The 247,880-nt window shown below is 57.6% G+C and overlaps 6 protein-coding genes across 16 annotated transcripts; 3 read left to right on the top strand and 3 right to left on the bottom strand.

The window, feature by feature from the left end:
- Positions 1-60,167: 60,167 nt before the first annotated feature.
- Positions 60,168-71,758, bottom strand: CD40 (CD40 molecule). 6 transcript variants are annotated; one of them, XM_077336157.1, is made up of 11 exons: positions 71,596-71,758; positions 70,135-70,278; positions 66,899-66,983; positions 63,529-63,610; positions 63,153-63,278; positions 62,912-63,058; positions 62,575-62,668; positions 62,237-62,298; positions 61,833-61,952; positions 61,469-61,494; positions 60,168-61,256 (listed from the first exon to the last, which is right to left on the bottom strand). In XM_077336157.1, the coding sequence occupies exons 2-11, from the start codon at positions 70,275-70,277 to the stop codon at positions 61,113-61,115; spliced, it is 1,029 nt and encodes a 342-aa protein (XP_077192272.1). In that variant the 5' UTR covers position 70,278; positions 71,596-71,758; the 3' UTR covers positions 60,168-61,112. The 6 variants fall into 6 exon arrangements, with proteins under 6 accessions (XP_077192272.1, XP_077192267.1, XP_077192271.1 ...); XM_077336152.1 differs by having other exon boundaries at positions 71,618-71,758; XM_077336156.1 differs by lacking the exon at positions 70,135-70,278 and having other exon boundaries at positions 71,618-71,758.
- Positions 71,747-92,121, top strand: NCOA5 (nuclear receptor coactivator 5). Of its 3 annotated transcripts, none has more exons than XM_077336150.1 (8): positions 71,747-71,883; positions 86,033-86,099; positions 88,336-88,611; positions 88,720-88,835; positions 88,937-89,063; positions 89,316-89,515; positions 90,360-90,683; positions 90,876-92,121. In XM_077336150.1, exons 2-8 carry the CDS (start codon positions 86,062-86,064, stop codon positions 91,505-91,507), a joined length of 1,713 nt encoding a protein of 570 aa, XP_077192265.1. In that variant the 5' UTR covers positions 71,747-71,883; positions 86,033-86,061; the 3' UTR covers positions 91,508-92,121. The 3 variants fall into 3 exon arrangements, with proteins under 3 accessions (XP_077192265.1, XP_077192263.1, XP_077192264.1); XM_077336148.1 differs by having other exon boundaries at positions 89,295-89,515; XM_077336149.1 differs by lacking the exon at positions 71,747-71,883 and adding an exon at positions 73,666-77,031 and having other exon boundaries at positions 77,679-86,099; positions 89,295-89,515.
- A 5,139-nt stretch (positions 92,122-97,260) lies between these two features.
- On the bottom strand, positions 97,261-183,669 carry SLC12A5 (solute carrier family 12 member 5). Of its 3 annotated transcripts, none has more exons than XM_077336144.1 (26): positions 183,492-183,669; positions 120,544-120,638; positions 120,321-120,452; positions 119,016-119,162; positions 118,652-118,706; positions 118,246-118,376; positions 116,910-117,151; positions 115,475-115,686; positions 114,816-114,983; positions 114,468-114,566; positions 114,002-114,059; positions 113,388-113,562; positions 111,379-111,497; positions 111,004-111,102; positions 110,749-110,868; positions 110,243-110,347; positions 109,260-109,428; positions 108,945-109,140; positions 107,193-107,362; positions 106,949-107,080; positions 106,264-106,371; positions 105,406-105,528; positions 101,898-102,094; positions 101,657-101,671; positions 101,371-101,504; positions 97,261-99,890 (listed from the first exon to the last, which is right to left on the bottom strand). In XM_077336144.1, exons 1-26 carry the CDS (start codon positions 183,613-183,615, stop codon positions 99,799-99,801), a joined length of 3,417 nt encoding a protein of 1,138 aa, XP_077192259.1. In that variant the 5' UTR covers positions 183,616-183,669; the 3' UTR covers positions 97,261-99,798. The 3 variants fall into 3 exon arrangements, with proteins under 3 accessions (XP_077192259.1, XP_077192262.1, XP_077192261.1); XM_077336147.1 differs by lacking the exon at positions 183,492-183,669 and adding an exon at positions 159,914-160,205; XM_077336146.1 differs by lacking the exon at positions 101,657-101,671.
- A 3,968-nt stretch (positions 183,670-187,637) lies between these two features.
- Positions 187,638-198,082, bottom strand: MMP9 (matrix metallopeptidase 9). Of its 2 annotated transcripts, none has more exons than XM_077336143.1 (13): positions 197,846-198,082; positions 196,585-196,823; positions 195,764-195,912; positions 195,482-195,613; positions 194,910-195,083; positions 193,990-194,163; positions 193,383-193,556; positions 192,644-192,799; positions 192,038-192,272; positions 191,578-191,714; positions 191,049-191,199; positions 190,451-190,554; positions 187,638-188,001 (listed from the first exon to the last, which is right to left on the bottom strand). In XM_077336143.1, exons 1-13 carry the CDS (start codon positions 197,993-197,995, stop codon positions 187,967-187,969), a joined length of 2,010 nt encoding a protein of 669 aa, XP_077192258.1. In that variant the 5' UTR covers positions 197,996-198,082; the 3' UTR covers positions 187,638-187,966. The 2 variants fall into 2 exon arrangements, with proteins under 2 accessions (XP_077192258.1, XP_077192257.1); XM_077336142.1 differs by lacking the exon at positions 187,638-188,001 and adding an exon at positions 189,791-190,270.
- A 21,480-nt stretch (positions 198,083-219,562) lies between these two features.
- ZNF335 (zinc finger protein 335) lies at positions 219,563-236,028 on the top strand. The gene is given in 29 exon segments (XM_077336141.1): positions 219,563-219,793; positions 222,136-222,350; positions 222,550-222,826; positions 222,994-223,071; positions 223,841-224,095; positions 224,633-224,788; positions 224,878-225,030; positions 225,695-225,944; positions 226,101-226,278; positions 226,676-226,788; positions 227,098-227,116; positions 227,308-227,424; positions 227,512-227,588; positions 227,841-228,001; positions 228,100-228,332; positions 228,416-228,509; positions 228,888-228,982; positions 229,663-229,898; positions 230,081-230,186; positions 232,313-232,479; positions 232,481-232,655; positions 233,113-233,255; positions 233,367-233,506; positions 233,697-233,800; positions 234,568-234,654; positions 234,750-234,833; positions 234,917-234,982; positions 235,132-235,213; positions 235,635-236,028. Coding segments are annotated over 29 exon segments (4,047 nt in total). The 5' UTR covers positions 219,563-219,714; the 3' UTR covers positions 235,742-236,028.
- Positions 236,029-239,537: 3,509 nt separating this feature from the next.
- Positions 239,538-241,459, top strand: LOC143836696 (uncharacterized). Its single transcript, XM_077336240.1, has 2 exons — positions 239,538-239,708; positions 240,650-241,459. The coding sequence occupies exons 1-2, from the start codon at positions 239,538-239,540 to the stop codon at positions 241,457-241,459; spliced, it is 981 nt and encodes a 326-aa protein (XP_077192355.1).
- Positions 241,460-247,880: the final 6,421 nt, after the last annotated feature.

Genomic DNA, 247,880 nt, shown 5'->3' with positions numbered 1-247,880 from the left:
CAGGGAAGATCCCCCTCCCAGGTGTGCCTCCTGGCAACACCAGCCCCTTCGCTGCACCGGTCTCTGCCGCTGCCAGGTCACACGTGGGCATGGGTGTGCGCGTGCGTGTGCACGTGCGCCCCCAGGATCCAGCCAGCAGCAGACGCTGAATGGAGCTTAGAGGAAACGACGGCTTTTTATCTTCCACTTGCTTCAAAGCCCATGGATTAGGGTCTGACCCAGCCGCTTCCGGGAAGCTCTTCCGAGAGCGAGCGTGGGCGGGCACGCGGCGCTCTCCCACCAGGCCCCCCAGGGGCACCGCGCTGGGCTGGGCTGGGCTGCGGGTGACCCGCACTGGGCAATGCTGTTCTCAGAGGCAGCAGCCATCGCGCACAAGGGCGAGGGACCAAAGCCGGGGGGGGGGGGTTAAGCTGACCGCCCCAGAGCTGGTTCCTCTCCATGTCTCCCCACGTGCCTGCTGTGGGGCTCCCTCTGGAAGCCGCACCCTGCGCCAGGTCCTAGAGGCCAGCACCCAGCAGGCCTCTCCAAGTGGGGAGGGTGGCGGGCCGCTGCCTGCTTGTCCCTGGACGGAGGGTCGGCAGCCCTTGGCCTCCCTGCCTCTCAAGCCCCAGAAGAGGCACGGCTTGCGGAGGTGCGGGGGGGGGGGGGTCCTCCTGGGAGCCTGGCTCTGCCCTGGCGCCTGCGGCTCCTACCCCAGAGCTACGGGGGGGGGTGGGGGGGAAGCAGATTCCTGGGGACAGAGCTGGGGGGAGAGGGGTTGTTGTGCCCAAGGAGCGCCGGGACGTCGGATCCAGCCCTGGGGCGCTTCCCTGTCCGGCTGCGCACCAGGCCTCAAGGGCGCGTCCGCAGGGCCCGATGCCGTTGGCTGGCTGGCTGCAGCAGCTGTCCGCGGCCGGGCGCCGGCGTGCCCCGCCAATGGACCGCCCCCCACCCCCCATGGGCTCCTGACGGCCTCCCCGAGGGGCGGGCGCGGAGGGCGCAGGCTGCAGTTCTCCCGGGCTGGGAGGGAGCCCGGGCCAGGCCGGCGGGAAGGGGGCGCCTCCCTCCCGCACTCGGAGCCGGCGAGCAGTTCGCAGCCTGGGCAGGCCGGCCCAAGGACGAAGGGGGGGGGGCGCAGGAGAGCCGCCCGGAGGAATTACCTGCCGCGAACTGATTAATCTCTGGAAAGAGCTGCGAGCCCAGCCCCCCCCCCCCCGCCCGCGGTTAATCTCCTCTAAATGGCTGGCGCGCTATTCTGGGCCCGCAATCAATACGGCCGCTCGCGAAGGCGTGCAGTGGGAGGGGGGGCTGCGGGGGGGGGACGGCCGGAGGGGGGGCAGGCCAGGGGGGACTGGGGAACGCTGGAGGCCGCGGAGGGCCCCACGGGAAAGGAAAGCCGGGTGGAAGTGGACCAGCCCCCGCCCCGTCTACGGGAGCCAATGTCACCCAAACAGGCTTGTCTCAGCTGGGGGGGGGGCTCTTGCGGGGGAGGGGCAAGGCCGCGCTTCTGAAGCTATTGTCATCTGTCGAGTGTCAGTTGCTTCCGGGAAACTGAGGATGGGTTTGCCTCTTCCTTGGCGTTCAGCTCTCTTTGACCCTGTGCCTGTCTGGCCCGAGCCAGAGCGAGGCTGTTCCTCTGGAACGTGGTTCAGATGAAGACCCCTTAGAGATAACTTGAAATATTGGGGTCGCCTTGAGACAAACCTCTGGATACCTCCAGCAGCTTAGGAAGGAGGGAGGTGGAGGAACTGCTCTGTCTGATGGGGGGAGAGGCCAAGTGCTGACCCCATGCCACATCAGGGGCTCCAGGGGTGGTCCTGGAGATGACACTGAAGGGGTGGGATTCATCCAGTCATCTGAGCCAGCCCTATGAGGTAGATGCATAAACCCCGAGAGAACCCTTTGTTCTTCACACAAGAGCTTTGGACACTCAGGCCCCCTGTGACTTTTTCCTTCTGCTGCAGCTAAACAAATAAATAAATAAAAACTATTCAAGTCTGACATGCTTTTGGGTAACGTCTTGCTAGGCACAAACAGGGTTGTCAGTGTGAACCAGTTTACCTGATAAGATCGGGTCAGCCTGCATCATCGTGCCAGCTTTCATTTAAAAACAAACACACACTTTTGGCCCTTTTTATTGCAAAGGTATGATGGGGGTGGTGCAGGCTTCACGTTTCCTCTTATAACTCAGCCACAGCAAGCTTTTGAATGAACAGCTGGAAATCAGTCAATCTTGGCTACAGGTAGTTGTAACAATATTGTGCTTTAGCAAGCTGTTAATTATGTATCTACACATAATTATTAATAGGCCTATATAAAAAACTTCTGGTGATTCAGAGAGCCCTGGTGGCCATGAGAGAGGAGGGTGAGACAAGGACAGTGTGAGGGAAACCGGCTCGGCAGCGGCAGCTCCACAGAGGATCGTGGCCATGTGGCCACCTGGGTGACCTGCAAGAGTGGGCGGGGCCCTGGCTCTGTCAGGCGGGAGGCCCCGAGTTCAGCCGCAGGGCCGCTCCCTGCGAAAGGCCCGAGCAGCGGGGGGGGGGGGGGGCGAGGTTTCTGCCTGGGACCCTCCCCGGGAGGTGCCGCCAGCCTGAGCACAGAACACGACTTGGGCGGCCGCGGGGCTGATGCGGAGCAGGGCAGCTCCCTCTGTGCAACTGTCGCCTGTCCCTGAGGCGCTTCGTTCAGGGCTCCGTCCCGGGCATCCTGCGGTGGGGCAGGGGGCAGCCGACGGCCCTTCCTCCCAGCGAGCTTCGCCGGTGTTGCTGGGGGCGCCGCGGCTGCAGCCTCTCCCTCTTGAGCAACCATCTCCCCCAGTCCTTCCAGGAGGCGAGCCCGCCAAGCCTGCCCGGCGGGGGGGGGGGCAAAGTGGCCCAGGCTCCCCCCCCTGTCCGCCCGCCTTGGCTGCTGGGCAGGGGAGGGGCCTCCCCCCCCCCCCCGGCGGAGTAGAGGGATTCCTTTGCTGCGCTTCCACCAGGCATTGTTCAGCCAGGCTGTAATTTTCCAAGATGTCATTCTAATTCCGGCGGGGAAGCTTATTACTTGTGATCTCCCCATAAAGCCGCGGGATGACTTACGAGGGAATGTCACTGGCTCGCCGCTCCATCCATCACGCCGGGGCCGCAGGCCGTCTCCCTGGAGGGCCGGGGGCGCCAAGCAAGGGGGGAGTGATTGGCAGGGCGGGGGAGGGGGCGTCAGCACAGCTGAGCTGCCGACCACCGGGCCCGGAGCGAGCCGGACGTGACAGCCGGGCTGCGGAAGGCAGGATGCCGGCCCTGCCAGGGAGGAGGAGGAGGGGGGGGGGGGACGGCTCAGGCCCGGCTGAACGGGGTCCTTGGGCCGGGCTCCAGCCCCCCTGGGCGATCGCTCGGCCCCAGCGGACACCGTTTGCCCCTCCTCGCCTGGGCCCACGTGCAGGACACGCCGAGAGCCAGACGACGCCCTCCGCCGGCCAGGAAAGCACCCTCTGGGCCAGAGCAGGTCTCCCGGGCAAGCCAAGGGCCAGTCTGGCTCCGGCCACGCAGGGGAGGCGTGTGGGAGGCACGGCGGCCCTCCTCAGGCCAGCCCACTCGGGCATCCCAGCACCGTTAATCATTGTTCAGGGGGTTGGACTAGATGATCCTGGAGGTCCCTTCCAACTCTATGGTCCTATGATCTCTCTGCTCCCCAGAGGATGCTGTATAGGGGCTAAAAGCGGGCGTGGGGTCATTAAGCCCCCGCCATCTTGACTGTGCCAGTGGAGCCAGGCACAAGCCCCCCCCCCCCGCCCCGTCGCGGGCCGCCCCCTCTCTTTCTCCCTATAAATGACCCTGGGCACGCAGAGGGAGGCAAGACGGCCATGTCTGGTCTGCCTGGCTGGAGGGAGGGAGGCCCGGGCGGGCTCGGCTCAGCACTCCCCAGCTGCCGCCCTCCCGGGCGACCCCCACAGCCCAAGGCCCTCTCCTGAGGCCCCGGGGGAGGGGACAGGGGGGCTCGCGTGCAGAAGGTCTGGGGCCCGCCCCCGCCTGGGACCGGACTCGGGGCTCTTCTAGAACCGGAGGGCTCCGGGCTGCGGAGGAGAGCGCCGGCCAGCCGCAGACCGCTTCGGACCACCCCTGCCCCGACGGCGTTTCCAGGGCAGGAGCTGCCCCCGGCCTGCCTCTGCGCAGCCACCAGACACTTGCAGGGGCGCTCCGTCCACGCCCTGGGCAGGCAGGGCCCACCCCGATCGCCGGCCAACTGCCCTGGGCTCCGTCGGAGCAGCCCCGACCCCAGGCAGGCCAAGCCCCCCCCCCCTCCTTCCACAAGGAAGGGAGGGAGGGAGAGCGAGAGGAGGGCAGGCCCTGCCCCCCCCCATCCCGTGCCCGGGGCCAAGGGACACGGAAGAATCCCGCCCACCGCCCCCGCCCTCCCCCCGCCGTGACCGAGCTGGCTGCCTCGTTGCAGGGAAAGGAAGGAGACGCGCCGAGGAGGCCGGTTTTGATAGAGACGACTCCACCAGGCCTTGTGCGGCGTCTGCGAGCTGTCTGGAAGCCCGCCGGCCCAGCCCCTCGTGCGCGGCTCTCATTTAAAGGGACAATTGTCGTCTGGCTGCCTGGTGGGGGATGGACTAGCCGGGAGGGGCGGGCCGGGGGGGGGGGTGCTGCCCTGCTTGCCCTGCCTGCCAAGTGGCAGCCAGCCTTTGCTCTGCTCCTGCTAAGATTTGATTTTGCCAAGCTGCAGAAATCCTTCCAGACGCCTTTCTGTGTGTGCCTCTGTGTGTGTGTTTGTGAGTGTGGGATCCCTGGGTTACCCCCCCCCCCATCCTCTAGGGCAGCGGTCCCCAACTCCCGGGCTGGGGACCAGTACTGGTCCGTGGATCAGTCGGTACCAGGGTGCGGCTCCTCCTCGTCCTCCTCCCCGGCTGCTGCCTCGGGGGCTGCCCTGCCACGCTGCCATTGGCTCACCTTTGGTGCTCTCCAGCAGCCACCATGGCCGGGGCGCCCCCTTGGCGTGGCACTGCGCAGATGCTGCTGGCAGCGCCCCCCAGTGGGCAGTGGGAAGTCAGGGGTGCCTGCAGGAAAGCAAGTGGAGCAGGGGCTCAGGCGGCGACGTCCCTTGGCAAAAAGTACACCACGCCCGGGCCTCAGTAAAATTGTCAAGTGTTGACCGGTCCCTGGTGATAAAAAGGTTGGGGACCACTGCTGTAGGGCGAGGCGAGGCCAGGTCTTTGGCCTGCTTTGGGGAGGGGCTTGGAGGGGGGGCTGCCTCCTCGGGGACATGGGCAGACTCCCAAGGCAGCTTCAGTGTGCTTAACCTATGAGGGGGCACTTCCGGCTTCTCCTTGGGGCCTGTCTCTCTGCCCAGTGTGGGGCAAGCCTTCCCTGGTCCTTGGAAGTCACCGGATGGGGGGCTCCGAGCCATGACTGGCTGAAGAGGCTCCCGCTACCCACAAAGACTGGGAGGGATTTGACTGTGCCCATCCACTGGGCCAGTCAGGAGCCAGGAGGCTGCCGAGGGGCTGCCTGCCAGGGGGCTCTTATTGATTAAGTTAAACAACTCACCTCCTGCTCTTCAGCCTCATCCCACAGCTCTCCCCTTTGTGGCCCTTATCCTCAGGAGAGAGAGAGGGCCCCGGGCCAAGGTTGCGGGGCAGACTTCCATGCCGGAGGGGGTGACACACCCAGGGGTCCCAGGGTCCACCGAGTCAAGCACCCTGATTGGCTTTGATGCCAGATAGTGGGGGGCCAACTGCACTTTGCCTGTGCTTAAAATCACACGCTGTAGTCCCAGGGAAAGAAAGGGTCTATCCTGTGTCAGGGGGGCCCTGAGAGGTCCCAATTGGCTCCTCTCCGCCACAGGGCAAGCAGGCCTCCCTTCTCCCTTGCCGGCTTTGCTGGGCCTCTGGGGAGCAGTGTCCAGTGTCCATTACGACCCTACAGAGGGGCAGGATCGCAAGACTGTCCTTTCTGGCTGCCCCTCATGGCCACCCCGTCTTTGCAGAGTGATGCCTCGCCTTCCCCTCACTTCCCTCGGCTGCCAAAACAAATCAGGTAACCCTCCTTGCCCCCAGCGAGAGTCGGAAAGTTAACTTTAGTCACTATAACTCAAGAAGTCAAATCTGCCCAACAATAGAATTGCAAGCCCTTTTCAATACAATTCTCCCGCCCAAAACTTGAATGTTCCCAGGGGAGGGGTGTCCTCTCCTCCAGGTGCCATCCCTGGCTTCCTGCCAGAGGTGCTACAATTCGCGCGTCCTTGGACTGGCTGGCGCCAGCGACAAGATAAAGCTGCCCACAGGCACCCCAGGGTTTCGGTTACTCTGTTGCTGTTACAATATGCAGAGCAAGCAGGCACTGATCCTGACAACTCGGTTTGCCAGATTAGAAGTCCCACTCCCAGCCTCTGCACCAAACTGGCTCCGTTCATAATGGCCTTTGATCTCTCTGCTGGGACTTCTCTCCACCGTCTCTGCTGTGTGGAGACTCTGGGGCAAGCTCCGTCCGGGCCAGCATGTGGTTCTCTGGCCAGCAACAGCAGAAGAGAGTAAGATGACTTCTTTTCTGTCCTGAAAATGTGTAATTTACTGTGGGGTAGTTTGGATCTCCCTGCCCCCAAAGGAAGAGCCTTCCAACCCCTGGGGCACTGGCAGTCTCGGTCCCCTCTGGCAGCGGGTGAGCCAGTAGACCATGAGCAGATGGCTCCTTCCTCCGCTCTGGCAGCCACCAGCGTGTCTCAGGCCACTTGAGCAGGGACAGGGAGAAGACGTGCAAATCGAAATCTTGCGGCGCGTCCTGGGGTGGGCATTTCTCACCAGGCTCTGCCCCCGCTAGCAGCTTGGGCCTCGGCATGATTCACAGCCCCCCCCCCCCCCGCACCATCCCTCCTGCCCTCGCTGGACCACATCTTGGGATCAGCATTTTCTCCTCCCTCGCTGCTGTGATGTGCGGGTGGGTTTTTTTGGGGGGGGGGCACAGAGAGGCCGTGTCTCCTCCCCTGGGAATCTGCCCAAGGGCTCCCTGTGGGGAGTACTGTCTGCTGGGGCCTCACCTGTTCCTTCAGTGGCCCCACTTATGGGTCATGGGAGGAGAGCCAGGCTCACCGGAGCCCCCCTCCCCCCGCCATGGCCGGGCCTCCGGCAGGGCTGCTTAGAGATGCCAGAGTGGGTTCCTTTCCTCCCCGAGCTGCTGGCTCCTGTCAGGGCAGAGCTGGAAATGTCAGGCACTGCTGCAGGGTGACCGTGCAGAGTGGCAGATGGTCAATGACGGGTTTGTCACTTCAGATTGTGAGCGTTTTTAAATATTCAGCAGAAGCGGAAGTGACAGCTCAGGGCAGCCAGCAGAAACCTGAGGGGGGGGGGGACAGAATGACGGGGACCAGGGCTGCGGCTAGCGGGGGTGGGAGCCCCCTGTGGGACCCTGACTGGCACAGGCCACCCCCCCCCCGACACTGTTGGAGTAGGCAATGACTGGTGTACAAAGTTAAGAGGAAGAGGGTGGCCCTGAAGGGGCAGCAAGAACACGGTTAGATAGATGAGAGAGTTCAGGACCTTTCTGTCTTCTAAGTGTGCCTTTTGTCTGTCCCTAGACGCCCAGGCAATTCCCTCTTTCTTCACGGAAACTTCTCCCTCCTTCTCTCATTGAGCTAGTGTGTAGGCAGCACCTACTCTCTTCTCCGCACTATCCCAAATGTCCTTCTATAAATAAACTATTTATTTATTTATTTATTTATTGCTTTGATTTAACAACGGTCTTAAAAATCCCATTAAAAGTCCCATGTTCTTCCTTTAACCTAAAACATACCGTGTGCATACCCGTGACTTATCCGCTCTGCTAGCCGAGGGTTATGGTGCCCCAGAGCACTGCCCATTAGGTAGAGGAAGGAGTTTGTCACGAGGGGCTCAGTCGGGCCGGAGGCGAAACAAAAGGAACCAAGGATCCAACATGGCCACGTGCACGAGGATCATGGCCAGACGATCAACAAGCTTACCGACAGCAATGATTAACTTTGGGGAGTAAGAATGAAGGAGGCTTTAATGAAGGAGGAGGAGATTTATGAGGTAACTGAGAAACCACGACTGCCAGAATCCCAAATTGTGGAGAGCAACTCCTGGGACAGCAAGAAAGGACATGCAGTAATGGGTTTAAACTTCAAGTACAACGATATAGGCTAGATATCAGGGGGGAAAATTTCCACAGTCAGCAGTGGCACAAGCTGCCTAAGGAGGTGGGGAGCTCCCCCACACTGGCAGTCTTCAAGCAAAGGTTGGATACACACTTTTCTTGGTTGCTTTAGGATGCTTTGGGTTGATCTTGCGTTGAGCAGGGGGTTGGACTAGATGGCCTGTGTGACCCCTTCCAACTCCATGATTCTATGATTAATGCCAAGGCATGCAGTATGTTGACTGGGTCCCTTTCTCACAAAAACATGAAAACAGCCAAAGAACCACAATTATTTGGCAGAACCAACCTGGTTCTGAGAAGTAATCTCAGGGCTCTCTCAGTCTCCCCTCCCTCACATGGTGCCTGTTGTGGGGAGAGGAAAGGGAAGGTGAAGGTAAGCTGCTTTGAGGCTCCTTCGGGTAGAGAAAAGCAGCATATAAGAACCAACTCTTCTTCTTCTTCTTCAGTAATCTCAGGGCTCTCTCAGTCTCCCCTCCCTCACAGGGTGCCTGTTGTGGGGAGAGTAAAGGGAAGGTGAAGGTAAGCTGCTTTGAGGCTCCTTCGGGTAGAGAAAAGCGGCATATAAGAACCAACTCTTCCTCTTCTTCAGTAATCTCAGGGCTCTCTCAGCCTCCCCTCCCTCACAGGGTGTCTGTTGTGGGGAGAGGAAAGGGAAGGTGAAGGTAAGCTGCTTTGAGGCTCCTTCAGGTAGAGAAAAGTGGCATATAAGAACCAGCTCTTCCTCTTCTTCAGTAATCTCAGGGCTCTCTCAGCCTCCCCTCCCTCACAGGGTGCCTGTTGTGGGGAGAGGAAAGGGAAGGTGAAGGTAAGCTGCTTTGAGGCTCCTTCAGGTAGAGAAAAGCGTCATATAAGAACCAGCTCTTCCTCTTCTTCAGTAATCCCAGGGCTCTCTCAGCCTCCACTCCCTCACAGGGTGTCTGTTGTGGGGAGAGGAAAGGGAAGGTGAAGGTAAGCTGCTTTGAGGCTCCTTCGGGTAGAGAAAAGCGGCATATAAGAACCAGCTCTTCCTCTTCTTCAGTAATCCCAGGGCTCTCTCAGCCTCCACTCCCTCACAGGGTGTCTGTTGTGGGGAGAGGAAAGGGAAGGTGAAGGTAAGCTGCTTTGAGGCTCCTTCGGGTAGAGAAAAGCGGCATATAAGAACCAGCTCTTCCTCTTCTTCAGTAATCCCAGGGTTCTCTCAGCCTCCCCTCCCGCACAGGGTGTCTGTTGTGGGGAGAGGAAAGGGAAGGTGAAGGGAAGCCGCTTACAGACTCCTTCAGGTAGAGAAAAGCGGCATATAAGAACCAGCTCTTCCTCTTCTTCAGTAATCTCAGGGCTCTCTCAGCCTCCCCTCCCTCACAGGGTGTCTGTTGTGGGGAGAGGAAAGGGAAGGCGAATGGAAATGGCTTGAGATTCCTTTGGGGAGAGAAAACTCTTCTTAACTAAACAAAGTGGGCCTGAGAATAATACTTTCCCCCATTTTAACAATTTTTCTGTTCCATTCTTTTAAAAGATGATGTATGAATAAAGTGACTTCATGTCCAGAACTAAATCTTACCAGAAGAATAATTGTTTTTATACCCTGCTTTTAATTTTCTGAAGGATTCAAAGTGGCTTACAATCACCTCCCCTTCTTCTCCCCACAGGCACCCTGTGAGGCAGGTGGGGCTGAGAGAGCTCTGAGAGAACTGTGACAGGCCCAAGACCACCCAGCTGGCTGCACGGAGGCGGGGCGGGGGGGGAGTCAAACCTGGCTCTCCGGACTGGAGCTGCTGCTCTCGACCATGACGCCAAGCTGCCTCCCCTGTGAGGAATGGATGGATTGCAGTCCAGAGGGACGTAGTCCAAGTCTGCACACAGCTGCATCCTCCCCAGAAGAGACCAACGGGACCCCCGGGAGCTTCATGCCCTTCCTCCTGAGTAGACAGGCACTCCCCAAACACTCCCAGGAGGCTTCGCTGTGGGCTGCAGGGGCGACACACAAATGTTTCTGCGTGAGCCCAGAAATTGTACCCAGCTGTTTAAGACCGATGAGCGTTTGGCTTCCTGCTTTCGATTGCATTGTCCTAGCAAGTGTTTTTCGTTACACTTTCACACGTAATCGTTTCAAGCATTATTAGACTGATTTCAAATAAGAACCTCAGCAGGTCGCATCTGGCTGAGACCCCCGGTTCTCACTTGTCACCGGGTGGAATAAATAAACTTCTGACTTCTCTTCCCTACGAGGGCTGCCAGCCTGGGGAGGGAAGACGCTGCTGCACCATGTGGCTGGGGGATTCAGTGTTGCATGCATTGCGGTGGTATAGGCAAGCAGGCTCTTGCTTTCCATGCGTCTGCCATGGGCAGAGGCTACTGGGTTACAGCTCTATAGGACAAGATTTACACCCTGCCTGTCATGTGACCCAGCCCAGGTGGCGGCTCAGGAACAGTAAATTACAACAGAAATAGGACAACAGAACACAAAAAAGAGGCATCAGCAGAAATAGTCCAAAGAAGCAGAAAACTGACTAGCAGAGCTTTCATGCATCTGCCCAGACCACCTGCTGGCCAGAGATGCATGGCCCATCCAACTCTTCTTCTTCCCTATCAGCCTCACCTCCCTCACAGGGTGTCTGTTGTGGGGAGAGGAAAGGGAAGGCGACTGGAAGCCACTTTGAGCCTCCTTCGGGTAGAGAAAAGCGGCATCTAAGAACCAACTCTTCTTCTTCTTCAGTAATCTCAGGGCTCTCTCGGCCTCCCCTCCCTCACAGGGTGTCTGTTGTGGGGAGAGGAATGGGAAGGCGACTGTAAGCCGCTTTGAGCCTCCTTCGGGTAGGGAAAAGCGGCATCTAAGAACCAACTCTTCTTCTTCTTCAGTAATCTCAGGGCTCTCTCATCCTCCCCTCCCTCACAGGGTGTCTGTTGTGGGGAGAGGAAGGGAATGTGATTGTAAGCCGCTTTGAGCCTCCTTCGGGTAGAGAAAAGCGGCATATAAGAACCAACTCTTCTTCTTCTTCAGTAATCTCAGGGCTCTCTCAGCCTCCCCTCCCTCACAGGGTGTCTGTTGTGGGGAGAGGAAAGGGAAGGCGATTGGAAGCCGCTTTGAGACTCCTTCGGGTAGAGAAAAGCGGCATATAAGAACCAACTCTTCTTCTTCTTCAGTAATCTCAGGGCTCTCTCAGCCTCCCCTCCCTCACAGGGTGTCTGTTGTGGGGAGAGGAAAGGGAAGGCGATTGGAAGCCGCTTTGAGCCTCCTTCGGGTAGGGAAAAGCGGCATATAAGAACCAACTCTTCTTCTTCTTCAGTAATCTCAGGGCTCTCTCAGCCTCCCCTCCCTCACAGGGTGTCTGTTGTGGGGAGAGGAATGGGAAGGCGACTGTAAGCCGCTTTGAGCCTCCTTCGGGTAGGGAAAAGCGGCATCTAAGAACCAACTCTTCTTCTTCTTCAGTAATCTCAGGGCTCTCTCATCCTCCCCTCCCTCACAGGGTGTCTGTTGTGGGGAGAGGAAAGGGAAGGCGATTGGAAGCCGCTTTGAGACTCCTTCGGGTAGAGAAAAGCGGCATATAAGAACCAACTCTTCTTCTTCTTCAGTAATCTCAGGGCTCTCTCAGCCTCCCCTCCCTCACAGGGTGTCTGTTGTGGGGAGAGGAAAGGGAAGGCGATTGGAAGCCGCTTTGAGCCTCCTTCGGGTAGGGAAAAGCGGCATATAAGAACCAACTCTTCTTCTTCTTCAGTAATCTCAGGGCTCTCTCAGCCTCCCCTCCCTCACAGGGTGTCTGTTGTAGGGAGAGGAAAGGGAAGGCGATTGGAAGCCGCTTTGAGCCTCCTTCGGGTAGGGAAAAGCGGCATATAAGAACCAACTCTTCTTCTTCATCAGTAATCTCAGGGCTCTCTCAGCCTCACCCACCCCACAGGGTGTCTGTTGTGGGGAGAGGAAAGGGAAGGCGACTGGAAGCCACTTTGAGCCTCCTTCGGGTAGAGAAAAGCGGCACAGAAGAACCAACTCTTCTTCTCCTTCTTCTATCGCAGGCCAGATCCCATCCAGGGAGACCCTGAGAAGTCGCTGCCTGTCACACAGGGTGGGGGGTCTTTTCTGAGGTCCCGGGGACTCTGGCAGGGTGTGGGGAGGGCAGTGGTTGGCCCAGAGGACGTGGCTCCCTGGATGAGTACGTCTGTGGGCTTCCTTATGTGGCCCGGAGCAGAGCTCGCACGAGCCCGCCTGGCAGGCAGGGAAGAGCTGCCTCCCTCCCCCACCCCCGCAAAGGTCCCCCGGTCCCTGGCCCTGCAGAAGACAGCATCTCAGGCTGAGCAAGGCAAAAATGATTTAATGGAGGGAGCTAATCAAGGGAGCCCAGAGAGACCCTGCACCGCTGCACAGATACAAGATTCAATTAAAATGCCGCCTTTGTGGGCCTTCCCATTTTAATTTTCCACAAATTAGCTTTAAAAAGGTATGGAAATGAAGATATTAGATTTTTTTCAGTCAAAAGGAAAAAAACCCTTTGAGGGCTATATTAGCAATTCCCCTCTAAAAACCCCAGCCCAGCACTCCTTGCTGGCTCTGATCCCCTGCCGGGAGCTCCTCTGCCCAATCTCCTCTTGAGACGGAGGGTTCGAGGCCATGACGCTTGACTCTTCCCGGGCCAGGGCCACTCACCCAGTCCTGGGAACCCAGGCCCCTTCCAGGGAGCAAAGGGGGCCCAGGAGGGAGGGAGGGGCTGTCCCCTCATTCCGCCCTCGCAGGGATAGCGCAACCTCTTGGAGGCCTCCGAGGGCTCCTGGCCTTGAGTGCTTCGGTGATCAAGCGGCAGGCATTAGTTACGGATGGATGGCAGCTGCGTGTTTACTCCATTCTTCCTCTGCAGCCTTCCGGCCAAAAGAGCCCCCAAGGCAGTAACAGTAAAATACACCAACTACAAAGCCAACCTTAAATTAACATTTCAAAACAAAGACCATTTAAAATTCTTCCCAGGAAAATATCTGGCACCAGAGGCCTCTCCTGGAGGACGGGGGTCTGGTCAGGGGGTGTCAGGCTCTCAACCGACCTCCATTCCGGTCAAGGATGCTGTGGGTTGGGGGGCTCCCCCAGGAAGGCAACATCCCTGGCTCTGAATGCAGCATGGTCTGGGGACAGGAGGTGGCCCAACCGTGGAGAGGTTTAAGGGACAAGGCGAGAACTGGGAACTGCAGCCAGAAAAGAGCAGCAAGTAAGGCAGCTGGGCAATACTGCGTTGGCGTGAGGTGAGGTGCCCACGAGGGACAGAATCCGCTGCTTCTATGCCTGCCAAGTTGGGCAGCAACTCAAATGTCTGAATTGTCTTCAGGGGTAACCCCATGTAGAGCATTTTGCAGGAGTCTAGTACAGAGGTTACTAAAGCATGCTTGACTTCCCCCAGAAAAGAATGCAGAATAGCTGCTCCTTCACAGGTGGAGGGAGGCCAACAGAACTTCGGACTGCCCTGTCCTCAGGCCTAGGCCTAGGGGGAGGTGGGTCATCTTACAGGTCCTGCAGGACTCTGAGTCAGGGCCCAGATCTCACCAGGCAGCTCATTCCACCGGGTTGGTTGAGACGAGGCACACAGACTGGGATCTAGGGATCAGCGGCAAACCGGTGCCCTCCAGGGGACATATTGGGAGAGGGTCCAATACCAATTTCCTTATCAGCTTTCCTCCCCCCCCCCCCCCAGCATCTCTGCATTCTCTGGAATAAATTTCAGTTCTCCCCATCCACTTACACACCACCCATCAATTTAACAGAAAGGAAAGAAAGACCTATCATCACCATACTGATGGCATTAAGGCCCAGGTATAGACTCCTAGAATCCCAGAGTGGGAAGGGGCCATGCAGGCCATCTAGTCCCACCCCCTGCTCAGTGCAGGATCAGCCTCAAGCATCCAGGAGAAGGATCTGTCCAGTCACTGCTTGAAGACGGCCAGTAAGGGGGAGCTCCCCACCTCCTGAGGCAGCCCCCTCCACTGCTGAAATAGACTCACAGAATCCTAGAGTGGGAAGGGTCCATAGAGGCCATCTAGTCCCACCCCCTGCTCAGGGCAGGATCAGCCTCAAGCATCCAGGAGAAGGATCTGTCCAGCTGCTGCTTGAAGACAGCTGGGGGGGGGGAGCTCACCAGCTCCTTAGGCAACCCCTTCCACTACTAAACTACTCTGAAAATGTTTTTCCTGATATGTAGCCGATATTGTTCCCCATGTAGTTTAAAGGCATTAATGAGGGTCCTGTCCTCTGCTGCCAACAGCTCTCCTGTTGTCCTCCAAGGGACAACCTTTTGAAATTTTCAAGAGACCAATGATGTCCCTCTCCACCTCCTCTTCTCCAGGCTGAATATTCCCAAGTCCCTCAGCCTTTCCTCCTAGGGCTTGGTCCCCAGGCCCTGGAGCCTCCTCATCACCCTCCTCTGCACCCACTCTGTTCTGGCCATGTCCTATTTGAAGTGAGGCCTCCAGAACTGCACACATGGCCCCCAGGAGGGGTCTGACCAATGTGGTATACAGCACAGGGACTATGACTCCTTGTGATTTGGACATGATGCCTCTGTGGATCCAGCCCAAGACTGCATTCGCCTTCTTTACTGCTGCATCACACTGTCTGCTCCTATTTAGCTTACAGTCCACAAGTTCCCCAAGATCACGTTCACCCACACGGCTCCCCAGAAGCGTATCTCCCACCCAGAGTGGATGCTTCTCATTTTCGTGACCCAGATGTAGAACTTGGCACTTCTCCTTCTTGAATTGCAAGAAGAAGAAGAAGAAGAAGAAGAAGAAGAAGAAGAAGAAGAAGAAGAAGAAGAAGAAGAAGAAGAAGAAGAAGAAGAAGAAGAGTTGGTTCTTATATGCTGCTTTTCTCTACCCGAAGGATGCATGGATCTGCAGGGCCAGCGGCTCTCTTCCCCTCCCAGAGTCCTGCCTTGGGCTACGTCACCTGGAAGGTATTGACTCTGACTTGACCAAGAGAGAATTTGGGGAGATCTGGTCTGCACTGAAGGCAGTGCCTAAGTTGGAAAGGACGGGAGGGGTGCTGCTACCGTGGCAGCAGGAAATTCCCCCAGGAGTGCCAGCAAGCCACCCAGAGCCCCCGCTCTCTTGCTGGGGGTTCTGAACCTTCCCGAAGGGGGCGTAGGCTGGCAGATGGGGGCGAAGCAGGGGAAAGGAAGGGGTTGCGTGTGGGCAGTCCCAGCAGCCGGGGGAGCTGCTTCCTGGGGGCCTCGGGCTCTTCCCTTGCCTTCTGCCTGAAGCACTCCATGTTTCCCCGCAAGCCTTCTGCTGTGAAGACATGCTCCCTGTGGCCTCCTGTGGCAGGACAGCCCCAAGGCATCTTGCAGTGGACACCAGAGTAGGCCTCAGACATATCCCAGTAAATGCAATCAGCTCCCCACGCAGGGAAGGGCTGGCCCCAGTCCCCAGAACTTTGGAGGGGAAATGGAGCCAACTGCTGCTGTGGAGGAAGCAGACGAAGCATCGCGGGTGTGTGTGTGTGTGGGGGGGGAGGCATGGGCTCCAGAGACACCCCTGACTGGGCCCCTGCTGCCCCGTCTCCTGGGGAGGGAAGGGGTGGGTGGTTCTCTCCCTGGTTGTGCTCTGCCTTGGCATCTCGTTGCCAGAGCTTTTGGGGTTCCAGTGCTTGGTCTGCTGGCCTGACCTTTGCCTTGCTCGGGGGGCGGGGGGGCAGGTACAGTAAGAAGCCATCCGGGATGGGGGCAGCGCAGGAGGGGTGGGCTTTGGCGCTTGGGCAGACGTCGCAGTGGGCCTTCCCATGCACCTGGCTTTTTTTGCTTGCTGCTGCAGCTGCTGTTGTGCTTGGGGGGGGGTTCCTGGGCAGGGTGGGATCCGGCTTCCCCCTCTTCAAGCATCCCTCAGAGGGCGGGCAGGGCTCTCGGCTGCTCTGGCCCCCACTCCTGCCCAAACTGACCCCCTCCCCGTGGGGCTCCACTGCCTTGACCTTTGGCTTTGCCTCTCATCCCACTGCCCCATCAGAGGCCTGGGAATCAGCTCTGCCAAGGAACTCTCGGGGGCCAAAGGAGAGTCCTTCTGGATCGCTTCGCTGTTGCTGCCCCAGGGCCCTGCTTCGTGCTGGGGCTGAGCCTTCCCCCCCCCCTGGCAGTGGACGGCAGAGGTTTCCTGCCCTGAAGGTGGAAGTTCTCTTAACCAGTGAGAAGCAAGGCGGTGGGGTGGTTGGACCGCAGGCCCCTCTGGGGCCACGGGAGCTCAGCGGGTGACCTTGGTCCTGCCACACCCTCTCACCCTTGCAGGGTGGTTGTGAGGGCAAAATGGAGGCGGAGGGAAGGTGGCCAGTGAAAAAGAGTCCATGGCCTCCATCTGACTCCCTTTCGAAGCTGCCTGGGCCTGGGGCCATCCCTGCCCTTGGGTCAGCAGGGCGCCTGCAGGGGGCTGGACAGCAGAACCCTATTGCCCACCCCCTGTAACCTGCCACCCCCTTGTTCCTTGAAGGTTCAAAGGGGCTGGTGAGCAATAGGGTTGTGAGTAGGTGACCAGGCAGTCCCTTCCAATTCTGTGATTCTAGGAGTCCAGTTGGGCACCTTGAAGGCCCACTCAGTTTGGCTTGGGGCATGAGATTTAGGCACATGCATACCTCTACCATGAACAAGACTTGGCTGGTCTTCAAGGTGCCTGTCTGGACTCGGACTTGGTCCTGTCATTTAACCCTTTCTCATCCCTGAGAGAATCCACCCGCTTCTCCCAGGACTGCTAAGGTTACTTGGGCGTCTTTGGGGAGGACCCTGGGCCCAAGCCCTTGGGAAGCCCAGCATGCCACCTCTGCTGGGTGGGTCTCCACGGCCTCCATGCGCGCTTGCTTCCTCCGAGAGCTCCAGGGGCCTGAAGGGCCGGGGGTGGGTGGGTGGGTGGGTGGGGCTGCCGGGCTGCCAGTTCCTGGAGAACGCCATGAGGGTCCAGAAGGGCAGCAAAGTTTCATTCAAAGTTTGTGCTGTCCTGGTGCACGGACACTTCCTCGGGGACAACGCCATGGAATGGAAGTCCTCAGCTCAAGCCCGGAAGCATCTTGAGAGGACAGGCAGGGGCCGAAGGGCGAGGTCTCGGCTAACTGCTGCCAGCAATGGGCTGTCTATTTGCCCGCTATTCTTCTCATGCGGACATATTTATTGTACGCCAAATGTTTCCCCTGCAATTCGATCTCAAGTGAACACAAACAAATCCACTGTGCTGTTTTTTTCCTGCTTCTCTCTGCAATCTGTTGACCATTGTCATGAAGCTGTAGGTTAATTTACTCTCACCCTCTACCCACGAGCTTGAACTGGTCCCTGCCATTCCAGGACATTGTCCCTGAGGCAGTGGGTGTGCACCCGGAAGCTCATGCCCTGGACAGAGCAGGCTTGGTCTCCAAGGGGCCCCTGCTGGACTCCCGGTTTGTCCTGCTGCTTCAGACCACCCTGGCCACCCACCGGGGTCCAGCTCTCGAGAGAGTTTCCCTGCAAGGGCCGAAGGAGGCGGGGAAGACAAGCCGGAGCCTTGAGCATCACAAAGACAGCCGGAGACCCATTGGGCGGTCCACTTCCAAGCCTGGGGGAGCCCTCCAGTTGCCAGCAGAAAGAGGGGGGCACACCAGGAGCCCGTGGCCCTGGTCCAGCTGGGATCTCTGCAGCCACCAGAGGCAGGCAGTACGGCCAGGAAGCAGGAGCAACTGCCGGCCTCCTTGTTATAAATAGCTGGGCCGGAATATAAATCACAATTCTGTGTGTCAGCAGCGCCAGGCAGCCTCGGCCAAACAGAAAAATAATCAGTTTATAAGAAATAAATGTAATTTTTCATCGGTGCCCAATTCTCAAATGGTTTTTCTGCCTGCCCCACACCAGCTGGATGCAGCAGCCCTATGAACAGCCCCACCGGCCAGCAGCAAGACCACTGGGGGGGTGGGGGGCTTCTGGCAGCTCCTCCCGCCCACTCCGGCCAAGGGGAGCCAGCAGGGCCATCGCTCACTGTCTCCTTGCAGGGGGGGGGGAGGGCAGACCACGTGCCTTGACTGCTTGCGGGGAAGGCAGCCCCCGAGGTCCCCCCTGGCCCTAGCCAAGAGCCGGGTGCCTCTGCCCCCACGGCTGGCTGGGGCCCCTCCGTCTCCTCTGCAGCCTGCGTGGGGCTCCTCAGAGCTGCCCCTGCTTGCATGGAAATCCTCAGGTTGCCAACTCTGGCCTGAGAATGCCTGGAGATTTGGAAGCAGGGGTGGGGAAGCAGCCATTTCCTCCCCAGGAAACTGGAGAGCAGCCGTAATAACTGGCAGCCCCAGTCCCTGCTTGGACGGTGGCAGCTGTGACGGTCAAGTGGGAAGGGACGGACACTCCGCACATGCTCTCTGGTAATTTGGTCTCAATATCTCTCTTGGATGATTTGCTTTTTACGATCATCACTTAAATGGGCACGGGGTTGCCAGCCTCCAGGGGGTGGCTGGAGATCCCCTGGTATTCCCACTGACTGGCAGGTGAAATAGCTCCGTTCCCCTGGAAAGAATGGGGGCCTCGGAGGGGGGGCATGGAAGCCCCTCCTCCCCAAACCCTGCCCTCCTCAGGCTCCATCTCCAAATCTCCAGCTCCTTTCCATTCTGGAGCTGGCCTTCTTGGCCGGTTGCCCACCGTGCCCACAGCCAACCAGCCAGGGTTCAGGTGCCGCCTCCCTCAAGAGGGCAGGCAGGCGGGGCTTTGTGGGGGGGGGGGCAGAAGCGCTGGCTCCCCCCTGCCCGTCCCCCTCCCGCCTCCCTCTGCCCACACTCTAAATGGATCTCAAAGCAGGATTAATTTGTCATATTGACACTGATCATTTATTACAGTGAGGAGAGGAGCCCGTTCATTTGAATAGAAAACGCTCCATCTTATCTGCTGCGGCTCCCTGGCTCAGCCCCCCCCCCCCTTTAACCTTGGACAACGAGGAGGCGCTCATAATTTCCTCCTGACACCCGATAAGAAACTTGCTTTTGAATCTCCTTTTCCCCGGAATGTTAAGTGAGCAAAACTGGAGCCTTTGTGGGCAGACGGGGCCCTGAGCGGAGGAGTCTGGGCGGGCGAGGAGAGGGCGCCCTGGCAGTCCCCCACCCCACCCCACCCCACCCCCCTGCCCTGGCATGATCTGATGCCCTCTTGGGAGGCCAGGACAGGCCCTGCGGGGGGAGACTCCGCGGGGAGCGCAAGAGAAACCGCGCTGGATCAGACCCCGGGCCCCTCCTGACGGGGCCAAGCAAGTGGCCTGTAATGAAAGCCACAAACACTGATGACGTGGCACAGTTCATGGAGGAGAGAGCCACCGGAAGCTACTAGCCAGGCTGGCTAAGGAGAAACGCCATATTCAGCAGCAACAAAGTCTCTGAGTCCCAGTTCCGGGAAGCAACTTAAAGGGAATGCCTCAACCTCTCTGCCCTGTGGCTGGCCCTGCAGAGCAACTGGTTGGCCCCTGGGTGAGACAGGAGGCTGGACTGGAGGGACCCTCCCTGGCCTACCCAGCAGGGCTCTTCTGAGGGTCTTCTCAGGGGAAGGCCTCGGCCTCTCTGCCCTGTGGCTGGCCCTGCAGAGGAACTGGCTGGCCCCTGGGTGAGACGGGAGGCTGGACTGGAGGGACCCTCCCTGGCCTGACCCAGCAGGGCTCTTCTGAGGGTCTTCTCAGGGGAAGGCCTCGGCCTCTCTGCCCTGTGGCTGGCCCTGCAGAGGAACTGGTTGGCCTCTGTGTGACACAGGACACTGGACTAGATTGACCCGCTCTGGTCTGATCCAGTAGTGCTCATCTTATATTCTTGTGTTCCTGGCAAATTCACAAATCTAAGTCCTGTTCTACCACTGGGCAGACCTGGGGCCAGGTTTCTGATCCCAAAGTTGCAGCGGCCTTAGTACTTGCCCCTCCCTGGCCAGTGGCAGCCCCTGTGCAGAAGTGCTTTCCTTCTGTTGCCCTTCACAGCAAAGGAAAAAGCAGATCCGATGCTGAATTAGCCTGCAAGAGCCGTGTTTCCTTCTCTCTTATCTAAGTCGCTGTAACAAGTGCTTTGCATTTATTCCACCCAATGTGCTGCAGAATTGCGTTACAGCTCATGGCTGCAAGCCATCTGCGGAGAGAAATCCAGTTATACCTTGTATAATAACTTCCTGACAATCTTGCAGAGGACTCCGGGTCATAAAAGTCTCACGGTTTTATCGCCAGTAACAGACACAGAGAGAAATTAAGTTGTCTTATCAAATTTAGATAAAATATATCCCTCTGGAGTGGAAGGCACCTGATGGCTCTTCCCCTGCTTTGGGGGGGGGAGGGGGAATAGCCCCCCTGGCCCAGAGGTTGGCCGGGAGGGGGGGGGGCTTGCAGCCTGCCATGAGGATGGCTGGATGCTTGGTCTTCCTCTGCAGGGGAGGAAGCAGCAGGTAAAGTTTGCACTCAGCTCTCCTCTCCTGCCGTGCAGCAGCAGCTTGAGTTCTCTGCCTCCCATGCGGCAGCTCCTTCCTCCCTTCCTCCCTTCCTCCCTTCCTTCCTTCCTCCCTTCCTCCCTTCCTACTCCTGCTTCGGGGGTGGGGGCTGGGCTGCCTCGGCCAATCTGCTGGCGTTGCAAGTGATTTTCGGGCCATGGCTCTGAGACCAGCTGCCCAGCTCCAAAGCTGAGAGTAGAAAGGGCCCTGGGGAGCAGGGGGGGGACATATGCCCCCTTCATAGGGAGCCCCTGGATGGTCTGGAATTGACAATGCATTAACTGCAGGCAGCCATCACACAGGCTTCTCTGCCTGCTGCTTCCCCGTTGAATGGCAGCCCTCCGCCCTCTGTGACCTAGGAACAACTTGCCGGACGTGGTAGTTCATCCCCCTGAGCCTCTGCCTTCTGGGGGGAGGGGGCGTTTTGGAGCTGCCCCACACCCACAGATCTAGATCCCAATCACTGGCAAGAAGAGACGGGGGCCAGCTCAAGGCCATGGGCTCATGCAGCCTCCGAAGGCCAAGCCTCACGGCTGATCTTGTCTGCTCAGGCTGGCAGCTGCGCTCCAGGGTCTCAGGCTGGGCTCCTCCACATGGCCTGCAACCTCATCCTCCCTGGAGAAGGGAGAGACAGAACCGGGGACTTCCTGCAGCCTGAGTTTCAGCCGGCTTTGCCGGAGCCAGACTCTCCCGGCTCCCAAACACAGAATCCTAGAGTTGGAAGGGACTTCTGCACAATCTATCAAATTTCTCGGGGGGGGGGGAGTCTGGGGCAGTCTATCAAGAGCCAGACCTGACCAAATCTCCGGATCAGCTGGCCCAGAGAGTGCATACGGATGTTCAGCAATGTGGGGGAACCCCACCGGGGGGTTGGTCCCTACGCGATGGAGCCTCCCCCTCTGCCACCCTTCGTGTCTGGCTCTGGAGAAGGGAGAGCAGCCCATGATGGACAGTCTGCAAGAAGTGCTCATGGTCAGTGACATCAAACGCTGTCAACGGATCTGCTGGGAAAGATCCAACACCAGGAGGAATTCCGAACCGCCTCCCTCCAGCTGGCGCCAAAGACCATCTGTCGGGGTGACCGACACCGTTTCCACCCCATGGCCAGGACAGAAGCCGGGCTGGAACGGATCAGGAACCAACTCTAAGGATGCTTGTTCTCGTGGTCGGGCATCTCTCCCCTGTCCTTTGCCACAAGGGCAGATGGAGTCCGTCGCAGCCCAAGAAACTGGAAACTACGAGAGCTTCCTTACCATGTGTTGGGTTTAAATACCTCCCTTGGCCTGTCCCTTCGTATCCCAAAGGAAGAGCTTGCTTTTTAACAATCCGGCTGCTTCTTCCCTGTCGGGGGACAGGGAGTCCAGCTGCTGACCTCCTTCAAGCAGAGCTATTATTATTATTGTTGTTGTTGTTGTTGTTGTTGTTGTTATTGTTATTATTAGATTTATTTCCCGCCTCTCCCGACAGGCTCAAGGCGGGTCACAACAACTAACCCCATTAAAATTCCCATTAAAACATCAATCTACTAACATGACGGCTAAAAATCCCACCCCTCCCACAATTATCGAAGAGGTGAAGAGGAAAGGATCGGGGAGTAACGTACACTCCAACTCCTAGGGGGGGGGGAGCGATGTCCCTGATTCTCTGACCCCAGCCTCAGCCATAGACCTGGTGGAAGAGCTCCGTTTTACAGGCCCTGCAGAAAGCTAACAAATCCCGCAGGGCCCGCAGATCACCCGGGAGCTCCTTCCACCAGGTCGGGGCCAGCATAACCAGGAGCCTGAGGGCTCTCCTTCACTGGTTTTGCCAGGGACGGGTAGCACAGAGTGCAGCCACAGTCACTGAAATATTGGGGCACCTTCTTGGGTGGAGGGCATTTCTCCACACATACCCGTTTCCTTTTTGGAAGGGGAAACACGCCAGTAAGCAGCACAACTGGCTGCAATGCACAAAGAGAAAACAGAATACAATAAGAGATTAGTTTCCAATAAGAGATTAGTTAGCACTTAAACACACAATACAGATTCCATCGTCCAGCCGTGCAATTATTATTGAGCAGGGGCTGAGCAGATGGCCTGTAGGGCCCTCTGACTCTAGGGCATAATTTCTGGACAAGGCGTTAGCAATACCATTACTCTGCGTGTTAATCTTTTATTTCCCAAGGCCAACGCTGGAGTTTGGTGTTAGAATTTCTCATGGTTTGTAAAGCTGAGTGACTGGTCAGGATGCATGGGCAGCCGGACCCTACAAGTATGGTCTAAATTATCCAAAACTTATACAATTTTCACCTTTCCATCCCCCCCCAGAAGACTGAATGAGGCTGAGCTTCTTGCTCAGGTACATTCTCCGCTGTTTGGCTCCATCAAACATCTGCATTAAAACTGCTCCCAGACTTGGCCTCAGGCACCCAAGAAATCTGGAGCTTTAAGGACAGGCAAGGAAATTAAAGCTTCCTTCAGCTGGTCAAAGGTGATCAGATACTTGAGGGTCCCACTACCTTGATGGGCTTTGTTGGTTTGTTTGTTTTGTGAATGTGCCAAGAGGGAATGCTAAAGTTCCAAAAGTCCCTTCACCCCAACTGAGACGAGGAGCTCCATGCATCTTGGCAAGGGCTGGAGTGGGTGTCTGCTGCGCCCGTTCAGAACAAAACAACGTGCCTCTCAACCAGCATGACACCCTAGGCTGCACGGCCGGGACCGCAACCCACCCCACCCAAGGGGCCTCTCCCCTGTGGAGGAGCAGCTCATTGTAGACAAAAGGGAGGGGGTGCAGAGGAGAGTCATGAGGAGGATCTGGGGACCAAGCCCTCGAAGGAAAGGCTGAGGGACTTGGGAATGTCCAGCCTGGAGAAGAGGAGGTGGAGAGGGGACAGGAGAAGTATGTGAGAGGCAGCCACTTAGAAGGCGGCAGAAAAAGGTTCCTGTTGGCAGCAGAGGAGAGGACCCACAGGAATGGGTTTAAACTACATAACAAATGCTATGGACTAGATATCGGGGGGGGGGGTCACAGAGTAGTTCATCAGTGGGATGGGCTGCCTAAGGAGGTGGGGAGCTCCCCCTCACTGGCCGTCTTCAGGCAGCGGCTGGACAGATCCTTCTCCTGGATGCTGGAGGCTGATCCTGCACTGAGCAGGGGGTGGGACTGGATGGCCTGCATGGCCCCTTCCCACTCTGGGATTCTAGGAGTCTAGTTCAGCAGTGGAAGGGGCTGCCTAAGGAGGTGGGGAGCTCCCCCTCACTGGCCGTCTTCAAGCAGCGTCTGGACAGATCCTTCTCCTGGATGCTTGAGGCTGATCCTGCACTGAGCAGGGGGTGAGACTAGATGGCCTGCATGGCCCCTTCCCACTCTGGGATTCTAGGAGTCTAGTTCAGCAGTGGAAGGGGCTGCCTAAGGAGGTGGGGAGCTCCCCCTCACTGGCCGTCTTCAAGCAGCGGCTGGACAGATCCTTCTCCTGGATGCTGGAGGCTGATCCTCCACTGAGCAGGGGGTGGGACTAGATGGCCTGCATGGCCCCCTTCTGCTCTAGGATTCTAGGAGTCTAGTTCAGCAGTGGAAGGGGCTGCCTAAGGAGGTGGGGAGCTCCCCCTCACTGGTTGTCTTCAAGCAGCGGCTGGACAGATCCTTCTCCTGGATGCTGGAGGCTGATCCTGCACTGAGCACGGGGTGGGACTAGATGGCCTGAATGGCCCCTTCCCACTCTAGGATTCTAGGAGTCTAGTTCAGCAGTGGAAGGGCTGCCTAAGGGGGTGGGGAGCTCCCCCTCACTGGCCGTCTTCAAGCAACGGCTGGACAGATCCTTCTCCTGGATGATTGAGGCTGATCCTGCACTGAGCAGGGGGTGGGACTAGATGGCCTGTGTGGCCCCTTCCCTCTCTAGGATTCTAGGAGTCTAGTTCAGCAGTGGAAGGGGCTGCCTCAGGAGGTGGGGAGCTCCCCCTCACTGGCCGTCTTCAAGCAGCGTCTGGACAGATCCTTCTCCTGGATGCTGGAGGCTGATCCTGCACTGAGCAGGGGGTGGGACTGGATGGCCTGCATGGCCCCCTTCTGCTCTAGGATTCTAGGAGTCTAGTTCAGCAGGGGAATGGGCTGCCTAAGGAGGTGGGGAGCTCCCCCTCACTGGCCGTCTTCAAGCAGTGGCTGCACAGATCCTTCTCCTGGATGCTTGAGGCTGATCCTGCACTGAGCAGGGGGTGGGACTGGATGGCCTGCATGGCCCCCTTCTGCTCTAGGATTCTAGGAGTCTAGTTCAGCAGGGGAATGGGCTGCCTAAGGAGGTGGGGAGCTCCCCCTCACTGGTGGTCTTCAAGCAGTGGCTGCACAGATCCTTCTCCTGGATGCTTGAGGCTGATCCTGCACTGAGCAGGGGGTGGGGCTGGATGGCCTGCATGGCCCCCTTCTGCTCTAGGATTCTAGGAGTCTAGTTCAGCAGGGGAATGGGCTGCCTAAGGAGGTGGGGAGCTCCCCCTCACTGGGGGTCTTCAAACAGCGGCTGGGCAGATCCTTCTCCTGGATGCTTGAAGCTGATCCTGCACTGAGCAGGGGGTGGGACTAGATGGCCTGTATGGCCCCTTCCCACTCTAGGATTCTAGGAGTCTAGTTCAGCAGGGGAATGGGCTGCCTAAGGAGGAGGGGAGCTCCCCCTCACTAGCCATCTTCAAGCAGTGTCTGGACAGGTCCTTCTCCTGGATGCTTGAGGCTGATCCTGCACTGAGCAGGGGGTGGGACTGGATGGCCTGCATGGCCCCCTTCTGCTCTAGGATTCTAGGAGTCTAGTTCAGCAGGGGAATGGGCTGCCTAAGGAGGTGGGGAGCTCCCCCTCACTGGGGGTCTTCAAGCAGCAGCTGGGCAGATCCTTCTCCTGGATGCTTGAGGCTGATCCTGCACTGAGCAGGGGGTGGGACTAGATGGCCTGCATGGCCCCCTTCTGCTCTAGGATTCTAGGAGTCTAGTTCAGCAGAGGAAGGGACTGCCTAAGGAGGTGGGGAGCTCCCCCTCACTGGTGGTCTTCAAGCAGCGGCTGGACAGATCCTTCTCCTGGATGCTGGAGGCCGATCCTGCGTTGAGCAGGGAGTGGGACTAGATGGCCTGTATGGCCCCTTCCCACTCTAGGATCCTAGGAGTCTAGTTCAGCAGTGAAAGGGGCTGCCTAAGGTGGTGAGCTCCCCCTCACTGGCCGCCTTCAGGCAGAGACTGGACAAATCCTTCTCCTGGATGCTTGAGGCTGATCCTGCACTGAGCAGGGGGTGGGACTAGATGGCCTCTATTGCCCTTCCAACTTTATAATTTTATGCTTAAGACCTGAAGAATAAGAATAATTTATATCCTGCTTTCCACTACTTGAGGGAATCTCAAAGTGGCTTACAAACACCTTTCCCTTCCTCTCCCCACAACAGACACCCTGTGAGGGAGGTAGAGCTGAAAGCTCTAAAAGAAAGCTCTGAGAAGAGAACTGTAACTAGCCCAAGGTCACGCAGCTGGCTGCTTGTGGAGGAGTGGGAAATCATACCCAGCTATGCAGATTCGAGTCCATCACCCTTTACTGCTACACATCTAACAACTGTACTGGGATGTGAGGTTGTGTCAGAAGACAGAAATATAGCACATTAGCCCCCAAAAGAGAAGCCAGCCAGCGCCAGGATACCAAGAGGTCTCTGGAGAGCTGACTTCTACGTCTTCTAAACACACCATCCCCATGAAGTCATGAATAATGGCCAGGTGAACCATAAAGAGGGCACAGAGGATGCCCTCCTGCACACGCCTTGTTGGGCACAGAGGGAAGCTGCCACCCTCCGCTGAGCAGCTGTTCGGCTACAATCCAGAGCGTGTGACACAAAGGGGGTGTGGGGAAGAGCTTGAGCAGATTTAATTCAGTAAAATGCAGAGATCAGAGATTAGGGCAGTTCTTCCTCTGAAAAATGGAGAGGAAGCAGCACGTGACCAGATGGCTCTGTGGGAAGGACCAGGGAGACCCTGCCGGGGCACAACTTCCCGGCTCACTTCTGAAGCGGGAATGGCAGGATCCTCTCTGGGGGACGGCTGTGCTCCTAAGGCCCCAGAGCAAGAGAACCCGCCCCTGCCCCTCCTTGGCGAGAAGACGCAGGGACCCCTTCTGTCCCCACTGACCGGTTCCGCAGGGTGGGAACGGCAGGGAAAGGCCTGGGAGGGGGTGGCCTGGCCCCCGCAGGTCAACCTCCCTGGGCCTTTTGCCTTTCCTGGGAACAGCCGCCTGCCCCTGAACCTCCAGGCCCACCTCCCGCTTCGCCATGTCAGGGGAGGAACACAGGGGGGGGGGGGCTGCTGGCTAGTCGTCCCAGGCAGCGGGCGGGCGGGCGGGCTTCTCTGACCGGACTCTTCCTGGCTAGTCTCCCTGGAGACCGGGGAGGCCACTAGGTTGAGGGTCCCCAGCCGGGTGCCCACTGGCCCTGTTCCTGGCACCGCCAAGTGCCTATAGGAGCTGGGCAGGGCCAGGAGCAGCTTCTGATGTGCCACTGGCACTCTGGTTTTAGCCATGTTGCTTCGGAAGCAGGTGCCCCCCACCCACCTAGGGCTGGCGGAAGGGAAGCAGTGGCAGCTGATCTGTTGCTGCGCTTTGCCCCGGCCCCACAAGTGCTGGGGGTTGATCTCTGGGCTAGGAGGCCTCCTGGCTGGGCCCTGGAGAGGGGGTGGGGGGCGGGGGAGTGGAGAGCAGTGGGAAGGCAGCCAAGGGGGCAGAGTGGGACAGGGCTCCTATGCTGCCACCGGCTCTGTGCTAGAGTTGGAAGAGAGGGCACCATCCATGCCTGAAGACCTCCCGCGAGGGAGAATCCCCCCCTGCCCCCCCCTCATGTCTGGGGATGCAGGAGGGCAGCCTGGCCTAATGCAGTCAAAAGGCTGAGGTGGTGTTTTCAGGTTCCACCCAGTGTTGCTGGGGAGGGTGAGCTCCAGGATCCGCCTCTTCCCTCGTGGAGGGGCTGCTGGGGGGGGGGGCTTCTGGAGGACCACAGGTTGACTACCCCTGCTCTAGAGGCATCCCAGCCAAACACCCCCGGGAGGAAAACACAGGCTCTTTGAGGCGCTCCTCGATGCTGCCCCCACCGGGCCGGGCGGGGCCCACACCCAAGCCCAAGCGGGGAGGGGGGGTTGCTAGAACTGCCCCCAGGCGAAGCAGGTGCGCTCCTTCGCTTTCTTCCTCGGCGGCGCTGATCCAAGCAGGAGCTCACCTCACCCGGCTGCTGTGCCTTTCCCTTGACGGAGGGGGCACTTCCTGGCCATCGGGGGCGCCAGGGGCGTCCAGAGAGCCCAGAGGGGGGAGGGGGGCTCCGAGTCCCCCGCCCCTCCCCCGCTCCACGCGCCCCCTTGCTGCTGGGTGGGCCGCCCGGCCTCTGTGTTCCCGCCGGCGCGGTTGTCATAGAAATTGGAGGGGGGGCGCCGGAGCCCCGGTCCGTCCGACTGGCCAGTGCGGCGCTGCCCTTGGGGCGCGGGAAGCTCAAAGGGGGCGCCCCCCAGGCAGGCAAAGGAGCGGGGGGAGCCGGAGGGGGCGGCCGCGGTCGTGAGACGCAGGGAGGCGGGAGGCTCTTCCCCCGGGTTCGTTGGAGGGGCGGCGGCGGCGGCGGGGGCAGCCCGGGAAGAGCACTGCGAGGCGGGAGCCGTGTGGCCCGCCGCATGGGGCCGGGGGAGGGGGGGCTGCCAAGCCTCCTGCAGGATCCGCCCAGGGGGTCCCTCGGGCCCCCCACAGGGCCAACCCCGGGGCACAGAGGCCGGGCCTTCCCATGATGCCACCTCCCGCGCGGGCTTTCAGCAGATGGCTGCCTCTGACGAGGGAGGCTCCCTGACTCTCTTCTTCTGTGGGCGCCTGGAGAGGCTGCCCGTGCAGGAAAGCGGCCGCTGCCCGCGGCAGGGAATCCGGGCGCTTAACCCCTTCCCTTTGGTGTGACCCGGACCTCTTATCCCTGCACTTGGCGGGGAGTTCTCCAGTCCCAGCCTTATGGGAAAGGGAGGACGCGCTCTCTGGAGCCACTTTCCGTAACCTGCGCGTCGTTTTATAAACTTCTCTCATCTCTCCCTTTTCTTCCTTCCTTCCTTTGCTCTTCAGAAAGGTGCTCAGGCCCTTTGATCATTTTGGTTGCCCTCTGGTGTACTTTCCCCGGCTCGGCAAAATCCTTTCTGAGAACTATTCCAAATGAGGCTGCACTCTGGATCTGCACGAGGACATTACAATAGGCGCTGTTTTAGTCTTAGTCTCCTCCCGAGCATGGAAACATGGAGGGGTGCCTCTCACTGATGCTGCAGCGCACTGGATCACCATCCCCAGCCTCATGTCTTCTTCACAGCTTGGTCGCAGCATGTGCTTGAAGTGAGGCTGTGTTGCTCCAAGGCGCATCACCTTGCATGGATCAAGACGGAACATCACTTGCCCCACTCTTGTGCCCGGGGCACTTCCCTCGGATTTCACCTCCTGGGTACCAGGACAACAACGTGTGAGGGAGGCGGACCTTGGCGTGTCCACTCCTGAGCCACGCTTGGCTTTGAGCACCTCTTGTATTCCCAGTGGGAGACCAGGACTGATTCTGTGGTGTTTTTTCTGTTGTGGATCCTGCTGAATTCAGATTATTATTATTATTATTATTATCTTTCGATTTATTGCCCGCCACTCCCTTACGGCTCGTGGCGGGTTACAACATTTTAAAAACCCCAATAAAATCCATTAAAATCCCTCAACAACAATTACAATATAACATTATCGGTTAGCAAGCTATTCCATCGATTTGAACTCAGGTCTTCCTCTGTCCCACCCTCCCCATTGAGAAAAGTGTTCTGCGCTTGATTGGGGGCGCTCAGAGCGGGGAGGGGAGCCAAGGGCAGCAGGAATTTCTTGAAGGTGGGGGAGAGGATTGGAGACAGCAGAAGAGGGGAAAATAAATCCAAGAGGAAAATCTCTGCTGAGAGAAGTTAGGGCTTCTGGAGTGCGGTCAGTTTAAGAGAAGCCTTGCGACTGGGAACCAGGAAGACTTTGAACTGACCCCCTGGCCAATCTGGGAAGACTGCTTTGCTAAGGAAGCTAATGCGTAAAAAGCTAAAAATCTGCACACTTACTGATGGCGATTTTTCAAATATCGAGGCTTCTATCCACTTCTGGATATTGCAGGGGAAAGGTAGGGTCACTCTGGGTCAATCACACCGGATCAATCAGAGAAAATTTAAAGCATCCAAAGTGGAAATCCAATTCATTGTTGACAGGAGGGATTTATTCGAGCTGCCAGTGGGTAAAAAGCCCTGTGCAGGGCTGTCTTGGCTCCCTGTCTTGGCTCCCTCTGAGCAGTGCCACTCTGGCTGTGATGCCCATGCTGTTTGGGCAGCCTCATTACCTGCAGGCCCCAGCACCACAGCAAAGGATTCCGGTGTGTGTGTGGGGGGGGGGGTGCAAGACCCTCCCTGGCCAACGGCTGGATTCAGCCTCCGCCTGTCCTTTCTTGGGGCCATGCAGAGATCCAGCCCCCAGATATGTTTGCCTGTTAAACAGAGCTGCTCGTGGGAGGGGCGGGGGGGGGGGCAGCCATGGCCGGGCCCTCCCCTGTCATGTGAGCTGTGCTGTGTTGCTCCCAAGACCAGAGGTGTGTGTGGGGGTGGGTGGATGATTTGGGGCTCTTTCCCGCAACAAAGAGTGCATTCAGTGTGTGTGTGGGGGGGTGCGCACGGCTTCTGGCTCCGGCTCAATTCAGCCGAATATTAATCTGGGATCCCCTCCCAGAGTGGGGAGGGGGATGTGCCCGCAGGGCCCCACCCCTATCCCGAAGTCTGGAGGCCGACCTGCAGTTCGCAGTTCCCGGGATTCTCTCGCCAGTGCTAACGAGGCCGCCCGCCACATGCTGACTCAGGGAAGCAGCCGCCTGCACCCGCTGCGCCTCCCCCCCCCCCCCGTGGCTCAGCCTGGCCCTCCCTGCCTGCCTGCCTGCCTGCCTGAGAGATGCTCCTCGGGGGGAAGGGGGGGAGAGCCCTCCCTGCCGCTAGAATTGCGGCAAGAAGTGCTGACGGCGGCATGTGGGGCGTGGGGAGAGCGGCGGCCGGCCGGGGTCACTCATAATTGGTAAATATTTGTCTATCTAATCAAAAGTGCTTTTAATTAACAATTTTACCCTTGCAACTGGTTTAATTTAACGAGAGCGACGGAGAGGGGGGCTTCGGCGGGAAGTCAATTAAAGCAAACAGATGGCGCCGGGCCTTTCCGCATCAGCATGCCGGCCCATCTGCTCCTGGCTGCCTGCCTGCCAGCACCCGATGCCACCTTGAGCGGGAGGCGGGCGCCAGGGGGCAGGCCGGAGTCAGGCGGCAAGACTGTTGCAACTGGCTGCTGGTGTGTGTGTGTGTGTGTGTGTGTGTGTGTTCCTTCTCTGGGCCAGGTCAGGCATGGCTGGGTGCCCTGCCCCCTCCCAGGAAGCAAACCTCTAGGCCAGCCTCCTTCTCAGAGGCACCCCCAGGAGGTCTCCGAGGCAGGACAGGAGCAGGGCTGGTCTGGCCACAGCCGGACTCTGCTTAGCAGCCCCGGACTCCGCGCGGGGGAGGGGGTCGCCCAGCCAAGGACCACCCAGACCTAGGCCCTGATCAGCTTCCCAGGCGGCCTGGGATCGGCAGGCCCGGCCCTCCAGGGCACGGAAGTAAGCGATGCACCAATGGGCAGGTGGAGCTCCGCTTTCTGGCTGAGCCAGACCCTCGTCCCACCCTTCCTCAGGGTCAGACGGGCAGCCAGGCTCCAGCTCCCTGGCAACGGCCTCTTCCTTCCAGCCTCCCCCCATCCCAGTCCTAGCAGCAGCCGGAGTCGCTGCCTCCGCCTCCCCCGCCGCGTTCCCCCCTCCCCGACTCAGTCCCGGGGGGAGGGGGCCAGGGGCTCCCTCTGGGCTGCTCTCCCGGCCAAGGGAAGGGCTTCAGGCGCTGGGGGCAGGGTGCTCGGCCTGCCTGCCGGCCGGCCTCTGCCTCTAAGGCTGCTGCCAGGCACAGTAGTCCCCCTTCCCCCTCCCCCTCCCCCTCCCCCTCCGCGCGGCCCCTCCCGTGGAGTGAGAGCCCCTTGCCTCTGCTGCCTCTTCCTCAATCAGGCCCTCTTCAGCCCCGCTCCGCGCCACTTGCCGCTGATTGCCCTTCTGTCTCCTCTTCAGGGGGTGGCCCTGCCTTCCGCAGCAGCCGGGGGGCCGGGGGGGGGGTGGGCGGGCAGGGGGCTCCGGGGAGCCCTTCACTCGCTGGCTCCGGATGAGAGGCCTTGAGAGGGGAAGGCTCTTCTGCCGGCTGCCTTAAAAAGGGGTCCCGGTAACCCAACTGCTAGTTAGCCCCCCCCCCCCCCCGCACGGCCGAGCCTAAGAGCAGAGGTGCTGGGGAGGCTGGGAGGGGCGACTGTGTGCTTCAGGGCTCAGAGGAGAAACCTGACACTCAAGGCAGAGTTGCGGGGTTCATACACTCTGCACATGCCCAAAGCTCTTTGCAAACCCCCCCCCCATCCAGCTGAGAAGCAACCACAGACGCTTCCCCCCCCCCTCGCCCCCATCCCCGGCAGCAGGACAGCCATTGATGGGGGGGTGGGGCACAAGTGACGAGAGGAGGCAGCGGGTTGGCAGCCCGGCCCTTGGACCGATTTCAGGTCTGGATCCCAAGCGGAGATCAGGCTCGGCCCCTCCCCCTTACCCTCCCCCCCCCCACTGCAGGGAGACTCTCCCTGGCGGGCACAGTGGGCCACCTGCAAAGGGACGCGCCCAACCCGACCCCCTGCCCGCCTCGGCCCCCCCAGGGGGCTCCCCCCCCCGCAGCTCTTGCCAGGACGCCTCCAGCGGGCCTGACTCCAGAAGGGACTTGTTCTCCGGGGAGGGCGTCCCTGGCACCCCCTCCCCATCCGTTCTGCTGCCTGGGCCAGGGGCACTCAGGCCTGAGACTCCGGTGGGAAGAGGGGCCTGTGGTCCGGCTGAAGGCAAAGAGCCCCTCCTCTGCCCTGGGGCTCCATGAGCTTTTGAAGTTGTCTTTGCTAATCTGGGGGTGACCCCCCCCCTCCCGCACTGCAGAAAGAGCCTCATTCAGAGAAACCACAGGAGGGTGAGGTCTTCAAGGATCACCCCACTCTGGACCTGGCTGCCCCTTGCTGCACCTGCGGGAAGGAAGGAGAGGTGGCTTGCCCCTTCCTCCCCCCCCACCCCTCACAGGCCCTCCTCCCTCCCTGGCAGCTGGGCACACAGGGATACAGGCACTCACCTCGCAGCTGGGACAGGGCTGTGCCGTCTGCCTGTCCCTTGGAGGCCAGCTCTGTGGTGGGCCAGGAGTGCTGGGTCTGCAGGCTCTCTGCACCAGGGTTGCTCAGGGGGATTGGGTAGTGATCTGAGGCACGGTCCGGGAGACATTTTGGGGGGGGTGATGCTCTGGCTTTTGGGGCAAAACTTTTACCCCCCCCAAACAAAGCAGGTGTTGGGCTCCCTACTCTCTGATGGGTCCCCTTCCTTCCCACTCTGCGCTGGGCCGGGTTCTCCCGTACTCCTGCTGGGATGTGGGCGGAGAGATGGTTCTGCCAAGGTTGGGGCTGCCCCCTACTCTTCCCCTGGTCCAGATTCAGAGTGGGCCCTTCCTGGAGGGAAGGGGCTGTGGTGGCTGGGCAGGGTGCGCCTCCCCCTCTTAAGGCAGCTCTGGGGGTGGAAAAAGCTGACACCAATAGAATTATGACTTTTAAAATATATATGTTCTCGGGCTGTTGGGGAATTCTGCTCAAGCTGGCTTAATAGGGCTTGGAGAGGAAGAAGAACGAGCCGTCATCAAGCTGCAATTGGCTCATGGGGACCCCTTCCATGTGGCACCCCCCCACACACACACACACACAGAGAGAAACATCAAATGCACGTGCCTGTCCTTATGTTCCCTCTTCTTTCGACTCACACACACATCCCAGAATAAGTGGAGGGAAGCAGCCATCAGGGCACAGGGATTAAAACAGCCATAAGAAACCCAGACCTCTCCAAAACACCCCCCCCCCAACTGCCTGAAAAGAAGCACCTCAAATAAATACTGGGAGGGGGGGACCAACTCTTTGCATAGCAAGAAACCACCCAAGTGGCAGAGGCTGCCTGCCCACGAGGTCTCTCCCCGTGACCTTTACTGGAAGAAACTCAAGGTGCCTGAGGTGGGTGGGCTGGACTTGGGAGCTTCCAAACTGGAGGGCTTACCAGTAAGAAAGCCCCCCCCCCCCATTCCCCACTTCCTTCCACATTCCTTAATAGCACAGGTGTCCTTTCGGAGACCAGGAGGGTTCTGGGTAGAGAAGCTGTTCTTTTTTCTCCCCATGCATTGAATAAATGCTTGAAAGGGGGAAGGGACACCTGAAGCTACAGGAGAGTAGGAGGCCTGGGAGGCCGCAGGAAAGCTAAGCAGGAAGACCTCAGGCAAGACTAGAATGGCTGGGGTTGAGGGAGGGGGTCCTGAGGTACTCAGGCCAACAAGGGGATCCAGCAGTGACACTCTGGAACTCTTTGCTTGTTTGCTGACTAAAACACTTATATCCCACTTTTCCTCTTGATTCAAGGCCACTTACAGTAATAGAGAAGAGGTTCCCTGCCCAAATGGCCAGCTCAAGGTGGACCAATGAACAAAGAGAGTCATCATCATCATGTCTGGCTGGCCCAAGGAACCTGCTGGTTCTTCCACCATCTCCCATCTGAAGCTCTCGGCTCTATAAGGGAACTAAAATGCAGCAGACCTTATGCCCAAGAGTGACAGTCACAGCCGGAGATCTGTTCCCAAAGGTCATGTGGAGTCATTCTAAAGATCGCCAGGAAAGTCCGTCTTGCCTACTCAGACCGGCAGCTGGTCTCCAGAGACTTAGACGAGGGTCTGACTTCCACCTCTTCCACTGAGCCACAGCACCGCCCCTGCAGGACAAGAGCACAGGAGGCTTCCTCCTGCGGATTCAGGCCACTGGGCAACCCAGGTATGGCCTACTCCAACTGGCAGCTCCTCTCCATGGCCTCCACGAGTGGAGGGAATCCCCCACCACCTCCTGGCCTGGTGGAGTGCTCTGCCAAAGGAGCCCAGGGCCTGGGCGTCCTTCAGCACTTCTACACGGCTTGTGAGGCAGGCCTGCAGTTGAGGCCAAGAGAAACACCTCCTCATCCCTCTGCCCTCTCTGTCCGACTCCACAAGGCTGAGAGCCTGCCTTTCCGGTTCTGGAAGATTCCCCCCTCCCATGCCCATCCGAGAAAACTCCATGGCCAGTTTTAATATTTAACATTTCATTACTTTAACATGTGAATCATAGAGTCAAAAAACCACAGAGTAGGCACGGATCTCCAGGGTCATGAAAACCAACCCATTGCAGAACGCAGGAATTCCTGCCCACCCACAGTGACCCCAATTCAATGGCCAGACGATGCCCTCCAAAAACAAACTCAGAATCTCTGGTCAGTGTGGTCTGGAGGAAATTTGCCTTCTGACTCCAGAGTGGCAATCAGCAATTCCCTGGGTCTGCAAGGAAGGGCCACAAGAGACCAATCCCTTCCTGCCCACCCACTCCCCATCTGCCTCAGTTCACAGAATCAGCATTTCTGTGAAGTGGCTATTGGGCCTCTCCTTAGAAACTTCCAAAGATGGAGAACCCACCACGTCCCGAGGAAGCCTGTTCCACTGAGAAACCGCTCTCACTGTCAGGAACTGTATTTTCATGTAATATATAATTGGGTTTAACTGTTACTAATCTTACATTTTCTTCAGGGATTCTATATATTGTCCACATCTGTCATCTGTCCTGAGTTTTCAACCCCCCCCAAATAAATAAATAGGCCGTGGGCACCCTGAATAAAACCCAAGAGCAGGCTGGCCGTTGGTGGGGACTTGCCAGGCCTCAGCAAGGTGGACAAAGCTGCTCCCACCCCCGCCCCCCGTCAGCAAAGGGACTGCCAGGTTCTGTCCAAATCCTACCTGCCTTGTAGAACCCTTGATTACAGTGAAGCCAGCATCAAGGGTCCAGGAGTGCAGATCAGGGAGGCTGGACTGGGCCCTACCTGGGTTTGCAGCAAGAGCAAGGCAGGGCCCTAATCTGCTGAACTCCAAGGTGATGGGCCCTCCCGAAGTCAGCGCTTCAGCACCCTGTGCCCTGGCTGGGGACCGCACCCTTTCCCGCCAGGGCCTCCTGCTGGTTGCCACGCCCCTCCCTAGCCCACAGTGCCAAGGGAGCCGCACAAATGAGGGAAGGATCGGAGTCCCTGCGGGCCCAGGGGCCGGCCAGCCGCATCCCCCGGCCAGGGCAGCCTCGCCTGGGGCGCCTGGGGGCCTTGCGGAGGGAGGTGTCCGGCGGGTGCAGATCCGGCCACGGAGCCCCGCCAGGCCTGCTCCCCAGGGAGGCCTCTGCTCCAGCGGAATCAAGGCTGCACGTCCCCAGAAGTAGGCCGGCGGCGGCCGTGGGAAGCGCCTGGGCGGCCTTGGCGGGCGTCCCTGCTCGGCCTCTGCCAGGAACTGGGGGGCGGGCGGGGGGGGGGCTGCCGTGCCCTGCCCTGAGCAGGAGGCTCCGGCGCGCAGTAGTATCGATCCGGCCTGTTAAGTGGATGAGCCGCGCTGAGCGGCCCTGCTAAGTACCGGGCAGAGGGCGGGCGGCTGTCAGCCGAGGCGCTAATCGGCCTCCTGGAGCGGCGGCGCGGAGGGGAGGGGAGGGGAGGGCAGCCGGCCAGGAGGCTCCGGCCAACCAGACCAGCGAGCCCGCCCCCCGCCCAGGCTCACTCGGCCGGCCAACAGGCGACCCCCGGTATACTGCCTCTGCAAAGGGAGGCTCCATCGGCTGGGTCCTCCTGGCTTCAAGGCAGGGCTAGGAAGGGCGGCGCTCTCGGGGGGGGGGGGCCAGCCAGCCAGCCAGCCAGCCAGCCAGCCAGCCAGCCAGCCAGCCAGCCTCGGGATGACAGAGCTTTTCTGGCTTCGGCAGGGCGGGCGGGGGCGCCCCTGTCCCCGGGGCTCGGCTCGATTGATGGGTCCCACCGGCGCCCTTCATCATCCGTCTGCGCTTTCACGCCCTCCGCCGCGCCAGGAAAACGGATCGGCCCCAGTGGCCCTTCGGCGCAGCTTGGAGGAAGACCCCCGCGGCGCCCCCGCACGGCAGCAGCACCAGGGCGGCGCCCCGACCTTCCAACTCCTCCCTGGAAGCTCCCGGAGGGAGCGGGAGGGGTCCTGCCGACGGTAGCTTGTTGGGCAGACGGGTCCCTCCTGCCGTTCCCGCCCCCTGTGTTCGCTCCAGGTACACCTCGGGAAAGAGAGAGATTTGGGGGGAGGGCTGTGTGGGCGTCACCCCTCCACACCCGCCCACTCTCCTTCATCCTCCCCGGACGACCGCAGCCTCTCTCTCAACCTTTTTACCGTCGAGGAACCCCTGAGCCGGTCCTCAGGCTTCCAGAAACCCCAGAAGGGCCGCGATCCTGCAGCAGCACACAGCGGGGCAGCATAGCCCACCCGGCCCCCTCCCCGCACCCCCTCCAGACCCATCATTTCCCATTTGGGGAGGGGCGGGTGGGTGCGTCAACATGACCCGATGGAGCCATATCACCCCCTATATGTTTAACATATGTTTAAAATATTCAAATGAATTAACTGCCACCCTTTTGGGAACCCTTGAGGGCAGTCGAGAAAGCCGCGTGGAAGCCCCCAGACCAGGGGTAGTCAAACTGCGGCCCTCCAGATGTCCGTGGACTACAATTCCCAGGAGCCCCTGCCAGCATTTGGACATGGACATCTGGAGGGCCGCAGTTTGATTACTCCTGCCCTAGACGGTCGCTCCGCCCCCCTTCCTGCTCCTGCGCTGGGCCAGGGCCAGTTCTGCCTGCTCTGACGGGCAGCGTCTCCCCGGTCGGGGTCCTTCCCACTGACAGCCGCCGGGACCGAACCCATGACCTTGTGCGGCCAATCGGAGGCCCTTCCCCTGAGCCAGGAGCAGGCGTGAGACCGCCGGCAGATCTCCCATCCTCTACCGGCAGCAGACAAGACAAGCGGGGGGGGGGGGGGGATGTCAAGCGGCAGGCTTCTCTGCGGGATCCGCCCCCCCCCCACAGGCCTCCACAAGTCTGTCTTCTCCCGGGTTACCTGGAAGCGACCAGAGGCTGTCTGGACGATCACACAGAATGGGTTTGGGTGAGGGGCACCAATGGCCTTGGCCCCTTTGCAGGGCTTAGCGGGGATGAGCATTTTTCATGGGCCTGGAGCACCATTGGGAGGGGGGCTCCCGGAACAGCCCCCGGGCCCTTGTCCCTGCCAGGTAGGCCCCCACATTCCTCATCGGCTCCATTTCCGTCCTGGGCACCCCCCTGGAGCCCCAGGGCTGGCACAGTGGGCTTCCAGGGCCATTCTGCAGAGGGCAACTGAGCAACACAGACGCCCCTCGGCAAGACTCCAGTCGCCCAGCGATTGCACCCGAGTGCCTAGCAACCCGCCCGCCGGCATCTGCCGACCACATAGCAACCTGCAGCCGATGCCCCGCCCCCCACCAACCCGGGGATGCATTTAGTTGCTGCCTGCAATGGCCTGCAGACCCTGGCGCCTCTCAGCCGCCCCCCTCCCAGGCGGAGAACAAGTGGCGGGGGTGGGGGGCAGTGGCCCAGGCAGCGGGACACGGGTTGCATTTCCCACCTGCTGCAGCAGAGTCTGCCTTCGCCAGGTGGGCACCCCAAGGGCGACCAACCTCAGCAGGGCAGGGCTGCTTCTTGGAGCTGTGAGCCAGAAGCACAGGCTGGGGAGACAGGGATGGGGCTGCTGTGGGGGGGTGGGCTGGGGAAGGTGCCCCTGAACCGCAGTGGCCCTTGGGTGGGCTACCAGGCTAGGTGGGATCTCCCTACAGGCTTGACGGGGCCCATGCCAGCTGGAAGCTGTCTCGGTCCACTGCTCCCCACAAATGGCACCTGGCTCCCTGCTAGTGGGCTGGCATGGGGCCTACCCCCTTAGGGCCGCCATCCGTCCATGCAAAGTCTCATCCTGCCCCAACGTCTGTTGGGAAGAGGAGCACAAATCCTATGGCTCCCCCCTCCCCCCCCCTTGTTGGAGCCCTCTCTCCCCCCTTTCCTGTCTAAAAGCCCTCTCTGGTGGCCTCTCAACTCGTTTTGTCGCTCTCACTCCCTTCCTTTGCAGGTGTGCTGACACCCCTTACCCTCTTGGCCACGTGCTCCTTCTTGCCTTCCGGATTTGGTCAAGACCTCCACTTTTTAGAAGCTGGATGTTGCTTTCTTTCTGGCTTCCTTGCTGCATCCTCCTGCCTTGGAAGGGACCTCTCTGATCACTGGTGTGCATCTCTCTGAACTTCAATTATGGTAGCTCTGATTGCCGCTCCAGAACTTTGGTCCTCTCTGCTCCTAATTTCGGCTCTCCTTCCTGGCTGGGAACCCTCTGAAAGCAGGTCTGGACCTCTTATTTAAGGGGCTGGTGTGCAAAGGGGCCCACAGCCTGTGCTTAGGGCTGCCACTGCTGATCCCAGCCGGCTCGCCAGGGATCCCCCCCCCCCCCGAGCATCACTCAGGACCAAGGCCTTGCTCTCGCTGGTGGAAGGCAGAGGCTCCAGTCACTGCATTCACAGCCCTCTAGCTGGTCATCACCGGCAGAGTTTTGCTCCCCTGGGGAGAGCCGTTTCTCCTCTCAGCCATCCTGTGGGGGGCGTCCTCCTCTGATGCTCCTGATGACGAGGACCAGCACCAGGGATAGGAAGCACATGGTGACCCTCCTCCTGCCCTCTTTCTTGCTTCGTGTGGAGCTCTCAGCATGCCCTTAAACTCGCTCCCAGCATCCTAATTTCTCCTCCAGGACCACAAGACTACACTTCCCAGCATCCTTGCTGCGGATTCACACCTTGAGTCCTGGCTCCTCCCCATGCTGCCCCCAGCCTATCCAGACAGCACTGTGGGCAGGCCAGTTGCCAGGCAGGCAAACCCAACTCTCTGCCTTCATAAGCCAGCTGCCCATCCCTAGGGGAGCCCCAAACGTCCCAAGAGGGGGGTGGGTTGGAACCCCTTCCTTTTGGGGGGCAAAGCAGGGTCCACAGCCCTCCCACAAGCAGAGTCGGCCTGCCCTGCTTCCCAGGTGGTGGCTAAGGGGGGGCCTGAAGAAAGAGCCAGACCTGGGGACAGAAGAGGGGCTCGGGGGTCTGGCCGCGGGCAATTAGCCAGGCTCACACGCTGCTCCCAGGGCCCATCCAGGAAGCACCTTGGAAGATCAGGGAGGGCAGCCGAAATCCCCACACCCTTCCAGCAAGGCATGCCAGACAGGCTGAGGGCTGGGCCAGTGGACGGCCTTGGGGGAAAGAGCTAGGCCCGGATAGCCACCAGACCACTGCTCACCTCCCATGCCAAGCACAGGATCTCCCGCAGGGCTGGCCTCTCCCAGCAGCCAGGACTGCCCCATGCTGCCCCAGGAGGACTCTCCTCAGGTGCCCAGGGTCAGGCTCATCTCCTGATGCTGCAGGACTGGAACCCAGAGTCCACATTGGGCCCCGGCAGTAGAGGGGGAGGGAGGGGGGGATCAGCTGCCACAGTGCCGTTCCTGCTCCCCTCCAAAGGGGGGGCCTCGCCCCGTCGCCCCTTTCTCCGGTCTCTGGGCCGCAGCCTGCACCCCTCCAGGAGCGGTGCCCAGATCCCGTGCTGTGGCCTTTCCGCCCCCCACGGCCGTCCAGCACGAGGGGCTCTGGGAAGGAAGGGGGTGCCGGTGCTCGAGCCCCGCAACGCAACCGGGGAGACCGCGGGGCCGGCAGAGGCGGGGCTGTGGCCCGGGGGCGGGGCCCACACGCCGGACTACCTGTGTGCAGCCTCCACGTGCAGAGGCAGTGCACCTGTGGCCTGCCTCGAGGAGCGGGGCAAGGGGGGTGATGGGTCCGGGAGCAGGTCCAGCAGAGCTGTCGCCACGTCCTGGTCTGGGGGCTCCCGGCCGGGAGCTCCGGCGGCGCTTCCCCGACTGGCCCCGCCACCGGCGCCTTGGCTTGCGGGGCTGCGTCTGGGTGAGGGGCGGCGCGAGGGCCCGACGGGCTCGGCCGTCGGAGGGAAGCGCAGCTGCTTCTCGGCCTCCGAGGCTCGCAGGGTTCGCGCCCTTCGTTTCGGCAGCGGGACCGGCCACGGGGAGGGACGCGGCGGAGACCCCGAGCCCGGCAGCCAGAGGGGAAGGTGGCGGCGGGGGTGGCGGCCTCAAGGCCCGGGCGGGTGGGGGGCACAAAGCCGCCCCCCTCCGGAAGAGGTCTCGCAGGCTAACCGAGGAGGGGGTCCCTTGGAGGGCTGTTGGAGTCTGCGGTGGCCACCGCCTGCGGGGAGGGAGGGGGTCCCGGGACAGCCTCCAAGGCGAAAAGCTCTCTGCCCCGTGGCTCTTACGGCGCACCGGGCTGTGCAAAAGCCCCCCCCCCCCCCAACCCCGCTCCCCTCCGGAGGGCGGGGGGAAGAAGCCAAAGGCCCTGCAGAGAGCGAAGGGCCCTGTGTAGTCGCGCCCGACGGGCGGAGGCGCCTTCCGTCCCACGCCGCCCCTCCTACAGAGTCGCTCTCGGGAAACAGCGCCCCCCCCCCCCCCGGACCGGCTGCCAAGCTCTGGCGCCCCGGCCAGCTCTCCTCCTGGCTCGAGGGCTCCCTCCAGTGGCCGCCGGGGCAAAGACGCCGCTCAGCTCTTGCCCGGGAGACTCTCCGGGCCTGCCTCCGCCCCCCCCCCCCCGCCCCGGCTACGCTGAACCTTCCCTACGGAGATGAATGGCTCTGGCTCGGGGGGGGGGGGGAAAGGCACCGAGGAGACTGTCATGGCACCAGCCCCCACACCTCAGGTCCCATCCCTTGGCTCCCCACAGCCCAAGCCCCATGCCATGGGTCCCAGAGGACATGGGGACGCTGGGGCTGGCCCCCTCAAGATCTCCATTGCCTCCTCAGACTGGCGGTGGCTCTCCAGAGGTCTTGCCCTCGTCCACTGCCGGCCAGGAGCCCCCTCCCCGTCCAGAAAGGGTCCCTGGTGCATCACCTGGCAAGCTGGCCTGCCATTTCTTCCTGAGCCAGGGATGTGCAGGAGTTTTCTCTGTCACGTGGAGCATCTTCCTTGCCCCCCTCCCCCAGGTTCTTATCGCCAGGGGGGGCCCACAGTGGAGCAGACGGACAGAGTCCCAGCCCCCCTCCCCCATGGCCCCCAGGTGCATCCTTCCCATCTCCATTGGCAGAGGTGGCAGCTGCAGGGAAGGGCCCTCTCTGCTCGAGAGCAGCTGCCAGTCAGGTCGGCCATGTCTGCCTTAATGGGCCCAGGCCCTGGCTCAGCACCAGGACAGAGGCAGGGTCCTGCCTGCTGCAGCCGCTGGCTGTACTCTGGCCTTGGAAGGAATTATCTCGGACCCGTAGCCAGCCATGTGCCGGGGGGGGGGGCAGTGGCTGCAGATTCCCCAGGCTGGGTGGAAGATGGGTGGGAGGGGCTCAGATGCACTCAGAGTTTCCCATGAGAGAGGAGCTGGGTTGGAGGGGGCTGCCTACTTGATCCAGTCCAGACCAGGGGGGCAGGGACAAAGCCCCAGACCTGGGCAGGGGGGGGGTTCCCCTGCTTCTGCAGAGCCCATGCCCCCCCCCTCCACTGGCAAAGGGGATGGAGCGTCAGTGGCTAATTTCTGGGGTAGGAAATGCCTGGAGATTTTTTTTTGGGGGGGGGGGAGATTCTGAGGAGGGCAGGGTTTGGCAAGGGGAGGGACTTCAATGGGGTAGAAGGCCGGAGAGTTCACCTGGAGATCCATTGTGATTCCAGGAGATCTCCACCCACCCCCTGGAGTTTGGCAACCTTAGAGCAAACCCTTTCACCCCCACCCTCTCCCCCAGTTCCACTGGCAGCACTTGGGCGCAGGGTGGAACTGCAGCTGTTCTGGGGGGGTCACCCTGCTGACCCTGGTGTGAGGCAGGGGGGGGGCAAGGCAAGGAAGTCCAGAGGGCTGGTGCTACGGCCAGGCATCCTGAGGCTGCCAGTGGGATGTCGCCAGAGATGTCTCCGTCTGCCCTGGGGGCTGGGGAGGCCCCCAGGAGGAGGGAGGGAGGGAGGGAGGGAGAGGTTTCCCAAGCCAAGACAAAAGGTGCCAGGGGCAGAATTGAGACATGTAGCCAGAGATGGGCCTTCTGGGGCAGGCCGGGGTCTTGCAGCCCTTGGGGGAGGGAGCAATGAGCATTCGGCCCCTCCCAAGGGCACTGCATGGCTGCCTGCTGCCACAGGGGAGTCTGGTGGGAGGGCCTGTGCTTGTCTGACTGCCCGGAGCCCCACTGCAGGCCACGGGGGCTGAGCCCCCAACATGCCAGTCAAGAGGCTCATCTTATCCCTTATGCTCTGATCAAAATTGGGGAAATCAGCTGTGCAAAAAAGGGATAAATAGCGAGATCGAGTCTGCACAGTTTACGAGGTAAATTAATCCTTGTAGGAATCCACGGGGAACCACAAATACTGTTCATAATAATAAGGTGTAGGCTTTATTTAAGAAATAAGACACGGAACCACACTAAGCAGGGGAACAACGGGCAGCAGAAATGATACAATTGGCCAGATGGAGAAGCTGCTTGTGTGGAGGGAGGGGGTCAGCAACACGAGTGGAGCCAGCATCTGAGTCGGGCGTCGCTAGGGGGGGAGCGGGGGAGCACACAGGGGGTTACGAGGAAGGGTTTTTGCACCCTTTCCTTAGCCAGATGCATGGCAGAAAGGCAAAAAGTGGTCTTTGGACAAAGGGTGCAGACGCTCCCTTTGAAGTGGACCCACGAGGGTTGATTTATCCAGGATGTCCTAGGATCAAAGTGATCAAAGGGAATGATCTGGGAAACTAGAGAGAGCAATAAGGCAATAGGCAAGCTGGCGGGAGGTTGGGTGGACAGGGATGGGGTTTCAAAGGTGAGAAGTTTCTTCTGAGACCTGCCAGTTTAGTGAGGTGGGGGGGGGCAGAGTCAGGAAGGAGGGGGCTCTCTGAGGTTGCCGGGGCTGTGTGCCTGTTTCTCACAGCTGCAGGGTTCATGAGGTCAGTCAGTCATGCCAAGCTCCACTGAGGCTTTGCAAAGACAGGTCGGCCTGGCTCTTTGGCTTATGCCTAGGCCAGAGCAAATGTGCAAACTCCATAGTTCAGAGTCTTGCTTGAAGAGCGCCCAGCTGCTATTGTCCCAGGTGAGGCCTGCTGATTCAGGGTCTGCACCCTAGAACACAGTCCAGAGGGTCTGTTTGGCACTGGTTATAATCCAGGGTCTGGTTGCACAGGTTACAGTGCAGAGGTAGGGCTCCACAGGTAACAACAAGTGCCCGCCCCCCCCACCTGCCAGCCCTGGGCCTCCCTGGCTGCTGCTTTCACTGCAGACCTGGCTCATCTGCCCAGCAGGGACTTCCTGCACCTGCTTTGGCCTGCCTGTTGGGCTGCCAGAAGCCAGGAAGGAGCTCCGCGGCTGGGCCTGGGCCTTGCTGGTAGGGAGGGGGCCCATTCCATGAGGGAAGAGGGGAGGGGAGGGAGAGGAAGAGAAGCACCTGCTGGCCTACCTCACAGGGGGCATGTAGCGGCAGCTGTGCTGAGCAAGAGAAGGGGGCTGCCTTCCTACTGCCAGGAAAAGTAGAAGGGTGAGAGCAGGGGGCCCGCAGGTGGGCTCTCCCCCGTCCAGTGGCTGACCAGAGCGCTGGAGAAGCAGGGGCAGCATGCAGGGGGGCGGCGGGGGGTGCATTGCTCCCCAATAATGGCTGGACAGAAGTCAGTGCCTAGGCCGGTCCATTCCCTCCACCAAGCTGTCTCCGTATCCGGCCATTGGTATGCCAGGGAGGGAGGGAACCCTGCTGCGGCTATCCCCCCTCTGTTTGTTTTCCCTCTGCCTTTCCCCTTCCTTCCCGGAATGAGCAATTCTGTCCCTCATCACCCCCTTTAAACAGAGCAGTTGCCGAGTGAATAATTAGTTCCATTCAATTAGGTCTTGTGCGTTTCTTTCCCACTTCAGGGGACAGGCATGCTAATGAGACACCACACGGCAGCCGTGCAGGAGGGGGGCCCTGGCCGGCCGCGCAAAGAGGCAGAGGTTGGGCTGGGGGGGGGGGTAACAACTTGCCTCCTGGCCTTGTGTCCCTCCAGGGATGCGTCCCAGGGGGGAGAACCTGAAATGGCTTTGCCAAAAAGAGGGAGGAAAGAGAGCCATTGGGAGCCAGGGCATCAGAGGGGATGTCTGCAGCCATCAAGACCACCCCCCCCTTGATGCAGGAGACCTGAAGCTACAACACCCCCAGCAGGCAGCTGCCCAGACTCTGCCCCAAGCCCCACCAGGGAGGAAGAGCCCCCCCCCCTGCATTTCCCAGGCGCTCTGCATTCCGATGGCTGGGACCCAGCAGGTCAGCCATTCAGGGTGGATCAGATGTCTGTCTGTCTGTCTGTCATGTTTAAACTTCTATACTGCATGCTCCCAGAGAACTGGCTCGTGGTGATTTACAAAAAAAGAAGAGTCACATAACAACCAATCAAACATAAGGTAACTCCCCCCCCCTTAAAAACAGATCACACCCACAAAAGATTGGAGGGCAAAAGAGACCTCCCAGTGGCCTTCTGAAGCCAGGGGGGGAGGAGGGCAGGCTTCATCTCAGGTGGAACTAGAGAGCTCCAGCAAGTGAGTCAAGCCAGAAGGGACTTGGCAGAAGAATGCTCAGGACCAGCCTGCCCCCATGGCACCAGCTGTGTGCCCCCCAGCCCGCTGCATATCTCCTAGTGTGGCCCAGAGCATTTTCCTGGGGTCTCATCGTACTGGAGCACCATCCCACCCCAAGGGGAAGGCCAAACCTGGATGAAGAAAATCCACCTTCCTTGGGTGCCTGCCTGGGGCAAAGGGAGGCGTCCGGCTATGACCACTGGTTGGGTGACCTTGGGCCAGCCATGCACTCTCCGCCTGGCATACCTCATATGGGGGGAAGGGAGGAGAGGAGAACTGCATCAAAAGCTGCACTGAGTCCTCATTCCACAGAATTTTTGGCTAAACATCTGGAAGAAGTTCCTGACAATGAGAGCGGTGGAACAGGCTTCCTCGGGAGGTGGTGGGTTCTCCTCCTTTGGAAGTGTTTAAGCAGAGGCTAGAGAGTCATCAGACAGAAATGCTGATTTTATGAACTTAGGCAGATTGTGTGGGCAGGAAGGGATGTGCCAGGGTTGGTCTCTTGTGGCCCTTCCTTGCATGCCCAGCTAAAGGCCAATCACTGCTTTGGGGTCAGGAGTCAAATTTCCTCCAGGCCAGAGTGGCCAAGGACTCTAAGGGTGGGTTTTTTTTGGGGAGGGGGATAATCTGGGCATGAAATTGGGGTCACCATAGGTGGACAGGTAGTTATGAGTTCCTGAATTGTGCAGGGGGCTGGACTAGAAGAAGAAGAAGAAGAGTTGGTTCTTATATGCTGCTTTCCCCTACCTGAAGGAGGCTCAAAGCGGCTTACAGTCGCCTTCCCTTTCCTCTCCTTGGATGATCCTGGAGATCCCCTCCTGCTCTATGATTCTAGGCATCAATGAAACAAACAAACAATAATGCTAATTGTACTCTGTTTACATTACAAGAAGACCCAACCTGAGAGGGGTGGACTCCCTCAAGGGAAATGAGTGGGAGGTCCTTCATTTGTAGGTCAGAAGGGACTTGAGAGACTTTCCCAGCCACAGAACGGAAGCACCTGCGGGGGGGGGGGGAGGTGATCATAGAGTGGTCTTTGGGAAGCGGATGAGGAACCCGATGGGAGGGAGGTCCAGTCTAGGGTGCAAAGCTTGCAGGGCCTGCCAATTAAAGCCCAAAGGACAAGGAAGATGTACGGAGCTCAGATTTCTAATTGGGATGGATGGACAGAATTCAGGAGTTGTCACAGACACCCAGTGGGACAATGCAGGGAAGGGATAGGAGAACACAAGGGGGGGGGGGGCTTCCATCCCTCCCTCCTTAGGGTCACAACAAAACAAAATCAGAGTCCAGTCGGGCACATTTAAAACCAACAAAGATTTATTCAAGGCGTGAGCTTTCGAGTGCAAGCACCCTTCCTCAGACAGACCAACACGGCTGCCCACTTTAATCTTTCTTAGGGTCACACAAAGAAGCAAGCTGGAGAAGGCTGGAAAGACGGTTCCTGTTTCTTGTCTATGTAAACCTTTCCCTAATTTTTCCTTAGATGCTAAACACGCATTCCTCGGAGCTTCGTTTACACTGCTAAGTACCCAACTTGAAGTGTGCTTTAGCTTGCAGGCAACAGAGAGCAGAATACTTTTGAGAGGAATCAGCCTTTGCTCTCCTTTGGTTCGGCCTCCCTTGGAGTCCCGTGTTCAGTTTTGGGCACCCCAGTTGAAGAGGGAGGTAGACAAACTGGAATGTGTCCAGAGGAGGGCAGCAAAGGTGGTGAGGGGTTTGGAGACCAAGACGGATGAAGAAAGGTTGGGGGAGCTTGGTCTGTTTAGCCTGGAGAGGAGACGACTGAGAGGGGATCTGATCACCATCTTCAAGTATTTAAAAGGCTGCCATGTAGAGGATGGAGCAGAGTTGTTCTCTCTTGTCCGGGAGGGATGGACCAGAACCAAGGGGATGAAATTACTCTCCATCTTAAACAGAGTCTGGACAGCCATCTGACGGAGAGGCTGATTCTGTGAAGGCTCAAGGGGGTGGCAGGTGACAGTGGGTGAGCGAGAGGGTTGTGAGTGTCCTGCACGGTGCAGGGGGTTGGACTAGATGACTCATGAGGTCCTTTCCAACTCGATGATTCTATGATTTTTCTTCCTGGATGCATTTTTACAAAACCTGCTTGACTTGCAGAAGAAGGATATTCCCCTAGAGCCCACTTTGATGCGAGATAGCAGGAAGATATGTCTTTTGTTTGTCTACTCTACGCCAAGGAGAGGGAAACATGTTCCTCAGCAGAGAAAGGTGAGTTTAAGCCGCCCACCGATGTTGGCTGATCACGGGAGCAACCCCTGAAAGGGGAAATGCCTCCTTCCTCCTCCTTCCGGCTCGCAAGTGAGATGACCGGGGCTGCCTAGCGTGGGAACGAGGAGCTGTCTGTGTGCCGGAGATTGCGAGAGGGTCGCGGGCCCCGGGAAACGATTCCGCTCAGGAGGCCCGAGAACAGGAGCGCCGTCTCGGAAGGAAGCCGCCCGGCCTGCAGCAGGCGCTTCCTTAAGTGGTCAGGGGCGCCCTCTGGTGGCCAGCCGACAAACCTGGGTTACCGCTGGAGAAGAAATACTCCAAAAGGTTGAATAAGCGCACACCGCGCTGGAGACCAAAATGGACCAAACTGGTTTTACTCTTACTGAGCTGACCTTGAGAGTGACTCTGGGCTGCTCAATAGATCAGAGCTAGTTGCTGCTCTTCTGCAAGTAGATAAAATTGAAAGGGTACAGAGGAGAGCGACGAGGATGATCTGGGGCCAAGGGACCAAGCCCTATGAAGATAGGTTGAGGGACTTGGGAATGTTCAGCCTGGAGCAAAGGAGGTTGAGAGGGGACATGATAGCCCTCTTTAAGTATTTGAAAGGTTGTCACTTGGAGGAGGGCAGGATGCTGTTTCTGCTGGCTGCAGAGGAGAGGACATGCAGTAATGGGTTTAAACTTCAAGTACAACGATATAGGCTAGATATCAGGAAAAAGTTTTTCACAGTCAGAGTAGTTCAGCAGTGGAATAGGCTGCCTAAGGAGGTGGTGAGCTCCCCCTCACTGGCAGTCTTCAAGCAAAGGTTGGATACACGCTTTTTTTGGATGCTTTAGGATGCTCTGGGCTGATCCTGCGTTGAGCAGGGGGTTGGGCTAGATGGCCTGTATGGCCCCTTCCAACTCTATGATTCTAGGATTCTATGATTCTAAGTACCCGAGTACTTGCAGTACTTTGGGGGGAGCTTTGGGGGCAAACTTCCCGTCTTTCCTCTTTAGGGTCAGAGGGGGCAGAAAAGCAAGAGTGAGCCTGGCATCACTCGAAAGAAGAGTTGGTTAGATGGTGGCTCTTTTCTCTCCATGTAATCTTCCTGCTTTGGAAGTAAACCTTTTCTGTGCTGGATTACTTTGCTGCGTTTCATTTACTTTGCTAAAGATCCCCCCCCCCCCGAGATTTATTCTGCCAAGATCTCAAGGCTGCACAATGTACTGAGATGTTTTCAGGATGACACCAAATTGGGAGGACTGGCAAATACTCCGGAAGATAGAGACAGAGTTCAACGAGATCTGAACACAATGGAAAAATGGGCATATGAGAACAAGATGCAATTCAATAAAGATAAGTGTAAAGTTCTGCATCTGGGTCAGAAAAATGAAAAGCATGCCTACTGGATGGGGGATATGCTTCTAGGTAGCACTGTGTGTGATCGAGACCTTGGGGTACTTGTGGATTGTAAACTAAACATGAGCAGGCAGTGTGATGCAGCGGTAAAAAAGGCAAATGCTATTTTGGGCTGTATCAACAGAGGCATCACATCAAAATCACAAGATGTCATAGTCCCATTATATATGGCACTGGTCAGACCACACCTGGAGTCCTGTGTGCAGTTCTGGAGGCCTCACTTCAAGAAGGACGTCGATAAAATTGAAAGGGTACAGAGGAGAGCGACGAGGATGATCTGGGGCCAAGGGACCAAGCCCTATGAAGATAGGTTGAGGGACTTGGGAATGTTCAGCCTGGAGAAAAGGAGGTTGAGAGGGGACATGATAGCCCTCTTTAAGTATTTGAAAGGTTGTCACTCCGAGGAGGGCAGGATGCTGTTTCTGTTGGCTGCAGAGGAGAGGACACGCAGTAATGGGTTTAAACTTCAAGTACAACGATATAGGCTAGATATCAGGAAAAAAATTTCACAATCAGAGTAGGTCAGCAGTGGAATAGGCTGCCTAAGGAGGTGGTGAGCGCCCCCTCACTGGCAGTCTTCAAGCAAAAGTTGGATACACACTTTTCTTGGGTGCTTTAGGATGCTTAGGGCTAATCCTGCGTTGAGCAGGGGGTTGGACTAAATGTCCTGTATGGCCCCTTCCAACTCTATGATTCTATGATTCTATGATTCTATGATTCTATGATTCTATGATTCTATGAACTTCCTTTCAGCCGGTAGAAGGGGTAACGGGGGGGGGGCAGCTATCTTAGACTGCAGTTTATCTAATAGGGAAGAGCTGGTCAGTAAGGTAAGGGAGGTGGGCAGTTAGGAGGATGCGGTCGTGTTATTAGAATTATCTCTTTTATAAGATATTGAGCGCACTCTTAGCCAAATGTGTACAGTGGACTTTCATATCCCTGATTGCATCAATGCAGAGAGGTGATAGGAAGGATCCGCTGGGAAGAGCCGTGGAAGGGAAGGGGACCAAGGAGGGCTGGGGTGAGTGGCTGCAGCAGGGGTAGTCAAACTGCGGCCCTCCAGATGTCCATGGACTACAATTCCCAGGAGCCCCTGCCAGCATTCACTCCTGGGCTGCAGGCTCAAGAAGGAAATATGGTAGGAGGTCCAAGACCCCGATGTGAATGAACAGCCCTCCCTCCCTCTGGAACAAGAGCAGCCTCCACAAGCAAGCCCAGCCCGGTGTTTTGATGGAATCAAATGTACTTTATGGTTTTATCTGTTTTTAATCATTAATGTTTTGAATGTGATGTTTATAAACCGCCTCCAGCTGGCATCTGGGGGGGAGGCTCAGAAATCCAAACAGCACCTCTAGCCAGGAATCCGGGGGTGACCTTTGATGCCCCCCTTTCTATGGAGGCTCAGGTCACAAAGGTAGCCAAGCTGGTGTTTCTCCACCTACGCCAAGCAAGGCTACTGTCCCGGGAACACCCATCTGGCCACTGTCACCCCGGGGACTAGACTTCTGTAGCTCACTCTACGCTGGCCTGCCCTCATTCTGGAAGCAACAAAAGGGGGAACAAACCAACTTGCCCACACAAGCTAGGAACTTAAAAGGTTGAGCAGCAGCAGCAGCAGAATAAGTATTAAATATTAAAATGAAAACATTTGTTTCAATACAGGTGCACCTATAAAAACATCAGCATCTAGCATGCACTGCTGCACAAATCCACAATATTTTGATGCGTGGATAAATGACTAGATGGCAAAATGCGTTTCAACTCCCCTTGGGGTCTTCTTCAGTGGCTTAATATTTAAATGCACTCAGGTGATCTAATAATGTGGAAATAAAGGTGGTAAACAATATGAATAGAGAGGCTCCCACACTAATGAAAAGTATCGGTAACCAATTACTTTCCAAAAGGAAAGGTCACTTGCTACCTGATTGGCCCTCCCCTGTAGCTTAGCCCCTATTGGGAGAGAGCACTCAACCAGGAAGGGCTGATAAAGAGTCAGCTCTCCGCCCACAACTTCCTGCTGCCCTCAGAACATGCTGAGCTGGTCCCGGTGAGTAGTGTGGGAGGGAGAAGCAGAGCTGGACCCAGTGTGTCCCTCAGGTGTAGGAGGGGTGGAGAAGCAGAGCCAGCCCCAGTGATGTGCTCTGGTGTAGAAGTTGGGCGAGGGGGAAGTTGAACCAGCCCCAGTGAGTTGCTGTCAAACAGCTCTTTTCTTCAGGGGAACTGATCTCTGCAGTTTGATGAAGAGCTGTCATTCCAGGGGACCCCCAGGTTCCCCCGGAGGCTGGCATCCCTGGACCTCTGTGGGGCACAAGGCTGCAGTGTCCCCCCCGCCCAAGCAGCCCTTTTATCCAGCAGGGGAACTGATCTTTTTTTTTTTAGCTTTTTTCTCCAGAGGAACTGGTGCCTGGAGATTGGTTGTTATTCCAGAAGAGCTCCAAGCCGCCCCCCCCCCCCAGAGATTGGCAATCCAACTGGCTGCACATGGAGGAGGAGCGGGGGATCAATCCGGGCTCCTGAGATTAGAGTCTTCTACTGTCTAATCACTTCCAACACGCTGGATCTCAAGATTGTGGGGGGAACCGGGGAGGGTGGGGGAGGGTCAGCACCCCGGAAAGCCACAATGCATGCTAGCACCCATTGCATTCCTGGGAACAACAGGCTTTGCCCCTTCTCCAACTCTCTCTCTTGGAGCCATGGGACACATGAGAAAACACTCCGGCTCAGGGGGGGCTTCTACAAGGATGGAGTTCTGGAGAATAAATATTCTAAATGGGGGCCCCAAGAGATTTATCTGGCCACTTTTCATTAGTGTGGGAGCCTCTCCATTCGCACAGCTGACCACCGTACAGCCCCCATTGTTACATCCCATGAGTGCATTTAGATATTAGGCCACTGAAGAAGACCCCGACGGGGGTTGGAAAATGCATGTGGTCATCGGGTCATTTATCCACGCATCAAAAGGTTTAGGATTTGGGCAACAGAACATGATACACATTGATGTTTTTAAGTTTTAGATGTGCACACGTGTTGAAATGTTTGCATTTCAATATTTAATACTTATCCTGCCACTGACCTTATCTTTGATCTGGAACTTACACCTGGAACAAAACGCAGCTGCGAGGGTCCTCGCTGGGACACCATGGAGGGCCCATATCCAGCCTGTGCTGCGGCAGCTGTGTTGGTTGCTGGGGGGTTCCAGATTCAAGTTTAAGGTATTGATTTTAACCTTCAAGGCCATCCCTGGTCCAGCCCAGCGTACCTGAGGGACCGCCTATCTCCTTATGACCCTAGCCGGGCATTATACTCTGCAAATCTAAACAGGCAGGTGGTCCCTGACTCAAGACAGGTCCGCCTGGCCTCGACCAGGGCCAAGGCCTTTTCAGTCCTGGCCCTGACCCAGTGGAATGAGCTCCCAGAAGAGCTGAAGGCTCTGTCAGAGCTCTCGCAGTTCTGTGGGGCCTGCAAGATGAAGAAGAAGAAGAAGAGTTGGTTCTTATATGCCGCTTTTCCCTACCCGAAGGAGGCTCAAAGCGGCTTACAGTCGCCTTCCCATTCCTCTCCCCACAACAGACACCCTGTGAGGTGGGTGAGGCTGAGAGAACCCTGAGATTACTGAAGAAGAAGAAGAGTTGGGTCTTATATGCCGCTTTTCTCTACCCGAAGGAGTCTCAAAGCGGCTTCCAATCGCCTTCCCTTTCCTCTCCCCACAACAGACCCTGTGAGGGAGGGGAGGCTGAGAGAGCCCTGAGATTACTGAAGAAGAAGAAGAGTTGGTTCTTATATGCCGCTTTTCTCTACCCGAAGGAGTCTCAAAGCGGCTTCCAATCGCCTTCCCTTTCCTCTCCCCACAACAGACACCCTGTGAGGGAGGGGAGGCTGAGAGAGCCCTGAGATTACTGAAGAAGAAGAAGAGTTGGTTCTTATATGCCGCTTTTCTCTACCCGAAGGAGTCTCAAAGCGGCTTCCAATCGCCTTCCCTTTCCTCTCCCCACAACAGACACCCTGTGAGGGAGGGGAGGCTGAGAGAGCCCTGAGATTACTGAAGAAGAAGAAGAGTTGGTTCTTATATGCCGCTTTTCTCTACCCGAAGGAGTCTCAAAGCGGCTTCCAATCGCCTTCCCTTTCCTCTCCCCACAACAGACACCCTGTGAGGGAGGGGAGGCTGAGAGAGCCCTGAGATTACTGAAGAAGAAGAAGAGTTGGTTCTTATATGCCGCTTTTCTCTACCCGAAGGAGTCTCAAAGCGGCTTCCAATCGCCTTCCCTTTCCTCTCCCCACAACAGACACCCTGTGAGGGAGGGGAGGCTGAGAGAGCCCTGAGATTACTGAAGAAGAAGAAGAGTTGGTTCTTATATGCCGCTTTTCTCTACCCGAAGGAGTCTCAAAGCGGCTTCCAATCGCCTTCCCTTTCCTCTCCCCACAACAGACACCCTGTGAGGGAGGGGAGGCTGAGAGAGCCCTGAGATTACTGAAGAAGAAGAAGAGTTGGTTCTTATATGCCGCTTTTCTCTACCCAAAGGAGTCTCAAAGCGGCTTCCAATCGCCTTCCCTTTCCTCTCCCCACAACAGACATCCTGTGAGGGAGAGGAGGCTGAGAGAGCCCTGAGATTACTGAAGAAGAAGAAGAGCTGGTTCTTATATGCCGCATTTCTCTGCCCGAAGGAGGCTCAAAGCGGCTTCCAGTCGTGTTCCCTTTCCTCTCCCCACAACAGACACCCTGTGAGGGAGGGGAGGCTGAGAGAGCCCTGAGATTACTGAAGAAGAAGAAGAGTTGGTTCTTATATGCCGCTTTTCTCTACCCAAAGGAGTCTCAAAGCGGCTTCCAGTCGCCTTCCCTTCCCTCTCCCCACAACAGACACCCTGTGAGGGAGGAGATGCTGAGAGAGCCCTGAGATTACTGAAGAATAAGAAGAAGTTGGTTCTTATATGCCGCTTTTCTCTACCCGAAGGAGTCTCAAAGTGGCTTCCAATCACCTTCCCTTTCCTCTTCCCACAACAGACACCCTGTGAGGGAGGAGACGCTGAGAGAGCCCTGAGATCACTGCCCGGTCAGAACAGTTTTCTCAGTGCCGTGGCGAGCCCAAGGAGCTCTTCCATCAGATGCAGCTCTTCCATCAGGCATTTGGTTGAGGCTGGGGCCTCCCCCCTCGAACCAACCCCCCCCTTGGTAGGAGGTGGCGTTTCCATCCATTGCATGGCGGGGGGGGGGGTTGGTTGGGGTTATTGCTGTTATTTCTGGTTCCGGTTTAATTGTATTTTATCGTTGTGAACCGCCCTGAGTTGGCTGGTCAGGAGGGGCAGAATATAATAAACAAACAAACAACAAAAAGGACAGATTCAAGTGGGTCGCCATGTTAGTCTGAAGGAGCACAACCAAATCAGAGTCCAGCAGGGGCACCTTTAAGGCCAACAAAGATTTATTCAGGGCGTAAGCAGCAATCTTGGTTGGCCTAAAGGTGCCCCTGCTGGACTCTGATTTTGCTGTAACAAAAAGGAAGGAAGCAAACACAGCAAGAGGAGGCAGGAGATTCCAGTAGGGCCCAGTCCCTGCAGCGAGCTCTCGAGCTGCCCGTCACTTTGGAATCAGATGGTTGTGTAGGAAATACTGTCAACATGCACACACACACAAAGAAGGGAAATGAGCACGGGAAAGAGCTGCAATTTATCCTGGAGCAGATTTCAAAAGTGCTGATTTGTAAACCTCTAGAGGACAACTTGGTGACAAGCAGTCGACAGCTCAGATCAGTCCCTTAATGGGTGGTGCCAGCCGAATCTCGCTTCGTCTCCTGATTGGGTGACAGGTGTGTCAGATGTGGAGATGCCTTGGATGTTAGCAAGGCTTCTGAGATGGTTCCTGATGACGTTTTGATTGACAAGTTGGAGGGCCAGGGATTAGATTCCAGGGTGGTTTCAGGGTGGTCAGGGGTTGGTTGGGTGCTCACCCCCAAATAGTGGCAGCTCCTGGCTCCTTGTCCCGTGTAGGGGGGGGTCATAACTAGGGGAGAGCTTCTAAATACTTTTATCAATGAGACAGGTGAAGGCGTGGAGGCACGGAATACATTTGCAGATGACACCAAATCAAGTGGGATCACAAACACCAGAAGAGAGAGAGAAGCTACAACAAGATTTGGATACGAGCAAGATGTGACTGAAAAGAGAGAACCATAAGGCTTTGCACACGGGCAGTCAAAATGTTCTGCACAAGGCCTGGAGATGGAAGGCGGGGGCTTGATGGACTGCAAATTGAGTAGGAAGAGCCAGAGTGATGCAGGATGGGGAATCTTCAGCCGGAAGAAGAGGAGATATGATGTCTCTCTTTAAGAATTTGAAAAGCAGAATCATAGAGTTGGAAGGGACCTCCACGGTCATCTAGTCCATCCCCTTACACAATGCAGGAACTCACAATTACCTGCACACCCACAGTGATCTCAATTTCATGCTCAAATGATTCCCCCCCCCTCCCAAAATCCAGCATCCAACCCGGCCTGAAATCCACCTCCCATCCCACACTGGTGATCAGCAATTCCCTGGGAGGAAAGGCTAGGAAAGGCCACAAGAGACAAACAGGGGCACATCCCTTCCTGCCCACCACGCTCAATCTGCCTACGTTTGCTCGCTCAAAGAAGCATGCCTGGCCTCAACCAGGGCCAGGGCCTTTTCGGTCCTGGCCCCGACCTGGTGGAAGGAGCTCCCGGGTGAGCTGCAGGCCCTGTGGGACCTTTTGGTATTCCGCAGGGCCTGCAAAACGGAGCTCTTCCGCCAGGTCTACAGCTGAGGCCGGGCCAGTGGGGAAGATTGATGCTGTAATGCTGGTTATCTCGTCTCTCCGTCCTCTTCCCTCTAGAGGCAAGGGGTGGGGGTGGGGGTGGGGGTGGGGGTGGGGTGTTTCGCCATGTTGTTGGTTTAGTGTATCTTATATTTTTGTGTCCATTTTAATGGGCATTTAAAGGGGCTTTTATCTGGACGTATGTAACTCGCCACAAGCCAGCTAGGGAGTGGCAGGTAACAAATTAGATGATGATGATGATAATAATAATAATGTTAATAAACTCAGCATTTCTGTCAAATGACTATCTAGCCTCTCCTTAAAAACTTCCAGAGGAGAACCCACCACCTCCCGAGGAAGCCTGTTCCACTGAGAAACCACTCTTAACTGTCAGGAACTTCTTCTGAATGTTTAGCCTAAAACCCTTTTGAATTAATTTCAATCCATTGGTTCTGGCCCAACTCTCTGGGGCAACGGAAAACAACTCTGCTTCATCTTCTCTATGACAGTCCTTCAAGTATTTGAAGATGGTTCTCATATCACCTCTCAGTCACTTCCTCTCCAGGCTAAACCTACCAAGCTCCCCCAACCTTTCCTCATACAACTTGGTCTTCAAACCCGTAAGCATCTTTGCTGCCCTCCTCTGGACATGCTCCAGTTTGTCTACCTCCCTCTTCAACTGCAGTGCCCAAAACTGAACACAGGGCTCTGTGAACACATTCATTACCAGAGGATGTAGCAATGGCCACAGGAACAATCAGCTGTAAAAGGGGATCAGAAAGATGAACGGGGAAGAGCTCTATCAGGACCCCTCTCCCAAGAGAGCAGCAGCCCAGGACCCGCACGGGTGGGCGTGGGCAGCCTCCCTCCCACCAGCTGAGCACAGCCGCAGGGGTAGGAGGTTGGCCAGGCCGGGCACCTGCAGGCAAGGCAAGAGAGGCGTGGTGTGGGAGAGCCAGGGGAGGTGGGGAGGCTGAGAGGGTGCAGCAACGGGTGGAAGAGGAACCGAAAGGAGCAGCTGAGGCGCAAGGCAAGGCGGCCCCCCTGGTGGGGCGGCCCCACCGCAGAGGCACAGCTCAGCGTGGCTGATGGGAGCAGCCCTGGTGGGGGAGACCCATAAAGGGACCCATTGGGGGCACAGAGTCTGTGTTGGAAGGGCCCTCCAGGGTCACCCAGTCCAGCTCCCTGCACAATGTACATTTATCACGACTGAAATTCATTTTAGCCCAGTTTTCTGGCCTGTCAAGGTCTGTCAAGGTCATCTTGCATTCTGCTTCCATCTTCCGGTGTATTGGCTCCGCCTCCCAGTTTAGTGTCATCTGCAAATTTAAGAAGCACCCCCTCCCCAATTCCTTCATCCAAAACCAAATCATTTATAAATATGTTGAACAACACAGGATGGATCCCTGAGGCACTCCACTCCATGGGGCCAGCTGGAGAATCTCTATTTCCCACGGAAGTCAGTTATGGGGTTTTGCTGCCCCCTGGAGCAGACAAAAGGGAGCCCCCCGCCCCATGCAGAGTCTGACATCCTTTCTACGCCCAAGCGCCATGAGGCAGCACTTGAACCTGTCATGTCCTGAGGCAGCCGCTCTCCAGGGTGTCAGGAAGAGAAGGGCCTTCTCTACGTGGAGATGTCAGGAATTGAACCTGGTGTCTTCTGCAGAGGCTCACCCCTCCCAACATCTGGCTGGTAGCTCTCCAAAGGACCTGAGATAGGAGGCTGGACGCCATGGGCCCTCCCCAGCAGGGCTCCTTGGATGTTTTAAGACCTCGTGTCGGCTTTCTTGCTGGTCTGCCCACCGCCTTTCTCCAGGTGTGGGGTTAGCCTAGACTAGAGCCTCTGTGGAGGGCTTGTCTCATGGGCTTTCTGGGAAGTGGCCGTTATGCTCTTCAACCTTTCAACTCTTCTTCCCATCCAGGAGGGTTTTGCCTTGTGTATGGGGCCAGCTGGCTGCCCCACTTTGGAGGGGGGAGACTTAACATGGGTTCCTGAATGGGTCTGCCAACTTTGGTGCCCTGGAGGGCCCACCTCCCGCAGGAAGAAGTGGTGCCATCTGGTGTGTGTGAGGTTCAAGACACAAACACAGCAGAGAAAGGATGCAGGGACCTTGCCCCAAGGGAATCAGGTTGTCATTTCCCACACCGTTTGTTGTATGTTTTAATCCTGTTTTGGCCACTTTGTGATCTAGTCTAAATTGCACAGTTCATTCTCTTTCCGGCATGGTTTTTATTGCATTGATTTTACATCTTGTGCTTCACCTTGAGTCACAGTGAGAAGCCAACTCCAGAACGATGCAGCAAACAGGGGAGTCGGTTTTCCTGCTCTGGGACTGGCTTGGGGTGGAAAGGCACTTTGGAGACCGTCCCTGGGAGGTGAGGGGTGGGCTTGCCTTTGTGGCAAGTGTGTGTGTGTGTGTGTGTATGGGGGGGTCCTCCATGACTCTCAGCAGGAAAGCCAACTGTGAGAGGGTGAATCGATGAAGACTGGCAGGGCTGCCAGACCAAAGAGGGCCAAGAAGGGTCTGCCGCTGCTTCCAGAGGCCACTTGCTCCTGGCTCTTCGTAATCACCAGAGCAGCTCGGCAAGAGCCAGATGCCTGGCAGTAGGTGGGCTTCAAGCTGAGGCCAGGCAGCTACCAAACAGGGATGTCCTAGCTGTGAGTTCCCGCATAGGGCGGGGGCTTGCCTGGATGACCTCTAGGGCCCCTTTCCAGCTCTAGGATTCTATGATCAAGACTGCCGGGGCTCACCCAGTGGCCTGGGCTCCTTTTGCAGAGGCACAATTCAGCGTTAAGCCGGCTGCTGTGCACAGCCTGCGGTCCCCCCCCCCCCTAATCCCACGCCTACTTAATATAGCAAAGAGCTTCTAGCATTTTCCCTGGGCAGTTCTGAAGTTCTGCTGAGATGGCTAGCAAGGCAGAGCTCACCCGCTCGAAAGAAAGGAGAAGCCTGCTGTCCAGCCTGGCCAAGAATTGTTTTTAATTAGTTGAAATTCTCTTCTCCCCGAATGGAAAGCAAGCAACAAGGGGGGGGGGCAATCTTCTAAATAATCCCCTAAAGAGCAAGCAAAGTCCATCATGGACAGGCTGGCTGGGCTGAAGCTGCCCAGGCCAGCCAGAGGGGGCTGGTGGGGGAGCTGAGAGAGGAGTCCTCCTCACCTTCTCCCAGCAGGGCCCCCCCCCGCGACAAAAGCTTGGCTCACGCCCACCCCCACCCCCACCACTTTCTCCCCCAGGCTCCCCCCCCCCCTCCGGGTTGGCCGCGGCAGAGGGATCGCTGGAGGGCGGCGGGGAGAGTCCAGGGCAGGCTCCGAACCCAAAGAAGGGAGGCCGGCCCAGACAGGCCCACCGGCCCACACGTGGCCTGCCAGCCCCACCGAGGGCCTCTCGGGTCACGCCGATGCCAGAAGGGCTGCCGGGTGAGGAGCCCCAACTCTAACAGGGAGCAGAGGCCGGCCGCCCCCCCCCCCCCCGGGACTTTCAATTCCCGCTGCGGCGGAGCCCAGCAGCAGAAAGCCCCTCCCCAGCCGCCGCCCACGTGCTGCGGACAAGGGCTCACCCACGAGCAGCACCCTCTCCACCCCCCACCCACCCATAAGCCGCTTTGGACCGGGGGGGGGGGGAAGGACCTGCGAGCGGCGATCGAAGCCCACGAGTGGCTCGGCCGGACGGGCGTGTGTGGAGCGCGCCCCCTGGCGGGCAAGGCGAGGGGCTCGAGGGCCCCACGGGCCGCCGCCCCACCTGCCCGGCGGGGACTTCCCGGGGAATCCCAGGGGGCGCGTCCCGGAGGCCTGGCTGCCGCGCGCGGTTTCCTCCCCGCTCCCCCGGGGCTGCACCTGGACGGAGGGAGGGAGGGGCGCCGCGGCCCGCTGAGCGGCTTGGCAAAGCGCGACAGCCCACGCCCCCCCCCCCTGTCGGAGGCTGGTCACTTGCAAGCTGGCGCCCAGCGCCGGAGGGGAGGCGTTCGGGGAGCCGGAGGGTGGCAAGGAGCCGGCGGCGGCCACCTGAGTGGTTCCCTGCAGAAACTGCTCCACAACAACTGGGCCTTTTCGCCCCCCCCCCCCCAGCAAGCCTCTCCCGCTCTCCTATGCTGCCTCCTGGCCCTGTGCACGTGAGGACAGGCACAGGGCAGGGAAGGGTCTTCTGTGAAGCCCCCCCCCCCCCCCCGCCCAGCCAGGCAAGCAGCTCCAGCCGGATAGGCAGGTTGCCTGCGGCCCAGAGGGAACTCCCCCCCCCCCCCACGCCTTCGGCAGCCCTTCTCAGCCCCCCACTCCAGCTGCCTTAGGGGCAGGAAGAGGCCCTTCCTGGCAGCACCCCCAGGGGCCCGGAGGGCAGGGTCAGCACCCTGCCGGCTTGGCCTCTTGCCTGGTCCCCAGCCCCTTCCCAGCCCCTGGGGAGGCCCACCTCCAGAAGGGAGGAGCCCCCCTCCCCTTGTGCTCCTGCCAGTGAGGCCTCTGCCCGCCTGAGTAGAGTCCATGGGCTAGGCTGGGCCGAGGGGCTCGCTCTGGGACAGGCAGCTGCATGGGTGCCCTGCGTGGGAAGCGCCACTCCCTTGGGGGGTGCTTGCAGGCGGGGCCTGGCAGGTGGGTGGGTGGGTGGGTGGGGGGAGAGACGTCTGCTCACGGGTGTCCTGCAGGGTGAGAAGTGAACCGAGGCCGAGGGCCAGGAAGGCCGGCATTTATAGAAAATACTTTTATTAGCCTGCTTTTCTCCTGAGGAGGACTGGGGGTGCAATGCTTTTGAAAACAGACCATAAAGAGGCTGGGAGGCTCAGTATAAAAATCAAAGAATAACATTTAAAAATACAATTGAAATAAAAGCTGCCTCTAATGTGCATTGAAAGCGCGCGAGGCACCTGGAAATCCGCCGTCTGTCTGCTGGGGACCCTTGCATGGAAGCCCTCTGCCCTGAGAGGAAGCTGGAGGAGGCCGGGGGGGGGGGGGGGGCTCTGAGCCACGGCCCTGGTGCCACGGTGAGCGCAGGAGAACCCCAGAGGCCTGCCCGGGACTTCTTGGGCACAGGTGGGGCAGGGGCAGAGGCAGGGGCCATGGATTTGCCCACCGCCAAGGACCCGTCCCCCTCCCTGCTGCTCACAGCCCAGGGAGAGAGCCGGTGCCTAGCACCTCCACCCATCACGCCCCAACTGCGACTCCATTGCTACTCCCTTCCCCCTAAAGGGGGCTCCCATCCTCCGTTGGGTCTTCAGAACAACCCTGTGAGGTAGGAGAGGCTGAGGGCGTGTGTCCCTACAAGCTGCCATGGCAGAGTGGGGATTCAAACTGGGGGCTTCCGGGTCCTCATCCAACCCCCAAACCTTAGCACCACGCCGGCTCTCACAGCTACTTGCACAGCCAGGCTGGGTAGGGGAGCGGAGGGTGGGCAGGCCGGGCCTCCCGGACACAGAACCTCCTCCAGGGCCCCCTGCTGCTGGACCCAAGAGGAGGGCAGGAGACTGGGGCATTGCGTTCTGGCCCCTGGGGATGAACCAGGACTGGAAACGCGGCTCTGTGGGCGAGGGGACCCTGTCCCTTTGGGAGGCTGTAGATGCAGGGGCCCAGACCAGGCGAGAGGCACTGAGGGGCACAGGCTGGTTCCAGCGGTGTCCCTTGCAGCCCATGCCACTCAGGGGCACTCTGGCTCTGCCAAGCGGCTCTCCTTGCCGTCTGCTTGGGTCGAGGGCTGGGTCTCCTGGGTGGGCAAGTCAGGGCAGGCATCATCATCATCGTCATCCTCCTCAGGTTGCCGCCTCAGGGGGTCCTGCTGGCCCTGGGGGGGAGGGGGGGACAAAGCATAAGCCTAGCTAGACAAGCGGCCAGAAGGGCCCAGCTGGGCCCAGGAGGGTGGCTCCTCTGGGTGGGAGGGAGCCACCGCCAGAGTTCCCCTTTGAGCAAGCTTTAGCCCAAGAGCCACGGAGGGAGCTCCAGCCACTGCCCCCCCCTCGGCCCCTCCTCTCCCCTCCCCAGCACCAGGGCACCTACCTCATTGTAGCGCCACTGTGGGAACTCTGGGCAGGGAAGGAAAAAGGGAGAACGTGGGTCACTTTCTGCACCAACGTCTCTGGCTGGGGGGGGGGTGCTAGCCCGCTGAACCTGAATCACCCCCCCCCAGGTGCCAGAAAGCACCAAGCTGCAGCTCCCCAGGCCTCCGACGGGCAGAGACCCAGCTGGGCAGAGCCAAGGCATCTGTGGGGCCGTGCCACTTCCAAGGAGGCACAAGAAGCTTTGAAGCTGGCTGATGCATCGCATCGTGCCCCCTGTGGGGCTACCGGGGGGGGGGGCTGGTCATCGTCCCTTGGCCAGGAAAGGGGCACCTCCCTCTCCCCAAAGGCCCCACAGGACTCACCCTTGCGGAGGCGCTGGCGACGCTGAAGCCAGAGGAGCAGCCCCACACAGCCCAGCGCTACAGTCACGGCGGCCAGAGCGAGCGGCACCAAGACCCCCAAGCGGGCCTTCGGAGCCTCCTCTGCAGGGGAGGAGGCAGGGATAAGAGCCCCCGCCCTGCACATGCAGCAGCCCTGCCCCAAATACACCCTCCCTCTCGCCTCTGCCCCCGCAGCCAGGCTGGCAGCTGTGCCCCCAAGCACCCGGGCCAGAGCATCCACTGGACTCCCCGCAGAGGGGCAGGCCAAGCCAGGGCCCACTCCAATGTGGGTGGCAGCGTCTCCCGCTCGAGCCTTGGGGCAGAGCACGTTCCCCCCGCCCCTCGGCCCCTTCCGATGGCAGGGCTGGGAGTGGCAGCGCCCTTACCACAAAGGGTGTCTGAGAAGCGTGTCCCATTGGCCTTGTGGACGAGCCCCGTGGTCTCACAGCTGCAGAGAAAGAGGCAGCACGGCCTTAGGCAGGCCCCCCCGCCATGCTCTGTCTCTGCACTTGCATGTGAGGAGCATCATTGGGTTCCCCTCCCCTTTGGTCTCGATCCCCCACCAGCTAAACCACCTGGCAGCATGGCCCCCTTCCACGCCAAGGAAGGAGACGCTGCCGGCAGCCAAGTCTGTGGCCACAATGGCAGCCCAGTCGGCACCCTCCGGCCACGATGGGCTCAGGGCCGTCTCCTGCCAGGCAGAGCCACCCCACTGGCGTCATACCTGCTCCACCGCTGGCACGGGGCTGTGGCCGAGGAAAGGTTCGAGAAGAAGCCCACGGGACACTCGATGCAGGTGGTGTCCCTGGTGTGGGTGGCTGGAGTGGGAGAGAGGCTGCTGCCTGAAGCCGGAGGAGGGGCTGCCAGAGGCCCTCCCCTGGGCCTGCACGGCCACAATGCCCCCCCCCCAAAGTGGCTGCCAGCTGTACCTCTGCCCAAGAGGGCAGCTCCTGAGCATGAGCAGAGTGGATCCCTCCACTAATCCTGTGCCGCCGCCCCCCCCCCCCCGCCATAATCAGGAAGCAGGGTTTCCTGGTGGGAGGGTGCCCGTCGCCACCCACCTGCCTGGCCCACCCCTTCTCCTGGCCCGCAGTCCTTGTTCGGCTGGCAGATCTGGCACTCGTGACCGGAACAGTGGGTGCCATTCTGGCAGCGGCAGACGGCGTTCTGCGTGGCATTTCCGTGGAGAAGCACAACCAGCCCAGCATCTGAAAGAGGGGAGACGGATGGGGAGGGGGGCTCAGCAGGCTCCGAGGCCCCCTCCCCCTCCAGCCACGCCCCCAACGCCCCCTCACCACCTACTCCGGTCGCAGTAGCGGTGCGGGGTGCACTCCCTCTCCTTGGTCCAGCCGCTCTGGAACTGCCCGGCCGGACAGGGACCGCAGCTGGTGGCAGAGCCCTCGGTGCACGGCACACGGACTCTCATGCCTGCAACGGAGGGCAGAAGCGTGCCAGGGCTGCTGGGGTCCTGCGAGTGGGGCTGCCCCCCTCCGGGCACACCCGAGGGTCGAGGCCCAGGCAGCCGCTCCAGAGGCAGGCCCGCTCCCCTGGGACACGTGTCTGTCCCGTCCGTCCACCCCCCCCCCCCCCGCCCAGCGGCAGCCAGATAGTGCCCAAGAGCCCTGGGGCTCCTCCTGCCCTGGGCTCGGGGTAGGCGCGGCCAAAGGGCCAGGGGTACCTTGCGGGCATCTGCGGCAACACCTCCCGTGGGCCTCGTACTGCGTTTGGCTACAGTTCTGCTGCGGGTCCAGGGCCTGGCCCTGCGGGAGGAAAGGCGCGGGGGGGGGGGGCTCAGCTATGGGAGGCCAGGAGAGGGGCAGGCTGCTGCGGGGCCCGGGGTCACCAGCTGCCTGTCGGCATGCACCGTCCGGCAGCATCGACCCCCGGAAGGCCAGCTGGCGTGCCTGGGGCTGCCCCAGCCACGCTCGGCCTCCTATGCACGGCAGCGTTTCTCACCTCCTCCGGGCAGCCCAGTCGGCCAGCAGCGCAAGGGAAAAGCCGTCGCCCTCTGACCGGGCGCCGCTCCGCAGCCCTCGGAGGACACTGCGCGGGCCAAGGAAGCCGCGGGGATCCTGCCGGGGCCTCTCGGAGCCCTCCCACCTCGGCCGCCCCACAGCCTCGCCGGGTTCCACGTGTGGGCCGTCCGCCCAGGGACAGCGCCGCCTTCCAAGGCCCCCCCCCCCCCCCCGCGCTCCGTTTCATTTGTAGCCGCCTACCCGGCCTCCCTCCCCAACGGGGCCCCGATCCCCGCGGCCTGGGCGCCGCTGCAGCCCCACAACAGCCCTAGAGGGCGAGGGAGGCCAGGCGGAGGGACGGCCACTGGCCCCAGGGCGCTCAGCCGGCTTCTGCGGCGCAAGACGGGACTCGAACCCGGGGCCCTTCCGCCCCTTGACAGACGCCGGGCAGAGAGGGCCCCTTCCCACCGGCCCGTCTCCGCACCGCCGCCCCCGCCCGCCCGCCCGCCCCCCGGCCAGCCCCAGCCCCAGCCCCAGCCCCGGGCTGCCCTTTCCTCGGCCGGCGCCTTAGCGCTCCTGAAACAGCCATCCCCCCTCCCCCCCGCCTGGGAGGGAAAGAGAAAGGGAAAGGGAGGCAGGACGGGAGAAGGGCCCCTGGAGACCGAGGAGGCCGCCCGGAGGAGAGCGGGGGAGGGGGGTCGTCGCACTGCCGTTGGCCCGGTCTCCCCTCCCCCCCCCCAGCTCCGCTTGGCTCATCGCCTTCAGCCCCCACAGCCCGGTCCCACGGCGCTTCGGCTCCCGGGTGGGGGAAGAAGCCGCCCGGACCGCGGGGAAGCGAAACTCACCGCCCAGGCGAAGAGGAGGAGGAGGAGGAGGAGGAGGGGGACGCCCGCCCAACCCTGCCGCCGCCGCGCTGTCATCCCTCTGCCGTCCCCGCCGCCCCCGACGGCGCCTTTTGTACGGGCGGGCGGGCCGGGGGGCAGCCAATCGGGCGGTTCCGGCCTCTCCTCCGGGCCCGGGGGACGCCAGCGGCCGCACTGCGCGTGGGAAGTCCCCGCCGGCCTCCCGCACCTTCGCGACGAGCCTTCCTCGCCGGCCGCAGAGGCTCCCACCGCCTCGACGTGTGGCCGAGGGAGCTCCGCACAAGGCCTCTGCGGGACGAGCGCCAGAAGCACCACGCCAGCCGGCCGCCCGTCCGTCTTGCTGCCCTTGCCTTCGGCTCTGGTGGCCTCTGGGGCACCCACTTCATGGGGCACCTTAACAATCCCTGGGCAGCCTGGAAGAAGGGCGCTCTCTCCCCACAAGAAGAAAAAGCAAAGGTCTGCTGCCCCCCTTGCCCCCGCCCGCCCGCCCACCCAGCAGTGGGGATGGGGGAGTTGCATGCCTGTGCCCCCTTTAGCCTCCCCCCTCCACTCCCTGAGTGCTGCCCTTGGCCTCCCCCTCCATCCCAGCTGTTTTCTCCAGAAGAACTGGCCCTCGGATAAATGGACATCTTCCCTCTGATCCATTTCGATTTACTTTGTCATTGTAAAAGATAAGTTCTTGCCATTCATTCATTTTACGGCTGCCTTGTGTGTTTTGCCAGTGTTCTGGGGCAAACCCAGGGATACCACTCGATCTTGACACCCAGCTTGGTGAACTGGTTAAAGAGTAGCAGACTCTAATCTCGAGAGCCAGGTTTGATCCCCCACTCCTCCTCCATGTCCAGCCAGCTGGGTTGCCAATCTCTGGGGGGGGGGGGGTCGGCTTGGAGCTCTTCAGGAATAGCAACCAATCTCCAGGCACCAGTTCCTCTGGAGAAACAACTGGGAGGGTGGGAGGGGAACAGAGCCACGCTGGGTCCCATGGGGCTGGTGGCCACTCTTTACTCCTCTCACCCCTTGGACTATTGAGGCCCCACCTCCAAACTTCAAGGAAGTTTCCTAACCCAGGGGTCACCAACCTCCAGGTACAGCCTGGAGACCTCCTGCAACTGGAACCAGGCATAGTTCTTTTGAAGTCATAATATAGAGATAACAATCCAGACATTAAGGGAAGATGTGGGAACTAAAGGAAACCAAATGGGGAGTAAAATAGAGGGCAATAAGGGAGTAGAGGTGAGGAATGTTTGGGGAGGTTGGTATGCATAAAATACAACAACAGTAATTCAACCTTGAGGTGTCAAACAAAAGCATCTGGGTTACATCAGGACATGTCAGGTTAGATAAACACACTAAATCACAGCAGAGATATAATCATGGAGAATACATGGGGGTTTATGACAGGGGGGGATTTCCCAGAGTGACAGCTCCTCTCCAGACTGCAGAGCTCTGTTCCCCTGGAAAAGACACCCGCTTTGGAGGGCTACTCGACCTCCTACTCCCCCTCCCCCCAACACTGACCACACCAGGTCACCACTGATAGATTGACCCTCCCTCCCTCCTCTCCTCCACCATGCAGCCACCTCATCCCTCCCTCTCTCCTACCCACCCCACTCCCCCCTTTCCCCTGGGAAGCCAGCATCTGTGAGGACACCCATCTTTATTCCCACCACTTCTCTGTGGCTTTTTGACCCTCCTCCAGAGCCACAAAAGTCAACTCCTCAGGAGGCTGTCATGGTGGGAGTGTTAATGAATGCCCAGCACAAAGGAAGAAAGATGTCACTTCAGCGGTGGGAGGGAGGGTGTGTGTGGAAAGAGAGAGGCTTCTGGGTGTGGTGGTTTGGAGAGGCTCTTGACAGGTGTGCATGGAGGAAAAGATGGGTATCCCCCAATGCATGTGCCACCCCCCCTTCTTTTTCAAATTCAGGGCAGACAAGAAAGGCAGTGGAGGAGCTCAGAGGCAGCAGCCCCCCCCCTGCTTTTAAAGTCCGGGGCTGGCAGGGAAGGCAAAGGAGCATTGCAGGTACCTAGCTCCCCAGCTCTCCTCCAAGGAGTGGGGAGGGACAGGTGGCTGCGGGTGCTCCATGCTGCACCAGCTGGCCCCTCATCCCCCCCACCCTCCTGTGGGGTGGAGTCCAAAGGCTATGCACAGAGGCAAGCACCCCCAGAGCTGCTGCACACCGAGGCACTGGGCTGCTTCCAAGGCGAGGTCAGGCCAGGAGGCTCCACTTACCAGCAGTGGCACCATCAGGACCGACTCCTCTCCCTGGGGCAAACGACCGAAAGGGGCCAAAACAGGAGGCCTAGCCCTTTCAATCCTGTGAAGAGATGCGGGTTAAATTTAGAGCTCTCAGGAATCAGGTCTAAGATTGTATGGGGCATACAATAATTTTTCAATAATCATTTGTGTGTGTTTGTAACCCTAAAGAATTTTTAAATACAATTTTGTAACCTGTTGTCTAAAAACATTTCTTGGGTATTCCAAAAAAATCCACATAGAATTATAGAATGACTAGGGGCAAAGCCCGTTGTCTCCAAGAAAACAACGGGCGCTAGAGCTTGGCAGTGGGAAGAGGAAGGGGGAGGGATGGGATGGGATTTTTAGCCGCCATGTTAGTAGATTGATGTTTTAATGGGAATTTTAATGGGGTTAGTTGTTGTGACCCGCCTGGACCCTGTCGGGAGAGGCGGGAAATAAATCTAATAATAATAATAATAATAATAATAATAATAATAATAATAATAATAATAATAATAATAAAAATAATAATAATAATAATAATAATGGAAGCAGAAGAGTTCTCCAGTCTGTAAGGGCATGGGGTTGAATGGGCTGCCTAAGGAGGTGGTGAGCGCCCCCTCACTGGAAATCTTCAAGCAAAGGTTGGATACACACTTTTCTTGGATGCTTTAGGATGCTTAGGGCTAATCCTGCGTTGAGCAGGGGGTTGGACTAGATGGCCTGTATGGCCCCTTCCAACTCTATGATTCTATGATTCTAAGATTCTAATGAATGTGTGTGTTGTGTGGGAGATTGTGGTGGTGTGGTGGACTCACAGGACTGACACTGGTCTGCCTGTCTGCGCCCCAGAATACAAACAGTTGCTGGTAAGGGCTGGCCATAACCCATAGGCCAGGAGGGACACTCCTGCACTACTCCCTACCAACTGCAGGCAAAAATGGCTCATTTGAAGGCTGGACTCTGAGGCATTGTACGATTTTGAAGTCCCACCTCCAAACCTCCAGGAATATTTCCAACCCAGGGGTAGCCAACCTACAGGTGTGGCTTGGAGAGCTCCTGGAATTACAGCTCACCTGCAGAGTATAAAGATCAGCTCCCCAGGTAGAAAGGGCTACTTTGGACAGGGTTGTGGTAGAGAAGAAACATTTAAGGCTTCCCACACAGGTTGTTGTTGAATTGAAAGACTTGAGGCCTACTGCACAGGGTTGTTGTGCAGACAAAGCAGGAGACAAAAGAGCCAGTTTCCTCTGCAGAATAACACAGATGTTAGAATAATAGAATCATAAAGTTGGAAGGGGCCATACAGGCCATCTAGTCCAACCCCCTGCTCAACACAGGATCAGCCCTAATCATCCTAAAGCCTCCAAGAAAAGTGTGTATCCAACCTTTGCTTGAAGACTGCCAGTGAGGGGGAGCTCACCACCTCCTTAGGCAGCCTATTCCACTGCTGAACTACTCTGTGAAATTTCCCCCCCTGATATCTACCCTATATTGTTGTACTTGTAGTTTAAACCCATTACTGCGTGTCCTTTCCTCTGCAGCCATCAGAAACAGCATCCTGCCCTCCTCCAAGTGACAACCTTTCAAATACTTAAAGAGGGCTATCATGTCCCCTCTCAACCTTTTCTCCAGGCTGAACATTCCCAAGTCCCTCAACCTATCTTCATAGGGCTTGGTCCCTTGCCCCCAGATCATCTTCGTTGCTCTCCTCTGTACCCTTTCAATTTTATCTATGTCCTTCTTGAAGTGAGGCCTCCAGAACTGCACACAGTACTCCAGGTGTGGTCTGACCAGTGTCAAGCACTGACAAAACTCACAACAAAACTTCTATGGAGAGAAAGCTTTAATGGAAGTTAGATCTAGTCACTATAACGTTAGAAGTCAAATCTGCCCGATACAGGGACCACAGGCACTTATCAATACATTTCTCCCGCCCAAACTTGAGTGTTCCCATGGGAGGGGGCACCATCCCAGGCTTCTTGCCAGGGGTGTTGAAATTAACGCGGCCTTGGTCAAGCCTGAGCCACAGGCTAGCTGATAAGCCTTTCCTTGTAACAATGTTTCACAGTAAGGGGGAGAATATGCAGTGTGAACAGGCAGGGATCAAAGCAGGCAAATCAAAGGAGGCAACTACAAGATTTGGTTACATGGGAACTGTGCGAATACATGGGTCACAAGGACAAAGCAAATATGCAACAAGCAAGATGGAGTCAAATAGGTTCACCAAACAGAGATCATGTCAGAGAACAGGGACTGATCAGTGCCGTATACAATGGGACTATGACATCTTGTGATTTTGATGTGATGCCCCTGTTGATACAGCCCAAAATGGCATTTGCCTTTTTTACCGCTGCATCACACTGCCTGCTCATGTTTAGTTTACAATCCACAAGTACCCCAAGGTCTCGTTCACACACAGTGTTTCCTAGAAGCGTATCCCCCATCCAGTAGGCCTGCTTTTCATTTTTCTGACCCAGATGCAGAACTTTACAGTTATCTTTATTAAATTTATTAAATTGCATCAAGTTCTCATTTGAGAGGGGACATGATAGCCCTCTTTAAGAGTTTGAAAGGTTGTCACTTGGAGGAGGGCAGGATGCTGTTTCCGTTGGCTGCAGAGGAGAGGACACGCAGTAATGGTCCAAGTACAACGATATAGGCTAGATATCAGGGAAAAACGTTTCACAGTCAGAGTAGTTCAGCAGTGGAATAGGCTGCCTAGGGAGGTGGTGAGCTCCCCCTCCCTGGCAGTCTTCAAGCAAAGGTTGGATACACACTTTTCTTGGATGCTTTAGGATGCTTTGGGCTGATCCTGCGTTGAGCAGGGGGTTGGACTAGATGGCCTGTATGGCCCCTTCCAACTCTATGATTCTATGTTTCTGCTCTGGAAACTCTGGAGCTACCCCTGTCTGTCTGGTGGATTAATTGGAGTAAATCAGAGGAGGAATTTATGCTTTTGATTGTTTTAATAACGTCACCCGCCCTGAGCTGCATTGGAGGGCAGAATATAAAAATGTTTTATTTTTTCTCTCCAAATGAGGATAAATTCTTCTCCTCAGCTTTAAAGGTAAAGGTATCCCCTGTACAAGCACCGAGTTATGTCTGACCCTTGGGGTGACGCCCTCCAGTGTTTTCATGGCAGACTCAATACAAGGTGATTTGCCAGTGCCTTCCCCAGTCATGACCGTTTACCCCCCAGCAGCAAGCTGGGAACTCATTTTACCAACCTCGGAAGGATGGAAGGCTGAGTCAACCTTGAGCCGGCTGCTGGGATTGAACTCCCAGCCTCATGGGCAGCCAGCTTCAGACAGCATTTCTGCTGCCTTACCACTCTGCGCCACAAGAAGCTCTCACTCCTCAGATTTGCCATCCTGGGGAGGTGAACATCACAATGTAGCAGTTACAAATCATTGAAATATGAAATCATCCATTAATTTAAAATTACTAAATCTTCCCAAATACACCAAAATAGCTGTCAGCCCCAATAGCTATATTATTTCATTTCATTACTGGTCTTGCCCTGACACAATGGGGGGGGGGGGAGTCCCTGCTGGCCTAAACCATCAGCCTGGGGGAAAAGGTGCGTCTGGCAGGCGCTGTGGAATTTAGCTAGTCGCTGAACTCTTCCCTGGCCCCGTCTTTCACCTCCAGGCTGCACGCTTGGAGGAAGAGGCGCGCCCCAAGACCCCTCTGGAGCTCAAGAGAGGTGGGCTCATGGTGAGGAGCCAAGCCATCGACCCTGGAGGAGACAGCAGGGGGTAGAGTGAGTGAGGGAGGGCGCAGGCGGTGGGGTTCCGGTCCAGGGTGGGTCTCCCAGAAGGGAGGAGTCCGCTTTCTGGGGTGGGGGCACTTTTGTCAACTTGGCTCTTTGTCAGGCCCCTGAAGGAAGGAAACTGGCCAGAGCTTTCACCCAGGAGTCACTGTTCAGTGACCTGTCACCTGCCTGTCTCTGCCTGAGAAAACTGGGGGGCAAAGTGGCCTCCCCCACCCCTTGTGGGCCAGCCTGCTTCCGGAGAACAGGCCCCCAGCCGGGAATGGCCCCTGCCACAGAAAAGGCGGAGGGAGAGGGGTGGCCACCCGCCCCAGGGAGTTTCCAGCATTCCCGTCACGACTGCCACTGGCAGGAACCTCCCGGCCTCGCTTCCTCCCTGCCCTCCCCGGGACAAGGAGGGCTTCCGTCTGGCCGCCCGTCCCCCTTCCGGAGGGACGAGGGTGCCCTGCCCCGGCCAAGACTGGCCCTGCCAGGGGAACCAGGGTGGGTGGGTGGGTGCGCGGGTGGTGCAGGGCCGCTGCGTGTCGGATCGGGCCTTCCCTGCAGCCCTTCCTGTGTTGGGGGGGGGTCCACCTTGGGCAGAGGGCGCAGGCGGGGGGGGGGGGCTGCTGCTGCTGCTGAGAAACGCCTCCTGCAAGAGGCCAGCCCCCCTGAGGCCCCCGCTCTGACCCCAGGACAGGCCTCACCGCGCGCCCAGCAGAGCCGGTCCGGCCCGAGCCAAGACCCCCCCCCCTCCCGCAAAAGGGAGGGGGAACAGGCGGCCTGCCCTCGGCCTCGCAAGGGGCCCTCCGCCCGCCCGCCCGCCCCTTCCGCCGCCTGCAGGGAGCCCGAGCGCGCCTCCCGGCCTCAAACTGGGAGAGCCCCTCCCCTCCCCTCCCCTCCCCCCCCCCTCCCGGGAGCCCCCCGAGCGCCTGACCCTAAAGCGGGCCCCTCCCCACCAGCTCCGGCGGGCCGGCTCGGGAGGCAGAGCCGCCATTGGCCGCGGCGGACGTCGATCGGAGTGGCGGGGACCAATCGCAGGGGCGGGGCCGCCGCGCCTATTGGACGGGCTCGGGCCGGAAGTGGCGTCACGGCGGAACCGTTGGCGGGGTCGTCGTCCGCGGCAGGAGCGCGAGTGCCGAGGCCTGGGCTGCTGCGCCGGTCCCGCCGAGGAGGAGGAGGAGGAGGAGGAGGAAGGCCGCCACCCCCCCCCCCGGGTGAATCGGTGAGTGCACGAGCGCCTCGCAACGGGGGGAGGGGTGCGTTCCCTCAGCAACGCGCGAGGGCGGGGGGGGAGAAGAGGCCCAGCGCGCCCGGCCCTTGCGCACGCGCTCTGTGGCGCCACGCCCCCTGAGCGCCAAGGGGGCCGCGCGGGAGCCCCGCCCAGGAAGGAGGCGTGGCCTGCCTCGGCGCGTGCGCGGGATGCCCCCCCTGCGTGCGCGCCGCCCGGCCGCGGGAGACCCGAACTGCGCCTGCGCCCTTCGCGACCCGTCGCGCCGCTGCCCGCGCAGCCGAGGCCGGAAGCGATCCGGACGCCGCCGGACAGGCCCCTCCCCGGGGAGCGCGCGCCCTGCAGAGCCGCCTTGCTCAGCAGCGGGGGAGACGGGCCCGTCTTGCTCGCAGTGGGGGCCCGGAAGACCCCCGCCCCTTGCAGAGAGGCCTGCTTGGCTCCCAGAAGAAGCCCCCGGGGCCCGGGCACCCTTACCAGCTGCCGAATGCACAGCCGTTGCTAAGCTTCAACTGCGACACACCCAAAGGGGCACGGATCTCTGGGGACACGGGATTGGGGCCCGGGGTGACCCTCGGAGGGCACTTTGGAGGAAACCTTGTGAGGCTGGATTCTGTCTTGCCGGACTCGGCAATTAGGAGAGGAAAGGAATACCGCTGTCAAGCCGCTGTTTCCCAGGATGCTCACACAGAGATGCCCTTTAAGCAGAGAGGTTGATTCTGCCCCCAAAGCCTTACTTTCCCCCTCACCCCCCACCCCGGCCATCAGAATGTAGGGATTCCTGTTTCTAGCTTGTCCTGTGGTTGTCCATGCATCTCCTAATGAAGTTCAATAGGGACAAATGTAACGTTCTGCATTTAGGTAGGAAAAATCAAATACACCAATATAAGATGGGGGAGACTTGTCTTGGCAGCAGCATGTGCGAAAAGGATCTAGGAGTCTTAGTAGACCATACATTGAACATGAGGCAGCAGTGTGACTCAGTGGCTAAGAAGGCAAATGGGATTTGGAGCTGTATCAAATGGAGTATCGTGTCCAGATCACAGGAGGGGATGGTACCGCTGTACTCTGATCTGGTTCGGCCTCTTGGAGTCCTGTGTTCAGTTTTGGGCACCACAGGCTGATTCTCTGAAGGTTCTCGGGGCTGGCTGATTACAGTGGATGAGCCCCACAGGATTGTGAGTGTCCTGCATTGTGGGTGGGTTGGACTAAATCACCCAGGAAGTCCCTTCTAACTGTTATTCTTTGATTCTATTATTCCTTTCAGAATAATTCCGATGCCCTGGCCTTGTATCCCTGTTGTAGCAAGAGTAGCAGTTGGTCTAAACTGTTTTGTTTGGCAGCAGTGATTAATCATTCCAGACCAGTAGAGTCCATGTGAATCTTTGTGGAAATAGGAGCAAATACTGCAAATGTGCAACTTGCTTGGTGTAGTGGTTAGGAGCGCCAACTTCTAATCTTGCAAGCCGGGTTTGATTCCCCACTCATGCAGAGACATGCAGCCAATTTAGGCCACCTTGGGCTCGCCACACACTATGTCAGGATCTTCGACTCTGAAATAAGCAAACTTGTTATTTAGAAGTGAAAGGGTCCTTGGGACTTCATTGTCAGCTCTGAGCTGGTTGTATAAAGCAGGGATTTATACAGGCTTTCGGATGAGCCCCTCCTCTATATCAGTGGTCCCCAACCTTTCTGAGGTTGGGGACCGGCAGGGCATTGGGGCGCGGGGCGCTTGCGGCCGGGGAAGTTTTTTACTGCGGGGGGTGCGGGGAGAGGGAGCCGCGGCCCGGCGCCATGGCCTTTGCGGCACGGCACCGGGCTGCGGCCCGCAGGTTGGGGACCACTGCTCTATATAATAAGAGCACAGTTCAAAGGGGTCATAAAATGTAACTAAATGAAAACACCAAACTGTACATCATAGGATAAGAACTCAAGGAAAAAGGGGGTGGGGTACATCCATACACATCTGCACATATATACAAATAATCAGGGTCTCAGGAAAACTACTAAATCAATCTAACATCTATCATGGCAGAGGAATCCTTGTGGGAACTAATTAACGTGGGAAGTTTCAAAAGGAAAACAAGCCTATGAAGAAAGGTTGGGGGATCTTGGTCTGTTTAGCCTGGAGAGGAGGGAATCTGATAACCATCTTCAAGTATTTAAAACGGTGCCATATGGAGGATGGAGCAGAAATGTTCTCTTTCGCCCCAGAGGGACAGACCAGAACGAATGGGATGAAATTATTTCAAAAGAAATTCCGTCTAAACATCCGGAAGAAGTTCCTGACAGTTAGGGCGGGTTCTCAGTGGAACAGGCTTCCTCGGGAGGTGGTGGGTTCTCCATCTTTGGAGAGTTTTACACAGAGGCTGGAGAGCCATCTGACGGAGAGGTTGATTCTGTGAAGGCAAAGGGGTGGCAGGTTACAGTAGATGAGCGAGAGGGATGTGAGTAGATTCAAATGAGTAGCTGTGTTGGTCTGAAGCAGCACAATAAAATCAGAGTCCAGGAGAACCTTTAAGACCAACAAAAATTTATTCAAAAATTTGGTCTTAAAGGTGCTACTGAACTCTGATTTTATTAGGTATGTGAGTGTCCTGCATAGTGCAGGGGGTTGGACTAGATGACCCATGAGGTCCCTTCCAACTCTATTATTCTATGATTCTATGACTCTAAGCCAAGCAGTCTCTGTGAGCTCAAGGACAAATGCCCTGAAATACAGGATGTAACCATAACTCCCTAGAGACAGTTTTAGTAGACCAAGCCAAATAACCAGGGGGGCACATGAAACAGAAACAGCATTCCAATCGACTAACATACTGTGCCCAATCTCCAGGTGAGAACTGGAGACTCCTCACCAGTGCTTCAATAAAGGCCAACACGATTTACAACACAAAGCAGTTTCCCCCTCTGAGCAATTTACATAGCAAAGCTCCCTAGGCACACAGGATGTGGCGAGAGAACAGACTGGAAATGAATAAAGTAAAACCACAATTATTTGGCAGAACCAACTTGGTTCTCACAAGTAATATCAATGCTCTGTCAGCCTCACCTACCTCACAGGGTGTCAACTGTGGGGAGAGGAAAGGGAAGGCGAACGTAAGCTGCTTTGAGACTCCTTCGGGCAGAGAAATGCGGCATATAAGAACCAGCTCTTCCTCTTCTTCAGTAATCTCAGGGCTCTCTCAGCCTTCCCTCCCTCCCAGGGTGTCTGTTGTGGGGAGAGGAAGGGAAGGCGACTGGAAGCCGCTTTGAGCCTCCTTTGTGTAGAGAAAAGCGGCATATAAGAACCAACTCTTCTTCTTAATGTGACCACTGCAATTCTCAGTTTCTTAAAGAATGCCTATCAGATGACCACAAGGATTGCCTACTTATTGTCAGTGTTGCTGCCTTTTTCCATCCATAATCTGTATGGTTGTGGGCACAATTCTGGTGCCTCTGCCCAGTGAGGTTCTTCCCATGACTCCAGCATCAGTAGTATTTGCTCCATCTACCTTGTCTCTAGTCCAGGGAGGACAACCCAGAGTGAGCTGGCACAAGCAAGTTGATGGGGCATCCAGGAAAGTGTACAATAGGATTTGGATCGCAGCATGGGACTTTCTTCAGCTGAACCAAGATTGTACTACCCATTTTTGACAACTTACATAAATCATAGAGGGGTCAAAGTTCCAAGGTAGACTTTTATGAAATGAACTAAGGAGGTTGTTATAACCATCAGCATTTCACAAGAAGGTCAATGCCCTGAGGCTTTCACAGTTTTCATCCCTGAAAAATATTTTAAATTTTTGTTACATTGATAGTGTGTCTGTACTGTTTTTGAGCATTTAATTAATCACAAGATCTAAACTTGTGATAGGAATGGGAGTATTTAAATCTTCCATTAGAGAATTCTGGAGAATCTCAGTACCCTTTATGAAGTCATTCTGCCCTGAAATCTGCTTTGATTTTGTTCTCAGTCTCCAGTGAACATCAGTGGGGAATGCTATTTTCTTGCTTCCTCCACTGCCGAGATCTGATAGTGAGGGGGTGTGCTATGTGCTTGCTCAGGGGGTGTCATTATGCTTTTGTATACCCTCCTAAAATTAATTATCCTTTGCAATTTGATATGCTGATTAGGATGCTCTAGTGAGCTTTGAGCAACAAATTCGCACAGCAGCAATTTTAGAATTAAATATGCCTTCAAAACAATTAGTCATAACATTAAAACTGGAGAGGCTAGATGATTATTCCTCCCTGCGGAAAAAGAAAGGTTGGCGCCTGCAATACAAGGCCAATAGAGAGTAATGCTAATTTCCTGCTTTCTGAGCATACAGGCGAACGTTCATTTGAAATGTCCCTGCTGAAGTAGAGACCCTGGGGCACTTCCCTACATGGGCTGGCGGTGGGGGTCCATGGGAAAAGAGATTGAAGGCCTCAACTTCACAAGGTTATGGCTTCCTTGATTCCTAAACTGTTTGCAGACAACTTGTAAGCGATGAAAGCTAGGCAGGCACTTGGCAATAACTGGATAGATGCAAGGAGGCTGGTCTCTGGCGTGTGAGGCTGGGCTGCTCAGATGACCTGTTAGCAAGGGCTGGAAATAGAAACCATCCGTGTGGAAAGAAGCTGGCTTAAAAGTATGGTGGCATTGCTTTGTAGAGAGGTAAGATTTCTGGAGCCCCCAGGGTGGGTGGGGGGAACGGGGCACCTTTGGAGTGGGGGATATAAGCAGTACTTATTTTTCTGTCAGTTCTAAATCACTACACTTCTAACAAAATAAAATGCATACTTTATAACGGGGTTGTCTTATAGGATGTACTGTTTTGAATAGATATGGAATTAATGTATTTAAATATATGTCTTTGTGCTTCACTGCAAGTAGGCCCAGTAGTTGAGAAGAAGTTGCAGATTGCTGTGCCCTGTTCTGCCTTAGAACGCCCAAATCTTTGCCATCTGAGAGAGATGAAAAAGTAAAAGCTAAAGGCAAAAAACAAACTCTGAACTTGAAAAAAATATTACTTGGTCAGAAACCTCCATATGCTTACAATAGGTAGACATATCAGTGCGTTTGGATATTATTATAACATTGAAGACAACTGAATTCTTTGTCACTAAACATATTATTGGATTCAGAGGAGAGCAACAGGAATGATCCAATGAGGAAAGGCTGTTGTTGTTGTTATGTGCGAAGTCGTGTCCGACCCATCACGACCCCATGGACAATGATCCTCCAGGCCTTCCTGTCCTCTACCATTCCCCGGAGTCCATTTAAGTTTGCACCTACTGCTTCAGTGACTCCATCCAGTCACCTCATTCTCTGTCGTCCCCTTCTTCTTTTGCCCTCGATCGCTCCCAGCATTAGGCTCTTCTCCAGGGAGTCCTTCCTTCTCATGAGGTGGCCAAAGTATTTGAGTTTCATCTTCAGGATCTGGCCTTCTAAGGAGCAAGCAGGGCTGATCTCCTCTAGGGCTGACCGGTTTGTTCGCCTTGCAGTCCAAGGGACTCGCAAGAGTCTTCTCCAGCGCCAGAGTTCAAAAGCCTCAATTCTTTGACGCTTAGCCTTCCTTATGGTCTAACTTTCGCAGCCATACATTGCAACTGGGAAGACCATAGCCTTGACTAAACGCACTTTTGTTGGCAGGGTGATGTCTCTGCTTTTTAGGATGCTGTCTAGATTTGCCATAGCTTTCCTCCCCAGGAGCAAGCGTCTTTTAATTTCTTTGCTGCAGTCCCCATCTGCAGTGATCTTGGAGCCCAGGAAGATAAAATCTGTCACTATCTCCATTTCTTCCCCATCTTTGCCAGGAGGAAAGGCTGAGGGACTTGTAAATGTTCATCCAGGAGAAGAGGAGGTTGAGCGGGGACAGGATTGCTATCTTTAAGTATTCGTAAGTTTTCAGAGAAGGGCAGGGAAAGGTTGGCAGCAGAGGAGAGGACCTACAGGAATGGGTTTAAACTTCCTGTACAATGATATGGGCTGGATACCAGGAAAAAATGTTCACAGAGTAGTTCAGCGGTGGAAGGGGCTGCCTAAGGAGGTGATGGGCCTCCCTCACTGTCCATTCTCAAGCAGCGGCTGGACAGATCCTTCTCCTGGATGCTGGAGGCTGATCCTGCCCTGAGCAGGGGATGGGACTAGATGGCCTGCATGGCCCCTTCCCACTCTAGGATTCTAGGAGTCTAGTTCAGCAGTGGAAGGGGCTGCCCAAGGAAGTGGGGAGCTCCCCCTCACTGGCCGTCTCCAAGCGGCGGCTGGACAGATCCTTCTCCTGGATGCCTGAGGCTGATCCTGCACTGAGCAGGGGGTGGGACTGGATGGCCTGCATGGCCCCTTCCCACTCTAGGATTCTAGGAGTCTAGTTCAGCAGTGGAATGGGCTGCCTAAGGAGGTGGGGAGCTCCCCCTCACTGGCCATCTTTAAGTAGCGGCTGGACAGATCCTTCCCCTGGATGCTTGAGGCTGATCCTGCCCTGAGCAGGGGGTGGGACTAGATGGCCTTCATGGCCCCTTCCCACTCCTGGAAACTTTTGACCAGGGGTCCCCAGCCTTTTGGCACGTGGGGGCCGAATTAGCATGCCCAGTGTCTATTATTGTTATTATTGGATTTATTTCCCGCCACTCCCTACGAGGCTCATGGCGGGTAACAATAGTCTTAACCCCATTAAAATTCTCATTAAAATTTTTTTAAAATCCCAACATGACCGAAAAAAACACATTACCACCCCCACTACCGAAGCAGCAGGGAGAGTGGAGAGGCATGATGTATCCTTCCAATCCCAGTGATTGATGATTCTAGTTCACTGGCTCCAGCCTCAGCCATACGCCTGGTGGAAGAGCTCCGTCTTGCAGGCCCTGCAGAAAGCTGAAAGATTCCGCAGGGCCCGCAGCTCACCCGGGAGCTCCTTCCACCAGGTCGGGGCCAGGAGCGAAAAGGCCCTGGTTCTGGCTCTGGTTGAGGCTAGGCACGCTTCCCTAGGGCCAGGAAAGAGGGCTATATCTTAAACCAAAATGTAACAAAATTATTGACCAACGGAGGGTGATAGCAGCAGCCAAGCAGGTTGGAGGGCCGCACAGAAAGAGGTCGGGGACCGCATGCAGCCTGCAGTTATCAGGTTGGGGAGGCTTGCATTGGGCGGGGCTTTGAACTAGATAGCCTGGTTGGCCCCTTCCCACTTTAGGATTCTGTGATTCTATTATTGCCTCTCAATTGTTGCTTATGTATAAAAAGCTCTTCAAAATGTTTTAAATGTCCACAGTATACAGAAGAACCATTATCAAAAGTTGTAGATTCTGACATAAATTTCTTTTCCTACACCAAACAAAATCTTGTCTTTTGTTTCACTCATTCCAAAAGGAGAATAAATCAGGAAAGTTTTTTTTTCCCTTCACTGTTAAACAAAACTTTTTAGACTTTAAATTTCACTGTGAAAAAAACCCTTGTCTTAAGCATTTCACTCATTCTGAAAACAAAATATTTTATAGGATGTTTTTTGGGGGAGGGGCATCTCTACTTCACATCTTGGTTGTCATGCTACCACTTACGCCAAGCCACCCAGAACTAGCACCCAGAACACCCAGCCACAGTGATCCATGCGACAGTCACCTCTAGACTGGACTTCTGCAACTCGCCCTATGCAGGTCTGCCCTTATCCTTGAGCCGGAAACTACAACTGGTGCAGAACACTGCGCCCAGGCTTCTCACTAACACATCATGGAGATCCCACATTTGGCCTGTACTCCCAACAACTTGGCTGGCTCCCAACTGAATTCTGGATTAAGCTTAAGGTTTTGGTAATCATCTTCAAAGCCGTACGCGGTCTGGGCTCAGTGTACCTGAGAGATCGCCTCCCTGCCTATACCCCCAAAAGAGCCTTACACTCTGCTACCTCCAACTATCTGCAGAACCCTGGCCCCAAAGAAGTACATCGGACCTCAACAAGGGCCAGAGCCTTCTCAGTCCTGGCCCCCACTTGGTGGAACGAGCTCCCTGAAGAGATCAGGGCTTTCCCCGGACTCCCACAATTCCACAGGCCCTGCAAAAGGCTTTTGCATGAGGCCAACCAACCCAAAAATACCCGCTGTTCCTCCCTCAGCAGTGGAATGGGCTGCCTCAGACCACCCCCTTCCATGACCGAACAATCTGACCAAGGATTTTGTCAATGTTACTGTTCCTGTTATAACATTGTTCTGGTTGGCATGTTACTGTTGTTATATTTGTTAAAATGTTCTCTGTAATTACCCTATGGTGTTCTATGTGAACCGCCCAGAGCCATATGGAAGGGCGGCCTAAAAAATGAAATAAATAAATACAATCAGCACTTGTACGCTCAAGTAAAGTGAGATGTTACTATCTGGAGGAAAGGAGACGTGTTTCTAAAGGGACAAGCCAACAATGGATCCTTGTAAAACTTGTCCTCAGGAGCTATGTCAGCTGAGGGGTAAAAACCCTCCTTGAAACAAGACAAGATTGGAAGACCATGTCTTGGAACACATACTATCTCTCCCCCCCCCCCCTTTTGGAGTTTTAATATCTAGCCTGTTGAAGAGTTCTCGAGTACTTGAAAGCAAACATCCTTGTTTTTAGTTGTTTGGACTATTTTACTTTGGATAAGCACAATTCTTCTTGCGATGTGATACTGTATGGCATTCATTGGGATAAGGCTGGCACAGTGAGCTTTCTCCCAGCCCCCCTCCCCACACACACACTTGCCGTTTGACATGTTTAAAATTCTGCCACTGATCACATTGAAAGGAAAGCCTTTTCAGTTGCTCCCATCCTTTGGCACTTACACCCACAATTATGTCCTCTCTGTCCTGTGCCCGTTTGCAAGAGTGCATGCCACATCTGAATCCTCTTCTCTGGGATTCTTGTGCATGATGCTGTGCTTGTTATTTAAGCCGGGTGTTCCTTTCATATTCTTCTTGACTCAGATACCGGATTTACTCCCCCCCCCAACAGTTGGTTGCCTTTCTGAACTTGTGGGACGCTCTCATAGGGCTGGTGTGTGTGTGTGTGTGTGTGTGTGGGGTGCAGCTACGAAAGGGCGGCTGCTGGAGAGGTTGCACGCCTGCCACATAGTGGCTCTGCCGCATGTTGGGCAGGAGCTCTTCTTAGTGGACGTTTTCTTTTTTAAAAGCACACTGTTTAAATATATTTCCTTGTCTATGCACTATCTAGAGCCTCTTGTGGCGCAGAGTGGTAAGGCAGCCGCCTGAAAGCTTTGCCCATGAGGTTGGGAGTTCAATCCCAGCAGCCGGCTCAAGGTTGACTCAGCCTTCCATCCTTCCGAGGTCGGTAAAATGAGTACCCAGCTTGCTGGGGGGTAAACGGTCATGACTGGGGAAGGCACTGGCAAACCACCCCGTATTGAGTCTGCCAAGAAAACGCTGGAGGGCGTCACCCCAAGGGTCAGACATGACTCGGTGCTTGCACAGGGGATACCTTTACCTTTTTATGCACTATCTACCTTCACTCACACAGCAAAGATGATTTCATAGTGGGGGCTACTGCTGTTGAAGGAGCTTTGGCACCCCTGTTAGACAGAAAGGCCCATCTGGCCAGGCCCAGTGTCTAAAAAGACTCAGTGGTCAGTGTGGGGTCCACAGCTGCCACATTGGTGGCCCTGCTTTTGGACAATGGTAAATTGCAGGGGTGGGGTTAGGGTGCCCTGAAAACAAGGATGAGGCTTGAATGTTCCCCGGTGAGCTGCTCAATAAATGCCGTTGTAGACACTGCTGGTCTCGGAGCGTGTTTTTTGCCCTGGCCCCATGACTGCCAGTAGCAGTACCCCTGCCCTTGGGTGTGCCTGAGTTTCCTTCTTTTTGGGTGCCCAAATGCAGCGTTGATCAGTCGTTAATGCTTCCTGCCTCCAGTGGGCTTCATCTTTCTATTCTCAGGGCACCGTTCTGTCCCTCCTGTTCTGCAGCGGCCAGTGACCCCAGAGTCTGTGCTTGGGCAATGGCCACACTGGGAACAGGGACGCAGAGAAGCCGGAAGGACTGCAGGGAAGGGCATCTTGAGAGAGAGAGAGAGAGAGAGAGAGAGGATGCTGGACCATGTCTCTCCAACGCTCAAAGAATGTATTCGGGTCCTCCTTTGAAGAGAGAGCTGCACGCAAAGGAGACAGGGCAGCTGGGGCTTTGGAGGGCCCAGGCTGACCAGCCAGCCCACCCCCCCACCCCCCGCAGGACTGCAGATGCAGCAAAGGGCGGCAGGCTGAGCTGCTGGGGAGAGTCAGACTGCACTTTTCTCAGTAAAGACAGGGTCAGGGAAGAGTTGGGCTTCCAGGAGGCCCCTAGGAGTCTTGCCGGGGAGTCACGCTGCTAAGGATGCTGCTGGCTTTGGCAAGAGCTTGCTGCGGGTCATGACCTGTTCCACAAAGGATTGCAGTTGACACTGGGATGCTGGTTTGTCCACCGTATTTGGGCTGCAAAGGGGTGTGGACAGTGTGAGGATTCAAACCCTTTCGTGGGGAAAGAACTAGCGGGCGCTCTGAGGATGAACAGGAGGCCATGATCTGGCACGTTGAGCAACAACATTTGACATCAAAATATTCAGATTCAAAATCCCTTTAATGACATACAGAATGGTACATACTGCTGTGTGTTCGTAGGTGGAGGAGAAGTGCGGTAAGCCCCCATTTAGCCATTAAAGCCCTAGCATTCGTCAGGGACGGGGACTTATTTTTATTTTATTTATTATATTTATATACCGCCCTCCCTGGAAAGGAACTTCCACCTCCCGCTCCCACTTGGAAGTGACCTTAACAGCAAACACAACAGGCTCAAAGGAGGGTGCCCTGTTTTGGTGGAGTCCCAAAGCAAGGTAGGAAAGCTTAGAGATGCTAGCATGAGTAGGAGTGGCCTGGAGCAGTGGTGTTCACACCACAGCTTGTGCAGAGCCACATAACTCCTGGCAACGCAAAGAGCCCCTCCTCCCGCCTGCTGTGCACCTTGTGGGCCTTGCCCTGCAGCGACGAGGGGGACACTTTCGGTCTCCGCCCTGCTGCTCTCTTCTCAGTGGGAGGCCCAACCCCTTAGGTAGGAAAGGGGCTGGCCAGGCAGCCAGAGGAGAACATGTTGGTCCCATGTGCAAGGGAGTAGAGCCATTACCACCCCACTGTGGCTGGCTTGCAGTGGTCCATTTGCTGTTCTCTGCAATCAGCCTTTACCTGCCCTCCCTGATAGCAGCCCAGGTGCTGGATGGTAGTTCAGGAACTGTGGAGAGGTGTGATGGTGGAGGAGAGGAATGGCCATGCCATCTCCAGCATGAAGCCCACGCTCAGGGGCCTCACCCTTTATGCACCCTCCAGTTTTTAGGTGGGAACCACCCTCACTTCTGTGGAACATGGTGTGGCTGCTGTGTTGGGGAACGGTGTGCAGGAGCAGCATGGGGCCACCCTGAAGAGCCACCTGTGGGTCCTATGAGTGGGTATCTCTGGGCTAGAGACTTGCGTATAAGCACTGCTCTGCTAAATTCCGCTTGCTGATGCCTTCCTCCAGCCCCCCATGCACCCGTGATCTGGCACCCCTCATTTGGGTCCAGGCGCTAAGGACAGGTCTGGCTGTAATGTCACCGTGTTCTCTTGAAAGCAGTGGTGAAAAATTTCCCGCAGAGGACAAAAATTACACTTGCCTGCTGCATCAGTCTCCTTGAGTCTTTTTGGTTAAACATTTGCACTCGGAATGGCTCCTGGACCACCGTACAAATGAATGATACAAAACATCTGCACCAATTAGGATGGCACAGAAAGTCCATGGATCTCAATGTAGCTGCGGAGCTTTCTGCTAAATTATACAGACTTCCCTGTAAAGCTGGACCCTCTGCCTGCAGGGCGGAATGCACTTTGGTTCCCAGCGTGGCCTCTGGAGAACTGTACAGCCTCAGGAAAGACTGGAGCATGCTTACTTCAAATCATCGCAGAGTGCAAACCGATAAGTAGGAAATGATTCCAAGAGCGGATTTCAAAGCCAGAATTCCCAGGCCAGGCCAGAGTGATTGATTGGATGTTGATTGGAGGAAGAAAGAAGCACCAAGCAAATTGGCAGCACTATTAGGGCAAAGGAGCAGCATTTTCCACTTGAAGAACCCGAGGCGTGACTGCTGAGTCCGGTCGAACACGGAGACGACAGGCCCGTCTGGGTGGAATCTTCCACTGGCCGCCAAAGGTTCAATCCTGCCAGGCTGGCCTTTCAGGGGTGAGATGCTTTGCATCTGTTTGACAGGCAAAGTTATATTCTTTAGCTTTCTTTTACAATGATTGCGGATCTCTCGTGCTGCCTGCTGAGGAAACCAGACTTGTGCCCGAGCCGGGGTTCAAGGGCAAGGCCACTGGAGGCGGAGGGGCCTTGGCCAGGTGCTGCTGCAGCCATAAATCGGTCCAGAGGGCGGCAGCCATGCTCTGTTGGCTCCAGGAGCACCTTGGAGACCCACCCAACATCCCGACTTGCCCGTGCTGAGCTTCCCTCGCAGAAGAGATGGTTCCCTCGCTGAGCGGATCTACACAAAATCGCCACAGCTTCAAGCTGAAAATGCTTCCACCTGCTAGGCCTCTGCTGGGAAGTCCAGGGGCTTGGGGGAAAGGTGCCAGTTGGCTGGATTCCTCCAAAAGAGATCGTGGGGGTGGGGGAGGGGCCAGGTTTCTTTCCTCTCCCCTCTCAGGCAGTTTCTGGGGTCCCCAGGCATCCAGGAACAGCATTTCAACATCTGGATTGCCTCCTGGTGTTTTTCACACATGCCAGCAATTAATTAAGACTTCCTGTTATCTTGTCGTCTTGGACTAATTATGCCAGTTGGCATTTGTGAAGAAGGAATGAACTAATTGTGTCACCCTTGGTCTAATCTGAACAGGGCCCCTTTTGGAATTGGAACGATATGGGTAGAGTGGACTCCTGGGTATAAGTTCCCGTGTTAACCCACTGGACACTCCTGTGTCTTTCATCTTTTAATAGAAAATTGCTTTAGGATGCTTTGGGCTGATCCTGCGTTGAGCAGGGGGTTGGACTAGATGGCCTGTATGGCCCCTTCCAACTCTATGATTCTATGAAAATCAACAAATAATTTTTAACCAAGTATTTTGTGCTCCCAGGCTGAGTGTGGCTCAAACAAACTGAATAGCGTTCCTTTCAAATCACAGTGTTCCTTCTTTCCAAGGGGAAAAGCAGGGGGTGGTCATGTGCAGATAACAGCCTAAGCTTGTTTGTTTTGCATGTTGTTGACTCTCCACGCATCTAAAATGAGCTAGTGGCCGTTTGACGTTAGACCCAGGATGCCGCCATCAGGACCGTCCTGCCTGGGGGGGAACAGGCAGGAGCGCTCTTCTGGCTTTTTCACCTGCTGTTGAACAAGATATCTGTGGTGAGTCTGAATGAGGAGCCAAGGTGGAGTCATGAGAGCAGTCCTCATGGAGGAAGAGACCTTTAACAGGGAGCCTGGACTTTGTCTTCCATAGGTCTTCTAACATGAGAAGTGCCAGAGAAAGGGAGGGGTCCCTCCTTGCAGAGGCCTTCCTCTTCCTCTTCCTCTCTCACTATGGAAGGGATGCCTCTTAGAAGAGTTTCCGTTGCGGTGACTGCAAACGCTGCAGAACAATGAGTGCTCCTCCCCCCCACCCCCTCACATTTTATTTGTAGGCAAATTTATGCTGATTTAGTCTGTTGTATGGTGGCTTGACTCTCAGTTCTGTAAGTGGGGGGGGGATGCATAGCTGTGCTCTAGAAGAGCCATTCTGAACATATGTGGGGGCTGCTTTTTGTGGACAGAAAGTTTTGAGGTGGTTCTCCGCTGGAGTGTCCTGAAAGCGCTTTGACCATGCGGCGTGGCGTCGGTGTCCGATCCTTTGGGAATTGAATGCCCAGCAGACGTGGTCCTGGGAGCCCGCAAACCCTCCCTCCCTCCCCTCCCTCCCCCCCCCTGAGACCAGGGCCAGAGCATAGCAGAGAGTGGACTACTTCCTGGAGCTTGGCGTGGGAGGAAGTCTTCGGCAGACCTCCGCGTTGTAATCTCTGCGTTGTGGACTTAATAAAGGTTGCCCAAGTGCCTTGTGGAGTGCCCTTCCTTCCTTCCTCCGTCTGGCAGAGTTTGTACTTTGATGCTTTCTTTTCAATATGCTGATGATCTTTTCTTTGTTCCATAGCATTGAACAGACGGGTTGATTATTCTTTTCAGATATTAATAAAGCAGCGGAAAGAAGAAATATGAATAAGCCTCCCTCAAGGTCCAGCCCGGCACGAAGGTAAAGTACCGCGAAGCAACAAGTTCCCCTAGGAAGTTTGGGCTTAGGGCAGAAATGCACCTTCCTCTCTGCCAATCCTGGATCTTCTCCTTGGGAATGGATCCCAGTGGGACTCCTTGTTCCCTGCGGGCTGCAGCCTCCCAAGCAGCAGAAGGCAAGCCACGTTTGCCTCGGAGCTCCTTCAGAGCTCTCCGCCGTTTGGAGGAGGCAAATCCTGCTGCCTGCGTGACTCCGGAGCATCCCTGGGGGAAGCCGTGGAGTCAAGAGCGTCCTTCGGGCCGAACCAAAGAGGAGAGGACGTGGCAACGGTTGTTGCTCCCGTGGGCAGAGGCTGCAGGGAAGCGCTTTCCCTGGGACAGGCGAGCCCCTTCCATGAAGCTGCCTTGCCCTGAGCCCACGGCGGGGCATGTCCTGCGCAAAAAGATCCTCCTGCCTCTTGCCGGCGCTGCGTCACTGTGTGTGCCACCACACAGGGGTTCCTCCGCTGGCACCAGCGCAGGGCGGCACGCAAACCCCATGCCCGGCTTCCTCTGCGGCTCAGTCAGGAACTTCGGCGTTGCCAGAGGTGCCAGCGGTCAAAGCGCGAGCTGATGCCAGAGCATCATTCTTGATGCTCACGGACATAGCGCAAGCCGTCACCAGAGCATTGCATTGCCCCAGTGCTGTGGCCAGAGCGCAAGCGGGTGACAGGGCGCTGCATTGCGAGGGGGGGAGGGGGGAGGGAGGGAGGGTGCCTGCGTCCAGAGTCTAAGTGGGCGGGAGGCTAAAGACAGGTGTGTGGTTGCATCCTGTCTGTGTTCTCACGCTGCTGCAGCCTGTGGGGTGTGCCTTATCTGCCAAATACTGCTGTGGGCATTTTTGCGGTCTCTGGACAGTAATTGCAGCCCGTGTGAATGAGGTACAATGTTTACTCCCCCCCCCACACACACACTTTCTGACTGTTCTTCAGGCCATACGTTGAGTGCCCTTTCTGCTTCTGTGGCTCTCAGCCTTCCTTTGTATGACTTCTGAACTTGGATGCGACCCACTCCGAGCCTGTGGAGCAGAAGAGCTAGAAAAGGAAAGAAGCCCATCCTGTGACCCCCGGCCGGCCCCCGCTGAGCGCTGAGCATGTTTCTGAGATGTTGCCGCTCAGCATCTCTTGGCGAACTGGCCAGGGGTGCCAGCGACAGCAGGAGGACACTGGTTCCGCACGTGCTCTCCTGAAGGCGGGTGGGGGGGGAATCCCATGTATGCTACAGCTGTGCTTTGCTCTTCTGGACATTGTGGAGAGGCCTGTGCAGTTGGAAAAAACAACTCCTATTGTCCAGTACGGGTCTATTGAACCTGAAAAAAATATGGGAATCTGAAAAGGTCCAGCTCCACACAGCGGCATGGGCTGTCCTGCCCTCGGGTTAAACTGGGTGGTGGGAGAAGGCAGCGCAGTGCTGCACTGGTGGGGACCTCCTGCCTCCCTCCAGCTGGCTTCTCATTCCACCCTGTGTGAAGGGGGCTGCACTAGACGTCATCCGCAGCCCCCTGACTCCCCAGCTGAGCCTCGGGTGGACTTCTGCAGTGTGCTTCTCCTAACTGTCTGGTGTTTTCAGATCTACCCCAAATTCCTAAATAAAGCCAGGATTTCTTTTAAAATCTGCCAGTGAAGTGCTTTCAACATGGGGGGCAGGGGGAGAGGGCCCATCTTGCGAGTTCTTGGTAGCTGGTTCTCTCGCCCCGGCATTCTGTATCAGTGGAAGCTTCCAGCGTCTCTTCCAAGGCAAGTCCAGTGGAGAACACAACACAGACCTTTAACCCGGATGTGATTAGAGGCTGGACGAGGGTGCCTGGTTCCTGCTTCTCCGGCACGGGTGCATCAGCCGCCACAGGCTACAGAAGACACGTCCGTAGAGCGTCTCTGGGTGGTGAACCTGCTCCTCTGGTGGGAGTGAAACGTCACCTGGAATTGCAAGACTTGTGCTGTCTTCCAGCAAGACTTCTCTCTGAAGGGGGAGCTTTGCCTGTAGGGAGTGTTTTTGCCATGGCAAAGTGTTGACCCACAGCCTGAAGTGCTACATGTCTAGATTGAGGGTTCCTACCTGGCCTGAAACGCAAGCCGCTCGGCTCCCTGGCCCATGGCTGTGGGCGTGTCCCTCTTGGGTGCCCTCTGGGAGGCAGGAGTGAGGCTGTAGCCGTCAGCTAAGCACGACCCCCTCAGGCAGCTCTGCCCCCGCTAAGAGAGTGTTATTGATGACTCTTTTAGGGAGAACTATGGATACGGAGAAAGGGATGCCAGGCGAGATCGGTCTCCTGTCCGGGGAAGCCCACGCAGAGAACCGAGAGAGGGCAGAAATGGCAGAGACTCCAGGGATGCACGGGATCTTCGCGGCAGAGATGTGCGTGACGCCAGAGACCACAGAGATCCCCGAGATTTCCGGGATCCCCGAGATCTTCGAGACCCCAGGGACCTGAGGGATCCTCGGGACTTGAGAGAGCCCCTGTATGAGCGCTACCGAGATGGCCGGGAGCCCCCTTACAGGTATTGCTTCGCCTGGGGAAGGGTGGGGCCGGAGCTCCGGCAGAGCTGTGGGCCTGTGGGCACCGCGGGGCCTGCGCTCCAGACCCAAGGCTCTTCTCCGCTTGGCAGGCGAGAGGAGGGCTACGATCGCTACGGGCGCAATGAGGACTATTCCCGACGGAGGGACGACGCCTACTATGATCGCTACCGTGACCACTTGGACAGGCCCCCCCTGAGTGCTGAAGGTCAGTGCTGGGCGGAGCCCTGGGCCACAGGGGCAGGGGAGGGAGGGAGGGAGGGAGGGAGGGAGGCGGACCAGACATTGGCTGGTGGCTTTTCCCCTCAGAGCGCATGAAGCGGGAGGAACGGCGCCGGGAGGAGCTGTATCGCCAGTTCTTTGAGGACATCAAGCGGCGCATTGATGCCGAGCGGCCCGTGGACTGTTCTGTGATCGTGGTCAACAAGCAGACCAAGTAAGAGCCGGTCAGGCCGGGTGAGCAGGGAGCGTCTTGAGAGGCCCACACAGGCAGTTGGCTGCCCCCCTGCTCTGCGGGCCTTGCCTTTGTGCTCCTGGGGCGCGAGTGGGCTGGGTCCCCAGGGGAGGGGAGGGGAGGGGAGGGGCGGCACTGGGCCCCTCGGGCCGGGGGCTGTTGCTGCTCGGACGGCAGCTTGCTCTCCACAAGGCTGGCTCCGCTCTCATGCAGGATGGCTGCTCTTTCGCCCAGGGATTATGCGGAGTCTGTGGGGCGGAAGGTGCGCGACCTGGGCATGATGGTCGACCTCATTTTCCTCAACTCGGAGATGTCTTTGCAGCAGGCTCTGGATGACGTGAGCCGAGGGGGGTCTCCTTTTGCTATTGTCATCACCCAGCAGCACCAAGTCCACCATTCCTGCACTGTCAACATCATGTTTGGCACACCTCAAGGTATTGTGGTCCAAACCATGTGTTTGCAGGGGGCATGGCAGCTACGGCGTCATCGGCAGTCCGATCGATTCTGCCCCCCGTGGGCACTCTGCGCGTCCAAGCACTGCAGGGTGGGGCCTGCTCAGCTCCTCTGGAGCTGGAGGATCTGTTGGTTGCTCTTCTGGGGCTCGGAACACTCAAACACATGGGGTTAGTAGTGCAAAATGCTTAGGAGGATGCAGTACGGCCGCCATCATCTCCTTGCAGCTCCGTCTCCAGCCAGTCCTTGAGCCAGGGGCAGGGAAACATCCTTCCTCAGAGCTCAGCTTAGACACAGGGGGTGTGCTTATTCTAAATCAACTCCACAGGAGACTGGGGCACCTATCAGGCATCCTTTTGGCACAAACCTTTTGAGTTCCTGCTCCCGTTGGGAGAGGTTTACTGAGATGTCGCAGCGAGGGGTGGTATATAAATTGCACGAACCAGGGCTTTTACTGGCGGGCTTCATGCCCGTCAGAGTCTCCTGGGCAGCATGTCCGACTGAGAGCCCGGCAGAGCACTAGCTGGAAAGGGAAGGGTTGGCCCCGAGTCTCTCTTTGGCCCTAGGGGTGCTTTTCAGGCAGCTTCTGCCTGTCAGTCCCCAAAGTGTGGTTCGTGCAGCGCTGCAACATGGGTTTTGGGGCTCCTGAGCCCATCCCCTGACCAGGCTGAAGGCCCTGGCGCCCTGTGGCTGTCCCGGCCTTGCCTGCTGCTTGGGGAGTGGTGTGCCGGGGGCCCTGAGACGGCCAGTGGGTCTCGGGGTGAGGCGGCCTGGATGAGGCCCATGCTGATGCCGTCGCCCTCCCTGCTTGCCTGCCTGCCACAGAGCATCGCAATATGCCACAGGCCGATGCCATGGTCCTGGTGGCCAGGAACTACGAGCGCTACAAGACGGAGATCCGGGAGAAGGAGCGCGAGGAGATCGCGCGGCAGGCGGCCAAGATGGCTGACGAAACTATCCTGCAGGAGCGAGAGCGCCCCTCCACTGGTGAGGAGGGGGCCCGAGGGGGCCACCCAGCGGCCATCCAGGGGCTCCTGAACTTGCTGGCGGAGAACCGTTACTTGACTGCCGAAGAGACCGACAAGATCATCAACTACTTGCGGGAGCGCAAGGAGAGGCAGATGCGAGTCAGCGTGGACCCTCTGCCGGGTGAGCTTTCGGGCGTGGGGCGTCCTGTGGGTCAGCTGGCCGCTGCCATTCTCCTCTCCGCGCCGCCTCCCTCCTCCCTTGCTGCCGTCAATAGGGGCCCAGCAGAGATGGGGATTGGTGCTGGGGCCTGGGCTCCTGAGGTGTGGGGGCATCCGGGAGCCCTAACAGTCTCTCTTTCTCCTCCTGCTGCAGCTTCCCTTTCCCGACAAGCCCTCGGGGCATCTTCAGGATCCTCGCTGCCCACCTCCGCCAGCCTGCCGAGCGCCCAGACGCATCAGAGCACCCAGCCCCTGGCACAGCCCGCCTCGGCCACGGCCTCTTCGAGTTCCCAGCAGGAGCTGCAGGCCAAGATCCTCAGCCTCTTCAACAGCGGGGCAACGGCTGCTGCTGCCGCTGCTGCCAACAGCACCTCCCCCGGGGGAGGCTCCCAGAGCAAAGGCTACCCCCCTGCTTCTGCCACACAGAACCGGGCGGGGCAGCTCCCCTCCGCGGGCTTGCCCCAGTCCCAACAGCGGGCCCAAGGCCAGGGCCCCCAGTTCCCAAATCACCCGGGTCCTGCCAGGAACGTGGGCACCAGAGCTGGGCATCCCCAGCCATCGCAGCCCTTGTACCAGAACCGGCTGCCTGCCCCGAGCAACACTGCCGCTCCGCGGGCGGCCCCTTCTTCCGGGATCAACTTTGACAACCCCAGTGTGCAGAAGGCCCTGGACACCCTGATCCAGAGCGGCCCGGCCCTCTCCCACCTGGTGAGCCAGACGGTGGGCCAGTTGCGGGCAGGGCCTCCCGCCCAGCAGCCACTGGGCTCCTACCAGCGGCATTACTGATGCCCGCTCAGGCTGCCTCCTGCCGCCAGTCCCAGCACCCTTGGCTGTGCATGCCGCCCCCGCCCCGCCGGCCATCCCGCTTTCACCCGCGGGGAGCTGGAGAAGGGGGCCTCGCTGGCAAGGTGCCTCTCCCTTCTCCAAGTCCTGCCTCAACGCCTTGGTGCTGCTGGCATCAGTCCAGCAGGTGAGCATCTGCCAGGCTGCGGCTCCCTCAAGGGCTGGGAAGGCTGGGTCTGGGGTGGAGGTCTTCCCTTGGGCAAGAGGCTGGAGGACCTGCCAAACGGGGGTGGGTGGGGGGGCAGTCTGGGGCCTTGCGGGGTCTGTGGGCCGGCCACGGTGTGAAGCGGCTGCGTTGCTTTCTGTGTTGGTGGGGGCCTGCTGGGTCTTGCAGGCCCCCTTGCCCCTCTTTGATTTGATTTGATGTTGTCAAGCCGAGAGTCCACTGTGCTTGGGGGTCTGTCAGGCGGTGCGTCCTCTTGTGGAGGCAAGCCAGGTAGCCCTGCGTTCCCACAGCTGTAGACGTTTTGTTCCTGAATGGTTTTGCCCGTTAGTTAACTCTGTACTGTTGACCAGAGGACATAACTTTTTTTTTAATTAAAGAAAATATTTTAAAACATGATGTTGTGCTTCTTTGCAGGCTATTTCAGGTGCTGTGGGGAGGACCTAAGAGAAGGAGTGCTGGGCTCAGCACCCCTTGGAGCTACATCCCCTAGCCCCGTCCTGATGCTGCTCCGGGGCAGAGTCAAGGTCTCTCTCAGTTGATGGCCTTCAGGGGTGTTAGAGCGGCTCCTCAGTGGAACAGGCTTCCTCGGGGGCGGGGGGGGGGGGTCTCCATCTTTGGAGATTTCTAAACAGAGGCTGGATCGCAATCGGATGGAGAGGCTGGTTCTCAGAAGGCTCAAGGGGGTGTTAGGTGACGGGATCAGCGATAGGGTTGTGAGTGTCCTGCATAGTGCAGGGGGTTGGACTAGATGACCCAGGAGGTCCCTTCCAACTCTATGATTCTATGATTCTTCTAAACTGGGACTGTGCCTATGTGCTTACTTTATTTGCATCCCTCCTTTCTCCCCACTGGGGACCCCCAGAGGCTTCCATCACTCTCAATTCTGCTGTTTTATCCTCACAATAACCCTGCGATGTAGGTGAAGCTAAGTATGTGGTCGCCCAGCTAGTTTCTAACCCGAGTCTCCTAGATCCTTCACCAACCTACAGCAGAAGCCGTTGGCTCTCTGTCTTCCCGCAGGACTCTTGCGGTTACCAGGTCAGTCTTCTGCCTTGGAGGGGGGGGGGGCTGTTTTTTCCTGAACAGTTAAAAGTTACTCTGGATCCACGATTTCTGGAAAAGTCACTGTAGCTTTCTACCTCGCTATTCTACTACATTTCTATCATTTGGAGAAGAAAATTTCCTCACTCCTAAAAATTAGTTGTTTTTTTCCCTGGGTTGCTTTTATGCCAGTAGGGTGAAATACAGAAATACAGAAATGGTTGTAACTCCATATCTGAAATTAGGAAAGGCCGTGGAGGTCATTTTTCATTAAAATTGGGACTATAATGGCTGTTCTGGAAAGTTGCTGTGGGAAAAATTCTGTTTTAGTAAGTATTGGAACAGCACTCTACGGTGCAGTGAAAAGAGTAACCATGAGCTTTTTAAGGGAAATTAAAACGATAATTTTGGAGGTGCCTCCGTGGCAGCAGGATGGGGGAGAGCTCCCAACTGCTCCCGTTTTTTCTGTGGGCGTTGGATGGGGCTCCAGATGTACGGGGCAGGGGGTCACTCCCCTGTTTTGCGCGTCAGCCTGCAAAGTAGAAAACAGTTTTTGGGGAATGTTGGTATCCAACGTACAGGTAACGAGGCCCCCCAACGCTGGGCAGGAATTCGTTTCTTTGGGCAGCACAGAGGCTGTTCTGAAAAGAGCATTTTGGAAATGTTCTGGCTTTCAGGGAAACAAGACAAAAAGTAACCGAGCAGACTAAAAAAAAAACAGAATTGGAAAGCACCCCCCCCCCCCACGCTTGTGGGTGAGGGAGGAAAGAGATTAGACATGAAAGCAACCATCAGGTTTATTAGGAATATTAAATATATCAAATTACTTTTTTCCAAATAAAGATTTTGGAAATGCATAACAAAATAGAACATCTTAACATGCAAGAAAATAACTTAAAATAAATATCATATCAAGGTTTTGCATTTAGGACTCCAGAAACATGGCAAATTGAGCAGTGATTGCAGGAAACCTTACGCCACTCTGCAAAAACTGAGGACATTTTCAGGATGTAAAAGTGCCACGTTTGCCAGAAACTGGCAAATGCCTTGGTCAAGAGTGCTTGCACTCGAAAGCTCCCGCCTTGAATAAACCTTTGCTGGTCTCAAAGGTGCTCCTGGACTCTGATTTGTTGTGCTCCATCAGACCAACATGGCTACCCATTTGAATCTATTGTAATGATTTATAAAACCCAAGAAACAGATTACCCCCTGTAGTTCATAATAGACTGTATTGGAATCAATGGGAGTAATCAATTTCTGCTTGGTGGCTGATAATTTGCAAAGAATGTAAATCAAACCCCTACAGCGTTCTGAAATGCGGGAACTCCTAGATTAAAGGGTCTGATTGCGTATTGGGTGTAAGGATCAAGGCTCTTTCCTTGGTGTGCTCCCTCCCCCCCCCCCCCCACTCCTTGCACCAAGAACTCTTTATCCAGCCAAGGAAAAACTTCAGACGCCAGGACAGTCTGGTAGCCCTAGACCTAGAGGACAAGAACCACCTTTCATTTTAGCAGCCTGGGACCCCCATACCTGCCTGAGCACCTCCCCCTTGGCAAGCCCCCCACCCCCGTGTTCGCTTCAGTCATGTTCGAGGGGCCTCTTGCGGGTGTCTGGCCCCGGGGTGGCCACTGGGGGAAGGTTTCCCCAGCCACGGCCCCAGCCAGTTCCCTGGGACGACACCTGTGCCCCCCTCTGCATGGGTGCCGTGTCCGCAGGGCAGGCAAGGCTGAATTGTTGCCCTAGGCCTTTGGAGGGGAACCACATGTTTGTGCTGTTTTTGTTACGGCAATAGCCACATATTTTCATACATTAATATTTGAACACTTATGTTTGTTATTTGTTTCTATGTTAGCTCTACCGTATGATTTTTAATGTTGTAAATTGCCACAAAGACCTTTGGGAGCCGTGACTAAAATAATCAAACAAATTGATCAGGCACTGTTTTCAAGGCCGAGTTGTGTGCCTGGTAAAGAAGTAAATATCCAAGGGGAACGGGTGCTGTGCAATATGCGGGGGGGGGGGGGGGGGCTGGGCTGGGCTGGGCTCGTCCTGCCCTGTGATCCTGGCCTAGAGCAGGCTGGGTTGCATTTGCTTAGAGGAGGCTGCCTGAGGCTGGAAGAGGTGCCGGTGGGTGCCTGAGCTGCAGGCAGGAAGTCTAGAGGCTTGTCTCCCGCTAGAGGCTTTTCTCACTGGCCTTTGGCCAGCCCAGACAGACCTGTCTTACCAGCACCATGGCCCCGTGGCAGGACATCTGCTTGGCGTGCAGGGGGCCCCAGAGGAGCCACGCTTTGGTGGTGGCACGCAAGGGCGCTGCCCCCAGCATGGCAGCCCAGCATCTGTCACCACACGTGGCCAACCAGTTGCCCTGCGGATGCTGCGACCTGTCCCGTTGCTGCCTCCCAGCCCTGGCATGCAGAGGTCAAGGTGGTCTTCCTTCCACTATCTGCCCCTTTCCAGAGTTTTCAGTCTCCGTGGCTAGTCCTCGGTGGTGGTACTGGGGCCCAAGGGTTTTGCATCGGGACTAAACGGCGAGGGGCGTGAGAATGCACCCTGCGGAAGGAGCCCCACAGGACCAATCCCATGTGGGTGACAAGAGGCCGTTAATGGCGACTGTTTGTGAGGAACCATTTCTGCTGAGGGCTCCATCCCAGGCACGGCCAGATACCGGCTTCAGCCTCCGCCCCTCTCAGCAAGGCCGTGTGGTTCGCTGCAGCAAAGGCTGTGCCGGAAGTAGCAGCCAGGAAGCGTGGCCGTCCTCCACCACATTCAGAGGGAGAGGAGACGGTGGCTGAAGCCCCTGAGGCCTCCCACGTCCCACGGCCTGTCCTGCAACCAGAATGAAAAGGGCCGGATCCCCGGCGGCGGGTCTGCCCTGGGCCTCCTGGGAGACGAGAGAACTGGCCCCGATTCACTTGGGAAACGCTTCAGGGCAGCGGCTGCACAACTCTGCCTCCGGGGGGCTCAGGGAAGGGCCTCCTCGCCTCCAAGGCTGCGTGATGAAGGACACGAGTGGCTTCTTTCTTCACGTGATTCCGGCCATCGGGATCCAGAGCATGGAAGGGGTGGGGGTGGTCCCAGTGTCCCCCCAGCACCCCTCAGGGCAACTGGTCTCAGAAGTGGGCCAGGGGATGGATTAGTAATTTCTTCCAAGTCCTCATTACAGGGAGCATCCAACAAGAATGCATTTGAGAGACACACACCCCTCCCCCCCACACACAAATAGCCTTGAAAGGCACAGCTAATTCCCCGCTCAGATTTTGGTGTTAATAGAGGCTGAGATGCCTTAGAACAAGTGGGGAAGTCCTGCCCTTTCGGGGCAAAGCAGGAAGCCCCCTCTCCCCTGCTGTGTCGGGCCCTTCAGCCCTTCCTGGGGGCCTTGGAGCTCTCCCTGCCCTGCCCGGCATCTCCTCGGAGCTGGTGAGGAGTGACCCCCCCCCCCAGCCTCTACAGAACATTTGCTTGCAATTGTCAGGCTCTATCCCCCCCCCCCCCACTCGCTGTCCCTTCAGAGCAGAGCTTTGTGAGAATTGTTTCTTGTATAATTTCAAAATGTGTTAAGCATTGACCATATGAGGTCATGTAGACCGGGAGGGCCGCAGGTGGTCATATCCACAGTTGTGCTGCCACATGGGGGGGGGGGGGTCTTGAAGCCTGAAGAATGTTTCAGGGGGTCTTCGATGGCAAAGACGCTGCGGGAGGGCTGCTTGAGAGGTTGGAGCCCAGATGCCTCGCCCCAGAGAGAGCCTCCAGCGCTGCCTCCTGACCTCCTCTCAGGGGCTCAGGGCGAACAATCAGGTCCCATGTGGGGGCCCCTTTTCTGTGCTGGAGAGAAGGTGGTGGCAGCAAAGAGACCCCCCCCTCCATGCAGACCAGGTCAACCCAGACTGGAGCCCAGCGGCAGGATGGCCTCAGCAGAAGAGGCAGGGGAGCAGCAACCCCCTTCCGCCCCAGCCCCACATCCACCCCCCATGGGCCCCAGCACCATGGCCACAAAGGGAATGCTCCCCCATGCCACGCCAGGACACCATTGCCTCCTGCTGCTGGGGGGCAAGCAAAGGGGCTGCCCAGGGCAGGGGGCCTCTCTTGGCCAAGATCCAGGGTTCGGGGCCACATACTACAACCTCCAGATTTCTCATGGAGAACCCCCACCTGTGGATAAATTAGGACAACCCCCCCGCCCCAGGACTGACTCCCCTTTCCCTTGTCTAGTGGCCGGGAGTCCAGAGCGGGGTGGGGAAGGGCCAAGATGCTGTGAATGCAGCAAGGCTTTCCTGGTGCTCGCGTGCGGGAGCCAAAGCAGATGTGCTGTGACAATGACTGGGGGAAGAAAACACCAGCCCTGCCACCAGCCCTGCAGCTGAGCTCCAGGAATGCCCCTCCTGGCATCTCACCAACAAACGGAGCCCCCTCCCCATGTGTGCCCGCTTTCCCCACCCCCAGTGTGGGTTATTTGCTCCCAACAAGGACACGGAGTTGTGATGCTCGTGAATGAAGGGTGTAATAAAATCCTTTTATTGCATTTTGTGCAGACAGGAGTCTCGGAAAAAATACAGTGGGAGCGGAAAAGCGCCAACACAAGCCGTCAACAGAGGAGGAGGCACAACCCCGTGGGAGTCTACTGGGCATAGAGAGCAGCACAGAGGGGCGAGCCCCAGGCAGCCAGGGCGGGCGGGCAGGGCACGGAAACACTCACGCCGAGGAGGAGAGGCAAGCCTAATGCGCGTCCCTTGGGGTCGGTCTGCCACCTGGGTTATTTACAAGGAGCCCCCTGGTTGGCCTCCCTTCGCACACAAAGGCCGAGAGCACACAGCGCGTGGAGAACGAGCGGGCGGGCCGGTGAGGTCTGGCACGGGGTCCAAGTCACTGGGAGGGACGGAAAACAGAGTCGCTACACTGATTGATTATAAAGGTTACTGGAGGGATGAGCCGACGGGGGCCAGGGAACATTCATAACAAAGAAACTGCACATGGAGCACAGAAAAAGAGTGTGGCGCTCGCAGGAGCGTGGGCCTCGGGTCCCTCCCTCGCTGGGCTGCGGTCCGGCTGAAACACAAGCCGAGCATTTGCTTGGCGCGCCCTCGGGGGTCTCTCTGCCTCCGCCTCCGGGCCCCCCAGGGGGATCCCACTTGCATAAGCAGTACAGAAAGCGGGTTGGGGCTGGGGGCAGCCTTTCCAAATGTCAGCCCCCTGTTGTGGTCGGGAACCCATTGGCCCTGGTACTTGGGAGTCCCGGTTGTCTTTCCAGCAGGGCCCGGATCCGAGACTTCCCTGCTGAAGCAGCAAACCCCTCACCCAGCCTGGACCCAGAGGAGAAGAGCACACTCACAGGGGCCAAGCGTGCGGGGTCAGAACGGGGGTGTAAACTAAGCATGCAGTGCCACCTGCTAACTCTGGTCCTCTCCAGCATGAGGGCGGGGGAGAAAAGGGAAGAGGCCCTGTGCCTTCTTGCCAAGGGTGGGCAGCAGACTGCCTGGCCAATGGCCCTTGCTGGGCCCCAGACCGAGCCCCTGGGGGGTGCGGGGCATTTCCCGCTTGCAGGGCGCTGCCCAGCCCAGCTGCTCCGAGGAGAGAGGGAGGCCTGAGGGTGGAGGGGGCAGGGGTCTCTGGGGTCCTGGACGAGGTTCTGGGGGGGGCCACGGAGGGTCAGCCGGCCTCCCACACCCCGCCCTGCCCCAGCCGGGCTGAAGGCCTCTTGAGAGGACAGGGGAGATCACATGTGGGGAGCAGGGTTCTCCCTGGGGGTGGGGGGTGGGGGGGGATGGGCTGAGGCCGGTGGCCAGTGCGGGGGGGGGGGAGGGGGAGAGTTGGAGGTTTAGCAGGCGACACTCCAGAGTGGAAGCTCAGATCTGCTGGGAATTGGGTCCCGTTAGTTCCGGCCCTTTTCCCTGATAAGAACCGGAGGGAGTTCAGGAGAGGGGGTGGAGCAGCGGGCGCTGTCCTTGGCACCCCTGCGAGTCTCCAGAAGCCTCCGGCTGCCAGTCTTGGCACTTGATGCTGGGAAGAGAAGTCCAACTGAGGGGCAGCCCCCTCACAGCCCCCCCCCCACGCCCCTGGGCAGCCCGAGAGACCGCCCGGCGGGTCCGTGCATGGTTCCCAGCCGTCCCTCGCTCTATGTATAGACGTCATCTGATCTCTTTTCTCATAAATCTGACCACTTTAAAAATACATGTCCTGTGCTATGTACAGTATATACAGCCCACAGCCGGGGCAGGCAGCGTCCGGCTGCCTTCGGGGAAATATTCACAGGGGTTAAAAGCCCCACAGGTCTGTTTTTCCCTGTGGGGGGTGGGGGCGGGGTGGGGAGGGCTGTGCATTCAGCCCCAAGGCCTCACATGCAGCCACCTTTTGGTATCAGGAAGAGGGGGGGGGATGGCCCCCCTGCTGCCCTTTGGTGAGGGGGGGTTCCAGCTGCCTGAGAGTTGGACGGGGCTTCTGGAGCCAAGGGAGGGCTCCGTATTGCAAAACATCCATGGGGTGGGGGGCTATGGGGGGGCAGCTTGCTCACTCCCGGGGAGCGCCAGGGGCCCCTCCAGCCTCGGAAGAAGGGCCCGCCCGCGGCTCCGAGGGGGACTCCGAGGGCGAGCGGCCGGCGGGGTTGAGCCCCCGGAGGGCTGGGCAGGGCCCATTCCCGGGCCCCAGAGGGCACCCCCGAGCCGGGCAGCCCTCGGGGCTCCGGGACCGCAGGTGGGGCGGGGGGGGGGGAAGGAGACGCCAGCGCTGGCAGGGAAAGCATGCTGGTGGCCTCGGCTGGTGCTCTCTCCCCGTCCGGGCGGCGGCGGGGGGGATGGGGGGGGCGCAGGTGCATCCGACAGAAGGCGACGCGGGAGAAGCGGGCGGGGCGCTGCTGGCACGGCTTCGCTGCAGGCCGCCCGGCCCCTCCGCCGCACCCCGGGGCGCGCCCGACCGTCCTTCTGTCCGTCCGTCCGTCCGTCCGTGGGGCCCTCCTTCCGGGCGGGGTGGGAGAGGGGCGGGGGGCGGGCGGGGCTCTCCGGGCACAAACCTTCGGGCCGGGGCCTCCGCCAGCTGCTCAGGAGTAAATGGTGATCACCTCGCGGCCCCCACCGCGCACCAGCAGGACCCGATCCAGGTGCTCGGTCAGCACCTCCAGGAACTCCATGTCTGCGCGGGCGGTCAAGGAGGACTGGCCGCGTGAGTCGACCCCGACCCCGGGCGGAAGCGGCCCCGCCCCTCTGCCTGCCGCAACCCCCCCCTCCCCGAGCCCAGAGGGGTCCCTGCCCGCCCCTCCTGCCGCCCACCTGGTGGGACGCGCCCCCCGGGGAGGAAGACGTGCCACATTCCCGCCTGCTCAGAGGGGGGGGGGGAGACCCCTCCGGACTCTAACCGCTTTGTGTCAACAACTTTTAGAACTCATTTTAACCTCAAATTTTACTTTGTTTTAAGTTGCTGTATTAAATTATTATATTGCACACTGCCCCTGAGCCGCTTGCTAGAGAGGGCGGTATAGAAGTCGAATGAATGAATGAATGAATGAATGAATGAATGAATGAATGAATGAATGAATGAATGAAGGGCTACTGGCCCTTCTTCTGGAACAGTTTGCTTATGGATTTGTCATTGAAGCATGTTATCCATTGAAATGAATCTTTAGTTGCTCAAATGTTTTTTAAGAATGCTTTCCATGAATCCACACGTGCCACAGAGCAGGCGCCTGGCAGAAACCACAGGGATGGGGGGGGGGCGGTGGGGGGGGGCTCTGCTTGCAGCGCTTCTGTCTGCCTATTTTTTTATTGCACCCCACAGAGAAGCTTACTAAAGTTGCTCAGGTACTCTGGGTGTGACGCCATTTGTTCAGGGGCAGTTTCAGGCCCCCTCCCTCTCAAGAGTCATAGAATCATTGAACCATAGAGCTGGAAGGGCCTATAGAGGCCATCTAGTTCCACCCCCTGCTCAGTGCAGGGTCAGCCTGAAGCATCCAGGAGAAGGACCTGTCCAGCCGCTGCTTGAAGACGGCCAGTGAGGGGGAGCTCCCCACCTCCTGAGGCAGCCCATTCCCCTGCTGAACTGGACTCCTAGAATCCTAGAGTGGGAAGGGGCCATGCAGGCCATCTAGTCCCACCCCCTGCTCAGTGCAGGATCAGCCTCAAGCATCCAGGAGAAGGATCTGTCCAGCCGCTGCTTGAAGACGGCCAGTGAGGGGGAGCTCCCCACCTCCTTAGACAGCCCATTCCCCTGCTGAACTAGACTCCTAGAATCCTAGAGTGGGAAGGTGCCACAGAGGCCATCTAGTCCCACTCCCTGCTCAGTGCAGGATCAGCCTCCAGCATCCAGGAGAAGGATCTGTCCAGCCGCTGCGTGGAGACGGCCAGTGAGGGGGAGCTCCCCACTCCTGAGGCAGCCCATTCCCCCCTCCCAATATCTACCCGATATTGTTCTCCACCTAGTTTAAATCCATTCCTGTGGGTCCTTTCCTCTGCTGCCAACAGGAACCTTTCCCTGCCCCAAACTCAGTGACAACCTTTCAAATACTTGAGTGGGCCTTGGTGGTGGTGCCAACGCCCCCTCCATCCCGAGTGCAAGGGGCAGCGCCATGCCCCAGAGATGCCCCCCGGCCCGGCCCGTGTGCCAGCAAGAAGGATACAGTTCTCATCCCCCTTGCGGTTCCGGGGGGGGCCCGGCATGTTCAGCAGCACCAGCTTGGCTTCCTGGGACTTCTTCACAATGGCCTCGTTGAGCCGGATGGCCGTGTGCATCCTTCGCACGTTGGACTGGTTCCTGAGGGAGGGAGGGAGACAGGGCAGGGTTGCTAGCCTGGGCCCCCGACGCTCTCTGCCAGCCAGACTGGCCCAGGCGGGGGCCAAGGGACGAGGCAGTGAGGCCCCCCCTCCCGGCTTCTCCCCAGCCCACAGCCCAACGCAAAGACTTACAGGGTCTCCCACTCTCTGGCAGCGGCAGGCAGAGGGGGGAAGAGAGAGAGCAGGTCATTCAGTGCCTGGGACCCAGAGCGGCTGCGCGGGGCAACCCCCTTCCTGGCACACGGCTTCTTCTCTGCCCAGCAGCCACCCTCTGCCCCTGAGCCCCACGCTCCTGCCAAAGGGAAGCAGGAGGGAGTCTGCCGCCCCCAACCCCCCCCCCCCCGTAGGGGCCCTGGAGCTGCCAGAGACTCACGGCTTCATGCTGAAGAAATCTTTGATGCTCTCCGGACTGACGGGGCTCTTGGCCTTGGTCTTCTCCGCCACCTTGTCCTTGGTCCAGGTGAGGTGCACCTTCTCGGGGGCGGCCTCAGGTTCGACCTCAGCCTCCTCGCCTGGCGACTGAGAGCTACTTGAGAAGGCTGTGGCGGCTTTGTCATGGATCAGTTGCACCTGTGGTGGCACGCAGGCAGGCAGGGCTGGAGGGCGGTGGGCACACCCAGGCCAGCCCCTGCCCCACACCTCCTCCTCCTCCTTTGCTCACCCTCCTCTGCACTTTAATATCAGCCCCCCTTTCCCACACTGAAAGAGGATGCCTTGTCCCTGCAGCCCTCGTGGTTTTCCTTCTGGTCCATGGTCACAGTGGCCTGCAGCCAGCGTCACAAGGGGTCATGTGGCCAGGACTCAGCACAAGGGGGGAGAACGCAGGAGAAGCCATATAGCATCAGGCCAGGGGCCCACCCAGACTGACAATGGCCCAAATCCAGGGGCCAGGAGCAGGATCACCAGCAGGACCAGAACTCCAGAAGCCCCCCCAAGTACCCAGGAGAAGACAGAGCGTCTCTGCTCCAGACAGAGAGTCCCATCTGTCCCTTGGGGCTAGGAGCCACTGAGGGGCCCCAGCTCCAGATATTTATCCGCCCCCTCTGGAAGCTAGAACCAAAAAAGTTAAGGATAAAATCAATTTTAGAAAAATATTGTTTTTTTATAGGAGCTCAAATATTTAAAAACCGTAAAATAAGAGTTGGTTCTTATATGTTGCTTTTCTCTACCAGAAGGAGTCTCAAAGCAGCTTACAGTCGCCTTCCTTTTCCTATCCCAACAACAGACAGCCTGTGAGGGAGGTGAGGCTGAGAGAGCCCTGAGATCACTGAAGAAGAAGAAGAGTTGGTTCTTAGATGCCACTTTTCTCTACCCAAAGGAGTCTCAAAGGGGCTTCCAATTGCCTTCCCTTTCCTCTCCCCACAACAGACACCCTGTGAGGGAGGGGAGGCTGAGAGAGCCCTGAGATTACTGAAGAAGAAGAAGAGTTGGTTCTTACATGCTGCTTTTCTCTACCTGAAGGAGTCTCTAAGCGGCTTCCCTTTGCCTTCCCTTTCCTCTCCCCACAACAGACACCCTGTGAGGGAGGGGAGGCTGAGAGAGCCCTGATATTACTGAAGAAAAGAAGAGTTGGTTCTTATATGCTGCTTTTCCCTACCCAAAGGAGGCTCAAAGCAGTTTCCAATCGCCTTTCCTCTCCCCCCAAAAGATGCCCTGTGAGGGAGGGGAGGCTGAGAACCTCTTTGGCATCCTCCAGGCATCCTCCATGGGGTCGCGATGGGTCAGACACAACTTCGCAACTAACAACAACAACTATAATAATAACAACAAGAGCAACATATAAATTGGTGTATTCCCATAGGTGTCTGATGTGTGCCAAACAGACATTCTTTTATGGTTTGTAAACACTTGAGCTCCTATAATAAACAGCTTATATATTTCTAAAATTTATTTTATCCCTAACCTTTCTGGTTCACTCCTGCATTTCAGGCTGGGTTTTTGTTTCCCTTTTTGTTGCCCCTCTGGAAGCTGCCAGCACAGGGATTTCCACGTGTTCCTGATTCTTTGGATAAAGAAGGACTCCTTTGGCTTGCTCTAAGTCTACTGCTCCTTCATTTCATGGAGGAAGGGAGAAGAGATGGGAAAGACCCACTTGTGCCCAAGACCTTGCAGAGCGGCCGCCGGGTCTGAGTAGACAATTCTGACCTTGACGGGTGGTGTGCGTGTGTCTGATTCGTGCCATGTGTATTCATGTGTCGTCTTTCTCTGCCTTCTCCCTCCCATGCATAATTTTGTAAACTTTCTCAGTTCAACCCACAGTCGTCATTGCTCCAAGCTAAAGAGCCTTAATCTTTTCAATATTTTTTCATAGGGAAGTTGTTCCATCCCCTTAATCATTTTAGTTCTCCCTTCTTGCACCTTTTCCATTGTCAGAATATCCTTTTTGGAGGTGCAGTGTCCAGAGCTGTGCGCAGTATTCCAAATGAGGCCGCACCCTAGACGTAGACAGGGCATTATGGTACTGGCTGATCAGGTTTCAGACCCCTTCCTGATAACCCCCAGCAGAGCCCTGGCCTCTTCGTATTGCCCCCTGAGACGACATTTCCAGGAGGAGCATCTAGCCTCATCCGGGGCCAGGGCCTTCTCCATCCTGGCCCCCACCCGGTGGAATTGGCTCCTGGAGCACCTCCGGGCCCTTCCACAGGGCCTGTAAGACGGAGCTCTTCCACCAGGCCTTTGGTTGGGGCCCAAACTAACATCAGCCTACTTGCCCATCTATGGCCCCACCCACTCTCTCTGTCCATTTATCCCTCTGTCTGTGCACCAGCCTCGCCTATTTAGAGTAACCGCAATAGCTGCTGTAGAGAAACTGTTCATTTGTAATCTGTTTGTTGTCGACTTTTAAACTTAATTTTTTTTCTTTTTAAACATTGTATTTTATATATCAGCTTGTACACCACCTTGAGCCGGCTTGCCGGGACGGCGGTTTAGAAATCCAACAAACAAACAAACAAACAAACAAACGTCTGACTGCCAGTTTGGACCCCATCAGCATATATTTATAGTTAGGATTTTGGGCTCTGATGTTCATAACTTTGCCCTTGCCGACAGTGAAGCCCGCTGGCCCCACTGACACCCCCTCGGCCAGACTTAAGAGATGTCTCTGGAACTGCCACATGGGCTCCAGCTGGGTGGCTGACGAATGTCCAGCTGTCTCTGGCAAGTCCTCTTCCATTCGGGGACACGACCGGAGGACTGTGTTGGCCTTCAGGTTACAGAAACCAGTTATCAGAAGGCTCAGCAATACTGCTGTGGTTGCTTAGCAACCTCCAAAACTGCCCCTGAGAGCTCAGTGGGAATTCTTTATTCTTAGTTATGTGCATTATTTCCATCATTGAGGGAGCTTTAACCCCGTGATGCATTCCTCCCCCCCCCCTGGATTTTTCTGCAAGCCAGCAACTTCAGCTTTGTATGGAAATCCCACTTCCATCTCTCCCCAGCTACATTTTCCAGCTTGATTAATCACACTCTCTGTGGTGTGGATCAGAATTAGATATATGATAAATGCTGTGTTTAAAAAAACTCCCACGGTTCAGTGTTCATCGGAGTCTTAACTGCATTAATGCTGCCAATCTCCTTCAATTGGTAGAGTTTTGGAACATCTGAAAAAAATCTGATGCAACCTGTCGATCGCAGTACATTTGACTGCTGACTGTATTTGCGGCAACATTCCTGGCATCTCTCAAATATGTTGTCCAAACGCTTTGCGAGACCACCCCACGGAGCTACCCAGAGCACACAACTGGGAACCTCGTCTGGGACGGCCAAGCAGGGCTTGGTGGGCAAGAGCTCCGGTACCACCTCTTGTTCCCCACCTGGGTCCAGAAAGGGTTTCTCCCCGCTCCCCCCCACACACAGGCCTGCCTCCCAAGTCCCCTTACCTCTTCTTCGGGCTTCTCCTCGCTGTCTCCCACCTGCTCCTCGGGGACGCTGAGCCGCAAGCGCGTGTTGGTTGGGTTCTTGCGCCGAATGGAGCCACGTGACTCATCAGTGATGCTTTGGATCTGGAAGGCGGAAGGAGAACGAGGCGGAGGGTAAGCAGGCGGGAGGGGGGCTCGGGGGGAGGGAGGACATCACCCATGGTGGCTGGCTGGAGCCCCCACAGTCATGTTGGAACACAGCGTGCGTGAAGCTGCAGCGTGCGTGAAGCAAAAGGACGTTGGAGGAGAGGTGTCCTTAGCACAGCCGGAAGAGGGGCTTCCTGCCGTTCTTCAGGCCGTCTCCTCTTGGGTCCTGATTGGCTCCTTTGGAGACTTCCTGCTCCTTGAGCCCACTTCCTCCCTGCTGGGCTCCAGAATGACAGGCGGGATGAGCAACGGAAGAGGGCAGCTGGAGCCGCCTCTCTTGCCCTTTTTACCACTGAGGAACGCCTGAGTCATTTTTCAAGTGGCAAGAGACCCCGGAAGTGGTGTCAGCGGGCCACACCCCCTAGCCACGCTCATGTCACTCAGGCACTCCGAACGGATATGATGTCACACGCCATTGCCCCGCCCCCAACGCCAGGGACAGCCCAGCGGCCTGCTCTGCAGGGCCAGGAACAGAGCTGGGGCAGGCACCCCCCCTCCAACGCAGTGACATGAGAGGACGTCCCTCTCTGGACTTCAGCGGCTTCCACGGGCAAGGAAGTGCTCAGACCTGGGGTGCACAGCAGGGGCCACAGTTGGCCCTTGGGGGTCCCGACAGCTGCATGGACAGGACTGGGAGCCTAGGCCAGCACGGTGCCCTGACCCAGGCCTTACCTCTCGCTCCCGTTCCGTCTTGGTGAGGTGCATCTGCTTGAGAATCTGGGACCTCTGCTCCATCACCAGCGTCTTCTCGTATGTGTAGGCGGAGATGTCACTCTCGTGCTGTGGGCCAGAGAGGGTGGGAAGTGAGAGGTGGGTCAGTCAGTGCCGGGCAAGGAATGAAGAGCTGCCCTGGGCTAGGAGGTACCCCCCCGCCCACCCCCCTGATTCACAAAAAGCCTGTCTCAAAACCTCATGGCTGCCGAGGAACGCTCCAGAATAACACAGCTGGAAAGGGGCTCCCAGTCCCCTCCTCGCCCCTCTCTTTGGGCAGGCTGCTCCTCGCGTTGCCCCAGCCATGACGGGAATCCCTCTGCCTCACCTGTGCCAGGGCAGAGCTCCACAAAGGGGCAGATCAAGAGAAAAGGCAGCGGCTGGGCTGCTCCGTCTCCAGCTCCACAGGGGCTCTGCAGGCACCCGGAGTCGTTGGGAGAGGCCTGGGGGGGGGGGGGGCAGCTGGCTTTGGCCAAGAGGAGCCAGCGGGCAGGCACATCTCCTGGAGTCCCGGGAGGATCCCCCTGCTGCCTGCAGCATTGGAGGAGGGGCTGGGCTGGGCTGGGCTGGGCTGGGCTGGGCTGGCTGGGCCGGGCCTCCCACCCGGTGGCTACCCAGGCCCCCACGGCCTGCCCCCACCGCCTACCATCTCCACGACCTCCACTTCAGCGGTGATGCGGAGGTGGTACAGGAAGGTGGTCAGGTCCTTCTTCATCTGGATGCTGTTGTCATCCATCTGGGCCACTGTGAAGATCCTCATCTTGCACTTGCGCCAGACCTGCCAGGGAGCAAGCGGGGCGCTGAGGATGGGGGAGCTCGCTCTGCTCCGCCCCGCCTGCCAGGCTCCCTCCGGGGCACACCCCCACCTCCCCTCTGCCCCCGGGAGGTACCTTGTGCTGGCGCAGCAGGAAGGGCAGCAGCATCAGCATCCCGCCGTCATGCACGATCCACCAGACGTCGATGTGGCCCTCGGAGAAGCGCTCTGAGTTGGCCGGGAACATGGCCACGTTCTTGGCCACCAGTAGGGCCATGTGGCCAGCCGTGGTCTCACGCACCAGCTCTGCGGGCCGTTGAGAAGGGAAAGAGTCAGGACAGCCGGGGGAGGGAAGGGGGCATATCTGTCCATTGCCCACTGTGGCAGGCAGAAAGTGGGAGGGGGCTTGGCTTGACCTGTGGAACTACAGGGGCTTGCTTCTTTATGTTGAACCAGCCCTCCAGAGGCCGTTGGGGCAGCTAAAGGCTGGGACTGGCCCTGCCCACAGCAAGGAGCTCTGGGGTGGGTGGGAATTGCCCCCGCAAAACCCCGGATCCCTGTCAGCAGTTACTGGAAGGCGGGCGTCAGGGCTGTCGGGTGTTCCTGGGAGGCGGTGTGGGGAGGTGGAGACCCGAGGCTATCGGCTCATCCTGCAAGGGGCATCATCTCTCCCAGCCTCCAAGGAAAGGGTATTTAACACTATGTAGTCCTAGTGTTGGGCCTGCAAATTTGGGGACTCCCCTGTGTCTATGTTTCTTCTGTAGTAAAAATATTTAAAAGGCTTTTAGTGTGATTCACTGGGGCTGGCAAAAGAACCCTAATTAGGCCGTTGGCTAACATCGAGAAACCCCAGAAGTGGCGCAATCGTGCAGAATAGGGTTGAGAAGCAGAGCTGTGGACACGCCCACCCGGGGCCCCGCCCCTTCCCATCCCCTCCAGGCCCATCATGGGCCATTAGGGGGGTCGACATGACCATATATGGCCCTAACACCCGATAAATATATTAAAAGTTGATTAGCTCCCTTGAGGAAACCCTTCCAGGCCATCTAGGAACCCTGGCTGAGAAAGCCCCCTGTGGGGTGCACTAGGTGGCTCTCGGATTCGAGGATCCTGTGCTCGTGTGCGTTAACCCCTGCCGTTGTTGCGAAAGGATTTTTAAGGAACTTTGACAGCCAAAAGAGAAGAGGGGTAAACCTACTGGACAAATCAGTCTTGGGAAGACTCCAGCAAGGCCCAGGACGATGGCGCACAACCAGAACAAAACGTTGTATTCCTCTGTCATGTCTCCAAAACCTCCCTACACGTTTTGCCAAAATGCTTCATCAGAGGCAGGGAGGGGGCCTGGGGAGGGGGATGAGTTCTTGAAGCCGAGTAGGGGGTAAGGGAAGGAGCTGTGTCGGGGAGCTCTGCTGGTTTCTGGCCAGCTCCTTTGCTCCTGAGTTTTGTCCTGGGTGAAGTCTGCCACTGGGGAGATCTCAGTGTTTCTGGTTCACTCTGCCTAGGCCCTCCATACCGGGCATCCACTGGGCCAAGCCCTGGCTAAAGAGGGGCTTGCCAAGGGCAGAGAAGCTGAGCTCCTCCTGAGTCTAGCCCTCTCCAACCCATGAAGGCCCTTGCTTGGGCCAGGCCAGAAGGGAGCAAGGAGGAGAAGGGGTGGGGGTAGGGAGGAAGCAATCTCTGGAAGGGACATACTGCTGGTGGCAAACCTACATGGCTCTGGGACACCCAGCACGGACTGATTTGGTATCTTCCAGATGCTGCCTTCTCAAACAGAGGTCTACTGAAAAGAGCTGGCTGCTTGGAACCCCCCCCCACACACACACACCCTGTGCCCCTTCCCATCCCATCCCTGAGCTCCCCCCACCGCCTGGCAGCCCCCGGGACATACCAATGAAGTTCCTCCAGGTCTGGTGATCCTCTTTGCTGCGCCAGTTGCGTGGCCAGCCCACCAGCACCGTGTTGTGCTGAAGGCCGCCCAGCCCGCTGGCCTGGATGAGGTGGGACATGCCATCCCGCACGTTGGAAGAGGTCACCACGTGGCAGAAGCCTTTCACCTTCTCGGCCTCCATCTGCCTCTGAATGGACTGGGGGAGAGGAGTGCCCGTGCTCAGCATCCAGAGGGAGTTGCCCTCCCCCCCGGGAGCAAGCCCCACGCGTCCCTGGGAGGGAGGGGCTTCCTGGCCGAGGACCCCTTGGAACCCACCTCTTCCGCACGCTGGATCTGGGCGTGGTTCTCCAGGAAGGTGCCATCTAGCACGGAGCCCACGATGGTCAGCCCCTTGCCAGCCTTCAGCTGGTTGGTGAATGAGAGCAACTGCGGGTGGACGATGTTCTGGTCCTGATCCACACGGACGAGCACAAGCAGCTGCGGCCTGCGGGAAAGAGACCGGGAGCCATCTGGCATTGCTCCCCCATTCCCCGTCCTCAGCCCCGCTGCTCCCCTCCTTTCCTTTCTCGACTACAAGGGTCTCCTCCCCGTCTGCTCTCCCAGGCCTCCTCCCTCCTCACAGTTGGCCTGCCTGTCTCTGCCACGGCTGGTGGGGCACCCAAAGGTCTCTTGCAAAAAACGGAAGGGGAGCACAGGGTCTGGAGAAAAGAGGAAACTTGTGGAAACACAATCTGCTCTCAAAGACAAATTATTTCGGCACACAAAGGAGCAATGCCAGGCACCTCCTCCAGGCTCTGGGCTTCATGGGTGCCTCTAGGGAAGCTTTTCCACACGTAATTTTATTTCAATACTTTCCATCTCAGGGGGAAGATGTTTGTCGTACATTTGAATCTGCAGAGGGACATCCAGGGTTGGGCTCCCTGAGTAGTTGGGTGACGCTGAATATGCCGTCCCTTTGCACCTACTAATTTGTGTGTTTGCTGCACAGTAGAAGGCGTGTGGAGGTCAACATTTTATGCTGCCTTTCTGCCCAATCAGGGTCCACAAGGTGGCAAACATAAAAACATTAGAACACGTGGACAAAAAAAGTTTTAAAATATAGAATACAGCTAAGGACACACAAAGCAAGGATCTGTTCCTTGGCGAGCTCTGCTCTCTGTGTTTCTGCCCGACCCCCTGACCCACACTCCCCTTCCCAGGGGGCCCCGCCAGCTGTGCTCCCAGCCAGGCAAAATCCTCCCACTGCCTGGGCGGGAGAAGGAGGCACCCAGGCAGCCAGCGTTGCCCCCCTCACTGACCTCCAGTTCTTGGTGTGGGGGGGGCCCTCCTCCAGGCGCAGGAGGGCATAGCGGGCAGCGCTGAGGGAGAGGCCGCGGATGCCGTCGCCCCATTCTTTCTCTGCTCTGGAAGGAAGGGGAGGAGAGGCACGTGAAACCAGCCCGTGTCCCCACCTGCGGGCGCAGGGCACGTCTAGGGCACACCCACGAGGCCAAAAGCCACTGGGGCAGAGAGTAAACCTGGGCATGGGTTAGGGCTGACACTGGGCATCCGTCCCCTGGCCAGCGAGGTCCACTTCCGGATGCCTGGAGAGGCCGGGGTTGGCCTCACTCCTTTTGCAAGAACACAGTGGGGTGAGCATTCACGGGGCTGGCACTTATCAGGCACAAGATGGGGCAGAGCCCATGCCAGGCACCAAAGGTTCCCTCTCTGGCAGGCACCCAGGAATCCTGGAGGGCACCGTACTTCCCTGGGGGGGGCTGGCTCCCCCACAGTTTGAGGGAGCCGATTGTGCCTTGCCACTTACCCGCGATATTCAATGTACTTGTAGATGAGTCCTGCAATTAGCATGGCCACCAGGGCGTAGTACCAGGAGCAGATGAACATCAGGGCCAGGCAGAGGCTCATGCCCAGGAAGGAGAGAGTCCTGTGGGCATCACACGAGAGCTTGGCAGAGCCACCCACACCAGCCCCACCCCCGGCAGCCCTCCCCGGGCCCTTCTCTGGCAGGAGCCCCCCCCCCCATCCCTGCCGAGGGGCTCCCAAACAACATGACACCCACCAGTGGTAATATCGGAAGCGTGGCCGCCAGTTGGGTGTCCGCAGCAGGGTCTGAACCGCACATGCCAAGTTGACAAACATGTAGCACATCAGGAAGAACCTGGGGTGAAAAAAGAGGGGGTGAAGGGCCCCGTGGGGGGGGGCAGCCCCGGCCTCCAAAGACCACTGTGGGGGGAGGGGAGTGGAGGGGAGGGGGAGGTGAGCTGCTGGGCGGGGAGGACAGGGAAGGACATCCAGGCCCTCCTTGTGCAGTTCCTTCCCAGCCGGCCCTTGACTGGGCGGGTGCAGGAGGGCCCAGGAGGGGAAGCCATCTGCTGGCCCAGCCTGCCCCCTCCTGGGTCACACAGTCCCAGCTTTGGGTATCTCAAGGGCATACATGGACAGGATGGGGGCGACTTCATCCAGGGAGGCGATGAGGATGCCTATTTCGCAGATGCAGGCGGTGAGCAAGAGGGCCCACGTGGGTTCCCCGTTAGCTTTGCCGTGGCCGAAGACCTGGAGAGAAGGAGGAGAGAGACCTTGAGCCACGGCGGGGCCCCACAGGGCAGGGCAGCACCCACTCCTCTGCCCGTGGCCAGGCACACTGCGAGCTTCCCTTAGTGACCTCTGGCTCCTGTGAGACCAGGGGGTTAAAGCCGTGCTCTAGGGCGGGACGGCCCTTGAAGACTGGCCAGGAGCTTCAGCTGGCACCACGGACCAGAGGGGCTGTGGAGTGCCCCACCCCCACCCCACCTTCTACCCCTCCAGGCATCCACCCCTCCTCTGTTTGTGTCCAGAAAACTAAAAAAATGGTCTCCTGATTTCTTCCACCAGAATGCAGACCAGAGCATCTTGTGGCCGCCTCTCCGACGGGGCATATCGGGGGGGGTGGGGGTGGTGCTGTGCATTAGTAAAGTTCTTTAAGGGAAAAGGAAGCCCTCTGGAGGAGGCAAAGGGTGGGGGCAGCATGTGGGACACCCAGGAGCAGAGGGGAAAGGAAACCCACCATGGCCAGAGGGGTGCTCAGCAGGCCCCAGTGGCATGGGACACCCGGGAAGCGCCACCTTTGCTCCCAGAGAGACCAGGAAGCCTCTTCTGCACCCCCCCCCACTCCCCCGGAAGCCCCTCTCACCAGGTCAGGCTCTGCCTCGGGCCATGGGCTGGACTGTGTGACCACTCCAGTGTGAGGATTGTGGCCCTCTGCTAGGTAGTAGGCAGGCTCAGGGCAACCATTTTATGGCTGGGAGCACAGAGAGGTCAGCAACCTCACCCCCATTCTGTAGGGCTGCTTTCAAGGGGCTCTATAGGATGAGAGCTTGTTCTAGTTTTGACCCCTAACCTGGCTGGCCCCGGCCCCCAGGCCTCAGCCCCCTCCTCCTCCTCCTAAGGCAGAGGGCATGCTGCCGCTCCCCTCCTGCACGTTCAGGAATGATCTCGGGGTGAGAAATGGCACAAGACATGAAAGAACCTTGTGAATTGCTTTGAGACTTGGGAAAGGCACCTTGTGAAGAGCGCTGATAGCCCGAGAAGGACACGCGGCAGCTGACACCTCACAGGTGCTGGGCAAGGACGCCGGCCCCAGCCGCCTACGCCAGGGTCAGGGGCGCCGAAGGGAGGGGGTCGCTGCAGGCGCAGGTCCCAAGCAGTGGCCGAGCCAAGCACCCCAAGCTCCTCAACCGCCAGAGACTCATGTGCCAAAGGTCTCTTGTTCCGTGGGACTTTGGGGGAACAATCCCGGGGAAAGTTCGGACGCATCCAGAACAAGATTCCCAGAGCAGAATCGGGTGATCCCCTCCTGGGTGTCGCTGGCCCCAAAGGGCCCATTCTGTATGGCTGCGTTGTGGCAGGGAAACGGGGTCGGACGGCCAAAGCCGGCCAAGAAGTGCAGGGGGGCGGGTGTGGTCTAGAAAAGAGCTGCCTGCAGCTGCAGTCCTTGTCAGGGCTGCAGGAATCTCCTCCAACCTGCCTCCCAAGCCCTGAGCTCTCTGGGGCAGACCCTCTTCCTCCTGCCCCCCCCCCACCAGGGCCAGCAGCAGAGGGATGGGAAGGGCACTTCAGGGGGAAGGGGGCCTGTCAATTGGAGGGGGGGGGGTTTCCAGTGTGCTTGTGGCAAGGTGCTGAGTACATGAAGCAAGTGTGGCCCCCCCAGCCCGATCTCCTTTGCCAAGATTAAGAAAGATGCTGCCAGGGACCAGGGAATGGGGACCGCCCCCTAACAGTGGGAGAGCAACGCCGTGGCACGGGGAGAGGAGCAGGGCCAGGTTCCCTCTCCCCACGCAGCAGCCACTCTGTGGACTTGCACCCCAAGGCCCCTCTGGCCATGCATGGCCCAAGGAAGGAGCCCTCTGAGTGGGACATGGTGCTCCCCCTCCCCACCGGAAGGGCAGCCCCCCAGGGGCCACTCACTCGCAGGAAGGGCACGATCCCATCCCGAGAAATGGCCTGCAGCAGGCGTGGGGCCCCCGTCAGGCTCTGCAGGCCGGCTCCACAGGTGGAGAAGAAGGAGCCAAAGACGATCACCCAGGGGGAGGGCCAGGCCAAGGTGCCCACCACCAGGTTCCCGTTGACCGCCTCGCCGAACCTGGAAGGAAGAGCAAGGCACCTGGGTCCGCCTGGGACCCCTCCCCCCTTCTGGATCATGAGCCCCAGAGTCGGGCACGGAGGGGTCCCCTAGCCCTACCACACAGCCCCCCCCCAGGGCTCCAGGCGCTCCCCTCCCCCCGCAGTCAAGGGTGCCTTGCCAGCCCCACAGAGGCTGGCAGCACGAGAGACCCCAAGGGCCGGCAGCACTTCCCAAGCCTGCCCCCCCCCGGCTGCCTGAGGCCACCCCTGCCACCCCTGCCACCCCTGCCAGCCACCAGCCAGCCCTGCCGCTCTTCCCGCCATGTGAAGGGGACATAAGCCATGTGGGGCAGGAAGGCGGGTGGGGATGGCGGTAAAGGCACTGAGTCCTGCGACCCCCATCGCCCCACAAGCGCCTTCCCAGTCCCAGCCAGGCCCACCGCAGGCAGGTGACTCACTTGTCCCGTAGCACAACCCCCTCGATGCAGGCCCCGAAAAGGATCACCGAGCTGATGTCTGCAGGAGCGTCAAGGAAGGAGACCCTTCCCCCTCTTCAGCGGACACAGGGCCAGGGGAGTGGGGCGGGGGTGGGATGTGACCGGAGCAGAGAGCGCCCCTGCTTGCCACCGCCCCCCCCCCGCCGCCTGAGGGGAAGGACCTGCTCCCTTCACTGGGGGGTGTGTGTGTGTGTGTTTTGCTCATGGGTGCGTCAAAAGGGGGTTGTCTCTGCAAAGAAGCAGCAGCCCACCCAGTCCAGCCCCTTTGAGCTCTGCCCTCTGCAGCCCCAGAGCCCCACGGCGTGCCCCAACCCAACCCAAGTGGGGAGCAGATCATCTGCCACTCCGTAGCCTCAGTGCCCCCCCCGCCTCCAATGGCTCCAACGGCTCCTGCCCCGCCCCCCCCCCCCGCCTGAGCCAAGGATACAGACTGCTGAGGTGGTGGCGATGGCCAGGATGGTGCCCGTGGGGATCGACTTCTGGGCATCACGCAGGTCCCCAGAGCGGTTGGAGCCTGCCATGATCCCTGGGAAAGATCAAGGATCACAGAGCTGGAAGGGACCTCCAGGGCCATCTAGTCCAACCCCTGCAGAAGGCAGGGCTCAGGGGGAGCGGGAGAGAGCGGAAGGGGCAGCCCGGGCCCTCCCTGGCAAGGAGGGGAAGAAGAGCCCCTCCCCCTCCCATCTGCTTGCTCTCCCAGTGCCCTTGTAGACCAGCCCAGCTGCCCTCTGGGTCGGCCTCCATCTCCGGGTGCCACCGGGGGAGGGGGTTTTACCTGTGACAGACGGGAAGTAGATGCCCACCAGGAGGGTGAAGTACGAGGTCATGTCGCTGAACACGTAGGGCTGCTCCAGGTTGAGCAGAGGGTCCGTGGGGGGCACGGAGCTCATCCCCGCCCTCTCTATGATCACCCCCTTAGGCAGGTAGGTGCTCCAGAGGTTTTCTGTGGGGACACAAGCCAAGGGCTTTGGCACGGGGAGCCTCCGTCCCAGCAGGTGACCTCCCCCCATCCCCTCCCCCCATTGCTCCATTCCACCCTCTCCTCTCCCTGTTCACCCCTGACCAGGCGCTGCCAACCCCCCCCCCCCGCCCAGGAGGGGAGGGGTGCTCCCTTTGTGCCCCAGACCCTGCCGTAGCCCTGAGCCCTCCCCCACCAGGCGGAAGGGTGGCATCATGAAGCCGGCTGAACACTGCCTGGAGCAGACCCCTCTGGGGGGCAGCCTGAGGCTTCTGGCAGGATTGCTCCCCTCCCTGGCGCTTCTGGAGAGGGCCAAGTTGACCGGGGGCAAAGCAGAGGCCCGATGCCCGGAGACATCTGGGGAGGGAAAGGGGGCAAGCGGTGCCTCCACGGGGTGGGGGGGAAGGCCCTGGGGCACGGTGACCGTAGGAGTGGATGCAGCAGAGCTCCCCGCCCCCCCCCCTGCCGGCGGGTACCTTGGATGAGGCCGGAGGCGGCGCCAGGGATGCCCTCGATCTCCGTCACGTTGTTCAGGACGAAGTACTCGTCGCAGGAGGCATTGAGGAAGCGCGAGGAGCAGAAGAGCCCCCACAGCTGGGACCCCATCGACTCGTTGCCCACCTGGACGATCTTGGCACACACGTCGATGCCATGGCGGGACAGGGTCCGGTTGCCCAGCAGGCAGATCCTGCCCCAGAGAGACGGGGGGGGAGGCAGGGTCACCCCACAGCAGCCGAGGAGCACAACCTCTTTGGTGGGCCTTCGACAGAGGCCGGGAGCCCCCCTGCCGCCAACAGCGGCCGCACTCCAGGTTGGCCCGGCCCGGCTGTGGGGGCCCAAGGTCCGCTTCCTCCTCTGGCCACAAGAGGTCAGCCCTGCAGGTCAGCCCGGGTGGGGACACCGTCCACTCCCCATGGAGGGGCATTGAGGGCCAGGCCGGCATCTCCGAGAGTGGCGGTTAAGAGCAGCGGCCTGTCATTTGGAGAGCCGGGCTTGATTCCCTACTCCTCCTCCACAGGGTGGCCTGGGGCTCCTCACAGCCCTGATAGTTCTGCTTTCACAGAGCTCTCAGCCCCACCTACCGCACAGGGTGTCTTTGGGGGCGGGAATTGGGGGCCGCTTTGAGACTCCTTCGGGGAATGAGAAGCAGAGCACCAAAAAGTCCCTCCTCTCCTTCTCCTTTAGCAAGTGCTGGGATGGAGCCCTCGTTGCTCGCCTGGACCCCGGCCCTGCATCCAGCAGCTCCCTCCGGGGCTCCCCAGGTGGGTCCGAAGGGCCGTGGCCACTCAGAGCACCTGTGACTCCGCTCAGGCCTGACCCTGCCCCCTCTCAGCTGGGCCTGAGGGCCTCTTTCTCCTCCTGGAAGTCATCCATCCCGGAGTGACAGGCAGCTACTCAGGAGGTCTGGGGTGGGGTGGGGGGGCAGGGAAGCAGCTCTACGCGGGCCAAGTGGCTCTCTCTGCTATGGAGTCCACCCCCCCCCACTCCAAAGCAGCCACCTTCTCCAGGCGATCTGATCTCTGTTGCCTGGGATGAGCTCTAATTCTAGGTCCCTACCCCACCCCACCCCCCTGGTCCCTACCCCTGGTCCCTACCCCACCCCACCCCCACAGCCAAATGAGATGGGTAAAGGCCCAGCCTGCGTCTTGTGCAGTTTGGAATTCAGAAGGCTTTACGTAGAGATGTTGCCAGGGACCGAACGGGGGGCATTTTGTGGGCTGCTGACCCACGGCCCCTCCCCACAAAGCATCTCTCCTCTCCTCCAGTGTATTCCCCCCCCCCTTCTCACTAAGAGGAATTTCCTCATGCGTTACAGCTTTGATGAGGGCTGAGAGGGCAGTTCCTGGCCTCACTCAATGGGGGCAACCCAAACAGTCCCGCTTGGAGAGGAGGTCTGGGCCAGGGACTCACGGGAAAGAGGGCGGGTCGATGGCCGACTTGATGACACCAGCGTAGATGGCGAAGATGGAGAGGATGACGCAGCCCAGGAAGACGAGGGCGAACTTGTTGACGTACTTGACGCCCACAAAGACCACCGTGGCCATGCACGTGAGCACGCACGTCCCGTAGACACGCATGTTGTTCAGCATGGCCGCCGCCTCTCCACTCGCTTCCTCCGCCTTGAAGATGGCCATGGGGGGGAAGATGTAGGCCTGCAAGGGGAGCAGGAGACCCAGCCCCTGAAGGAAGGCCCAGCCCAGACCCTGCCGGCCGGCCGGCCTGCGCGAGCCCTGACAGTCCGTCGGCCCAAGAAGAGAGTCGGCCCTGCACTGCCCTGCCCTGCCCTGCCCCGCCCTGCCCTGCCCCGCCCTGCCTGCGGGGCTGCCAGCTCCATTTGGGAAGATGCCCGGAGACTTTGGGGGTGGAGGCTGGGGAGGACCTTCTGCAGAGCAGGAGCCCCCAGGGCACAGCCGTGCTCTCTCTGCAGCCCCAGAAACTCCCCAGCCCCCCCCCCAGGAGGCTGGCAACCAGAGCTGCCTCTGAAGGGCTGGGGAAGAGTGGCGGGGGGGGGGGTGGCTGAGAGGAATGAGTGGGGGGGAAGAAGGGCGGCTGGCCAGCCTTCGCTCAGGACCGCAAGGGGGCTGAGGGGGAGAAGGGGGACCAGAAGGATGCAGGAAGTAGCCTCCTTCCCTGCACCAGGCCAAGCAGGCTCCGGCTCACAAAAGCGCTGACCTCCCCAGGCGGGGGGAGAGCCGTTCCGTTCTTCCTTTGAGACGTCCGGCCTTGAGGTGTGACTGGATGCTTTGCCAGAGCTGACACTTTGGCACTCGGAAGCTGCTGGCGCTTTTATTACACCCGAGGCCCTGCTAGGCCCCCCCTCCCCCAAGCCCCAAGGACCCCTGCCTGAAAGGCCCGGGGAAGGGGTGGGGATCCCTCGCGGCCCCTGGAAGTCATCTGACTGCAGCGATTTTGGGAGGGTCTTGTACCAGAATTTTCTTTTTTGCTTGGATGGAAATGGAATCTAAGTTCCCCCCCAACAAAAAAGCCCCCTGCTGAGTCAGACCCCCCCCCCCCCGTCCATTCTGGTCAGTATTGCTGGCCCCATTGCTGGCAGTGGCTCTCCAGGGTCTCAGCGGGCGGGAGGGGGGCGGGGGGGGGAGGTTCCCATCACCTCCCCCTAGTTCTTTCTCAGTGGAGATGCTGAAGAAGCATAGAGTGTGCTGACCCTGCACCCCCCACTCCCACCCCCACCCCAACACCCTAACCCCACCCAGCTAACCCAGCCCCCCTCCCCCACCCCACTCACCAGCAGGATCTCGATGGTGCCCAGGATGTACATGGCGCCTGCAAAGGTGGTGCCCAGGTAGAAGCAGAGCCCCACGGCGCCCCCAAACTCCGGGCCCAGCGAGCGCGAGATCATGTAGTAGGAGCCCCCGGCTGGGAAGAGAGGAGCAGGAGGAGGAGACAGAGAGGTGGGCGGGGCCCAGGAAGCCGGGCAAGAGCGCGGGGGTGGGGGTGGGGTGGCTGGCATCGAGCCCCGCGCCCACCCAGGGGCAAGGGGGGGCTCCTCCTTGCCATCCCCCACTGGCACAGGCATGCCGCGATGCCAGGGCTGCCCAGCCGCGGACCCAAGCGGGGAGAGGGCAGCCAGCCATGCTCTCCTGCTCCCGGGCCCTGCCTCCCGCCGCCCCCCGCCGCCCCCCGCCACGCACCTGGCACCACGCCGTTGGTCGCGATGGCGCTCATGGAAATGGCCGTCAGCATCGTCTGCGGGGGAAGGCAGAGGCGTTGGAGGGGCACGCGGGGAGGGGAGGGGAGGGGGCTGCAGGCGGCCCCCGTGGGCGACCCCTCCCGGCCCTGCAGGGGGCAGGCAGGCCCCAGGACCCCCCGCGCCCCCCTCTGCCGCTGTCCCTCGTGGGCGGGGAGGCCGGGCTCGTGGTGGGCCGCGCGGCGCCAGCGGGCCATCCATCAGCCGCCGCGCTCAGCCTCCCGCACCGCTGCCCAGCCAGGCAGGCGCATCCGTGGCCGGCGCCAGCAGCTGGCGGCTCTCCGCTCGGGCGGGCGGGCGGGACTCACGCAGGAGCAGCAGAGGAGCACCATGCAGAAGGACTCCAGGATGCCCGAGATGCCCACCACCCAGGTGAGGCGCAGGAAGAGGATCACGCCGAAGATGTTCTGCAGGCACGGCAGGTACACGCCCATGAAGGTGCCCATCCGCGGAGCCTGCAAGGGGACGGCGCGGTCAGAGGAGGAGCCCGCTCCCCACAGGCCCCGGGCACCGAGCACACGAGAGCGGCGCTCAGCTCCTGGGAGGCGGAGGGGGCCCGGCAGTGACACTCCCTAATTTCCGCTGCCCAGCGGGGACTCCAGCCAGCCCTTCTCCCCAGGCCAGAGCAGCGCCGCGTGGCTGTTCTTCACCCCACTTGGAGGGCCACGACCCGGCCCTCGGCCTTCTCCGCCCGGCCCTCCGTCAGGCGCCACGGGGGCACCGAGAAGCTGGGCGCGGGGGGGGGGGGGGAGGGCTCAGGTGGCCGCGGCCAGAGCCTCCCAGGGGTCCACCCGACGGCGGTCGCTGCCACGCCGAGGGCCTCGCCGGCAGGGCTGGTTCTGCCAAGCGCCTCAAGCTTTCACCGGCGCCTTGGGAGCAGTTTCGGGATGCTGCTGCTTCCTTGGCGGGGGGCGGGGCGGGGGGGGAGGGGAGGGGGGTCTCGGAGCTTGCCCCTCCGAAGACAGGGAGCCCTTTACATGCGTGCAAATCAACCCCGGTGATCGGCGAGCCCCGCACGCAGCCCCGGCACGCTGGACGCCCCTCTGCCTCACAAGCTGGCCCAAGCGGGCAAAGGGCGGCTCCCAGCTGTCCGTGGACTACAAGTACTATGAGCCCCTGCTGGCATGGGTGCAAGGTTCCACGGGGAAGTATGGAAGGGAGCAGCAACCCCCCCCCCCCCATTGCCTTGGCAGGAGCTTTGAGCTCAAATTGCCTGGGAATCAGTGGGGGGGGGGGGGCTAGGGCTCCAACATGGATGTTGGGAAAGACCTCAAGGGAATGCCAAATTTTCTGGCCAGACACACACACCCTGCCCTACTTCACCCCACAAGCCATTTGGGGCCAGCCTGGGGACAGAACCAAAGGTATCCTCAGAGGTCACAGAGAGAAGCCCCCAGCCTGGAAGCCCCAGACCCAAAACAGCTAAGAAACACCCACCCACCCACACACCCACCCCCAGGTACCCAGGCTGGGGTGCCCTCCCTTTGTGGTCCTGCCTCTTAGTGGCAGGGAGAGAGAGGAAGCCCCAAGCGCAGACCTTCAGACCCTCGGCTGACCCCCCCACCCCTCCCCCACCCCTCCCCCACCCCTCCCCCCTGCCCCCCTCCACCCACCTTGACGGGCTTCTTCTTGGCCCCCTCGTTGTTCTCCGCCTCCTCGTGCTCCCGGCTGCCCTGCGGCAGGTTGGTGTAGTTGGCCAGCCCACTGAGGAGCGAGGAGACCATGGGGCTGGTGTCCATCTCCTCCTGGGGAGCACAAGAAGCGGCGGTCAGGAAAGGGCCCCACCCCCGGCCAGCCCTGCCCCAGTCCCAGCCCCACGCCTGGCTCCCCCCTCACCTCAAAGAGGGCCATGTTCTTCCCATCGTATTCCTTCCCTTTCTCCAGGTCCGTACTGTTGATGAAGGGGCTGCTCTCCTTGGGGTTCCCATCTCCTAAAAGGAAGTGCGACAGACAAGGGGGTCTCTGGGGGGGATGTATTGCTAGGCCCCCCGCAAGGGGCTTCTCCCAGCCACACCACAGAGCTCGAAATTGCTGGAGTCCGGAAGCAGGGCTCAGAGTGTCCCTCCCAAGATCCAGGAGAGGTCCTTGCCCCCCCCCCACCCGTGTGTGTACCTGTGTACAGAGCCACCAAGTCCCCACCGACAGACGGTGGCCCCAGCCAGGGGCTTCCAGGCTAGTCAGAAGCAGCAGAGCCAACCTTTGCGGGTCTCCTTAACCAGGAAAGACCCTGCGTGGGTTTGAAGGCTGGGGGGGGGGGCTGGGCTCAGCCTGGCGACCTTCCCCCTCCATCCCTTCTTGCTTGCCTGCAATCTGAGATCTCCTTGGGGGGCACCTGCCAGCAGTGGCCCATCATGTCCCAGGGGATCTCAGATTGCAGGCCACAGGTGAGGAGAAGACACCCTTGCTGGTCCCGTTCATGTCCCAATTGCTGCAAGGACTGGTCTCTTCCCCTGGCCTCTTCCTGGCTGCCCCGCAAGCTGCCTCGCCCTGGCCACCCTCCACCCATCCTGGGCAGAGCCTCTTCACCCAGACCCGGCCAGTTTGCCGCCTCCTAAACATACACAGTGCTGAGCAACAGGTAGTCAAACTGCGGCCCTCCACATGTCCATGGACTACAATTATTAGCATTCGCTGGCAGGGGCTCATGGGAATTGTAGTCCATGGCATCTGGAGGGCCGCAGTTTGACTACCCCTGGGTTAAACCATTCCCCCATGCGCGTGCACACACACACACACGCACCCGTAGCCAGAAAGGCTCCTTCCCTGGTCCCAGCTATGCAAGGAGGCTCCCTTGTCTTGAGCCGGCTGTTGCCAGGATCTGTTGGCTTCCCTTTCCTGTATAACAAGGTCTGTAGCCCTTTCTGTCCCAGTGATCCCCAGGTCTCTGCAGTGAAAAGAGCTTGACTCTGGAGCATCACTTTTTAACATGAACCCTGGGAATTCAGAGAAGCTGGTCGATCATGACACCCGGCCGGGAGGGCGTGAGGGGCCTTTAGCCCCCCCCCCCCCGATTGCAAAAGGGCCCAGGAGAGCGCTCAAGTGGAGGGGGAGGGTGGGAGGGGGAGGCAAGGAGAGGACAGAAGGGGCAGTGCCAAGCAGCAGGAGCCAAAGAGAGTTAAACCGAGATGCAATTCGCACCCATCCGCCATAAATAAATTCGTGAAGAAACCCCTGCTGTTTGGTCTTTGCCTGAGCAGTCCTTGCTGACATCAGTGGGTGCCGATCCCTTGGGATCAGCAACATTTTGACCATGCACAGCGTGGAGTAACGCCTCAGGGCCACATTTTTCTCCCCAACGTTGGGAGTGCACTCTGCCCATGCACTGGAGCCCCACTGCAGCTCACACACCACACAGTCCTGTGCTTTGGGGTGCGAATCACTCTGGCTGGAGTCCTCTGGAAAGAGAGCCTAGTTCCTCTTCTTGGGTCAAGAAGGTCGGGGCTGGCCCCACAGGCAGGGGGCTCCCAGGCATTCACACCCCTCAGAGGCACCTGTGCTTAAGCCGTGATGTGAAGGACAAAGGTGTCAAGTTTCTTTGGTTGCCCAGAAAACTCAGCTTTGACTTGGTGCAAAAGATGCTTTCATTCGGAAGCCAGCAAGGGAGCCTGACATTTCCTTGTGGGAACTTGGATACGGCAAGCACAGCATAATGGGGCTGTGTGGCCATGGCGTGGTCGTAGCTGTGGCTGGCATCCTCAGAGGTGGGACATGAGATGGGAAGCTCTCCATGCCCAAGTGTGCTGGCCACGGTTCCTGGTGAATCATCAGGGAATAAAATGACCAGACCCAGCCTGGAAAACCCACAGGAGCCCAAGGTGCAGGAGGCCGTCCCTGGAGTGCTGGCTAGGAGAAGTGAAGCAGGAGGCTCCACAGTGCGGGGTGCTTCTGACCAGCAGTGCAGCAAGGATTGTTGGGAGCACCAGTCCTTTCAGTGGGAGGTGATCCCCCACATTTGTTGGGGTCAGTGATTGCTATCCAGGGAGAAGCTGGAATACCCTGGGGGGAAGGAAAGGGGTCTTTCACCAGTGGAGACCCAAGAAGGCAGCAGGACTTCTCAACACACCTGTCACCAAACCTTGAGTGAGGAGGGCCTCTTAGTGAAGTCCTTGAGTGAGGACCTTTTAGTGAAGTGCTTGAGTGAGGGCCTCTTACTAAGGTGCTTGAGTGAGGACCTCTTTCTAAAGGGAAGGCTGGGCTCCCTTCCCTCTCATGTCTCCATGAGTGAAAGAGAGAGGACCTGAGTGATCATGGCCTGACCTACTTGTAACCTTGGACCTGAGAAAAAGAGCTGTGCAGAGGTTGGGTGGGGTTCCTTGTGAGTAGAGCAGGGGCACCACACATGGATACCTCTGGGAATTGGAGGGGTGGGGGGCTTTTGGTAACCAAGGACCTGATCATTAGGGAATAGTGCATGCAAGAAGTCCTGGAGGGGAAATGTAGGTTGTGTACTTAGGATGGCTCCAGATCCATGTGAAGAGCCGGCCAGCCGGCCAGCCAGGTCCAGATTAGAGGTCTCAATCGGTGGCTAAGAAAGGGGCAGATTTGTTAGCCACTGGGAATTTGCTGGGACATGCTGAGTCCATTTAAGAAAAAGGCAGGATCCAGTTGAACTGACAGGGAACCAGGCTACTAGCACTACACAGTGGACGGAGCAGTTTTTGGACCTACTTCTGGTTGGAAGGCAATGGGCCCTGCGGAGCACCTGGGCTCTGAAGATTCCCCCCAAGGGATGGCGTGAGAAGTCCCTGGGAGGGGGACAGAGGATGACAGTGGAGCAAAGAGGAAGGTCCTAAGAGAGAAATGGGTGTCTTGGAGAGGCAGGGGTATTTCAAGAGGGAAAACATGTGGAGCTGCCTGGTTGACAATGCTAGAGCCAAGACTGGGGGGCTAGAATGAAGAGGGACGTCTCGGAAACCTGGAGGAATGGAGTGAGTGGCCCTGTGAGGGCAGGCAGCGGAGGCCTTGGCAGCAGGGTAACTCCTGGAATAAGCCTTGCGATTGCCTGCAATCCTACTGCATTATCAAGGCGCTCTCCTGGACTGGCCCAATCTGCGGCATCTATAATCCGTTCACAAAAAGGTCCTCCTGGATATTTCTGGCTCGCCCATTCTGTGAAATGATAGGAACATGGGCTTTGCTGACCTCCTGTTGTAAGCCCTTGTGCCCGGGGGGGGGGGGGGAGCGAGTGGGAGGGCAGCTCTGACTGAGCCTCTGCAGGATGGCGCCTTCCGAATGCAAAGTTGTTATGGAGGCCACAGCTGGAGAGGAGGCGATGCAGGCAAGCAGGCCCAAGGCCTGGACGGGCATTGCCTGTGATAACCAGACCCTTGCACTGAACCCACCACGTGAGGAGAGACATGTGCAATGATGGCAGAAGGGGCATCATATACACCCATTATATATTTCCACCTACGGCTGTGAAAGTTGGATGATGAAAAAATTGGTCAGGAGGAGAACTGATTTGTTTGAATTCTGGTGCCGGAGAAGGCTCCTGTGGGCTCCACGGACAGGAAAAGTCACAACAAGGAAATGCTACAGCGCATAAAGCCTGATCTATCCCTGGAAGGCAAAATCACGAAACTCCATCTCACTGACTTTGGCCACATCATGCGACCCCACTCACTGGAGAGAGCCATTCTGCTAGGATTGGTCGGGGGGGAAAGGAAACCAGGCCGACAGAGGGCACGGTGGTTAGAGATGGTCAAAATGGGCATCGGCCATAACATTATGCAACCCAAAGAAGCAGGGCAAGAATGAAAATCGTGGGGGCAGCTGAACCATAGGATCGCCCAGAGTCGGACTCGACGGAATAGCTAACATCATCATCATCATACTCCCTCTGCTTAGCTTAGGAATAGAGCTGAGGCTTCTGTACCAACTGGACTTCCTGAGTGGACTTCAAGGGCAGACCCCTGTAGATCACATTACAACAGTCTCGTCTCCAGGTGAGCATATCATGACTTCAGGTTGTAGCGTCAGCTGAATCAGTGCAGGGAGCCATCTTCCAAGCTAAATGAAGGTGGAAGAACATGTTTCTTTTTGGGGCCACTGTCTCAACGTCTTGGTCCAGCAATAATGCTGGATTCAGCACAACCCCAGAGCTCTTAACCGAGTGAGCAAGGGTTAACTAGAGTCTACTGAAGGCACAAAATGCCCTTCAAGACTTCTAGGATTCCTTCCTTCTTGTCGGGATTGAGCTTGGTCTCCATTCCCCATTTAATCCCAGCAGTCAGGTGGTGGCTCAAGACTTCTCCTACATAATCAGGCACTTTGGAGAAAGAAAGAAATCCACAGCTGGGTGTCTATAAGTATATTGATGACAGTGAATGATCTCCTCTGAGCACTTTCTGGAGAGATTTAATAGTGTGGGGGGAGAAGACTCAGCCCCGAGGAACTCACAAGCCAAGTTCCACTCCCAGGACAGCTGGTGTCCCATAGCCCTCCTCTGTCCTGCCCACAATATAATCTATGAACTATTAACAACCTGTGGCCCCCCACCTGTGGATATTTAAACCTGCAGATTAGGGCCACGTAGACACTCAAGAGATTTTCCTGCAAATTGGGAGATACCCTACATTTGCAGAAGAATCTTAAATTTTCCAACAAATTTGGGATCTAAATTTACCAAAAGTAAAACAGTGTTCTCTGTGCAAGTGGTGGCAGCAACATAGGCCAGGGTGTTTTGCTAGGCATGGTAGTAGTGGCCACTCAGTCTGGAAGCCTCACTAGGCCTGACTGGGGAGCACAGGGGCTGTGCCACGCCCGGCAGTGACTGCCCAACAGCCTTGTGCTCCACCCTGGGCCTTGCAGTGACTGCCAGAGAGGCCAAGGGTCACACTGGCCTCCTTGAGAGAGTGGGAGGGGACAGGACTCCCCACCCTCTGCAAATATTGTGGGCACCTATGACTATAAATCTAATTCCCAACTTTGCTCCCTACCTGTAGATACCTACATCTGCTGACAGGGGGCACACTTACAACACACAAGCTTCTCTGCAAACTTGGTCGACCCTCCAGGTTGGCAGAAAAATCTGAGAAGTTTGCAAAAATACAGTGGGGAATTTAACCCCCGCCCCCCCCCCCCCGCCCCCCAAATAAAAAGCATTGTTTGCACGAACCCAGGCAATGCACTTTCCTCTGGAGCCCTAGCGGCAGCGGTTGCTGTGGTGGCAGCGGAGTCTGGGGGCCACAGAAAGCTCTGTGATTGGGGGGGGGGTTGAAGAAAGCAAGGAGGGCAAGCAGCAGGGGGGAGGCCTTGGGGAGGAGAGCTCCAAGGTGGGCAGGGAAGCTCGGCAGAGCTGCCCAGAGTGGCTCCGTCCAAGCCAGTGAGGAAGGGGAATGGGTGAGGGAAGATGCCAGGGGGAGGGGGGCAGGCAGGGACAGTGCTGGGTTGGGGGAGGCAGGAAGAGACGGAGAGACTGGGGAGGTGGAATGGCAGGGAGGCAGAAGAAGAGAGCGATGAGGTGGGGGCAGAAAGAGCAAGCTGAAGTGAAGGGATAAGGGCAGAGAAAGGGACAGGCATGGGGGAAAGAGTCAGGGAGGGGTGGCAGGGAGGAGAAAGAGCAAGGGGGAGAGGGAAACTGGCAGGAACGCCTCTCCCTGGAAATCTCTTGCAGGTCCCCATTTGTCCCTACATAATTGATTATCTGTTACCTGGAGGATTTGATTAGCTACTTAATTGAATTAAGATACAGATATTGTTTCCTTGATTAGGAACAGCGGACACAATACTATTAGTTCAGCAACGATGCCAACGGAAAGTTGCCTCCGAAGTCCCAATTAATCCTTTTTTATTTTGAAATATCAGGGGAAGGGCTCAGCCTCTCTGCCTTACCCTTGGCCCTGCAGAGGAACTGGCTGGCCCCTGGGTGAGACGGGAGGCTGGACTGGAGGGACCCTCCCTGGCCTACCCAGCAGGGCTCTTCTGAGGGTCTTCTCAGGGAAAGGCCTCGGCCTCTCTGCCCTGTGGCTGGCCCTGCAGAGGAACTGGCTGGCCCCTGGGTGAGACGGGAGGCTGGACTGGAAGGACCCTCCCTGGCCTACCCAGCAGGGCTCTTCTGAGGGTCTTCTCAGGGAAAGGCCTCGGCCTCTCTGCCCTGTGGCTGGCCCTGCAGAGGAACTGGCTGGCCCCTGGGTGAGACGGGAGGCTGGACTGGAGGGACCCTCCCTGGCCTGACCCAGCAGGGCTCTTCTGAGGGTCTTCTCAGGGGAAGGCCTCGGCCTCTCTGCCCTGTGGCTGGCCCTGCAGAGGAACTGGCTGGCCCCTGGGTGAGATGGGAGGCTGGACTGGAGGGACCCTCCCTGGCCTGACCCAGCAGGGCTCTTCTGAGGGTCTTCTCAGGGGAAGGCCTCGGCCTCAATGCCCTGTGGCTGGCCCTGCAGAGGAACTGGCTGGCCCCTGGGTGAGACGGGAGGCTGGACTGGAGGGACCCTCCCTGGCCTGACCCAGCAGGGCTCTTCTGAGGGTCTTCACAGGGGAAGGCCTCGGCCTCTCTGCCCTGTGGCTGGCCCTGCAGAGGAACTGGCTAGCCCCTGTAGGAGACGGGAGGCTGGACTGGAAGGACCCTCCCTGGCCTGACCCAGAAGGGCTCTTCTGAGGGTCTTCTCAGGGGAAGGCCTCGGCCTCTCTGCCCTGTGGCTGGCCCTGCAGAGGAACTGGCTGGCCCCTGGGTGAGACGGGGGGCTGGACTGGAGGGACCCTCCCTGGCCTGACCCAGCAGGGCTCTTCTGAGGGTCTTCTCAGGGGAAGGCCTCGGCCTCTCTGCCCTGTGGCTGGCCCTGCAGAGGAACTGGCTGGCCCCTGGGTGAGACGGGAGGCTGGACTGGAGGGACCCTCCCTGGCCTGACCCAGCAGGGCTCTTCTGAGGGTCTTCTCAGGGGAAGGCCTCGGCCTCTCTGCCCTGTGGCTGGCCCTGCAGAGGAACTGGCTGGCCCCTGGGTGAGACGGGAGGCTGGACTGGAGGGACCCTCCCTGGCCTGACCCAGCAGGGCTCTTCTGAGGGTCTTCTCAGGGGAAGGCCTCGGCCTCTCTGCCCTGTGGCTGGCCCTGCAGAGGAACTGGCTGGCCCCTGGGTGAGACGGGAGGCTGGACTGGAGGGACCCTCCCTGGCCTGACCCAGCAGGGCTCTTCTGAGGGTCTTCTCAGGGGAAATCCTCGGCCTCTCTGCCCTGTGGCTGGTCCTGCAGAGGAACTGGCTGGCCCCTGGGTGAGACGGGAGGCTGGACTGGAGGGACCCTCCCTGGCCTGACCCAGCAGGGCTCTTCTGAGGGTCTTCTCAGGGGAAGGCCTCGGCCTCTCTGCCCTGTGGCTGGCCTTGGCCAGGGGAAGGCCTTGGCCTTTGGGCCTGGCTGGTGACTTTCCAGGGCAGCCTTTTTCTACCGTTTGATCATGGAATAACCCCTGAAATATTCTTCAGACTTTGAGTAACTCCAGAAGAGATGCCAGCGGGACACACTTCCATGACACACCCCTGGTAGTCACATGTTTACAGTGTGCATGGCATCCCCAATAAAATTAAATGCTTGTTAAATAAGGAAAAGAGCATGCACTCAAAAGCTCACGCCTTGAATACATCTTTGTTGGTCTTAGAAGTGCTATTGGGAAATATTTTTGTTGCTAAATAAGAAGTTAGTTATTTTTGCTTGGGCAGTACCTAGCTTGAGCAAAACAAGGAAGCATTCATCTCCGCTGTCCTGAAGCCCACCATGCAAAATAGCCATTTTCCTCAGGGGACATGATCTGTGTGATTAGTTATATATATATAAATTAAATTCCTCCTAACTGGAGCAATCCCTCTGAGATTCTGGAGTAACCCTGGAGTAACCTGCTTGGTGTAGTGGTTAGGAGCACCAGCTTCTAATCTGGTGAGCCGGGTTTGATTCCCCGCTCTTCCCCCACATGCAGCCAGCTGGGTGACCTTGGGCTCCCCACAGAACTGATGAGGCTGTTCAATATCAGGGCTCTCTCAGTCTCACTCACCTCACAGGTGGGGAGAGGAAAGGGAAAGCAGCTGTAAGCCACTTTGAGGCTCTTTTGGGCAGAGAAAAGTGGCATATAAGACCCAACTCTTCTTCTTCAGTAATATCAGCCTCACCCACCTCACTGACCTCTCTCAGCCTCACCCACCCCACAGGGTGTCTGTTGTGGGGAGAGGAAAGGGAAGGTGACTGGAAGCTGCTTTGAGGCTCCTTTGGGTAGAGAAAAGCAGCATCTAAGAACCAACTCTTCCTTCTGATTCCCCGCTCGTCCTCCACTTGCAGCCAGCTGGGGGACCTTGGGCTAGTCACAGTTCTCTCTGAGATCTTGCAGCCTCCCCTCCCTCACAGGGTGTCTGTTGTGGGGAGAGGAAAGGGAAGGCGACTGGAAGCCGCTTTGAGTCTCCTTCGGGGAGAGAAAAGCGGCATCTAAGAGCCACCTCTTCTGACTTGACTGGGGGAAGTAGTTGACCGCTTGATGAGACTGGATGGAGAACTGCTCTGACCCAGCCGGGCTCCTCTGATGCTCACATGAAACTAGACAGATGACGTTTTAGGACAGTTCGGCAAACTGAAAACGAATAAGTCTGCAGCTCCAGATGGCATGCACTCGAGGGCTCTTAAATAACTGAAATGTGTCGTTGTTGAACGACTATCCCGTATGTGTCGCTTGTTTCTAAATGTGTCCTGCACACCAGATGACCTGAAGGAGGCAAACGTCACACGGGTTGGAAGAAGCTGCCCAAAAGGGATCCAGCAACTTATATGCTGCTTAGTCTGTTCTGGTCAAACGAGTAGGAGTTGTTATTAAAAGACTTTTACATTATTAAAAACCTTTCAATTATGATATTAGGAATCTCAGAATAATGGTTGTTTTTATTGTGCTTTTATAATGTTTCATTTATGTTGTAAGTCAAACAGTTCTACAGGGGAGAAAGGTGGCTAATGAATGTTTCCAATAAATAAATCAGACATCCATTAAGCACATAGAAGAACAACATCTGCTGAGCAGAAATCAGCAAGGCTTCTGCAGAGGGCAGCCCTGTCTCAGCATCCTCTTGGGAGAATCATAAAAACCAAACATGGGAAGGGGCCACACAGGCCAAGTAGTCCCACCACCTACTCAGTGCAGGATCAGCCTCAAGCATCCAGGAGAAGGATCTGTCCAGCCGCTGCTTGAAGACAGCCAGTGAGGGGGAGCTCCCCACCTCCTTAGGCAGCCCCTTCCACTGCTGAACTAGACTCCTAGAATCCTAGAGTGGGAAGGGGCCATGGAGGCCATCTAGTCCCACCCCCTGCTCAGTGCAGGATCAGCCTCCAGCATCCAGGAGAAGGATCTGTCAGCCGCTGCTTGAAGACAGCCAGTGAGGGGGAGCTCCCCACCTCCTTAGGCAGCCCCTTCCACTGCTGAACTAGACTCCTAGAATCCTAGAGTGGGAAGGGGCCATGGAGGCCATCTAGTCCCACCCCCTGCTCAGTGCAGGATCAGCCTCCAGCATCCAGGAGAAGGATATGTCCAGCCGCTGCTTGAAGACGGCCAGTGAGGGGGAGCTCCCCACCTCCTCAGGCAGCCCCTTCCCCTGCTGAACTAGACTCCTAAAATCCTAGAGTGGGAAGGGTCCATAGAGGCCATCCAGTCCCACCCTCTGCTCAGTGCAGGGTCAGCCTCAAGCATCCAGGAGAAGGATCTCTCCAGCCGCTGCTTGAAGACGGCCAGTGAGGGGGAGCTCCCCACCTCCTTAGGCAGCCCCTTCCCCTGCTGAACTAGACTCCTAGAATCCTAGAGTGGGAAGGGTCCATGCAGGCCATCTAGTCCCACCCCCTGCTCAGTGCAGGATCAGCCCCAAGCATCCAGGAGAACGGTCTGTCCAGCCGCTGCTTGAAGACGGCCAGTGAGGGGGAGCTCCCCACCTCCTTAGACAGCCCGTTCCACTGCTGAACTAGACTCCTAGAATCCTAGAGGGGGAAGGGGCCATGAAGGCCATCTAGTCCCACCCCCTGCTCAGTGCAGGATCAGCCTCAAGCATAGAATCATAGAATCATAGAATCATAGAGTGGGAAGGGGCCATACAGGCCATCTAGTCCAACCCCCTGCTCAACGCAGGATTAGCCCTAAGCATCCTAAAGCATCCAACCTTTGCTTGAAGACTTCCAGTGAGGGGGCACTCACCACCTCCTTAGGCAGCCTATTCCACTGCTGAACGACTCTGACTGAGAAAAACTTTTTCCTGATATCTAGCCTATATCGTTGTACTTGAAGTTTAAACCCATTACTGCGTGTCCTTTCCTCTGCAGCCAGCAGAAACAGCATCCTGCCCTCCTCCAAGTGACAACCTTTCAAATACTTAAAGAGGGCTATCATGTCCCCTCTCAACCTCCTTTTCTCCAGGCTGAACATTCCCAAGTCCCTCAACCTATCTTCATAGGGCTTGGTCCCTTGGCCCCAGATCATCTTCGTCGCTCTCCTCTGTACCCTTTCAATTTTATCGATGTCCTTCTTGAAGTGAGGCCTCCAGAACTGCACACAGTACTCCAGGTGTGGTCTGACCAGTGCCGTATACAATGGGACTATGACATCTTGTGATTTTGATGTGATGCCTCTGTTGATACAGCCCAAAATGGCATTTGCCTTTTTTACCGCTGCATCACACTGCCTGCTCATGTTTAGTTTACAATCCACAAGTACCCCAAGGTCTCGTTCACACACAGTGCTACCTAGAAGCGTATCCCCCATCCAGTAGGCATGCTTTTCATTTTTCTGACCCAGATGCAGAACTTTACACTTATCTTTATTAAATTGCATCTTGTTCTCATTTGCCCATTTTTCCATTGTGTTCAGATCTCGTTGAACTCTGTCTCTATCTTCCGGAGTATTTGCCAGTCCTCCCAATTTGGTGTCATCTGCAAACTTGATGAGTAGTCCCTCCACCCCCTCATCTAGATCATTAATAAATCATCCAGGAGAAGGATCTGTCCAGCCGCTGCTTGAAGACGGCCAGTGAGGGGGAGCTCCCCACCTCCTTAGGCAGCCCATTCCCCTGCTGAACTAGACTCCTAGAATCCTAGAGGGGGAAGGGGCCATGCAGGCCATCTAGTCCCACCCACTGCTCAGTGCAGGATCAGCCTCAAGCATCCAGGAGAAGGATCTGTCCAGCCACTGCTTGAAGACGGCCAGTGAGGGGGAGCTCCCCACCTCCTTAGCCTTTTCCACTGCTGCACTAGACCCATATAATCCTAGAGAGGTAAGGGGCTAAGCCGGCCATCGAGTCCCACCCCCTGTTGGACTAGATGACCCAGGAGGTCCCTTCCAACTCTATTATTCTATGATTCTATTCTGTGATTCTAACTGCACATGGAACTCCAGGAGGGGTCTGGCCCTTGCGGTATACAGCACAGGGACTATGGCACCTTGTGATTTGGACGTGATGCCTCTGTGGATCCAGCCCAGGGCTGCATTCGCCTTCTTTACTGCTGCATCACACTGTCTGCTCCTATTTAGCTTACAGTCCACAAGTTCCCCAAGATCACGTTCACCCACACGGCTCCCCAGAAGCGTATCTCCCACCCAGCTTGGATGCTCCTCATTTTTGTGACCCAGATGTAGAACTCTGCACTTCTCCTTATTGAATTGTATCTTGTTCTCATTTGCCCACTTTTCCAGCATGTTCAGATCTCGTTGAACTCTGCCTTCTGGGTTGTTTGTTACTCCTCCCAATTTTGTGTCATCCGCAGATTTAATGAGGATTCAAGATCATTGGTAAAAATGTTGAAAAGTACAGGACCAGTACAGAACCCCTCTCTTCACTCTGATGAGTGGGCCTGTTGAGTGGGGGTGGGGAGCTTGGTAGTTTCTTTGCTGCCTGCAAATTATTTTTATAGAATCATAGAATCATAGAGTTGGAAGGTGCATAATGGGTCATCTAGTCCAACCCCCTGGACTATGCAGGACACTCACATCCCAATTGCTCCTCCACTGTCACCTGCCATCCCCTTGAGCCTTCATAGACTCAGCCTATCTGTCAGATGGCTCTCCAGCCTCTGTTTAAAAAATATCCAAAGATGGAGAACCCACCACCTCCTGAGGAAGCCTGTTCCACTGAGAAACCGCTCTCACTGTCAGGAACTTCTTCCAGAGATTTAGACAGAATTTCTTTTGAATTAATTTCATCCCATTGGTTCTAGTCTGTCCCTCTGGGGCAAGAGAGAACAATTCTGCTCCATCCTCTACATGGCAGCCTTTTAAATACTTGAAGATGGTTCTCAGATCCCCTCTTAGTCGCCTCCTCTCCAGGCTAAACAGACCAAACCCCTCACCATCTTTGTTGCCCTCCTCTAGACAGGCTCCAGTTTGGGGTGCCTAAAACATGAACACAGGACTCCAAGTGAAGCTGAACCAGAGCAGAGTAAAGCGGTACCATCACCGCTTTATGATTGTAATTTAGTTGTTTGTCAGGGTTTTATTCTGTAACCAGCTGCGAGCCACCTTATCTGTGAGTAACAAATCAAATCAAGGATGACTGACTGAAATACCCCTGACAACCACTCTTTGGGTGAGTTTTCTAACCAGTTCCCTACCCTCCTAACCCTCCAAAACCCAGTTTGCAGTCCCTCAGTTTACCCATCAGAACATAATGGGGAACCTTGTCAAAAGCCGTACTGAAATCCAGTAAGTTTACACGGTCTAATAAGCCTGTCATTTGTTCAAAGAAGGAAAACAGATTGATCTGGCAGGACCTGTTGGAGACAAGTCTGTGCTGATTTACGCAGATCCAAATTTTTTTTACAGATTTTCCCCTTTAAAATCTGCTCCTTTCTCTTCCCTGCAATTGAGGTCAGACTCTCTGGCCTGTAATTTCCTGGGTCATCTCTCCTCCCTTTTTGAAAACTGGGATAACCTTCTGGCACCTCTCCAGTCCCCCAGGAGGCTCCAAGGATGATAGACAGGGGTTCCACATGTTCTGCAGGAAGTTCTGTGAGCACTCTCGGGGGCACACCATCCGGCCCAGGGTACGTGAACACATCCAGTGCATCCAGATGCCTCTCGGTAACCTCCCTGTCGATGTCAACCCTATCCTTTGCCTACTACCATCCCTAGAATCCTAGAATCCTAGAATCCTAGAGTTGGAAGGGACCTCCTGGGACGTCTAGTCCAGCACCCCACACAATCCTGGACACTCACAACCCTCTTGCACATCCATTGTCACCTGCCACCCCCCTGAGCCTTCACAGAATCAGCCTCTCCGTCAGAGGGCTCTCCAGCCTCTGCTTAAAAATCTACAAAGTCAGAGAGCCCACCACCTCCTGAGGGCACTTAGAGGTGTCCTTATTCTTCTGGGAAACCACAGAGGCAAGTGTGTGTGTGTGTGATACAAGCAAACAAACCAAGAACTCAAGGCGGACAGTGGGGAGTCCCAGGGGGCAGCAGCTGGCTGTTGGAGGTCTACATGGGTCAGAGTAAAGCGATATACACTGGAGCAAAACCCCTCTAACTTTAAGTCTGCATCAGTGGGGCCTGAGCGGCCTGAGACTTCGACTGAAAGCGATCTTGATGGAAACGTTTCCTCGGTGTGCAGCAGCGGGGGAGAAAAGGCAAACCCCATGCTGGGGATTAGAAATCAAAGGCACAGCATTGTGCAGACCCTGCACAGATCTGGGGTGTGGCCTCATTTGGGACACTGTGTGCAGTTTTGGCCATTGCATCTCACAGGCGACATGACAGAACTGGGAAAAGTACAGAAGAAGGCAACTGAAATGAGCAGGGATCTGGGGCATCTTTCCCAGGAGTAACGGCTGAAAAGCCTGGAACTTCTCAGGTCAGAAAAGAGATTATTAAGAGGGGGAAGGAGAGGGACTCATGATGCCTGGGGGTGGGGGGAGAGAGAGCTGGCAGAGAACTTCTCGCTCTTGGGGCATCTCATGAGGCTGAGGGGCTTCCTTTATTCAGCCACCTCTGCTGCCCAGAGCAATTACCATGTGGAGTTTGCAGCCAGGGGACATTGCGATGGCCCAGGCATAGGCAGCTTTCAAAGGGGATTAGATAGATTCATGGAGAGGTCTACAGTGACTGAGAGGAACTGCCACTTTTAGAGGCATTAAGTTCTGAATCCCATGGCTGGGAGGCAACAACAGGGGAAGGCCTCAGCCTCTCTGCCCTGCTGCTGGCCCTGCAGAAGAACTGGCTGGCCCCTGGGTGAGATGGGAGGCTGGACTGGAGGGACCCTCTCTGGCCTACCCAGCAGGGCTCTTCTGAGGGTCTTCTCAGCGGAAGGCCTCTGCCTCTCTGCCCTGTGGCTGGCCCTGCAGAGGAACTGGCTGGCCCCTGAGTGAGACGGGAGGCTGGACTGGAGGGACCCTCTCTGGCCTGACCCAGCAGGGCTCTTCTGAGGCTCTTCTCAGGGGAAGGCTTCAGCCTCCCTGCCCTGTGGCTGGCCCTGCAGAGGAACTGGCTGGCCCCTGGGTGAGACGGGAGGCTGGACTGGAGGGACCCTCCCTGGTCTGACCCAGCAGGGTTCTTCTGAGGGTCTTCTCAGGGGAAGGCCTCGGCCTCTCTGCCCTGTGGCTGGCCCTGCAGAGGAACTGGCTGGCCCCTGGGTGAGACGGGAGGCTGGACTGGAGGGACCCTCCCTGGTCTGACCCAGCAGGGCACTTCTGAGGGTCTTCTCAGGGGAAGGCCTCAGCCTCCCTGCCCTGTGGCTGGCCCTGCAGAGGAACTGGCTGGCCCCTGGGTGAGATGGGAGGCTGGACTGGAGGGACCCTCCCTGGCCTGACCCAGCAGGGCTCTTCTGAGGCTCTTCTCAGGGGAAGGCTTCAGCCTCCCTGCCCTGTGGCTGGCCCTGCAGAGGAACTGGCTGGCCCCTGGGTGAGACGGGAGGCTGGACTGGAGGGACCCTCCCTGGTCTGACCCAGCAGGGTTCTTCTGAGGGTCTTCTCAGGGGAAGGCCTCGGCCTCTCTGCCCTGTGGCTGGCCCTGCAGAGGAACTGGCTGGCCCCTGGGTGAGACGGGAGGCTGGACTGGAGGGACCCTCTCTGGCCTGACCCAGCAGGGCTCTTCTGAGGCTCTTCTCAGGGGAAGGCTTCAGCCTCCCTGCCCTGTGGCTGGCCCTGCAGAGGAACTGGCTGGCCCCTGGGTGAGACGGGAGGCTGGACTGGAGGGACCCTCCCTGGTCTGACCCAGCAGGGTTCTTCTGAGGGTCTTCTCAGGGGAAGGCCTCGGCCTCTCTGCCCTGTGGCTGGCCCTGCAGAGGAACTGGCTGGCCCCTGGGTGAGACGGGAGGCTGGACTGGAGGGACCCTCCCTGGCCTGACCCAGCAGGGCTCTTCTGAGGCTCTTCTCAGGGGAAGGCTTCAGCCTCCCTGCCCTGTGGCTGGCCCTGCAGAGGAACTGGCTGGCCCCTGGGTGAGACGGGAGGCTGGACTGGAGGGACCCTCCCTGGTCTGACCCAGCAGGGTTCTTCTGAGGGTCTTCTCAGGGGAAGGCCTCGGCCTCTCTGCCCTGTGGCTGGCCCTGCAGAGGAACTGGCTGGCCCCTGGGTGAGACGGGAGGCTGGACTGGAGGGACCCTCCCTGGTCTGACCCAGCAGGGTTCTTCTGAGGGTCTTCTCAGGGGAAGGCCTCGGCCTCTCTGCCCTGTGGCTGGCCCTGCAGAGGAACTGGCTGGCCCCTGGGTGAGACGGGAGGCTGGACTGGAGGGACCCTCCCTGGCCTGACCCAGCAGGGCTCTTCTGAGGTTCTTCTCAGGGGAAGGCCTCGGCCTCTCTGCCCTGTGGCTGGCCCTGCAGAGGAACTGGCTGGCCCCTGGGTGAGACGGGAGGCTGGACTGGAGGGACCCTCCCTGGCCTGACCCAGCAGGGCTCTTCTGAGGGTCTTCTCAGGGGAAGGCCTCGGCCTCTCTGCCCTGTGGCTGGCCCTGCAAGCTGTGAAGGAGGCCCGTGGTTCCCCCTCCCCGTCCCTCTATGAGGGTCCGCCTGCACTGGGATGGGGGGGAGAGGGAAGGCAGTGTTCAAATACAGTCCACACTCACCCTCCTTCTTGGATCACTTTTCTCTCCCACAGTTCTGTAGTTGGGGCCCAGTTCTGTAGTTGGGGACCCCCCAGATGTCAAAGGGCACAGAGTGACTCACTCCTGCAGACTGTAGCCACCTCAGGCCCATGACCATTGCATCTTTGTCAGGCAGACTGCTGCCTCCAAGAACTGACTTCCTTCCTTGCTTCCTTGCTTCCTGCTTCCTTCCTTGCTTGCTTGCTTCCTTCCCCTCTGCTGGCTTCCTTCCTTGTGTAACCTCCAGGAGGTGAAGATGTGCTCTGAGCAACGTGCTGCATTCTGTCTCAGAGAGACAGCCAGCATGCAGGCTCTTAACAAGAAAGGACATCCATCTCTTTCCTAAAGCACCCCCCCCCATCACTAACTGCCATTGAGGATGTTCTACCTGCCCAACAGAGCCCCCCCCCCCCTTATCTCTGGCAGGGCAGGAGTAGAGGGTCCCACAGGCTGGGGTCTTTCCTAGCTGGAAGGAGGAGGATGAAATGACTTGCCGCCCCCCCCCAAAAAAAAAAATTCTCCTTGCATTTGTCTTTCCTGGCCCCATACTACAAATCACACAAACACACACACACACACACACACACACAGAGCAGATTTCTTTTCCTGCCAGAAAGTGGGAATGGTTTGTATTCATGAAGCTCTAGACCCAGGCAAAGGAGCCCCCGTTAGTGAAGTCACTTTGTTGTCAGCAGTGATGCCTCCCAAGAAACTGCTTTATGGATGTCAGTCACACGTCCGAGTCCCTGCTGACCAGAGGATGAGAACGCAAATTACAGAATCCTACAGCTGGAAGGGGCCATGCAGCCCATCCAGCCTCACCCCCTGATCCGTGCAGGGTCAGCCTCAAGCATCCAGGAAAAGGATCCGTCCAGCCGCTGCTTGAAGACGGCCAGTGAGGAGGAGCACCCCACCTCCTTAGGCAGCCCATTCCCCTGCTGAACTAGACTCCTAGAATCCTAGAGTGGGAAGGGGCCATGAAGGCCTTCCAGTCCCACCCCCTGCTCAGTGCAGGATCAGCCTCAAGCATCCAGGAGAAGGATCTGCCCAGCCGCTGCTTGAGGACCGCCAGTGAGGGGGAGCTCCCCACCTCCTTAGGCTGCCCATTCCACTGCTGAACTAGACTCCTAGAATCCTAGAGTGGGAAGGGGCCATGAAGGCCATCCAGTCCCACCCCCTGCTCAGTGCAGGATCAGCCTCAAGCATCCAGGAGAAGGATCTGCCCAGCTGCTGCTTGAGGACCGCCAGTGAGGGGGAGCTCCCCACCTCCTTAGGCAGCCCCTTCCCCTGCTGAACTAGACTCCTAGAATCCTAGAGTGGGAAGGGGCCATGCAGGCCATCTAGTCCCACCCCCTGCTCAGTGCAGGATCAGCCTCAAGCATCCAGGAGAAGGATCTGTCCAGCCGCTGCTTGAAGACGGCCAGTGAGGGGGAGCTCCCCACCTCCTGAGGCAGCCCCTTCCACTGCTGAACTAGACTCCTAGAATCCTAGAGTGGGAAGGGGCCATGCAGGCCATCTAGTCCCACCCCCTGCTCAGTGCAGGATCAGCCTCAAGCATCCAGGAGAAGGATCTGTCCAGCCGCTGCTTGAAGACGGCCAGTGAGGGGGAGCTCCCCACCTCCTTAGGCAGCCCCTTCCCCTGCTGAACTAGACTCCCAGAATCCTAGAGTGGGAAGGGGCCATGCAGGCCATCTAGTCCCACCCCCTGCTCAGTGCAGGATCAGCCTCCAGCATCCAGGAGAAGGATCTGTCCATCTGCTGCTTGAAGACGGCCAGTGAGGGGGAGCTCCCCACCTCCTGAGGCAGCCCCTTCCCCTGCTGAACTAGACTCCTAGAATCCTAGAGTGGGAAGGGGCCATGCAGGCCATCCAGTCCCACCCCCTGCTCAGTGCAGGATCAGCCTCCAGCATCCAGGAGAAGGATCTGTCCAGCCGCTGCTTGAAGACGGCCAGTGAGGGGGAGCTCCCCACCTCCTTAGGCAGCCCCTTCCCCTGCTGAACTAGACTCCCAGAATCCTAGAGTGGGAAGGGGCCATGCAGGCCATCTAGTCCCACCCCCTGCTCAGTGCAGGATCAGCCTCCAGCATCCAGGAGAAGGATCTGTCCATCTGCTGCTTGAAGACGGCCAGTGAGGGGGAGCTCCCCACCTCCTGAGGCAGCCCCTTCCCCTGCTGAACTAGACTCCTAGAATCCTAGAGTGGGAAGGGGCCATGCAGGCCATCCAGTCCCACCCCCTGCTCAGTGCAGGATCAGCCTCCAGCATCCAGGAAAAGGATCTGTCCAGCCGCTGCTTGAAGACGGCCAGTGAGGGGGAGCTCCCCACCTCCTTAGGCAGCCCCTTCCCCTGCTGAACTAGACTCCTAGAATCCTAGAGTGGGAAGGGGCCATGCAGGCCATCTAGTCCCACCCCCTGCTCAATGCAGGATCAGCCTCAAGCATCCAGGAGAAGGATCTGTCCAGCCGCTGCTTGAAGACGGCCAGTGAGGGGGAGCTCCCCACCTCCTGAGGCAGCCCCTTCCACGGCTGAACTAGACTCCTAGAATCCTAGAGTGGGAAGGGGCCATGCAGGCCATCCAGTCCCACCCCCTGCTCAGTGCAGGATCAGCCTCAAGCATCCAGGAGAAGGATCTGTCTAGCCGCTGCTTGAAGACGGCCAGTGAGGGGGAGCTCCCCACCTCCTTAGGCAGCCCCTTCCCCTGCTGAACTAGACTCCTAGAATCCTAGAGTGGGAAGGGGCCATGCAGGCCATCTAGTCCCACCCCCTGCTCAGTGCAGGATCAGCCTCCAGCATCCAGGAGAAGGATCTGTCCAGCCGCTGCTTGAAGACGGCCAGTGAGGGGGAGTTCCCCACCTCCTCAAGCAGCCCCTTCCACTGCTGAACTACTAGAATCCTAGAGTGGGAAGGGGCCATCCAGGCCATCCAGTCCCCCCCCCCCCCTGCTCAGTGCAGGATCAGCCTCAGGCATCCGGGAGAAGGATCTGTCCAGCCACTGCTTGAAGCCGCTGCTTGAACTGAGGGGAGCTCCCCACCTCCTGAGGCAGCCCCTTTCCCTGCTGGACTACTCTGACTGTGAACGTTCCCCCTCCCCCCCCCAACCCTGATATCTAGCCGGAACCGTTCTACATCTAGCTTAAACCCATCACTCCAGTTCCTATCAACTGCTGCCAACAGAAACCCTCCCAATTTTGTCCACGTTCTTTTCAAAGTGAGGCCTCCAGAGCTGCACACAGGACTCCAGGAGGAGTCTGACCCCTGCGGTTTGCAGCACAGGGACTATGGCACCTTGTGATTTTGATGCGATGCCTCTGTGGATCCAGCCTGAGACTGCGTTTGCCTTCCTTACCGCCGCATCACACTGTCTGCTCCTATTGAATTCACAGTCCATGAATACCACAAGGTCTCCCTACATAGGTCGCAGTGGCACCAGCCAGGCACTCTTCTCCAGGGAACTTGAAGGAGAAGGAAGCCTTTGCCAGGACTTCAGGGCAGGGGGACTTCCTTTTCTCTCAGGAGCCTCACAACTTTCCCCACAGCTCCAAAATTTCACCCTTCCTTCCTTCCTTCCTTCCTTCCTTCCTTCCTTCCTTCCTTCCTTCCTTCCTTCCTTCCTTCCTTCCTTCCTTCCTTCCTTCCTTCCTTCCTTCCTTCCTTCCTTCCTTCCTTCCTTCCTTCCTTCCTTCCTTCCTGCTCCCCTGCTTGCCTCCCTCCCTCCCCCCCTGCCTCCCTCCCTTCCCCCCTCCCCTCCCCTCCCCCCCTCTCTCGCAAAGGCCACCAGTGTCATTCCCTGAAAGGGCAACATGAATGCAGCCAGCAGAGTCTGATTTATTCGAAACACAGAATCTGGAAAGGTGCACACCCAGAGAGCTCAGGTGAGGAGTCGGCTGAGGGAGGCAGACTGAGGAGCTGTGCTCACATCACCTCTGCTGCCTCCAGGGTCACCAGATATGCAGCCCACTCACCTTCCAGAAAGCCCCCCCCCTCCGTCCCAAGGAAAGTGCCCCTCCTAACAAGTCATGCTTTACTGGGGGCTCCTTGAGCACCCCAGCGTGTGATCCTGGGGTGGGACCACAGACAACCTGGAGGCAGTCTTTCCCCGCTTCTGGGCTGCCGGATGGACCTCTTCTGGCCATGGGGAGGAAATACCAGAGGAGCTTAAGCAGATTGGAGGGAGACCAGCAAGGAGGCGAGATGACCCCGGAGGTCCCTTCCAGCTCTAGGAGTCTATGATGACACAGGGGTTTCCCAGGGGAGGGGGCAGAGCTCAGTGGTACAGCCCCTGGTCCTGTGTTGCCCACTTGGTTTTTTCTCGGCCCAAGACTTAGAAGAACCCCTGGAATGAGGTGGACCACTGCTCTGCTTCGGAAGAGGCACCCCTGTATGCTGGGGACCAGTTAGTCGCCCAGGGGAGCTGTGCTGGCCGGCAGGAGAACAGCTGGACTGGGATCTGCCGCCCCTTAGAGACCGAGGGGTCTTTGGAGTCTGAGCTTTCAAGAGTTCAAGCTCCCTTCGCCAAGGCGCAGCTCTCCCTCCCCCAGCCCTGGGGGTCTTTCGGGGGGCTGTGGGACTCCAGCTCATCAGTCTGAGGTTGCTGTGTGGAAGCCGGAGTGTGGGGGGCAGCCCCCTCCACCCCTGGCCTCTCGAATGAAAGGGCTGCGTGAGGCCGAGGGAGGGGGGGGGAGATCTTCCTTTAGACTCTGGAAGCTGCTGCCTGTCAGAGGGCAGCGTTCTGCACTGCAGGGGCCGCTGGCCAGACTCACTCGCTTGCAGGCAGCTCCGTGTGACATTTATCCCCTCTAATCTTTCACGCAGCTTGCTCAAGGGTGAAGCCCGAGATGTGCCAAGGAGGAGGCAAGCGAGTGCTGGGAGCGCATCAGTCCCGGCGGGAAGCCAGCCGGCAGCCACGGAGCTGTCGCTGTGGCCCACGTCCAAGAGGTGGATCATGGCCACTGGCGGAGTCCTCTGAGTGCTGGAGCCCTGGAGTCCCAGCAGCCCTGGAGGCACCATTAGGCAAAATAACCTCAGGGCTGAAGCACATTGTGGCTATCGTAGGGGACGTAGGCTTGGCCTTGATCTACGGAGGCTCAGGTCAGCAAACTAGTTCAACTGTCATTTTACCACCTTCACCAGGCTAAGCTACTAGTGCCCTACCTTGATCTGGACCACCTGGCCACCGTGACCCATGCAACGGTCACCTCCAGGCTAGACCTCCGTAACTTGCTCTATGTGGGGCCGCCCTTGTCCTTGACCTGGAAACGGGTCCTCATGAGAGCATCCTGGAGGGCCCAGATTAGGCAACTGCCCTGGCTCCCAGTGGAATGCTGGATCAAGTTCAAGGCCACACGTGGTCTGGGCCCAGTCTACCCGGGGCCTGCCCGTGGCCCCCGAAGAACGCTCCGCCCAGCCATTTTGAACTGGCTGGTTGATCCCAGCCCTGGAGCGGGCCTCAGTCAGGACCAGGGCCTTTTCGGTCCTGCCTCCTGCCTGGGGGAATGAGCTCCCAGAAGACGGTGGCCTCTTCAGGAACTCCCTGGAAGGGCCTGCAAACTGGAGCTCTTACACGAGGCTTTGGAGGGGGCCAGCAATGACGAGCGACACCATCAAATGGGCCCTCCCCAAGACTAACCCACCCCTGGAGATGTGGGAACACAGAAACTAATGATTAAAGAAACACAGAATCACAGACTCATAGCGTTGGAAGGGGCCATACAGGCCATCTAGTCCAACCCCCTGCTCAACGCAGGATCAGCCCTAAGCATCCTGAAACGGTGGTCCCCAACCATCGGGCCACAGCCCAGTGCCGGCCCGTGAAGGCCCTGGCACCAGGCCGCAGCGCCCTCTCCCCGCCCCCCCAGTAAGAAATTTCCCAAGCTGCAAGCAAATAACCTGCAAAAGCGACCGATTAGTTTGCGGCCCGGCAAGCTTCGTTTTGTGGGAGGGGGGGAGCGGGAAGCAGTGCCGTGCATGCGCAAACACGCATGTGCGACCGCAAACGCACATGTGCAGCACTCTTGCGCATGCGTGCATGCGCGGGAGTGTCGTGCATGCGCGTTTGCGGCTGCACATGTGTGTTTGAGGCTGCGCATGGCGCAAATGCGCATGTGCGGCCTCGCATTTGCGGCATGAGCGGCTGGGTGATCGCCCACCCCGTCCCCACCGGTCCACAGCCTCAAGAAGGTTGCGGACCACTGTCCTAAAGCATCCAAGAACAGTGTGTATCCAACCTTTGCTTGAAGACTGCCAGTGAGGGGGAGCTCACCACCTCCTTAGGCAGCCTATTCCACTGCTGAACTACTCTGACTGTGAAAAACTTTTTCCTGATATCCAGCCTATATCGTTGTACTTGAAGTTTAAACCCATTACTGCGTGCCCTCTCCTCTGCAGCCAGCAGAAACAGCATCCTGCCCTCCTCCAAGTGACAACCTTTCAAATACTTAAAGAGGGCTATCATGTCCCCTCTCAACCTCCTTTTCTCCAGGCTGAACATTCCCAAGTCCCTCAACCTATCTTCATAGGGCTTGGTCCCTTGGCCCCAGATCATCCTCGTCGCTCTCCTCTGTACCCTTTCAATTTTATCTACGTCCTTCTTGAAGTGAGGCCTCCAGAACTGCACACAGTACTCCAGGTGTGGTCTGACCAGTGCCGTATACAATGGGACTATGACATCTTGTGATTTTCATGTGATGCCCCTGTTGATACAGCCCAAAATGGCATTTGCCTTTTTTACCGCTGCAGATGATACTAAACTGGGAGGGGTAGCAAACAAAACTGAAGACAGCAACAGAATACAGGATGATCTTGATAGGCTCGAGAAGTGGGATAAACTGAATAAAATGAAGTTCAACACGGACAAATGTAAAGTTCTGCAGTTAGGTAGGAAAAACCAAATACACCAATATAAGGTGTAACCTAGAAGCGTATCCCCCATCCAGTAGGCATACTTTTCATTTTTCTGACCCAGATGCAGAACTTTACACTTATCTTTATTAAACTGCATCTTGTTCTCATTTGTCCATTTACCCATTGTGTTCAGGTCTCACATGATATTCTTGTTGATAAGCTGGTAAAATGTGGTATGGATCCCATTAGTGTTAGGTGGATCTAGAACTGGTCAACAAATCGTGAACAATTATTAAATCTGCAGATGATACAAAATTGGGAGGGGTAGCAAACACAACAGAAGACAGAATCAGGATACAGGATGATCCTGACAGGCTGGAAAACTGGACTAAAATGAATGTCCATAGTGAAAAATGTAAAGGTCTGCATTTAGGTAGGAAAAACCAAATACACCAATATAAGATGGGGGAGACTTGTCTTCGCAGTAGCATGTGCGAAAAGGATCTAGGAGTCCTAGTAGACCATACATTGAACATGCGTCAGCAGTGTGACTCAGTGGCTAAAAAGGCAAATGGGATTTTGGGATGTATCAAACGGAGTATGTGTAGGTGATGGTACCGCTTTACTCTGCTCTGGTTCGGCCTCCCTTGGAGTCCTGTGTTCAGTTTTGGGCACCCCAATTGAAGAGGGATGTTGACAAACTGGAGCATGCTCAGAAGAGGGCAACAAAGATGGTGAGGGGTTTGGAGACCATGACGTATGAAGAAAGGGGGAGCTTGGTCTGTTTAGCCTGGAGAGGAAATGACTGAGAGGGGATCTCAGTTCAAATATTTAAAAGGCTGCTATATAGAGGAAGGAGCAGAGATGTTCTCTCTTGCCCCAGAGAGATGGACCAGTACCAATGGGATTAAATTAATTCAAATGAAATTTCATCTAAAACATCTGGAAGAAGTTGCTGACAGCGCGGTTCCTCGGTGGAATAGGATTCCGTGGGAGGTGGTGGGTTCTCCATCTTTGGAGATTTTTAAACAGAGTCTGGGTAGCCATCTGACGGAGACGCTGGACTGCTGGCATTTCATGGCCCTTGGCTCCTGCTGCTCATCACTAGATGTCTGCACACGCGTGTGCATGCACACAACCCCCCCACACACACACCTCATGCATCTGATGAAGCAGGCTTTAGCTCATGAGTACAACACAACTTATGTTTATTCTTGCTAACACTGCCACCCCTCAGGAGCTTGTCCCCATGTGAGACTCCAATAGACGGAATTATTCCAACAGTGAAACTACTTATGCATCAGCTAGAGCAGTCTTGAGGGCACAGAGCCCGCGGGATCCAGTGGCTCAAGGGCAGATAAGGAGCTGGGAGATCCCAATGCAGCTCCCCAGAGAGCCAGGAAGTGCACTCGGTGAACGTGGGCCAGGCACTCTCTCTCTCAGGCAGGCTAGACTACCCCGCAGGGTTGTTAACAGGACCAAATAGGAGAAGCCAGGGACCCCTGCCTGTGCTACCTGGTGAAAGGGTGGGATAAAACAGACACACAGAAACAGAAATGGGGGTTGTGCTCAAGGTCAGAGTGGCCTCGTTTGGACCCCGGTTGACGCTCTGGTGATCGTCCCCTCAGAAACGACACTGCTGGGGTGGAAGACGCACGAGAGAAGGCAGGCACTGGACCCCAGGACATCACAGAATCACAGGATCCTAGAGTGGGAAGGGGCCATAGAGGCCATCTAGTCCAACCCCCTGCCTTTAGGTAGAGAAAAGCAGCATATAAGAACCAACCTTCTTTTTCTTGCCTTCCTCAGCGGAGCCTTCCTTGGCCTTCCTTGCTCCTGAGATCTGACCAGAGGGATTTGTGCCCTGCTGTCCCAGGATGAGTCCTTGAAACAGATAGCCCCCCACCCAAAAAAAAAAAAAAAAACGCCTCCAGGGAGGACCACTGGAGAATGACCCTCCTTTCCTGCAAGCAGTGGTTGCCACGTCATGGGGCCTAACCACCAAGACAAAACCTCTAGTTTCCCCAAGACCTCCAGGAAAGGGGCGTCCTTTGGGGGCTACAGAAGACCAACTGAGTCAACCCTAACTGGTCAGCTAGTCCCTTTGTAACTGAGAGAGAACTGAGAGAACATCAGCAAAAGGGCACTGGGTGCCCACAAAACCCTCCCCAGGGCATATCTTGGAGACAAGCTGGCGTACCCCAAAGGTACATCAGTGCAAAGACTCACTCACTCTGCACTCAGGCAGCTGCTCTGGGTGGCGCCAGGAGCAAAAGAGGGGCTGGGCCGGCTTTGTCAGACCCTTTCCCTGTCTTGGGAAACTCACACGCATCCCACACAAGGCAGGGGGAGACCAAGTGCTCCCTCCCACCCTGCCTGAAAGCACCAGTGCAGTCAGAATGACAAATGCATCAGCGACCCATGGCAGCCCTCCGAGACACCAATCGCAGCCCTCCCAAGCCCCCCCTGAAGCCCCTGCCAAGCCAATGATGACAAAGGATCTCAGAGCAAAGACCTTTGACCCTTGGCACAAGGGGCAGAGGGAACCACCCTGCTGCGTTGGCCTCTGCTCTGCTCAGGACCCCCAGGCCACTATGCAGGCTCAACAACAGACTGGGCAGGGCGGGGTGGGTGGAGGTGGCCCACCCCAACTCCACCACCCTCCCCGGGCTCAGTGGGCCCAGGGTCAGCTTAGGGGCTTCAAGCTGCCCCTCCCCGGCATTGAGGCCACCTGCCAAGAGGGGTCCCCCCTCAAGTGCCGATCTCCAGGGCACCCCTGGTGCTTGCTGCTGTGTCCCAGGACATGCAGCTGTCCTTGGCTCTCTGTGGGCTCCGTGCAGGCAGCAGTCCCACAGGGCACAGGGCCAGGAAGGACTGCATTGCCAGCCTGATGCCAACCATCTGCCGGGCCTACGGATGGCCAGCGGGCGCCAGGACCAACATGCACCTCGCCTCTCTGTTGCAGCTGCCAACGCTCCCGGACGGCCTGGCTCTCGAACCAGCTCTGGCTGCGCAGATGGCTGAGCTGCTCACGGCAGAGGCAGGGACAGCTCTACCTGTGCGCCTAGCAGCCTGTCAGCGTGGCTTGTGAAGGCACAGGAGACTCTCTAGAAGGGGGGCGCCCCCACCCCCTCCCTCCGGTGCTGTCAGATGAGGGCTTGGACTGGTCCAGGGCCGGCCGTGTCTCTCTTCCACTGGCCAGGGCCCCCGCCTCTTCCCAGCCTTGGTGGCCTTCCGCATGCAGCCCCTGTGGGGAGGGGCCCACGGATGCAACCTGGAAGGGGGTTTTAGGCACATGGACCCTCATGGAAGCCAACGTGGGGCAGTGGTTAGAAGCAAGACTCAACACTTTATTGGCATAACAAACATCTTAATCTGAGGGGAAATGTCACTAAATGCCAAAAGATGAATTATGCGACAGAAATCTAAGCTTGTCCAAGCTGGATTAGATCCCCCCCCTCCTCCTCCACATGCAGCCAGCTGGCTGACCTTGGTCCAGTCACAGTCCTGTTAGAGCTGTTCTCACAGAGCAGTAACATCAGGCTCTCCCTGTTGTGGGGAGAGGAAGGGAAGGCGATTGGAATCCTTTGTGGGACTTCTTTGGGGTCTAGAAACCAGCTTTTCTTCATCTGGACCCCTCCCCACCACACACAGGGGCTCTTTCCTCCAGTTTGGGGGGGGGATGCCCTCAGCTGCCTGCAGGGGGCTGGCCAGGCTTCAGTGCTCCCAAATCTCAGGGACGGGGAGTGTGTGTGGGGGGGGTGGAGCTGGCTTCTTGCCACCTCTGCCAATCCATCAGGGACATATTTTCATCTGCAACTAAAGCATTAGTTGGCTAATCACACTGATTAGCTCGTTAAAGTTCCCCACCCAAATCAGGAGATCCCTCTCTCGGTCCCTGTCCCCTTGTGTCCCCCTCCCCATTCCGACCCAGGCTGCGACTTCCCTCCCTTTCTTGCCAAAACAGAGGGAGGGGCTCCTGGCGGGCCTCAGGTGTGCTGGCACGAGCCCCTTCCCCAGCTGCCCCCAGGGAGGCTCTGGGTCCTGATCCGAGCCCCCCTCCCGCCAGGCACTCCCTCCCCCGGCAGACAGAGGCCAGAGACATCCCCATCACTAAGCTGGTTTCCATGGCAACCCAGAACAGGATCCTCAGCTACCCGGCTCTTATGTAACGATACAGCTGGCCGGGCCGTGGGATACATGCGGCTGCCACAGATGAGCTGAGGGGAGGGGGACGGCTCGAGACCCCTGCGGCCTCCGCTTCCCACGCACACCCACCGACCCACCTCTGACGCCCAGAGGCCAGCGGCTGAGGAGCAGCCCCTCCCGCTGCCGAATGAGCTCGCCTCCTCCTCCCCCACCCCCTCCTCCTCCTCCTCCTCCTCCTCCTCGCGGAATCTGGAGCAGGGCACTGCTGCAATGGGTTTCCACGCATGCCGTCACTTCTCGCCCTCAGCCGTGCCCAACTGGCAGCCCCTTCTGCTTCAGCGGGGGGGGGGGAGAGCAGACCCTCCCCCAGCCCTTCTCACTGGCTCCTTTGCCTTAAGAGCAGCCCTCGCCCGCTGCTCGCCTGACAGCCCTGCGGCCTGACCAGGGTCCTTTTGCCCCCAATTACCACACACACACCAGGGGAAAACCTTGCTTTAAGTTTCATTTTTTTTTACTGCAGCAAAGAACAGGCACAGGGAGATGTCTAAATCAGGGTGTTCCATACAGTGTTGCACAGAATCTCATACATCCACATTGTGCCTACCTCACAGGGCTGGCCCAGAGGCCTAGGACCATTCCATAATGCCACTCACTGAGTGTCGTCTCTAGGACCCCCTCTCTCAGCCCCCCCCCCACGAGCTGCTGGCAGAACAGGAAGGACATTCCTTCATCTGCGACCCTCACGCAGAGGTGGCTCGACCCAGCCTTAACAGAAACATCCTTCACTAGTGCTAAACTCTCTGAGTAGTTTGCAAGAAGCACCGGATCTGGCATGCAGCCTCATAGGCACTTTCCCAGTGGGTGCACTTGGCAAGCATTTCATGAAACGTTCCTCCTTCGCAGCCACAGAGGCTGGTGGGCCTCCAGAGTTAGAATCACAGAATCATAGAGCTGGAAGGGGCCATACAGGCCATCTAGTCCAACCCCCTGTTCAACGCAGGATCAGCCCAGAGCATCCGAAAGCATCCAAGAAAAGTGTGTATCCAACCTTTGCTTGAAGACTGCCAGTGAGGGGGAGCTCACCACCTCCTTAGGCAGCCTATTCCACTGCTGAACTAGACTCCTAGAATCATAGAATCATAGAGTTGGAAGGGGCCACACAGGCCATCTAGTCCAACCCCCTGTTCAACGCAGGATCAGCACAGAGCATCCTAAAGCATCCAAGAAAAGTGTGTATCCAACCTTGGCTTGAAGACTACCAGTGAGGGGGAGCTCACCACCTCCTTAGGCAGCCTATTCCACTGCTGAACTACTCAGACTGTGAAAATTTTTTCCTGATATCTAGCCTATATCGTTGTACTTGAAGTTTAAACCCATTACTGCGCGTCCTCTCCTCTGCAGCCAACAAACAGCATCCTGCCCTCCTCCAAGTGACAACCTTTCAAATACTTAAAGAGGGCTATCATGTCCCCTCTCAACCTCCTTTTCTCCAGGCTGAACATTCCCAAGTCCATCAACCAAGTCCCTCAGAGTTCAACGAGACCTGAACACAATGGGAAAATGGGCAAATGAGAACAAGATGCAATTTAATAAAGGGCTGATCCTGGTTGAGCAGGGGGTTGGACTAGATGGCCTGTATGGCCCCTTCCAACTCTATGATTCTGTGATTCTAACATATCTTCATAGGGCTTGGTCCCTTGGCCCCAGATCATCCTCAAGTGCCAAGAACAGCTGCCAGGGTGATTCTAGCGCTGCTGGAAGTCTCAGGGACACGAGTGAGAATGTCCCCAGCATGCATGGACACTCTTGGAGACCTCAGCACAAACCTCCCTGCAAGGTAGGCTGCCAGCCTCATGCAGCAGATGCCCAGAGAGGGGTGGGGAGAGAGCGGTTCCTCACCAACCCCGCTGTGTCTCCACATTTTTCACCTGCCCCCACCCACTTTCCCCCAGGTTGCTCCAGTTCCGCTGCCTGACCTGAGCCAGCCAGGCCAGCCAGCAGCAGAGAGCAGGAGGCACTGCAGTTCCCTTCTCCCTCCCCCTGGCCGAGGGGAGCCCTTGTCCTTGCAAGTGGGCAGCCGTGGCCTCAGCAGCAGGGCTGCCCACAAGGTGTGACTCTGGGGCAGGAGGGCTCCCAAGGCAGATGCTGAGGCAGTGGGCATCACTGGGCAGCCAGGGCAAAGGACCAGAGGCTTCCCTGGGGCTCCCTTTCCCCGTCGCCGCCCAGGCCTTGATTGGAATGGGGGGGGTCTGTAGTTTTAGGAGTGTGAAAGAACTGGGAGGGGCACTGGGAGGGGGCAAAGCCAAAGGCTGCATCTCCGTGGGTGCAAGGGCAGTGGATCGGAGTCCTGGCCTGGGGTCTCCGAGAGACACCGCCTGCCTGCCGGCCACCACGTTCGAGGTCCCACTGACTCACTCCTCGTTCGGCACAATGGCTGCCCCTTCCCTCGGGATCCCCCCGGAGAGCCCTGTGGCCTCTCGCCAGCTGCCGCTGTGAGCAGCCTCGGCCAGGAGGTCTGACAAGTTCTCCGTGTTCTTTTGGCGGTGCTCCCTCCCAGGCCAGGCGGCAAATCTGCTCCCTGCTAAGCCGGGCTGGCCCTGGCATCTGATGACGATGGGCGGGTGCCTCCCTTAACTGGGACTCATCGACTGCCCACGCGATCCGGGAGGGAGCCCCAGGGACTCCGGCAACGCTTCACCCCCCTCTGCCTCCTTTGCAGGTGGCCCACCCAGCCCGGCCCGGGAAGGCGTTGGGAGGGCAGACGGGCCTGTGCCCCACCTCCTCGTGACCTGAGCCGTGGGGGGGGGGCTCCAGGGTCAGGGCTTTCTTAGGACGGCCAGCGCCCCAACCAATAATAAATTACTTAATATTAGTAGCCAGGAAGATCATTGGTTATTTTAGTGATTAATGTTTAGAATGTCAATGATAGCAATAAAGAAAATATCTCTGTATTTTTAATGCCATAACCTGCCCTGAGCCCTCTGGGAGAGAGGCGGTCAAACAACTGAATAAAACAACAACCATAATAATAATGCCAGAGCCCCCTCCCCAAGGCAGCCCTTCCCTCCAGGGGAACTGAGCTCTTTAGTCTGGAAAGCAGCAGGAATCCCAGGAGACCCCCTGGAGGCTGGCAATGCTCCCTGACCCCAAAGCCAGCAAAACATTTTCGGTGGCCCCCTTGGTTGAAGAGGACGGCAGCCTCCATCTCCCAACTCCGAGGGGCCTCCTTGGTCATGGCACCAAGCGCTGGCACGCTCCTCCCTGGGGTGGGGGTTTGTCTGCCCCCTTCTGCTGCCTTCGTCTGCCCTCCTGATCCCACCTGGCATTTCCCTCCGTGCCCCTCTGTCCTCACCACAGTGCTAAGGGCTGCTTTCATGTGGGGTGTGGGCTGAGGGTTTTAAAACTTGCTGATTTTAACAATTTTAAAAAAGGTATTTTTTTCCTGTATGTTTTAATCTCTTACCCACCTTGGATGCTCCTCTGCAAGGGCAGAAAGGCGAGGGCAGAGGGCAGAAATCAATTGGGGGGGGGGCACACACTTTCGGTGTGCATCTCCAGCCCCCTTGATCCAAAGGGAGCACCAGCAGCAGGAGGGCAGGGAATGGGGGGGGGGAGGGGAGGCAGAACTGCATTCAGGGGGAAGGAATCCTGCTCAGCCAAGACGGATCTTGATCAATGCCAGCTCTCAGCCCCCTCCCCCCCGCCAGAGAGCAGCACCTGGGGCAACTCCCAAGCCCCTTCGCACCCCCTCCTCTTTGCTGGCCAGGGTGGGCCAGACTCCTTCCCAGGGTTAGCTGACCCAGGGCTGCCCGGTCAGCTGGAGGGATCCTTGGTGGTCCCTCGTGAACCTATGAAGCACCCTTGGAGGGGCAGGAGCCCCAAGACAGACCAAGCAAATGCAGGCATTGCCAAGAGGATTAAAAACAACACTCGGAGGGACCATTAAAAAGGAATCCTACTTTGCAGCAACCAAGACAAAATCACACATTCAGTTCCACAGAATCAAGCAAGAGCTGCACAGGCCCAATGTGTTCCAACCCTGAGGGCCTTCAAAATAATCTCTCTCTCTCTCTCACACACACACACACACACACACAAAACCTAATCCAACATGTTGTTCGACATCTACATACGCCCCCTCGCCCAGTTAATCCAGAGCTTGATATCAATATCAACAAGAGTTGGTTCTTATATGCCGCTTTCCTCTACCCGAAGGAGGCTTAAAGCAGCTTCCAATCACCTTTCCTTTCCAGGGATCCGCCACAAGCCTTGCCAGCCACCGCAGAAAATTAAAAGGCTGAGCTTGGGGGGAAGACAGCCCCGGATGCCCAGTGAGGGAGGGGAGGCTGAGAGAGCCCTGAGATTACTGAAGAAGAAGAGCTGGTTCTTGTATGCCACTTTTCTCTACCCAAAGGAGGCTCAGAGTGGCTTCCAATCGCCTTCCCTTTCTTCTCCCCACAACAGACACCCTGTGAGGGAGGGGAGGCTGAGAGAGCCCTGAGATTACTGAAGAAGAAGAAGAGTTGGTTCTTATATGCCGCTTTTCTCTACCCAAAGGAGGCTCAGAGTGGCTTCCAATCGCCTTCCCTTCCCTCTCCCCACAACAGACACCCTGTGAGGGAGGGGAGGCTGAGAGAGCCCTGAGATTACTGAAGAAGAAGAAGAGCTGGTTCTTGTATGCCACTTTTCTCTACCCAAAGGAGGCTCAGAGTGGCTTCCAATCGCCTTCCCTTTCCTCTCCCCACAACAGACACCCTGTGAGGGAGGGGAGGCTGAGAGAGCCCTGAGATTACTGAAGAAGAAGAAGAGTTGGTTCTTATATGCCGCTTTTCTCTACCCAAAGGAGTCTCAAAGCGGCTTCCAATCGCCTTCCCTTCCCTCTCCCCACAACAGACACCCTGTGAGGGAGGGGAGGCTGAGAGAGCCCTGAGATTACTGAAGAAGAAGAAGAGTTGGTTCTTATATACCTCTTTCCTCTACCCAAAGGAGTCTCAGTGGCTTCAAATCGCCTTCCCTTCCTCTCCCCACAACAGACAACCTGTGAGGGAGGGGAGGCTGAGAGAGCCCTGAGATTACTGAAGAAGAAGAAGAGTTGGTTCTTATACGCCACTTTTCTCTACCCAAAGGAGTCTCAAAGTGGCTTCAAATCGCCTTCCCTTCCTCTCCCCACAACAGACACCCTGTGAGGCAGGTGGGGCTGAGAGAGCTCTGAAAGGACTGTTTGGTCAGAACAGGACTGTGACAAGCCCAAGGTCCCCCAGTTGGCTGCATTTGGAGGAGCAGGGAATCAAACCTGGCTTGCCAGATTAGAGGCCACCACTACACCAGGCTGGACAGTCCTCCATCGACACCCCTGAGGGTACCAACCGGTTGTCTGGAGGTGGTGACAGGTTACCTCAAGTGGAGTTGGCTGAGGTTGAATCCAGCTAGGATGGAGTTCCTCTGGTGGGCCCGTGTGCTCCAGAGGAACTCCCAACTCCTGGCGGGGTCCAGTTAACAACCTTGCCCACAGTTAGGAGCCTGGGAGTGCTCCTGGGCTCCTTGTTCTCGGTGGACGTTCAGGTCATGAATGGGGCCGGCCAGGCCTTCTGCCATCTCCAACAGGCATGGCAACTAGCACATAACCGTTGGCGCCCAAACTGGCCACAGTACTCCACACAACCATCACCTCCAGATTAGGCTACTGCAACTCGCTCTAGTCAGGGCTTCCCTTGCATCTGATCCAGAAACATCAACTGGTCCAAAATCATAGAATCATAGAATCATAGAATCATAGAATCATAGAATCATAGAATCATAGAATCATAGAATCATAGAGTTGGTCAGTCCCCCAGCTGGACCAGCCTGGCTCAAGCACCAAAGGGGCTCCCAGGAGACTGTGCTCCACCCCAGTGGAGGCCACGAGAGGGGAGTCCAGAGACGGGGCCCAGGCCTTGGGGTCAAGAGAGCCCGCCCCAGGCCTGGATGGTGGCGGCAGCAGCAGCAGCAGCAGGAGCAGCAGCAGCAAGACTGCCTCTTCGCTTCCTGCTCAGAACGGCCTCCCTCCCTCCCTCCCTCTCTCCCTCCCTCCCCGGGGATTGCTCAACAGGAACCAGCCTTTTAATTTTCTGCGGTGGCTGGCAAGGCTTGTGGCGGATCCCTGGCAGCGAAACAACAGCCCCAGTGCGAAGATCAGATAATCCTCGAGCCAAGCCCAGGGGGGCGGGAGGGGGGAGCAGAACACAGAGGCAAAAAGAAGCTGCTCCCCTCCCTCCCTCCCTTGCAGCCCCCACAGGAATCAGCGCCTTCCCCAAAGGGGCCTGGGGCCCTTCTGGGGCTGAAAAGGGTCCCTGAGCTTCTGGCCACTGGCCCAGCCACATCGAGCTCCCTTGTCTGGCCGGCACGGTTGGTTGGCATGCACACAGGAGCAATCGGCAGTGAGGCCTCGGCAGCCCCTCGGTGCCTCTTCTGCCCTGGACTCCTTCTGCCTCCTCTCCTGCTCAGCAGCCAGCCAACCCTCCCCCCCCCAAGCCCAGTGAAACTCCAACCCATGATGGTCAGGAGGCTCTCCTGCCCATGGAAGACAGCCCCGGGTGCCCAGGCATTCCTTGCCCCCTTCCTGATGGGGCTCAGCTCTCACGGAAGGGCAGTCTCCTGAAGGGACTGTGGGTTGGGCCTGAGACCAGCACGTACCCCCCAAAACCACATGGAAAGCATGGAATCCGACTGGGCAGGACCCTGAAGAGTCTGGCACTGGGAGACAGAGACACCAAAAATGTGCCCACTTCAGCCTCCTCCCAGGCACGCCACAGTCCCCTGCCTCAGGCACTACGGACTGCCTACCTCCTGGGAAGCCCACTGGGCAGACATGGATTCTCTTCTCTGTCTGAGCAGGCAACAGGAACATCAGGAGAGCCCTGCTGGATCAGACCAGTGGTCTCTCTAGTCCAGCCTCCTGTCTCACCCAGTGGCCACCCTCTGGCCAGCCTCTGCAGGGCCAGCCACAGGGCAGTGAGGCCGAGGCCTTCCCTTGATAAGACCCTCAGAAGAGCCCTGCTGGGCCAGACCAGGGAGGGTCCCTCCAGTCCAGCCTCCCGTCTCACCCAGGGGCCAGCCAGTTCCTCTGCAGGGCCAGCCACAGGGCAGAGAGGCCGAGGCCTTCCCCTGAGAAGACCCTCAGAAGAGCCCTGCTGGGTCAGGCCAGGGAGGGGCCCTCCAGTCCAGCCTCCCGTCTCACCCAGGGGCCAGCCAGTTCCTCTGCAGGGCCAGCCACAGGGCAGAGAGGCCGAGGCCTTCCCTTGATAAGACCCTCAGAAGAGCCCTGCTGGGCCAGACCAGGGAGGGTCCCTCCAGTCCAGCCTCCCGTCTCACCCAGGGGCCAGCCAGTTCCTCTGCAGGGCCAGCCACAGGGCAGAGAGGCTGAGGCCTTCCCCTGAGAAGACCCTCAGAAGAGCCCTGCTGGGTCAGACCAGGGAGGGTCCCTCCAGTCCAGCCTCCCATCTCACCCAGGGGCCAGCCAGTTCCTCTGCAGGGCCAGCCACAGGGCAGAGAGGCCGAGGCCTTCCCCTGAGAAGACCCTCAGAAGAGCCCTGCTGGGTCAGGCCAGGGAGGGTCCCTCCAGTCCAGCCTCCCGTCTCACCCAGGGGCCAGCCAGTTCCTCTGCAGGGCCAGCCACAGGGCAGAGAGGCCGAGGCCTTCCCCTGAGAAGACCCTCAGAAGAGCCCTGCTGGGTCAGGCCAGGGAGGGTCCCTCCAGTCCAGCCTGCCGTCTCACCCAGGGGCCAGCCAGTTTCTCTGCAGGTCCAGCCACAGGGCAGGGAGGCCGAGGCCTTCCCCTGAGAAGACCCTCAGAAGAGCCCTGCTGGGTCAGACCAGGGAGGGTCCCTCCAGTCCAGCCTCCCGTCTCACCCAGGGGCCAGCCAGTTCCCCTGGAGGGCCAACAACAGGGCAGAGAGGGATGCCCCTTCCAGCCCCAATAACTGCTTTCAGGAGCCCCCCCCCCCCCTCATGCCTTTTGCTATGTGGGCCAAGCAGAGGTCCCACCTCCTCTCCCGTGGGTGGCAAAGCAGCCACTTCCAGCCTCCTGCATGTGAGGTGCATCAGCTTATAGAATCATAGAATCATAGAGTTGGAAGGGGCCATACAGGCCATCTAGTCCAACCCCCTGCTCAACGCAAGATCAGCCCAAAGCATCCAAGAAAAGTGTGTATCCAACCTTTGCTTGAAGACTGCCAGTGAGGGGGAGCTCCCCACCTCATTAGGCAGCCTAGTCCACTGCTGAACTACTCTGACTGTGAAAAACTTTTTCCTGATATCTAGCCTATATCGTTGTACTTGAAGTTTAAACCCATTACTGCGTGTCCTCTCCTCTGCAGCCAACAGAAACAGCATCCTGACCTCCTCCAAGTGACAACCTTTCAAATACTTAAAGAGGGCTATCGTGTCCCCTTTCAACCTCCTTTTCTCCAGGCTGAACATTCCCAAGTCCCTCAACCTATCTTCATAGGGCTTGGTCCCTTGGCCCCAGATCATCTTCGTCACCCTCCTCTGTACCCTTTCAATTTTATCTACATCCTTCTTGAAGTGAGGCCTCCAGAGCTGCACACAGTACTCCAGGTGTGGTCTGACCAGTGCCGTATACAATGGGACTGTGACATCTTGTGGTTTTTAGCAGCACTTATGGGGTTCTGCTAAACAAGAAAGGCTGACCCTGTGGATTTAGGCCGATTGCGACTGGCTGGGCAGAGGGGATTGTGACCATGCTTGGCTCTTTCTTGCCTGTCCAGGGAAATGCTGACCGCCACTTTGGGGTTGGGAGGCAAATTTCCTCCAGGCCAGACTGGTCAAAGGTTCTGTTGTTGTTGTGCTTTTTGGGGGGGAGGGGCATCATCTGGGCCTGGAACTAGGCCACTGTGGGTGGGCAGGCAGTGGTGAGTTTCTTGTGTTTTGCAGGGGGTTGGACTAGATGACCCTGGAGGTCCCTTCCGACTCCATGGTTCTAAGTGCCTTGAAGGCAGCTGTGTTTGTGCCTCCCAGTCTGGCCAGGGATGACTGGACTTGCTAGCTGCCTCAGGACAAGTGTCGCACAGCCCAGGAACTGGGTCCATGTCGGCCACCCCGATGCCAGGACAGGCCCAGGCAGAAGGGAAGGGAATGGGGTCAGGGGAGGTCCAGTCCCACGGGAACACCCCCCCCAGCTGCATGCCAGAGCCCATATTCCAGGCTTCGGGGAAGTGTTCTGGGTCCAGTTAGCTCAGAAGCCCCCCCCTCCCCCTGGAGGCCCCCTGATTGGATCTGCTCCTGAGTGCAGCGAGTGATTCCTGCTGGGCAGGCCAGGTGCGTTGACGTCCACCTGGCAGGCAAAACCAGAAGGGGAGCCCTGCTCATTCGCTCCCATCTCTCCCAGGGTGCTTAAGAGGCATTAATCACTGTCTGCAAGAAAATACTGACAGGAACGGACGGACGGATGGACGCAGGAGCCGGGCTTGGGGAGGCCTCTGCGGAGCCCTTCCTGGGGCACAGACATCTCCCTCTACTTTATCCAGGTAGAATATCAGGACCCCACCCCCAGCCCACCTGCCCCAACACTCAGGAGTCCTTCTGTATTCCCTGCAGTGACATTAAATTCCTAGGACGGTCTAAGGCGCAGCACGGCCAGGCCGGCCTCTTCCAGCAGCCTGCCGCGACTCTCCCTCATGGAGATCCTGCCACCTTGGAAACACATCCAGATGTTGCCTGTCGGGCATTGTGGCTGGGCATCAGCCCCCCCCCACAGACAGCTGCCATTGCCCCCCTGTCTGAGTGGGCGGCAGAGCTGAATGGGTCTCAGCCCCTCGCCTGCTTGGCATTCAGCAAGCAGAGCTCTTCACGACCTCCTCTGCCTTGCAGCCATCCCAAACTGACTTCCCACCTGGGAGGGACGGTGGCCTCTTTCCCTGCAGGGCTCATGTCACGGAGCGCAGGCCCATTTCAGAAATGGTCTGGGGGAATTTTCCACCCGTTTCCCCAAAGAGCCAAGGGAAATGTGCTGGGAAGGAGGCCCTCCAGGACCAACCCAAGACCCTCCCCCATTCCCATAGAGGACTCCAAGCATCCCCCCCCATGAGAAGCCCCACAGCAGCCCTCCCCTTGGCAAAGCGCTGGGTTTCTCATCACAAACTGGGCCAAGTATCATTTAGAGGCCGGGTGTCCTGCCAAGGGCTTGATCACAGCAACAACGACCCCAGTGGTTCTTCTTTGCCCCCAAATGCCTCCCAAGATCTATGGCCACACTGTACAGACTCCTGGGGCACCCCTCTCAGAGGGCTGCTGGCACGACCCGGCCTCTGCCAAGGGCCGCAGGGGGGGGGGAGTCGTGGCTCAGCGGTCGTTAATCAGGTCACCAGTGGTGAGAAAGGCCATGGAGAGCCACAGTAGGGCAGAGTGGATAATCCTGGCTGGGGCGGGCAGCGTGGGCAACGTGGGGTGTCCATAGGGCCCCCCTCCCGCTAACCCCTAAGGCCAGCCTTGGCCTTGCCAGCAGCCTGCCAGCAGAAGGGAAACTGGGTCGAGGCTGGTGGGAGCCCAGGTCAAATCACGCAGGCCCCTGAGCTGCTGGGATCGCCTTGGTCAGAGACTCCTGAGGAATCTGTGTCCCCTGCTGAGGGAGGCAAGGCCATTTCTCCAGAGCTCTCCCTTTCTCTGCTGAGCACTGAAGGCAGCTGCACCAGGCCTGGGACCAACTCCAGTGTTTCCACGGGGCTCCCGTGATGCGGTGGGGCAGCAACCATCGGGACCTGGCCTTCCTTCTCCGGGTACGCCTCCCTGCCCAGCCCCGGCAGCCTGAGCCCAGGGGTGCGAGATTCCTTCCTTCAGCCACTTGGGCTGGGCCAAACAAGGAGGGAAGAGCTTCCAAGAGGCCTGCACCAAAGAACCACCGGCCCACACAAATAGCAGCAAGCCGTGACACAAGCCCAGAATCCCCCCCCCAACACACATCTCTCCCTTTCTCTGCCTGCCCCCCTGGACTCCTATCAGAAGTTGATGCCTGGAGCCCCTGATGCTGCAGACCCTCCAGCACCACGTCTCAGATCTTCCCCCCTTGAGTTGGGATGGGGCTGGAGGGGAAGAGCGGAAGGAGCCAGCCAGGGCAAGGTATGACAGCGGCCCCAGCCATTTTGGCTCCCCCCCCCATTTCCGTGCAGATACCTGCAGACCAAGACACCGCACTGCACCCCCCCCTCCGGCGCTGCTAATGGCTACGAAGAAGCTGCATCTCCCGCGCCCCCCCCCTTCCACTCTGCCTCCCTGGTCTACGGGCAGACCCTCCGCCCTCATGTGGGGCGTCCAGGAGGCCTGGGACAGGCTGCCCCATGCGCCCTTCCTTCCCGTGGCAGAGGGGGGCAGGCCGGGGGGCAGGCGGGGGGGGGGGCATGCAAAACCTTCGCCTTGAAGTGCTGCGGCTCTGCTGGCGCTGCATTGAGGCTGCAGTACAGGATCCGCCGCTATAGCAGCAGGCGTGTGTGTGTGTGTGTGTGTGTGTGTGTGTTCGGGGGGCGATGGATCTCACCCACCCTGGCAGTCCCGGCATCACCCAGGGCCGAAGAGGGGGGGGCGGAGAGGGGCAGGGGCCCGCCGGTCCCTGGCTCCGGAGGCAGCGCCAAGGGGGGATCGGGTCGGCGCCTGAACAGCCAGGCCGCCCCCGCCTCGCCAGCCCCCGGCGAGAAGCGGGTCCCGGGCCGGGCAGCCCGCAGGGGGACTTCAGCACCGCGGACAGCAGCGCGGGCAGCCCGGGAGCGCCGCGGAGGCGAAGGGGCCCCGAGGAGCTGGCGAGGGCGGCGTGTGGGCCGGGACGGCGCCGGGAGGGACAGCGCCGACGGAGCCGGCCGCGCTTGGCCGAGCCCGGCAGGGACCCTGTCCGGCCACCTCCCGGCCCTCACCCGCCCCGCCCGTCGCCGAAAGGTCTCCCGAGGAGCGCCTGGCCATGTTCCGCCCGCGGCCGCCAGGCTGGCCCTGGGCGCGAAGGGGACGGGCAGCGGCGCTCGGCGGGCTGGACGGGGCCGCATTCCAGCACCCTGGACAGCGGCCGCGCCAGCCAGCCAGCCAGCTGCGCATTCCGCCGCGTGGGTTGGCGGGGGCCTGCGCGCCTGCGGGGGCTCGGGCGGGCGGGACCGGCGGGCCCCTGCCGGGGAGGGCCTCGGGTCCGCCGGCGGGGGGGTGGGGGAGGTGGGGGGGCCGCTGCCGCCGCCTTACCTTGGCTGGCCCCCCCGTCGCCGTCCTCGCAGTCCGTCAGGTTGTTCAGCATGGCGGTCGCCCGCTGCTCGCCGGCTCCCTCCGAGCCTGCCTGGCCGCCTGGCCGCGGTCGAGATGCGCCTGGCTCGGCTCCTCCGCCGGCGCCTCTTCCGGGGCTCCGCTTCGCCTCGTGCGTCGCTGCAGTGCAGAGCCGCCGCCGCCGCCGCCGCTCAGCGCCTCGCCTTCATCGCGTATTCAGGAGGCATCGCTCCGTCGGAGCAGCGGCGCGGGCGGGCGGGCGGGCGGGCGGGCGGGGGGGGGGAGGAGGGGCGAGGAGCGCGCATCCAGGCGCTCGCCACCTCCGAGGGCAGCGCAGCGCTGAGCCGGCGGCGGAGGAACTAGGGCAGCGCGGGCGCGGGCAATGCAGCTTCCCCCCCCCAAGCCCCGCCGCCGCCGCCTGCGCCTCTGCAGCCCCCTTACCAATTCGCCACGAAGGCAGGGGGAGGGGCTCCTGTCCCATTCCGGCTGCTGGGCCAAGCCCTCCGCAGGTAAACAAGCGCCTGATGTGAATCCAGAGCCAGGATTCAGCCCGGAGGCCAAAAACAGCACAGAAGGAGGGCCACGCGAGAGGGCTGCCCCCCCCAGATACCCTTCTGCTTGGCCAGAGGAGCTCCCAGTTCATCAGAGACCCCCAAGTGTGGCCCTCCCCTTTCCCAGACATAGGGAATTCCATACAAGCGACTGCATCCCCCCCCCATACCCCCCACAGGCCACAGACGGAGCCCATCGCCATGCAAGGAGGCTGCAGGGAGGATTCCAGTCGGACCAGGGCTGTGGGTGGTCTGGCCCCAGAAGGGCAGAGGGCACGCGGGCACTGACCGCAGCATGGCACTCTCTTGACGGTGCTAATGAATCACTGGCTCTCTCCTGACTGCTCTGCACTCCTGCCAGCTCCCCCGGCCTGGCAGCACAGCCAATTCCAACGGGCCCCGCGGCCAGGGCAGCAGCCAGGAGGAGCGGCAGATGGCTCGGGCCTGCAAGGGCAGCCGGTGCAGAGGCTCCAAGGCCCTGTGAGGCCGTTGCTGTTCAGGTGGTCTTGCCCCGGGGGCTGTGGAGCCCTCTGGCAAAATGGTAGTGCTGGTAATGCCCCTTCCTCAGCCTCTTAGTCACAAAGGTCACCAGTCCTGTTGGTCACAAAGGAGCAGGAGAACGGAGTTGGAAGGCACCTGCTGGGTCATCCAGTCCAGCCCCCTGCATGGTGCAGGACACTCCCAACCCTCTCACTCATCCACTGTCACCTGCCACCTCCTTGAGCCTTCACAGAATCAGCCTCTCCGTCAGATGACTAGACAGCCACTGTCCCTTCCATCTCTTCTAGGATTCTAGGATTCTAAGCCCAAGGGGGCCAGGGGGCCCTTCTGTGGGAGGCTCCCTAGCAAGCAATTGTTTTGCACCAAGACACAGCAATGCTGTCTCTGCCTCCCCCGGGCAGAGTGCTAGAGGAGGTGGCACAAGGACCCCCTCCCAAGTCAGCCCCCTCCCCCCCTGGGGCCCCTAGAGCAGCCAGGGGGCCTTGCTCCTTGACTCCGGCCTCTATGCCTGGCTATCTCAGCCAGAGTTTTGTGATACCCGAAGGGCTCCTCAGCCTTAGAAGGCTTCCCCAAATGGATGGGGGTGAATTAATTTTTTATATATTTTTAAAATCTGTTAAATTTATTGGGCAATATCACTATATATGGCCATGTCAACCTGTCCCCCCCCCCCCACAATGGCCAGTGATGGGCCTGGAAGGTAGGAAGGACGAGGGTCCTGGGTGGGCATGTCCACAGCTCTGCTTCCAAACCATATTCTGCACCATCGTGCCACTTCCAGGGTGCCTTGAAGCCTGAAGGATGTTTTGGGGTTTCTCAAAAGTAAGAAGGCTGAGAGTGGCCTGACTGCCTCTTGCCCTTCCTCTGTAGCAACCAGCCATCCGGGTGCCCCAAAAGACAAGCAGGCTGAGCCACTAGTATGCGGGGAGGGGTCGGAAGGCCTGCAACAGCATTGTACTGGTTGCAGGTTACACATGTAAGAGGTGGTCCCCCCGTTCTGTACTGTCTATCCTGATAAGGAAGCTGTCTGTTTGTTTGTTTGTTTCAGTGGCTCCCACTGGCCCCCATAGTTCAGCCCCCTTCTCTGGGGAGTGATTCCCACCCCCTTGGCCAGGGCACTAGGGGAGCTTTTGGGGCTGCCTCATGCCTCTGAGCAGAAGTGGACAGGATTTGGCTGTTCAGCGGATGAGGGTGGGCTGCGCACGTGAAAAAGCACGCATCCCTAATCCCCGGATTACGGCTCCATTTCAAGAGACTGGTCATTCCCCCAGCAAAGTGGGCAGCGGGGGAGCGGGGGGGGGGGGCTTTCTCCAACACAGGAAGGCCAAACACAGTTCCAGGAAGGGGCAAACACAGAAGAGGGCAGGCCCATTGGGGGGAGTCGGAGGGGGAGCGATGCAGCGAAGGGGCTTCATGGGGCTCAGAGATCCCAAGGAGACTGCAGCCCTCCTCAACAGAGCCTTTGGGGTTTGGGGCGGGGAAAAGAGGGCCCCGGCCTCAAGAGCAAGGCCACTGCCGGACCGTGGAAGCCCAGCCCAGACCCTCACTGGCAACTGGGCAGGTAGTGGCCTGCAAGGAAGTCATTTGGAGAACCCTCCCTGGCTCCACCAGGACAGAAGAGCAAGTGGGGCACAGAGGCGGCTGAGGCTATCCCTGATGCTGCTTCCTAGTGCTGGAATCCAGAGGCTGCCTGCCTGCCTCTGGATGGGGAGGTTCTCTTTAGCCACCATGGCTAGTAGCCACAGAAGGACCTCTCCTCCAGGAACCTGTCCACCAACTCCCTTCTAAAGTGATCCATGCTCCCCACCTGGTGGTGAATTTCACATCTTAATCACTCGTTACGTAATGAGTGTCTATCCTGTGCCTTCTGTGTATCCTGTGCCTACTGCCCATTAACTCCACAGGGCATCCATGAGTTCTAGTCTACAGAAGGAAAAGCTCTATCCCAGGCATGATTTTAGGGAATGCTAGCTCATCTCCTTATTCTTTTCTCTCTAGAGTTGAAATTGCTAGACTCTCCAGTATCCCTTTCGAGATATGGCAGCCAGAACTAGACATGATATTCAAAATCAGGCCACATAGTTCTACAGATGTGTACAGCCCATGCTAGAATCATAGAATCCTAGAGTCAGAAGGGGTCAGACAGGCCACAAACCCTCTGCTCAGTGCAGGATCAGCCTCAAGCTTCCCACCTCCTTAGGCAGCCCCCTCCACTGCTGAACTAGACTCCTAGAATCCTAGAATGGGAAGGGTCCATGAAGGCCATCTAGTCCACCCCCTGCTCAGTGCAGGATCAGCCTCAGGCATCCAGGAGAAGGATCTGTCCAGCTGCTGGTTGAAGACCCCCAGTGAGGGGGAGCTCCCCACCTCCTTAGGCAGCCCCTTCCCCTGCTGAACTAGACTCCTAGAATCCTAGAGTGGGAAGGGGCCATGCAGGCCATCCAGTACACCCCCTGCTCAGTGCAGGATCAGCCTCCAGCATCCAGGAGAAGGATCTGTCCAGCCGCTGCTTGAAGACCCCCAGTGAGGGGGAGCTCCCCACCTTCTGAGGCAGCCCCCTCCACTGCTGAACTAGACTCCTAGAGTGGGAAGGGTCCATGCAGACCATCCAGTCCCACCCCCTGCTCAGGGCAGGATCAGCCTCCAGCATCCAGGAGAAGGATCTGTCCAGCCGCTGCTTGAAGACGGCCAGTGAGGGGGAGCTCCCCACCTCCTTAGGCAGCCCATTCCACTGCTAAACTACTCTGATATCTAGCTGGTACCATTCTACATTTAGTCTAAACACATGAGAATCATGGAAGGACCTTCAGGGTCATCTAATCCACCCCCCTGCAGACGGCAGGAAATTCACAACTCTCTGCTCCCCCCCCCACACACACACAGTGACCCCAATTCCATGCCCAGATATTTCCCCCCAAAACCTAGAATCCCTGGTCAACTTGGCCTGGAGGAAATTTGCCTCCTGACCCTAAAGGAGCGATTGGCATTTCTCTGGGCATGCAAGAAAGGGCCACAAGAGCCAAGCACGGATACATTCCCTTCTTCCCAGCCACTCACCATCTGCCCACATTCACAGAATTACTGCAAATCCTGTCCTCTGCTGCCCTCCTTCAGGTGACAACTTTCAGATATTCAAGAGAGCCCTCCTGTCCCCTCTCAGCCTCCTCTTCTCCAGGCTGGACATTCCCAAGTCCTCCAGGCTTTCCTCCCAGGGCTTGGTCTCCTGGCCTCAGATCATCCTCGTCACTCTCCTCTTTCCCCTCTCAATTTTGTCCACGCACTTATTCAAGTGAGACGCCCTGAACTGCACACAGGACTCCAGGAGGGGTCTGACCCATGCAGTTTTGATGTGATGCCTCCGTTAATACATCTGTCACTGGGAGTATCAAGCTGGGGGTGGGACTTACAGCCACAGGTAAGAGGCCCCTATGAGGCCCTCCTTGCAAAGCTGTCCTGGGCCCCTGTGGGGGGCCTCCAGAGGACACCTGGGTTTGTGCCACAGTGAGACACAGCATCAGACCGGATCCAGCATGGCCGCTCTTAGCTCTTGCGGCCCCAGTGACTGAAATAACCATGCCTGGAAGCCAAGTCCCACCCTTGGGCTAGGTGCTCCAGCAGATGTTGGCTGGGTGGCTTCATGCAGCCTTGGAGAAGAGGGATGATCTGGACCCATGTCGCTTTGAATTCAGGCCTGATGTGGGATGGATATTATCTTGGTCATGCTAACCTGACTCTTGCCGGCAAATTACAGGAGAAGTGCTTCCCCACTGAATCTCCCAGGTGTCTTGGGAGCCTCCGATTTCATCAGTTATCCTCCCCTTCTGAAGAGGCTAGTTCAGCTGGGCAGGGGGGGGGCACCATAAGGACATCAGCAGAGCCCTGCTGGATCAGAGCAGTCACCCACCTAGTCCAGCATCCTGCCGCACACAGGGGCCAGCCAGTCCCTCTGGCACAAAGGCCAAGGCCTTCCCAATCAAAACGTAAGAGCAGCCCTGCTAGATCCAGCTTCCAGCCTCTCTGTCTCACACAGCGGCCCAAAGCCTTCCTAAGAACATTAGCCACCCCCCACTGGGTCCTTCCAGTCCAGCACCCTCCTTCACCAGGCCCTCTGGATGGCCAGCAGAAGGGCACAGAGGCCAAGGCCTTTCTCCAAATCCCCTCGGGAGGTGCGGTTGGATCTGGGCTGCCCCCAAAGCATCTGAATCAGCCTTGATTTGGGCATGATTTGGCTGAATCCAGTCCAAATTTCCATTCCCCAATAAGTTTAAACAGCCACACCAACCTTGTCCAAATCGCCCAATCGTGATTTGGCACAATTAGTTGAGTCAGACAAGGGAAAGAGAAAGGGGAGAAAATCCCCTTTTTGTATTTTCTGGGGATTTTTTTTGGGGGGGGGGCTGGGCTGAGGTAGAGGTGCCAAAAGTACCTCAGAATTTCAAGAAGACTGGACCAGGGGGGGTCCAGTTCTAGGGACACCCAAAGAGGGTGCCCCCATCCCACCTCCATTGTTTCCTATGATGGGGATCTTATTTTTTCTCATCCTAGGAAATAAATTGGATAGGGGCACCCTCTGTGGGTGCCCCCAGAACTGGATCCCTTGGTCCAATCTTTTTGCACCTTGGCGGTTCTTTTGAGGAGAGGCGCCCGCAGCCCTGCTGCAAGTTTGATCACACCTCCTCTGACCCCCCCCCCACTTCCAGAGTCCAGAAAAGAAGAAAAGGGTGAAATCCCCAACAGCGCCGATTTAGCTGAATCCAATATATATATATATTCACACATTCCTAGTTACTTCCTGGCTCTGGGATTCAGAGGTAGACTGCCTCTGAATGTGGAGGTTCCCATCAGCCACCATGGCCAGTAGCCACTGATCAACTGGTCTGGCGTGCCTCAAGGGCTCCCCTCTTAGGCGATGGGAAGATCCCAGAAGGCTGCTCAGCTCAAGGGCCCTCCTGTCATGGGGCCTGCAGGGCTTCTTCTTGTCCCCTGTGCTCTGCAGCATCATCTCCTGCACATGAAACCATCAAGGGACTGGGAGCGAGCCCCCCCCCCCCCCCGGTTAGCCCCCGCAGAGCGTAAAGCCCTGCGGGGGATATAGGGCAAAAGGCGGTCCCTCATATATGCTGGGCCTAGACCACGGATGGCCTTGAAGGTCAAAACCAAAACCTTGAACCTGATCCGGAAGGCGACCGGTAACCAATGCAGCTGCCTCAGAACTGGCTGGATGTGAGCCCTCCATGGTGTAGCTGTGAGGACTCTAGCAGCCGCATTTTGGACGAGTTGCAGTTTCCGGATCAAGCCCAGAGGCAGGCCGGTGTAGAGCGAGTTACAGAAATCTAGTCTAGAGGTGACCGTCGCATGGATCACTGTGGCCAGGTGTTTGGAGGACAGCGCCCTGGCTAGAAGCCGAGCCTGGCGAAGATGGAAAAATGCCCGGCTAGCTACCTGTTTAACCTGTGCCTCGAGTGTTAGTGAATAGTAGAATAATAGAGTTGAAAGGGGCCTTCTGGGTCATCTAGTCCAACCCCCTGCACTATACAGGACACTCACATCCCAATCACTCATCTACTGTCACCTGCCATCCCTTTGCCTTCACAGGATCAGCCTCTGAGAGCCAATTTGGTGTAGCAGTTAGGAGTGCGGACTTCTAATCTGGCATGCCAGGTTCGATTCTGCGCTCCCCCACATGCAACCAGCTGGGTGACCCTGGGCTCAAAACTGTTCTGACTGAGCAGTGATATCAGCGCTTTCTCAGCCTCACCCAGCCCACAGGGTGTCTGTTGTGGGGAGAGGAATGGGAAGGCGACTGTAAGCCGCTTTGAGCCTCCTTCGGGTAGGGAAAAGCGGCATATAAGAACCAACTTCTTCTTCTTCTCTCCGTCAGATGGCTATATAGCTTCTGATTAAACATTTCCAAAGATGGAGAACCCACCACCTCCCGAGGAAGCCTGTTCTACTGAGAAACCGCTCTGTCAGGAATTTCTTCCGAATGTTTAGACGGAATTTCTTTTGAATTAATTTCATCCCATTTGTTCTGGTCTGTCCCTCTTGGGCAAGAGGGAACAACTCTGCTCCATCCTCCGTATGGCACCCTTTTAAATACTTGAAGATGGTGATCAGATCCCCTCACAGTGGTCTCCTCTCCAGGCTAAACAGACCAAGCTCCCCCAACCTTTCCTGGTCTCCAAACCCCTCACCATCTTTGTTGCCCTCCTCTGGACACGCTCCAGTTTGTCAACATCCCTCTTCCACTGGGTTGCCCAAAACTGAACACAAGACTCCAAGGGAGGCCGAACCAGAACAGAGTAAAGCGGTACCATCACCTCCCGTGATCTGGACACGATACTCCGTTTGATACAGCCCCAATTCCCATTTGCCTTTTTAGCCACTGAGTCACACTGCTGACTCATGTTCAATATGTGGTCTGCTAAAAACTCCTAGATCCTTTTCGCACATGCTACTGCCAAGACAAGTCTCCCCCATCCTATATTGGTGTATTTGGGTTTTCCTACCTAAATGCAGAACTTTACATTTGTCCCTTTTGAACTTCATTTTATTCAGTTTAGCCCACTTCTCGAGCCTATCAAGATCATCCTGTATTCCGTTGCTGTCTTCTGTTGTGTTTTCTACCCCTCCCAGTTTAGTATCATCTGCAGCGGTAAAAAAAGGCAAATGCCATTTTGGGCTGTATCAACAGGGGCATCACATCAAAACCACAAGATGTCATAGTCCCATTGTATACGGCACTGGTCAGACCACACCTGGAGTACTGTGTGCAGTTCTGGAGGCCTCACTTCAAGAAGGACGTAGATAAAATTGAAAGGGTACAGAGGAGAGCGACGAGGATGATCTGGGGCCAAGGGTCCAAGCCCTATGAAGATAGGTCGAGGGACTTGGGAATGTTCAGCCTGGAGAAAAGGAGGTTGAGAGGGGACATGATAGCCCTCTTTAAGTATTTGAAAGGTTGTCACTTGGAGGAGGGCAGGATGCTGTTCCCGTTGGCTGCAGAGGAAAGGACACGCAGTAATGAGTTTAAACTACAAGTACAACGATATAAGCTAGATATCAGGAATAAAAAATTTACAGTCAGAGTAGTTCAGCAGTGGAATAGGCTGCCTAAGGAGGTGGTGAGCTCCCCCTCACTGGAAGTCTTCAAGCAAAGGTTGGATACACACTTTTCTTGGATGCTTTAGGATGCTCTGGGCTGATCCTGCGTAGAGCAGGGGGTTGGAATAGATGCCTGTATGGCCCCTTCCAACTCTATGATTCTAGGATTCCAGGATCTGCAAATTCAATAAGTATCCCCTCTAATCCCTCATCCAAATCATTTATAAATATATGTTGAACAACACAGGCCCCAGGACAGATCCTTGGGGTACTCCACTTGTCACTCTTCTCCATTCAGAAGATGCTGAACCATTAAGGAGTCCACTCTGGGTACGATTTGTCAACCAGTTCTTGATCCACCCGCCCTGAACACACCCCAGCCAGGGATTGTCTCGCCCCTTCACTGAAGCAGCAGCAGGGGCTGTTTCCAGGCACAATGTGAAGAGCTTGTTTCCCCTCCTGCCTTTGGACCCGAGTCCTCCATGTCCCCCTGCTCCCGTAGTGCCCAGCCAGCCATGGAGGGAGCCCTCCCCGAGAGCCCTCCACCCTTTCTGTGCCCTCACCCTCCAAGGGGTTGAGATGCAGGTGGGCATTCTCTCGATCCCTTTGGAATACCCCCTCCCCCTTACAGTCTTTAAGCTGCCCAGACAAAATCCCTTTTCCCCTTGGCTCGTGTTCTCAATAGTTTTATGGTCTCCATGTGCCCTGAGCTCTGTGGTAAGAATGGTTCTGTGCGGTTTTTCAAGGCCTCCTTGCTTTTCTATTAAGAATGTGAGAATGTATTGCTTTAATTGTATGCAGCCTTAAGCAGGGCTCTGGAGAGGTGACGTGACAGTTCATAAATAAAATAAACAACACATTCAGGCGTTACAGTATTGGCCACTATTTCAAATCCCTTCCCTTTCCTTCCCAACATGCAGTTCTCCCTCTTCCCTGCTGCAGCCACGCTTTCCTTGGGCTTCCTGCCATCAGCCCCAGACCTCTTCCACACTCAAGACCAGGGGTAGTCAAACTGCGGCCCTCCAGATGTCCATGGACTACAATTCCCAGGAGCCCCCTGCCAGCATTCGCTGGCAGGGGGCTCCTGGGAATTGTAGTCCATGGACATCTGGAGGGCCGCAGTTTGACTACCCCTGCTCAAGGCCATCCAGGCCAGACCCCTCCCATCTATTTCAAGTTCTCGGTGGCGGGGGGCTTGTTACAAAGTGCATTGGCTCGTGCACACCTATGCTGGACTTGCCTTCCCCCTTCATTCTTGACCTGGAGCTCTTCCCAGTCAGCCCCGGTTTTCACCACCCTGAACAACTGGGTGTCGCCTGCAGATTCGCCCCCCAAGATGCTCACCTCTATGCACCGATGAATAAATTAAATGGTATCAAACCCAATACAGATCATTGTGGGAGCCTACTTCTAACTCCCCCCCCCCCCTTTGCGAGAACTGTCTGTTGATTATTTAACCACCCTCTCCTCCCGTAACGACTAAGTTCACTCAGGAGTCTTGGTGAGATACCTTGTCCAAACCCTTTGATAGTCCAGGTATATCATGTCCCCGTTGTCTATATCTCAAAGAACTCCTCAGGTTGGTGAGGCAGGACTTCCCTTTGCAGAAGTCATGCTGATTTTTAATTTATTTATATTTTATTTTATTTTATTTCTATACCGCCCTTCTATATGGCTCAGGGCGGTTTACATACAACATCACAGGGGATACATGGAACGAGTCAACATACAGCATAGTCAATATACAACAATAACAACCCAACAGAGTTTTCCCTCAGCAGGCCTTATCCCTCCATTATTATTATTATTATTATTATTATTATTATTATTATTATTATTATTATTATTATTATTATTATTAGATTTATTTCCCGCCTTTCCCGACAGACTCGAGGCGGGTCACAGCAACTAACCCCATTAAAATTCCCATTAAAACATCAATCTACTAACATGACAGCTAAAAATCCCATTCCTCCCCCAATTATGCACCTAACAAGTCTGTCTTTGATGACAGTTTCTACTAAATTGCCTGGAACTGACATTGGGCTGGTTGGCCTGTAATTTCCCAAATTCTCTCCGAACCTCTCTCTAAAGATCTCTATAATATTTGGTCGAGTCTGGCTGCACTGAGAGTCGTAGGTCCTGTGGTTTGGTGGCCCCGTTCCACTGTCCCTTGGCAGCACCTGGACAACTGCTGCTTGCTCTGGTCCATCATGTGCCCCCCCCCCTCAGTGCTCCTTAAAATCTACATGAAACTGCTGGGGGATTTGTCAGGGGATCTGGACTGAGGTGTCACCAAATGCAGATGCTGGAGGAGGGCACAGCGTGGGGGAGGGGCATCAACCACAGCTTGGTCCAGGGGAGTCTACAACGCTGCTGGTCCGTGGAGAAGCTGAGTGGGGGCTGTGGAGACAGCCCCTCGAGAGGGGCTTGCCCTCCTCCTGAAGGAGCAGATCTGTAGCTTGATGGTGCTGGATCCTGGCCCACTCAGGCCTCCTCTAGGGCACTAGGCCCCCTTGGTCAGCCTCAGGCCAGCTACAGCCATTCCTCAAAAAACTTGACCTGATCAGTGCTCAGGTTAGACTACTGCAAGGAGCTCTGTTTGGGTCTGCATTTGAAAACTGTTCTGGAATTTCAACCAAACTCCTGTGGGGGTTGGGGGGACAGGAGGCAGGGATCCCCTCTCACTCCTCTGTGGAAAGAGCTGCACCCCCTGCCTGGATCTTTCTGACTGCCATTCAAAGTGCTGCTTCCTGCTTTAAATGCCCTTCCCAGCTTAAGGCTGGGGGAGTTGAGGGACCCACCCATACAGCCCACCCTGCCAGCTGAAATCTACCCCCCCTCCCCAGCCCTGCTCGCTGCACCCTCACCCTGAGCAACCAGGGACTGGGGATTCACTAAGGCAGGGGTAGTCAACCTGTGGTCCTCCAGATGTCCATGGACTACAATTCCCATGAGCCCCTGCTATCAAACGTTGGCAGGGGCTCATGGGAATTGTAGTCCATGGACATAGAATCATAGATTCATAGTTGGAAGGGGCCGTACAGGCCATCTAGTCCATCCTCCTGCTCAACGCAGGATCAGCCCAAAGCATCCTAAAGCATCCAAGACATCTGGAGGACGGCAGGTTGATTACCCCTGCACTAAGGCATCCTGCCCCTCACCCGCCTGGCCAATGACCTCCTTCCCCACCAAGGCCCACCTGGCCCCTGCTTGAAGCTGTCTTCCGCCAGGCTTCTGTTAAGGGGCTGAGCTTCCAACATAGTTTCCGAGTCCGCTTCTCACCTTAGGTCTGTTTTATGTGAATCACTCCAGCCTGTTAAATATTTTAAGCTGTTTTTGTGTTCTAGTTGCATCTTTTAACAGCTGGGCTTAGATGGGCATTTGCATTTAATTTTTATGCTGTTCTGTGATTTGATCCCGTCTCACTTTTCTAGGCTGCCTTGAGGAGGTCTCTCACAAGGCAGCACAGAAATCTTCCCAACAGCAGCTCCTCTTGGCCCTGGCCCGGGCAGATCCGGCTGCTGGGCATGCAGATTGTGTCCCGTCCCCCCCCCCACCGCAGCTTCTGGGGCCTCCTCCCTTCTCTCTGTGGGAGCCACAGGACTCCCTCCCTCCCTCCCTTCCTCCCTTCCTTCCTTCCTTCCTTCCCTCCCACCCTCCAGGGTGGCCTCTGGGGCCATGGAGAATGGCTGTTTAGCCCCTAGCCTAGGCCTGAATTCAGCTATCATTTGTGTAGGAAAAGTGCCCCAGAGCTGCCAAAAGCAGGCTGTGTGCCTCCATTCTCTGCCCCGGTGCAAAGGGCCTTTGAGGTCACGTAAGCGTCAGGCCTCCTGCAGACCCTGGGACGCTCTCCTCCGTTCACGTGTGGCAGGTGGGCTGTCTGAATGACCTGGGCCTCCATTGATAAGGAGGGATCCAAGATCACACCCAGGTTGCTGACAGTAAGACCCCCAACCCTGGGGAAGAGGCACCCTCCTGCATCTCCTCCGGAGAATAGCCTGAGACAGATCCATGGGAACTAGAACGGCACCCCTGCTTAGCACCCCTGTGAACAGTGCGCCCCCAGGAGGCCATATTGGATCAGAAGAGTTGGTTTTTACACCCTGCTTTTCACTACCCAAAGGAGCCTCAAAGTGGCTTACAAGTTCCTTCCCTTACTCTCCCCACAACAAACACTCTGTAAGACAGATGAGGCTGAACGAGCTCTGAGAGAACTGCTCTGTGAGAGCAGCTCTAAGAGAACTGTGACTGGCCCAAGTTCACCCAGCTGGCAGCATGAGGAGGAGTGGGGAATCAAACCCAGCTCCCCGTATTAGAGGTTGTCGCTCTTAAGCCCTGCACCAAGCTGACCATCAATCCAATAAAAGTCGGTCTTGTCTGTCAGCCTCATCTCTCTCTCAGGGGGTCTCTTGTGGGGAGAGGAAAGCAAGACCCTTGTAAGACAACTGTGCAATTCCTCCTCTCCCCCCCCCCAGCTCTTCCTCCTCCTCTCCTCTCCTCTCCTCCCCCTCCTCCTCCTCAGGCCCGAGGGTTGAGCCTCCACGTGAGAGAGGCGGCAGCAGCAGCAGCAGCAGCCTCTCAGCCACCGACCGACCGACCGACCGCAAGGGCGGCTGTCCCATCCAATCGGCCAGGAGTTCCCTCGCAGCACCTGGGTGCTCGTGCATGCCCACAGCAAATGGCAAGCCCAGGGTGATCCTAACACAGCCTGGCAGCCGCCTCGACAGCCATCCCGCTCCCCCCCCCCGCGCCTCCCACTCCGGGTTACACTTGCGCAAGGGCTCCCTCGTGCACGGAAGGATACAGACGCGGGATCTGCTGCCAGAGGAGGCCAAAGTCAGCCCCCAGCACCAGCCCATTCATGGGAAAGAGGGTCTATCAGTGGCTACTAGCCACGGTGATGGAACCTCCATGTCCCGAGGCACACAACCTCTGAATGGCAATGCTGAGAGCCCGCAGCAGCGGAGGACCTCCGCCTGGCCCTCTGAGGAGCTGGTTGGCCGTCATGGGGGACAGGAGGATAACTCAGACGGACGGCTGTTCTGACCCGGCAGGGCCCTTCGGATGTTCTTGCGATGCTCGGAGAAGCCTTACCTATCGAGCTGCTACCCTCAGAGGCAGCCACCCTCTGAATCCTGGGGCCAGGAGACAGCATCGGGGAATGCCTCAGCCTCCGTGCCCTGCTTGGCTGGCCCCCTTGGAAAACTGGCTGGAGGGTGGGCTGGATGGGCCCTCCCTGTTCTGACCCAGCAGGGCCCTTCCGAGGCTCTTGGGCTCTGCAGGAGCTCTCTGCACTTCTCCACGATTTGTCACTCCGTGATTCCAGCGCACAGGGCAGGTGTGTGACCAACGTGAGGAAGAGCAGGAGGAAGTCCTCGGCTTTGCGGGAGATGGGCAGCATGAGGCACCCAAGGGCTGAGCCAGCGCTAACAGCCATGGTGCCTGAGGGCCTCTGGGACACTGCTCCGTGGGGGTCCCATCCAGCTGATGGTGCTGGCTGATCCTCAGTCACCTGCCTTCAGCCTCAGTCAGGAAGAGTCTCAAGGGGGCTTCCATGGACTGGTTGGCAGCAAAGGACTTTGAGATGTCTCTTTGTCTCAGCCGCCAGCCACAGAGTCAGACACAAAGAAGCAGTCCGCCTCATTGCTGCCCTTTGGTTATGCAGACGGTGAATTTCCTTCCTTCCTTCCTCCCTTCCTCCCTTCCTCCCATCCTTCCTTCCTTCCTTCCTTCCTTCCTTCCTTCCTTCCTTCCTTCCTTCCTCTTTCTCCCGCATGACACCCAGAGGGCAGGATGGATTCCCACATCTCTCCCCATCCTACTTATTGAGACAAGATTAGAACTTTCCTATCTGGAAATGGATTTCCTATAATAAAGTCATTACTTGATGCTTTGTTTGTTGTTTCCTTGCTTGCCCCACCTAAGGAGCTTCTGCTGCAGCTTCCAGCCATCGGGCACTCTGCTCATTATGGGAATATCCCCCTTAATATTCCAGCAAAGTACATTAGGGCAGGAGAGACCTTCCTGGGGGCTGCTGGTGACCACAGCCCCGATCCTCCCTCCTCTGCTGCCTTGGCAGGGCTCCTGGGCCCCGGCCGGCCACTGCTGGCTTTGGTTGGGCCGCTTCCTCTGCGCCTTCGGGGGCACGGCAAGAACAAGGGTGCCGGAGAGAACGCGCAGAGTTCCAGGGGGGGAGCGGTGCTGCCTCATCCTGCTTCTCCCGGAGACCTGGGGGGGGGGGGCAGGGGCAGGGGCAGCGGCTCCTCCCCCTGCGTCCGGCGGGCTCCAGCGAGACAGGCGGCCCGGTTGCCAGGAGACCAGCCGCTGGTTGCCACGGAAAGGGTTGCCATGGCGCTGCGGCTGTAGCCCGACCAGGCGACGTGTGTGCGCCGCTCCTCCCTCCCCGGGACCGGCCCGGGGACCTGTCGGCGGGGGGGGGGGGGGCGCCCTCCGGCTCGGGGATGCTCCTGGGGAGGGGGCTCGGCCTCCCCCTCCCCTTCGCCCGCGGCCAGGGCAGCTGTGCCCCCCCCCGCCCAGAGGAGCGGGTGGGGAGGGGGTGGGAGCGGAGGGGAGGGGACGGGGGTGGGGAGGATCTCGGGCGGGGGAGACCCCAGTCCGCCGTCCCCTGCCCCCTCCCTTCCCTTGCAGGGGCTGGGGAGCCGGAGCCGGAGCCGCCCCCACAGACAGGCTCGTGTGGCTGCGGAGGCCTCTGACAGTTTGGGGGCAGAGCGGGGGCGGCTCAGGCAGGGAGGGCGGGAGGGCGGGAGGGAGCTGGGCGCCAGGGAAGCAGCCCCAGGAGGCGCGCCTGCGCCTCCGTCCCCCTCCGTCCCTCCTTCCCCCAAGGGGGCCTTGGCCAGAGCGCCCTGACGCCCCCCCCCTGCTCTTCTTTAGCCCCCGGAGCCGGCGCCCCTGAGGCAGGCCGGCCAGCCCTGCGGAGGAGGCCAGGCCACCCGAGGGGTCTCTGCTGGGCTGGCGAGGCGGAGGGATCCGAGGGCGCCCTCTCCCCTGCCTCCGGAACTCACTCCATGTCCAAGTCGGCCTAAAAGGAGGCCGCTGTTCCGACGCCGGCCAGGACAGGTGGGACAGCAGGGAAAGCGTGCCCCAGTAGGTGGTTGGCAGCGGTGGAAGAGCGGGGGGGGGGGGGGGAGAGCAACTGTCCCTGTTCCCTTTCGGAAAGAGACAAGGGGGAGCGAACAGGCACACAGGGACTCCCCCCCCCCCAATGGCTCCCGGCTGTCTATAGGATGGGAGGCTGCAGCCCCCTGCCGCGTGGCTTAAAGCGTGTCCGTCCGACTGAGCCGGAAGTGGGGGAGAGCCGCCTTCAGCAGGGGCGTCACGGGACAGAGCGGGCCGGGGGGGGGGGCAGGGGGGAGCGCCGGGGCAGCCCAAGGGCTCCGGCCTCAGGGATTTCCACGGCCCAGAGGAGCCGCGAAGGAAGAAGCGGGTTTCCGCAGCAGCCCCCTTGAGCCACCAGGGAGCGCCAGAGGCCCGTCAGACGGCGCGGATTTCGGCCCAGGCTCCTTGGCGGTGAGGTCCCGGGGCGAGCCTTCGTGTGCTCTCTCTCCGGGGCTGGAGCCCGCGCCAAGGGCAAGCGCGCTACAGGCTCTCCTCTCCCCTCCCCGGGAAGGGTCCGTCTACTCCGGCATCCCATCTCATCCCGGCGCCGGCCAGCTCTTCGGGACAGGCGGCGGCAGGGCGCTTAGGCTCGCTCTGGCTGCTCTCCCGCGTGTCCCGGGACTTCGAGGGCAGACCAGCCATGGCCACCCCGGACGCTCTCCCAGCCTCTTCATCCTTTCATCCTCGGGCAGGGACTCCAGCCCCCCCCCCCCCATCATCCTGGTTGCTCTTCTTACTTTTGCCAGCTCTGCTGCTGTGTCCTTTGGGGGGGGGGGGTCGGAACGCAGCACAGGCCGTTTTATGCCGACCCCATCCCTGTTCGGCACTGCAGCCCCCTCGTTTGACACTTCCACTGAGCTTTAAGCTACGACCCTGAGTTCATTTCCTCTCTCAGATCTTTTCCCCATGAGCCTCTGCTGGAAGTTGGGGTTTTTGTCCCAGTGTGCATCTCCTGCCACTCAGAAACCCTGCCCTTCACTTGCCACATCGTCACCCCCTCAACCGCTTTGTGGAGATGCCCTCGGATTGTGTTATCGGCATCCCTGGCCCAGCACAGCCACCCCCTGCTCAGGGTCACTTAGGAACAAGTGAAGGCCAGTCTTGGAGGGGCCCCATGGCTCCCTTCCCCTTTGGGGGGCAGCCGTTTCAATCTGACCTCTCCCCCCCCCCCGCCTGCTCAGTCTACTCAGGAGCCGGGGGGGGGGCACCTGGCTGAAAGATTTTTGGCAGCCCAGGCACAGGTGCTCTGAGGGGCCCACTTTATCCCCTGGATTGCTCACTGTCTCAAAGGACCCCAATTGTGAGTCAGGAGGCAAACATGAAGCACCTCCAAGCCTGGCCAAGACAGGAGGGGAGAAAAGCTACCTCTGATTCCAGGACAATCATAGAATCACACAGTTGGAAGGGACCTCCTGGGTCATCTAGTCCAACCCCCTGCACTATGCTCCCAACACTATTGCTCATCCACTGTCACCTGCCACTCCCCAAGGAAGCCTGTTCCATTGAGAAACTGCTCTCACTGTCAGAAACTTATTCCAGAAGTTTAGACTGAATTTCTTTTGCATTAATTTCATCCCCTAGAATAATAGAGTTGGAAGGGACCTCCTGGGTCATCTAGTCCAACCCCCTGCACTATGCAGGACACTCACAACCCTCTCGCTCATCCACTGTCACCCGTCACCCCCTTGAGCCAGATTCAGCCTCTCCGTCAGAGGGCTCTCCAGCCTCTGTTTAGAAACCTCCAAAGACGGAACATCTCATCATGTGCAGGTATGCATAGCAGGCACAAGCTGGGCTCTCTGTCCCTGTGCTGCCTGCCGCTGGCCCTCCTGTGCCATTCCTTGGGTTGGGCCTGGGTGAGGAAGACCGCCATTGGCCACGACATGTCAGGCGCTCCCTCTGGCCACCCCTGTGCAGACAGACCCCGGGGTTTTCTGGAAGATGCTCTGAGGAGCACTAGCCTGTGGTTGGCGTGTGGCAGCCTCTCACATTAGATATTCTAATGCCGGTTGACAGGATCCAGGCTCCGTCTCGTGGCATTTGATAAGTAGCCCGGCAGGCCATTCCTTTGGAGTTTGCTGCTGAAGGCTGCCAATGGAAGGCTGGCCTCAAGAGCCCTTGAATCAACGTTTCCCCCTTGAACTATGCTCAGCATTGCTGTTTCCTTCAGGGGGTCGCTGCGTTGGTCAAAGTAGCATAACAAAGTTTGATTCCAGGGGCCCTCGAAGGCCAATCCAGTAGGGGTGCATCTGCACCCGAAAGCTTCCACCTTGACTGAATTGGTCTTAAAGGGGCCATGGCCTCCAACTCTCTCCCATTTCTCATTGAAACATGTGTTACAGTGGGCACCTTTGGCAAACTTACTAACACGTTTGTTTCATCTCTAGCTGATGATATCTTTGGAAAGGAGTCTTCCTCCCTTCCCCATAAACATCTGGAAAAAGTTCCTGACAGAGTGGTTCCTGAGTGGAACAGGCTTTCACGGGAGGGGGGTGGGTTCTCCTTTCCTAGAAGTTTCTAAGCAGAGGATAGAGAGTCATTGACAGAAATGCTGATCTTATGAGCTTGAGCAGATGGTGAGTGGGTGGGCAGGAAGCGATGTGCCAGGGTTTGTCTCTGGTGGCCCTTCCTTGGACCCAGGGAATTGCTGGTCACCATGGTGGGATGGCAGGTGAATTCCCTCCAGGCCAGGCTGGATTCTGGAGATTTTTGGTGGGGAAGGGGCATTACATTTTTGCATTAAATTGGGGGTCACTGTGAGTAGGCAGGTAGTTATGAGTTCCTGCCTTGTGCAGGGGGTCAAACTAGATGACCCTGGAGGTCCCCTCCAGCTCTGATTCTATTATCCTAACTAGCTGCACGGGTTCAGCCTCCAATTTGCGGGAATTTTCAAAAGCACATGAGGAGGAAAATCTGCTCTCCACTTAGGGCGCCTCCCAACCCCCACTCGGATCTCAGGCCTAAAGAAAGAGCTACTCTGAGCTTCTGAACCCTCCCGGACAGCATTATGATGAGATTTGTATCTGCATATCAGCCCTCTCTGTGGACAGGCTTTACAACATGTTAAAATTAGGTTCAAATACAATAAAAGCCATAAGGCAATAAGTACATGGATCTGTCTGCGACTTTCCCCTGTGGGATTTTGTTCTGGAGAGGGAAGGATTTCCCTGCCTGGTTCCGGCCTGGTGGGAAAGGGCCATCTCGCAGGCCCTGCAGAACATGCAAAGTTCCGCCCGAGCCTGGCCAGGTGGGAGCCAGGGCCAAAAAGGCTTGTGGGCCAGGGACCACCTACAGGTTAGCCTTGGAAGGCCGTAATGCTCTCCTGGGGGCCTTCCGGGAAAGGCAGACATGCTGGGTCCCGCCCGCCCACCCACGTAAGGCAAAGCAGGTTAGCGCCAGGACCTTGCACTTCACCCGGAATGCCCCTGACCACCCGGCAGCTGCGCAAGGACAGGTTGTACAGGGGTTGACTACGGTGTCTGGGAAGGACCTGGGCAGCTGCATTTGCCTCCACTTGCAGCTTCTGGATCAAGGCGAAGGGCAGACCCGTGTCGAGCGAGTTACAGCAGTCTAACCAGGTGACCATCACACGGATCGCTGCAGCTAGGTTTTCTGGGGTCAGGAAGGGTGCTAGTAGCTTCAGCTGGCGAAGGTGGGGGGACGCCTGGCGTGGTGCCTTTTGGTGACCTGCAAGAGCCAGTGTGATGTACTGGTTCAAGTGTCAGGCTGGGATCTGGGGGGGCCCGGGTTCAAATCCCCACTCTGTCCTGGATGACCTTGGGCCGGTCACGCTCCCTCAGCTGCAGCTGCCTCGGAAGGCTGGGAGAGGAGAAGGCTCTTGTGCGCTCCGAGCCCCACTGAGAAGGAAAGCAGGGAGCAAAGGAAGGGAATGAACCCCAACCAAACTGCTATGACCCCCGTCGGTCAGTCGCCTCTGCTCAGCCCCCTCTGCGGTGCTGCTCACTCCGGCTTTTCTTCCCAAGAAGGAGGGGAACGGTCTGCCAGCTGCACATGAGCCTGTTTCCACCTGTTTCTGTAAATCAGGGGTAGTCAAACTGCGGCCCTCCAGATGTCCATGGACCACAATTCCCAGAAGCCCCTGCCAGCGAATGCTGTAAATGTTTCCCCGCTCCCCAAAGAGGGACCCCACCCCCTCCGCCATCTTTTCTCCATCTGAGAAGTTTTTCAGAAGGCATTAAAATGATTTAATTTCCATGTTCAGGCTTTGAGGGGAGGGGCCCAGGCCGGGGGGGGACCGTGACGGGGACAGAGAATCGGTCGGGCAGCTCTGCCTGTGTTCTTGGCCACCTCCCTCTCCTGCCTTTGCACCCCCAAAGGCTCCCTTGCCCCCCTTTCTCGGCCCCTCCTTGCTGGCTCTGGCAGCAGCCCCCCCCCCCACTCCAATTTTCTTGCTTTGGTTGAATCCCGGACCACCCCAGTGGGTGGGACATGGGAGCTAAGGCTGGGTCCTTTAGACTAGCAACGTCCAGTAAATAAGGACTCCAACCGAGCCTCCGAGTACAAAAATGATTGTAGCAGCAAAGTCAGTCAAACCCCACCACACACACACATTGAGGGTTGCCAACCTCCAGGCAGAGTCTGGAGATCTCCTGGCATTCCAACTGCTCTCCAAGACACCAAGTTCAGTTCCCCCAGAGGAAACGGCCCCGTTGGAAGGTGGGCTCCATGCATCGTCCCCACAAATGTCCCTCCCCCACCCTCAGACTCCACCTCCCAAATCTCCAGGTATTCCCCAACCAGAAGTCGGCAACCCTGTACACGGCAGCTCCCGGTGCAAAGGCCCTGGGCTAGAACATGGGGGGGGGGAGGTGGGGAAGGGGCTTGCTTCTTGCTGAGCAAATGGGCACACTCCTGCCTGCCTGTTTTTCCCGCCCCCAGGGGGAAGGACCCGGATTCAGGCCAGCTCATGCCCCGGGTGAGCACCAGAAAGCCTGCTCAGAACCACACAGTAATGGGTTTAAACTACAAGTACAACGATATAGGCTAGATATCGGGGGGGGGGGGAATTCACAGTCAGAGTAGTTCAGCAGTGGAATAGGCTGCCTAAGGAGGTGGGGAGCTCCCCCTCACTGGCCGTCTTCAATCAAAGGTTGGATACACACTTTTCCTGGATGCTTTAGGATGCTTAGGGCTGATCCTGTGTAGAGCAGGGGGTTGGACTAGATGCCCCTTCCAACTCCATGATTCTAGGATTCTAGGATTCTAGTCTGAACTAATAGCAGGGCTGAAATATCCACCTTCAGTTTCCGGGTTAAGCAGAGGCAGATCTAGAGGGTGGACAGATCCTTCTCCTGGATCCTTGAGGCTGATCTGGCATGGAATAGGGGGTGGGGCTAGATGGCCTCTGTGGCCCCTTCCAACTCTATGATTCTATGATTCTAACCAGAATCAGAACCAGCAGCACAAGCAGGCTGGGAATGCTCCCCCTGCAAGAGGCCCACTGAGTCAGACCGGCAGCCACTCTCCAGGGTCCTGGGTGGGGTCTCTCCCATCCTTTAACTGGGGGTTAAGGGTTGGACTGGGCCTGGGCCTTCCTGATTGCCCAGCAGAGGCAAGACACAAGCCCCAGCTGGGCAGCTCTGAGCCAGGAGGATTCCCCAGGGCGACGGTCCAACTGAGAGTGGACTGCCAGAGGCGCAGGAGGAGGGGAGCCGGGGCCCTTTCTGGCTGGCCCTTTCTTCCTGAAACAATCTCTCTGTCTCTCTCTGTCTCTCTCTTTCTGTCTCTCTCTCTCCCTCTCTCTCTCCTTTGGATCCTGGGGGTCCCTTCCAACTCTATGATTCCAGGGGGGCCAAGGCAGCTTTTGTCCTCTTCCTCTCTCCCATTTTCTCCTCACAACAAACCTGAGAGGGAGGTGAGGCTGGGGGCATGGGACCCAGAGAGCTTCCGGGGAACAAGTGGAGATTCCCACCTGGGTCTCCTAGCTACTCATTTGACACCCCCCTGGCTAGTCGGAGGACTAGAAGCAGACCCGAAAGGCAGCTTAATCCACCCTCCTTTCAACGAGAACTCTGCCTGACTGGGCATCTCAGGTAGGTGCCAGGCCAGCTCCAAAATGCCAGCTGCCAGGAGGAGGAGCCCGGCTCCTGGCGACCACTGCAGGAGGGGCCAGAAGGAAGACTGTTTGGGGAGAACGTCTGAACTGAGGGATGGGCAGGGTGGAAGGAGCCAGTCAGTCCCTCAAGAGGGGTTCATACATTTAGACTCCGTGCTTCTCAAGGAGACCCACAACACAACTAGGAGCAAGGCAACAGAGGCTGGGGCGAGGGCGATGCTGGCCCCAGGATTACGGCTGGAGACACAAGGGATTTTGGTGGTTCTCCCATCTTCATCTCACCGTGATCCGGCAACGTGGATCCCTGCCACCTGAACCTACTCTAATGAATGCATTCTACATGGGTCTGTCCTTGAAGACAGCTTGGAAAGTTCACCTGGGGTCCAGAAGGCCACAGCCAAGATTTGCCGTCATGCTTGTCTGTCTGAAGCAGCAGTTTAGGGGTGTGAAGTATTGCAGGTGCCCCCAAGAAACACCCCTAAGCTGAAGGAGGGCCGGGGCTAGGGAAAACTTGAACACAGACCAAGAGATAGGAAGGTGTCCGTGCTCTTGAGGTGACTCTAAAAGAGACAGTAGAATGTACAGTATGGCTTACCCATGGGGAGCCATACTTTACATGTGGGTACAGAGTGGCCAGTCACAGTCCTATTAGAGCAGATCTCACTGAGTAGTTCTGTCAGGGCTCTCTCAGCCTCACCTCCCTCACAGGGTATCTCTTGTGGGGAGAGGAAAGGGAAGGCGACTGTAAACCGCTTTGAGACTCCTTTAGGAGTAACCCAGCTATGTCACGCCACTCCTGTCTGACGCCTGCTGCTCTCCCCTGCTTCTAATGAGGAGGAGCCCTCCAGTTTGGCCGGGGGGGGGGGGGGTTGACCAACTCTGCTTCTCCTGGTCATCTGCCCGGAGTCTCTGTGGGAAAGGTGAGCTCTGAAGGAAGGGAGGAAGGAAGGAAGGAAGGGAGGAAGGAAGGAAGGAAGGAAGGAAGGAGAATTTGAATTCAGGAAGGGAGGGAGGGAGGGAGGACATACAACTGGGCTACGGAATGAGAGGAGAGAGGAATAGAAAAACAGCACAGGACATTCTGTAACGAATGCCGGAAAAAAATTGATGCCTGGAAAATGAACTATCCTGGTATCTCTTCCCCCCCCCCCATAGCCTCACCTTGGTCCATTCTTTGCACTACCTGGAGTGTCCGACAGTTTTCAAAGGCAGGCCCACCTGCAGCACCTGCCCATAATCAAATCTGAATGTAACCGGAGCTGGGACCACTGTGGTCCAACCAAGCTTCTCAAGGAATGGCCAGAGGCGATGGGGGGCTCTGAGGACCAGGGCTCCAATAGGAAGCCACGATCCAGCAGCACTTCCAAGCCCTGAAGCTGCTCCTGGGGGGGGGGGTGCAACCATGCCCTCATGACAGGCTGACTCCAGGCTCCTCCGGCAGCTTCAGCACTGACTGACCACACCCCTGTGTCCCAGCCCTCCTGCACCCCACTTCCTCCTCTGGTCCCTGTTCTGGATGGCCACAGACCCCCCCCCCCGCCTCAGCTGTAGAAGGGAAATGGGGGGCATAATGGTGACCCCTCCTTCTGGCCTCAGGAGGACTTCTCCCCCCAGCATCAACACTGTCTAGTGGAAGCTCTGAGTCTGAGACGCCAAGAAAGGGAAATCTGGCAAGACACCCATCTCCTCCTGCTCCTTGCCCTTCTGGGTCCTGCTGCCCCCTGGAAGAGTCCCCCCCCCCCAGACCCAGTCATGGTTCCCCCTGCCCGCCAGCCAGTCGCCCTTTCCGGGGGAGGGAAGGTCAAGGCCGGCAAAGTGCTGAAGCGGACGGCGGCTCGGGTTGCGCCGATCGATACGCCTCCGGTAAGGGGAGCTGCAAGCCCGGCGGCTACGGGGAGCGGGTCCTGCTGGCCCCCTCCGGCGCCGCTATGCTCACGGGGGCGAGGGGGGCAGGCGGGAGGGAGCCCGGGGGAGGGGGCGTGGCTCCCCGACGGCACCGGAGCCCAGCCGAGCCCAGCCGGGCCGCCTCCCTCCACCCGGGGCGTCCCCCTCCCGCCTCGCCGCAGCCCACCGCGCCTCCCCCCAACCGGCCGCCCCACCGCCGCGGACGAGATGCGCCGCCGGACTGCCCGGGAGGCCGAGGCCAAGAGCGCCCCTCCCGCCCGCTCCCGCTCCCGCCCGCCTGCTCCCGCCCGCGCCCAGCCCTTACCTGGCCCGCCCGGCTCCGGCCCCGCGGCCCCTCCGGCCCCTGCGGCTCCCGCTGCCGCTCCTGCCGCTCCGGCGGCGCCCGGGCGCGGCTCCTCGCCGGCGGTGACGGTGAAGCGGCGGCTCATGCCCTGCCTGGCCAGCTCCGCAGCCTCCCGCCGGCCGGCCGGCCACAAGTGGGTGGGGCTCGCCCGCCGCCCCGCGCGGCCCTAGCGCCGCCCTCCGGCAGTGCCGCCGCGCCCTCCTGGCCCCGCCCCAACCCCGGCCCCACTAGAAGCAGGGGAGGGGGCACGGCGCGGATCCCCGCTGGGACAGGGGCCGCGGCAGCCCGAGTGGCAGGGCTTTCCAGGCGCGCCGAGTGGCCACCAGGGTGGTGCCGGGACCGCCCCGTCGGTCCGGAGCGGCAGAACTAAATTCCCGCCCACCCCCCACCCCCCCTGCCCAGCCTTGCGAAGGGGGACGTTCCGGGCAGAGCCTGAGCAGCAGATTAACACGCCGCACAATGAAGGTGTCAGAGGGACTGATCGGAGAGACCCTGTCCTTGCGCTCGGTCCCTCTCCGCTGAAGCATGGAGGCCACAGTGCATCGTCTTCCCTCTCCCCCGCCAGAGAACTACATGCCAACCCACCTCCCAAGTGACACCATGTTCTACCATTTATTACACTGCAATCTACCATTCCAAAGGAGACATAAAATTAAAAGGATGTGCAGCTCTTCTGTGGGATGGGTGAGGATACAGAAGTAAGGGCTGGATCACACTAGCATTTGTAGTGAGATAAGAAACCAATGTCCTTGTTAAGTCCTGGGAGTTCCATTGTTCCAAGTGAAGCCATTTCCTTTTCTAGACTGTTCCTGAAGTTCCTTTGCAATAAAGCAGGTACTTTGAACAGGTCCTCGACGGCTGAAGTGTTCTCCCGCCAGTTTCTCAGCCTTGTGAATCTTAATGAATCATAGAATCATAGAATCATAGAATCATAGAGTTGGAAGGGGCCATACAGGCCATCTAGTCCAACCCCCTGCTCAACGCAGGATTAGCCCTAAGCATCCTAAAGCATCCAAGAAAAGTGTGTCTCCAACCTTTGCTTGAAGACTGCCAGTGAGGGGGCGCTCACCACCTCCTTAGGCAGCCTATTCCACTGCTGAACGACTCTGACTGAGAAAAACTTTTTCCTGATATCTAGCCTATATCGTTGTACTTGAAGTTTAAACCCATTACTGCGTGTCCTTTCCTCTGCAGCCAGCAGAAACAGCATCCTGCCCTCCTCCAAGTGACAACCTTTCAAATACTTAAAGAGGGCATATAATGCCCGACTTTTTATCCTCCTGTTGCCAGTCCCTCTTTGGGCCCCGTGTCCTGTGGCATAGCAGGGGAGCTCGGCTCACTCGGAGGGTGGGAGCGGTGACCAGGGGAGACCTGGATGATCACTGGTTTGGGCTCCACACTCCTGCCACAGAGTCAGTCGAGCAGGTATCAGGGATCCCAAACCCAGGAGCCCCCAGGGGCAGCGCATTTTTCAGCAGGCCTCTTTTCCAGCAGTGCTTTGGGGCCACTTTCCCCTTCGCCTCAAGTACAGAGAGGCCAGGCTGCGTTTCAGCCCCAGATCCAAACCATCTCAGGGCAAAAGGGGGCCCTCATTCTTGTGTGGGGCCAGCCACAATTTGAAGGGGATCCATACCAGCCCCAGAGAGGGTCGCCTCCTCCGCTGACCCTGGAGAGGAACACCAGGCCTGAGAGGAACACCAAGCCCCAACAGTCAGCCAAGGAGTTTCCAGATCCACCTCTGAGACCATCACTGTCTAGGCTGAACGCGCCTCCAGGCGCAGCCCCGTGTGTGTGTGGGGGGTGCTCACAGGGCATGGAAGCATCGCTCATTTTTAGAATCCTTTGCCCGAACACCCAGCCTGAGGAGGAGCTTTGGGGGCCTTCCCATGGTCATTTGTCACTCGGGCTGCTTCAGGTGAAAAGAGAGCTCTGGGAGATTGGATTTCTCTTTGCCACCAGCATGGCTGGCAACATCTTTCGGAAGGTTCTGACCTGTCTCTTTGAACACGCAGCTAGCATGAGAGGAAAATACCTATTTGTTTGGAAACGGCATTCAAAGTAAAATGTATGTAAACCGCCAGGAGCCAGAGTTTCCGGGACTGGCAGTCTAAAAATATGTAAAAAATGAACGAACAAACGAATGCATGAGATGAACGGAGAGGCATGACCTGAATTCTGCATGGCGCTAGCTGTGGGGGCCCTCAGTCATTCTGTCCCCCCAACCCCCCTCTTTTGGAAGCCCCCTGAGTCCATCAGCACCCATCAGACGTGCTGAATGCAGGTGAAGTTCTTTGCACTGCTAACCACCTACCTCGCAGGGGCGTTGGGATCTGCTGCTCTGTGGAACAGCCTCTTGGCTGGCTGCTGTTGGGACACATGGAGCGGCTGCCTGCTTGTGCTGAGTCTGTCTGCCTGGCCTGACCCTGGCTAACCAGGGTCACAAGCAGGGTCCTTCTACCAATCCTTTCTATGAATTAATCCAAATGTTTATACACCTGCCTCTCTCCTGAGCTTCTCCTCACCCAAGGGGGGGGGGGTTGGAGAGGTCAGCAGGGATGGGGCTGGAGACCTTCTGAATGCAAAGACGCTGCTCAACCTCCTAGGCCTGCCCTGGGCACTTCAGTGGAAGTGTGTGCAGCAGCAGTGAAAAGGGCATTTGTTTGTTTGTTTGTTTTTAATTATATTTCCTGCTCTGTGGTGGGATTATTCGAAATGGAACTGAAAATAATCAAGACAATATCATATTGCTCCTGTATAGAGCATATTTGGAAGGCAGGATGTCAGACAGGAGGCTGGACTGGATGGACCATTGGCCTGATCCAGCAGGGCTCTTTTTATGTTCTCATGGGTCACAGCCCCCCCTCCCCCGTGGTCTCTGGTTGCACATTTGGAAGTGAAACATCACAAAAAAGTCTCCAAGGCTCAATCCTTGTAAAACTATGCATGGAGTAGAGAGCGATGGCAGAGAACATTTCTCAGCCAAAATACGAGACCATTTCTGCATGAGGTGAATGTTCCTGGACAGCCTTCAAATGCTGGCAGTTCTTAGAGCCCCCTATACATGATGCCCCCTGCATACCATGGCTGTCCAGTAGTCAGGTTGCAATTTGGACATTTTTAACTGGCAATTTCGGGGATCAACAAAACTGGATTGACCACTCTAAATCACGCATCCCATCGGTGACCAGCCAGGAATAAGACCGTATGAAGGGTCATCCTGTGAAGATGATAGGCAGTAGGTTCTGGACAGACAATAGGATATACCACTTTACACAGTAGAAAACAAGGGACCAGAAGCACTTTCAAGACTAACAGAAAGTTATGAGCTTTCATGAGTCGCTGCTCAGTGCTTCTTTCTTCAGATACCAAAATATACCTGAAGAAGTATGTTGCATAGAGTCCTGTTGTCAGAAAGTGGCAGTCTTCAAGCAAAGGTTGGATTTGCAGTCTTCAAGCAAAGGTTGGATACACACTTTTCTCAGATGCTTTAGGATGCTTTGGGCTGATCCTACGTTGAGCAGGGGGTTGGACTAGATGGCCTGTGTGGCCCCTTCCAGCTCTATGATTCTATGATTCTAGGATTCTATGACATGAAGTAATGGGTTTAAACTACAAGTACAATGATATAGGCTAGATATCAGGAAAAAAAAATTCACAGAGTAGTTCAGCAGTGGAATATAGTTAGGTGGATAGGGAATTGGTTAGAGAACCGCACTCAAAGAGTTGTTGTCAATGGTGTTTCATCAGACTGGAGAGAGGTGAGTAGCGGGGTACCTCAGGGCTCGGTGCTCGGCCCGGTACTTTTTAACATATTTATTAATGATCTAGATGAGAGGGGTGGAGGGACTACTCATCAAGTTTGCAGATGACACCGAATTGGGGGGACTGGCAAATACTCCGGAAGATAGAGACAGAGTTCAATGAGATCTGAACACAATGGAAAAATGGGCAAATGAGAACAAGATGCAATTTAATAAAGATAAGTGTAAAGTTCTGCATCTGGGTCAGAAAAATGCAAAGCATGCCTACTGGATGGGGGATACGCTTCTAGGTAACACTGTGTGTGAACGAGACGTTGGAGTACTTGTGGATTGTAAACTAAACATGAGCAGGCAGTGTGATGCAGCGGTAAAAAAGACGAATGCCATTTTGGGCTGTATCAACAGGGGCATCACATAAAAATCACAAGATGTCATAGTCCCATTGTATACGGCACTGGTCAGACTACACCTGGAGTACTGTGTGCAGTTCTGGAGGCCTCACTTCAAGAAGGACGTAGATAAAATTGAAAGGGTACAGAGGAGAGCGACGAGGATGATCTGGGGCCAAGGGACCAAGCCCTATGAAGATAGGTTGAGGGACTTGGAAATGTTCAGCCTGGAGAAAAGGAGGTTGAGAGGGGACATGATAGCCCTCTTTAAGTATTTGAAAGGTTGTCACGCGGAGGAGGGCAGGATGCTGTTTCTGTTGGCTGCAGAGGAAAGGACACGAAGTAATGGGTTTAAACTTCAAGTACAACGATATAGGCTAGATATCAGGGGGGAAAATTTCACAGTCTGAGTAGTTCAGCAGTGGAATAGGCTGCCTAAGAAGGTGGTGAGCTCCCCCTCACTGGCAGTCTTCAAGCAAAGGTTGGATACACACTTTTCTTGGATGCTTTAGGATGCTTTGGGCTGATCCTGCATTGAGCAGGGGGTTGGACTAGATGGCTTCTATGGGCCCGTCCAACTCTATGATTCTAGGATTCTATGATTCTATTATTCTAATTCCCACATCTTGAAGAAGTTCCTGACAGTTAGAGTGGTTTCTCAGTGGAATAGGCTTCCTCGGGAGGTGGTGGGTTCTCCATCTTTGGAGATTTTACAACGGAGGCTGGAGAGCCATCCGACGGAGAGGCTGATTCTGTGAAGGCAAAGGGGTGGCTGGTTACAGTAGATGAGTGATTGGGATGTGAGTGTCCTGCATAATGCAGGGGGTTGGACTAGATGACCCATGAGGTCCCTTCCAACTCTATGATTCTATCATTTTAAGTGAGCAGTTACTCAAGAAAACTCCTCCCCTGCGACGTATGTTATCAGTCTTCAAGGTGCCCTTGCTCTATTATACTGGTAGAGAAAGCCTAATAAAGCCACCCATCTGGATCTTTCTTCAAAGAAATGAGCAGAGCCCCAAAAGCTCCTCTCCTGCCCCAAATGTTGGTCTGAAAGACCTCTCCAGCTGCTGCTTGAAGATGGCCAGTGCAGGGACCTCCCCACCTCCATAGGCAGCCCATCCCACTGCTGAACTAGACTCCTAGAATCCTAGAGTGGGAAGGGGCCACACAGGCCATCCAGACCCACCCCCTGCTCAGTGCAGGATCAGCCTCAAGCATCCAGGAGAAGGATCTGTCCGGCCTCTCTGCCCTGTGGCTGGCCCTGCAGAGGAACTGGCTGGCCCCTGGGAGAGACAGGAGGCTGGACTGGATGGGCCCTCCCTGGTCTGACCCAGCAGGGCTCTTCTTCTCAGGGGAAGGCCTCGGCCTCTCTGCCCTGTGGCTGGCCCTGCAGAGGAACTAGCTGGCCCCTGTGTGAGATGGGAGGCTGGACTGGAGGGACCCTCCCTGGCCTGACCCAGCAGGGCTCTTCTGAGGGTCTTCTCAGGGGAAGGCCTCGGCCTCTCTGCCCTGTGGCTGGCCCTGCAGAGGGACTGGCTGGCCCCTGGGTGAGACGAGAGGCTGGACTGGAGGGACCCTCCCTGGCCTGACCCAGAAGGACTCTTCTAAAGTGTCTTCCAGTGAAGCAATGCTGTGAAACTTTTCCCTGCTCTTGGAAGTGGGGACCAGAAATCATTTAATGGTTTGTGCAAGAGCCAAGAGTGTAGCCCACCTTCTCTTCACCCATTGTTTCTTCTGTGCACCCAAAGTTGGAGACTGGCATTAAAGTCATGGGGAGGGCTTTGAAAGGAGCACACACCATGGCACAACCAGTGAGCCCCCCTTCCTCTGTGAGACACAAGGGAGCTGAGAGTGAGTGGCAGATGGTTGGCGGGGGGGGGGGCAGGGAGGCCAGGGGGAAAGAGAGGTGGGCGTCAGGGCGGTCTTCTGGGTCTGACCTCTGCCACGTGGAGTGGCCCTTTGCACTGGGAGCTGCAGCCCAGGAAGCAGAGAAGGGCAGGCCCCACTGCGGGCAGGAGGCCTGTGATCAGGGGCTCCCCACCCCCCACTGGGAGCCCCTTCCCCCCTTCACGCCCCCCCTCCCCTCCTCCAGAACCGAGAGAGCTCACAGGGGGCAATAGTGTCTTTATTTCAGATGAGCAAGGGGCTAATGCCAACACAGGAGACGGGGGGGGGGGAGGGGGTCTTGCCGTGCTGTGCAGAGTGTGTGCGTGTGTGTGTGTGTGTGGGGGTCTTCAATGGCCCGGAGAGAGAGAGGCCTCTTGCTACCGCCAAGTCCAGAGTTCGCCACAGCTTGCGGCAGGATCGTGGCCCCGCAGGGCTGTTGTGCGGCAGGGGGCTCCGGGTGGGCGGGGTGTGTGTGGAGAGTCCGCTCTGCCGCCGCCGCCGGCCTCCCTCCGCCAGCCTCCCTCCGCCGGGCCGGCCTCCCGGGGGGGCTCTCGGCGGCCTCCAGGCGCTCGCGGCAGCCACCGCCCGGCCTACTGCTCGGGGCAGCTCAGGACGTCGTACTTCAGGTAGCCCACGCGGTCCACTTGGTACTGGGGCGTCATTCGCCAGCAGAAGGGGGCCTGGCAGAAGTGGTACTTGCCTGCACGGGACGGGGAGAGCGGTCGGCAAAGAGAGAGAGGCGGGAAGCAGCAAGGACCCCCCCGCCCGCCCCCTGGGGCCGGGGGATAGGAGCCCTGGACTGCGCGGGGGCTGAGAGGGAGGGCCCTAGCCCCACCCCACCCCACCCCCGCCCCCGCCCCCCTCTGGCCGGCTGCCCCACCTTGGTACAGGAAGATATTCTGCGAGTCCAGAGGGACGCCGGTAAAGACCTCGTCAGTCCGCTTCGGGTAGCCTCGGTCGACCCGCTCCGCTTTGGCGTCCAGCCTGGGGGGAAAGTCCATCTGAGCCAGCGGCGGGGGGGGGGAGGGTTGTGCCTCAGTGTGTGGCTCCCCTGCCTCCCCCCCCCCGCGCCCTCCTTCCCTGCCCGATCCTGCGAGAGGAATGGGAGGCAACCGTAAGCCCCCTCCTCATGGGTGGGGGGTCATTCTGGGCTCCTCTTGGGTGGTCAGTGTGCCCATGCAGCTCCCTGACACCGGCCAGATCCTGACACCGGTCAGAGACCTGGGGCCTGAGGGGGGGGGCTTCTGTGTGCCCAGCAGAGGCTCTGCCACTGGGCCTCACAGCCCCTCCCACATGAAGGCACCTTTGGCTGAGCCAGGCCCTCCACCCCCCACGGCAAAGGGTCTCCCATATCACCCTCGGAGTGGGCCTTCTTCACAGGTGACGCTGGGGGGAATGTGTGGGGGAGGGGGGGCAGGGGGCTAGACTAGATGGTGCCCCCTCCCGCACAGAATCCCCGTTTGTCCGTCTGTCCGTACCTCCAGTACTTGTCCCCGTGGAAGAGCAGGACCTTGCCCCGGCCTTTCGGCAGGGCCCCGGAGATCTTCGGCACGTCTCTGCTGATGCCCAGCTTCTCCATGTTCCGCGGGCCCAAAACCTTCTTTCCCTGGATCACCCAGAAGCGCTGCCCTGCAGGAGACACAGAGGAGAGAGGCCTGCCTCAAGCCATCAGAGCCCCAGACGGCCAACGGAGGCCTGGGGGGAGGGGGGGCTGGGGCCTTCAGCGGCAATGGGAGGAGACCCGCAAAGGACCCCAAAGCCCGCAAAGGACCCACAGGGCCCGGCAGCCTCCTGGAATGACAACTCACCTCCAGACGGCAGAGCTCGGACCCCCCACCCCGTCAGAGAACATGGCTGCTCAGGAGGGCGGACTCCGTGGCTCTGTGCCCTGCTGAGGCCCCTCCCTCGCCACAACTCCAGGCATGCCCGACCTGGAGCTGGCAGCCCTTATGGACCCCCCCCCCCCGGAGCTGGGGGCGCAGAGAGGTCCCTGCAAGAGCCACGCACCAGAGAAGAAGAAGAGTTTCTGGGTCAGCCGGTCTTGGAAGGCGGCGTCCACCACGTCCGGGAGGGCTGGCCACGTGTCCTGGATCCGCAGCGGGCCTTTGATGGGCCCCGTCCCAGCGGGCTTCTTCCAGTATTGCCTGAGCAGGGGGCGGGGGTCGAAGGGCCCGTGAGCTGGAGGGGCTGGAGCAGGGCGGGGAGGCAGGGAGGGAGCCCAAGAGCGGCCCCTCTCCAAGCGCTGCTTGTGGGCCCATGCCTTTGGTGGCCTTTCGCGGCCCGGTGGCCTTCCCCTTGTCCTCAGGGGCTGCCAGGCATGCCAGGCCACCTCCGTGGCTGTTTGCAAGCACATTTGGTGGCTTTACATAGTAAATTCCAGGGCCCATAGCCAGGGCAATGCCCCCCCAGCCTTTCTTGCTAGCAGCCACTCCCCTCCTCCGCCCAGGGACCCCCAGCGGCGGCTCACCCACTCTTGAAGAGGTATAGCTCCTTCTTGATCTCCGTCACGGCATCAAAGCTCCGGACTTTGCAGGCATCGCTGGGGGGCTGCTCCGGGGTGGGCTCCTCCGGGGTGGGCTCCACTGGGGTGGGCTCTGTCACGGAGCCATCTTCTCCAGAGGTGGACGTGTCCTCTGACTCCGTGGTGGTTTGGGTGGGGACGTCGGGGCTCTGCGTGGGGGGGCTGGGCCCGGTCCCGGAGCCTGGGGTCAAGGAGGGCACGGGGCAGCCCGTAAGCGACAGGGGCAGGGTCACCTGGGATGCCGCTAGAGCTCTGCTACGGGGCGGGGGGCTCAGGGAGAGCCTGGCAGGCACAGAAGCAGCTGGATGCCTGGTGACCCCCTCTGTCATCTCTGTGGCTCCTGAGAAGGGGGGTCGGAGGGCCAGGGGCCAGAAGAAGGGAGGGAGCAGGCCTTCTCCCTTCTCTGCATCCTCTAGTTTAGCACCCCCCCCTCCTGTAACCTGCCCCTCAGGAGCTGGTCCCTCAGGAGCTTTCAGACCAGGGAACCGAGCGCTGAGGGTCCCTGGGACGGCAGGACACATGAATGCCCACCCGCACCGGGCTTCCGCTCACCGTAGAGGAACTGGATCCCAGCCACATCATCGGAGTGCAGGTGGAAATCTGCAACGTAGCTGTACATCGGATACATCAGGGCTTCCTGCACGCTGGAGTGCTCCAAGCCCAGGGAGTGGCCGAACTCATGCGCAGCCACCAGGAAGAGGCTGTACCCTGGAAGCACAAGGCAGCTGCAAGAGGAGGCAGAGATCTGCCCCCCCCGAGCCCTCCCCCAGCGTTCCCTGTGGGCACCAAGGGCCCCTCAGTGCAGCAGGGCCTCCTGTGGCCCCTGCCTTCCGTGGGCCCATAGAAACATCAGAACAGCTCTGCTGGGTGAGACCAAGGAGGGTCCCTCCAGTCCAGCATCCTGTGTCCCACAGGGGCCAGCCAGTTCTTCCCCCTGATGCTGCCTCCTGGCCCTGGGATTCAGGGGACGGCTGCCTCTGAATGTGGGGGGCCCCTCAGTCAACGTGGTCTGCAGCCATTGACTGGCATCTTCCACGCCTCAGTCTAAGCCCCGGTGCCCGTGGCCAGTCTCCCTCTCCCCCCTCTGCCCGCACTTGAGCCCACCCAGCCTGAGCACCCCTTGCTGCTGGGGGGGAGGTCCTCTCTTGCACACTGCTCCCTCCCCCCGCGAGGGCACAGGGCGTGGCTGGAGGCCAGGGTGTTTCGGAGGCAGGGCCACGCTGCCCCACGGGGAGAAACAGACCCCACCCCCCATGCCCGGGTCGAGTGCCGAAGACGGGGCGGGGCCAACCTTTGTCCGGGCAGAAGCCCCACTTCTTATCCGTGTCGTAGTTGTCGGTGGTGGCGCACCACAGCTTCCCGTCGCCACGCCCCTCAGCGGTGCAGCCGCTGTACGTCTGGCCCAGGAAGGTGAAAGGGAAGACGCACTCCTCCCCGGGGGAGTTCCCCCCGAACACGGCTGTGTCTGCAGAGAAGGGGCCGTGAGCTCGAGCCGGAGGGGTCCTGCCCAGCCCTTCTGGCCAAGGAGCCGTGCCAGGAGCATGCCCATCCGGCAGCTGCACACAAGCTGGCAAGAAGGCGGCCTGCTGATGGCCACAGGTGCCTGCCGCTCCTGCAGCAAGGGATGCCAGCGGGCAGGCAGGCAGGCAGGCGGGCGGGTGGGCACTCCGGCCATCCTTCTAGGAGCAGAGAGCAGGATGCACGTCCTGGACACGCAGGCCCCAAGCTTAGCCGGCCCCCCGGCCTGCCAGGTTCAGCTGCCCAGCAGGGATGGCAGGAGAAGACCCCCTCGGGCGGGCAGAAAGGAGAAGCCCTCCAGAACAAGTGCCCTGTGATGAGGACTCCCTCTAGGCAGCCCTCCCGGCCCCCATGCTTGCCCCACAAACCACGCCCCCTACCTCTGGTGGGGCAGAAGCCGTATTTCTGGTCGCGGTCAAAGTTGTCTGTGGTGGCGCACCAGCGGTAGCCATCTGTGCGCCCCTCCGTCGTGCAGCCCTCATAGGACTTGCCCTCGAAGATGAAGGGGAAGACGCACTTGGCTCCCTCGCCGTTCCCGTCGTACGTGTACAGCACTGGAAAGCCGGGGGGGGGGGAGGGAGAAGGTCCTCGCTCAGAGCGGAAGTGTGGGGTGGCCCCAAAGGAAGGGCTGTGGGAACAGACTGCGGGGGTCCGTATCCCTTGGACTGACAGGAGAGGAGCCCTCCGGGGGCTGCCCCAAAGGGAGCCTGCGGGGTGCCAAGCAGTGCTGATGGTGCGCCAGCCGTGTGTGACGTGGCCAGGAGACCCAAGGATGGTCTGGCAGGCAGGCAAGAGACCCTGGGAGGGAGAAACAGGCCCAAGATCCAGGCCTCTCCCCTCTCAGTCCTGGGGCGGGGGGGGGCACCTGGAGACCTCCTGCCATTGCAATTCACCTCCCAGTGGCAGGCCTCTGTTCTCTCGGACAAAACAGCTGCCTTGGTGGGCGGCCTGGGTGGCTTTCCACCCCACAGAGGCCACTCCTCTCCCCCTAGACTGACTCTGCCCCAATTCTCCTGGAATTTTCCTGCCCAGAGCTGGCAACCCAACACCTGCCTACTCCTCCCCTTTCCTCTGGCGGATTTCTCCCACCTTCTGTTCTCTGGAGGGGAAATGCTGCTGTGTCCCAGCACCCTGCAGGGCCCGCCCTGGTCCTTCCCACGCCCCTTTGCCCCCCTCCCCAGCACAGCAGGCCACGAAGGGAAGCCCCAGGGGCACAGGGCGCGGAGGGAGGGGGAGATTCTGGGCAGAGGCCTTTGTCCCTGTCTGACTCCCCCCCCCTCCACCCACAGCCCATGCTTACGTTCACTGGGGCAGAACCCGTAGAGCTTGTCCTGGTCGTAGCTGGCAGTGGTGGCGCACCATGGCACACCGTCCGAGCGCCCGTCGGTGGTGCATGTGGAGTAGGACTTGCCCTCGTAGACATAGGGGAAGTGGCAGAGGGCCCCATTGGCATTCCCATAGAAGGTCTTCACCACTGTACGGGGGGGGGAGGGAGGAGGGGAAAATATGCTGGAGGTTAGAGGAGTTAGAGCCAGGCCCTTCTCCTGGATGCTTGAGACTGACCCTGCACTGAGCAGGGGGTGGGACTAGATGGCCTGCATGGCCCCTTCCCACTCTAGGATTCTAGGAGTCTAGTTCAGCAGTGGAAGGGGCTGCCCAAGGAGGTGGTGAGCTCCCCCTCACTGGCAGTCTTCAAGCAAAGGTTGGACAGATCCTTCTCCTGGATGCCTGAGGCTGACCCTGCACTGAGCAGGGGGTGAATGGCCTCTGTGGCCCCTTCTAGGATTCTGCTGGCTTGCTCCCCTCCCCTGGGTTGGCCTTGGGTGGGAGCCAAGGGTTCGAGTCCTGCTCCTGAGGCATGGCCCCACTCACCACTGCCGGTGCCCAGGGTCCAGTGTTCGTCATCATCGAAATGGGCGTCTCCGCTGTTGGTGTCTTTGCCTGGCGGGAAGGCGTGTGCCAGCAGGCCGTCTTTGCCATCGAAGGGGTATCCATCGCCATGTTCTGGGGAACCGGCCGACAGGGAACAAGGGGGTCGAGACTCTCTCGGGCACGTCTTCCTTGGTGCCCCGCAGAGGCTGCCCCCCTCCTCCCCAGACATCATTCCTCCCCCCATGACCCCCCCCACGGCCACCCCCCTCTCCACACACCAACCTCCCGTTCCAAACCGGATCTCGATGTCGACCTTCCCACTCTCCTTGCGTGTGAACGTGAGCGGGGTGACATCACTCCACACCCGGAAGGCCCTCTGGAAGGCGTCCTCGATTATAGAGGGGTCCAGGTCCGGGGAGTAGTTCAGCACCCTGCGGAGGGAGGGAGGGAGGGAGGGAGGGGGCATCGGGTCAGGGGCCCAGCCGCTGCCAGCCACCGGCCTCCTAGCTCAGCCCGCTGGGGCTCTTTGCTGCTGCTTGCTCCTCGGGGCTGGAGATCGGAGGGGGGGGCAACGGGCCTCCGGAGGCTGTAATGCCCGCAAGGGCCCCCCCCCAAGGGCTATTTGCTCCAGGAGAACTGATCCCTCTTGCCTGGAGATGAACCTCAGGCCCCACCTAGAGGTTAGCAGCAACAGGCAATGAGCAGCCAGGAGAAGGAGGAGAAGCAGCAGCACTGGCGGCCGTGGGGGTGGGGGTGGGGGTGATGTTTTTTTGTGCCCTGCCCCAAAGCAGTTTACAAACACCCCTCCCTTCCTCTCCGCACAACAGGCACCCCATGAGGTCGGTGGGGCTGAGAGAGCTCCGAGAGAACTGCTCTGCAAGAACATCCCTAAAAGAACTGTGACTGGCCCAAGGTCAACCTGCTGGCTGCATGTCGAAGAGGAGGAGTGGGGAATCAAACCGGGTTCTCCCGATGCGAGGCTGCCTGTGGTCTGAGTCGACCAGCCTGGCCCAGAGAGGCCAAGGGCCTGATCCAGCAGAAGGGAGCTATGTGTGCTCTTTGTGTGGGGTGGGGGGCTGGGGGGCTCTAGGGCAGGGACTCACTGGTAGGTGATGTCTGTGTGGTCCCACTTGAGGTCGCCCTGGAAAGTCTGGAAGCTGCCCATGTCCGGCACTCCGCAGCGAGGGGCTCGCATGGCGTCCAGGGTGGGGGAGTCCAGCTGCCCCGTCTCCTTCAGGCCCAGCCGCTGCTGCATCGTCTTGAGGGCCGAGGCCAGGGTCACCTGGCTGCCCCCGCCCGGAATCTCCGAGCCTCGGAGGTACCCGTAACGCTGGAGGTAGCTCTGGAGCAGGACAGGAGGGGGAGCGGGGGCACCAGGTGAGGTGGGCAGAGAGAGAGAGAGAGAGGGGGGGCACACACAGCTGCCCCAGGCCGTTCCCCCACAACACTTTGAGTCCTCCAGAGACCAGCCAGGTTCTCCGGTTGAGGTGGGCAGCCGCAGTGGCCGAAGCAGCAGGGCCAAGTCACCGGGGAGACCGGCCACGTTTTATCCTGGGAAGGAGCTTTTGTGTGAACAGCGAAAGCTTCTCCCCAGAATCAAACTGGGCTGGTCTTCAAGGTGCCCCAAGATTCAGACTTTGTCCAAAGATTTCCAGAACAGGAGCTTTCAAGAGCCAAAGCTCCCTTGGACTCTCAACACCGCAGACCCCGAAATCTTGCTGGACTGCCAGACTGCCATCTCATTGCTCCACTGCAGCCAGGGTCGTGGAGGGAAATGCTGCCTGGCCCCGGGCTGGTTGGGTTGAACTAGACGACCAGCTGTGGCAGTGCCAGCCCTGCCCCTCCAAGGTGCCCCGTGCAAATGGGCTGCCCATAACTGTGCGTGGGGCTGGGGGAGAGGGGCCATGGGGACAGCCACGCCCGCCCTGCCTCCCTCAGCCCTCCTTCAATCATGAAGGGGCCATTCCAAGGCTGCCTCCCTCCGGGAGAGCTGGGGTACGGCCTGCTGGCACATCTCAACCCCAGTCCGCTCCTCACCGGGGCAGCTGCTGCCCCCTTGTCTGGGACGCGGCTCCTGCTCTGTGTCAACCAGCAGTGAAGGAGGCGCCAGTCAGGAGCTGAAGACGAGGTCTGCACCCGTCAGGCGTGAGCTTAGGGTGCTGCAGAGAAGAGTGTCAAAGCGGGGCACCCCCAATAGCGTGCATTCACACCCACATCCATGCATGCCGATCCTCTTCAGCCCCAAAGAGATGGAGCCCCTGCCCCCCCCCCCCAGAGTCGCTGGGCCCCAGGGGAGGCCTGGCATCTGAGGGGCTTTGGGAGCCAGCCAGGTTTCCCCCCACCTCCCCCAGCACAAGCACTTACGTTTGCCAGCTCCACACTGTCCACCTGGCTGACCAGCTCCTCGGGGAAGGAGAGGACCACCGGCTCCTGCTGCTGGAGTGGGAGTGCCCAAGTGGGACAGCACAGGGCCAGGAGCCCCAGGAGGAAGGGAGCCAGGAAGGCAAGCCCCATGTCTGCTTGCAGGTTGGACCACGATGGGGCAGGCCTCTGGCTCTAGGGCGGCTGGTGTCTCGGGAGCTGCCTGCTGCATCTGCCTGCCCCAGACCATTTATACCCAGAGCACCGAGGGAGGGAGGGAGGGAGGGGTGAGTCACCCCCAGGAGTCACCCGCTTCTCTCTCAGGGGGAGGGATTGCAGCAGCAGCCGCCTGTTGGGGTTTGCCACTTCCTGCGGCTGGCGCAACACTTTGTTTATGAGCCCACAGGACGTGTGACATCCAGGCAGGGGTGCAAGCGCAGGGGGCACAGGTCAGCATGTCCCACCTTGGGGCAGTGGCAAAGAGCAGTGGCCTCCAATCTGCGGCACTGGATTGGATTCTCTTCTCCTCCTCTTCCACATGAAGCCAGCTGGGTGACCTTGGATCAGTCCCAGTTCTCTCAGAGCTCTCTCAGCCTCACCTAACTCCCAGGGGGCCTATTGAAGGGAGAAGAAGGGGAGGCGATTTAAAGCTGCTTTGGGACTCCTTCAGGCAATGAAAAGCAGGTATTCAAACCCAGCCTGACTTCTTCCTCTGGAAAAGGGAGAGAAGTTCCCTTGCTCCTTCACCCCTCCGTGAGAGGCTACGGATGAGGCAGAGGGCATGGGGTCAGATTTGCAGATGACACTACATTGGGGGGGGGGGGTGGCAGATACCCCAGGGGAAAGATCTGGATTGATGGGGAAATTTTTAATAGGAAGACGTGTAAAATACTCCATTTGGGTAATAAAACTGCGATGCATAAATACAAGATGGGGGATACCTGGCTTGGTAGTAGTGCCTGTGAAAGGGGCCTAGGAGTTCTGGTGGACAAGAAGTTGAAGATCAGCCAAGAAGGCAAAGGAAATATTGGGCTGCATTGCAAGGAGCATAGAATGGAGGGCCAGGAAATCAGAAGGCCACCCCACTGCACGCTGGTTAGACCTGACTGGGAACATTCATTCATTCATTCATTCATTCATTCATTCATTCATTCATTCATTCATTCATTCGATTTTTATACCGCCCTCCCGTACGGCTCAAGGTGGTTCACATAAAACATTGCAGGGGTCATACCCAGAACAGTCCTAAATAGCATATCAACAGCCTCACAGGGGCTTCACATTGTGTCCCGCTCTGAGTGCCGCAGTTCAAGAAGGCCATTGACCTGTTGGAGCGAAGGACGAGGGGCTGGCACCCGGGCCTCACGAGGAGCAGCTGGGAGAGTTGTGTGTCTCTCGGAGGAGGGGAGGGTGAGGGGCGGACAGGAGAGCTAAAGGCAGACCTGTGGAATATTTATTTATCTTGGATTTTTATATCGCCCTCCCTTACGGCCCAGGGTGGTTTACATCGAACATCATGGGATGCATAGAACATCGTACATTAAATAACAGTCACAACACAACGTATCAGTAACAAATGACCATAATTAACTCATTGAACAATTTCAATGGAAGAACTTTAGCAGAACCCTCAGGGAGGTCAGAATCATTCAGGTTACGGAGGGTATGACTTGAAAAGGACCGCCAGAGGGTGGAGGAGTCTCCTTTGGTGGAGGTTTTTAGGAGGAGGCTGTCAGGAGGGCCTGATTTTTAAGTCCCTGAGAAGGTGTGGGGCTGGACTAGATGGCCCTCGGGGGGCTCTTCCAGTTCTGTGTGATTCTCCTTCTGGATGCAGGAGAAGTCTGGTCTCTTGGCCTTTGCCCCCCAGGGTCAGAGGTGCCCTTCTCGGACACACCAGCAAAGGCCTCTCTAGTCCCGCATCCTGTCTGGCACGGAGACCTTGCTTGGCTGCTGCTGCCCCCCAGCGCTGGGGCTTACTGTGGTAGCGGCCTCCGAGGGACCTTCCCGCCATGAACCTGGCCAGTCCCTCTCAGAAAGAGAAGGAAACACAAAGCTAGAGGCCTGTGGCTTGCCACTTCCTGTGGCTGGCTCAACATTTGTTTACTAACCCACAGGATGTGTGAAACCCAGCAAGGACAAGCAAGTGTGTGCAGGGGGGAGTGTGGGTGCACGTGTGCCTGGGTCATGGTCATCTGCAGGAAAAGGGGGGGCAGTTTCCCTCCTCCTCCCCCCTTTAGTGAGAGGCTCAGGAGCCTGGCATTTCCTTTTAAGCGCATCCAAGGCCCAATTCACAGCCACGCTCAGAGGGTCCTCTGCAGGGATACGGAGGGACAGAGGGGTGTGTGTGTGTGCGTGCGTGCATGCGTGTGTGTGTGTGCGTGTGCGTACATGTGTGTGTCAAGTGCCATCCAGTCATCTCAGGCGACTGCTGGTGACCCCGGCCAGGGGCTTGCAGGGCCAGTGAGAAGCAGAGGTGGTTGGCCCAGGGCTGGTTTCTCCATGTAGCACCTGTGTGCTTCCAGGGGCCCTGGGTGGTGCCTCCATCCCCATAGATCAGGGCCATAGCCTCTCTTCTCCCCTCTTTTACCTCTCTTGGAGTGACACCCCTTTCCACGGGGGAGCCCCCCCTCCCCAGTCGGGCTGCTCCCATCACAACTGCACTCTGCTGGGGCCCTGCAAATCTTTAAACTGGCTCTGGTTCTCTGGGCTGTGCAAATCCTTAAATCACTCCCGGGCTGGCCCTTGCAGGGTTCCTTGGGGGTCTCCCATCCAAGCCCTGGCCGGCTTAGCTTCTGAGAGACGACAAGAGCGGCTAGCGCATGCTGCCTCCCCCCCCCCCCCCCGCCATGGGCACCCAAGGGGACTCGGCATCCCATCGATGTCAAGAAGCCTCATGCCGCTATCTTGTGGGTTTTGGAGATCCCAAATGCTGCTCAAGCGGTGGCTGGACAAAGACCAATCCTGGGTGCCTGAGGCCAGCGGTGGCTGAACTGGGGCTCTCTAGCAGTCCATGGACTACAATTCCCATGAGCAAAGGAGGACCCGGGAGGTCCCTTCCAACTCTAGGATTCGATGAGGGTCCCTCCTGGCATTGGGATTCAGAGGCACATGGGCTACTCTGGTGACCCCTGCCCAGTTCACCCCAGAAGGTCTCTCACTTTCCAGGAAGGAGGAGGAAATGCAGAGTCGCCTGTCAGGGATTTGCCACTTCCGGCAGCCGTCTGGACATTTTGTTTACTAACCCACAGGATGTTTGAAGCCCAGCCAGGACAAGCAAGTGGTGTGTGGATCACGGTTATCTCCGGGGAAGGAGGGGGTCTCCCTCCTCTTTCGCCCCAACTCAACCCTTGGTCAGAAGCTGTGGGTCTCTTGCCTTGGCTGCCTCTGGGGTGGACCCCCTCCACCCATTCTGCCGAGCTAATCCCGGGCCTTCTCCAACCTTAAGGGGCATGCCATGGGGGGGGGGGGAGCTACATGAGCCGGCTGGCGGAAGACCCTTCAGCCTGGGTGGGGGCTGGCAGTCTAGCCAGATCCACCCCTCTGCATCCTGTGATCTTTGGGCGAGTAACTGCAGGTGAAAAGCCACTCCTCACAATGTTCTCTGCAATCCCAAATGAGTCCCTGCTCAACAGGCAGCAGGGCTTCCCAGCTTCGAGAGCCCATGGGCTGTTTGGACGCAGGATGCGAGGGACAACCCTAAAGTGCCCACACAGCAGGTGGGGTGAGCAGCACATGCAGAGGAAGCCCAAATGCAGGGGCCACATGATGGAAACATCCCGAGAAAGAGCAGTCACTGAAAACTTAGTGGCAGCACTCGTACAGTTCTCAGGGATTCCATTGTTGTCACACTAAAACATCACGATTGAGGCACAGCACCAAGTGCACTTCCGGTTTGCGTTTTGTGAACCCTGAGAAAATGCGACACACACACACACACCCCATGGGAGGGAATCCGCAGTAACCTAAAGTGTAAGCACAAAAGTCGCATTGGCTTCCTCGACTTCCCCCTCGAAATGATGACGTTTGTGCTCTGGCCAATGCCCGGCCCCTGCCTGCCCTCCTCACTGTACTTTTAAAAGTTTGAACATGATTGCATGACAACACAGCTGCAAAGTAGCACAAGCACAACACAAACACTGTCTCTCCCTCCAGCAAGATTGAATGTTCAATCTTGCTGTAGAGGTTCAATCTTGCTGTAGTGGTTAGGAGTGCGGACTTCTAATCTGGGGAGCTGGGTTGGATTCCGCGTTCCCCCACAGGCAGCCAGCTGGGTGACCTTGGCTCACCACGGCACTGATGAAACTGTTCTGACCAAGCAGTGATATCAGGGCTCTCTCAGCCTCACCCACCTCACAGGGTGTCTGTTGTGGGGAGAGGAATGGGAAGGCGACTGTAAGCCGTTTTGAGCGTCCTTTGGGTAGGGAAAAGCAGCATATAAGAACCAACTCTTCCTCTTCTCCTTCAGTAATCTCAGGGCTCCCCCAGCCTCCCCTCCCTCACAGGGTGTCTGTTGTGGGGAGAGGAAGGGAAGGTGATTGTAAGCTGCTTTGAGACCCTCCCGGGCCTGACCCAGCAGGGCTCTTCTGAGGGTCTTCTCAGGGGAAGGCCTCGGCCTCTCTGCCCTGTGGCTGGCCCTCCAGAGGAACTGGCTGGCCCCTGGGTGAGACGGGAGGCTGGACTGGAGGGACCCTCCCTGGCCTGACCCAGCAGGGCTGAGGGTCTTCTCAGGGGAAGGCCTCGGCCTCTCTGCCCTGTGGCTGGCCCTGCAGAGGAACTGGCTGGCCCCTGTAGGAGACGGGAGGCTGGACTGGAGGGACCCTCCCTGGTCTGACCCAGCAGGGCTCTTCTGAGTGTCTTCTCAGGGGAAGGCCTCGGCCTCTCTGCCCTGTGGCTGGCCCTGCAGAGGAACTGGCTGGCCCCTGCGTGAGACGGGAGGCTGGACTGGAGGGACCCTCCCTGGTCTGACCCAGCAGGGCTCTTCTGAGTGTCTTCTCAGGTGAAGGCCTAGGGCTCTCTGCCCTGTGGCTGGCCCTGCAGAGGAACTGGCTGCCCCCTGGGTGAGACGGGAGGCTGGACTGGAGGGACCCTCCCTGGCCTGACCCAGCAGGGCTCTTCTGAGGGTCTTCTCAGGGGAAGGCCTCGGCCTCTCTGCCCTGTGGCTGGCCCTGCAGAGGAACTGGCTGGCCCCTGGGTGTGACGGGAGGCTGGACTGGAGGGACCCTCCCTGGCCTGACCCAGCAGGGCTCTTCTGAGGGTCTTCTCAGGGGAAGGCCTCGGCCTCTCTGCCCTGGGTCTGGCCCTGCAGAGGAACTGGCTGGCCAGTGAGAGATGGAGCGCTGGACTAGACAGACCACTGGTCTGACCCAGCAGGGTTCTTCTGAGGTTTTCATGTTTGGAGGCTGGTTTTGGTTTGAATGGTTCCTTAGTGGTTGAGACCCATTTTCATCCCTCTAGGGCTTGTTCTTTGTGGCTCCACAAGACTCACTCTTATCCCTCATGATACCTGATTTGGATGCAAAACCCTTAGGAGAAACCATTAGTGGTTTTGGTTTTGGAGTTGGGCGTCATCGCTATGCTGATGACACCCAATTCTATACTTCTTTGTCTATTCCTGGACTGAGTGGACCCATCCTGTCACAGCCTTGAGGCTAGATTGCTATGCTACCCTCTACATGGGGTCTGCCCTTGGAATGTAATGTAAACCACCCAGAGCTGCAAAGAAATGGGCGGTATAAAAATCTAAATAAACAAACCCGTTTCCATAATGGCCGCACGAGGGGCTGCCCCCTCCTAATCCACATGAGAGGCAGGAGGCTGCCTTCGACTGAATCAGACCACTCATCCAGCAAGGTCGGTATTGCCTGCTCAGGCCAGCAGCTGCCCTCCAGGCTCTTTCCCTTCACCTCCCCCCTGATCCTTTTCACTGGGGCTGCTGCCATAGATGGAACTTGGGGGCTTCTGCATGCCCAGAAGGTGCTTCACACAGCCCCCCTCCCCCCTCCAGGATCTCCCTGGACCCCTGGCAAGCACCCGCTCCGCTTAGGCATGGCAGTGAATTTTGGAGGACCCCCCAAAAGAAGGGCATCCGGGGTGGGCAGAGCTGGGATGGTACACCAGAGTCCCCTGGCTGGCAGCCATCCCCTTACTTCCTCCTGGCCTCTTAAGATAATCTCCGTTCTGGGGGCAGGTCTTCTGCCCAACTTCTTTGACTTTGTTTGTTTGTTTGTTTGTTTGTTTGTTTGCTTGCTTGCTTGCTTGCTTGCTTGCTTGCTTGCTTGCTTGCTTGCTTGCTTGCTTGCTTGCTTGCTTGCGGGGGGAACCCAGAGGTCTGCCCCAAGAGCAGTCGGCAGATGGTCGATGCACACAATGCAAGGCCTTAAGAAGCAGCGGGGACTTCCCTGCAGCCCAGACGGAGGGGGAGGGGATCCCATGTGTCATGGCTGGCTTCCGAGGTGTCACTGGGGAATCCCAAGGCGGGTGGAGGAGGAGGGCCGTGGGAACAGCAGCCCACATCTGTTCCCTAAGAATAGTCACTGCAGCAGCAGCTGCTGGGTAGCAGACGGGGGGGGGAGGGGGAGGAGAGACCCTGTTCCCTGCAGGTGGGCAAACAGGGGGCTCCCCAAGGGCCACCAGCCTGGGCACAGAGCTGCCAGCTTCCCTAGCATGGCAAGGAAGAGAAGGCCACCCCTACCAGGAAGGCAGCTAGACTGGCACAGGGCAGGGGAGAAGGTGTGGTGCAGAGGGAGGGCCTCTGCCATGCAGCATCCCCAGGTAAAAGAACCAGGCAGGACGGGGCAAAATGCCGCGGAGGCTCTGAGGAGCGCAGACAAGACTGGCCATGCTAGACCAAGGGTCTGGGTCAGGATGAGGCAGGTTCATGTTTTCACACCGGGGGGGGGGTGTTGAGTTCATCTGGTCTGCTCTGACTCCCTAGCCCCAGGAATGGGTCTTCCCCCTCAGCCACCACCCAGAGATCATAGAATCCTAGAGTTGGAAGGGACCTCCAGGGTCATCTAGTCCAGCCCCTTGCACTAGGCAGGCACTCACAACAACCTGCCCACCAACTCACAATTGCCTATGTTCATAAAATCAGACTCTCCATCAGATGGCTCTCTAGCCTCTGCTTAAAAACTTCCAAAGAAGGAGAACCCACCACCTCCCGAGGAAGCCTGTTCCACCGAGGAACCACTTTAATGGTCAGGAACTTCTTCCGGATGTTGAGACAGAATTTCTTTTGAATTATTTTCATCCCATTGGTTCTGGTCCATCTTCCTGGGGCAAGAGAGGACAACTCTGCTCCATCCTCTATGTGACAGCCCTTCAAGTATTTGAAGATGGTTTTCCTGTCACCTCTGAGTCACCTTCTCTCCAGGGCAAACAGAGATGTCAGGAGTTGTGTCTGCAGTCCTGATGAGGACCAAGGTTGAGGTCTGGGGCAGGATTGTAGCATGGCTAGATCCCATCTGCAGGATCCACTCAGTTTAAACTGAAACTGACCAATAGCATGCACTGGCAGGAAGATCCATTATTTGCAGATGTATATAAATTGGGGTTTTTGGGGTGGGGTGGGAGGTTAGTTCAGTTCTTCATTGTCTCACGCTGGGGTCCCTCTAAAGAGCCCAAGTCACTTCCGGTGTCCGCATCTGCTTCTGAACCCCCGGATTTAGCGTTGGGGATTCAAGGCAGGCCCTGGGGGTGTCTCTGCAGCCATGTTGCAAGATTCTGCCTCCCCCCCTCCACTACTACAGACTTTGGCTCAACTGCCCTCCCAAGTGGGGCTGCGGCAGGGAGGGGCGGGGCGGGGGGAGAAGAGGCTGGTCAGGTGCTGGAGGAAAAGGAGGGGAAGGAGGGGAAGGCAGCTTGCTCATGGGCTGCTGACCCCTCCATGCTCAGCTATGAGTCTCCAGGTTCCCAGAGGCCCAAAGGGGAAGAGGCCTCTGGAAGCTCTGAGTCAAGGGAAAGCCCCATCCCGGAAGGCTCCTCCGCACAGGCAGGGGCCAGGAAGGAGACCCAGGAACTGGGCTGGTCCAGCACTTACTTTCCCCCCACCCCATTGTTCATCCTGTCAATCTGAACCTGGGGTCTTCCTCCTTCCTTTTCCCTAGATTGAAACAGACTGCATTCTACACTCAATTGCTTGACTTTGGAAGCCAAGAGTAGGGAGGGGAGTGGTGGTCATAAAGCTCCAGCTGGTTTATTTTGGTTTCCCCAAATGAGCGGGAGGGAGAAAACAGGGGTGGGGGAAACAATCCAAAAGGCAAATCTCAGCACATAGAAATGAGGGCTTGGAGCACAGTCACTTTAGAAATGAGGGCAAAAATAAGTATTGTGAAGGAATTTATTTAGATTTAGATTCAGAATGGCAAACGGGAACCAGGCAGTCTTTGAACTGATGCCCTAACCAATCAGCGAGAGACTGCTTCACTATTTCAGCATTGGAGGCACCGGGGAGGAAGTTCATCTGGCAAAATGCAGAGATTTACACTCAGTACTGGGGCTCTCTGAGCAGTTTTCTCAAATGTAGCAAGTTATATCCAGTTCTGGATATTGTGGGGGAAGGTAGTGTCACAGCAGATCAATCATAGACATTGCAGAGAGAAACTTTAAAGCACTAAATATCAAAATGGAAATTGAATAGCGTGTAGATGACTTGCTTTAATTTGGGGCCACCGGGGATAAAAGCGCAGTGCAGATTCAGCCCAGGAGACGGGACTGAGACCAGGTGCCTGAACTCATCTGCAAGCTGCTTCTCGGGGGCCTCTGCCGCATCTCAAAGTGCCTCTGCAGGTGACTGTGTCAGGAAAAGGCACACAGTCAGATGGACAAGCCAGACATGTGCTGGGAGTTCCCTGTCTGGAGAGCCCCAGAACTGGGGGATTTCCATTCTTAGGTGCCAGCAACCTGCACACCTGGAAACTGACTGAGAAATCTCTGGCATCCTCAGACACATACCTCCCCATTTACCTCTGGTTTGGCCAGGTAATGGGGCACACTTAGAATCATAGAATCATAGTTGGAAGGGGCCATACAGGCCATCTAGTCCAACCCCCTGCTCAACGCAGGATCAGCCCTAAGCATCCTAAAGCATCCAAGAAAAGTGTGTATCCAACCTTTGCTTGAAGACTGCCAGTGAGGGGGAGCTCACCACCTCCTCAGGCAGCCCATTCCACTGCTGAACTACTCTGACTGTGAAAAACTTTTTCCTGATATCTAGCCTATATCGTTGTACTTGAAGTTTAAACCCATTACTGTGTGTCCTTTTCTCTGCAGCCAACAGAAACAGCATCCTGCCCTCCTCCAAGTGACAACCTCATGTCCCCTCTCAACCTCCTTTTCTCCAGGCTGAACATTCCCAAGTCCCTCAACCTATCTTCATAGGGCTTGGTCCCTTGGCCCCAGATCATCTTCGTCGCTCTCCTCTGTACCCTTTCAATTTTATCTATGCCCTTCTCGAAGTGAGGCCTCCAGAACTGCACACAGTACTCCAGGTGTGCTCTGACCACTGCCATATACAATGGAACTATGACATCTTGTGATTTTGATGTGATGCCCCTGTTGATACAGCCCAGGACCTGTTGGAGACAAATCCATGCTGACTTCCTTGGATCACCAAATTGTCCTCCAGATGTTTGCAGATCGCTCCCTTTAATATCTGCTCCATTATCTTCCCCACAACAGAGGTCAGACTCACTGGTCTGTAGTTTCCCGGGTCATCCTTCCTCCCTTTTTTGAAGATTGGAATAACGTTTGATCTCTTCCAGTCCTCTGGGACATCTCCAGTCCTTAAAGAGGTTCCGAAGATGATGGACAAGGGTTGTGCAAATTCTCCGGAAAGTTCTTTGAGCACTCTCAGGTGCATTTCATCTGGCCCAGGGGATTTGAACTCATCTCGTGCAGCTAAATGCCTCTCGACAACCTCTGTGTCCATGTCAACCTGCCACCCAGACACTATCTCTTGGCTACTGCCATCTCTAGATGTGCCTAAACCCTTTGACCTGTGGGAAAAAAACAGATGTAAAATAGGCGCTGAGCCTTTCTGCTTTCTCTGCATCTTCCATTAGAGTTTGTCCATCTGCACCCAACAGTGGGCCTATTGCCTCCTTTACTTTACGTTTGCTCGTCACATAACTGAAAAATCTTTTATTGTTACAGTGGGCTTCACTGGCCAATCTTAGCTCACTCTCAGCTTTGGCCTTTCTGATGATTGATCTACAGTGCCTAGTAACCTGTAGGTACTCTTCTTTAGAGCTCTGTCCTTCCCTCCATTTCCTGAACAACTCCCTTTTCTTTCTTAGTTCCTCTTGAAGTTCTCTGTTCATCCAAAGAGGCTTCTTAGAGCTCCTGCAGTGTTTTCGTCTTTCTGGGATAGTCATTGATTGAGCATGCAATAGCTCTTGTTTGAGTAGCACCCACCCCTCACATGCTCCCTTCCCTTCCAGCATTCTCATCCACGGTATGACACTCATCATGTCTCTGAGTTTATTAAAGTTTGCCCTACGAAAATACAACATCCGCGTCTGGCTACAAGCTTCATTCCACCCAATCTGAAAAGGAATTCTATGAGGACATGGTCACTTCCCCCTACAGTCCCCACCTCCTTCACCTCATCCACCAACTCTTACCTGTTGGTCAGTATTAAGTCCAGTATGGCTGAACCTCTTGTGGGTTCATCTACCATTTGATAAATGAAATTGTCAGCCAGGCAGGTCAGAAAGTTGCATGACTGAGGACGCTTTGCAGAGTTTGTTTCCCAGCACACATCTGGGAAATTGAAGTCACCTATGATTACAATGTCCTAATGCTTGGATATTTTCTCAAGCTGCTCACAAAGTGCAGCATCCACATCCTCTCGTTGGTCAGGCGGTCGGTAGCAGACACCAACCACCACACTGTTTGTTTTCCCCTCGCTTATTTTCACCCAGATGCTTTCCACTGTAGATATGCTCTCCTTCACTAGAATTTCCTGACAGGTAAGCCCTTTCCTCACACACAGTGCCACTCCTCCACCTCTTCGATCTATTCTGTTTTTTCTGAACAGTTCATATCCATCCACTATTACATTCCAGTCATGAGAATCATTCCACCAAGTTTCTGTGATGCCTACTAGATCATACCTTTCCATCAGCATGAGAAGTTCCAGCTCTTCCTTCTTATTGCCCATGCTTCGGGCGTTAGTATAAAGACATCTGAATCCTTTTACTTTTGGTTCCCTAAGAGCTGGCCTTGCCGGTTGGGCTGCCCCCGATCGTTTTCCTTCCATACACTCCCTATGTTGATTGTCTCCTTCCCCTAGTGGCTTCAGTTTAAAGCTCTCCTGATGAATCTTCCCCAGGTTCCTGCCAAACAAATTCTTCCCCAGCTTCGATAAGTGCAGTCCATAAGGTGCTAGTAGGCCTTCCTCAAGAAAGCCTATCTCATGGTCCCAGAAACCAAATCTCTCCTGCCGGCACCAACTACGCAGCCAGTGACTCACCTCCATTATCTTCCTCTCCCGATGCATTCCTCTTCCCTTGACAGGCAAGATTGAAGAGAATACCACTTGTGCCCCCATTTGCTTGAGCTTCCTCCCCAGATCTTGATAGTCTGTTTTAATAGGAGCGCTGGTATTCATGGGCATGTCATTCGTTCCCACATGGACCATTACAAATGGGTAGCAATCCATAGATTTGAGGAGTTTGGGCAGCCGTTCTGAAATGTCTTTAATTTTTGTCCCTCGCAAGCAACACAACTCTCGGGTTAGGGGGTCGGGCCCAGCCACATGGTGATCCATTCCTCTTGAACCTATGTGCCCTGCCTCCCCAGCCAAACCCATGGACTGCATCTCAATGGGGTTCTTGGATGGGTCCAGCTTCTCTTGGAAATGTGTGGAGTGAAATGCATGATTCGCCAGCAAACTACGGAACGGGGAGAGAGGCATGGAAGCCACTGGGCTGCAAAACACAGAACTGTTCAGAGAGGGGGCAGAGAGGGAAGCCTCTGGATGTGTGGCAGAACTGACCTCCAGGGGGCAGCCATGGAGACCACCCTTTACAGCTTCCATGTTCCTCAGGGGAACTGATCACTGTTGCCTGGACATCAGTTGGAATTCTGGGATATTTCCAGGTCCCATCTGGAAGCTGGGAGGCCTGGAGATGTACAGGAGGCATCTGAACAGAAGGAGTCCTGAGAGTTGGATGGACTCACCCGGAGGATAGAAGGCCAGGCCCAGGCAGGCAGCAGCCCCTTCTCCCCCCCCCCCCTCCGACCTCGTTTCTCCACAAAGAGCCTTTGGGGCAGGGTGGGAAAGAGCATATGAAGCCCATGAGGACAGAACAAGGGAGGGCTCAGGACAGTGGGGCTGGGTGCTTTTTCATGGCAAGCTGTAAGACCCTGATTTCTGGGGGGAAGTGAGGGGCCCTACAATTCAAAGAGATATGGCCAAAAGGTGTGCTGCCTGGCGGATTTATATAGGTATACCATGGGTGTGTCATGAGCATAGATGTAACATCTAGCCAAAACATGAATATGCATAGATTTTTGGAATGCGGTTACAAAACGTTATGCCTCTATGATGCTTTGTATACACATTGCAATGAATAAGTCATAAGCACCAACCAGATATACCAGGAGGGGATTGGTTGCCTAAAGTGATCGACAGGGCCATGCACGGCAAGTATAAGGTGCATTGCTCTCTCTTCTGCCCTTTCCAACTGCTAATAAGGAGGGTAAAATGCACAAAACAGTGACTGAAAAGGGCAAGACAGCTTGAAGGTGAGGAGGGATGGTGATGCGTGATATTCTATCGCGTGATTGCATTCAGAAAACGTGTTGCTATTTTGACTGATGCGCAGAAATGCCCCCACTTCTCAGTCTTCTCTTGTGAGGGGATTCATGCTCAATGTGGCAAAATCATTTCATGTGATGAGGGATGGGAGCTGTGGCCTAGGATCACTCTAGGGATAATCCATAAATATCTAGTTTCTTTAAATGAAGCCAAATCTTCTGAGCCAGATGAACTGCATCCAAGGGCACTAAATAACTTACAGATGTAATTTCTGAGCCTCTGTCCATTATTTCTGACAATTCTTGGAGAACAGGTGAAGTGCCAGAAGATTGGAGGCAGGAGAACATTGTCCCCTTCTTGAAGAAAGGGGGGAAAGAGGGTTCTCTAGGTCTTTGGCTGATGCCAGGACGAAGATCTAGCCCCCACCCCCCAGGCTGCACTGTACCATCTTGCAACCTCCCTCAGGGAGTGGCTGTGGAGGAACAGTTTTTTGCCATCTTGTTGCTGCAGCACTGTGGTTTTATGGGGTAGGCGGGTTTACTGGGGTTTTTGTCTCATGTAACCCACCTTGAGTCATTCCAAAGAGGTGGGTTAAAAATCAAATGGAATATAAAATGCAATCAATCAATCAATCAGTCAATATGAATGAATGAATGAATGAATGAATGCAGACCTGTCAGCTTGACGTGTATAGCTGGCAAAATTCTAGAACAAATCATCAAATAGTCAGTCCTTGAGTGGCTAGAGAGGATGACGTTAGTCAGTCAAGTGGCTAGAGAGGATGACTTTAATTACCGTCAGCATGGCTTTCTCAAGAAGTCATGTCAGACTAACCTTATCTCTTTTTTTGAGAAAGTGGCTACTTTGCTAGATCAGGCGGATGCTGTGGACATGGGTTACCCTAATTTCAGTAAGCCTTTTGATAATGTTCCACATGATATTCTTATTGGCAAGTGGGTAAAATGTGGTATGCAGCCTATTCCTGTTAGGTGTACTGACAACCGGTTGACAGATTGCACCCAAAGAGTGCTTGTAAAAGGAGAGGAGTGATGAGTGGAGTTCCCCAGGGATCTGTCCTGGGCCCTGTGTTGTTCAACATATTTATGAATGATTTGGATTTGGATGAAGGAATAGAGGGGGTGCTTATTAAATTTGCAGATGACACTGAACCAGGAGGGGTAGCAACACAACAGAAAACAGAATCAGGATGAACCTGACAGGCTAGAAACCTGGGCTAAAATGAATTTCAGTAGTGATAAATGTAAAGTTCTGTATTCAGGTAGGAAAAATCAAATGCATCATTATAGGATGGGGGAGACTTGTCTTGGCAGTAGTACATGTGAAAAAGATCTGGGGGTCTTAGTGGACCAGACACAGAACATCAGTAAGCAGGGTGACTTGGTAGCTAAAAAGGCAAATGGGATTTGGCGCTGTATTAAAGGAAGTATAGAGGGCGCTGTATTACAGGAAGTATATAGGCGCTGTATTAAAGGAAATATATAGAGCCTCTTGTGGCGCAGAGTGGTAAGGCAGCCATCTGAAAGCTTTGCCCATGAGGCTGGGAGTTCGATCCCAGCAGCCGGCTCAAGGTTGACTCAGCCTTCCATCCTTCCGAGTTCGGTAAAATGAGTACCCAGCTTGCTGGGGGGTAAACGGTAATGACTGGGGAAGGCACTGGCAAACCACCCCGTATTGAGTCTGCCATGAAAACGCTAGAGGGCGTCATCCCAAGGGTCAGACATGACTCGGTGCTTGCACAGGGGATACCTTTACCTTTACCTTTAAAGGAAGTATAGTGTTCAGATCACGCAAGATCATGTTACCACTTTACTCTGCTCTGGTTAGACCTCCCTTGGAGAACTATGCTCAGTTTGGGCACCATAACTGAAGAAGGATTTAGACAAACTGGACGTGTCCAGAGGAGGGCTACAAAGATGCTGAGGGGTTTGGACACCAAGTTGTGTGAGGAAAGGTTGAGGGAGCCTGGTCTGTTTAGCCTGGAGAGAAGGCGACTAAGAGGTGATACAATAACCATCTTCAAGTAGTTAAGGGCTGTCATGGAGAAGAGTTGTTTTCTGTTGCCCCAGAGGGTCAGACCAGAATCAATGGGCTGAAATTAATTCAAGAGTTTTTAACTAAACATCCAGAAAAGGTTCCTGACAATTAGAGCAGTTCCTGAGTAGAACAGGCTTCCTTGGGAGGTGGTGGGTTCTCTTTCTTTGGAGGTTTTTAACCAGAGACCAGATAGTCACCTGATAGAAATGCTGGTTTTATGAACTTAGGCAGATGGTGAGTGGGGGCAGGAAGGGGTGTGCTGGTGTTTGTCTCTTGGGGCCCTTCCTTGCAGACCCAGGGAATTGCTTATTGATGCTGTGGGATGGTAGGTGAATCCCCTCCAGGCCAGGCTGAATTCTGGATATTTTTGGTATGTGGGAGGATCACTTGGGCATGAAATTGGGGTCACTGTGGGCAGGCAGGTAGTTGTGAATTTTCTACAATGTGCAAGGGGTTGGACCTGATGACCCTCATGGGTACCTTGCAACTGTGATTCTGATCCTACCCACACACATACATGCACGTGCAGCAGCCTGCTCTCCCCCCCAGCACTTCCTGGTCCCTTTTGCAGTCCTGGCTGAAGAGGATGCAGGGAACGGGGCCGTCCATTGCAGACCAAGACCTGTGGCTGGGGCCTCTTTGGTCTGTTGGCCATCTTGGGATGGCTCCCCCTAGAGCACACGTAGTCAAACTGCGGCCCTCCATATGTCCATGTCCAATTCTTAGCATTCGCTGGCAGGGGCTCATGGGAATTGTAGTCCATGGACATCTGGAGGGCCACAGTTTGACTACCCCTGCCCTAGAGGGCATGGCAGGGGGAGGCAAGGCTCAATTGCTGAGCCTCTGCTTGGCATACAGGAAGTCCTAGGTTCAACCCCCAGCAGCACCCCCAGGCTGGGGTTGGGGATGTGAGAGACCCCAGCCTGAGATCCTGGAGAGCGGCTGCCAGTCTGAGCAGGCACTGCGGACTTTGATGGACCAGTGGTCTGATTCAATATGAGACAGTTTTGCATGTCATGTGCAGAAGGATCCCTCCCTCCTTCTGGCCCAGGCCTGCTCTCCCCTGGGCCAGTGAGCCAAGAGGGTCAATTGGGGACAGCAGGTCAGAGCCGTCCTTCACGGGCTCCTGGCTTGGGCCCCACCCCCATCCCAATGCACCAGGGGCCTCCAGCTTCCTGTCGCCAGCCAGGTCTTGTTGTTCCTCCTTGTTTTCCTTCCCTGTGCTGATGCTGCCCTGCCTGTGCAAGCCGATCCGAGGGATGAATCAGCAGCCACTGGGTGGGCTGGGAGCCAGAAACCTCAAGGCCCGGCAGACAGACAGAAGGCTCTGGGGAGCAGGCCGGGCAGCAGCTCCTGCCCAGGGCAAGGAGAAAGGAGCAAAACTGGGTTTTCTGGAGCTGGGCAAGGGGGGCCTCGGGCTGCTTTGTGGCCTGAAGGGGGGAGGGGGGAGGGGCACTGGAGCTCTTCCCCCCCCCCCGCCGCAGGGCCTGGAGGGGAGAGCCCTCCTTGACTCTTTGGAAGGAGCCTGAGCAAGCCAGGGGGGCTTCTCTGATTTGGATCCCTTCTTTGCAGGAGAAGGTCCTTTCTCTGGACAGCATCCCGGTTGCCCCGGCAACAGAACAGAAACGGCAGCAAAACCTGCAGGAGAGCAAGAGAGAAAGTCTCAAGCTGGCCATGGCAAAATGATTTATTCCAGTGCAAACACCGTCCAAAACACGTTCAAAGCGGACTCCTGGGTCTAGTCCGTTTCCGATATCTTCATCAGTGATATTCTCAACATTGTTTATAACTCAGCCTTCTCTAAAGGTAATCTTTTGGGGGAAGAAATTACAGAAAATATCTCTGGTTACACTTTGTGTTGGTTAGTTCAGTCCCAAAATGGTCATATAATATCCAAATTTGTAGGGGGTCTTCTAATATTAATATCACAGTATGCGACTACTCTTAATGGGCCCTGGTCAGATTTGGTTGAGGTCAACGTCCATGCCCCAAAGGTCAGGTTCCATCTGAGGCCTGGGGGAGGGGGTCCGTGGGAGGGTCCTGGCCAGGCCGGTGGCTGGTGGGCTCTTCTGGGCAGTCGTCCAGTAATGGGGGGCCAAAGGCAGCTGGGACCTTGTCAGATGCTGCAGCTCCCCCAGGCCTGAACCCTGCTTCCTTCCCAGGAGAGGTGTTAGAAGAAGGGTTTATTTATTACATTTATATCCCACCCTCCCCTGAGGCTCAGGGTGTTGCACATGAAACATAGCAGAACTGGTTTTTATACCCATTTTTTCAGTGCCCAAAGGAGTCTTGAAGTGTCTTCCAATCACCTTCCCTTTCCTCTACCCACAACAGTCACCCTGGGAGGGAGGTGGAGCCATGCTTTTACTGCTCTGTGAGAACAGCACTAACAGGACTGTGATGAGCCCAAGGTCACTCAGCTGGCTGCATATAGAGGCGTGGGGAATCAAATCCAGCTCACCAGATTAGTAGCCACTACTCTTAACCACTACACCATGCTGGCTTGCTGGTGTGTTACCCAAATTGCGTGTACGCGTGTCCTCAGATACGTGTACTTGAGCTTGTGGGGAAGAGCTTAGCCCAAATGCAGCGAGAGGGGGATAACTCGGCGTTCATGGATCGAAATGCCTAGGTATACAAGGGTCGGTTACACCCGTGGAACTCAAGGTGGACAATAAGGTAGACAAGCCTTATTGAAAAGAAAATAATAAAAGAGCATAAAAATAGCTAACACACTAACAAGCAGTCAGGCAGAGAAGAATAGGGTGGGGAAAAAGAGGGTCCAGAATAGTTAGCAGTTCCTGTGGAGATGGCAGGCAAGAGAAAGCAGGCTGCACGGAGACCCTGCAGGGTGTTCAGATGAATCCCATATGCGAAATGTTCACGGCCATTGTTTATATTGAGTTTGGGGGAGATGGCCTACGTGATGCAAGCCAGGTGGGAGGCAAGTTGGAAATTCCTACTGAGCCTGCTGTTGGGCAGCTGCTGGCCTAGGCAGGAGATGGCTGTTGATGGCCTTAAACCAGGGGTAGTCAAACTGTGGCCCTCCAGATGTCCATGGACTACAATTCCCATGAGCCTCTACCAGCATTTTCTGGGAAGGGCTCATGGGAATTGTAGTCCATGGACATCTGGAGGGCGGCAGTTTGACTACCCCTGCCTTAAACAAAGGAGTTAATGGGTCTGAGGAAGGGAGCCATAGTATCTCAATGGGTCTATATGTAGGGTTTGGGGAAGAGATTTCCCCTAGCAGAAGGGCCAAGAATGAGTGATATGCAAGGACAAAGAAATTGGCCAAGAGCCCCTGGCCAGTTCTGGCCAGACCACGCTTTCAGCAAAACTGGGGGGGGGGGGGTGATCAGAACCCAGAGGCACCTGAAATTCCAACCTGTAGCAAAGGACAAGCCAAGGCATGTCCTGGTTTTCCAAGATGGATTCTGTTCTAGCAGCATGTCTTGTCCAGCGTGTTCCTGTGTCTGGCTTGCTCCCAAGCCTAGACAGTTGCAGTGTACTACTGGTTATGGAGTACAGTGTGCCAGCATGTGAGGCAGGGCTCCTGCCATCCTTAACAGGTGGAGCCCAGGGCTGCTCAGGAACTCTCTCTAATTCAAGCCTCTTTTCTCAGCCTCCCCCCCCCTTCCCCCCATTGAAAGGAAGAGACCAGGCTGAAGGTGGCACAAGCAGGATGAAGCAAAGCCGCTTCCTGCAGGAGAGGGGACATTGCACAACCCCCACCTCCGATCTCAGAAGTGGGTGAGGCTGTGGGAGGAGTTGCCAAGGCCAGCACCTAATAAGGAGACTGCTCACAGCTGCAGGCAGGAAGAACTCCCTCAGGAGCAAAAGGGGGGGAGGACAAGAAGCTGGGCCATGCCAGGCTCCCAGCTGTTGCCTCTTTCGCAGTCCACCAGAAGAACCCTACAAAGGAGATGGGGGAGCCTAAGGCTTCACCCCTACCCCAGAGAGCACCTCCCAGGTTACCCCCAGCTGCCAACAAGCAGCCTGCCGATGTGAAGGGGAATGCCTCCACTTGTCTATTGGCAACGGAAAGCACTAGAGGTTTTTCTTTTTTAAGTACTGGACATTTAGGGGACTTCCCACACACAGTGTTATGGGGCTGTGTTGATATAACAGTATGATATGGCCAGTTTTTTAAAAAATTAACAAGTCCCCCAGTGAAGGTGAAAAGGGCCAACATGGGGTTAGGGGAAATGACCGACATGAGCATGGGGGAAACTTTCCTGGCCGTGTGACAGCCCTCCAGGTGTGACTTCCACTCTTCCCAAAATGTCACCAAAAGCATATCTGTGCGAGGATCCTGTCAAAATTCCCAGTAAGCGGACTTTCTGTGTAAGAAATCTCTATTCAGGAACAAGCAAATCAGGACTTTTGCAATTTCTTGCTAAGACCCTCGGAGACAGACCCCAATCTGGTCATGTTGATCCACATCACAGTGACACGGAGCCAACTTAGAACCTTAATTTGTACAAAATGCCACAGCTTAGCTGCTACCAAGAGCTAGGTGAACTATTTATTAATGACCATTAGTTACAGAATTCAGTTCAAGGTACTGGGCTATCAAGGTACTGACACCACCTCTTCTATTTGCCACTATGTCAGCTTTGCTCATCAGAGCAGGGCCTTCCTAATGTTTCCCACTGCAGGTGGGTAAGATTAAATTGCATGACCACGTCTTTCTCTGTGGTAGCTCCCACCTTCCAGAACGGCTCGCCTGAAGAGGACAGAAGACTCCCACAAGCATTTCATTCTGCAGATCGTCCAAGAGAGCATGTGCATAAAGACAAGGAAGGGGGTATAAAAAGGAACAGTCAGGAAGAGCAGGGGGTTGGACTAGATGGCCTGTATGCCCCCTTCCAACTCTATGATTCTGTGATTCTTTACAAGAGGAACAGGACTGGTGTTGATTCCACTGTTTATTGTATGTTTTGTAAGGTGCTTACTGTATTGTTTCCTATTTTTGTAATTCTGTTTCTTGCATTGTTTATGATGCATATCTAATATTCTTTTTTGTGGTCTAATTTCTGTAATCCTAGCCCTGTTTTATTATTTAAGGGCCGCCTTCTGTCTTACATTGTCTGAATAAACCGTTTATATCATGTGATCTATCCTGAAAAACTAGCTAAACAAATCCACCTTGAACAACTGCTGAATAGCTGATGGATTTTGCCCAGCTCCCCACAGAAAGGGAGCTGCAGTGTTCAGTCTTCTTCCAAAGCAGAACCATGCAAAGTCTATTACAAAATACAACCTTGAGGAAACACCTAGCGTTGGAAATCCAGCACTCTTTCAAGTTCCTTGCCCAGGACTGGACAATCTAATTCAGTAACGTTCTGAGCCATTCCCTTTCAAGACTACGTGTTGGTTCCCCTTTATTGAAGACATTAATAACACATGCTTGTTATTAGGCCAGCCTCATCCAGGGTTTTGTAGAACCCTGGGGTTTCTTGTCAGCCCTGGAAGGGTCTCCCGAAAAGGGGTTGGGGGTGGGGTTAATTTTAACACATTTTATACATTTGTTAAACATTGATTTTTACTTCTTCTTGTACCTGGCCACTCCTGGCCTGGCGACATGACTATATATGGCCATGTTGACCCATCCACCCCTCCCAAAATGGCCACTGAAGGGAGTGGGGAGGGACCCCAAGTGGGCATGTACACAGCTATGCTTCCCAAACATATTCTGCATATTTTCTCAAAGCCTGAAGAATATTTCAGGGGTTTCTCAATGGAAAAAAAAGTTGAGAAAGGCTGTTCTAGTAGATCCCAGCAGCCGGGAGAAACCACAGTAAGGTGGAACCCATCATGACTCTGAGAAGAACTTAGGGCTAGCACAGAGAGATGCAAACACCCAACAAAATGGCAATAAATGGAAGGAAAGGGCTTTGAGCAGCCACCCTTATGGAGATGGCTTGTCACACTTTAAGCCTAGGCATTTTACCTAGGCATTTCTTTAGGCCACCCCCCCCCCCAATCATCCGACTGTTCTCTCTGGAAGGTCTCTGCATGGAGAAGCAGAAATCTCCAGCCACAGCATTAAACCAAGCTTGAGCCCAGGGCCACTCTGAGACTCAGAGTTTTCTTCAAGGCTCAAACACTCAGCCTGCACTGAAACTTGGTTAAAGTGACCAGACTTCAACCATTGACCGGGGGGGGGGGTCTTGATTAAAAATTTGGTCTATATGGAGCAACAAAAAGTGTCATAGAATGCAAAAATAGTATTGTAATATATTTTAAATTTCAACAAGTACAATTTGCCAGGTGCCCCCAGATCTGGTCACCTTAAACTTGTTCCGTCTTCACGGTGCCCCTGCTGGACTTCAAGCAAAGGTTGGATACACACTTTTCTTGGATGCTTTAGGATGCTCTGGGCAGATCCTGCGTTGAGGAGGGGGTGGCACTAGATAGCCTGTATGGCCCCTTCCCACTCTGGGATTCTATGACTCGGGAGGGGTCCTGCTGCCCCAGACCACTCCCCCCCCCAATCCACGCCCACGGACAGCCTGTGCCTCGCTCGGGACACTGGGTGCCAACGGCCGGGAGACGCTCCTCTTCCTCAAGCCGCCCCCCCCACGTCCTCCTCATGCAGCCAGCGAGGTGCCCTTGGGCCAGTCCCGGTTCTCTCCGAGCTCTCTCAGGCCCACCTCCCTCGCAGGGGTCAGTGGTGGGAGGGTCCTGGTCAGTTGGCAACCTGCACAGCCACGCCCGGACGCTCCGATCAGCTCTTCGGCCTCGGCACGTGACCCCACCGCGATCACGTGGTCCCGTACTCGTTGCGTCACGCATCCCTGCGCGTTTTAACCCCTCCGCGGCCGCGCGACAAAATAGTCCCGTGGGGTCGCCGGCCCCCGCCCCCCGCCGGCCGGGATGGCTCACGGAGGGCGCTCGTTCCCTTCCGCGGCCGGAGAGCGCAGCCGCCCCAGCAGCCTCCCAGCTCAGCCCGAGACTCCCCTCGGCAAAAGTAGTTCCGGCACCGCGGTGACGGCGGCGGCCGCGGGGTCCCGGCAGCAGAATCCCTCCGCCCCTGAGGAAAGCGGCGATGGCGGCTTCGCGGGTGCCGGACCGGAGGGAGCGCCGAGCTGAAGGCCGGGAGGCTGTTCCCTGGGAGGCGACTCGCGGTGAGAAGGGCGCGGCGGGACGGCGAAGGACGCCGTCCTTTTCGTCCCGCCCTGCTGAGCTGCGGCGCTCCGCCGGCTCGCCTTCCGTGCGTGGACCCTTGGCAAGATGGCGGCGCAGGCCGAGCGGGGGCTCAGGCAGTGCCAAGGGCAGCCCGCCTCGGCCAGGGCCCCGCGGGAGGGGGGGAGGGAGGGGACCAAGGGCCGGGCGCGCGCGCGCCAGCCCCGAGTCTGGCTGGGCCAATGAGGGCAGGGGGCGCGCGGCAGGCTGCGCCAATAGGGAAGGGTTCTGCTTGGGCGCGTGGCGAGGCTGCGGAGGGCTCTGTCGCGGTGCATGGTGGGAGAATCCCTGCCCGGTCCAGGGATGCCCTCGCCGCCCTCCGCGCGCATCGAGCTGGTCGCATCACGCAGGCCTCCTTGGCCAGCCCCCTTCCCGCCCTCTCGCTGGGAGAAAAGCCCGCGGGCATCTCCGCTTCTGCCCCACTATTAGCCGGCGGAGGGAGCTTTGCCTAACCGAAAGCTAGTTCCCTGAACCTCATGTTGGTTTCCAAGGTGCCGCAGGACTCAAACTGCAGGGCTAACTCTGTGACTTCTGTCTTGCCCTGCAAGATGCCAGCCAGGACCTTAGAGGCGAACACCCTTTGTGATATTCATCGTTTCCTTTGTCAGGGACACTAGACTGTGCTATCCAGCCCTATTTATTTATTTGTTTGTTTTTGATGATAAGGCTGTCTAAGAGATTCCTAAGGAATGTTTTGCAATTCAGTGTGCAAAAATCTGTCATTGGTTTAGGGTATGTCAGTGTAGAGACTGGGTGGCCTTGAAGGTCAGACCATGACCATTGCTAAGATTCATATCAAAACTAATTCCAGGCTGACCATCTTGTTTCACACTCTTGAATTTTGCCGGAGGCATGTGGAAGGGCTTATAGTGAGGTTGTTGGTCAGATACAGGGGAAAAAACGCAAAAATATGATGTTGGAGGTACCTACAAATTTTAATTATTTTATAACTTACCAGCCTTCGATAGGTGCTTATAATAAAACATGAGTTAATTAAAAGATGTGCTTTCCTGCTGCATGGACCAGTGAGGCATGTTGTGTGATTTTTCTGTCTGAATTAAGTGGCTGTAAATTGGGATGTATTCTTATTTGGAGGCACTTGACAGCCCAATATTTTGTTTGGGAGTTTACTCTTTCTTCCTCATTCTCTTCATCTTTGATTAGTATGAAATTTTCCGAATGCTGGTCATGCACTGGCCCCCTTCGAGCACAAGTTGCACCTGGCTGTTCCTGAAGTTTGGATAATATTGTCCAGGTGTGTTGCAAATGACCGTCTCTGTGGCACAGGGGGGAGTTAGATGGTACTGTGAGACATGCCAAAGCATATAGAATCCAAGCTCTTGTGAAGATGGGGCACACGAGTCTAATTTCAAGACAACAGCAAGCAGAAATGTATTGGTTGACTTAACCTTACAACACAAAGCAACTCATTAACCTGTTACAGTATCAGTGAAATGAACTATTCCATGAAATTATCAGAACTGGTCAATAGTATTGCATTGATCTGGTTAGTTAATTATTTCAGAGGCGCGGCGAGGCTGACACAGTTAGTGGCTGCACTTTAGTCGTTGAAATACTTAACTGTAATCCTAAAAGGAATTACATTCTTCCATATCAGTAGAAGCCAGTGGGCTTCAACGGGTATAACTCAATTTAAGATTACATAGAAAGTCTTCTGAAGGTTCTCTAGCTAAATGTGCTTGTCTTACCTCATCCCGCACATTTCCTGGTTGTTGTCCAGGATTACTCATTGTCTGCCTGCATGCAGGGCAGAAGAGGCTTTTTCTCTTAGGAGGATACTTGCTAGGGTCATCGTTACTGTGCACAAATTCCCATGGCCTTGGGGAGGAGTGGCTTATGACTGATGGGGACCAAATGGATCCTCTTTGTGTTAAAGCTGCAACATGAGCCTAACTGTCCTTGTGCCTTGTCTCCTCCTTGTTCCTTTTTGTTCTGTGTTGGGAGATGTTCAGACACTGGGCTCTAGGACTGGGATAGTGCTGCAATAACAGCCTTGCATTTGGACAGGGCAGTCTCCTGTAAGAATGACCAGACTACAGTCTCAAAATGCTGCCTGTATTTAGGATGAGACCTTGTCCAGCTGTAGAACAAGACAGCCACTCTCTGATCAGGGTATCCCAAGCAGGGAGGAGACCCTATTCTATGGGCAGCAGAATGCTGCCTCTCCATTGTGGCTAGATGCTGCTGTCTTGATGGGTGGGGGGCTGTGGTATGTACCATGCCCCAGGAGAAGAGAGCAAAGATTCTTTCCTTCCCTCACCAGGTCTGGCCATGGAAGCTGAGAATGAAGTGGAGAGCAGCAGTGATGCAGCCCCTCGGCTGGAGCAGCAGGAGGAGCCCTCTGAGAGTGGCCTTGGCGTGGAGACTTCAGAGGCCATGTCTGCAGACAGCAGTGATGCTGCTCTGGTGACCGTCACTCTCTCGGAAGCAGATGAGTCGGTAGTTGGCCAGAGCTCTGACAGCGGAGGCATCTCCCTGGTATGGACCAAGGGGCATCCAGGCCAAGTTGAGGAGGGAACCAAGCCCCCGTACGCCAGGCCCATTGCAGATGGGCTGAGACAGCAACCCGGAGAAAGTGCTGCTGGAAGCCAGCCCCTCCTGTTATTCTGCCCATTGTAGAACTCTGGGCAAGAAGGCAACTGGTGCATCTCTCTCTCTCTCTCTCTCTCTCTGGCAGGCCGAGGTGTCTGAGAGCAGCTCTGGCAGAGACGCCTTGCCCAGGGCTTACCTGCCTGACTCCTCCTCCATTGCACAGTCTGCCCTGATCTCCAGCCTCTCTGCTGCTGCAAGCCAGTCCCTCCTGGTCTCGCAGTCCCCTCACGGCCTCGTTCACTCCAGTGTGCTGGCCGAAGGGGCTGCAGTGGTGTCGGACTCCACCGCCTCCACCTCCTCTGACCTGGGCTCTGCCATTGACAGGATCATCGAGTCCACCATTGGGCCAGACATCGTTCAGAGTAAGCGGCAGAAGAAGGAGGGGAGGGGAGGGGCAGCCATTGTCCGGTCTGGGGCTTTGCGTCACTCTTTCCCAAGGCGACTATTTTGACCGCCTGCTGCTCTGAGCAGGTTGTGGTCCCTGTCCTGGGAAGAGAAGTTGATTCCTCTGTGTCTGTCCCTGCTGCAGGATGCATTGCTGTGACGAGTGAAGAGGAAGGTGGGGCACAAACTACGCAGTATCTCATCCTGCAAGGGCCAGACGATGGTAGGCAAAGGGCGCACGGCTTCCTGCTGCTCCGCTGGGCCCCGTCCTCACGTTCCTTCTGCCTGGTGGGTGCCAAGGCTTCAGTAGCCCCGGCCTCTGCCAGGGTGCCTCTTCAGCCAGCCATTCAAAGAACATGGGGAGAGTCCTGCAGGATCAGACCAGTGAAGGTCTCACACAGTGGCCAACCAAAAGCATGGCGGAGAGGCTGAGGCTTTCCCCTGGTAAAGCTTAAGAAGAGCCCTGCTGGATGAGACCCGTGATGCATTCAGTGGGAAGGAGCTGCACCGTTGATTCCCGAATGTTGCAGATAAGAGAAAGACGAAACCAGCAGGCCAAAACGATAAGTCTCACGCCCACTCTCGTTTGGTGTGTGAATCCTATAATTTCTGGGCAATCAGAACGGGCTCCTACGTATATTTTCCCCCGTTTTCAAATACTTCTTCCATGATTGCCACTGCAGAGTCTGGAATCCATTTAATAGTAAATTAAGACGTATCGGCTTTAAGCTCTCTATCTTGAGGCAATTTGAAAACAGGGAAAAACATACCTAGGAGCCCGTTCTGATTGCCCAGAAATTATATTATTTATACACCAAACAAGACCAGTGACCTTCCCCTGACTGTCTCTGAATGTGGAGGTTCCTGAGCGGGGAGGGGGGCAGTACGGCTGCGTGGGGAGTTCCCAGCTGCTGTTCACTGGGATCCCGGCATCTCTCTCTCCCTCTCTCTCTCCCTCTCTCTCTCCCTCCCCACCCTCCTGGTATTTCCAGGTGCACCCGTGATGTCCCACCTGGCCAGCTCTAGCCTGGGTCCTGGCTTGGCAGTGGAGTCCCTGGTGGACGGCCCCACCTCCACGTGCGTGGAGCCCCCAGCCCCATTGGAGCAACCTGCCCAGCTGGCCCAGAACCTGGAGGAACTGATGGAGGTGGTGGTGGTGCAGCAGTTCAGGTGCAAGATGTGCCACTACAAGAGCAGCGTCAAGCAGACCCTCCTCCGCCACATGCGAGAGCGGCACTTCCAGCCAGGTGGGTGGGTGGGCAGGCGGGGGGGGAGGGAGGGCCAGAACCTGTGCCAGGAAAGCTTGCCTTCTACACTCTGACTGCACCAAACGGACACTCTTTCTTGGCTGGTGAGGGCAGGGTGTCCGGCAGAGCACTGATGCTCCCACGTCTTCTCCAGCTCGTTTCCATTCTGGTTTCTGAGATTTCGCAGGGCGGTTCGTGAGGCCCTCCATTCTCTGGCTGAGATGGCAAGCCAGCAGCTGCCTAGACAACTGATGATGATGTCATTCGTTCAAAATGCTAGTTGAGCATTTTGGGGCTCAGAGTTGCTTGCTAGGTGATGATTTCTGAGCCTGCATGACACAGCTGTGGAGGTGCGAGAAGAAATGTGCAGCCCAGCCAGTAACCCAAGGGGAGGCGTGGCACTTTTCATGCCCAGTCTGTTGGCTAGCCCAAGCCAAGGGGCCGAATGGTCAATTGTAGACGGGAGGGCCACCGTTTCTTGGCTGAAGAATGACGGCTCTGCTGCCTTTGACTGTTCTGTCCCTTCCTTTCCTCCAGCTGCAGCCACTGGTGTGAAAAAGGGGCGCCCACGGAAGGGGGTTTCTCTGCCAGAGTCCCCTGCAAAAACAAAGCCAGAAGAGGGGGAGGAGGAGGAGGAGGAGGAGGAGGAGGACGATGACATTGTGGATGCCGGTGCTGTGGATGATCCGGAAGGTAATAGGCTGTGCAGCGGGGCTGAGCCTTCTGCCTTCTCTTGGCCCCGCCCCGGGGGCCTGCAGCTGACTTTGCTTCTCGTGCTGCAGATGACAGCGACTACAACCCAGCTGAGGATGAGCCTCGTGGGCGGGTGCCCAAGCTCAGCCGCCCTCTTCCCTCTTCCAGCGAGGAACGGTTGCGCCGACGCCCAGGGAGGCCCCGCAAGCTCCCTCGCCCGGAGCCCGTGCCTCAGCCAGAAGGTACGATGGGAAGGTCTAGGGAGTCGGTGCACTCGTTTGATTTAGTGATTCAATTGTTATGCTGCCCTTCCCCGTGGGCTCAGGGCAGTTTGCAACATACATTACAAACAACTAGGAAGACTATATAACAAACAATGCATTCCTATTAATTTTTAATACATAGTTAAAAGCACAGGTTTCAATATTGCAGTTTATAGCTTCAGGTGTAGCTTAGGATTCATCGCCCTTCTGGGAGTGGGGAGGGAAGAACAGAGTGCAGAAAGATGTTACTATGGCAGCCAGATGGTCTGTTCTTGTGTGGGGAGGGAGGCCAGTTACCTTGATGTTTTGTAGGACTCAGCTGTATGCCCAGAAGAACAACTGTTTTGTAGGCCCTGCAGAACTGTTTTACATCCCCCAGAGCCCTGATCTCATTAAGGACCTGGTCGAGACCAGCTTCATCTCTGGGGCTGGGCATCGGCAGGAGATTTTGCAAACTAGAGCTTAAGAGAGGCGTGTGGGAGGAGGCAGCCTCATAGGTGCAAAGGGCCCAGCCCACCTTGTCACAGCTGATAACAAAACCCCTACAAGGAGACAGGAGACTGCTGGCATTTTCTCTTTGTTTCCCTTGTTCTTTCAAGTGAACCAAAATCCCTAGGCTGTGAGGTGTGTTTTTGTTGGGCAGGTGACGGGATGGATCCTGTGGTCTCCTCACAGGGTGCCCCTCGGGGGGACCTGCAGGGCGCCGAGGCAGCCAGCTCCTCAGCTCTGGCCCCTGTTGCCAGAGAACTTGTCAGAGAGCCCACCGTTAGCCAGTCTGACTCTGAGAACAGAGACCCTGCCTCTCACGAAGAACCGCAGCAGATTCCCCGCCGCCGAGGCCGACCCTCCCACCGCTTCCTGGGCAAGAAGTTCTGCAAGTACATGGGCCGCAGGTGAGAGCATGGCGGGTGTGGCTGGGCTGGGCTGGGCTGGGCTGGGCTGGGCTGGGCTGGGCTGGGCTGGGCTGGGCTGGGCTGGGCTGGGCTGGGCTGGGCTGGGCTGGGCTGGCCGGCTGGCCCTGAGTGCCCCGCCTTCTGCTGCTGCTGCAGGTACTGCTACAAGTCTGCCAAGCCCCTGATGCGCCCTTTCCTGTGCCGGATCTGCGGCTCCCGTTTCCTGACGCACGAGGACCTGCGCTTTCATGTCAACTCGCATGAGGCCAGCGACCCCCAACTCTTCCGCTGCCTGCAGTGCAGCTACCGTTCCCGGCGCTGGTCGTCCCTTAAGGTGAGCTCTCCCAGCCTCTTCTCCCCAGGCCTGCCTCGCCATCCTGGCCTCATGCCTTGTCTCTGCTCCCTCCTCGGTGATGGGGTTGTTCTCAGGCTAAGAGCAACCCCATCATTCAGGAGCAATTGCCAAGGTGACAACTATCACTGTTAAAAAGAATCTCCATGCTGAGGGTAGCAAGGAATCACTGGAGAAGATTCAGGAATCCGGGCTTATTGAATACCTGGGACCCCGTTCTGGTTGCTTAAGTTTTTCAAAGTGACCTTAATAATAAAAGATTCTTTGGAATTATATGCTTGAGAGGTCACTCCACAGTTAGCCTTTTCTTTTCCTTTACGTTCAATGTTGGCTATCCACGAGGGAATGACGATTCTGTCATTGTCTCTGCTCCCGGCAGGAGCACATGTTCAACCACGTGGGCAGCAAGCCGTACAAGTGTGAGGAGTGCGACTACACCAGTGTCTACAAGAAAGACGTCACCCGCCACTCTGCGGTGCACAACCGGGACAAGTAAATGCCTGCCTCCCTTTCCTTCCTCCACAAGGGGCTTCGTGGAACTGGCAGCTCCAGGGAGTCCGTGGGAATGCTTCTCTCGCTGACTGGGACCGTCCCACCCCCTTGACGCCACCCTTGTGCTGTAGTCTAGTCTGAGAGGTTGACCTGGGCCCATGGTCCCCGTGGAGCTTCCGTGACAGTGGGGATGGGAGCCTGGTCTTCCCAGGGCCTTGTCCAGCAGGGGTGGTTTGTGCTGTGACTCCTGCCCTCCTTTGGCTTGGCCAGCGCCCAGCTGACTGACTGGTTTCCTCCCCTCTCTTTCAGGAAGAAGCGAGCTGACCCGGTGAGTGGCCTGCCTACCCAAAGGTCTCTGCTGCCATCTGCCTAAAGGTCACCTGTGCCCGGGCAGTGGCAGGGCACTGGAGGCAGCTGGCGAAGGAGCCCCAGAGCTTTGGCCGGCCGGAGGAGCGGCTGCCTCCCTGGGGGCCAAGGGGGCAGGGTGTCCTGTTCACATGCAGCCTCCTGTCTTTGCAGCCACCCAAACGGAGCACCTTCCCTTGCCCTGTCTGCAGCCGAGTCTACCCCATGCAGAAGCGGCTCACGCAGCACATGAAGACACACAGCACCGAAAAGCCCCACATGTGCGACAAGGTGGGAGTGGGGGCCGGGGGTGGCTGGTCATGGCGGGGGGGGGGGGGAGGAAGGGGATCTCAGCCTGACAGGCCGCCTCCCTTGCAGTGCGGGAAGTCCTTCAAGAAGCGCTACACCTTCAAGATGCACCTCCTGACCCACATCCAGGCCATTGCGAACCGCCGGTAGGGCAGGACACGGCTTTTGGAGAGGGGTGGGGGTGGGGTGAATGAGTAGGGTTGCTGGAGATTTGGGAGGTGGACCCAGGGAGGGGAGAGACTCCCGCAGACCATAATGTCAAAGAAAGTGCTCTCCGAAACTGCCGCTTTCTCGGGGGGGGGGAGAGCTTAAAGATTAGTTGTGACTCTGGGTGGTTTCCAGCCCCTGCCTGGAGGTTGGCCACCCTCCGCCTGACCCTGCCACCGCTTCCTGGTCAGGTTCAAGTGTGAGTTCTGCGACCATGTCTGCGAAGACAAGAAGGTGCTGCTGAACCACCAGCTCCTGCACATCAACGACAAGCCCTTCCGCTGCAGCCGCTGCCCCTACGCCACGGTGCGCGAGGACTTCCTGCTCTCCCACGTGGCCGTCAAGCACACGGGTGAGCAGCCTTGAAGGGTGGGGAGGGAGGGGAGGGGAGGGGAGGAGCCCTGCCAGCCCTGACGGAGGGCCTGGGCCTCACCCTCTCCTGGCCTGCAGGGGGCAAGCCTTTTGCCTGCGAGTTCTGCCACTTCACCACAAAGCACAAGAAGAACTTGCGCCTCCACGTCCAGTGTCGCCACGCTGAGAACTTGGAGGAGTGGGTGCAGCGGCACCCAGAGGAGCCCCCCTGCCGCCGTCGCCCCTTCTTCACTCTCCAGCAGATAGAGGAGTTGAAGCAGCAGCACAAGCAGGGCCAGCCGCCCCCAGAGACAGCCGCGCCCAGCCCACCAGTAAGCGCCTGTGTCTTCCCCCTGCCCCCCACCCCCTTCGCTCCCCCTCCCCCCCAGTGGATCTCAGCCTTCATCTCCAGCAGGTCGCCTCCCAGCCGATGGAAGCACCACCTGCTCCCGATCGCCCTGCCCTTGCCCCGGAGCCGCTGGACGGGGCCACCGTGATCTATGAGGCAGGTGGGTGCAGCGCCTTGTGGGGGTGGGGTGCTGGGGAGCTCTGAGCCACCCGAGGCCAGCCCTGTCCCTGGAGAGCCATTTGTGTTTCTCTTGAGTGTGTCTGCCCGGCCATTGGAACTTGCTCTGGAGCAGGAAGGGCAAGCAGTCAAAGTAAGAACAAAGGCAACCCAAATAAACCAGCAGAGCCCAGTATCACCAACAGAGGTTCAGGGGCTTTCAGACAACCTCACAGGTGGGGCAAGGGCAGCCAAGGAGGTCCCTGAGCCCTGTGTCTGCAGAGGCATTTTGCTCCCTGACCACCCAAGCCCAAAGTTTAGGCCCTCAACATTTTGTGGGGCACAAAATGGCGGGTGATGGCCTCTTTTGTCCCCATGCCAGGTGTGGAAGGCTCTGCTGAGTTGGCCACGCAGACAGCACTGGACCTCTTGCTGAATATGAGCAGTCAGCGAGAACTGCCTGGCAGCACCCTGGAGGTGAGTGAGATCGGCCGGTTCCCTGTCCTGGCTTGGCTGTCAACGTGGTCCTGCTCTGAGGACAGGTGACCATTGACGTGGCCAGGAAAACCCCCCATGGGTTGCTGCTCTCTCAGGTTGTCTCTCCAACCCTTGTGGGAGTCTCGCAAGAGCCCTCCTCCCTCTGCTGGGATCAGCAGCACCCTTCCTGGCTGGCCTTTGAGGCGTACCCCTGATGCCAGGAGTCAATGAGCCGAGACAGCGAGAATTGTGCCACGTGGCTGACCGCAACCACAGTGCTTCACAGCATTGTCCACTCCTGCCTGGCCCATCAGGGTAGCTCCCTGGGCTGACCATTCCCCCCTCCCCCCCACAGTGAGTGGAGGAAGTGGAAGGGTGGAATGCCACGGTGTTAGTTGGAGGCCTGTCCTAGGAACTGATTCTGGCCCGCAGGGCACAGGCCCGGGGGTGAAGGGCCTCTGCAGGAAGCTGGCAGAGAGGGAAGCACTTGAGCCCAGGCAGATGCCCGAAGGATGCAGTGACGTGAAGTGGAAGGGCTCAGTCTCCCCAGATGTCCGGGATCCCCTGTGCCACCCATGGGGACTGTCCTGCCACTGCTAGGGCTGTTTTTGCTCCCCCGCTGGCCCTGTGGTGCCTTCGGCAGGTGCAGGAGGGCCTGAGGCCAGGTGAGCTTTCTCCAGCAGGTGGCCATGGGGAAGTCTGGGAGCTCTTCCAAGGCCTCCGAAGCCCCAGTGCCAGCAGAAGAGAGGGAAGACCCCACTACCCAGGTGCTGGCCCTGCATGTAGCAGAGCAGAGTGAGGCTTACGAGGAGGAGGTCCTGGGCGGCGCTGAGATCCATCAAGTCACCATCCCCTTCGACACCACAGAGTACAGCCTCATCACTCCAAGCGAGGACAGCAGCAGCCCTCTGTGCAGGTGAGGATAGCAAGGCTTTGCCCGGGCCACTGGGCAGTTGAGCCCACAGGAGCCTGGCTCCTTCCTTTATAGACCACCTTCCTGCGGGGAAGATGGAGATTGCTCTTTGATGTGTCCCTAAAAGCTGGAAAGCTGGGGGGGGGGGGCTCCTGAGCCTCATTCTTCGGCCTCTTCCTTGGCAGCGTGGAGGAGGGTCCCAGCGAGGTTGTTCAAGTAGCCATCAGAGACACCCTGAAGGACGTCGTTGCCTCGGACAGCATCCCAGGAGGGCACCAGCCTCCTTCAGAGGTGAGGGGGCATTGGCAGGGGGCGGGGAAGCGAGTGGCCATCTCAGGGTCCTGTCTTGGACCGCTTCAGTCGACTTTCCTTGGCCAAAGTGGACAAGGCCCTGCTACCCTGGCAGCCATCTTGCCGACTATGTGTCCCCTGGACCCGTGTCCCTCATGGCTGGTAAAAGCCAGTGGCAAGAAGATTTTGGCCTCTCTCCTGGAAACACCGCTGCTCCCTAGACGCAGGGACATTCCTGGAGAGGGTAAAAGAGGCTGTGGTTAGGCATCTCTGAAATAACAAGGGCTGGATCCCTCCCCGCAACCTGGCCAGTTCCTGCTCAATTTCACACCTAGCATTCCAGGGTAGGATGATTGAATGGCTCGGTTCACTCTGTCAGACGACCTTGTCGGACCTGACAGCAGTGTTCGATACGGTTGACCACAAGCTCTCAACTTCACCACCTAGCTGACACAGGGATCCGAAGCACAGCCCTTAGATGGCTACAGTCCTTTCTCCCCCAGCCGGAAACAGAGCGGGGGGGGGGCACCTCCCAGCATCCTGCCCTCACTTGTGGGTCCTGCAGGGAGCAATACTCTCCTAGTGTTATTTAACATCCACATGTGCCCCTCGCCCAGTTGAGCTGGAGGTTTGGGCTGAGTTGTCACTGATATGTGGATGACCTGCTCATGGATGGCCGTCTGACAGCAACATGGAAGACAAACTCCCAGCTGACAATGTCTGAAACAAGCCCCACAGAACAATAAACTTATTTTCAACTATGTTTCTTCTTGCAAAAATATAGCTCTTTTAGTAGTTCCCAGATGCTTCAGCTCTCACAACCTTATAGCCTCCCTTGGACCCACAAGGGTTCCTCAGTATTATACGTAGTTGAAAGCGGGTTTATTGTTCTCCAGGGCTCATTTCGGTTCAATGTGTTACTTACACCAAACGGATTGTTTCAGCCATTGTCTTCCACGTGGTTTTGTTTGACGGGTCTTTCGTCTTCCATCTGCCAACACCAGCAGACTCTCTGGCCAGATGCCTGGAGGCTGGGGTGGACCGCCTCAAGCAGAGTCAGTTGGAGTTGAATCCAGCCAACAGGGAAGTCATCTAGCTGGGTCGGCATGCAGAGAGGCAGTTGGCACAATGCCCAGCCCTTGACGGAGCGCAACTAACATCGGCGTCTTCCATCCGGAGCCATAATTCTGAATGCCTCCCTTTCACAAGTGTCACTCTCCTAGCATTTTTCTACCTCATCTTTCCCCGAGGCTGTTCCGGAAACTCCCACCGGTTCAGAAGGTGGCCGTGCAGGTCCTCACGGGGATCCCGTGGGGTTGCACATGATACCAGTGCTCACCCAGCTGCACTGGCTGCGGATCGGTGACCAGATCAAGTTCAAGGTTTTGGTACTAACCTTCAAAGCCCTAATTGATCTAGGACTGGCATATCTATGGAACTGCCTTTTCCACTGCGCCCCTAAAGGTCATTAAGGTCATCAGGCCAAAACCTGTTCAGGCTCCCTGGCCCAACCGAAGGGAGATCGGCCTCGACCCCTTTTGTTCTTGGCCCAGCCTGGTGGAACAAGAGACCAGGGCCCTGCCAGACCTTAACCAGTCCTGTACGGCCTTCAGGACAGAGTTGCCCCAGGGGGGGCCTACAGGTGGGGCCTGGGCCTCACTGCCATAAATTGAGGGTGGACTGAAGATTGGAAAGCTCCCCCCCCCCCCCCCAATCAAAACCTGAATTGGTCAGGGGCTACAGAATGGTTTTCTTGTATTTACATTTAAATTTATAACGTTATTAATAATTTAGGTATTTATTTATATTTGGATTTATGTGAATGCTCCTCTCTGCAAGCTGGCTTATAACAATTGTTATAAACCGCCCCAATGTTGTATTTCAATATATGAAACCATTAAAAACAGTTAAAAGGATGAATCATCAATTCCGTTACTGACATCTGGGAGCCTTGCCTTCTATTCGGCTTCTCCCATTCCACTGGGGGGGGGGCATTCTCAGTTTGTTCTGCAGTTCATTGTTGTTACCCATCGTGAGCATAGGAATGGCAGGTTATAAAAATAAGAGGATGATTGGGGGGGGGGGGGGCTCAGGAACTCCCGTAATGCCTGTTTTGTCCCACGCAGCCTAACGGGGGAGAGCGGCAGGAGCAGGAGCAGGAGCTGGTGGTGGTTCCGTCCAGCGCCCGGTGGCCCCAGGTGCAGCGCTTCACCTGGCAGGTGCAGAAGGCTGTGGCATTGGCTCCCATGAGCCAGGAAGCTGCCCCGCCGGTGGACCCCTCCCGGAGGCCCCCCCCCCAAGAAGCCGCCAGCCCAGGGCTCCTCTGCCAAGAAGTTCTCCTGCAAGGTCTGCTCGGCGACATTTGCCGGCCGGGCGGAGATGGAGAGCCACAAGAGGGCCCACGTGGGACCCAGCACCTTCAAGTGTCCTGACTGCCCCTTCACGGCCCCCGCCTGGCCAGACATCCGGGTTGGTGTTGGGGCTGGCCAGGGGGGAGGGGGAAAGAGTTGCTGTCACTCGGTGACCTGGGAGGGGGATGGGGGAGACGTGGGCTCCCTGGGAGGGCAGTGGCCCTTTGCCCCTGTTAGCTGTATGAGGCCGGCCTTTGGGGGGGGGGGGCTGAAACACTCTCCAGTGGGCCATCCCACGGGCATAGTCCTGGGCACAGGAGCTACGTCACATCCCCAAGAGCCCAGTTCTGGCAAGATGTGGTCTGCCCGAAGAGAGCCCTCCCCCCATTCCCATGGAGATCGGAAGGGGCGGGGCGGTCCCTCTGCAGTGCCGCCTTGAGCCCATCCCCTGACACTGCTTGTCCAAATCATGTGGCCCTGGCTCCTGCAGAAGGGGAGGGGGCTTCCTCCGGTCTGGAGGGAGGCAGTGGGCGGGGCTGTGATACTGAGGGGACTATCCCCCCCCCCCCCCGCAGAGACACATGGAGCAGCACGCCAGCCTGCGGCCCCACAAGTGCCAGCACTGCAGCTTTGCCTCCAAGAACAAGAAGGACCTTCGCCGGCACACCCTGACCCACACCAATGAGAAGCCCTTCTCCTGCCACGTCTGTGGGCAGAGGTGAGGGGGGCCGGCCGGGAGACCCTCACCCCTCGGCTGCCTCGGAGGCGGGGCTTCCTTCTGCTGTGGGGATCCCCTTCCGTCCCGTGTGCTGATCCATTCCCTCCTCAGGTTCAACCGCAACGGGCACCTCAAGTTCCACGTGCAGCGGCTGCACAGTCCAGAGGGGAAGCCGCCAGCTGAGCCTGCCCCCAGCACCCCCCAGACCATTATCCTCAACAGCGACGAGGAGACGCTGGCCACCCTGCAGAGTGAGCGGCGGACGGGGAGCTCCCCTCTTCCTGGGGGCAGCCTCAGGGGCTGAGCCAGAGCGCCTCTCCTGGGCTTGCCTGCAGCTGGCTCTCGAGGCAGAGAAGCCACAGGCCAGGAGGGGGGGGACCCCTTGAGGGAGACCTGTGCCCTGCTGCGAGTCTCACAGCCCTGTTCTCCTGCTCCCTGCAGCCGCTCTGCAGTCCAGCCCGGCCCTGTTGGCTCCAGAGAGGTTCCACCAGGCCCTGGGACAAGAGCACATAATTATGACCCAGGAGCAGAGCAGTCCCAGCCAGGTAAGCCCCCCTGAGACCGCCTGTGTGCAGCTTCCTCTGGCTCCTTGAGCATGGCCAGCCGGGGGCCTGGGGAGGGGCTGACTGCAGGAGTGCCTGAAGACCCCTCCAGTTCCCCACTCTGGCCAGCCTTCTGTCCCCAAGAAGCGGTTGAGTGTGGAGGTTCCACTTAACCGTCCTGGATAAGAACCCCTGAGGCTGCCTTCTACTGAATCCACCCCTTGGCCCATCCTAGTCGGGCTTGTCCACCCAGCCTGGCAGCTGCTCTTATAGGTCTCAGGCTGAGAATGGCCTGGCTCCTCCCCGGTGGAGATGCCGGGGACTGAACCTGGGACCTTCTGGACAACAAGCGGGGCCTTCCTGCTGAGCTGCAGCCCCTCCGGTCTCAGCCGGCTCTGTGGGCAGCAGCCGGCCGTGTGGGTCTCCGCGTCCGGTCACCAGAGCTGCCTTGCCTCTGCCCGTGGCGCTCGGCTACCTGTGACATTTGCCCACCGCTAATGCTCCTTGGGGCTCGTAGCTCTGGCAGCGCCTTGCAGCCGGGGGTCCCACTGGTTTCCGCCAGCGGTGCAGAATTCCCGCCCTGCTCCAGTGCCCCCTGCCAGGCCTGTGTGTTTGGAGAGCGAAGGCGCCCGTTGTCTGTCTGCTCCGTGCTGCTTCTGGCTACTGCCACCTGGGTCCCCAGAGGGCATTGGCATGCCAGTTGGCCCCGTTCCTCCAACGGGGGCAGTGGGGAGGAGGATCGGGCCCTGAGGCTCTGCCCTCCATTGCAGGACGGGGCCCCCGCCTACATCCAGGAGATCATGACAACGACGGCTGATGGGCAGATGGTGCAGCACCTGGTAGCAGCTGAGAACCAGGTGGGCAGCCCACCTTGCAGGGAGGGAGGGAGGGAGGGAGGGGGTGGGCAGGAGCTGTGGGCCGAACGACGACCGTCCTCTTCCTCCTCCCCCAGGTGCAGTACATCATCACCCAGGATGGGGTCCAGCACCTGTTGCCCCACGAGTATGTCGTTCTGCCTGAGGGGCACCACATCCAGGTGAGAGGAGCCTTCCTGGCACGTGCAGCCGGCCCGGCCCCAGCTCCTTAGCGCTTCCTCACGGCCCCTCTTGCCTTTCCCAGGTGCAGGACGGGCAGATCACGCACATCCAGTATGAGCAAGGCAGCCCCTTTACACAGGAGTCCCAGGTACGGGCCGGGGGGGGGGGCGAGGGAAGGGCCAGAATGGGCGGGACCCAGGCGGAGGGGAAGAGCGCTGCAGAGGAGGCCGGCCGGCCAGCTGGCTCTTGCGGTGGTTTTGCCCAGGATGGCTGCCTTTCTTCCTTCTTTCCCCCCAGATCCAGTATGTCCCCGTGTCCCCAGGGCAGCAGCTTGTCACCCCGGCTCAGCTGGAGGCAGCAGCCCACTCGGCAGTGACAGGTGCGTGGAAAAGGACCGGCATGCCTCTGCTTGGAGTTCTCACCTCTGGCTTACGGGTGACCCCCAAACCCTCCTGGTGGTCCCAGACTGCAAGCAGAATGCCCATGTGTCCCCTTCCTGGAGCCCATCCAAGCCACCCTCTTTCCCCTTTCCTGTCCACTGGATCCCAGGCCGTGCCCCTCCCCCCCCCCCCGAAAGCAGGCCTAGGGCTGGTCTTTCCTCCCAGGCTGCCCACCGGCCCTGCCCAGAGGAGCTTCCCTGCAGGGGCAGGCAATCAGCTGCGTTGCCCCCTAGAGCGCTTCTCGGCCTGCCTGGCCATGCCCTCTGTGGTGGTCTCTCCCCCCTCCTCCCCCCTGGCAGAGCGGGAGACGTACAGGGCCTGTCTGCCCCACTCAGCTCTCTCTCTCCCTCCTCCCTGCAGCGGTGGCGGATGCTGCCATGGCCTCTTTGGGTCCGGACGGGGGCCCGGAACAGCTCCCCCCACTGCCGCCCAGCATCCATTACGACATCATCACCCTGGCGGAGTAGGGGGTCTTCTTCTGCCACCAAGTGGAGCAGGAGAGCCGGACGGCTGAGGTGGGCGACAGGCGTGGCAGTGTGCCCGGAGGGATCACGCCTTCTGCAGTTCTCCAGCAAGGGCTGCTGACTCTCCTCCTGGAAACGACGGGGTGGGGCAACCCCGGCCTCCCTGCCTGTTGCTGGCCAGCAGGGGCTGGGGGAGAGGCGCTGGACTGTCAGTGGGGGGCGGCAATGGCCCCCTCCTAGGCAAAAGCCTAGCTGGCATTTTGGCTTCCAAATAAATGCGTTGGACTGCTGGTGGGCCTGGTCGCTCCCCTCCTCTCCTGGCCCTGGTGACCTTGACTCTGCCCCCCACCCCAGCGCTGCACTTAATCGGCTGGCGAACGGGCCAAATGCCGTGTAACGCAGCCTGGGCTACAACCGCTGCCTCCCTGAGCCGATTGCTGGCAGTGTTTACATGGGATTATAACAGCTAAGCTGGGAGTTTAACGAAGGCCCTTTGCATTATAGTGATTATCTTCAAGGGGACACAAAGCTTGGCCGGCCCAGCTGGCAGGGAGGGAAAAGGGAGGGGGCCCTCCGTCCTGCACTAGCAGGCCCCTTCTGCGGCAGCAGGACCACGCCCAGGGGCCTTTGAGGAAGGCAGACCCCCGGGCCCCCCGCGATAGTCCTGCCCACTCTGACCGGCTGCGGTGGTGCAGGTTTCCAGGCAGAGGCCGTCCCCCACCCCCGCAGCCCCGTCCGTCTGACTGGAGAGGCCGGGGACTGGAGCTGGGACCGCCTGCAGGGTGTGCGGGGTCTCTGCGGCCGAATCACAGCCTGTCACAGCTCCTTCTCCCCCTGCGGGCCTTCTGTCTCCTTGCCCAAGACCTCCAGTGGGGCCTGCCTGCCTGCCTGCCTGCTGTTGCAGGAGGGCCAGAAGATGGCAGGGTGTCTCCCCCACCCCCCTACCCAGTCTCAGGCCTCCCAGCTGTGCTTTGGTGGCTGACAGCACCAGCTGTGCTCTGGCCTGTCTTCCCCCCCCCCCCATCTGCGGAGGGAGAAGGGCTGGCAAAGATTAATGGAGCCATTATCTAATGAAGCTGGGGCACCGGGCCTCAGCCGGGCAGGGACAAGGTTATGCCGCCCGCGCTGGAGGGCACGGCTGCAGTCCCCGGGGCAAGGCAGCTGCTCCCGAGACATGTGATGCCCCCGACAAGGGCTGAGGTGGGCAAGCAGTGGGCGAGGGGGGGTGAGGAGGCGCCGGCCTGGCCCCGGCCAGCTGCCCTTCTGGCTGAGGGGGGCTCAGCGGTTGCGCCAGCCGTGCATGGCTGCTGGGGCCAGAGGGAAAGCCTTTGCCCCAGGGCCAGCAAAGAGAGGGCGTCCTGGTGCGTTACAAAACGCCCAGACCCAGGTTGGGAGATTTCTTGGAGGGAGACGGAAGCCTGGGTTTTGGAGAGGGGGGAGGAGAAGGCCCCAGAGGCCCCTTTCCCAGGCAGCCATTTTCTCGGGGGGGGGAGGGCAGTGGTCCTGCCAGGCCCCACCTGGAGGCTGGTACCCCCGCAGCACTTTGGACGGGGCTGGAGGCCTCCATGTTTGGGGAGCTGGAGCTGGCAGGGAAGGATTTCTGCAAGGGGAAAGCAAAGCAGCAGCCCCTGAGATGGGGCCGGGGGCCAGGACAGCTCCTGCCTGCCCTGTGGAGTCTGAGGGGGTTGTGGATCGGCCCTGGCCAGGCTCCTCCTCGCCGCCGGTTCCCTACAATTGCCACCTCTGGGTTGGGAAGTAGCTGGAGAGTTGGGGGGGCAGGGAATGGGCAGGGAATGGGCAGGGGCCCCCCCTCCAAAACGGGGGCTCTGCAGGGGTTGCCCAAAGGGTGGCCATCTCGTCTCGTGACTCCCTGCTTGGGGAGGCTGCTCAGGAGGACGTCCTGCCGCCCTGAGGAGGGGGTCACAAAGACAAGGAACCGGGGGGGGAGGGGGGGCCTGAAAGGAAGCACCAAGAAGGACAAAGGTCTCTCCAAAAAGCGCGTGACAAGAGTTAATAAAATAATTTTTCACAATGTCCTTTCTTTTTATTCAATTCTAAGAGCTCCAAGCGCCTTCCGATTGGGCCCTGACCGGAGAGGCCCTGGCAGCCTGGGGGCTCTAGCCGCTTGGGAGGCGCAAAGCCCCCCAGGGAGCGTCAGCCGCAATTCAGTAAGCTGCGGGCTCTTTGCTGGGGGGGGGGCGGGGATGGTGCACCTGCTGCCTCCCTGGGGTGCTGGGGGGGGAGGGGGGCTTTCAAAGCCCGTTCTTATGAATGGGCTCTGAAACCTAGTTATTAATATTCCACAAATTAAATGTGCTATCAAAAAGCACATCTTATACGTGAAAATGGAGGAAGGAGTGCAAGGAGGACGGTTCCCTGGCTCCGGGTGCAGCAGCCAGAGGCCTGGCAAAGGCCTTGCAGCCAGCGGCCCAACGTGGGGGTCAGCAGGGCTCCTTTGGGAGGCCTTCCTGCAGGCACAGCTTAACGGGGGGAGGGGGGATCGGGGCACCCCTGCATCACCTGTCGGGGGAGGGGGCAGCTCCAGCTACCCTGACCCAGCTGCCGCCGAGGGTCCCGCTCCTTGCCTGCTGGGTCCTTTCCTGGGAGGAGTTGGGCAGGCAGTTCTGCTGGGCCGGATTCGGAGCACAGATGCCACCAGGGCTACACAGTAACACCTGAATGCGCTCCCGTGTGTGTGTGGAAACAAAACATCCTGAGAGTCCAAAGGCTGACCACACGTGTGAGGGGTCACTCCTAAAAGCTCCTCCCTGGCCGCAAACACTGTCGGTCTTCAAGGGGCCCTTTCCCCCTGCAGCAGAGAGGCTCACGTGGCCACCCAACCAGCCGTCTGGACCTTCCTCCCAAGAAGTGAGCAGGACTCTCTTGGATAGGCTGTGGGGTCTGCGCAGCGTCTCACCGTGTGATGCTCGGCCCTGCGACCCCTGCCCGGCAGCTGGCACACCTGACCCAACCTGGGGTGAAATGTGCAGGGCCCCCCGACTGACCCTGGGACCTTTCCTACAATGACCACATAATCCTGCCCCCCACTCCCGCTTATCATGAGACTCAGAAGTGAAACCTCTCCCCCCCCCCATCCCTTGTGGCCGTGGCAGAGCTGAGCACAACCCACAAAAGGGAGAAAGCCCCAGCCCTCACGAGGAAGCCAGCCAAGACGGCCGAAAGGGTGCACACAGTGCAAATGTATACAATAAAATGTATAATTTAATCATATAATTGGGAGTAGTAAAATATCCTCTGAAAACCCCATGGTTAAGGGTAGAAGCATGTAATCGCAGGGTGGACCAGACGGGGTCTGGCACTCTGCCCCCCCCTCCCCGGAGGCCCAGTTCCCAAAGTGAGGCCTCCTTCCCTCAGCGACAGACATAAAACGAATCCCACAGAGAAGAGGGCCTCACTCACAAGCAGGTTGTCACCCAGGGGGGAAGGGCTGTCAAACATTCCTGAGAGACAACCGGGGCCCCACGACAAGGAGTAAAATGTCTCCTTGGCACACAGATCTCCTCCGGCCTTGCAGAGGGTCAAGGGCAACTGGGAAAGAACACCACAAACCGCTGGGAGGGACCAGAACTTCTGCCGGGGCTGGGGGAGGCCGGATCCTCACCCTCTGAGCACCTCTTGGCCCGGGGCCAGGGCAGAGAGGTGGCAGCGCCAGCTGTGGTCTCGGGGGCAGGCCCTTTAATATAAGATGCGCCCCTGCTAATGCCCCCTAATCAGCTGTCAATCAGCCCCATACCCTATAAAAACTGCCCTCAAACTGGCCGCCGGCCACCTGTACAGCATGGCATCAGGACCTCCGTGGGGGCTGCCTGCTGGCCCGGGGGACCTGGAGGATATCTGGAGGGCTTTGGGGACCCACCTTCCCCCTCTGCCCCACTTCCCTTGTGCCTACCCTGCCCTCCCGTGCTGTGGCATCCTGCCCACACCACCCCTCGGCCTCTTTGCCCAGCCGGTAAGCAAGTCGGGAGATTGGAGGGGGGAGTCCTCCTGGGGCGCTGGGTCCTTTCCTCCTTGGCTTTTTTTTGGGGGGGGGGCACTCCAGTCTGGCCGCCTGAAGCTGACCGCAGGGGCCGGCTGACTGGGAGCCCTGTTTTCTGCCTGGGCAGTTCCCCCAGGGGCAGCTCTCACAGGGTCCGCTCTCCCGCAGGCCCTGAGCCAGGGGCCAAAGGGCGGCCGAAGGATCTCCCAGACGGGGCCTGGTCCTCCTTGCCGGCCGGCCGCATCCGGCCACTTGCGGTTAGACCGCCAAGCTTGGGACCGGCTGCTTAAGGGGGAAGGCAGCGCCATGGCGCACCCCGAGAAGGGCCCCGAATCCCCGGAGTCCTAGACGGGTGGGTGGTCCAAGGCCCCCCTCCCTCTTGCAGAGGGGCTTCTTGGCTCCCGGGCCTCTGGGAAGCCCCCTCTCGGGCAGGCCCGGCGGGGCGGTGGGAGGCGCAGAGCGTGGGCCAGCCTTAGTCTGGTCTCGGGGGCACGACCCAAAGGAAGTGGAGCCAGGCCGCCCCTGGAGAACAAACACCCGGGGACGCAAGGCCGACGCACGCCAATCCCCCCGGTCGCCGCCTGCTCCGGAGCGGAGCCTTCTGGTCGGCGGCTCGGGGCTCCGGCTCGCCCTTCCAAGGACCCCGGGGGGGGGGGGGCAGCGGCAGGCCGGAGACGCCAAGGCTGGGCGCTCGGGGAGGGGGGGGGGCTCTGCATGCCGCGGCTCCAAACTGGCACCCCAGGGGGTGGGCGCAAGGCTCGCCGTCAGGGCCGCTGGGGCAGGCAAGGAAAGCGGCAGGGCGACCTCCTCCGGGCCGGCTTTCTTTGGGGGGTGAGGCGGGGGGGCGCTTCCAAGGCAAATGCCGCCCGCGGGCCCGCCTGACGTCCGCCCGGTCTCCCTCTCGGCCCCTGCAGGTCTCGGCCCCGGGCGAGGCGCCCGGCCCGGCCCGCTACTGGCCCGCGGCCCCGCCGGGCGTGGTGGTGGTCGAGGAGGCGTGGCGGGCGAAAGCGTCGGCGGCGGCGTCGCGGGAGAGCACGGCGGCGCTGAAGGCGTGGCTGGGCCGGCACCGGCGGAACCCCTACCCCACCAAGGGCGAGAAGGTGCTGCTGGCGCTGGGCAGCCGCATGAGCCTCACGCAAGTCTCCACCTGGTTCGCCAACGCCCGGCGGCGCCTCAAGAAGGAGCAGCGCGCCGCACGCAGCCCCCCGCCCCCCGACGGCAGCCCCGAGCCCGGCCCCGAGCGCAGCCCCCCGCCCCCCGACGCCGGCCCCGAGCCCGGCCCACCCAGCCCCCCGCCCCCCGACGGCGGCCCCGAGCCCGGCCCACCCAGCCCCCCGCCCCCCGACGGCAGCCCCGAGCCCGGCTCCCCCAGCCTCCTGCCCCCCGACGGCGGCCCCGCGCCCGGCTCGCCCAGCCGCCCGCCCCCCGACGGCGGCCCCGCGCCGGCCCAGGCCCAGGCCCCGCAGCCGCGCCCCGCTACGATTTGGCGCCCGGCCGAGCTGGCCACCCGCGGGCCTGCAGCGCTAGGGCGCGGGGAGGACGGTCGCCCCCGCCACAGGCCATGGCTGCTTGGGCAGCTTGAGTCCTGCTCATCAGGCCGCCGGGGGTCGCGTACTCCAGGCGGGGTGCGAAGGTCCCCCTCTGGTCCAGCAGGTGCATCAGAGCGCCGCCATCCTCGGCCTCTTCCGTTGCATTTTCTGTCTCTCCCCCTTGGACTGCAGTGATCTGACCCCGTGGGGTCCCCCTTGCGCCTCACTGAGAAAGCAGCTTGACTGTGAATAAAGCCAAGAAACGAAGGGATACTTTCTTGCCCCACTGGCTGGTGTTTGGGGGGATCAGAGTCCCTTGGCCCACAGGGGCCCCCTCTATGCGCTTGTAACCACTGGGCCTGGGCTTGTCAGGCTGGCTGTCCTGCTGGGGGGGGGGGGTTGCTCAGGGGCTGGTTTTTCCTGGCGTGGCCCCACACAGCAGTCCCGGGGGGGGGGGGCGGCTGCAGCACGTTCTTCCTCATGCTGTCCTCGGACAGGACGGTGTGCGCAGAGGATCCAATTTGTTTACTGGCCATTTTAGATGACCTCTCTGCTGTTAGAAGTGGAAGGACCCGGGCCACAATTAGGGACCCACCATTAGGTCCCGGGCCACAATTAGGGGCCCTGACTTCTTTCCTTCCATGTCCGTCTTCAGGAGGCCGCTAAAGAGGTTTTGTTTAGGAGTGCAATTTGGTGGATTGTTGGCGGTCCTGATGGGATTTTTTAAATTGTGACTTTTTACGGGGGTTATACTTTGTTATTTGTTATTGCTTATATGGAGGCCTTGCCGTTAAAATGCCACGGGTGGGACCCTGCATTCTGCAAAGGAGGAAGATGGCTAATGGTTGTTCTAAATAATTCAGTGAGAAAGCTGGTCTTTCTGGCAGGGTCCCACCCAAGGCCTCCAGTGTACAGGCTGTTTGGGGGCGAACGTGCTGTGTGCATCATCCCCTGTGCCTCCTGGCCAGATGCCGCTGACAGAGGGGAGACGGGCTCAATACACCTGATCCTGCACATATCCAGGGGCTCAGAAGGACCCCGCTGGGAAGATCCAGCCCCTCCTGCCCTGTTGCCTGTCCAACAAGAAGGATGGTCTCTTGCTATTGGGTGGGCTGCATTTGGCCAGGCTCCGGGCAAGAGCCCAGGTTGGGTGGACAGGGCGGCTCCATGGAGTTCCTCCTTCATCACCGCCAGGCATGGCAGCAGAACCCTGCCAGGACCCTTTGCCTTGGTGGCTGCCTCGCAGGGCCCTTGTGCACAGGGGACAGGGAGGACGAGCTGAAACACACACACACATACACACACACACACACCCATGAAAGAATGGAAGGAAGCAGCCAGAATGCCGAGGGAAGAGACCAAGGCCAGAGGTCACCAGAGGCAGGCTTTTAATGTCACCCAGAAACAAAGCTAACATTTCTCTTGGCTCTTGGGATGAAAAGAAAGAGACAAACCAAGCTCTTCATGAGCCCAGGGCCTGGCCGCCTTCCTGCGGGCTACCCTGCCTTTCCCTGGCCTCTGCTTGCCACCAGTCCTGGCCACACAGAATATCCTGGGAGGGAGAGACTTCTGTCAATGTGGCCATCCCACTGCGGAGGAGAGAGGCCCCCAAACCCTCAAAGGGGCTTCTGGGGGTCCTGCCTTGAGATCCTGGCCATCTGCACAACAGCGAAGGAGCGCGGTGGCTGGTGAGGGGGTCAGCCCCGGAGGCGAGATGGACACAGGGGTCAGGCCATGACCCTCAAAGTCCTGAGCTGACCCTCCCACCCACTGGGCCTGCCTGCCTTCACAGCACTCACTTGGGCCCCGCCTGCATCCCCAGGAGCCATCCCCCATCTCCCCCAGCACTTTCATCCCCTTCCCTTCCTGCTTCCTTTTGCTTCTCTACCTTCAGCTGCACCTTACATGCGAACAGGGGAGGGCCATGGCTCAGTGGCAGAGCCCCTGCTTGGCAGGCAGAAGGTCTCAGGTTCAATCCCCGGCATCTCCAGTTGAAAGGACAAGGCAGGAGGGGATGGGAAAGACCTTGACCTGAGACCCTGACTCAGTGGCAGAGCCTCTGCTTGGCAGGCAGAAGGTCCCAGGTTCAATCCACGGCAGCATCTCCAGTTAAAAGGACCAGGCAGGAGGGGATGGGAAAGACCTTGGCCTGAGACCCTGACTCAGTGGCAGAGCCTCTGCTTGGCAGGCAGAAGGTCCCAGGTTCAATCCCCAGCATCTCCTGTGAAAAGGACCAGGCAGGAGGGGATGGGAAAGACCTTGGCCTGAGACCCTGGCTCAGTGGCAGAGTCTCTCCTTGGCAGGCAGAAGGTCCCAGGTTCAATCCCCGGCATCTCCAGTTGAAAGGACCAGGCAGGAGGGGATGGGAAAGACCTTGACCTGAGACCCTGGCTCAGTGGCAGAGCCTCTGCTTGGCAGGCAGAAGGTCCCAGGTTCAATCCCCGGCAGCATCTCCAGTTAAAGGGAGCAGGCAGGAGGGGATGGGAAAGACCTTGGCCTGAGACCCTGACTCAGTGGCAGAGCCTCTGCTTGACAGGCAGAAGGTCCCAGGTTCAATCCCCGGCATCTCCAGTTGAAAGGACCAGGCAGGAGGGGATGGGAAAGACCTTGACCTGAGACCCTGGCTCAGTGGCAGAGCCCCTGCTTGGCAGGCAGGAGGTCCCAGGTTCAATCTCCGGCATCTCCAGTTGAAAGGACCAGGCAGGAGGGGATGGGAAAGACCTTGGCCTGAGACCCTGGCTCAGTAGCAGAGCCTCTGCTTGGCAGGCAGAAGGTCCCAGGTTCAATCCCCGGCAGCATCTCCAGTTAAAGGGAGCAGGCAGGATGGGATGGGAAAGACCTTGACCTGAGACCCTGGCTCAGTGGCAGAGCCCCTGCTTGGCAGGCAGGAGGTCCCAGGTTCAATCTCCGGCATCTCCAGTTGAAAGGACCAGGCAGGAGGGGATGGGAAAGACCTTGGCCTGAGACCATGGCTCAGTGGCAGAGCCTCTGCTTGACAGGCAGAAGGTCCCAGGTTCAATCCCCAGCATCTCCTGTGAAAAGGACCAGGCAGGAGGGGATGGGAAAGACCTTGGCCTGAGACCCTGGCTCAGTAGCAGAGCCTCTGCTTGGCAGGCAGAAGGTCCCAGGTTCAATCCCTGGCATCTCCAGTTGAAAGGACCAGGCAGGAGGGGATGGGAGAGACCTTGACCTGAGACCCTGACTCAGTGGCAGAGCCTCTGCTTGGCAGGCAGAAGGTCCCAGGTTCAATCCCTGGCATCTCCAGTTGAAAGGACCAGGCAGGAGGGGATGGGAAAGACCTTGACCTGAGACCCTGACTCAGTGGCAGAGCCCCTGCTTGGCAGGCAGAAGGTCCCAGGTTCAATCCCCGGCAGCATCTCCAGTTAAAGGGAGCAGGCAGGAGATGACATGAGAGACCCCGGAGAGCAGCTGGCAGTCTGAGTAGACGAGACCGACCTGCATGTTGTTGCCCCCAGCAAAAGGCATGCCCAGCCCGTGCGGACCACAGTTGGGCAGAAGAAATTCTACCATAGGGGGGAAATGTCATCACATATATCCTGATGCATTTCGCAAGCTGTTTTGCTGGGAGATCTAAAATATGCAGAAAACAGATTTATTACTAATAATTAAGTTACTAAGAATAAAAACTGAAGAGAGACACAGCAGTGCAATTTCTGTAGGAACTGAGCACATCAGAAGTATTTTCCAGGACCTAAATGACATTCTAACCAACAGTAGAGGTTTTTCCACATAACAGGCTGTATGGCCTCTGGAACCCCATTTTGGAGTTCTGATCATTCCTGGCTTTTAGTTGCTTGGGAGGAGAACCGACAGGTTGCTCCCAAGAGAAGGTTTCCATTCACACTCCCCTGTCTAGAAGCCTGACGTTTCCTAGGCCAGTGTAGGGTAACGGTTGAGAGAGGCAGCTTCTAATCTGGAGAGCTGGGTTTGATTCTCCACTCCTCCACATGCAGCCAGCTTGGGCTAGTTACAGTCCTGATAGAGCTGTTCCCACGGAGCAGTCCTGTCAGAGCTATCTCAGGCCCACCTACCTCACAGGGTGTCTGCTGTGGGGAGAAGAAAGGGAAGGCGACTGGAAGCCCCTTTGAGACTCCTTCAGGCAGTGCAAAGCGGGGCACAAAACCCAACTCCTCCTGAGCACCAGGTGCAAGGCATGGCGTGGCTTTCCTCTCACTGTTTATGGAGGTAGCTATGATCATGTTCCTGATTCGTAGCCAGAAACCGGATGGCTTCTTCTGGCTCTATGAATCCATAATTAGGGTGTAAGTTCTTTAGTTTTAGCTATGTAGCTCATCTTGAGTTTTACCTGGCTTCACGGTGTGTGTTTGAGGCCTAACAGACTGAAGTTAGCCTGCTGTTTCTGCATGTTGGATCGTTCACTAAATCTCCTTGTAAGCCACGCTGGAACGTGCATATCGTTTTCTTGGGATTTCTGTGAACTTCAGAGCTTCTGGCCACGGCTCCAGACACAGACCCACACAAAGATGCTTAACGTGTATTTCCTGGCTCTATAAAGTTTCCGAAGTTTAAAGGACAGAGAATGTGGCCAGCCCACAAAGCACCATTCTCTATGGATGTCCCCACCAAGAGTGGCTGCAAAACAGGAGGCTGGAGAGCAGTGAATTTAACAATTGTGGTCCATTACAAAAATTATCGATTCTCATTGAACCCTTGTGGCTGGCCCCTTCAGACTGTTTTAACCCCTATGGATCTATACTTTGAAATCTGCAGACCTGTTCTGCTTCCTTCTTCGGTAACACCTGGTCAGGAGGACTGTGCATTTTTGAATTGCCCCCTCCAGAGATGTCCGGGTGGGGCATGGCCATTTTCTAGGAAATGTCACACCAAATGTGCCCTTGTTTTCTTTAGGGCAGCACTGTTCCCATGTTCCCCTGTGTCATTTTCCCCCAGCTACCTCTTACTGCTGGCTTGGAATTATATGTGGTGCCATCTTTGATCAGGTATTGCGGCTTCCCATCTGCTGGATTTTTAATTTTCTTAAAATTAGATGTCCCTTAGTCAAAATAGCTCCTGCTAAAACCATCTGGATTAATGCTAAACACCTATTTTATTCAAAACATTTATTAACCAACTTTCTACTTTGTGGAACTCCAAGGCAACTTCTTCTGATGTAAATAAAAGAGTTACCAAAAAGCCCACAGTAAAACAATACAAATAATACAATTATTGTAAAGACTCATAAAAGACCATAACAAATCTCCACGCAAGACTGCCAATAAATAAAAACAGGAATTGGTAAACTGCAGTCCTAAGTTAAACCTTCAGCTGAAGACAGAAAGTATGTGTGTGTGTGTGGGGGGGGATGGGGCAGGTTCACCTCCCCGGGGATGTTGTTCCAATCATGGGGTTGCCACTGACAGAAGCGTTTGATTGGGGCAGTGTGGTGTTGTGTGTGTGTGTGTGCGGGGGGGCTACCCCTGTGCTCTTGATTCCCAGACAGGGACATATAGAAGAAGCCGCTCACTCCAAGTCCTGTAGGGCTTTAAAGGCCAGAAACAACACCTTGCCCTGGGCTGGGGAGTGGATCGGAAGCCCTGGTGATCGCCATGATATTGGGGTCATGTGGTTCCGTAAACTGCCCCCCATGAGCAAGCTAGCTGGGACATCCTGCAAGAGCAGGGCACAAGTGCAGCACACTGAATCCGTCCTCTAGAGCAGGGGTAGTCAACCTGTGGTCCTCCAGATGTCCATGGACCAGCAAACGCCAGCAGGGGCTCATGGGAATTGTAGTCCATGGACATCTGCTCTGGAGGTCACGAAGGCTGGATCTTGTGGACCTGGGAACTAAAGCAGCAGCTGCAGCAGGCTCTGAGGGAGGGGAGGCTGAGAGAGCCCTGATATTCCTGCTTGGTCAGAACAGTTTTATCAGTGCCCTGGAGAGCCCAAGGTCACCCAGCTGGCTGCAAGTGGGGGAGGGGCAGGGAATCAGGGAAACTTTTAACGCTCAATCCCCAGCCTCTCTAACTAAAAGGGTGAGGTCGCTGGGCGGAAGACGGACAGAGCTCTGCCCGAGACCCTGCAAAGGGGCTTCCCTTCATGGGCTGAGAATCTGAGGTAGTACAAGGCACCTTGGTAGGCTCTTGGCACGCTCTGTGGGGTGCTCTGCCATCCAAATAGTAGCCAGGGCTGACCCTGCTTAGCTGCTGAGATCTGACCAGAGCAGGGAAGCAGGGGCCAACCAGGTCAAGGCAGGAGACAGTCTTCACCCTTGGCCATTTTCGTTTCTTTTAAAAAAAAATTAAACTTCTCATATGTTAGATACCCCGATGAAGCACGGAGAGGGCCTTTGTGTGGAATAGAGAAGACATGTTCCCTGCCACCCCCCTCCCAATAATGTTTGTCTCTGGGCTGCTGCTGCCCCTCCCTTCCCGGCCTGCCCTGCCCACGGCTAAAGCATTTCCAGTCTGGTGGGGGGGAGAACCAGCCTGGCATGACAGGCCGAGGGCAGGTGACGTCCTTCCGTTCCACCGTGTTGGATCTGACCGGCAGGCCGAGGGCACCGTCTGGCTTCCAGCAGAGGCGAGGCAGATGCTTCCAGGAAGCCCACAGGTATGGTACACAGGTGAGGGGGGGC

Source organism: Paroedura picta, chromosome 4 (genome assembly GCF_049243985.1).
Source record: "Paroedura picta isolate Pp20150507F chromosome 4, Ppicta_v3.0, whole genome shotgun sequence".
Lineage (NCBI taxonomy): Eukaryota > Metazoa > Chordata > Lepidosauria > Squamata > Gekkonidae > Paroedura > Paroedura picta.
Note: the sequence above shows the minus strand (reverse complement) of the source record. Positions and strands in the feature narration are given on the sequence as shown.

Excerpts from the sequence above, each read along its gene's own strand:
- CD40 (XM_077336151.1), bottom strand. The coding sequence starts at position 65,187 with ATGCAACTCCCCCATCCCCACTGCTGGGTGGGCGGGCGGGCGGGGGCA. Across the intron at positions 63,611-64,650 it reads TCCTCCTCTTCGCCTGGGCG|GGCCAGGCCCTGGACCCGCA; the intron begins GTGAGTTTCGCT and ends TTCCTCCCGCAG. Across the intron at positions 63,279-63,528 it reads TTGCCGCAGATGCCCGCAAG|GCATGAGAGTCCGTGTGCCG; the intron begins GTACCCCTGGCC and ends CCTCCGTTGCAG.
- NCOA5 (XM_077336148.1), top strand. The coding sequence starts at position 86,062 with ATGAATAAGCCTCCCTCAAGGTCCAGCCCGGCACGAAG. Across the intron at positions 88,612-88,719 it reads GGCCGGGAGCCCCCTTACAG|GCGAGAGGAGGGCTACGATC; the intron begins GTATTGCTTCGC and ends TCCGCTTGGCAG. Across the intron at positions 89,064-89,294 it reads GTGGTCAACAAGCAGACCAA|GATGGCTGCTCTTTCGCCCA; the intron begins GTAAGAGCCGGT and ends GCTCTCATGCAG.
- SLC12A5 (XM_077336144.1), bottom strand. The coding sequence starts at position 183,615 with ATGAGCCGCCGCTTCACCGTCACCGCCGGCGAGGAGCCGCGCCCGGGC. Across the intron at positions 119,163-120,320 it reads CCAAGAAGAAGCCCGTCAAG|GCTCCGCGGATGGGCACCTT; the intron begins GTGGGTGGAGGG and ends GTCCCCTTGCAG. Across the intron at positions 115,687-116,909 it reads ATCGACCCGCCCTCTTTCCC|GATCTGCCTGCTGGGCAACC; the intron begins GTGAGTCCCTGG and ends TCTCTGGGGCAG.
- MMP9 (XM_077336142.1), bottom strand. The coding sequence starts at position 197,995 with ATGGGGCTTGCCTTCCTGGCTCCCTTCCTCCTGGGGCTCCTGGCCCTG. Across the intron at positions 195,913-196,584 it reads CACACAGACATCACCTACCA|GGTGCTGAACTACTCCCCGG; the intron begins GTGAGTCCCTGC and ends CTCCCTCCGCAG. Across the intron at positions 191,200-191,577 it reads GAAACTCTTCTTCTTCTCTG|GGCAGCGCTTCTGGGTGATC; the intron begins GTGCGTGGCTCT and ends TGTCTCCTGCAG.
- LOC143836696 (XM_077336240.1), top strand. The coding sequence starts at position 239,538 with ATGGCATCAGGACCTCCGTGGGGGCTGCCTGCTGGCCCGGGGGACCTG. Across the intron at positions 239,709-240,649 it reads TCGGCCTCTTTGCCCAGCCG|GTCTCGGCCCCGGGCGAGGC; the intron begins GTAAGCAAGTCG and ends CGGCCCCTGCAG.